This window comes from Ochotona princeps, chromosome 14, assembly GCF_030435755.1.
Source record: "Ochotona princeps isolate mOchPri1 chromosome 14, mOchPri1.hap1, whole genome shotgun sequence".
In the NCBI taxonomy this organism is placed as follows: domain Eukaryota; kingdom Metazoa; phylum Chordata; class Mammalia; order Lagomorpha; family Ochotonidae; genus Ochotona; species Ochotona princeps.
In genome coordinates, this window is record NC_080845.1 from 63,469,194 (window position 1) to 63,757,551 (window position 288,358).

At 44.3% G+C, this 288,358-nt stretch overlaps 1 protein-coding gene across 2 annotated transcripts; it reads right to left on the reverse strand.

Moving 5' to 3' along the window:
- Positions 1-41,750: 41,750 nt before the first annotated feature.
- On the reverse strand, positions 41,751-173,911 carry KCNU1 (potassium calcium-activated channel subfamily U member 1). Of its 2 annotated transcripts, XM_058672625.1 has the most exons (27): positions 173,680-173,911; positions 168,248-168,367; positions 158,455-158,516; positions 157,036-157,126; positions 155,173-155,284; positions 154,211-154,286; positions 151,669-151,744; positions 148,129-148,299; positions 146,638-146,729; positions 143,845-143,955; positions 130,614-130,719; positions 129,116-129,198; positions 127,907-127,976; positions 127,375-127,527; positions 127,021-127,133; positions 126,633-126,704; positions 123,141-123,230; positions 122,906-123,003; positions 104,853-104,967; positions 68,936-69,029; positions 65,531-65,755; positions 64,896-65,076; positions 57,865-57,939; positions 54,702-54,841; positions 46,705-46,899; positions 44,791-44,904; positions 41,751-42,327 (listed from the first exon to the last, which is right to left on the reverse strand). In XM_058672625.1, exons 1-27 carry the CDS (start codon positions 173,872-173,874, stop codon positions 41,908-41,910), a joined length of 3,450 nt encoding a protein of 1,149 aa, XP_058528608.1. In that variant the 5' UTR covers positions 173,875-173,911; the 3' UTR covers positions 41,751-41,907. The 2 variants fall into 2 exon arrangements, with proteins under 2 accessions (XP_058528608.1, XP_058528609.1); XM_058672626.1 differs by lacking the exon at positions 44,791-44,904 and having other exon boundaries at positions 42,157-42,328.
- Between the last annotated feature and the right edge of the window lie 114,447 nt (positions 173,912-288,358).

Here is a 288,358-nt window from a genome sequence, read left to right on the forward strand (position 1 = left end):
GAGGAGACATTCTGAGCTGGAAACACTCTCCTTAATGCCTGGCTGCAGGCTTCAATCTCCACGCACTCACATGGTTCAGGAACATCTTCTTGAAACAGCTGGAATACTGACAAGGAAATTACAAGAAAACAGATGGTGTCATGGCTTGATCTGTGTCCATCTAAAAAGGAGCATACTGAGTGTCTATTGTGTCTCTGGCATTGTTGTGATTTTTCCTCTCATCTGGAGTGACGATAATAAGAGTGAACTGGATACGGTTGAAAGGGCATAGAGTCTTTCTTCCAGGGTCTGTTTCCTTTTCTTTCTGTCTTTAGAGCATAGCAGAATCATCTGCCATGGTTCCATGGTCTGTGGGTCACTAGATCATGTGTTTGTGCAATCAAAAGTGGGTTCTCCCGCTGGTTGCAGTGCGTACAGCTGTGTCTGCACAGTGAGGCTGCTGCCTGCCCTCTTCTCAGGGCCTGAAATCACTTTGCTTATTTGCTTGATGTTTTCCTCATGTGAAAATGTTTCTCCTGACTGTATATAGAAGTATTCTACAACATTTTCTTCTTCCTCCTTTTCTTTGCCTTCTTTTTTAAGATTCTTTTGACTTCATCCGGGCAAATGCAGGTTGAAAATGTGGCAACTGAAGCCTTCCTGAACTCCATTCTTCACGTGTTTCTCAAGGATGTCGAGGCTGGGAAACACTCAGCAACAGGCCATGCATTTAAAACCACTCTCTGGCCTCACAGGCCATTCAGGTGTCTTCATTCTGGGTCTCTCCTCCAGGGATAGAGTCTCTGCTGGGCTATCAGCCTCCAAATCTGTTGTGGGCTAAGGATATGATTTACATTCCTTAAGCTGAGCACTCAAGTATTGTGGCTGTTGCTGTAGCACTTGGCCTTTTCAGACACATTGGCGTCCTATTGTCCTGTTCATGGGCTGGTGAGAAACAGCATATATTAGGCTAATAACAAGGCCTGAGAGAGACTTCTCCCACCATCACTGGTCTCTGTGTGTCAGTGATTGACTCCCGGAGATTCGCCATGCCTGCTATACCAGTTCAGCAGGCCGTGACACAAATCCTCTTCTTCATCTTCTGTTTCAAAGCTAGCCTCACTGGCTATGATCATATCCTGGCTAAGCACAGAAGAACAGCTGGCTTCCAAATGGACTCTCCCAATGTAGGTCCATTCTAACAATCTTGCCCTCTTCCTGGGAGGCAGCAAGCCTGCCTGTGTGTGTCATACACAGCATTGTCCTCTCTCTTCCTTTGAATGTGCATAGGATATATTTTCATGACCCGCTCCTTTCTCTTATGTGCTGCAAGTGAGCCGAGCTCATTGGCTAAGTGGACATGCAAGCAGTTATCATGACAGGTGGTAGAAGTCGTGTGTTCCATGTCCTGGGGTAAATGCCTATCAAAGGATTGAACACAGAGCTCTTCTTGCCGGTTTCATGAATTTCGAGGAGAGATAATCTCAAGCAACAGAAAATATGACTAAGTTTGCATCAAGACTTGAACATTTATGGTAGCACTCAGCATCCTTGCCCATGAGGCATGTGTGAGAGAAGTGCATGCAAACACACAATTTCAAGCAAGGAGAAAGAGAGCCCACTTTGGTGTGAGGAGATGGGGCCTGTAGAGATCTATGAACATGAGTCTGCCAGTGTGCCTGGGGACATTCCAAACAGGTTTCCACACACCTGTCAGCCGTGTCAACCACTGTAGTCATCTCTCTCAGGACTCACATGTGACAACGCTGTGCTGAAGGACTGTGCCCCTTCTTCAAATGCATTGTCAGTTTGTCCCATCCCAAGGCTTCAGTCTTACTCTTGCCTGAAGTATTTGTTCGAAGCTGAAGGTAGCATGAGGGAGTAAAACAGACTGTGAAAAATGTAGCTTAATCTGCTGCATGCATTCAGACACTCTATCGGTATCTGCCTTAGCTTCTTCATCAGCAGGGCTATGCATGCTTAGAAAGGGAGATTCTGAGCTGGAATACATTCTGACTTGGGAACACTGTCCCCTAATGCCTGGCTGCAGGCTTCAATCTCCATGCACTAACATGGTTCAGGAACATCTTCTTGAAACAGCTGGAATACTGACAAGGAAATCACAAGAAAACACAGGGTGTCATGGCTTGATCTGTGTCCATCTAAAAAGGAGCATACTGAGTGTCTATTGTGTCTCTGGCATTGTTGTGATTTTTCCTCTCATCTGGAGTGATGATTATATGAGTGAACTAGATATGGTTGAGAGGTCATAGAGTCTTTCTTCCAGGGTCTGTTTCCTTTTCTTTCTGTCTTTAGAGCATAGCAGAATCATCTGCCATGGTTCCATGGTCTTGTGGGTCACTAGATCACGTTTTTGTGCAATCAAAAGTGGGTCCTCCCACTGCTTGCAGTGGGTACAGCTGTGTCTGCACAGTGAGGCTGCTGCCTGCCCTCTTCTCAGGGGCTGAAATCACTTTGCTTATTTGCTTGATGCTTTCCTCATGTGAAAATGTTTCTGTCGACTGTATATAGATGTTATCTGCTGCAATTTCATCTTTCTCCTTTTCTTTGCCTTCTTTTTAAGATTCTTTTGACTTCATCCAGGCAAATGCAGGTTGAAAATGTGGCAGCTGAAGCCTTCCTTGACTCCATTCTTCACGTGTTTCTCAAGGATGTCCAGGCTGGGAAACACTCAGAAACTGTGTTAATGCAGCCTGTAGGAAACCATGGACACCTGCGGCCTGTGGGACTCTGTTGAGAAGAGGCTCCAGGAAAGAGAACGGGAAGGCTTTGCTTGTGCCCCAATCAGTAGTCCTTGGATGTGTTTTTGTGCTCTCCCTGAAGATAGGCAGACATCTGTGCTCTTTCTAGTCAATGAAAGAGGGACAGTATTATCTATTCCCCATTACAGCAACGCTAAGTCACCTTGTTAGCTTTTTTGTTCTCTCTCTGTTCTTAGACATGATCAAATTCTGAGTTATGTCAGAATCATTGTTTCATGAAATGCATAAAACCTGACGCCGATGAAATAAACAGTCGTATATGCTCCCAAGGAACCCGCAAGGTAAACTTGCAAGCAGGCCATGCATTTAAAACCACTCTCTGGCCACACAGGCCACTCAGGTGTCTTCATTCTGGGCCCCTCTTCCAAGGATAGAGTCTCTGCTGGGCTATCAGCCTCTAAATCTGTTGTGGGCTAAGGATTTGATTTACATTCCTTAAGCTGAGCACTCAAGTATTGGGCCTGTGGCTGTAGCACCTGGCCTTTTCAGACACATTGGCGTCCTATTGTCCTGTTCATGGGCTTGTGAGATGCAGCATATATTAGGCTAATAACAAGGCCTGAGAGAGACTTCTCCCACCATCACTGGTCTCTGTGTGTCAGTGTTGACCCCCGGACATTCGCCATGCGAGCTATACCACCAGCTCAGCAGGCCGTGACACAAATCCTCTTCTTCATCTTCTGTGTCAAAGCTAGACTCATTGGCTATGATCATATCCTGGCTAAGCACAGAAGAACAGCTGGCTTCCAAATGGACTCTCCCAATGTAGGTCCATTCTAACAATCTTGCCCTCTTCCTGGGAGGCAGCAAGCCTGCCTGTGTGTGTCATACACAGCATTGTCCTCTCTCTTCCTTCGAATGTGCATAGGATATATTTTCATGACCCGCTCCCTTCTGGTATGTGCTGCAAGTGATCCGAGCTCATTGGCTAAGTGGACACGCAAGGAGACATCATGACAGGTGGTAGAAGTCGTGTGTTCCATGTCCTGTAGTAAAGGCCTGTCAAAGGATTGAACACAGAGCTCTTCTTGCTACTTTTCATGAATTTCAAGGAAAGAAAATCTCAAGCAACAGAAAATATGACTTAAGTTTGCATCAAGACTTTCACATTTATGGTAGCACTCAGCATCCTTGCCCATGAGGCATGTGTGAGAGAAGTGCATGCAAACACACAATTTCAAGCAAGGAGAAAGAGAGCCCACTTTGGTGTGAGGAGATGGGGCCTGTAGAGATCTATGAACATGAGTCTGCCAGTGTGCCTGGGGACATTCCAAACAGGTTTCCACACACCTGTCAGCCGTGTCAACCACTGTAGTCATCTCTCTCAGGACTCACATGTGACAACGCTGTGCTGAAGGACTGTGCCCCTTCTTCAAATACATTGTCAGTTTGTCCCATCCCAAGGCTTCAGTCTTACTCTTGCCTGAAGTACTTCTGTATAGCTGAAGGCAGTGTGAAATAAGTAGAGCAGACCATGGGAAGCTCTAATGAATCTCCTGGGTGGATTCAGACACTGCATTTGCATCTGCCTTAGCTTCTTCATCAGCAGTACTGCCTGCTTGAGAGGAGACATTCTGAGCTGGAAACACTGTCCTCTAATGCCTGGCTGCAGGCTTCAATCTCCACGCACTCACATGGTTCAGGAACATCCTCTGGAAATAGCTGGAATACTGACAAGGAAATTACAAGAAAACACATGGTGTCATGGCTTGATCTGTGTCCATCTAACAAGGAGCATACTGAGTGTCTATTGTGTCTCTGGCATTGTGATTTTTGCTCTCATCTGGAGTGACGATATTATGATTGAACTAGATACGGTTGAAAGGGCATAGAGTCTTTCTTCCAGGGTCTGTTTCCTTTTCTGTCTGTTTTTAAAGCATAGCAGAATCATCTGCCATGGTTCCATGGTCCTGTTGGTCACTAGATCACGTGCTTGTGCAATCAAAAGTGGGTCCTCCCACTGCTTGCAGTGCGTACAGCTGTGTCTGCACAGTGAGGCTGCTGCCTGCCCTCTTCTCAGGGGCTGAAATCACTTTGCTTATTTGCTTGATGCTTTCCTCATGTGAAAATGTTTCTGCTGACTGTATATAGAAGTATTCTACCTCAGTTTCTTCTTCCTCCTTTTCTTTGCCTTCTTTTTATGATTCTTTTGACTTCATCCAGGCAAATGCAGGTTGAAAATGTGGCAACTGAAGCCTTCCTGAACTACATTCTTCACATGTTTCTCAAGGATGTCCAGGCTGGGCAACACTCAGCAACAGGCCATGCATTTAAAACCACTCTCGGGCCACTCAGGCCACTCAGGTGTCTTCTTTTGGGGCCCCTCCTCCAGGGATAGAGTCTCTGCTGGGCTATCAGCCTCCAAAGCCTCTTCTTCATCTTCTGTGTCAAAGCTAGCCTCATTGGCTATGATCATATCCTGGCTAAGCACAGAAGAACAGCTGGCTTCCAAATGGACTCTCCCAATGTAGGTCCATTCTTACAATCTTGCCCTCTTCCTGGGAGGCAGCAAGCCTGCCTGTGTGTGTCATACACAGCATTGTCCTCTCTCTTCCTTTGAATGTGCATAGGATATATTTTCATGACCCGCTCCTTTCTGGTATGTGCTGCAAGTGATCCGAGCTCATTGGCTAAGTGGACATGCAAGGAGACATCATGACAGGTGGTAGAAGTCGTGTGTTCCATGTCCTGGGGTAAAGGCCTGTCAAAGGATTGAACACAGAGTTCTTCTTGCTACTTTTCATGAATTTCAAGGAAAGAAAATCTCAAGCAACAGAAAATATGACTTAAGTTTGCATCAAGACTTTCACATTTATGGTAGCACTCAGCATCCTTGCCCATGAGGCATGTGTGAGAGAAGTGCATGCAAACACACAATTTCAAGCAAGGAGAAAGAGAGCCCACTTTGGTGTGAGGAGATGGGGCCTGTAGAGATCTATGAACATGAGTCTGCCAGTGTGCCTGGGGACATTCCAAACAGGTTTCCACACACCTGTCAGCCGTGTCAACCACTGTAGTCATCTCTCTCAGGACTCACATGTGACAACGCTGTGCTGAAGGACTGTGCCCTTTCTTCAAATACATTGTCAGTTTGTCCCATCCCAAGGCTTCAGTCTTACTCTTGCCTGAAGTACTTCTGTATAGCTGAAGGCAGCGTGAAATAAGTAGAGCAGACCATGGGAAGCTCTAATGAATCTCCTGGGTGGATTCAGACACTGCATTTGCATCTGCCTTAGCTTCTTCATCAGCAGTACTGCCTGCTTGAGAGGAGACATTCTGAGCTGGAAACACTGTCCTGCAATTCCTGGCTGCAGACTTCAATCTCCATGCACTCACATGGTTCAGGACCATCTTCTTTTTTTTTTTTTTTTAAAGATTTATTCATTTTATTACACCCAGATATACACAGAGGAGGAGAGACAGAGAGGAAGATCTTCCATCCGATGTTTCACTCCCCAAGTGAGCCGCAACGGGCCGATGCGCGCCGATCCGATGCTGGGAGCCTGGAACCTCTTCCGGGTCTCCCACGCTGGTGCAGGGTCCCAATGCATTGGGCCGTCCTCAACTGCTTTCCCAGGCCACAAGCAGGGAGCTGGATGGGAAGTGGAGCTGCCGGGATTAGAACCGGCGCCCATATGGGATCCCGGGGCTTTCAAGGCAAGGACTTTAGCCGCTAGGCCACGCCGCTGGGCCCCAGGACCATCTTCTTGAAACAGCTGGAATACTGACAAGAAAATCACAAGAAAACACAGGGTGTCATGGCTTGATCTGTGTCCATCTAAAAAGGAGCATACTGAGTGTCTATTGTGTCTCTGGCGTTGTTGTGATTTTTCTATCTTGGGCCTTGTTTCACAGCTACCAGACTCATTCAGAATCCTGCAGATAAAAGCAGTTGGTAATAATGTGCATGTGGTAGATGTGAGTGGTATTCGAGATTCTGAATGTGACATTGTTGAATATGTTCACAGTTTATTGATTAGTGGGATCTGTGACCAATAGTAGATGCATTCAGTGAGTAAATTCTCATATCATTATTACCTTCCTTTTCCTTAGGAGAAATTGTGAATGGGAAAGCCAGTTAGCACAAGTTTTCTAATAATCACTCCCTTTTAATTTGAGAAATTGATCTAACTGGTGGAGAAATGGTGTTACTGCTGAGAAGCAGTAGAACATGTAGTTACGTGTTCACTTTGCCTGGGCTGTTATGTTCACAAATTGTACACACCTGCCGGGCTTATAGCCTCACCCACAGATGTCAAATATGGTGACTGTGCTGCGACGCTGGTCTTATCTTGGAAGAATATTCCCTAGTTGTCATTCCCTCAAGGCCTCAGTCTTGGTTCCTCTTTGGAAGTGGTTTCTCATTTCTGAAGGAAAGTGGAAAGAATCAGGCTGTGGCCGCAGAACTCAGCTGAACCTGTCCAATCTCACACATTCCCTTTGCCTGTGACTTACTCTCTTCTTCTGTAACAGCGTGCTTATTTGCACAGCATTTTAGTATTCAATCATATATCAACCCCTTAGTACACAGTTTGTTCCTGAGCTTCATTTCTCTGAATTTACTTTTGTTGTACATATTCTATTCATGGTTCCACATTTTTCCTGTCACCTTAATCTTAAGACATGTATTCAACCCTTACATATGACAGTACCAGCCTTTTTCTTGAAAACATCACTTCATACTTATATTGCTCTCATTGGGTTTCTATGAGAGCTATTGATCAACTCAGGGCCTACAGGTCAGCTCCCCACTCCCACTGCTCTGACTTATCTGACCTTGAACCTCCTGTCTCCATGCGCACATTGGAGCCATGGCTGTAGCATTGCGGTTTGTGAAATGGCCCTTTCTTCTCTTGTCATCAAAAGTGCGCCCAGGCTGTGGCGCCCCTAATGGTAGTCTGTGGTTGATAGAGAATGGACCCACAGTCAGTTGATGAACAGTTGGTTTTTCATTCATTTCTTTAACTCACAGATATTGTGAATGTCATGTGCTAAACATTGAGAACAGACATGCGTATTGTTCATGAAATAAAGTTTATATAGTGTTGAAACCCTTAGCACTCATATTACATAGCCTTAGGTGTTTATATGACTGAATTCTGATGGCTCACAAAGTATCTTGTGGAGAAAATGTGGCCAATTGACCTGCACATATAGCCTGAAATCTCATATAGGCAAGGAATTGTAGATCATGTATTAAGTACCATTGCCTATTATCTAATAGCTTTTTGAAAGTCAAATAATTGCAGCAGGTAAACAGTATTTAGACAGATAGTAAATGTTACCTGCCTGCACCTCTTATTGATGTATGTGTGCATAGCTGTGTGTACAACATAACACGTATGACCATGTGCTCTGCGTTGTTTACACTCTTCGACATATTTGAATATGCTCCTATCATATTGAAGTTGAAATAAAGACATTTTTTGTCCTTCATGCCTTATCTAATTGACCATCAGAATATGGAAAACACCAAATATTGTGGAAAATATCAACTACTCTAATGTTATATGGGTAACAGTTTGGGATGTTGAAGTTGGCTTCAATCTGCCCCTCCCCCCACTGAACCATTGATTGTTTACAGCTCCGCTCCATGGTAACCATAACTGACAAATTCCCTACATTTCCAGAAGTAATCAAATCCCATTTCCCACGATACCACATGACTCAATAGGGCTATGTACGTTTGTGTGCTATTTTAAGATTTATTCACTTTTATTGGAAAAACAGATCCACAGGGAGGAGAGGCAGAAACATCCTGCATCTGCTGGCCTACTCCCCAAGTAGAAACAATTTCATTGATTCTTATCCCTTAGTAAACAATAATTTGTTTAGAAACTTATATTCATCCCCTGACATCTTCTTTATCCCGTAGTAAGGAGTAATTTTTCATAAGTTGGTACTCATCCATAATCATCTTAAAATATTTATTTATTTTGAATTCAGAGTCACAAAGAGAGAAATCTTCAATCGACCTGTTCACTCCCCACATCTCTGCCAATGGCCAAGCAGAGGGCAGGCTGGAGCCAGGAGGCAACAGCTTCTTTCAGTTTTCCCACTGAATGTATGTGTGTATATTCCTCAAACTTCTTTCTCTCATGTATCCCTGATACCCAGAGGCCACATTTTCTTTTTTAGAAGGAAAAATCTCTAGTAAAAATATTTTTTTAAGAAACATACAGTATCACCTGTCTCTGATGTTTTCAGAAAAAAATGTATATATGAAATGTTTAAAAGAAATTGAATGAATAACTTTGTAACCATGTGACCCAGAATGACTTTGTGGAAACAACATAGCCCTTATACTTGGGTCACCTGAAAGTTTTCTACTCTCATTGGCCTGGGTTTTCAGATAAAGCCATGTAGAGACAGCTCTCCCTAACCCCTCTTACCTTCCTTTACCAACCCATCACCTGCCTTGACTATTTTCTTTATTATACCCAGGGACCTACTCTTCCTCCCTGTGGAGGTAATTCTTGCTCACCACATTCCCAGGGAATCTTCTCCAACATACCTCTTGATTTCTTTGCAGCTTGGGGATTGTAATCACACTCAGGATATTTCCTTTTCTCTTTCTGCTTCATGGTTCAAATCTTGAAGAGTTACTCAAATAAGCTAAACTTTCTCCCTGTTGTTTTACTGTCAAGTAGGTGATGGTATCAAGAAAATACTAAGTAGGAAAATTCAAGAACAACCAATCACAGGAGACACTCTTGGCTCCTAAGCTCTGTCCTGCCTGATACTCAGTTCAGTGTCAGGACTGTTATGTTTGAAATCACAATGAAGAGCTTGGAATTCTAAAATGTAGTGATGACATCACTCCTCTCCAGGGCCTCAGCCAGTATTTAAAGGTATAGAGGACTCCCACAGGCTATATGGATTTAATTTGAAAAATTAAAGAAAACTATATTATGCATATAATATTGTATTTGTAAATCTCCCAAGAACAAGGAAATGTCACACTGCAAATGAGGCTTAGCTTACAATCATGTTTCAATCCTAAAAATACACATTAAGGTATATCTTGAAGCCAAATAAAAATTGTCTGTAAATTATATTATTATTAATTGTTAATGATGTTATATGGAATAATATATATTACATAACAGTTATAATCATTGCATACATGTATAATTATCCATAATATATATAAAATTATATATATGATAAAATTTATATATGGTATATTTATGTAATACTATTCAGCCATTAAAAATGAATTCTTATCATTTGCAAGACAACAGGTTCATCTAGATGTCACTATGCTGCATGCAATAAGATAAACAGAGAAAAAATATCAAAATGCTCATAAAATGTTAAGTGTGAAAATAAAAGTCCATCCCATAGAAAACAGAAATATAATTACTGTAGTCAGAGTGTTGGAAAGGAAGTGAGAAGGGAAGAAATGATAAAGTTGATTCATAAGTTATTGGTTACCAATACATAGGAGTAAAAAAATTCTGAATTTCTAGCATATAGTTTGACCAAAATGGATAATGCTGATTTACCATATGCATTTTCTCTAGAGATATAAAAAGGCATCTAAAAGGTTTGAGTTTATTTTATTTACTTTTTTGAGCGATGTTACTTGCTTCAAAGGGCAAATATCCTAATTGGACATTACACAAACCATACATGGAAATAAGCATAATAAAAAATTACTAATTTTCTAATTAAACAAGATAAACAATTATGAATAACATGACAGAATTAAATTAGTATACACTGATAGAGAAGCAAATGAATGAATGAAACACAGCATACAGCCCAGAAATGACCGTATGTATTTACAGCCAACTTATTTATTTATTTATTTATTTATTTATTTATTTATTTATTTTGATGCAAAAACAAGAGGCTTCATTTGATCATCAGCGTGCTGGGGCTGGGTCCAGTTCCTTACACAGGAGGGTAGGCACTGACCCTGAATCATTGTACAGCATTTCTTTTAAAGGCTAAACCAAGGCTAAAACCATAACCATAAACAGGGAGGGCAAAACCATAAACAAGGAGGGGGCCACACAATTCGGGGCGGAGGCTAGTTGCAGGTGCCCCTTATCTTTCACAGCCAACTTATTTTTAAGAAAAATTCCATGAACATGCATCAGAGAAGGAATATTGTTTTGATGAAAAGGTGCTTGCATCACTGGATATACATACATATAAGAATGAAGTTATATCTCTATGTCTCAGCATAGCTGATGGAGGCACTTTGAGAGTGAGTCAGTGGGTAGAAAGTGTGTGTGTGTGTCTGTCTGTCTCTCTGTAACTCTCTGTGTTTCACCTTCTTTCTACTTCTCTCCATTGTAAATCTGACATTCAAATGAAAATAAACAAATCAATCTTTTAAAAGGGATAAGTGGAACTATTTGTTAACAAAAAAGAAACCTCATTGAAAACATTATCTAGATGTAGGGTCAAAAATGGTGACCACGATTAGATGAATAGGTAGAGAAATCATGGTATAAAGATTAAATTGAATATTGGTAAACTGGAAAATATGCAAAGTGATTAAACCATATAGAGAAAGCAAGCTACTTCATATTTTTTTATTAATTATTTTGCATTATGTGACAGTTTCATAGGCTCTGGGAATCCCCCCACCCCACTACTTCATATTTTTGATTGTGTGTAGAGGCTAAACCAAAAAACCTCCCTCTGTACACACAGTGGTGATTACTGGAGGCTAGGAGACATCCAAGGGGCTTAAGATATTTTCTTAAAAAACAAATAGGCACGGAACCATGATTTGAACATTGAAATTAGTATGCATTGTTAAACAACATAGTTGATATGGATAGTTAATGGTAGCCTCAGACATGTGTCAAGATTCTTAAGCATGCAAAATAGGAGTGGAGCAGCCAGGACATGAATTTGTACCCATACAGAATGTGTTCTCTTTCTGCTGCTCAAATCCATCTTTGGTGTCCTCTAATGAATTTCTCACTTCAGCCACTGTGTTTCCAAATCTAGGGTTGCTTTTTTAAAAAAAAAATTTCCTTTAGTTTCTATGTGTTTTAGTAAGACAGAACAAGTTCGAGAGAGAAAGAGAGAGAGAGAAAGAGAGAGAGAGAGAGAGATCCTCTCCCCCAAGGAAGTTGGAGCCAGGATCCAGAGCTGGAAGTAGAACCAAGAAATTAAGATGAACACTACAGATGGAGACCACTAGTCAATGCTTGCTTTCTGCGTAGGTTTTGTGTCTCTTAGCTGCATTGCCATCTTCTTGTATTTCATCCATCACAAGCCTCTCCCCAAGAAGTGCAGGCAAGACAACTCTGCTAAGCAGAAAAGTTTATTGAGGAGTCAGGTAAACATAACAGTATTTACTTTTAGACATGTATTTGTGTATTTGAAAGAGTACAGGGGTGGGGGTCCTGTATCTGTTGATTCACTCCCCAAATGTCCAAAATGGCCTGACTGGTCCAAGCTGTAGGCCAGGAGCAAGGCGTTTCATTCAGGTCTCACATGGGGCTAGCAGGAGCCAAAATACCTGGACCCTCTCTGCCACTCTGCATTAGCAGGGAGCTGGATCAAAGGAGCAGCAAGTGAGACTCAAGCTGTTGCCCAAATTGGATGCATGTGTCACAGGAAAAGTTTTACCTGCTGTATCATAGTGCCAGTCCTTGTTTGTGTCAACTTAAAAAAAGGACCGAAGAAAAAAAAGGATAAGAGAATGGGATGTGGGACAGACTGGACTAGTCTGCTACACATCCTGGCAAACCTGGGTAGGGGGCGGCCCTGGTGGGGATTATTGTGGGTCGCTCTGACTAGGCTGCAGCTCCCACTGGTTTATGTGAGGGCCGAGTATGTGCTGGGCAGAACCAGGCTGGACTGCAACACCCATTGGTTCCAGTGGAAGTCGGGGCTGAAACTAGAACCGACCCAGCAATTGCAACTACCAGCTGATTGGGGCGATGGACTGTGCCGGACCCTATGCTTGCTAAAACACACAAGAATCTGGTCTGAGAATACCTTAAAGTTTCTTTGGGGATTTCCCCAGTTGAAATGCCGGACTCAGAACCCTAACCAAGAAAAGACAGAAGACAGAACAAGTCAATCAACCACCTCAGCTATATGTTGGCAGCGAATTACTGGGCAAATGGAGACTCTATGATGGACTATATCAATCAGTGGATTCTTCAACAACCTCATCATGTTTGGAGTGGCGAGATTGACAGGGATTCATAACTGGTGAATTATCAAAACCACTTGAGCAAGTATCTCAGAGCATGCCCCCGGGACTTGGGGTGGGTGGGAAACTGGGTGAGGCTTCTCCCTCAGTATCCCCCTTTTACCTCAGATATATGAAGGAAACAATATGGACATAATAGTCTTACCCCTTCCCTATAGCCCTTAAACCTTTCCCCCCTAATTAACTATGTAAAGATTGTCAAAATATAATAAAAAATCAAATTAGGAAAACAAAGAAACAAACAAAAGAATAAGGGAGTACTGGCTCTTCAAGAGCCCTGAAGGTCATCTTGGCTAGAAAGGGAGGGTCTTAGTACTCTGTCCCCACCACACTGGATGGCAAAGTCTCCAGCTGGGGCCCAGAGCATTTCACCCAAGAGAAGCCCATAGGTTCTGGGGTGGAGGATGGGTGAGTGAACTATGTGCTCAGGGCTCAATTATGTCAGCCACAGATTCACACATTGGAGTGCTTTCTCCTCACACCCTGGTGCAATAGTATCTGGAGATAAACAAGAAAGCAGTGGTCAGGTCAGAAAGAGGGATTGATGGAGCCAGCACTGTGGTTCATTGAGCTAAGCTGCCACCCGCAGCACCAGCATCCCATATCAGAGCAGGTGTTTTAATCCTAGATGTTCCACTTCTGATCCAGCTTGTGTGCCTGTGAAGGCACTGGAGGGTGGCTGCAAGGGCTGGGGAACCTGCTACTCGTGCTGGAGACCTGGATGAAGTTCCAGGCCCCTGGACCTGATTGGGCCCGATGTTGCTGTCCCAGCCATTTGAGGAGTGATTCAGAGGATGGAAGATCTCTTCCTCTACCTGTCACTTTGGATTTCAAACAGATTTCCTTAAAGAAGAGAAATTAGACTCAAATGCTCATGGTAGACACCAAAGGAGGCCACTGGCTGTGTTCCAGGCCAAGAACAAGGCCTGGTGTGAGCCACCCTGAGGATGCCCTGATCTCCAATTTCCAGCCTTCAGAACTGTGAGCAGGTGGATTTTGTCACTCTAGCTGCTGCTCCCCTCTCCCTGGGTGATCTGTTACTACCATGGTATCATGTGTTAAGGCCACCCTAGAAAGTTAGGGTGAGGAGATTTCTCTTCCTGGATGACCAGACCTGGGTTAAGTCACAGCTGGACCGGGATGGACACAGCTAGAGTGAGAGACTGACTGTGGCAGCTTTGAGCTGTGACAGCTTTTGGTTTCACCTGGCTTGCAGTCACTTGAATCTTGCCAGCAGTTCACAGCAGGGAAAGATTCAAATAAGTCACAAGGGAAAAAAAATATGGCTAGTGTTTTGACTGCATGGATTCTTTTGTAATTTGGGGCGGTAGTGTTTCACCTGGAAAATATTGAAAGTTTACCGAAAAGTGAAGAGATGATCTATACTACCTGCGTGCCAAACTGTTAACATTGCCAGGTGAGGCAAAGACAGAAACTGCAAAAATGGAATGTCATAACAACTTCATTTTGATGTAAAAAGAATTTCTTTAGGATGCATATTTGAAACACAGAATGACAGGCAGGGAGAGAGAGAGACGGGCAGCCTTTGGTTCACTTCGTAAACAGGCCACAACATCCAGGGCTGGTTCAGGTCAGAACCAAGAAACAGAAATGCCATGTGGGTCTCCCACAAGGTTGGCCTGAGTCCCATACTTAGACCAACCTCTGCCTCTTTCCTGAGTGCATGATCTGGGAGCTGGATGGGAAGTGGAGCATCTGGGACTTGAACCAGAGACCAAATATAAGAAAGCAGCATCACAGGTGGCAGCTTAAGTCATCACAGCATGCTGAACCCATGTGAAAAATTGCTGAAATCTATGCAGATAAGGGACCTACAATAAGTTCATGAAAATGAATATTAGGGGGTGAGATAGCACCATGACATTACGGTTAAGCCTCTGCCTTCAGTGCTGGCATCCCAGGTAGGCACCATTTCTAGTCCCAGCTGTTCCACATCAATTCCAGCTCCATGCTTATGGCCTGTGAAAACAGCAGAGGCTAACCCAAAGCCTTGGGACCCTGGAGCCATATGGGAGACCCTGAAGGATCTCCTGGCTCCTAGCTTTGGATCAGCTCAGCTCTGGCTGTCCATCCATTTTGTGGAGTGAACCTAGGGAGGAAAGATCCTCTGTGTCTTTCCTGTTTCTGTAACCCTGACTTCCCAATCAAAGTATATCAGTCTTTTTTTAAGGGTTATTAAAGCTATACGAAGTTTCAAAACTTTTTTATTTTTTTGCACGAAAGACAAACTTAACTTCAATTCCATCTCCTGTGGTCTTTGTGAAGTGTGTAATCTCTTTTTAAAAATGTTTATTCATTTTTGATTGGAAAGGCAGATTTACAGAGAGAAGGAGCGACAGAGATAGAGCTTTTGCATTCCCTGCTTCACTCCCCAATTATTAACAATGGTGGAAACAGGTGATCTGAAGCCAGGAGCTTCTTCCAGTCCCCACATGGATGCAAGGTATCAAGGCTTTGGCCCATCCTCCTCTGCCTTCCCGGGCCATAAGCAGGGAATTGGACGGGAAGTAAAGCATCCAGGATACAAACTGGCGCCTCTATGGGATCCCAATGCTCACAAGGGGAGGAGCAATTGTGCTGTGCCCATTATTTTTCCTTAGGAAAAGTTAACATTTTAGGGGATGGGATTAAATATTCATTGTAATAGCTATAAGCTTCATGAGTCTTAGCAGCTTTTCAGGATACAATGCTGAACTGACAACCAAAGAAAATACTCTGTGAGGCAGTTGAAGTCACCATTGGGAACACCTGAATCTCTGGCATGCCACATCAGTGGCTGCACATCTCACCCAGCTCCCTGTTAACGAACCTGGGAAAGCAGTGGAGGACAGACAGCCCAAGTGCCTTTGTCCTCGTACCTGCGTGGAAGACCAAGAAAGTGCTCAGGGCTCCTGGATTGAGCATGGCCCAATTTCTGGTTATTGAGGCCATTTGATGGGATGTCTCTTTCTCTGTCTGTCTCTCTCTCATATTTCCATTCAGCTTCTTTTTTTTTTTTTTGAAGGAATAAGTGCTTCCTGAAGGAAATAAGTTTTGAAGAACTGTCTGCCTAGAAACCAGGTGTTCCACTTTAGTGATGGGTCAGTAAAACCTTTAGGCCTTAGCAGGCCACTCTTACACAAACTTGTGTTACCCACTTTTGCAAGGGGACCTCAAGACCCTACAGCAGCCCTTCCCTCTGCCTGGCCCTTCACTCAAGGGTCCAGCCATCGTCGCGGTGCCCTTAGTTCAGTCCTGCTCCTCCTGCTGGTACCTCAGCAGCACCTGTCACACTCTCTGGCTTTGCTGCTTCATGTGTCACAGTCTGTGTGTCTGAAGCAGAAAAACTCCCACAAGGCCAGGAGTATCCTGGTATCCAAGGAGACCCATCTATGCAGCATGCTGAAATTCAGCTGTTGAACTGAGTTCCGAAGACTCCACTCCAATCTTGTTTTGCTTGAGGATGTAAAGTGGCATCACAAGATAAAAGTCAAATCCAAGAACAGTCCTCAGATGCTCCACTCCTCTCTGCAGGGGTGACTCATGCTTCCTGGGCCCCAAAGCCCGTTCCCGTGTTCCATGCTTACTTCTGCTCTCTAGCACTGTGGCCAGCTTAAATGGAAAGCAGGCATGACTGGAGACACCCGATGCACACTTGGCTGTCTGCTCCAGGTATCTGGGATGGGACCCAGGGCATCCATGGATGTGGGTCTGGTTCCTGGGAATCACTGCTCCTGTTTCCTGCAGTGAAGTAGCAGGTGGATGGTGGGCAGGAAAGCGGCGGAGAAACTCTGGCCAGGTCTAAGCTGTCCAGGACAGGTGTAGGCTGGGGTGGCTCAGCATCTTGGTTCTACTATGCTCATGTGTGCTAAGGCCTATATCACACCGACAGTTTAAGAGAATGCCTGTGGGACTGCATCTCATATTGAAGCTGTGGAGCAAGGTGGCGCTGCAGACTCCCCTGGTGTACAGTTCTCTGGGCATTACCTCCCTGAACAGCTAAAACACACCCACACTGTCACCCAGCAAAAGCACAAGAACGAGCGGCAAGAGAGTGCCAGGTCCTGGGAAGTGGCTGGGACAAGAAGGATCCCAGGTCTGCCTTGGTCTCACTTCCTTCTTGCAGCCCTCAAGACCAGCCTGAGAGTTGCTGGGTTTTATTTCTGGGACTTTCACTGTTCTGTATGAAAACCCAGCTCCTCTCTCTGCTCCTGTCCTGAGAGAAGAAAGATCAGTATGAAGTGGGAACGACCAGGTAATGTCGGCCTTGGCTTTAGGGTTGGGGTACAGGGAGAAGTGGGGCCTGGGGCAGCCCAGGGATTTCCTAAAGGGCATATGTTTTGGGGGGCTCATGACATAGTGAACCATGCCATGGCCACAGTCACACATAGCTGAATGCCATCTCTCTGGAGTAGCCCCAGCCCTGGGACGCTCCCTGCTGCCTTGCCTCATCTCCTCCTTCTCTGCTAGTAGCTCTTTCTGCTGCACAGGAATCTCCACAGCTGACTATGGCCCAGGTGAGAGCCAAGCACATTATTGGGAGGGGTGACTGGGCCATAGTGTGTGGTGACTCTGAGGAAGGTGGGGGCTAAAAGAGACTTCTGGGATTGGAAAATATGGAGAGCAAGTGATTATGTTCCTCAGGGTCATTCTGAAGGTCACCCCCATGGCATTTGACTTTGAGCTGGAGGAGCTGTGGGGGGGACTAGAGGGCTCAGACCCCATGTGCTCTGTAGAGGGCCAGGTTGAGCTGGTTGCAGCTGGGCAGGGCTGGCTACGACCTGTGTGTCTGTGCCCTGGCTGAGCACAGCATTGTCAGTCCTCACCACGGACAGACGATAGCAACCCCAGGGCCTCACTGTGTGGTGTCTGCTGGCCATTTGGGGAAGTGTGGGCAGGCTATTGTCCTCTTCCATGTCACCTGCTGCTCTGTGAGGTGTGCAAATCCCAAGAAAGATATGACCTAAAATCCTGGCCTCCACCAGTCCTAGGACGGTCCCTGTTCCCAGAGGCCTATTGCCTGAAACATGACTGTGACATTTGTCTGTGTGACAGGTATGGTGTGAGAGGTGTGGATGTGAGAGTGTGGATGTAGCATGTATACAAGTGACTTGTGTGATATGTGTGGGTGTAACAGGTATTCATGTGACAGGTGTGGGTGTGAAAGGTTTGATGTGATAGAATTGGGGGTGACAGGGGTGACTATGAGAAGCGTGATGCGACAGATATGACTGTGAGAGGTGTGGTGTGACAGATGTGAGTGGCTGTGAGAGATGTGAGCGTGACAGGTTTGTTGTGAGAGGTGTGGGCGTGACAGGTGTGGTATGACAAGTGAGGTATAACAGATACAGGTGTGAGAGATATGGGTGTGACAGGCTTGGTATGACAAGTGTGGTGTGACAGCTATGACTGTGAGAGGTGTGACAGGTGTGGTGTGACAGGCGTGAGCAGTGCTCCTGTGCAGCAGCACCAGTGAGTGGGGATGTCCTGCAGAGGACACCACCCGTCCTCACAGGTGACAGGTAGGTCCAGCCCTTGTCCCTGACAGGGAGCCACAGCTGGAACCAGCACCACGCAGGGTCCCTACCATACCTTAACTGGGCAGAAGCCCCTTACTGAGCCAGTTCTGCCATGTTCCAGGTGCCCCAGCCAGAGCAGCACGCCCTTCATTGGCTGTTGCCTCTTCCTGCCTCACCGTCTGTCCCCTCAGCCTGTGATTTGCGAAGAAGCTTCTGAGATCTGGTCTCTGCCCCACACATGTTTGATGGGGGAGCTCAGAACAAAGAGGCTAGGCCCCCTTCAGATCCCTTCTAGGGAGCCACAGTCTGACAGACAGCCCTGTGTAAGTATTTGCTGGTGTCCTTTCTTAGAGAGGAACACACACACACACACACACACACACACACAGAGTGAGAACTTGGATCTTGGTTCACTTCCCAGATGCCCACAAGTGTTGTGCCTGGGACAAGTCTGAGTTGGGAGCCAAGGACTCAACCCAGGCCTGGGTCAGGTGTGAGCTGGAGGACAGGGACTCAGCCCAGGCAGGGACCCAGCACCTGAGCCATCCCTGCTGTCTCTGAGGATGAACATGAGCTCGGAGCTGGGGTCAGAAGCAGAGCCCAGAGCAGAATGCAGGTGTGATGCACGATGCAGCATCCTAACCTGGTCTTACCCACCAGGCAGAGTTCCCATTCCCCATGGCGTGGCATCTCATTGCCATTTTGATGGCACAGTATGATGGGGGTGGTGATTCCATTAGGAGGGCTCCACTCTCTTGAATGAGGGAGGGGGTTTCTGGTAGGAATGTGTTGGGTGCCAGTGGAACCGTGGCATAGTAGCTTAAGCCACGGCCTGCCATGACAGAATCCCATATGGGAGCCGGTCATTTGGGGAGTGAACCAACATATGGAAGAAATTTCTATTTCTCGGGCCCCGGCGGCATGGCCTAGCGGGCAAAGACCTCGCCTTAAACGTGCCGGGATCCCATATGGGTGCCGGTTCTAATCCCGGCAGCTCCACTTCCCATTCAGCTCCCTGCTTGTGGCCTGGGAAAGTGGTTGAGGACGGCCCAAAGCTTTGGGACCCTGCACCTGCGTGGGAGACCTGGAAGAGGTTCCAGGTTCCTGGCATCAGATCGGAGCACACACTGTCCCCTTGTGGCTCACTTGGGGAGTGAATCATCGGATGGAAGATCTTTCTCTCTGTCTCTCCTCCTCTCTTTATATCCGGCTTTCCAATAATAATAAATTTAAAAAAAAAAAAGAAAGTTCTATTTCTCTTACTCTCTCTGTAACTCTACCTTTCAAATGTGTAAATTTTGTTTTTTTAGAAAACAGTATGCCAGGTAGGTTACACATTTGTTCTCTCTCCCCTGAGACAAACCCTACTTCGCTAGGCTGCATTTGCCTTCTCTCCTGTTCCCCACATTCTACTACAGTCAGATGACCCTCACCAGCCATGGGCAGCACCGCCCCTCAGATGTCTCTCTCCCAGATCGATGCAGGAATTTCCTCTTGTGCTGGTTGAGTTTTCATCATCAAAAGGAAATATCTAACAACATTTGGCATGATAGAGAGGGACATTTTCTTAGCTGGAAGTTTGGGGTTCCAGCCCCAGATCAGGCAGCCTCACAGGCTCATGTGACTGGACAACAGTGACAGAGCCATGCAGAGGGACAAAGCAGGCAGACAGGGATCCCCTTTGTTTTGTTCAGTTGTGTCTCAGAGTCACCTCCTGAGGGCACCTCCCCACACAGCTGCTCGGGTAGAACTTGGGTCTTCTTGTTTCACCCTGAAGATCAATGTATTTGAAAGGCAATCAGAGATGGGGCAGGAAAGACAATCTTCCTTCTGCTTCTTCAATCCTTTGTGCCCTGGAGTCCTGTGCTATTAGCTGCTTTCTCTGCTCCAGCATGTGCTGTGACAACTTTGCTGATCTATCTCATCTATTTTTTAATATTTATTTTATTTTTACTTTAAAGGCAGATTTATAGAGAGAAGGAGAGAGGATCTTCCATCCACTGGTTCATTCCCAAATGGTTGCAACAGCTGGACCTGTGATGATCCAAAGCCAGAAACTTCATTCCGATCTCCCACATGGGTGCATGGACCCAAGAACTTGGGTCATCCTCCACTGCTATCCCAGGTACAATTGCAGGGAGTTGGATGGGAAATGGAGCAGCCCTGACTCAAACCGGTACCCAATTGGGATGCTGGCCTTGCAGGCAGCTGCTTAATCCCCTAAGCCATAGTGCTAGCCCTATGCAGTGTTGGTCCTTCTGTGTCTGATGTGTAATGTCCCTGGTGACATCATAAGTCACACTGTTGGCCATCAAGGCAGTTCCCCACAGTGTGTGCCGACAACCCTCTGCATTCCCTCATCAGGATATCCCAGCTGATTTTCCCTGACAGCAGCCCTCATAGGAGTTGCAGGAATTGACATAAGGCTCTTGGCCCTGGCCAGAGGAGCATCCCTGGAGTTGGGGGCCATTGCATCATAGAGTGGCCTCTGTCATAGAAGGAAAACCAAGGCTTGCTCTAAGTTCGCTGTGCTAACTCACCAACCTAGTACAGATACCAAATCAGTTCCAAGGCTTCTGGCTGGTCTGTGCTAGAATCAGAATTCCAGTGAGACTACCTGGGTCTGCTTGCTCAGTTGTGATGGATGTGAAAATCCGGGGCTGAAGGAGTAGGAACCTATAATAGCATGGAATGGGTGAGTAAGGGATGGCTTTCTGGAGGAGGTGACACCTCCCCAGAGCAGAAGGCTGTACAGACCTGACTGATGTGGCAGGAAAGGTTGTGCAGAATGACTAAGGGCCCAAGATGGTACTGTGGTAGGATGGGACAGTGAGAGCTGGTTCAGCTGGGGTGTACGTAGGTGGAACAGGAAACCAGGTCCTAATGCAGCTTGGGGTGGGGGGCAGGTCTGGAGTGTTACAGAATACATGTCTGGATCCGGAGCCAGGGAAGGCTGGCACTGAGTCCCTAGTGGTCACCCCCAGAGCCAGGGTCACTGACAACAGCCACTGCGCAGGCGCTCAGAATGGGAATGGCACAGTGTGTGTGAAGGTTAGAACAGAGAGGTCGTTGCTGATTTACAACCTTAGGTCAAAGAGAAAACCCAGGCAGTGCAGCTCCAGCTAATAACCAACAGCCTGAATCCTGAGTGGCCTGGGCTGTAGCAAAGGAGACCACAGAAGTCTAGCAGGTGTGGAGAGTGGAGTGAATGGCCTGAGCAAGCAGCGAGACTGCCCCATGTCAGGTGCACACAGAAGGCCGGGTGTGTGTGGATTCCCATGCCTGGCCAAGATTAGGACTGCCGCCAGATTCTGCACATGGCACTCAGTCAGACTGGAGCACTGTGTGTGTTTGTGGGGGTGAGTTGCGGGGCCCTGCCACACTTCCTACCCACACTGGACACTGAAAATAAGATTTACTAATTTGTTTTGAAAGAGCAACAGAGAAACAGCAAGATCTTTTATCCCTCCACTATGCCCCCCTTCCCCGGCCTTATACACACACGGCTATGATAGCCAGCAAGGGCTGGTCCAGGCTGACATGGGGAGTCAGGGGCAGCAGCCAGGTCTCCCAAGTATGTGGCAGGAGCCTAAGTACTTGTGCCAGCATCATAGCCTTTCCAGGCATGTTAGCAGGGAGCCAAGACCTTCTGTGAGCTCTAAGGGATGTGGGTGTTGCAGGTGGTTGTTTAAACCACTGTGTCACAGCACTGGCCACATACTGGATCCTTCTAAGGCTAGTTTCAAACAGCACATTATGGGATTCATCGACACTTCATGGTTCATCTGTTAAAATCATGAACCTTTCTCCTCCTCAGCAACCACCCCACCATCACACCATTATAATTTTTGAAAAGCTGGACTATCTGTGTGTGTGTTTGGTTAATCATCCCAGTTGGAGTCTCAGCACAGTCACTCTGGATCTCATCGGTGTAGGTTTTAATCTGTGTCAGCTCTCTTGCTATTGCTGTTGGTTTTGCCTGAATGTTTATTTGTGGAAGACCAAGGCATCCCCACATTGCATAGTTTTTTTGTTTGTTTTGTTTTGGTTTGGTTTTTGGCTTGTTTGTAGATTTTTTTTTTTATTGAAAGGCAGCCATACCTAGAGGAGGGGAGTCAGAAAGAAATATCTTCTGTCCATTGACTCATATCTCAAGTGGACATAATAGCTGGAGCTGCATCAACCCGTAGCCAGGATCCAGGAGCCTCTCCCGGGTCTCCCACTAGGGTGCAAGGTCCCATGGCTTTGGGTCATCCTTGATTGCTTTTCTCAGGTCACAAGCAGGGAGCAAGATGGAAAGTAGGGTCACTGAGACACGAACTGGTGCCCTTATGGGATCTGGGCGTATGCAAGGCAAAGACTTTAGACATTAGGTTACTGCTAATGCCCACCTCATAGTGTTTTGAACAGGATGGTTTTGAAGGTTTGTTTCAATATGGCTTCATATTGTGGCTGTTTAGAGTGGGTGAGTGGCCCTCCATTCCCACCCTCTGTCCTCACTTGCAGGTAAAATCCAAGACCTCATGGGAAATGGAATAGCATGATCTGCCCACTACATCCAGTGTGAGGAGCCTCTAGGTCTGTTCAGAGATTTCTTTTTGTGTCCCCAGGCAAGTATGGAGCCACATCTATGACCAAGCATGGAAGGGAGCATCAAGGATGGGAGTTGTTGCAAGAATCATTCCTTCAGGCTGTGTTCTGATCTAGAGGTCAGGGAAGAATCCCCCAGGGACTAAGCAGAGGGTTCCCCCCGCCCCCCATTCCAAAGTACCAACCCATCCTCTCTTCTCCAACTCCTGTATCCAAGTCTCACTGGGTCTCTCTGCAACCCACGTGGGGGAGCTGGATGGAGCTCCTAGCTCCTGGCATCAGTCCTGCCTCTCACTGATTACTGTGGGTATTTTGTGGGTGGAGCAATTTGGGAGGGTAGTGCTTGGCCTGTCTCTCTCTATCTCTCTCTCTGTCTCTTCTCTCAAATGCAAAAAATAAATCAAATAAAAGTCTGAGTGAAAGTCTGATGTATAGTAAATAGATAAGCCAAAATTAATCATTTATAATCAAATATTCAGAGTGCTTCAAGGGGCTAATGTGGTGATGTAGTGGTATAATCCTCTGCTTATAGCACTAGCATACTATATGGGTACACATTTGAGTCTTGGCTGCACTACTTCCAATCCAGATCTGTGCTTGTAGCCTGGGAAAGCAGTGGCGGATAACCCTAAGTTTTGAGACCATGTGTGCATGTCATGGAAACCAAGAGAAAATCCAGGCTCCTGGCTTCAGATTGACTCACATTCTGCTGCTTGGGAAGGCAGCCCTCAGAATATCCTTCTCCATCAGCTACTGTTTCACTAGACCACCACCAGAGATGGTGTGGGATGGTAACCAGGATCCTCACAGGCCACTGCCGATGCTCTGACTAGCCAGGAGGTTCAGAAGGCCAACTGTGATGACAACTTTCAACTTTCCTGGAGCTGCTCGATGAGCCCTCATTGTGTTGTTCCTGGAGATGTCTAGAAGCTCCATCCTGGCCCTTCCTAGCCATCTTCCCTTTGGACACTGTGTCCCTGCAGTCTTGGCAAGGAAATGTGTCTCTGAAACACAGAGAGAGGATGCTGCACCTGCCATGGGCATATTGCCTGTGTACACAGAGCCCAGGCTGGCCCATTGAGGAGTGATGGCCGAACAGGCTGGGAGGCCACACTGTCTTCTCAGACAGGCCAGGGAAAAACCTTAAAAGGAGAAGGGAAGGGGAGATTGCTTGTTCATGTAGAAGATGGAAGCCCCCACCTTGGGTGCTGGACAGAGAGGATGAGGACGACAGTCTGAGGGAGGAAGCCTCCCAACAGAAGGCCTGGGCACTGGGAAGTGATGAGGAGCCTCCCGCCTCACCCAGACAGGCTCTCCGACCACTGCACAGGAGATCTAGTCCTGACCAGGCATCAACTCCACACATTTGAACCCCTTGTGAGCAATGAAGGCACCAAACAGCATTCAGAGCCAGAACTCCAGGACTTCTCTCCCAAAGAAAGTAGGGAGCAAACAGCCCTGCAGTTGCTTATGCAATCTCTATGCCAGGATCTTGCCCCTCACTCTGACCAACTACTACCTGGCATCTCTGGCTGAGATTCCAAACCTTGCAGGTCACAGAAAATGTCATGATGTCAATGTCAGCAGGCTCAGAGCTCTGAGTGTCTCCCTGTGTGGGACAGCAATCTCAAAGCAGCCCACAGCAATGTACCCACTTCTGTCCCCCTGAGTCTGTGGCTGCCAGCCTACTGGTGGGAAAAGCGGCCCGTCCTCTCATGGCAGGTACACAGGTGGCTGTACCCTCCACTCCACACACTCTGCCGAAAGCACTTCCTCTCACCTTGAGGCCCCCAGGAATGAACCCAATGCCAGGGCCTTATGACACAGTTCCATAGGCCTGGGATTTCACCTACTCCCTCCCTAATCCCCTCCCCTCTAACTGGATTATCCTATATTATTACTATAGTATAGAGGTTCATTAACAGTAGTAGGACCATCATTGCAGGCATGGACAGTGACAAAGGGTCCAAAATCCAATTGGCATGATATAATAAAGTGTTTCATTAGGAGTCCATCTTTGCTCTGGATGTAGAGATGCCTACATCCTGTATCTTCACATCTGGATATGATAGTCTCCATTACATAGTTACTGTACATTCCCTTAAATGAAAAGCCGCAATACAAAATCAACAACAAGAAGAAAAAGAAATTAAGAACAAGATGAGGTTAAATAACATACTACTGAATGATCAATGTGCTGCTGAAGAAATGAAAAAGAAAATCAAGAACCTTCTTGAAGAAAAGGATGCTACTGTATGGTCTATGGGTCCTTGAAAAATGAGAAAGAAAGTGTTTAGAAGATATGAAAATTTAAAAAAAATCAAAATCCATGAGATATTGTTTCTACCAATCTTTGTTAGTGAGATATGTCCTCTATAGGCAAAAAAACAGATGGGTTTTGCTTTTTAAATCCATTCTACTAATCTGTGTTTGATTGATGAGTTTAAGCCATTTACTCTTAGGGTTAATATGAATGGGTGGTAATTTGGTCCTGTCATTTTAGCAAAGGGTTGATCATTGATTTTGTCTTCTGTTCTTATTTTAGTGGGATGTTCTTCACATTTGCCTTTGGTTTTGGTGTGTGCTAGTCCTTTCCTCTGTCAAGAGAACATCTTTAAGTATCATTTGTAGGGCAGTTTTGGAAGAGGCATATTCTTTTAACTTTTCTTTATTGTGGAAGAAATTGATTTCAATTTTAAAGGCAAAGGAAATTTTTGCTGGGTACATTATCCTGGCATGACAATTATTTGCTTTTATAATCTGGAATATGCTGCTCCATTCATTTTGGTTTGTAAAACCAAAGAAAATAAATATTTAAAATAAGAAAATGCATTTTGGTAGTGGTAGACTTGCTTGATTTTCCGTATGTATACAGCTGCCTGAGTCTGCTGTGTATTAAACAACAAGAAATATAGTAACAAAATCAGCAGGGAAATAATATGAGGTGAATTGGTGAATGTGTGTCAGTTTGCCCAAACAAATCTCACAAAAACTATGGTCATTATTTGAAATATAACTTGTGTTTCCAATAGTTAGCTTATTTTGATCTAGGTTATATGACAGACAATTGTAAGTATTGACTCCAGTTGTGGAACCCAGGACAAAATTCAAAGACTGGAGAGTCTATTCACAAGGTAATTACAATCTAGAGAAATATTGGAAAGATAAAATGATGAAAGTCTTTTTATAGTATGTATGAAACTCAGTGTTGCGATTACACTTTTTTTTGCTTTTAACATGCTTTGGTAAAGTTCCAGCTACTTGTTTTTCAGATAAGCACATGAGTTTTTTTTAGTTCTTCTAATTTAGAAAACTAATTGTATTCATTGAAGCAAAAGTTTAAATTTCATATAAAGTAAAAGCTTCATTACAATGAAGCTGTCAGAACAGACTCGAATTAGCATTAGACAATAGCAAAACTACAAAGGCATATGGGGGGATCAGGAGTAATCCTAACAACCTCTTAACAGGAGGTCATACGCATAGAGCAGGGGGGGACCCCAGAGTGGAGCAGGCGGACAGGAGGAGGCTTTTATCCCAACCCTGAAGACTCCCAGATCCTCACCAAGGACTATCAGTACGAGCACCACCGAGGACTATATCTCAACTGCCAAGGAGACCACAGGGAAATGGAGTGCCTTCGGAGACCAAGAACTCTGAGGTCACCCACCCCCATTTGGATCTACCACATGGGATGGAAGAAGCCCAAATCCTGCCTTGCAGGATCCAAGTTGATCGGAACAACAACCAGAATCCCTGAGTGGTCCGCAGAAACAGAAGAACAGTAAACTTCCTTTGGGACTAGGGAGAGGAGCTTTCTCTGGTCCTTGCCTGCTTCCAACTTTGGGTCCCCACCCCCTCTCGTAATAACCATCAGGAGCGCTCCAGAAACCCCTCAAAACAAACAAACAAACAAACAAAACTAGAATAGATAGACAGAGAACAACAAGGAAATCTTAGAACCAGACAGGAATCGGTCAGCGGGGATGCACTTATACCTCACTGGGTGGGACACAAAGATTAGTTACTCCTCACTGGGGTATGGAAGATTTCTCTGCACACCCCTCCTAAACATGCTCACCTAAACTGTTGACATATATCCTGTTAGAATTATAGAGTTAGACCACCTGAAAAACAGCCATTTTAAGGTGTATAGAACACGGCTGAATGTAAACCAAAATGGAAATGTCTATGAAGAAGTCACAGGTTGTGGTTGAGAACCTGCATTTTCCTATTAACATATTGGTTAATCAATACCATGTCAATTAATGCCATAATGTTGTAAATGGTTGGAAATATTATGTTGGGGCTTTTAATTGATTGGGATGATACTCTGCCGGCTCTACCTTCAGACCAGAGATAGTCTCACCAAGAAACCATTGAACTTACCAGGACAATAAGATGCTGGACTTTATGCTTGGCAAATACCTCCAATGAAAGAATGTCAACTGAATTTGAACTATGGAAATGCAACAAGGTGGAGCAATCCACCATGGGGGGAGGGTTTGGGGAGGGGCGGGGGGAATCCCAGTGCATAATAAAATAATAAAATAATAAATTAAAAAAAAGTAAAAGCTTCATTACAATGAAGCTGTCAGGAAAAAAGTTGTCATCTGGAAATGGATGGTTTTGTAGGGAATAACAGATTATTGCTAGAGATATGAAAAAGAAAAATACAACACAGTTCATTTTGTCATTGTATAAAGAAATGCAGTGCCAAGAGAAAGCTCATAATAGGTCTGGAAGCAATTTTAACGATTCCCTTTAGGGCATTGATATTCTTGCATTGTGTAAAGAAAGCTCTAATAAAATTTTTGTTAAATATACTTCCTATGCAGAAGACTCAATTAACACTTTTCAAAACTCAACAAATGGAAAAATGGAAAAAAGAACTGCTCAGCAAACTGACAGCTATCACTATTCACAATGTGGATGGTGGGAAATCTTTGCACAGCACCTGCCTCTACACTTGAACTTCTCCCTTGAAAATCCAATGCCCACCTGACCCCTGGCTACTAGCACAGGCATTTTAAGACATGAAAACAATTGATTGGGCCCGGCGGCGTGGCCTAGTGGCTAAAGTCCTCGCCTTGAACGCCCCGGGATCCCATATGGGCGCCGGTTCTAATCCAGGCAGCTCCACTTCCATCCAGCTCCCTGCTTGTGGCCTGGGAAAGCAGTCGAGGACGGCCCAATGCTTTGGGACCCTGCACCTGCGTGGGAGACCTGGAAGAGGTTCCAGGTTCCTGGCATCGGATTGGCGTGCACCAGCCGTTGCGGCTCACTTGGGGAGTGAATCATCGGACGGAAGATCTTCCTCTCTGTCTCTCCTCCTCTCTGTATATCTGGCTGTAATAAAATAAATAAATCTTATAAAAAAAGAAAACAATTGATTATTCAGTTGTTAAGTCACTCTTCTTAAATTATCGATTGCTTTAGGAAATTTGTGTGCAAGACCTCTAGTAGTCTGTATGAAACCCTCAGCACTGACACTCAATACCAAACATTTATTTATGTAGCAGTGAAAAGTTGTCAACTCACTATCAACTTCCATCTTCAAACTGAAGGAATAACAATACTGGAGTTTGACATGAAGAAGAGATATTTGTATCTGAAATTCTAGGTCAAGGAATAATAAGTATTAGGAAATGCTACATACAGTAGATAGCATTTAAAGGCTGGGCTTGATTAGTGGGTAGATTTTGAAGATGTGCTTGAGGACAAAGATATTAGAAATATCCTGTGGACATAGTATAACAAATAAGTACAAATAAAGAAACATATATCCTATGTTTTTTTAAAATATATAAAATGGTGTATCACAAAAAAGGGTGAATAGTCAACAGTTCCACTTCTACTCCAACATGTGTATGAAAGAAAACACTGACTTGGAAGTCCTATTTCTCTTTCTCATTTCCTAATATATAGGAATCATAATAGATTTGTATGATCCTAATGAAGGCCAACAATAGATTAATACTACTTTAGAAAGAGCAATTAATGCTATATGTGCAAAAATGTATAATTGTCACATAAAAATTGTATACATATTTGTGCAGATTGTGAGAATTTGATATATGGCCACAACACAAGATGATCAAATCAGAGTAAGTAGTATTTTTCGCATCTTTAAATTTTGAATATTTATTTGTATTGGGGATCACTTAACTCTTAGCCCTTCATAAAATGTGTGATAAGTGGTTTTTAAGCTACAATAAACTTACAGTTCTAGTAATTTGAAATGCAAACTATGTATTTTCAAGAAAGCTGATACACCTCTTGACTGCAAAAAGAAGTGACCATAACTCTAATTTCTCCTTTAAAAAATCTCAGATGCCCCACTTCCCAGGCTAACCTTTCCTAGCAATTCTGGATCAACTCAACTCCCTTTCCTTCAGTTCCTATCTTAAATCTCCAGTGGTTGTATGAAGAACTTCAGTGTTTTCATTATTTTTCTAACCACCTTCACCAATCCAGAAAAAAATAATTATTACTCTCTAATAATTATCATTCCCTGATTATTAAGAATGACCAGTATGTCCACTTATTTGAAGCCAAACATTCACTTAAATTTCTCTTTGTCATCTCTATTCTGGACTCTGACTTCATGCCTTTAAATATTTCTACTCGTCTGGCTTTCAAAGTAGTCACATATTTGAATTCTCCTTTCTGTAAACAGCAATGAAAATAAGAAGAACTATGTTTCAGTTTATAGGTTGTGTATCGTCTGTCTGGCTTGCATATTCCTGTGATTTCCTGTAGTATTCACAGTTTTCAACTCCAAAATGCCAATGTATGTGTTCTCTACTCTGGTAATCCTTGGCAGCCTGGGTGGTGACAAGAGTTTCTGAATTACTGTTGAATTGCCAGTACTTTACCAAGTTCAGTGAAGTCAATATTTGCAAAATTAATTAGTGAATAAGGAATTGTGAGGTTCATGTCCCTTGGCATTTCTTAGCATTTTCTGAGCTTTCAAATGTGGACATGTTTATTTTGAGTTCAAGGAATAATGGAATAAAAATATTAGAAAGAACCAAGTAAAACTTCTTTGCTATTTAAGTTGATAAACTGTATGAATCTGCAACCAAGGATTCTAGGAATTACTACCGTGGTAAAAGCACAATTTTCTACAAGGTATATAAAACTGATGTTTCTGCGATTAAAGAAAAAATGTAAGTGGAAATCTTTAACAAGATTTCACAGAATGTGTCACATATTTATTTGAGGAAAAATCGGATTTATGTGAAGCCAACAATTTTTTAAAAATATTTTGAAACAGATTTGGGTAGAATAACATAGCAGTGACTCCTGCATTTACCAAAGATACTGGAAATGCTTTCTCAAAAAGGAGTAACAAGGTTCAGACCTGTAGCCAAGTGGCTAAAGTCCTCAACTTGCATGCGCCAAGATCCAATATAGGCACCAGTTCTAATCCCAGGGGCTCCACTTCCCATCCAACTCCATGCTTGTGACTTGGGAAAGCAGTCAAGGAATGTCCAGTGTCTTGGGACCATGCACCTGCATGGGACTTCTGGAACAGGCTCCTGGCTCCTGGCTTCGGATCAGCTCCTGTCTGCCATTGTGGCAACTTGGGGAGTGAACCAACAGATTGGAGATCTTCCTCTTGGTCTTTCCTTCTCTCGGCATATCTGACTTTTCAATAAAAATAAATAAACATTTAAAAAGTAGTAACAATGTTACATCTGTAGGTCAGACGAAAGAAAGAAGAATAAATAATAGGAGATAAGATGCTTCAGGGCCAGTTTAAATCAAACATTAAAACAAAGCTCAACTGCTGTCCCAATCATAAACATTACTTCAGAGTTATTCTTACAATCTTCTTAAGTTGGAAACAAATACAGAATGATTTATGTTTTTTGTAATAGCTAGATTTAAATGTCAGGACAAGTTACAGAGCAGACATTACCTGCATAAAACCCTAATGTTCATTACAAGTTGTGAGCATTTTTCACATTAGTATAATTCCAGGACATTTTAAGGGGCTCCAGGAAACAGTTTGAGAACTTCTGTAAAGACTGTAGTGAAATCAGAGATTAATTTTTCAACCTCTATTCAGTATTGATTTAGTATCACTTGTATCTTCAATGATTGCGATTACCTAACAAAGTTTAGTACCAATTATATATCAAATAGCAGAAAACAACGTTGTGCAACTGAAACATTTCAAGCACCTGCAATCCTGTTCCTTCTCTTGCTGCTTTGTTTCACTAGATTTCTCAAGATCCAGATGCTCTAGGAAAAGTTACCTGCCAGTGCACCTTATCATCTTCTGAAAAAGCAGCCAAGATCAAATCTTCATGTAATTACCTGGTTAAGAGGAACATTTATACTTTGTTTGCAGGCAGAGGAGTTTGGGTGATTCTATTTAACATGCAAAGCAACTGCTTTTTGTTTCTTCCCTACAGCTCTGGTACAAATCCCGGTGTAACTTGCACATTTTCTATGACATAAAATACATACATAAATAAATAAATAAATAAATAAATAAATAAATAAATAAAACTTTACTACTCTGTTCAAGGTACTACAATGTCATTCATTAGTGAGAAGATAAAGTTATTTTATTACTATAAAATTCTCTAAAAGATTTGGCTCCTCAGAAAAAGATGAAAAATTAAAAATTTTAACCAAGTTACAATGGAACAGTAGTTTTGGGTGTATCACTATTGGGTATATAAAAAACATAGCAATATAATGTGGGGTTTTTTTTCAAAGGTAGACACACAGAGGACATGTAGAATAAGAAAAGATTTCAGAAGTCAGGAGGAGTCTGTGTTGCCCATTTCCTATTCTTTTTTATCCTTTCTTTTTTTTTATTCCATCAGCTGGTTTATTCTCAAAGCAGCTACAATAGCTGTGATTGGGTGAGACTGAAGCCCAGAGAACTTGTTTTATTTCAGCATTGATTTATTTTTATTGAAAGTTAGGTTCACAGAGAACAGGACAAACAGAGAAAGATCTACCCACTGGGTCAGTCCCCAAGTGTCCATAATGGCCAGAGCTGAGCTGAAGCAAAGCCAGGAGCCAGCAGCTTCTTCTGGGTCTCCCACGTGAGTGCAAGGTCCCAAGGTTTTAGGCCATACTTGACTGATTTCCCAGGCCACAAGCAGGAGGCTAGAAGGGAAGTGGAGCATCCAGGACATGAACCAGCGCCCATATGAGATCCTGACGCAATTCAAGGTGAGAACCCTAGCCACTAGGCTATTGATCCAAGCCTAGTGGGGGACTTATTTTATATTTCTCACAGAGCAGAATGGGCCCAAGATTTTGGGCTGTCCTCCATTGCTTTCCCAAGGACATGAGCAGGTACCAGGATTGAAAGTGGAGAAGCTGGGACTGGAACCTTTTCCCCTTTGGCCTGCTGGCCCTGGAGACAACAGTTCAACTCACTAAGCTATACTGCTGGCTATTAGGTGTCTACTTTTGCATATATGACATTATATTTTTTTGTTGTAGGTTTTGATCCCCATTAGTTATATATTCACAAATTTGGTCCTTCCATGTTCACTTGGCTAATTACTCTTGACTTGCTTATTTATATTTGATAAGTGTGTTGAATTAGACACACACACACAAGCACATACCTACATTGCTATGCTTTCAACCAAAAATTAACAGGATAAAGGACATTGCTATGCCCTTAGGGGTTTCATCCCTGTTTTACAATTTTAAGGAAGTTTCTGCTTTCTGTCAGCTAACACCACTGTTATCAGAAATTAATGCTCAGTATTAGCAAATACCTTCACCATCTATGAGTGGTGAATCATGTTTATCTCTCTCTGATTATATACTGATAGGGTTTAGCTCTACTGATTCCTCCCAATCTCACTATAATTGATTCCATTTTTATGTTTTATTTGATTAACAGCATTCCAGATTTGTGTTTGTTATTAAATTATTCTTACATGAAACTGCTATTTTCTGTCAGATTTTGCTGACCAGTTTCGCTGTTTCTGTAAAATCCAGGACCGTTTTGTTACCTTTGATATTTGTGCCTTACAAATTTTGTAGAAATAATAATGCCAAATGCACCTGAATTTATTTTGTGCAAAACCAGGAAAATAGGTTATTAAATGTCATTTAAGTTTACCTTTCTGTTAAATCATTGAATTTTGAGAGAAACAGTTTTGTTTTGTTTTCCCACCATACAGTAACTTTCCCACCATCAGTAAGTTTCCACATGTAATCCCAAAGAAATCCATTTCTTGCTTTTCTATATGTACACTCAATTACCTTTGCACAAATATTGTTTATAGATTTTACTTAAAATGAATTTTGAAAAAGCAAAGATTATGTGCTTTCATATAGTCTGTTTATAATGCTGCTTAAGACTTCATAACTATTGGGCCCAGCGGCGTGGCCTAGCGGCTAAAGTCCTCACCTTGAAAGCTCCACGATCCCATATGGGCGCCGGTTCTAATCCCGGCAGCTCCACTTCCCATCCAGCTCCCTGCTTGTGGCCTGGGAAAGCAGTCGAGGACAACCCAAAGCTTTGGGACCCTGCACCCCCGTGGGAGACCCGGAAGAGGTTCCTGGTCCCGGCATCGGATTGGCGCGTACCGGCCCGTTGCGGCTCACTTGGGGAGTGAAACATCGGATGGAAGATCTTCCTCTCTGTCTCTCCTCCTCTCTGTATATCCGGCTTTCCAATAATAATAAAATCTTTAAAAAAAAAAGACTTCATAACTATGACGTCTTTTTCTGTGTTCATGCACAGTTCCTTTTAGATGATTTACTTGCTTTTTCTGTCAGTTCCTGCTGTGACCCTCGCCTCTTTTCCCTCTGTAATCTGATATTGGCGATACTAAAAATTTAACCTAATTACAATCAGTTTACTGTTGCTAAATAATGCAGATGATATTCAGAAGCTCAACAGTTCACCCTCAACAGCATTTAGTTTGCTTGTATAGAATGTCCTGTTTTGGTTGCTATCAAAGCAGTTTTCAAATTAGCTACTCCACCTTTCATTTTTCCCTTATCTCATTCAGCTCCTTTTGCCTTTCCTGCTGGACTCAGTCATGCAGGAGGATCAGACACCAGCATATCCTAAAGAAAATGTGGACTCAGGCGAGTGTTTCCCAAGAAGCACATGTTGCCAGGCAGATAGCCCTGGAGGATTCCTGCAGTGTGCTCCTTGCCTCCTGAGGAGCCCTCCATGTTTTTGCTTTTGGCAGATTTAATACAAGGACACGGGCAGCAAGGACTAGGTAATCCAAGAATTATTCCCTCCAAAACAGGCAATCACAGCATTTATAATTATATGAGTATTCAGATTCCCTAGAAAGAGGAAAAGTGTAATTGTATCATAGAAAGTTATGCCAAACATGCCCTAGGTATGCTGGGGACTACACTTCTATCATGCCAACAATACATGACTGCATTCTTACTGAGCACCTACTGAATACTTGACAACGTACTAAATATTACCACGTGAAGAACAAAGTAAAAAAACTCAATAGGATTAGATCTTTTCTTAATATTTCTAGCATGAGATTGATGTTTGAGTTAAAAAGATGAAATGTTACTACTGATTTGAATAATTTATGAAGTCAGTATTGTACATGTTATATAAACATTATAATATATAATTCCAGCATATGGCTTATACATTTACAAATGTTATTAGTACATAACATATGTACTGCTTATTTCACATATAATTAGCCTATTTTTTAAAAAAATATTTTTATTGGAAAGCCAGATTTACAGAGAGAAGGAGAGACATAGAAATATCTTCCAGCTGCTGGTTCACTCCCCAAAGTGGCGGCAATGGCTGGAGCTGAGCTTATCCAAAGCTAGAAGCATTTTCCCAGGTCTCCAATGTAGGTTTAGGATCCCAAGCCTTTGGCCCATCCTCAGCTACTCTCCGAGGCCACATGCAAGAAGCTGGATGTGAAGTGGATCATCCATAATACATACCAGCGCCCATGTGGGCTCCTGGAAAATGTAAGGTGAGGATTTAGCCATGAGGTTCTCACATCAGACCCTGTCTGATTATTTAATAACCTCATCTATTTGATAAAAAGCCCTGAAAGAACTAAAGCTTGCCAAGTTGATTGTTCTGCCCTTGGTCCTGTTTCCTAGAAGTTGAGTTTTATCAGGTTTTTCTACTCATGCCGTCACAAATGTTTCCCGTTTGTTGTGTTCTGATTTTACACACTGGGAGGGGTAGCCATTGATCCCTTCCCTAGAGATAAAAGGAAGCTTGAATCACAGCATCATCTTTCTCCACATCTTCATTTATGATGCATGATTAGTTTCGTTGTTACAACTGAACTTTGCAATCTTTTCTTTAAAGTTGTTCTTTTCCCCAGTGGCTTTCACAGATCTCTTGCTCTCTCTATTTTAGAACATTTCTATTTTCGCCTCCTTTCCTGCCCTCTGCCAGACTGCGTCCTTGGTGAGTTCCTTTTTTATACATACGATGTGAATCCATTATTTTTTTTTCCCCTAATTCCACTGAATCCCATGCAATCTGTCCTTGTTCAATTTGGAAGTAAATTGGCAGAAATTTTTGTCTGCAGAGACTGGTCAGTGCTGGTCAGAATAATATCAAAGCGTTCTGTTTCTCTGGTCTAATATCAGAAGCCCTACACTGTGCAAGGGAAATGTTGTTGGCATGGCTAAGACCATTGTACAACTGTATAAAATCATGCCATGTTTTACTCTGCTTCATCACTGGAGTGTAATTTAATTCTAAAATTTGAGTTTTTCCCCAGATGTTTTCATTTCTCTTATTATTTTCTTTTCCATTTATAATATCAAATTCAGCATTCTCAAATTGTGGTCTTCAAAAAGTCTGCAGTTCTCCAAAACACCTCAGAAGTCTGACAGGTCAGTACTATTTTCATAGTGGTGCTAAGACAGTATTTGCTTTTTGCACTGTCAACCAGAGGAGGTGAGGGGCTGTTTCTTACTTCTGGGAGGGAATATACAAATGTTTCAAGAACATTTGTTGAAGAGACCCACGGTCTTTGCTGGGACATGTTCAGTTCTCTTGTCCAATGTTAGGTAGGTGTCCATGTGTGGGCTCCCTTCTATTCTGTTCCCTTGACCATTTCTGTTTCTGTACCAGTAGCAGCGTGTTTGGATGACCAAAGCGCTGTAGTATGTCTTGAAATCTGGTATTGTGATTCTTCCACCTTCATTTTTTGTTCATCAAGATAGCTTTTGGCTAATCATGGTTGTTTGTATTTCCAGATAAATTTTTATATGATCTTTCCTAGCTCTGAGAAGAATGTTAGGTTTTCATTGGTATCTCCTTGATTCTGTATATTACTCTTGGTTGATTTGGTATATCCTGTATATTTACTTGTGTACATTAAGCCATCCCTGCATGCCAGGGATAAATCCCACCAGATCCAGGTTGGTCATCTGTCTGGTGTATTTTTGGATTCTACTGGATAATACTTTGTTAATAATTTTTTTTGCATCCGTGGTCATCAGGGATATCAGTCTGTAGTTCTCTGTTGTGTCTCAGTCTGTTTGGTAGTAAAGTGATGCTGGCTTCATAGAAAGAGTATGGAAGCATTGCTTGTGGAGGATGGGGGTAAGTTCTTGAAATGTCTGGTACAATTCAGCAGTGAAGTCATCTGGTCCAGGGTTTTTCTTTGTTATAAGAGATTTATTTCCTAACTCAATTTATGTCCTGGTTATAGGTCTGTTTCAGTTTTGAATTAATTCATGATTCAGGTTTGGTAATTCTTTGTCCAGCAGTCTGTCCGTTTCTTCTAGGTCTATTGATTTGTTGGCCTATAACTGGCTTTTAATAGTTGCAGATTTTCCTTTATTATTATGTTTATTATTGTTTGTCTGAAGTGTTTGATGTTTTTATCCTTTTTGGTCTCTGACTGAATTGATTTGTATCTTTTCCCTCTTTTTCTGATTATTTGTGTTAGTGTAGTGCTGTTTCTATATGGTGATTTTTTTTTTTCAAAGAAACAGTTCCTTGATTCACTGATTTTATGTATTGTTCTTTTGGTTTCTATATATTTCGTACCTGATTTTGATTATTTTCTTCTGTTAATCTTGGGAGTATTTTGCTGTTGTTTTTTAGATTCTTTAGATGTATAGTTAGCTCATTTACCGGTGCCTTTCTAGCTTCTTGGTGAAAGAATTGATAGCAATGAGCTTTCCTTTTACAACTGCCTTGACTGTGTCCCACAGGTTTGGATGTGTTGTTTTGGTGCCTTCAATGATCAAGGAATTTTTTATTGCTTCTTTGATATCTTCTATAACCCACTATCGGACCCAGCGGCGTGGCCTAGTGGCTAAAGTCCTCACCTTGAAAGCCCCACGATCCCATATGGGTGCCGGTTCTAATCCCGGCAGCTCCACTTCCCATCCAGCTCCCTGCTTGTGGCCTGGGAAAGCAGTCAAGGACGACCCAAAGCTTTGGGACCCTGCACCCCCGTGGGAGACCCGGAAGAGGTTCCTGGTTCCTGGCATCGGATTGGCGCATACCGGCCCGTTGTGGCGCACTTGGGGAGTGAAACATCAGACGGAAGATCTTCCTCTCTGTCTCTCCTCCTCTCTGTATATCTGGCTTCCCAATAATAAAAACATAAAAAATAAAATAATAAAAAAAAAGAACTCTAGTAGTGGCACTTCAGGTGCCATTTTGTACACTGTGGCAAACGCTTTAGGACTGCAAGGGACAACAGTGAGCTGTGTATGTGCTGAGCTTGCGAGAAATCACTGAGTTCTATAGATTGCACTGGTCCCGCAGGAAAATAATACCGACTGTGGCATCGTACAAGTCAAAATAGGTCCGTGTGGCACCCAGATCTAACAGCCCACAGGTTCTGGCAAGATCAGCGCCACCAACAACCTAACTATATAGGACATCTGGTGTCTCTCTAATCCTGGGACCTGCTCCAACCAAAAGTGGGAGAAAGGTTGCAGAGACAATGGTGCAACCTCAGCATGGTATCACAGGAGGTGGAAAGTGGTGAGCCAGGAGTTGGGGCTATGGAGTTCTTGGTGGAAATCTGACATAAGAACCCAGACCTGGAACTTGCTGGAGAGAGTGGCACAAGTGGCTGCAAGCAAAGATCTGTGTACCAACTGCAATAACTAAAATCGAACTGTAGACCTGTGGGTGACACAGCTTAGAAACCTGCCCCAAGGAGAAGAATCTGATAACTAGAAGTACAATGATCAAGAGCAAAAGAAGAGATAAAAGCACAATGAATATTACTGAAAACTCCCCTGCAAAGGAGCAAAACCCTTTGCCAACCTCAGAGTTAGATGAGGAAGACACCGAGAAGATGGGGGACACAGAATTCATAACACTCATTTTAAAGCTTCTGATCAACAATGAGAAGCACATACAAGAACTCAAAGAATTTAAGGAAGCAACAAATCAAGGCTGATATATCAGAAATTAAGAACACAGTACAGCAAATTGAAAGTACAGTAAATTAAAAGTACAGTGGAGAGTCTCCAAAATAGAAAGAAGCAAGCAGAAGAAAGAATCTCAGAGTTGGACGATATTTTCTGTCATCAGGGAGAAGCAAACAAAAAGCTGGAAGCAGAGCCGGATCAGGCCAAAAAAAGCACTCCAGAATTGAAAGACACTATGAAAAGGCCAAATCTAAGAGTTATGGGAGTCCCAGAAGGTGCAGCAAGAGAAACTGGTTTTACAAATATATTTAATGAAATAACAAAGGAAAATTTCCCTAATCTAGAGAAAGAATTGGGAAACAAGTTCCAGGAGGGGCACAGAACTCCCAACAGGCTTGATCAAAAGTGATCTTTATCTAAAGACACATGATCATCAAGTTCTCTTCAATTGAACATAAGGAAAAGATCCTTAAGCGTGCACGTGAAAAATATCAACTGACACATAAAGGATTGCCAATTAAGCTCACAGGAAATCTCTCACAGGAAACTCTACAGGCAAGAAGAGAATGGAGTGACATATTCTAGATTCTAAAAGAAAAAAATTGTCGGCCTAGGATGACATATCCAGCAAAGCTTTCTTTTGTCTTTGAAAATGAAATAAAATTCTTCCACAGTCAAGAAAAGCTAAAAGAATTTGCCTCTTCTAAACCTGCCCTACAAAGGATAAGAGGAGGAATAGCACTAAACAAAACCAAAGACAAATGGGAAGAACATCCCAGTAAAATGACAACAGAAGACTAAACCAATGAACAACCCATTCCTAAAATGACAGGACCAAAGTACCACCCATACATATTAACCCTGAATGTAAATGGCTTAAGCTCAATCAAACATCATAGATTAGTAGACTGGATTAAAAAACAAAATTCATCTATTTGCTGTCTAGAAGAGACACATTTCACCAACAAAAATCAGCAGAAACTATATCGCATGGGATTTGATGTTTTCTGTTAGTTTCATCACTTCAAAACACTTTCTTTTGATTAAATCATTCAATGACTCATAGATCATACAGTAGCATCATTTTCTGCAAGAAGTTTGATTTTCGTTTCTTCAGCTACACGTTAGTCATTTAGTAGCATGTTATTTAACTTCATGTTGTTGTTAATTTCTTTTTTCTCCCTGATGTTGGTTTTGTTTTGTGGTTTTTCATTTAAGGGGATATATAGTAGCTGTGTAAAGGAGACTGTCATATCTAGTAACATGTCATTTAACTTCATGGCATTGTAAATTTCCATTTTCTTTCTATTGTTGATTTTGTATTATGACTTTTCATTTGAGGGGATGTACAGTAGCTGTCAAATGGAGACTACCATCCGGATGTGAGGATACAGTGCAGTATGCATTTCTACTTCCAGACAAAGATGGACTTGCAATGAAACTGTTCACTATATCTTGACAATAGGATGCCCATGTCCATGCCCGCAATGATGGACATATGACTCTGTATGAAGAACTATACTTTAGTAATGATATAGAGGCACTATTCGGGGGGGGGGGGAGTGTGAATTGGGGCTGGGATAAGGGAAATACCAGGAGCCAAGGAACTATATCATAAAATGATAATAATAATAAAATGTAAAAAATAAATAAAACTATAATGTTTTCTGCAGTGGTTGATTTATTCATAATTAAAATCTAGCTGTTATTTCATATGGGGGGCTTTTTTCTTTATCTTATTTGTATGTTTGGACATAAAATGTATAAAATGGCTATAGTGAAACAAAGCAGTTCAGATCGGAGCACTTAGTAACTAGTTTGGTGCAATGATTTGTACATTTTTTAAGATTTATTTATTTTTATTACAAACTCAGATATACAGAGAGGAGGAGAGACAGAGAGGAAGATCTTCCATCCGATGTTTCACTCCCCAAGTGACCGCAACAGCCGGTGCTGCACCAATCCGAAGCCGGGAACCAGGAACCTCTTCCGGGTCTCCCACGCGGGTGCATGGTCCCAAGGCTTTGGTCCGTCCTCGACTGCTTTCCCAGGCCACAAGCAGGGAGCTGGATGGGAAGTGGAGCTGCCGGGATTAGAACCGGCACCCATATGGGATCCCGGTGCGTTCAAGGTGAGGACCTTAGCCGCTAGACCGTGCCGCCAGGTCCAATTTGTACATTTTTAAACTAGAAATGCATGCCTTGTCTGAAAATGAATTTAACTGAGGGTGCTTTACTTTATGTGGCAACACTCTTGGTGACACAGTTTCTTCCTTTGTAAAACAGACATAATAATATCAAGTCAGCGAAGATGTTGTTAAAATGTAGAAGCTATCAAGATGTTAAATAAAATTATTTATGAAAAATAGTTTATTATTTTCTTTCATCCCCCTTTTCACCTAGCATGCATTTCATGGAGCTTCGAAACAAAACAAGATAAAACAAACAAAAGAAACCTCACTGGAAACAAAATTGAAAGATATGTTTATTTGTCTGCAAAAACTTTTGGAATGCACGCAAGTCTTATCACAATGTCCACCAAACTTTTGAAGTGGTGTCCTCTAATGGAATATGGCTTCACCTATGACAGGCTCATCATTACCAAAATAAATAAATAAATAAATAAATAAATAAATAAATAAATAGCTTGGAGTAGGAACTTCCTTAATGCATTGAACTTTTAGTGTGTTAATCCAGTAATGCCAAGGTTAAGTGGCTGACTTGAAGATAGGGTGTACAGAGCGATGGAGCGGTTTATTTTGGAATGTGGAGATGGGGACATGTTTCCCACTTTTTTCCCACTGACATCTCAACTCCTGAAGCAGACAAGTTGGAAGGTAGCCTCTTGTGCTTGACTTGATTTCACTTTGGCAACCTTATCCTACGAGACTCAGCTATTCCTTGTTAAACACCTATTGGATGCTGGGCCTAAAGGTGGTTCATGTTGATAGCTACATTAGGTGCCAGTTCCCACCAACATTTCCCCATATAGCTTTTCTTGCATGCTACAAAAAGAGGTAGATTAAGAAAAAACATGGCATGGGAGTTGGAGGTTGGGTAGGAGTTGTTGCTGGTGATGAATATGTACTTGTTTATTATTTGCCTGTTCTGGGATAGGTAGTGTAAGATTCTCAAGTGTTTTTTGGACAGAGTTTGACCCTGTGTGCAAGGCCTTCTCATGTTTAACCTGATAACTTACCTTCCTTGGATCTGAGGAGCTGAGCTGGATGCTACCATGCTTTTACATGCTACCATAAAAGCAGCTCCAGGTACCACACTTTCTGTTCAAGGGGGCACTGAGTGAAGCACTTTCCTTTGGGGTCATTTTATCATAAATTTCTTTATTTATCACATCAGACCCAATTGTGGAAGATCAGAACCACTAACTGAAAGGCATGAGCTCGGCAGCATTCTTATTGTCCCCTTTCAAAGGCACCAGCGGTGGTGATGCCTCGGATCCACACAGCAGGTTAGGAGCGCTAGGAGAACATCAGTGGATCTAGTTGTACTTCGTAAACATTGTCTTCCAGGGTTTCCTGTCTCTGTACCTTGTCAGCAGCTTGTGTGAGGCCTCCTAATTTTGACTCTGTTGGTGATAGCCTACTAGTTTGAGTAGGGCTTGCTTGTTGAAAGGTTGAATAGAAGCAAGTTTTGGGATCCAAACTGTTCCCTGGTGGGTAGGATGGTGGTGCTGCGCTCCTCTTGTCCGAGCTGATTGTGGGGGCAAAACTCGACTCTGTGTTCAACTCTGGTAGCACTGGCATTGTATCTATAATTTCATATTGACAGGACAAAGACACATCCTCCCTTTCGTAAAAGGCCATGCCAAAAGGGATAGCACAAAATACAAGATCCGAGGGGAGTAGATTAAATTCGTTGGCTGGCCGGGTAATCACAAACCTGTAAGAAAAGCCAGAGAAATGTGAGCTTCTGAAGTTGCAGGGTTGGGTGGCTCCTGGTTCTGTGGCCAACTCAAGAGACCATTTTGCTGGGCTGAAAGATGTGTGTGTGTGTATGTGTGTGTGTGTGTGTGTGTGTGTGTTGCCTTGCTTCATTGGTTCTTGATAAATAGTAAATCTCTAGGGCACTCTGGGATAGAAGAGTCCCTGGAATGGGAATTAGGAGGCTGGCTTTCAACTCTGTCTCTGAATCCAGACACTTTTGACCTTAGTCATGACTTTCCCCATAATTGGTGGGAGAAGTAAGTCTGTGGTACTTGCTTTTAAAACACACTCATGAATTTAACTGGCACACTGCTGGGCACTTAGTGATACTTTGTCAAACTGGAAGATCACATGTATCCTCTATGTTCTATTCTTGGTTTAAGCGTATAATAACATAATGCATAAGCTGCCAGATTTCACACAGAATAACAGCCTGACTAATCAGAGTTGTGAAAACTGAATGTCAAGAACACTCAGAGACTAGACCTACACTGGAAGACTGTAGGGAAGCAAGTTGCCTTAACTACTTACCAGGTATAAATCACATTCTTCATACATGTGAGATACATTAATTAAAAGCTCAATATTCGTGTCAGAACAGTCTTTCAGGCTCATCTTGCATGACCTGCAGCCTGCGTTTCTCCCCTCCTATCTACAAGATCACATTAGGGATCCTTTCTTCATGGAATAATCCAGCCACTAGGTCTCTTCCACTCCATCCTCTAGAACCCTATGCTGTCCTAAGCAAAATTCACAGAAAGCATATACTCCCTAAAACATGGAAATGGCACTTGGGTTCCTGAAGTCTTCTCAGGTGTTAGGGATCTTCTTAAACTCATGGGAGATGGGTTTTCAGAGAAAAAGCTGACTATGGATTTCTAAATTTTTGAACACAAAAGGATCTATTTGTTTAAATCACATTATTCATGAATGTGTTGAAGTACCCTTGTTTAAGCTGCATATTTTCCTAGGATTGTGTTCTATAGACCTCCCAGAGCTGTTGCGGATGGAGGAGGAACTTTAGAGAGGGAGGGAAGGTGGCAGGGAGAAAGAGAATGAAAGAATGAGTGATGGATATTGGTGTCATTCCTGCTTCCCAGTGCTGCTTTCAGAACATCACTTCTCTTCCAGCCTCCCACCCACTCTCATCATGAGTTCTGTAGAGCCTCAACACTCTCTCCTAATTTATTTGTGTCATCCATACTCACCCAGGTTTATTGAGGTCTTTGAACTCAGAATAAACATTCTTTCAAACTCCAATGCCACTGTCATTTTATATACCTGCAATGTCTCTGTGGTTTATGAGCCCACCATCCACACCCAACTCTGTATCATCTAGTATGCAATGATCTTTTTCTCTAAACCAGTTTCCTGCCCACATTCTAGATGTCACAATTTACTGGCACTGTATCATCTCAACAATCTTAAGCTTCAATCAATCACTCTGACCACAGTTTTCATCATCCTTCCTGAGTTATTGCCACACTCAGAGTTCAACTACCCTTTAATTTCATCAGGATTTCCAATCCTCACCCTTCACTTTATGGTCTAATGTTACTTCTCAAATCCCCAATAAGCCTCCTCTTCTGCCCCTCTCAGCACTCAGTCTAAGCCTCCATTTTTTCTCAGTTCTCTGTAATATTTCTTCCATCTTCTCTCTGAGTATTGGCTGAGAAATCCTGCTGCTAAATAAAAACTTTCACTAGCATGTTCCTTTCACAGAGCCATAGCTGCTTTAACATCTTTGCTTTGCTTCCTTTTCTCTCTTATGAACAGAAACATGTTTTTCTTTCCTATTCAAGACCATTTCATTGAGTAATTTGGCTTCCCTCTCCTTTCTCTGGCAACAGGTTCCATTGCTCCATTTCTATTCTATTAACTTTAATTTACTCTTCTTAGCCTACTAGATGCTGTCTATCTCCACCAGGAGAATCTTAATGAGAACCTGCATGATAACGCTTGTTTGAAATGCTTCTTTCCTTCTCCTCCTACCCCCTTCACCATTTACTCTTCATTCCTCATTGTTATCACATTGATCTTAAAGAAAAAAATGAACATACCCCTACTATGAATCATATGTGCCAGTGCAGTTGCTAGATAAAAAGCATCCCATGATCCATCCAAATCCAACAAGGGAGTCTTTACAATGCTGACAATGGCTTTTCAGGTCTAGAAACTTGCATGGACACTGATTAAAGCAACTGCAAAAGACTTCTGATTTAAGGTTTTCTTCTCTTTTTCTGTTTTCACTGGGAACAGAGACTACTGTGTTTTGCATTGCAGTTCTTGATGTTTGTAGCCTGTACCATTATTACTAAATTTGCCTTTCTTGCAACTGTGGACCCAGGCGTTGAAGGAAATTAACTCTGGCTGCTACACTTGGCAACGTGACACACATTTTCCAAACTAGCATACTTCCCTTTTGTTCTCCGGGTTACGCTCCTCATCTTCTATCATGCGGTATAAACCAACACACAGGATTCCAAGATTATCCAATGTGCCACAGAACAGTTGTCCAAAGGTTTCTCTTGGCTGCAGAAATAAGATAAAAACAAATATCTGCTGGATACTTAAGGCTCTGTAATAATAAGCATCTACTAGCATGTCATTGGCCTTTGCGAGAAGTTTGGGAGACATCAAAACCATTTCTTATAAAACTTTATGGTGATCATATTAATTGGGAATGTAGTTAAGTTTATTATTAGCTTCGAAACTTTAACTTCAGTGGTTAGGCTCATTATTCTGGTTCTTGTAAGAATTCCAAGCACATGTGTTGTGACATGTGGTTGTTTTGGTAACTACTAAAATTAACACATAAAAAAGGCTGGACAACTAATTTTTGGGGTACATGATAACTTGAGTTGGTAAGCATCCTCAAAGAGTCATGTTATTCCTCTCTCACATGCTCTTGACCTTGCTCTCAGGTTTTGGCCAGCCAAACCACTGAGAACAGATAATAGTTTCAAAAGCAGAAGTTAATGAGTCCAGTCAAATGAAAGGACAGTATTTGCTCAGTTCTGGTCTTCCTGAGATAAACAGAAAAGTGAGGATGGGAAACATGTGGGTAGAAAGAGGAGGAGTCTGGTCTAATCTCCTATAACCTCTAATACAATAGGAAGTTGTCAGTAGTAGTTTCCAGGGCACAGGGTCACTCACAAGTCAGCTGTCACTAAGGAACACAGGACCAGAAATAGAAAAAGACTGGATGATTCCAAGGGACTTGTTGGAGACTGCTTGTCCATATGCATATGTATATAACAAAGGACTTTCCATTTGTATTGGTAGCATATGTTGAGATGTAGACTGGGAACAGAGGCTTGCAAGAGTGGGCTCCTTGTTAAGCTGTCCAGGTGATATACTACAGAGTAATAGAGCTTATTTCCTTGTAAAGACTTGTTCCCAATAAGGAACGGCTTGGATCAGACCTTGGGTCAAATATCAGCAAATGGACCCCTGCTCAGGCACTGGTTGACAATTTAGCTTTGAGTGAGTCCCTGCTTCTCTGGGTTTCAGATTCTTACTTTGTTAAAGCAATCAGTAATAGCGCCTGCCCTTTAAGTCCTCAGATGATGTGAGAAAAACTAGATTGGTACAAGGAAAAGATTTAGTAAATATTAGCATTAAAATTGTCATAAATGTCCTGGTCAGGGCACAAAGTCATTGGGTGTCTTGGTGCTATGCGGTTGAATATATGAGATTCAGCCCTATATACATAACAAAGATTTATGTCTCAGAGTTCTGAATGATGTCCTCCAGGTTCAGGAATCATGTATCATCCTATAATGGATGGCAGAAGGGCAAGAAAGCATGGCAGGGTGTATGGTAGGGGTAGAGGAATAGACATAAAGAATAGTGGAGAGAAAGAAGAGAAGGGGACCAAATTCATTCATTAATTTTGGAATTCACTCCAGTGATAACTAATCCACTTTGAAGATAACAGCGTTGATCAGGTCCACAGAACAGAGTCCTCCATGATCCCTTGAAGATCCTACCTTTCAATATTATGAGTTTGGGAATTAAGTTTCCCAAAATGAATTTCAGAGACCTCATTCAAGCCATGTCATGGAGAATTTCTGAGGCTTCCTGCAGACTTACTTAGCTAGAAGGTGGGGAGAATAGTGGCTGCTTTATTTGCCCCTTAGGATTGTTACAAATGTGTAGGATGTTGATTGCAGGACTCTATGAAATACAGTGAATTGTAAAACAGCCTATGTATTATTGATGACTTTCTGTGTTAGAAGCTATCTAACACTTCAGAGAGGTTGGATCACTTTCAGAAACTCAAGAGAGGTGAGGAGATGGGAAACTTCATTATGATAAGAGTATACTCACTTTAACAGATGATAAAATGTTTTGATCTAAGGATAGAAGCCCCAGCCTACACCGCAATCTTCCAGAGGAGAAAGTACTGCAGCTGTCAGTCACGTCACAGAATTTCTCCTTATCCAAATGTTGTTCTAGCTGGGAGCTTATCCCTCCTGTCACCAGCATCTGGAGTAATTCCAAGACGTGATAGTTGTAGAAGGCCTAGAAAGTGAGGAGAAGCTGTGGTCACATCCCAAAGAGCTGATGTGTGAATGGTGGCGGAGGATACGCTCGGAGAATGAGTGGACATCACTGCTTGCAATGAGTCTGATGGTGCAGAACAGTGTTTATCATTCCCATCATCAAAGTCTAATCAAATATGGCAGTTCGGGTAGTATTCTGGGTTAGGCAAAGTGAGGAAAACACTGGCCTCGTTCTTGGTCTCCTCAAATCCACACTGTGCAAGAGGGGTGTGGGTCATGAGCCTGCCGCCAAAGATTCTTCCTTTCAAAACATGACCAGAGAAGAATTTTGGGCCCAGATACCCCAATAATCATACATGTATGCATATATATATATACATATACATGACATATTTATGCATCTCTATATACGTACACATATTTAATGAGATTGCCTTTAGTACTATTTTCATTCATATTTGAGTGTTCTTGGTGTGAGTCTACATATATATGCAACATGGGTATGGTCCATTTGGGTTCAGGTACTGGCTCAGATATTATTAATAACTGGATTTAGCCTAATTCTTTTTGTGTCTTTCAGAAGCTGCTAGGGTAGAAAAAGTACGTGAATGGATTTTTAGAATCAAATAATTTGCATCATAATGAAACCAGAAGGGGGCATGTAGGTCAATTTCTTATTGTGAAACACGTTTCACATTAAATAATCCTCCCCATTTCACAAATTCCCTTTTCCCAGAATTCGCACCATAATGAGTAGACAAGGCATTCATACACATTGCAAATGTCATGGTAGTATACCTACTTCTTCTTCTTAGACTAGTAAATATGATGTGGTGTTTTAAAAATTTTCACCTTCTGCCATATCTGAATTGGATGTTTAGTCCAGTCAAAGTGAGAATTTCTCTATTGTTACTGGTACAGTGTGGCTCATCTTCCCCAAACTCATGTAACTGTCTGAACAAATCCTCAAAAAAACAAGTAAACAAACAAACAAACAAAGTCATGCCTCCTCAGAGGATGGACTTTGTCTCTTTAACATTCAAAGCCTCACTGATGCATTGGATGCACAAATGTTTGTGTGATGTGAAAGTACTGATTGCAATAGTCATTGCTGTGTATGGTGAGCTAAACTTCAAGTTGTGACACCAGCATCCCATGTGAGTGCAGGTTGGTGGCCTGGCTGCTCCACTTCTATCCATCTCTCTGCTTACAGCCTGAGAGAGAAGCAAATCATGGCCCAGATTCTTGGACCCCTGCACCCACGTAGGGCATCCAGAAAACTCCCCTGGTCCCTGGCTTCAGATTTGTTTAATTCCATCCATTGCAGCCATTTGGGGAGTGAACTATTGGATGAAAGATCTCCGCCTCTTCTTCTTTCTACATAATTCTGCCTTGCAAAGGAAAACAGAATAAATCTTTAAAACAAACAAACAAACAAACAAAAAGAATACTGGTTACAACAGGCAGGTGATTTCCATCAAATGTGCAAATCCTGCTTACAGAGGCAATGGGTACAAGTTCACCTAAGAAATAATTTGAGAATATTTTCAACAGTTGAAAAAACATGGAGATAAAGATAAGTTGATTTTGGTGGATTTTTTTTAATCCCTGAGTGTTTATCATTAACTCTTTCATGAAAAACAAAAATAAAAACAAAAAGGCTGGGATTTTAAAACTTGGCTGCCAAAATCAACTCATGATTCACTCTCAGCATCCACCAACTCTTAAAAATGTTCTTACACAATTTATGTGAATTTAGACACAATGAAAAGAACTTCTACACTAGTTTTCAGATGAAGATGCCCGATCCAATGATTAGTCCCCCACCTCTGTCCCATCCTGCTATGCTGTTGCTTTGTTCTGGTTCAGAACCACACTGAAAAACACCTGCCAAGTCAACCATGACATCCAGGAGAGCCCTGAAGTTGCAAATCCAGGGTTGGACGACAATCCGTTTAAGAAGCATGTGGCCATCACATAAAGTGATCAAGCCTAACACTGTTAGGGTAATTCTCCAATGATTAAAGAAAACCCGTAAATTCCAGGGCTATCCTGATGTCAGTGCCTCTGACCCAACATGTGCTTTACATATTTAACTCAGTGGCTTAGCTCTGAAACATGTCATATCTTCAGCTTTGACATCAAAAGCATTGAGAGAATATATTAAGGAGAATAATGGGTTTTGTGAGTCACCTTCGTTCTGGGAGCTCATCTCCTATTCTGATTCTCCTAGCTTCCCTGGCACTGACCTGTATGAGCCTCTCTTTTTTTCTCGTCTTTTCCCTCCCCTCTCTCTCTCTCTTTTTTCTTTCTCAAGGATACCTGTAAGTGGAAATGCTCTTGCAATATGTCCAGATTCCTAAACTTGGACAGTGATTCTATAATGTAATCATGCTTGCTAGAGTTTGAACTTCCAGTATTAAAAAATGCTGCAACCTTAAGATCAAAAATTTTGGGGGATGGCACTACCCACTCATAGTGAACTGTTCAGCTCAGTGACCTGAGAAACAGCTGTGATGTGGGAGCCCTCGTCTCCTCATCAGTAAAGGAAAAATACTCCACATGCTCATGATTGTTTTTGAAACTCTTGGTGTACAGCCATCCAGGAGTCCTGTAAGCAGATCTGCCTGATTCATATTTTAATCTTTACAGAATTGAAATACCAGAGGATTAAAAGTGGGTCTGAATAATATCATATATGTACATATTTGCTTTGCACTGGAGTGTATGATAGACCATCAGGGCGGTGTTTGTTGTCAGCCACATGCTCTTTGTATCAGGACATTCAGAGAGAAAGCACATCCGCTTACATTCAACCAAACATCATGGATCTATTGTGCTGATAAAGTTTTAAAAATTGTGTAAAAATGTGGGCCCGGGGCGATAGCGTAGTGGTTAAAGTCCTCACCTTGCAAACGCTGGGATCCCATATGGGTGCCGGTTCTAATTCCAGCAGCTCTGCTTCCCAACCAGCTCCCTGCTTGTGGCCTGAGACAGCAGTCAAGGATGGCCCAAATCCGTGGGACCCTGCACCTGCGTAGGAGACCCAGAAGAGCTCCTGGTTCCTGTCTCCTGGCTCCTGGCTTCAGATTGGCTCAGCTCCAGCCACTGTGCTCACTTGGGGAGTGAACCATCGGATGGAAGATCTTCCTCTCTGTCTCTCCCCCTTTCTGTATATTTGCCTTTCCGATAAAAATAAATAAATCTTTAAAAAATGTGTAAAAATGTAATGTAAAAACTCAGCATTTCCAAGCAGAACCAAGTTTAAACACAACCTAGCTATGCTGTGCTACCTCTGGGAGGCACACATTTGTTCTCCCATGAAAGGGAGGCAAAGCTGAACAAACACTGTTTTCTGAGTTCACTGGGGAAGAAAGAGAAACCGGAAATACCATGTCACGTATAGAGTTCACCATGGAAATCAAGGTGGTGCTCATACCTTGATAGGATTGGTCCCTTTCCAGAGGGAGCCTGCTCTGAGCACTGCTGATGCCAGCTTTGCTCCTCTGTGAATGGAGAGCATAAAGGGAACGGGCCTGTTGAGACTGATATGGTCTCTGCCTCTTCAGCAACCAGCTACATGGCTCCTGTGGTGTCACACTGGGCAGCAGTCACAAGAATGAACCCTAGAGGGTGCTTCTTGGGTGTGGGATCTTGTAGGGTGAAAGAGACAGGCAAAACGAACTGGAATGACCAGCTCCTGCTTCAACCTACTTTCACAGGACTTCTGCCTGGAGACGGGATCCCTGTCTTAGAACAGAGATCCAGGATGTTGTCTAGGTTACATCTCTCTCTTGGTGATATATTTCAACTTAGAGAGAAACTATCTGGAAAATATTTGCAACAGAAAATTTTCTTCCAGTACAACTTTATCCTGGCATATCAGAGAAAAGCAGAGTTGCTCTAACTGCAATGAATGTTATGAGAGCCACATATTTGTGTCTCTTCATCAGCCCTGAGCACTCTTGGTCATGGATTCCTTTAAGCAAGACTTGGAAAGCCCAGCATTGGAAGAAAGTTGGTGACTGAAGATAAATGTCCCCACAAGAGACAGGTGGGTGACAGTCATGAAGTTTGATTCAAGAATTCCTCACAGGTGAGTCTGAAAACCAACTATTGACTTACAAGCAATGTATGACTAATGGCATATTATTTATTCCCTCTGAGGCCTGTCAACATCGATAAAAGAGGCTGATGATGAGTGTTCTCCTAGCTGAATGGATAGGAGAATTCAGTGAGGCCATGTGTGTTGTGACCTTGGCACAAGGTCAGTGCTTGAGCAATGTAATTACTCCTTCTATGGTGGATAGTACTGCTACTGTTGCTGATATAAGCTCAACTTATTATCTAAACTTTTTTGGAGAAAGTTTCATGAAGGTCTGTATTTGGAAAAGAATCAAGTATAAACTAGTGCTGGAGAGGAGGACCACTGTGTTCCCCAGTGATGAGTGGCCTGTACCAGCAATGGGACAAAATTTCTTGGGGAGATGGAGGTCTTTGCCTACCTCCCAGCTTCCAGCAAGGTTGAGCATGCATGGAGAAGCAACCTGAGCATTTATAAACATATCGCAGAGCCACTCAGCCACTCCAGTTGTTTTATTAGAAAACAATCAGTATTCTCTTCTTGCTTGGGGTTGTTTCCAAATGATAAGACTGAGTGGGTGGAGGGGGAAACTAGTCAAGAACAAATGATAGTCAGAAGAGTAATAATTGGAGACTTGGGCCTGCTCTTGTGTTCTTTCTTTTCATGTGGATGATATGGTAGGAAGGTCCATTCTTAAAATGGTCAAATAGAGGTGCTAGCACCATGTATAGCAGGCTAAGTTCCTGCAAATGGAAGCCAGTTAATGCCCTGGGTTGCTTCGCTTCCAATCCAGCTCCCTGATTTTGGGCTAGGAAATCAGTGCAGGATGACTCAAGTCCTCAGTCCTCTGCACCCACATGGGGAACCTGAAGGATTATCCTGGCTTCCAATTAGCTCAGCTCCAACCATTGTGGCCATCTGGGGAGTGAACCAGCAGATGGAAGATCTCTGTCTTTCCCTCTCTCTTTCTCTATAAAAAGTTAAATAAATCTTCCTAAAAACAATAGAAAGAACAAATAAAGCCAGTAGGATATGCCTAGAGCAAAAAAGAACAGAAACAGGCGGAGCATTTACAGACTGCCAACAATGGTTGCTTCCATTCCTTGTTGCAGCAGCATTAATGTGAATTCATTTTGCAGCATGACCCTTCACTTATGCTTGAGTAGCTAGAACAGAAGTCCAGTGGGCTAGTGAGAGATTTAAAGGTCCTGTTAGTGTCCTTAACAGGGATGCTGCCTTGTCCCATCCCCAAACTCTGCTTCAGTTGACCAAGTGCCAGTGCTAACTCAGGCCCCTTACCGGGGTTTACTCAGGGCAAGCTGTTGATTCAATGTGGGGCATACCCACATACAACAACCTCTATGTCAGTCCACACTATGTGGTTGCTTTTCTGTCTTGCACATGTCGCCACAAGGCCTCAAATTGCAAAGACTTTATGTGATTCATTTTGTTTTCCAGCTTAAACAAAACAAAACCTTTCACTGGGCAGACTGGGAAGGATGCAGCCCTGCTCGAACTGCCCCAGCCAGCAGAACCCTGAGTTGATGGGCAGGCTGTGGACAACACAGCCCTTCTCAGACCTCCCCAACCAGTACAGGGATGGGGAGCCTGGGGCCCAGTGCTGTAACCTCCTGCCATAAGAGCAATGCTCTTTAGTTTAGCTGTTGTTTTAGCGGCTGTTGTGCGGAGTGTGCTCATTTGTTTTCATTTCCATTCTTTCAAATGGTATCTGTCCTGCCTGCCTGCTGATTTGCTTCAATATGTTCCCCTTTTAAGTTGGTGTCAAAAACCTTTCCCCAATACCACGGAGTTGGGAGATGGGAAGCAGAGCCTTCTTCAGTAGATGAATGTCCTTATGCTGGGAGAGTACAAGTTTTCTTGGAGTGGGTGTCTGAGTAAAAGGTTGAGTTTGATATCGAGGCCCTCCCCTCTCTGTCTCTCTTAAGTTTTTTTTCCCTCACCTTTTTGCCTTCTTCCATGGCATGACGCAACACCAGACCCTTAAATCATGCCAAGTAGACATGGTGCCATACCTTTGGACATCCCAGCCTCCAGGATGAGAAGGAAGGGATACACACAATCTCCCATTGTTTATCAATTTCCCAGTCTCAGCTACAGCAACACTGCACAGACTGAAATGCTGCCCTTCTGCCCAACTCCAGATGAAATCTGTGGCTTTGCTCCTGCCAGTGTGGGCAGGTGTGGTTTAATTAAGTCTTCAGCTTAATTTAAGGCATGAAGCTGTCTGCCACTGAACAATGTCTGAAGAGAGCTGGGACCTTAAAACCATCTCAAACGGATCATGCCAACAAGTTAAGATCACCACAAGTCACCTTCTGCCTGACATGGCAGTTGTTAATTCCAGGCAAGCTAACTGACATATCAGGAACAGACAATACAATGGTGCAACAGGCTCTCTGTTGGAGCCACCTCTCCACCAAAGTCACCAAACTCTGAAGTAACTGGTAACCGGCTTGGTTAGTGCTAACTATAGCCGAAGTATAGGATTCTGCATCTGAGAGCTCAGTGAGGTCCATGATGCCTCCAGCACAGCTGGGATGCATAGCCCTCCCAATGAGTACCAGATGGCATGGATGTCCAAGGGATATTTGTGTGCACCAGCTGTGTTCCTCTCACTTGTGTATGCTGTGCTCAAGGCATGCCTTCAGCTTAAGAACAATGTTGTTTCTATATGGGGTTTCCAAACAACAGTGAGCTCATCATCTTCTGCTCGGACCTTCGCAAACCTGAACACCTGTATATTGATGCTCAGCCATTTTGCAACCCTTTCCACAAATCTGAGTAGGAGGAGAAAAGAGGATGTTGGTTTATAGGAGTTAAATGCAGTCATTCACAAATGGCTATATGTGTGTTATCTTGGAGTAGTCAAATCTAAATTCTTTGAATACCCTGGGCTTGCTGCCACCACACTGCTTCTGCCTGGGGTATATCTTGTGTGAGAGGTCTGCATGACCTGTCTCACCTTCTGATTTAGAGCTTCACTCACAGGTAGCCTCTCCTGGCCATGTATTATAACCTACACCCTTTTGCCCCATCCCTACGACTCCCAAATAATATTTCCTTAGACCTGTGGCTGCTTGTTACTTAGCATGTTCTTGACAAACTCCTCCACTTGGTGCAAACTCTACATGGTGGAGATGTCTTCTTGTTCTATCACTACTCTAGACATCACACGTTGTGCAGTGTAAAATTTCACTAGACATTTGTAGGATTATGAGTTATGTCTGCTTATGGAAATGTTATCATGAATGAAGGTGTCTGTTTATTGCCTGAAGAAATGCTGAGAACAACTACGATGTAAAAAAAAAACACATATGCCATTATATACTTGAATTAGCTCTGAACCCCAGGATTTCATGATGCCAGTTTTAGTAGGTGCTGCCAGGGTGACTCTAGGCAGAGCAGAGAGAATATCATCCAGGCTGCAATACCAAAGGCCTGGTTGTTGATGCACAGTTGAAGTGGAAGGATCAGAACTCCTTCCTCCTGGTTTTGGCTACTCTGGCTTCATGGGCATCAAGTTTTGAGTGTCAAAAATGTGAATTTTTTTTATCTTTCCTTGCAGTGATGCACGGAGATGAGATGATGTACATGAATAAGATTTAGCTTTGAAGATCAGGGAGGACTTGGAATGGTGAAGTATTGTCGTCTGCCCAGCTCTAACTTACCCAGTCACTTCTCTGCTTGGGGCCCCTTTTGAACCTGACTACACTTACCGTGGCCAGGAGGGAGTCCAGGAAGTTGCCAGAAAAGACGGTTCCTGCGGAAAAGGAAGTGCTAAGGAGCAGGTTGTTTTCCTTCAGGTTCCCCTCCAGCCCACCAAGTTGTTCGATAAAGTGGATGTTGGAAGGATTTTCTGCAAGGCAGAGAGCAAAGAGGACACACAAATTGAGAGGTTTAAAAATACAAGGATCTCCACAAAATACAGGTTGGTGTGGTCCCCTGGTCAAGGGATAGAGCCTCTTTGGGGTCTCTGTGGGATTGGCTCCCGCTTGATCTCTCTGTGTGATTGTCCCCTCCCACTGGAAGGCATTTTTTTCTTATTCAGGCATCTTCCTCCCTTGAAGTCATTCCCACTCCACCCCTCGGGCATCCTTCTGTCCTCTTCGGGACAGTTTTCCACAGCAGGTCCCAGTTGCTGCAGATCAATATTCTGGGCGCCCCATTGCTGTGAGGACGCTTTCAACATTTTGTGTGAAAACTGAATAAAATGGTAGTGATTTTGGTGCAGAATATTTGAAAATCAGGCACATTGCTTTTTTCAGAGTATACATTTTCCTAGACCATTTGATAGCTCCCTTGTGTTGCTTGTCTTTCCAAACAAAGCATTTTGGGAACCAAAGGGAACACTCTGAGTAACTGTACTGGGGCAAAAGGCACATAGAGGAACCTATGGTCATCCCAGCTGTAATCTTCTCACAATACAATGTCACAGATTTCCATGTGTCTGCTGGGATTCCTAGAATTACTTGAGTCCAGATTGAACTGGAGCAGTACTTTGAACCACCTGGTGATCTTGTGACAATGCAAACTCTTAACTCATTCCATTTAGGGTGGGGTCTGGAAGTCCACATATCTAGCCAGCCCCTAGAAGCTATTGATGCTGCTGATTCATGCTCTATATAGAGTGGTGAGGGCTTATAGAATCATTCTAATTGAGGCTAGTGCAATGACAGCTAAACTGTTCATTTCTTTTTTCTATCTGTCTCCAGGCTGCAACTATCACTCCATACGTGGTCTCTGCCATGAATAATATTGATCATTGTTAGAAGTGAGATTGGATGCATTGGCTGCTGCCTTCCTGAACTATTGCTTCAAAAATATTTGTCCAGGGAGAGAACAGCATCAGGTGGCAGACATTTGGTCTGCCACCTGGAGCTAATGGAAAAGCATGCTTACTCTCCATCATATGAGATTGTGATTCCCTAAACTCAGGTTCTTTTTCTACAGACTCTTGGCATAGTTGTGTCTTTGCTCTCCTTCATGTTTCTCTTTGGGAAGTAAGGCTTGAGTAATAAGCACCAAAATGATGATCCTCTGGCTACTCTTATTTCTGTAAAGAATATAAGATGCAAGTTTTGCTTTGTTTTGCATTCTGGCTAGCATCCATGAGACCTGTGGTTAACTTCTTGGTTTGTAAGGAGAATGAAGATGTCAGCAGTTCACAGATCTTGCCATTAAAGTTCTTGTTAATACAGATCAAAACAAACCCACTGGACATAAAGGTCAGAATACATTCTTTAATTAGAGTTGTTTATTCCTTAATCCCTTAAATTGTTCCTTAATAAATTTGGGGGAAGTGACACAATCTTTTTTTCCCCAGTACAATAGTATTTTTGACCAACAATGAACAAGAGGGGACTAATCCCAACCCACCTCTCCTGTATACTCACAGTTTCTTATCCATGTATCACCGATCTTCAACATGCATGGAACTTTGTCCGAATATTGCTGTGTCATCCTACACCCATGGCCTCAGCTTTTATAGCCATATTCCTGTAGGCCTTGGTATGTTCTCTACCAAAATGCTGGCAGTCAGGCCTACAGTTGTCAAGTCTGTATGGCCCTTTCCAGCCATCCAAAGAACAAGAACTTGAGCTAAGTGGCAGGCGAATTGTTAGTACATCTATTCTTTGATTGAACTGAGATTAGAAGTCCCAAGAGAGTGATTGGGTGTTCCTCAGGGCCAGCAAGGCAGTTAACTGATTTTCTTACAACCACTCTAATGGACAATCTGTTTTTACTTAACGTACTTAGTATGTATATATACCTCAGAAGATAGAGATGGCCCAAAATGGAAGAAAAAATAGAAGCAATTACCAATAGGCTGACACGTTCGGGTCATAATCCAGGAGTTTCAGATGCTCGAAGATGAATCTTAAGAATGTCTGCTCCAGAATGAGAGCAATGAGGCTAGGGTCCCACCTACTACAATGTCACCTGAAGCTCATGTGGCACTGGGACCTTCTGATTCCTCTCCAATTGACCCCTGATTTGTTTCTAAGACCAAGGGATCTGTTCGTCTATTGTTACATACCTCCAACTCAGCTTACTCTGTGTCAAGCATTTCACTATATTACAAGTCCCTGGACCAGCTTTAGAGATTGACTTTGGGTTGGCTTAATCTGTGTGGGTTGTGGGGTGGGGCAAGGTAATGTTCTGTAATTCTACAGTATCTTTCCCCTTCTCTTCAATGACTTACTGTGAGTAGTGAATTCCAATGGGTCCCCTAAAGACCCCTCAATGCATACTGGGTAACTTTCCTTGTATTCCCCTGCATAGCTTACTGGCCCTAGAATTGCTGCCATCCAAGGAAGCCGAATGTTAGTAAGGGGTTGGCATAAGAGAACAGCGTATTCTATCATTGCTCACAAGAGTGTTTCCATTTTAGAGAAGCACCACTCAAAGCTGGGATTGAGATGATGCAATGAGATACCCGGGACACAAAATTTAAAGGTTTCCCAGGTGAGTGCCTCCTCAAAGTCAGCATTGCAGGCTTCACATTCTTCCAGTAGCTCTTCCTAGACTTGACTGAAAGTCCCAGGATGGGTAGATAAGTCAGTCCAAGGAAATTCTGTCAGTCTTCAGATTCATATTCCCTCCTGTTGCCTAGGACTGAGCCAGTTGTTGGTCTTCCTTCCACTCCTGGTAACTGGAAAGTAGCGAATGAAAATCTCATTTCTAACCCCAGACCTCAGAGGTGGCAGGCTTGGCCCACCTGCAGGAACGGGCGTAGTGTAACATCCAGCAGACACTTCCAGCTCTCTAGCTCCATTCTTGTTCCTCTGTCCTTTGACTACATGCTAGAAAGAACCTTGGGACATCAGTATGCTTCAAAAAGATTTCTCCCTACAATTTTGCTTTTGAAACATCACTTACTCAGTTCAGTGATAATGGGGATTCTTCGGTATTTTGGTCTCGTCAAATCTTCAGTATAGATAGTTGATCTTCTATCTGTAGGCAATACAGAAAAGTCAAGGAAAAAAACAAGATGATAGATGCCAGCAAATTAGCTTGCAGAACCTGACAAGGACATTAAAAACATGTTAACTTATTGCTTTATTTTAGCACAGTCCTCTCATTTCCAAATCAAAATATATACATTATGATCACTCCTCAGTCCTTTCTGAAGAATGTTGACAAGATGTTCAAGCTCCCAAAATTCAATGATGTACAAGTCCCTAATATATATTCTTCTATATGGCTTAAATCTCTAGATTTCTTGTAAAACCGAATACAATGGAAATAGTGTATTGTTAAGGAAATAATGACAAGAAAAAACATTCTGTGCATGTTCAGTGCAGCACACCTGAATATTTCTTCAAGTATTGTTGGTGTAGTTGGTTGTGTGATTGTAGAATCTGTCGACACGGAAGGCTGGCAGTTATTTGAATTTCCTTAGCATCTCCTTTAGAGAAGTGGTGAGAGAAGGATCAGAGTGGGGGTGTGTGCAAACACATGTTGGCCAAACTGCCCTTTCCATGAATGACAGCAGTGGCTGAGCCCTCTCTCAAGGGCTGCTTGTTGACGTCTTACCTAAGATGTGATTCTTCCCTTAGCACTGAGTGACCACTCAGTCCAGCAGGAGCCCCTACCTTGTCAGTCTGTTTCCAGAATGCTTAGGAAGTGGATTTAATCAGCAGCAGCGTTCTGGGAAGTACTCTTGAGCCACTGCTTCCACTTCCTGGTATCACCTGTCTGAGTCTTGTGGCTCCTCTCCGGCCTGCAGTGTTACTTATGGCTGTGTTTACCTCTGGAGACTTCCTGCTCTCATAAAATGGCATCTACCTGTGAGGACTTGAGGAGGCTGGTGTGACGCAGTTATACCTGCCTTTTCCCCCTGCTTCAGATGTGATATAGTTACCCATGCAAGGGCTGCAGCATCACCCTGGCCTCACACATGGTTTTGTCATGCAGCAACCTGCTTGAAGAATAAGTCTGATACCAGGAGTTTGCTCTCTGTGTTACACTAAAACCGTACAGAGCAGAGAGATATTGCAAGCTAGGCTGCACTTAAGCACAAGTTCTCTCGGTGGGAATTATGCTTTCAACTATTAAGTACTGTTCTGGAACTTCTGTGAGAGTGCTGTGTAACAGGCTGAAAACACCAGGAAAGTTCAAAATGTGTTACCAATTAAGGTTGCTTTGGAAGAAAAGGAAATACTTGGAGAGCCCTTTGCTAATTTAGGTAATTGGTAGGGGAAGGCAGAATAGGAGGGGAAGTACATGGAGGGGAGTGACATAGGAAAGCCATACGGGTACAGACAAAAGTGAAGATGATGAGGCATTCAGGCAAGAAAGTAGAGATGGGGCCAGAGGAAATCCAAAGCGAGCTGTAATTTTTTACAGAAGGAGTGCTGTGCGTTGCAATATTTAACACCTCTTCATCTCTCCAAGAAATGCAAAAGTACTTCAAAAAGTTCATGGACAGTGTGTATTTTGAAAAAAAGAAAACATTGTATGGATTTTCAAGCTGTTTTTGCACCACAACAAATTTATCTCAATTCCACTTTCACATGAGATTTTTAAAGTACTCTGTGTTAATCAAAAGAAGCACATGTTAGTGCAGAACAGAGCTGAATATATTTCTAATGTCCACGAAAAATTTTGAGTCATTAAACTATGTTAAGCCCCGAAGCTCCATGTGAAGAGTCCAGGGCATTTGGTTCATGATAGAGCCAGCAGTTGCCCCTTACGTTTGATTAAAAACCTTCAAGATTGAGTAAGCTAACACAGCTATTTAATAAGGAGTGATACCTTGGTGCCAAGATAAGCAGTTCATCAGGAAATCTTACTCTTGAAGGGACATGGATAACATGGGCTATTTTCCTTTGAAAATGTGAATTTTGGGAGAAATTGATACCTAGAACTATGCCAGATGCTCTCTCTGCTTACGTCCTCAAACTTCACCTTCCCTGTCTCCCACTCTCCCTCTTTCCCTACTTTCCTACCTCTTCCCCTTCCTTTGTCCTGTCCACAAACATTTAAAAGGCACCTGTTCCACACTAGGGTTGTGCACAGTTCCTGCTGAATCTATATGTCGTATGTTGCTATAAGTATCCAAGTCTGAATTTTAAGGCAGGAATAAGGAATATTTGATACATGCTGAATATATGTTGACAGATAGGTAAATATTTTTGAAAGCTCCCTCTGATATTATCAGTAGTAGACACTGCAGGAAATAAGATTTGTGTATCTGTGACATAACCTCTGTGAATGCAGTGTAGCTACACCATCTTTGAAGGTGGGAAGCCACAGCTCCAATTCAAGTTTGGCATACCTTTCCCAGAATCATGTGGCTTGTCACAGATTAATGGGGTTTCATATCCTGACTAGTGCCAAACTCAAAGTGCATGCCTTTTCCATGGTATCTCTTTCATAGTCCCTTTAAAATATAAGGAGATATTTCAACAGGTTTATGGATATTGGAATTAATGGTATATTTATATTAGTGTAAAATTAAACATATACATACATCTGAGGGTCTTCAAAATGTTCATGAAGATGAGTATATTGAAAAAAAAACTGCACACATTTAAAAGTCTTTTTGTGGGAAAAAGAATTTTTTTAAAAATCAATTTTATTTGAAAAATAGTTCACTCTCCAAAAGTCCAGCCCAGCCCAGATTGGGCTGATGAAGCAGGGCAGTGAGAGCTCAGTCTAGGTTTCTTATGCAGAAGATGGTGATCCGGCTACATGAGGCATTTCCTGCTTCCTCTCAAACAGGCACTGGTAGGAGGCCACAACTGGCAGGAGTGCAGCTGGAACTCAGGCTTTGGCACCGAATCATGGGCTGTGGACATCTCAAGCAGCAGCTTGACACCCTTCTACAAGGTTTGAATGGCATTTTCAGAAAAGCCTGAGATCATCTTTCCTCAGGGAGGAAACCCCTGTCTGGAGAAACTCTCCTTTGAACCTCACTTTCCGGTTTCAGTCCCCTGCCAGTGAACAGCTTTGAAAATCCAGCTTTCAAGGCCCGGCACAATATAATAGCGGTTAAAGTCCTTGCCTTGACCAAGTTGGGATCCCATATGGATGCTGGTTCTAATCCGGCAGCTCTGCTTCCCATCCAGCTCCCTGCTTGTGGCCTGGGAAAACAGTCAAGGACGGCCCAAAGCCTTGGGACCCTGCACCTGTGTGGGAGATCCTGAGGAAGCTCCTGTCTCCGGTCTTCGGATTGGCTTGGCTCCAGCTGTTGCAGCCGCTTGGGGAGTGAATTACCGGAATGAAGATTTTCCTCTCTGTCTCTCCTCTCTGTATATCTGCCTTTCCAAAATAAATAAATAAATAAACCTTAAAAAAAGAAGAAGAAAATCCAGGTTTCAGAATCCAGTGTTTTAATTGAGTACAGATACACCCACCTTCGTTGACGGGGCTGCACAAATATTTATTTGGGTTGTTCCATTGAAGGATGATAACTGGATTTCTGCCTGTTGCTCTATTCTCTTGTAGAGCAATGGTTAATTTAAGCATGTGTCCAATCATAGCCTCAGTACATTTTACTAATGTCAATATTTTTGCTACCTAATAGCACATGATATACCTGGAATCTTCCAGCCTGGCAGGGTGCTATTACAAAAGATTGCTTAATTACAGATTCCTACTATACCTTTCAATTTCAGTAACACATTAAGTTGTCAGACTTAATTACCGTTTTATGTACAGATTATGCCATGGCTTATTTAGTTTTGTATTGAGGTTTGCCAACCTGTTCTCTGGGTGACATGTCAGGGCAGTAATGAGAGCACTAGTGAAAAACATGATGTTTTCCAGGAAGATAGCCAGGAGGCCTGATGTTCTTACTGATCCTCTGGATTCTGCTATCCCTCAATCCTTAAGCTCCCCTGGCGAATCTGTGTGGAAGTCCTGGCAGCTCGGGCTTGACTTTTAATGGTTGTGAAGCTGTGGCAAAGCCCACTGATCTTAGAGTTGTCACCAGATATCCGATGGCAAAGTCTCTGACCCAGCTGACATGCCTTTCCTGTTTGAGAGAAAGGGTTTGCTGCTCTTATCCATGGATTCACTTCTTAGATACCTACAATAGCCAGGGTTGGCATGGGAATTCAATTCATTTCTCCCATGTAGGTAACAGGGATCCAACTATACTTGAGTAATGCAGTTTGCATTGGTGTGAAGCTAGAAATGGCAGCAGGAGCCAAGGATGAAGCCTGGAGAGTGCAATGTGGAGTACCGGATTCTTATTCACTAAACTGAACACCACATCCCACTTTTGTACCATGAAGAGTTGTCTTTGGCATTGTAAGACATTTATCAGCGTCTCAGACCTCTCCCTGCTAGATAAGCTATCAATTCTTCAAGTGTGATAGCCAAAAGAATGATCAAAAGACATTAGGTGACAAAATCGCACCTGGATGAGAAACACAGAGCTACAGAAAGGGAATAAAAACTGCCCGTTGGCCAGCCATCTTCTGATTCACACCATCAAAGATGTTTTCTACCTCCTGGTAGAATTCCACCATCATTACACTTCAAATTCTTGAAAGTATTCAGATTTCTATCTGAAGCTGGGATAGAAGAGGAATATTGACATGAAACAGGAAGAAGGGCAAGGAGGCCAGACACCTTTCTCTAGAGAATGAGATTGTCTGCTAACAAACTCTAGCTAGACTCCTTCATCAGCAACTGTAACTGGAAAAAATGCATGTGGTTCTCATGTCTCCCTGAAATAGGCTCACAGTCTGGCCGTGGCTTTATATTAGGTAAACAGACTTTATGATTTTTGCTAGATGGGTCATTGAAGCCTCCAGAGACCTGTATGATTTCCACACAGAAAGGAAAATCCCCACCTCAAAGAAGTGTCACAAAGCTTGCCTATGCTGTACAATGCTCCTTTGTCCGTCCTTTTCATCTTTGGGAAAAGCACCTCTTTAGACTGCACGACCACTCAAATACATTCCTTTCTGTTCCTCTTTCCCAATCCTCTCCCCGTGCCACCGCCCCCCCCACCGCCCCCCCCCACCGCCCCCCCCACCGCCCCCCACCACCGCCCCCCCCACCGCCCCCCCACCACCGCCCCCCCCCACCACATCTCTTTCTTCCCTCACCCAAGCCCACCAGCTGTTCTTGCATCATCCTGGCCTGTGCCAGAGTACCTGGTACCGATTACAAAAGCAGTCTGTTTCTGTTATAGAAAGGCATGTTAAAAATTGTTAGGTATAAAGGAAACCAGAGTTAGAATCATAGATTTATGTCTTTCTAGCCGATATAGGAGGTGAGGTTTCAAAACGAATCATAGTGGGAAGCCCTACTCACACTCATCATTAACTAAATGGCTTATAAGGTTGTCAGTTCATTCCAGGACTTTTGTGTGCAAATTTTCATTTGTACATGGATAATTTTTTCCCCTTACAGTGGATACTTCTTCTTTGTCCAATTATGGAGTGGCATAAACATACACATAAACACTCATAAATCCTACAAATATGAACAGTGACCCTAGTAGCTGAACTAAGGCTTCATGTGGCAGAATGCAACAACATGTTTTGGGAGCCTCTGATTTTTTTTTTTTGAGTCAAGGCTGTCTGGTTTTGTGTAGCACTTTGTCAGCCATGAAGAGCTGCTTTGCAAAAGCCATGACATTGTGATACCCTGGATGCTGAGTCAGGTTTGATTGCCTAGTGAGGGTGTGCCTAATCTTGTAGCTGTTTTTGTTCAACTACTAGAGATGAGATTGCTCCTTTATTCTTTTGTCCCAATAATTTGTTTTTCCTGCCTGCCACAGCATCTGGGAGTCACAGAGAGTTCATTCAGTTTTCTAATTTGACTCATGAACATTTCCATCCACAACCCTAACCCTAAACCATAAGCCGTAATCATAACCCTAAACGCTAACCCTAACCCTAACCCTAACCCTGTCATTCTGAACCCTCCACATGCATGCACAATGGAATCGCTGTGGTCAGCAGCAGTGTGGCCTTAGAACCTTGTCCAGCTCACCTTGACGTGGAGGGTCCATCATCCTCCAGGGTGCTAGGGGGATTGCAGGGATCCAAAGGACTCCAGTCTTGCTTCTCTTGGATTTTCTTTTTTTTTTTTTTTTTTGGAATTGACAATCAGTTTTAGATGCAAAAAAAGTCTCCACTCATAGTACTTTCAGATTAGATTAGCTCATTGATAATCAATCTTTAGAAATAGTATAAAATATAAGCCTCTTCCCATATGGAGGATGAAGGAAAAACACAATTTAGTAATAGGAATAAGTCTCAGATGTATCTGGGGACCAGTGTTCCCCATAGGTGTCCTGTTCAGTGGTTCATTTACTTCAAGTCAAGTAGCTATTGTTTCAGCATCTACTAAGTGACTGCAATTGTACTGATAGGGGTCCAAAGGAGAGAGAGGCAGGGCGGATCCCATTGTGAAGAGATCACTTCTTCATTCTGAACTAGGGACATTTTTGGTTTTTAGAAGGGAGCAACCCTAAGGATAGTCTTCTAAAATGCATATATTGAAAGCATCTTGAGAAGTAAAAGACAACTGTAGTCCCATTATTTCATGGAATCAAAATTTATAACTTATATATTTGTAAGATCCAATGAGAACTGATTTATAATGAACACACCGATTGCTCTGCTCACCGATATTCAATCAAATAACAACAGAAATAATAGTTGTTACAACTCTGAGTTTTCTTACTAAAGTAGGAAAACAATAATGCATATGACTCTGTATGGTTTTGCCTCTTAGTACTAAATTATAGGGAAATGTAGTATTAAAATCCTGCTACAGAATTGCCAGAGCTGGGCAGGGTCTTCAAGGAAATCTTTTTTAGGGAAAAGATTTTGATTGTTCAGTCTCTTTCTCCCCTGTGTTTCAAGTTCATTAGAGACAAGTTTTTCTCTTTGCCTAGTCTATGTTTTCTAGCATCTTCCTGCCACAAGTGCTGCTCTGACCTGTCGTGGTGTGGGCACTGGTGCTGACGCGCAGTGATCCGATGTTCAGGGTAGCCATGATCGTCTCTGTGTCTACCTGAATCTTGCTGCTGGATGGCCTGGAGGGGGGTGATAAGATGGCACACATGGAGCAGTACTCTATGTTGGCCACACGCAGGTCTGCAGGGTAGAGTGCTGATCCCTAAGGAGAGAGAGATGGTTGTAGGGAGAAGTTTGTCAGGTGGTGGACTTTGCTTCCCGGCTCAGGGGACTGATGGGTGGGTTGATGCAAAGCCCTTCAGCTTTCACTGGTCTGATTTTTGTAACTTATTTATCTGCTATCTGACACAGTTTTCCCTATCATTTGTTAGCAGCTGTGTGTGAGTAAGTTTCTCAGAGTCGATGTATATCTATCCACTTGTCCATCTAGATAGATTGCTAAAAGTTTCAGAACAGTTTCTGGTACTAAGGGTGGGGAGAATCCAAGTACCTATGAAACTGTGTCACATAATACAATGTAATTAATGAATTAGAAATAATAAAAAAAAGTATGACAGAAAGGCAAGTTATTATTACTATTATCATATCAATGCTAGTACTATTGTATTATGTATTGTATTGTTATGAACATTCACAATTATGTGTGGTACACTTACAGGCATAACATAAATCTGTGGGAAATTCCGAAGAAACCGCCATTCTTTCTGCATATAATCCAGAGACCCAATGAACACAATGTCCTTCAGCTCCCGCCGAGTGTAGTTGCTTGCTCTCAAGGGCATTACAAAGTTCCGAAGACCCATCAGTGTGGAGTGATTGTCTCCAAAGACACATGCGACGATGTGGTTCCGAAACTTGAGTTTTGATTTACCTGAGCGTTTCTAAGCAGAAGCATGTAAGAATGTGGTCACTTACAATATTTACTCTTGAAATCCTTTCCACCACAATCATATTCTCTGTTTCCACCCCTGCCTCCTTTTCTTCCTCACTTCTTTCTTTTTCTTTCTCTCTTCCTTCCTTTTTCTTTCTTTCTCTTTCTTTCTTTCCTTTCTTCCTTCCTTCTTTTTTATCTTTCTTTGCCTGCCTGCCTTCCTTCCTTCCTTCCTTCCTTCCTTCCTTCCTTCCTTCCTTCCTTCTCTTTCTTATTTCTTTAAAAGCAATAGAATACTGGCAGCTTCACATGATTCAAACTAATACATTGAACTGATTAAACAGACCCAATTGAGGAAATTCATTTTGCAAAGTTCACAAAAGAAATGTCATGGCTATGAGAATTCCATCTGATCCTAACCATTTGAATATGCCTCACATTAAACATTGCAGACTAATATATGTCCCCTGTACTTTTAAGCTGAAAACAATCCATTTAAATTAGGTGTCTCCCAAATACTTGTGTAGGGGACTTATGGCAAACCTATGTCTGGTTTCCTTCAGTGATTCGACCACTCACCTCAGGATGCAATTAAAGAGAGCACCCAACTTGGAGGGGGGAAAATTTCATTTTGTATTCTTAAACTAGCCTTCCCTTATGAATGAACAAAATACCTAACCTTTCACCAAGCAGTTATGTTTAAATGGTAAAACACCCCTCCCATCAGTGAAAATGAATTCATAAGCTGAAAACCTTGCATATGCCACCCTTCACATTTGGGTGACGTACATTCATAGATTGATTAAACACAAGATTATAAACTGAAGAAAACTAAAATGGGTCTGTTCTCAACACATTCCGACTTTTTTTCCTTGTCATTATTCCCTAATACAGTTAATATCTATTTCTATGGAGCTTACATTGTAGTACTTGTAAGTAATTTATAAGTAATAGGTATTTATAAGTAATCTAGAAATGATACCAAGTATCCAAGCTTATGTGGGTTAGTTACTACTGTGTCATTTTGTTTAGGGGACTTGTGCTGCTGTGGTTTCTAGCATCCCCTAGAAATTTTGAGACACGCCACCACAGAAATCAAAGGAATACCATGCTCAACTCATTAACACACACTAATTAACTTAATTCCGTGTAAATCTTACTGAATTTCCAGTTCTTCAAAGGACCTGGAAGCTTACACAGGAGAAATGAAATGGATTTAAGTTTCATGTAATGGCACCTTATGCCTTTCCAGGTACATAAAATTTTAGAATATTTCCCATGGATCTATGATGCTTCCCTTGCCAGTCCCCAGCTAGGTTTTCCTGATTGGTGTTGGCAACACCTTTCAGGATAAGTAAGTAACGTGTGACATTTCAAACATTAAAGTGGATCAAATTAGTGTTTACAGGGAACTCTTGCTTAGCAAGCCATTGAATCTCCCTGTGAAGGGAAATAAAGATACTTGTCTCAAGAGCCTTCCTATATAGTGGTAGGAATCTTAACCAAATCTATTAAATAATTCTTTCTAGCTATTCTGATTAGTTTTAACTTGAATAATGAAGTCTCTAATGGTATTTCATGTAGTGTCTGAAATCCAACAACTGTTCTTCTGAGTGGAGATAAACAATTAAAAACAAGATCTATAGTGGAGTGTGCTGATGGGCACAGCTTGGGAGGCAATTTCGCACAAAACTATCTCACAATTTTAACAGATGGTGCCTTTTATAAGAGAAGGAAGTGCTATGTGTGAAAAAGTACCTGATATCAACCATTTCCAGTTGACCTTCCTGCAGAGAAAAAATCAAGCTCAAAGACTCCCTGCACTTTGAAATATAGACATTCCTCCCACAAGAATAAAAGTTTCAAAGTCTTAGTTCTTCTAAAGTAAGAAGCCATTGCTTAACTTTGCCAGTCAGCTGCCATCCTGAACTATTTCACATCAAATTTAGCAAGGGGAATAGCTGTCATAGAGATCTGTGTGCCTAGTCAATATGCGCTAATACAAGGTCTGCTCTTTCCATGTGTTAACCTCTTGGGCGCCTCAATCTGCAACCAACCTCCCAAACTTTGTGAAGCTTTGCCTTCCACTGAAATTGTGTTTGGCCTTCTTAATGGATATTAATTCTGTGTACTTTACCATAGAATATTGCTGTTAAAATGCAGAGGAAAATGATGAGTTTCTATAGCCCTAGAAGTTTTTCTGTTGATACTACAGTTCTGTTGATATTATTTGCTTCTGATCAAATGAGTGATTGTCATGTCAAAAAAAAAAAAAAAACTGGATCACATTCTGTTAGGACACAAGGACACAGACCATGATTCACAAGGAGTGTGTGTGTGTGTGTGTGTGTGTGTGTAACAGGAAAAATAGACTAAACTGATTTTGGAAAGAGAAATGATGAAGATGATTTATTGCTAATTATTGCCATTATCTGAAATTAGCCAAAGATGAAAAAATGATGTGTCATTCACACAACATGGAATCGATATTTGCTATTAGTTGGATTTACTAGCTACTTCTTGCAAAGTAAACATCCAAGATTATACGTGCGTTTTTAAATCTGGGAAAGAGCAAATATGGGGTTTCAGAAAATTGGTGTCAGAGCCTAGATTAGGTGAGCAGGCTTTGGAAATTCCAGCTGTTGCTATCCCTGCAGGCTGAGGGAGTTCATCTCTTTGAAGCAGAGACTGGCCGTATCAAGATTGTATGGGCCTGAAAAGCGAAGCAATTAAGAAACACTTTCTTGGTTAATGTATTAATTATAAATACAGCATTAAGGAAAAGCCAAGTTTAACTATGAAAAGAAGTCCAAAAATTAAAACCAATAAATTAGAGAGACATGCATTTACTTTAAAATAGAGCAAAGACTATTCAGTCCTTGAAAGCTGTGCATTTCTTGTGTGCTTTCAAGTTTGTCAGATTCACTAGCAAATTTCAGGATAGCATGGCTCTGCAAACTGAGTCAGCTGACATGTAAAAAGCAGAAATAAACAGATGAGGATAACTAGTTGTATTAAACCCAGAGTCTGTTGAATGCCACACATGTTGCATATCATTCATATACGTAGGGAGGTATGACTTTGTCCTATCAAATTCACAGGTGACAAAGAGAAATGACAGATGGCCATAAGGGAGCATTTAACCAGAGATGCTAGGTGTTATCCTGAGCGTTGATGAGAGATTACCTACCAAGATCACCTTTTCCAGAGCGACTGCTTTGCACCAGTGGAACATGCCGCTGCTGTCCAGCTGCTCATTTTCTCTCTCATCATTGAGATAAGTCCTAGGCAGAGAGAAGGCCAGAATTCATCTGAGAACATTTGGGACTCCACGTAACAATGCCAGGATGTCAACCTCATCATCAGAGCCTTGGGCCCAAGGTAGAAAAAAAACAAAAGAAACAAACAAATAAACAAAACATAAGGAGTATGATGTCTGGGTTGGACTCCAAAATAAGTTTTCATGAAGAGCAACAGAAGCTGAATGACCAGACCCAGTCATGGTTAAAGAACATCTTAGTACTTTGAGCTAAACCCTCGGTGGCCTCCTCTTTTTAACTTACACAATGTGTACTTTGACAACCATTATGTCTGCTCTTAACATTGCTGCCATAATTCTATGGTGGGAATCATGACTAGTTTGTGGCACTTCCATGTAGAACTGAACAGGCAGTGACAGAATCACCACAGGAGACCTCTCTATCCTTAACCAATTGTCTATTCCCAAGTCCCTTCCAGAACTTTGGCCTTAAGTCCCTATTGAAACCTCCTTACATACCAAATGCATTTTGCCCTCCTCACAGTTTCTGTCACTGACCTCCTCACTGGAGCCTGGACTTGGCTCCATCCTGACCTAGGTCCTGACAAAAATTGTCCACATGACCATCACACACTGCTGTTAGGCATAATGCTATTTTGCAATAGTTTTAATCAATCAAATCATTAGATGATATCTCAAAAAGTGATGCAAATGCTAGGGAATACATATTTGATTTGGGAGGAAACTGAAATATCCCTCTGGAGTCACACAAAGTTCAGGGTTAGAGCTGTCAGAGGTACATCCAGGGAATTCTAGACTGAGGTGGGAAAACAGCCTCAGAATCCCAGGGTATCTAACATAGCATCATGTGCTCCCGACCCACACTGTATTCAACAACCTTCAAAGAATCCATGCATCTCATGAAAACATCTGTGCATAGATTTCCACATTTTCTTGCTTCAAAATAAGTTATCCTTCCCATCAATTTTTAAATTTTCCTTTTATGTTACTCAGATAAACAGGCATCAACTGCACACAGCTGTGCAGATCCTTGCTACATCTATCACCTGCGCCAGAGGAAAGGAAATTACCTTCTCTCCATCACCAACCAGGGGATTAGAGAGCCACTGGAGAATCAAGCTCATGCTTCTAATCACTACTGGCACAAAGTGGTAGCATTGCAGCGCACATCTCACTGGGCAGAACTAGTCACATGGCTTCTGCTAACTTTACGAGGACTGGGGAACATGAGAAGTAATAGACAAATCTGGTGAGCATTTATTTCTGCCAGACACTTTCAGTGCTACAAATCAAAGCACTAACAAATTATCAAGTTGGCAGCTTAATACGATGCGGAGGTTGAAGATTAGCCATTTTCACAACAGCCCGTTCAGTTTGTCTCTGGTATATGGACAGTTTGATGGATCCATTGGACCGATTTGGTTGCATGAAATTACAATGCTGGCAGAGGTGAGGAAGGGCCCCTGCATGATACTTCAGCCTCTCTCACAGCTCGGGTCATTGTGTGTGTGGGTGACTACTTGACCTGCACTGCACAGGTAGCAGAAACAAGAAACAAACCTGCATGATGTTGAGCTGCCAAGATCTCAGAGATTTCCACAGCACAAATCTACTATAAAACCCTTCCCCCGAAATACTTTCCAAGGCATATTAGTAACAGAAAAAGTCCTTAGGAAATGTTTCTGTTGTCAAATAAAATTAAGGGGATAGGGTCCCACTTGGAAATTCACACTGTGCTTTAGCAAAGGAAAGATTCTAAAAATCTCGCAATAGACACAATAAATCGCATAATCCAGCATACCAGGAGCTCCTCTGGCCACAAGAGCTTTTACTTATCTGCCTCTGTGCTTCTTTCTTTCTTTACTTTATTCACATATTTAAAAATATCTGTCATTGTTTCCAAAACACCTTTTGGGGGCATCCTGTGCTGTGTCACCAGGTTCAGCCCTGGCAGTGTGCAGCTTGTGAGAGCTCTCTCCTGTGACTCTGGACTTCACATCCTGGGAGAAGCACAACCTTTTTTTTTTTTTAAACACATTTTTATTGCATTTCATTTTTTCAAAAATTAATTACATTGCATTATGTGATACATTTTTTTTATGCACTGGGATTCCCCCTGTCCCTCCCCAAGCCCTCCCCCCACGGCAGATTGCTCCACCTTGTTGCATTTCCATAGTTCAAATTCAGTTGAGATTCTTTCACTGGATGTATTTACCACACATACAGTCCAGCATCTTATTGTCCTGGTAAGTTCAATGGTTTCTTGGTGAGACCATCTCTAGTTTGAAGGTAGAGCCGGCAGAGTATCATCCCAATCAATTAAAAGCCCCAACATAATATTTACAACCATTTACAACATTGTGGCATTAATTGACATGGTATTGATTAACCAATATGTTAATAGGAAAATGCAGGTTCTCAACCATAACCTGTGACTTCTTCCTAGACATTTCCATTTTGGTTTATATTCAACCATGTTCTATACACCTTAAAATGGCTTAGATTGTTATTCAGCTGTCTCATGCCTATTTTAATTTTAGTATTTAGCAGTTTATAGCATTAAAGCATGTTTTCGCTGAACCTGGCTGTTTTTCGGGTGGTCTAACTCTATAATTCTAACAGGATATATGTCAGTAGTTTAGGTGAGCATGTTTAGGAGGGGTGTGCAGAGAAATCTTCAATACCCCAGTGAGGAGTAACTAATCTTTGTGTCCCACCCAGTGAGGTATAAGTGCATCTCCGCTGGCCATTTCCTGTTTCTAAGATTTCCTTGTTGTTCTCTGTCTATATATTCTAGTTTTGTTTGTTTGTTTGTTTGTTTGTTTTGAGGGGTTTCTGGAGCGCTCCTGATGGTCATTACGAGAGGGGGTGGGGACCCAAAGTTGGAAGCAGGCAAGGACCAGAGAAAGCTCCTCTCCCTAGTCCCGAAGGAAGTTTATTGTTCTTCTGTTTCTGCGGACTGCTCAGGGATCCTGGCTGTCGCTCCAATGACCTTGGATCCTGCAAGGCAGGATTTGGGCTTCTTCCATCCCATGTGGTAGATCCAAATGGGGGTGGGTGACCTCAGAGTTCTTGGTCTCCGAAGGCACTCCCCGTGGTCTCCTTGGCAGTAGGGATGTAGTCCTCGGAAAGCACAACCTTTTGCTATCCAAGTTGAAGGATTAGGGGTTAGCCCCTTGGAGCGAAAACACGTTGTTACTTAGTCTGAAGACACATGCTTAGAAAGTAGTGAGCAAATTTGTTTTCCCCAGTCACCTTCATTTCCAATTTGCTATCATAAAGTCATGTTTTTCAGGCAAAATAAAGTTACTGAAAGTTAGACACAAGTATAAGACATAAACTGTGGGGCAGGAAGAGGAACAAGGCAGGGAAAGGTCTTGGAAACACAGAGAAGGTAATTTTCTCCTCAGATCAGCCAAGGTCATGACGCAATCCTTTATCTTCTTCTGCACTTAAGGCCTGCCTATAAATTTAGTGGATTTAGTGGGCTCTTATCCTTTAACCAGCTGCAAGATATTATAACATCTGCCTTGATGTCAGCTTGGCTGAAATGCCTTATTCTTCCTGATTATTGTGCCACTCATTGGGTGTTTTAAACAGCCGTAAGTCATGAGCCTATAACATTTGATGGTGCTGGCAATTTTCTATCTTGCAGGCAACAACTACCTTCTGTCCGGCGACTTTGTTCATAGCAAAAACGTGAGGCAATACATGTCTGTCTTGAAAAACCTGATTTATTGTTGACTTTGACCATTGCTTTTAGTGATAAGGAAAAAAATGGAGAAGTCACCAAACTTGTGACTCTAAGGAAGTCACTTTTTCCCACTGTATCCTGCTTCATGTCCTCCCTTCAGCCTCTCTCTCTCTCTTTCACACACACATACACACACACACACACCTGTAAAACCTGCACATACACACCACAGTCAAATAGAAGAATCTGAGTCTAATCTAATGTCACTTCTCTGGGTTTTTTGGCTTGCCATCATTTTTTTAACCTGTTAGAGAAAAAGTTTCAAAAAGCAGATGCTGTTAAATGTTTTTTTTTTTTTTTTTCCCCTAATGAGGCAGCATCTGACAAGCCAAAGAGGATCTTGTGAACTCCAAGAAATAGTCAGAAACAATCATGGAAGGATCTCCAGAGGAAGAGGGTGTAGTCCCTTTTCTGGGTTGGGGAGATCTTTGTGGTCATTCCCTGTGTCGTGTGCTGCCATCTGAGCTGCCACTCAACAGCGTCACCAGCCATCCCTGCTGAGTTCGCTCCTATTGGGTAAAATGGGAGCACATCTGCCATGATATCTCATGGGACATGATGCATGAAGATATTTCAAAAAGTTTGGAGTTGAGGATAGTTGCAGCATCATACTGTAGCCAGAACTGCCACCTGCGACACTAGTACCCCAATTTTTGTCCTTGCTGCTCCATTTCTGATCCTGCGCCCATGCAAACGAACATGAGAAAGCAGCAGAGAATGGGCCAAGTTCTTGGGCCCCTGCCAGCCATGCTTCAGCCTGGACCAGCACTGGCCTACTACACTCCCCTGGAGAGCTTTCTCTCTCTGGTTGTAGTTGCGCCCTTCAAATAAATAATAAACCTTAAAAAAAAAACTTTGTGAAAAAGGAAAACGAAAACATAAATCTATTTCGATGACAAACTTTTAGAAATCCACATGTAATTTTTTTTATATATATAACACACATTTCCTGTGAACTTCTGAAGGGTCATTCATATGACCAGGTTTTATATTTTTTTATTTTTAAAAGTTTTTATTCATTTTGAAGGGTATCTCTCTCTACACACACACACACAAGCGAGCTCAGGCGAATGAGCGAATGAGTCCTTGTGAGCTCAGCATCCTGGCCCTCTTCCCGTGGACTTCTGGCCAGCCCTTCATCCGGAAAGGCGGAGCAGACAGAAAGGGCAAGTACTTTAGCAAGGAGGCTGCTGCAACACGGCGCACCCGGGGGTCCTCGTCGCCAAGTAGGTAGACGACAACCTTTAAAGGGTCTCTCTCTCTCTCTCTCTCTCTCTCTATATATATATATATATATATATATATACATATATATATAGAGAGAGAGCGTCATTCCCTAAATGGCCAAATCACTACAACATCCAGGGCTGGGCCAGTTGGGAGCCAAGAAACAACAGGCTATTCAGTGTCTCCCACATGGGTGTGTGACTTAGGCCATCATCTACTGCTTTCCCAAGCACTTTAGCAGGGAGCTGTGTCAGAAGTGGTGCAATCAGGACATGAACTGCCACCACATGGGATGCTGGCATTGCAGGGGTGGCTTAATTGGCCAGATCACAACACTGGCTCCTGAATCTCTAAATTTATTCTGCATGAAAGCAAACATATTTTAATTCCTTACTGTATGATTTGAAGCTAAGTCAGATGTAGCCAACAGGCAGATTGTCATCTGGAAAAACCTGTAGAATATATTTGGAAAGACAAAAAAAAAAAAGGTGCTTTCGGCCAATGAAATGTGATCCACTGCTCCACTTCGCTTGGGACTGGGGTTTCCTGGGATATAAGACTTGCAGGGCTTAAATTGGTCACTTCAATGCTACAAGAGAAATGCTTCTGCCCATTTGAAAAGCTGGCAAGGCAGGAGGAAGAAAGTGTGTGTGAGAGAGAACACTTGAAACCCTCTGCCCAGATAGCCTTCTGTACCTCCCGTGTTTATGAATGATCTTTGGCCATTTTCAGTGGTAGGAGGGCAATTATATGGCCCCAAAGCATTGAATGCATGAGGGTAATTGGACTTCTGGTGAATTTTATTTTCTACCCTCCCTGGTGGATCCTGGCATGTTCTGATTTTCTGCATATACAAAGTCTTCAATAGACCATGAACCACTGTAAACTATGGGCAGCAGAGATCACATTGAATAGCAAAGGATGGTATAAAAATTCCATTTGCAAATACTGTCTTAAATTAAAGGTGGATCTAAATTCAGGTTATCATTTGAGTCAATGTAATCTTATCTGAGTTCATGTAGGAGAGTGTAAACTATGTTCTAAGGCAAACCTCATCTGCTATGAATAGCACTTTGCCTTTAAAGCAGCATTACAGAGGAATCCTATCAAGTCCATGCTCGCATTTTCTGTGTTTATAAAGTCTCCACCAAGACCTACCACTCCTCCGCCCTCTTTGTTGCTGAAAAGTATGAGCCAAGATCAGAGTGGTCCCAGTACAGGTGAAAGCAACAACTGGATGGTGTTTCCATTATATAAACCCACGTCTGAGCTCACAGAGGAACATGTCTCTGTAAAGCTTTGCTCTGTTTCTGATAAGTACAAACTGACAACTTTTGTGCAGAAGAGTTTCTGGGAAAACATGCGTGTGGGTTTCTCAGAGCTGAAATTGTTAGAAGATGGAAGATCAAGGAGAAAGATCAAAAGATAATTTCCCTCTTTCTCACTCATTCCCCAGAAGGACCATAATTTAAAACCCTTCATATTTTATGAATCTTGTATTTGGGATTTTCTGCAATGTGAGGACAAATGAGACATAACCCAGAACAGTTAGCACCATTAATAAAGGCCAGCATCTGTGTCCTGGGCAGGAAAGTTTGGGGCTCAGGGAAAGTTGCATATCAGTTGAGAGCAATTTCCTCTGTCGATGTGTTCGGCCTGAGGATGTATTTTGAAGTGCTCTTTCCCACATCTCCCAACACTCTACAAAAACCAAATGGCAGGGTAAGCACACAGGTTGGTGTGAGGCAAAAATATTTCTTGCCATAGACACTTTCTTCTTTGCCCAAATAAACTTGAAATGGATAATTAAGACAGGTTCTCTGATGTTTTCAACACTGAACCACATTTCTGAAATGAAAGCACATCTCAGGCCAAGTCTCCCCCCACCCTCCTTTATCTTCGTAGATGGGAGTAAGGCCATGAAATAGCAGATACAGACCTCACTTTTCATTTTATTGACATACTGCCTGAGGTTTTATGGGATTGATCCAGGTCAGAGGTTAACAAGCCAGAAATTCTTTCCTTAGTCAATGGTGTAAGAGGTCTGCCTAGAAAATTACTAACAATAATATCTACCCCCTAACAGCCAAAAAATTGAATCATGACCAGTAATAGCAGCACCCAGGAAAATCCTACTGATAACATAGTGTGTGTGTGTGTGTGTGTGTGTGTGCGTGTGTGTGTGCTTTGTACAGGAGAAAGTGGCAGTGGGGAGTTAGGTATAAGTAAATTCAAAGATCTAAATTCTGTAGAAGAAATGAAGCTTATTCCAAGGCACATGGATGATATGGGTATTTTTTCCCTAGAACTAGGAAATTATTTGTGAAGTCTTATATGTAACCACACTGTTTTAAGATTATTCTATTCTATTCTATTCTATTCTATTCTATTCTATTCTATTCTATTCATTTTTGAGATCCCCAAGGTTGCATGTTGAAGTGGAGACAGCACAGTGGGCTAGTAAATCAGGGTTTTGTTTTTTTTTTTTTTTTAAACCTTGGAAGGATCTAATGATATGTTGAGGACCACAGCCTTTTAGTATTTCCCCCATCTGGAAGTCATCACTGGAGGAAAGCATGTGAAATAAAGGCATCTTGGGCCCAGCGGCATGGCCTAGCGGCTCAAGTCCTCGCCTTGAAAGCCCCGGGATCCCATATGGGTGCCGGTTCTAATCCCGGCAGCTCCACTTCCCATCCAGCTCCCTGCTTGTGGCCTGGGAAAGCAGTTGAGGACGGCCCAATGCATTGGGACACTGCACCCGCGTGGGAGACCCGGAAGAGGTTCCAGGTTCCCGGCTTTGGATCAACGCAGCACTGGCTGTTCTGCTCACTTGGGGAGTGAAACATCGGACGGAAGATCTTCCTCTCTGTCTCTCCTCCTCTCTGTACATCTGGCTGTAATAAAATGAATAAATCTTTAAAAAAAAAAAGAGAGAGAGAAATAAAGGCATCTTGAGTGTCATAACAGTTTGCTTAGCACCAGTGACCTGTCAAGAAGCAATGGAGATAATGAAGAAACAGGTCATTTGGGATCATTCATGGCATGGAGCCTTCCTTCTTCTCTTTGTGCTATATGGCAGTGAGTTTTTAAAAAAGTGGTGTGTCTTGATTAAAGAAGAAAAGTTAGAGCTAGGGGTCCCATGGTGGGACCATGAGATGATGTGGTTATAGATGGGCTGTTGATAGGGATGGAAGGGAGAGCCAGGGCTCTGTGGTGCCAGGGAGAAGAATATGAGAACAGCTTCAGGATGCAGGGGCATTCCTATGTCTCAGCATTCCAAATTCAATGTGACTGAGACCAAAATAGGGTAAAGGAGAAGAACTAGCCCTCCTGTACTGTACACCTGTCATTTGACATCAGGCTTCTGGAACTTGCTGTGTCTTTGGTGTTCCACATGATTTGTTAAACTCAGAGCATTTTCTGAATTTGCAGCTTGGAAACATCCAAATGACCTGTATCTTATCCCAAACCAGTTGGTGGAAATAGTCCTGCAAATTACAAGGCCCCCAAGAAGCAAACACACACTGGTCATAAATTTCTTGTTTATCTGACCTGACTATGCTGCTAAGTGAATTTTGACTCAACTTCTTCTTGCTGTGTCTCATAGAAGTGACAAGGGCATGCCTAGGTCCAGCAGAAGTGTACTTAACTCCCTCTTTATTGATCTTGTGACTCAAGGCAGAGGTTTAATCTTGCCCATTGTCAGGGTTTTCTGCTAAGTCAATCTGGTATGTATAGTCCAGGCTAATTTGACATTGGCATAGAACTATCTGAAAACAAATATTTGTCTTTCTGGTGATTGAGTTTTTTTTTTAATATTTCACAAGGAAATTGATTTCTTCTCTGTTTCCTGTATGAAAACCTCCACAGAACAAGATTCCAACTAGGTCTGAACCCCTGCCACTCTGTGAAATGAGAAATCACTGGGCATGTTCCTTGACAACTTTTCCCAGCCTTTTCTATCCAAAGCTCTCAGGGTATTCCAGGACAAAGACTAACAGTAACCGCACCACACCAAATTTCAGGGGCTTAGTTAACATCTCATTTGACTCTTTGATTTCTTTTATCACCTATATAATTTTTTGGTCTCAATGAGAATTGAGATTACATACTTGAGAGTCTATGACTCGTCCTAATGCAACCCCACCCTTGCCAGTGCTCCAAACACCTTGTAATCCAAATCTAACCATTCAGTAATAGCTTGAAATGAGATTTATTGCCTGCTTATATCTATCATTTGTAGATGATATAATACTTAGCCCTGTTTTGGGGAAGGGGCAAATGAATATTTTAAACAGACCAAGAAGCTAAATTGATATTTTTAAGTACCTATATAGCAATTGACATTTTTAAATTTTATTAATGATAATTATAGTACAGTAATAAAGTTTAATATTTGTCTCCGCTTTTAAAACATCTCTATTCAGTATATATCATTACTTGACCTTCTGGCAGCTCTGTGGATACACCTACTCACAGGGATTGTATCATTTAACCAGACTCAGAGCTCTCTCAGTTGAAATAGTCATTTCTCCTAAGGGCAATATACTAAAAAGTCAGCAACAGAAAACAAAAGACTGACCAAAATCCTTGGAGAAAAAATTTGAAAGATATAAAATCTATAGGAGTCTACGAAGGGTTGATATACTCTTTCTGAAATCTAAAATGAACGATTGAATAAATCTATATGTCTGTAATGAGCTGTGCACCTGCCCAGAGAAGACCTGATAGTTTTGATTCCTTCCCCTGTCTTAGCTTGTGACTATACAAACAGGAAACAGAAGCTCAGATACAGATAGAAATTGCTGGAGTGTTGAAGGAAATTCCTGAAGCTGATACAGAGCCCTTTTTCAGAGACAAAGAGACTCACTGATTCAAAGTATTTAGGACAATCTCATTAGCTGCCAATATACCTGAAAGAAGAAGAATTTAGATGTGAACAGAGAACAAGGAAGAGGGAATTTAGAAAATCTATTAAAAAAGTGACTAGACAACTAACAGCAATGGCAACACACAAGCAGCTAAACCTGGGATGAAAGAGGGAAGTGATTTGCAGCCTTGCCACATAATATTATTTAAAATATCTACCTTTCCATAACAAATGAGGAGACCTAAGGACAAAGGAGGTTATGCCCTACACACAAGATAAACAGGCAGACCCTGAGAACCCCCGAGTATTGGGCGTGCTGTGCAGAGATTTTGAAACAACTATCGTACATATGCTTAAATGACTTTTGAGGAGTGGCTGCAATGGCCGGAGCTGAACCCATCTGATGCCAGGAGCCAGGAACTTCTTTTCAGTTCTCCTGCACAGGTGCACGATCCCAAGGCTTTGGGCCATCCTTGACTACTTTCCCAGGTCACAAGCAGGGAGTTGGATGGGAAGTGGGCTGCCGGGATTAGACCCGGTGCCCATATAGGATCCTGGCACATGCAAGGTGAGAACTTTAGCCTCTAAGGCCACTGCGTCAAGCCCCAAATCAGTCTTCAAACGACAACAATTTGGTTTTTAAACAAAGAGTTTAGAGAAATCATTTTTAATGATCTGAAGAAAAGTGAGAACATCATTCAAGAAAAACAGAATATCAACAAAGAAAATGTCTGAAAACATTGAAATTCTGAAATTGAAAAGACTGAGACACAGAAATAAAATGACCACCTATGAGCAAAGCTCTCTGAAGGACTGTGACATCATACTGAGAATTCCAGAGGGAGAAAGGTAAGACTTTATACACTGCATAGCCAAAAACTTCACACATTTGATGAAAATTTTAATCCACATGTCCAAGCAGATCAACAGCCATCAAGTAGGATAGTCTCTAAGGACTTAATACTAATCCATGTCATGATCAAACTGTGCAGTGCCAAAGACAGAGGTAATCTTGAAAGCTGTAAGACACAACTTACATATATAAATGAGGAATCCATATAAATCTATGCAAACAGTAAATCAGAAGAAAAACATTTGTCAAAAGTGTGTTTCACAATTGAAAGTGAAAATGCAGCATATTAAAGTGTAAGGCAAAGAGCAAAGGAGCTTCTCAGAGAAAAACGCACGCCCGTAACAACTTACATTGCAAATGAAGCAATATCTCAAGTTATTAGTCTTCCTTCCACATGTTAAAACTGGGATAAGAAGAGTAAAATAAACTCAGAGCAAAGGATGGAAGAAAAAATAGGAAACACAATAAAATACAAATATCAACAAAATATATAAACCTTTACAAATTAAGAAAACAGATTACTCAAAGTACTAAGATATGAAATGAAAGAGAGTCATAAAATGCTCAATAAAAAACACACTACTGAAGCTGACTGAAGAAGAAAGGCAAGAATCTGAGTAGACTATGGGTCTATGAATGATTTAACTAATACTCAACAAGTTGTTCTGTTGAAAGCCCAAGCTATGATGGCTTCACTGGTGAATTCTAACAAATGTAAAAACAATGAAAGCAAACACTTCCCAATTAACTTTATTGTAAGGTCACTCTTTCCAGATGCCTAAAGCAAATCAAACCATCACAAGCCAACTGAAAGCAAATGTGCCTTCAGAGTATCAGTACACAAACCCTCCAAAGTACACAGAGAAACTGAATGAAAGCACGCACAAAAAAATATTTATCCTGACCATGGGATACGTATCCCAGGAAATCATGGCTGATTCACTCTGCAAAAGCCAACTCCATCATACAGATTATAACTATATAATGAAGAAAACTCTGGTCTTATACTTTGGTGCAGCAGGTTAAGTTCCCACCTACAATGCTGGCATCTCATACAGGTACTGATTCCAGACCCATGCCTGTGATAATCTGCCAGGAAAGCCGCAGAAGATGGCCCAAGTAGTTGGGCCCCGTCACCCATTTTGGAGACCCAGATGGAGCCAGTGGCTTCAGCCTGGCCCAAACCTGAGTCACTTGAGAAGTGAACCACTGCATGGAAGATTTGTCCCTCTCCTTCTCTCTCTCTCTCTCTCTCTCTCTCTCTCTCTCTCTCTCTCTCTCTTTTTTCTTTACAACTCTGTCAAATAAAATAACTAAGTCTTGTGTATAGAAACCCCCAGGGCTGTTGTGATGATTCAACTAGCTAAACTTCTGCCTACAAACACCAGCATCCTATATGAGCACCAATTCAGGTTCTGGCTTCTCCACTTCCAGTCCAGCTCCCTGCTTATGGTCTGGAAAGGCAGTGGAGCATGACTCAAGTCCTTGGACTGCCGCACCCATTTCAGAAACCCAGCTGAAACTCCAGACTCCAGATCAGTCCGGCTTTAGCCGTTGTGGCTATTTGAACCAAAGCAGCAAATGAACGTTTTTTTCTTTCTGTATCCCCTTCTTTCTATAAAATCAATATATCTTTAACTTTTTTATTTAAAAAATACAAGAAAACCCCAAAGATTTACACACTTAATGTTAATAAAAAAAAGTTCAGCATTGCTATAAGACCAAGACAGAAAAAATGAATTGTATTTTATAAACCAGCAATGAACAGCTTCAATCTATGTGAAAACTCTATTGTGCTTTTTTGTTTGTTAAAACTTGACAACCCAACTCTAAAATTCATGTGGACTTCAGAGTCATTGCTGGGGTCACACTGTGGTATAATAGGTTAGGCTACCTCCTATGACAGCTGCAATTGGCAGGGATGCTGGCCTGAGTCCCAGCCGCTCCATTTCAAATCCAGGTCTGTAAATGTGCCTGGGAAAGCAGCAGAGACTGGCTCAAGTGCCTGGGGACCTGTACGCACATGGGAGTCCAAGATGGAACTTCTGACTCCTAGAAACAGCCTGATTGAGACCCAGCTCTTGTGGCATTATGGGGACTCAGTCAGCAGACAGAAGATTGCGTGTCTCCCTTTGTAACTCTGCCTTTGAGTTAGGAGGCCAGCGCCATAGCCTAGGGGCTAAAGTCCTCACATTACATGGGCTAGGATCCCATATGGATACCAGTTCGTGTCCTGGCTGCCCCACTTCCGATCCAGCTTCCTGCTTGTGGCCTAGGAAAACAGCAGAGGATGGCCCAAAGCCTTGGGACTCTGCATCCACATGGAAGACCCAGAATAGGCTCCTGGATTTTGGCTTTGCTTGAGGTTGTTGAGGCCGCTCAGCTCCAGTTGTTGAGGCCGCGTGGGGATCAACTCAGCTCCGGCTGTTGAGGCTGCTTGGGTAGTGAATCAGCGGACAGAGGATTTTCCTGTCTGTCCTCTTCTCTGTATATCTGACTTTTCATTAAAAATAAATAAATCTTCTAAAACATTTAATTAAAAAAAAAAAAGAAAATGAGTAGCCATTGCACTTCCTTTCTTTATGTAGATCTGAGTTTCTTACCTATGCTATTTTCTGTCTAAAGACCATTCAACATGTTGTTTTTATTTTCCCTGAGAAAACCTGTGTTCCTCCTCTACTTGTTTTCTGCACCTGTGGTTTGGCATTAATTTGTGTCTCCTGCACTATTTTTTCTCTTCCTCATATTGCACTTTATGTATATATTTACTTCTTTGGTATTGGTCTGAATCTTCTGTTTTGTATTGTTTCCCTCTCTTTTCCATTAGTTTAGAAATTTTCTAATTTTCCAATTAGTCCACTGGAGAACTTACCAAGGTTTTGAAAAAAGTTTACATTACAGTGTCTGATTTCCAGCAATTTTCTGATTCCTTCCTAGAGTACCTGCCTCACTGCTTACATTACACACTTATTTTTCCACGTTGTCTACCTCTTCTCTCAGAGCCCATAATATATCAGTCTTACTTATTTCACATTCCTGGCTGATTAGAACTCCACATTGGCATTATTTCTGATTCTGTTTCTAATACTTGTTATCTCTCAAGACAGTGTTTCGTTCATTTTTAAGAGTGATTTGTTTTTATTTGAAAGGCAGATTTACAGAGAGAGAGGGAGAGAAAGATCTTCCACCTGCTTGTTCACTCCACAAATGGCTGCAATGGCCAGAGCTGAGCCGATCTGAAGCCAGGAACCAAGAGCTTCTTTTGGGTCTCCCAAGTGGGTGCTGGGGCCAAAGGGCCTTTTACCACTTTCCCAGTCCATTAGCTGGAAGCCGGAATGGAAGTAGAATAGTCAGGACACGAACTGGTACCCATATGGGACACCAGTGCTACAAGTTAGAGGATTATCGTGCTGAACCACCTCAGTGGTTCCTGCTCCTTTTCCTGCTTTACAATCTCATCTCACAGCGGGATCTATTGAATAATGGGAATGGAAGCAAACAGGTGCAAAAATGGCTAAAATGTACTGTATTTGCTTCTTTGAGGCTGTCATTTCTAGTGACCCCAAATTCCTCCTATGCCATTATTGTTATCTCCTCTGCTGTCCTGGGGGTTCCCCCAAGCAATCTTTTTTTTTTTTTATGTTTACATCATTTATTTTATTACCTGCTATATAGAGGATACCAGTTGGCTGATAATCACAAACAACAAAAAAATTGATTAATTTGCACTTTTTTGTTGTAAAGATTAGTATAAAATATGCTTTTTAGTGGTTAGATTTCATCCAAAATACTTGCTCTGCATTTAGATTTCATAAAATTTACTGTTGAAGTTATTTCAAGCATACTTAAAGGTTTTCTAATTGTGAGATATTTAAATGCATTAAAAATTCTTGAAACGTAAAATCATTTTTCAGTTGCAGTGGCCACATTCACTTCTGTTACACTGGAACCTTTTGGACATAATAGTAACATGCAAGAGGCTATATATTACACAATTTTATGATTTAACTTTCAGCTTTTGCATAAACCTGCGTCTTCACTGTGACCTTAAAAGTTTCCATTAAGTTCATCCATTCCTTCTCTCCAGCTCTGGAAACAAGGGATGGGCAAGTGCTTTCCCCATGTTAGAAGCCTTTGTATTGCTGTGTTTTACAAGGAGTGTCCTCCATCTGTGAGCTCCCTGGAGGTCACACACACACACACACACACACACACACACACCTGCAGCCTCCCCTGCTTCCCCACTCCTCGAGCTCTAGCTTCCACTCAGCCTCTGGTAACTCATCACCATTGCCACGATAGTGCTGCCTTCCTTTCACAGCCCAAGTGCTCTCCCTGGGAAGCAGGCTTCAGCTGCCATGGTTTGTCCCAACACTTCATCCTCTGATGAGCTGAGGGAAATCTTTCTTTTCTAGTTTGTTCACTTTTTCCCTTCCTTGTTGTGATATAAATAGTGATGATTTTCAAGCTCATGGCTTGATAGAACTAACCTGGTAGTGGCTTATCTTTAGCACCTGTAACACAAGTGTCAGACATAGATCTTTCTATGCCTAGGACCATAAGCTTGGTTCTCAAATGTGATTCCCATCTTGACATAGTCTGTCCACCTGCTTAACCAGAGAACTCCCCTCTCAGTAATTAAATACACTTGCTTCATGGGCCATTATGATGTGATTTATTACATGTGTGTAATTGTCAGAATTACCATGCATAATTAAAATATGAAGTCAAGGCTGCCAGAAGCTCCAGACACTCTTGGTATCCTCATTAAAACTCAGGAGCTGACAAAATTATAAATAGATTGGTTTTCACAAGTTCCCGGCAAATCCTGATTATGAAATTTATCCTTAGTCCATCAGAACTCACTCTATTAGTCATGCAAACTCTGAAAATGATTAAGTTTTTTAATGTACTGAAGTTGTGGGATTAATTATAAAGAAATCAGTAGCCGTAATTAGGCATCACCTTGATGGAAGGCATCACCATCCCAGTATGGAAGTGTCTCAGCAGGAGGCACTCCAAGAAAATACAGTGGAAGCCTATAATTGTTGGTTCACTAGAATCAAATGCAGCCAACCTTTTCTTGCTCAAAACCCAAACAGGATTGAGTTCCAGTCAGGGATTCCAACCAGCTGGTGGAGCTGGCCTACACCATCTGACCAAAGGGACCCCTTCTCTCAACAGCTGTGTCCCCACCTCTTTCTCTCTTCTTTTTAGCTTGAGAACAGTTTTTGCACTTGTCCTTCATACCAATAACTGGAGGGCAGGAATTATTCAGAGAGCTCGTGTTCGACACCGCATCTGTTCATTTCTGACAGCAATATATAATGTAAGTCTATAAAAGCTTGAAAAATAATGTAACATAAGAAGGGATTGACTCAGCTCCAAGAGGCCATAACTGGTAATAAATACTATTGGATGATTTATTCCGGCTGCAATCTTTACAGTAAGTCATCTTTTAGACATTTCCTTGTGTCAGGTTATAATAATATTAATGCCCAGAGCAATCCAAATCAACACCAATAGATGTATTTATCAAGTTGCAATATGGGTAAATAAAATTGTATAAGCAATAATTTAATAGGTTTAAAGGAAGCTAATAAAGCAAGTCAGTAGAGAAATACTACTTCAAAGTGTTCTCTCCCTCTAATCCAGCCCTGTGTGTTACAGAGCCAAAATGCACATCTTTCTGTCCTTGATTTATTGCTCCAAAAATGCCAGTGACCTTTTCCTGATCTTCTGTGTATTCACTCTCACACATTCATGAAGGCTACAGTGCGTCCTGGCAGTCTCTGAACACTGGAGTGCTTAGCATTTATAGTTTTGTTTGCCTTGTTTTTACATGGGGATTTGATTGGCGGCTGCAGTAATGTCTAAGTTCCAAACTTATCAAAATGTAAGAAATCACCAACCTATAAACCATTTCTTATGGGCCCATCCCAGGTCCTTCTAGAAGACCCAGCAGAAGGATTTGAGGGAAGTCCTAATGATTTGCCAGGTGTCAGTTACATTTCCTCTGAGGCAAGGCCGAGTTGCATTTTCTTTAGATCAGGACTACTGTCCTTTGTATTAATTGTGTTTTATATGTATTGTAATACTCTTTGTATTGATTTTTTGTTACTACCACACATCACAGTATGCTGGCTGATGAAGCACTGGGCATGGAAAGTACAGCTCAAAATTGGCCTCCTAAATGAAATAGACACGAGACAGCTGAATGGTACCTTATAGCCATTTTAAGGTGCATAGCAACCGGTCCTGTATATAAACTAAAATTGAAATGTCAATGAGCTAATCATAGGTTGTGGTTAAGAACTTGCTTTTTTTTTTTTTTAACATACTGGTTACTCAAAACCATGTCAATTCCATAATGTTGCAAATTGCTGTTGATGTTACATTGGGACTCTTAATTGACTGGGATGATATTCTACCAACTCTAACTTCGGACCAGAAATGGTCTCCCCAAGAAACTGTTCAACCCATCTGGGCAATAAGTAACTGGACTCTATGCTTGGTATATGTTTGCAAGGAAAGAATCTTGATTGAATTTGAACTGTAATACTACATCAAGGTGGAGGAATCCACTAGGGGGGAGGGGCGTGGGGAGGGGTGGGGGGATTCCCAGAGCCTATGAAACTGTCACATAATGCAAAATAATTAATAAAAAAATTGGCCTCCTGCAGGAAGCCTTCCTAATTATTATCACTGGTTTTCTGATGCCTAGAACACTATGCAACCTATTCCTTAGCACAGCTTTCTAATTAACCAACCTGTGAAAACACACTGCACATCCAAGACACTGATTAAATATTAGGTGACAATGGGCACTGCGTTAATTTATTTGATCCATTGTACAATTAATTGGTGGGTCATTTTTCTTTGTGTAAGACACATAATCCTTGAGATTGGGTTTACTGTTGAATAGGCATCACCACTGTCCCTGTAGCACTGTATACTAGGTAAGGGGTGCCAACATGTATATTCATCAAGTCTTTATTATTGTTACTGTTACTTGAAATGCATCATTTGCGGGTGTGTACAAAGCCCCTATATGCATGTCATTACTTTTCTTAGAACTGCTTCATCTGAGAGTCGTTTGTTTCCGATGAACACAGTTCCTAAATATGATTAATTTTATTTTAGCTGAACCAATCAGACATTCTTTATGAGTCAAGAACTAAGATACCTAAACTTGTGAACTGCGATGTGCCTTTGGAGTGAGGCAGGCGCTTTTTGTGCACAGGAGTAAAGGCAATTCTACACTCAGAAAATGAAGCCATTCAGAGGCTCACAGCACCCTAAGGCAGGGTGTGGCTGAGGATTCAAAATAGCGGGTTCCACTCTCAGCCGAAAACCAGCATCAGTTTCCCCCCTACTGTTTCTTGGATCAGTAATTCCTTATAAGAAACTGTCTTGTCTTTATTGAAACATTCATATTTTCTTGTATTTGGTTTGGGCCTTCAATAAAATACTAGAATTTTATTACTAGATCAATTTCAGGACTCCATACGAGTATATTTTTATTTGAAAATAATTCATTCCTTATAATGAGAAGTTGGGTTTTTGTTCTGGGGACAGAGAGGGGGAAATGTTACTAAACTAAGCCATTTGTGTCTTGGTAATCCAGAGTATTTGGAACTCAGTTTCTGAGTGTCTTTTGAATGTAGTAAGAGATTACTAGACAAAGATGGGAAGATGGAGGCATGGCCTATGGATGTGCCTAGGCCTGAAGCAGGTAAAAAAGTATAGTGTATGTTGGGAGAAGTGAGAGAATATAGCATAGGTGTTGTTATGAGACTTTTGTAAGAGGTAGAGGACATAAGAAGGGCATTGTTATAGACTTTGATTGGCACCCTAAAGGCAGATGAGCTATAATTAAACCTGTGTGCATAAATGAGGAAGCCGGTAAGCAGAAAGATTAGACTAGGGTGTGACAAGTCTGAGTTAAGTCTGTCATTGAGATTAGAACTAGAAAAAAAGAGAGAGAGAGAGAGAGAGAGAGAGAAAGAGAGAGAGAGAGAGAGAGACCAACCACACCCTACACACAGACCATGGCCTGGAAGTCCAGCTCTAAGATGTCCTGGTTAAGGGGCTGGTAGTAGCACCCGTGCCCTACTACCCCAAAAATGTTCTCGTGGTCCCTGTGTGAGACTGGCACAGTGTCCCAGCTGACTTTGATCCTGAGAACTGAAGATATCCAAGGTTTCCAGTGAAAGTGAGGGTTTATGTTTGATCTTTACATGAGAACCATCTTCCATATAATCCCCCTGTAATAACTGACTTGCTTAGATTTCAAAACATAATGACGTCTAGGAAAAACAAACACACAAATTGACTTGTGCAGGTTCTAAAGGTTATGACTGTGGCTGAAGGGAAGCTTGGGTCTGTACAATCTTCCCACATGTGTACCCAGCAACACCAATATTTACATCTGACCCAGTTGGTTGAGGGGTGGAAGCAAGAGACAATATTTTATTGTCCCAAGAACTGCATATGTGCAGCAGGGAGCTGCTCCATTGTATGGCTGCCCAGCAACCATTAAGTTTGCCTGCCTGGTGTTTGCAACCATGAGCCAGTCAGGGAACAGGCTAAGGGCAGGAGGGAAGGAGAGGTGGGGGTGGCAAGAAATGGGGGGACCAGGTGTTTGTTCAAGATGCCTTTTCTAAACTCCTTGGCAAGAAAGAAAGTTTTCCATATGACTGGGGCCTGTTGCATGCAAAACTGGTAAGTTATCTCACAAATTGAATAAGGATTATATAACCACCTTTATATTTGATGCCAAGTTGAGGAGGGCAATTAGGTCCTGTTCTTGACTTTCGCTATCAAAGCCAGCACAGCCTACAGGGGACAAACCTGAGTCCAAAACAGAAAGGGTCGGGGCCCGGCGGCGTGGCCTAGTGGCTAAAGTCCTCACCTTGAAAGCCCTGGGATCCCATATGGGCGCCGGTTCTAATCCCGGCAGCTCCACTTCCCATCCAGCTCCCTGCTTGTGGCCTGGGAAAGCAGTCGAGGACAGCCCAATGCTTTGGGACCCTGCACCCGCGTGGGAGACCCGGAAGAGGTTCCAGGTTCCCGGCTTCGGATCGGCGCAGCACCGGCCCGTTGCGGCTCACTTGGGGAGTGAATCATCGGATGGAAGATCTTCCTCTCTGTCTCTCCTCCTCTGTGCATATCTGGCTGTAATAAAAGGAATAAATCTTTAAAAAAAAAACAGAAAGGGTCTTCTTATGTTGAAAAAGCAACCAGTCCTGGAAGGCAAAGGCCAAATTGCTTCTTGGAGAGATTGGGAACTGGGCCTAACTATCTCATTCATGTGAGTTTTGCAGCCACGCTTTGTTCCCTCTTCCCTCTCCTGCCCCCTCCATCTGCTGTCAGATGAAAAAAGCAGTGACATTTCTTTCTAAATCCTCCGTCTTTCTTACTCCTACTGGGGGTGTTAGTGCAAAAGCAGTATGTTAACAGCACAATTTCAATGCAACCTGCTTTGCAGTAAGTCTCCAGAGCTTGGTTTGAGTTGTGATGTGGAACAGCCCTTTCTTCCAGGTAGTCTTGATTAACAACGATGTGTATCGAGTGTTCTCTCTGTGCTAGGACCTTACAGAGAGGTCTTACACTTAATCTTCTCATCTGCCCTGTCTGGATTGGTCCTATTTGTTTTGCAGATGAGTCCTCCCAGGCACAGGACAGGAAGTGACTTTCCACCCTGACCCTTCACAGCAAGGAAAACACAGAGTTGAAGTCTGACCAGGGAAGTTCCATTTCCTGATCTCCCACCATAGTCATAGGGCTGGCTGTGTGTCCTCCACTTTGGTTATTATTTTTGCCACCCCAAACCAACACCATTCCAGCTTGCTTGAGGCATTGAAGGTGTGTGATTTTAGGTGCACACAGGATGTCCCCTAAAAGTCACATCCCCACTCTGGCTCCTGACTGGAATTCCTCAGGCAGGGTTTCCTTCATCTTTAGCTAAAATCTGTGATCCATGATGAGAAAAGCTATCCCTCAAACAGCTAGTATGTTTTAATTCTGATTTTTTCAATGAAATTTCAATCAAAAGAGGGGAGAGAAGTAAGGAGCTGGGGGGGGGGTGTCTGTGTAACTCTGAGAAAGCTATTGAGGACATGGAGTAGCTTGGGACTTCCACGTGCCTCTTATGATGATGATGAGGGACAAGGACTAGCAGGTGCTTGTGAACCCTTGAGAACAATGGTGGTTAGGTGTTACCCCAGAGCAAATAACACAGACTGGAAAGCAAATGGCATTTGTCTACCTCAACTTCTTTTTCCTTAGAAACTGCACAAGTCACATTCCTAGACCTTGAATAGGGTGGCACCAACAAACAGTGACAAAGCTTCCCTTACTCCTTACCTCTTCTTACAAAGTTGGCCTTTAATATGTGACCCTAAATAGGCAAGATCTCATCCTGGAGTTGTAGGAGCTGATCAATGAGATGATAGACAAAAAGATGTTACTACTAATTACTCAATGCAAATAAATGTAACCACTCAGGAACTGGTCAGCCCTCCCAGTCTAATTTAGCTCTTTAGGCTGCCTCCACATCTTACCAGCCTGACAAATCAATGGAAGTTTCCATACCCACAATTCCCCAGGAGAATGGAATATCATTTTTCTTAAGACCTGCTCATGGAATCATCAAGAGGTTCAAAAATTGCCTTTTGTTCTTCCTTTAGGAGAGCCTGAAAGCTAGGTGGGCAGGGCTGGGAGAGAAGAGCATGAAAAGAGATATTGAATTGTCTCATGGTACTAGTTGCTTTTATGAGGCCTGGAGCTATTTAATCTACTTTAACCAATAACAATGAGCTATTGCTTTTAATCTAGAGAGCTGAATTAGTACCGGGAGTATGGCACTTTGCTAGGATACTTTCATTCTCAGAGATCTGATATTTGCTCACAGATAGAAAACAAGAATTAAAGAAGGGGAAGGGACTAAAAGACAACATCTGCTCATTCTCTTAAGATTCTCATGCTTAATATAATGACACTGTGATCCTAGGCTCACAGAGATGAGAATACTGCTTGTCCACTCATCTGAACGGAGCTACCTCTACCCCTGCCCTTACCTTGTACTAGACAGTATATGGACACGTTTTTGTCTTATTGTTTTCTCAGACCTTGGTTTTGAAACGTGATAAGCATATTTGCTATTCATCAAAGTAGGCACACAACTCTACTAGAGGTTGGGTGGACCCAAGAAACACCACCAATTCATATAAATAAAGCATCGTTACAGGTTTGGGGACTATAGGATTGAAAACATGGTGCTATTCCAATTGGAGAAAGAAGGTAGCTCTGGAAATGAAATGCTGCCAGTGCAGCATCAATACGCTGAATGTGGGTTCACGTAATGAACATGTTTCAAATGCTACATAAGGGTACACACAATTAGCATATATGAATCCAAAAAAATCAGAGTGCTTTTTTATTTACTACCCATAGCTTACATTATACTCAAATAGAAAATTCTGTGCTCAGTCATCTGACAAAGAATATCCAGAATATATGAAACACAAAACAGTGACAATAAAAATAATTTGATTAAAAATGCATAAGTGGGCCCGGCAGCGTGGCCTAGCGGCTAAAGTCCTCGCCTTGAACACCCCAGGATCCCATATGGGCGCCGGTTCTAATCCCAGCAGCTCCACTTCCCATCCAGCTCCCTACTGGTGGCCTGGGAAAGCAGTTGAGGATGGCCCAAGGCTTTGGGACCCTGCACCCATGTGGGAGACCTGGAAGAGGTTCCTGGTTCCCGGCTTCAGATCGGCGCAGCACCGGCCGTTGCGCTCACTTGGAGAGTGAACCATCGGACAGAAGATCTTCCTCTCTGTCTCTCTTCCTCTCTCTGTATATCTTACTTTGTAATAAAAATAAATAAAATTTTAAAAAGTGCATAAGTGAGGCTGGCATTGTGGCATTATGGCATAGTGGGTAAAGTCACTGCCTGTGACACTGGCATCCCATATGGGTACCAGTTAATGTCCCTGCTGCTCCATTTGCAGTCCAGCTCCTTGCTAATGTTCCTGAGAAAGCAGCAGAAAATGCCCAGTGTGTGGTCCCCTGATACCCGCATGGACAACTGGGAGCAATTCTTGACTCCTAGCTTTGATCCAGCCCTATCCTGGCAACTGCAGACCTTCAGAATGAATGAACAGATGGAAGATACCTTTCTTTTCCTCTATCTCTGTCACACCAAACTTCAAAACAAAACACAATGCATATTTAAAAAAGTGATCTAAGGAGACTTTTTTTTAAAAGGAAGAAATATCAATATCCAATAATAATATAAAAATATAATTGTACATTCAGGAAAATGCAAACTAAAATAATAAGATAGAATGGCTATCATCAAAATCATTTTTAAACGATAGAAAACGCTGGTGAGGATATGAAGAAAACAAAATCCTTTATACACCATTAGTGGGAGGCTAAATTATGAAGAATGGTATACAGACTTGTTAAAAAACCTAAAAATAGACATACCATATGACCCTCCATCCTACTTTTGGATATACACTCCAAGAAAATAATGTTACCTATGAAAGAAATACCAGCAATCCCAAGTTTATTGATGCATGATTTCCTAACTAAGATGGACTAAAAGTAGGTGCCTGTCAGGGAATGAGTGGAAACAGAAAAACATGCTAAATACACCTGACAGACTATTACTCAAGGGCTGGTTTTGTGGTATGGCATGTTAACTGCCTCTCACAATGCCAGTGTCCCACATCAGCTCCACTTTGGGTTCAAGCTATCTACTTTTGATTCAGTTCACTCCTAATGAGCACAGGAGAGTATCAGGAAATGGCTCAAACCCTTACCAATCCATGTAGGAGACCAATCCATCATGGAGATGCAGACTCCTGACATGGTTTGGCTCAACTCCAGCAATCATGGCCATCTGGCCGCAAACAAACAGACAGAAAAATCTTTCATCTCTCTCTCTTTATCTCTATCACACACACACACACACACACACACACACACACACGGTCTCTCCATTTCAAATAATAGAAAAAAGTAGAACAATTAGGGCATTTTTTTCTGCTAAAAATTGTTTCAGAGGTGCTATTTTAGTCTAGTGGTTAGAATGCCAGCTAGGGTAGTTTTCTCTTGTATTAGAGTGTCAGGGATAGATTTCTAACTCTACCTTCCGACTTAAATTTGCCACCAATGCAGACCCTGGGAGGCACTGATGATAGCTCAAATAATTGGTTAATGCCACATACACAAGAGATCTGGATGTGTTTAAAATCCCGGTTTCAGCATGCTGCAGTTCAGGCTGTTGCGGGCATTTTGGAAATAAACCAGTATATAGGAACTCTCTTTTTCCTTACATTTTCCCATCTATCAAACCAAATTAAATTTTTAAAATATTTATTTAGTTTTATTGAAAAGTTAGGTATACAGAGAGAAAGAGAGACAGACAGAATCTTCCGTCCAATGATTCACTCCCCAAGTAACTGCAGTGGCCAGAGCTGAGCCGATCTGAAGCCAGGAGCCAGGAGTTTCTTCTAGGTCTCCCATGTTGGTGCAGGATTCCAAGGCTTTGCACCATCCTCAACTGCTTTCCCAGGCCACGTGCAGGGAGCTGGGTGGAAAGCAGGGCTGCTGGAATTAGAACTGGCACCCAAGTGGGATCCCAGCTAATGGTCTTTAGCCATTAGGCCTCCATGCTGGGCCCTAAAAGTTTTTTTCTTTTTAAATGGCTTCCTTACCTGGCCCAGGTGTTCTTCTCTTTGTATCACTCACTATGCATCTTTCAGGATAAACTTGCATTTATAAGGACCCAGTTTGGGGCCCAAGGACTTGAACTTCCGGCAGGCAGCTACCTTGCTGCCTGCCGGGGGGCCTTGGGATGGCCTCGCCTCAAGCCTGGGAACACACAGTAGCTACCACGTACACGTGGGGAGCTGCTCCCAGATTTGCTGGAACCTCGATGGCTACCCCTTTTCTGGGTGAGTCCCGGGGGTCTGTGTAGCGGGTCTGGGCCTCCCCTACTGCTCGCCATGTGGCTTGAGCTGGGGGGAGGAGCCAGGAAGGGTGGGACTGGGGCCCAAGGACTTGAACTTCCGGCAGGCAGCTACCTTGCTGCCTGCCGGGGGGCCTTGGGATGGCCTCGCCTCAAGCCTGGGAACACACAGTAGCTACCACGTACACGTGGGGAGCTGCTCCAGGGCAGCCAGCACGCCATTTGGCGCCAGGCTTCGCCTGCTGGCCGCCCGGCCAGAGAGTTTTTGACTTTTGGTTCATTGACCTGCTGCCTGGGAGGCTCCCTCCTGAACCCACAGTGCTGCGGGCGTGAAGCACTGTGCTTGCTAGTAACCTGATCTCTGAACACCTCAAAGTCTCTTTGGGGATCCCTTCAATCAAAATGGAGGAAACAGAATGCTGGCAATGAGGGAATCCCAAATGAACTTGAGGCTTGCAGCTAATGCTCCTCAGAACAACCACGGGCAGGTGTGTGATTTACGGCTAGGAACAGGCCCAATCTGGGAGGTAAGGGGACACCACAACTGGGATGAGGCTCCCACCAAGGAGTGTATGTGCTGGAATGGGGGCTGTGTTCTATCTAGGAAACAGTTGTAGTCACCCTAGGCACTAGTGTGGGCTGGGATTGGATGCACCAGGCCGGTTCAGATCCCAACACCATCTGGTGTTATGGAGAACCAGAGGGTAGATGTGGGACTGACTAGGCTGGGTCTCACTCTTCTTCTGAGCCATGTGTGAGCTGTATGTGGGTATGGACGAGCCATGGCTGGGCTGAAACATCCAACATCAAGAACCAGAATGGGGTGAAAGCCAGCCAGGAAAAACCACTGTTCCTGCTAGGACAGGAGGTGAACTGAGTAGGGTTGGCTCAAGAACCCCCTGGCAAGCGCAAAATCTGGCATTGGGAGGGGTTCTGATGGAGGAGCCTGGGCAACTCCTCTGGCAGGACACAGTCCCTGCAGGTAAGCGCAAGAAGCATGATAGGAAACAGCCCAGAATAGGCCATGGAAAGTTTCCCACTGGCATACATTCGGCATGGGTCAGGAGCAGACCAGGCTGAATCAGTTCATGTCAACCACTGGCAAATCTGATCGCCAGATCAGAGTGTGGGATGGGCCGGGTTTGGTTGCGACACAACCAGTACACATTATGGAATGCCAGGGCGTGGCTGCCTGTACTGGATGTGAATGCAGCACCCATCCAGCACACGTGAGATCCAGGAAGGAAGGGGCAGAGCTGGCAAGGGGATTAAGGGGCTGGTCCCCTCACCAGTCAGCTACTCCCACTGGAGAGTTTTGGCTGGGATAGAGACAGACCCGACCAAGCAAGGCTATAACACCTGTGCGCTGCATGTGGACTAGATCAGGGCCGCAGCATCAGCTGGCAGAAGCTGGCACTGGGGACTAATTCTGTCGAGTCAAATCTCAGGACCACCTAAAGAGTGCATAAACCGGGACAGAGAGACCTGGGAGGGAAAAGTGGGTTCCCCCTTCTTGGGTCACTATTCCCATGGGAGGGCATGAAAACTAGGACGGGGGCTGGGATGGCTAGATAGAGAGGCACTCAACAACATCTGGGAGGGCTGGATGGTTGAGTTGGTTAGATAGAACTAAGCTTTAATACCCATTGACAAGTACCAGAGCCAAATGGGATGGGGGACAGACTGGTCTTCTGCTACACATACTGGCAAACCAGGGTAGGGGGCGGGCCTGGTGGGGTTATTGTGGGTCGCCCCGACGAGGCTGCAGCTCCCACTGGTTGATGTAAGGGCCGAGTATGTGCTGGGCCGAACCAGGCTGGACTGCAACACCCATTGGTTCCAGTGGAAGTAGGGACTGAAAACAGAACCAACCCAGCAATTGAAACCACCAGCTGATCAGGGTGATGGACTGTGCCAGGCCCTGTGCTTGCTAGAACATACAAGAATCTGGTCTGGGAATACCTCAAAGTTTCTTTGGAGATCTCCCCAATCGAACTGCTGGACTCAGAACTCTAACCAAGAAAAGACGGAAGACGGAACAGATCAATCATTCATCTCAGCTATATGTCAGCAGCGAAATATGGGGCAAACGGAGACTTTATGATGGACCATATCAATCAGTGGACGACCTCATCGAGCGAAACTGGCAGCGATTCATAACTGCAGAACTATTAACACCACTCGAGCACATATCAGAGCATGCCCCACATCCGGGACTTGGGGTGGGCGGGAAACCAGGTGGGGCTTCTCCCTCAATATCCCCCTTTACCTCAGATACGTGATGGAAACAATATTGACATAATAGTATTACCCACTTTCCTATCCCCCTAAACCTTTTTTTTTTCCTTCTTTTTCCTTTAACTGTAATTGACTATGTAAAGATTGTCAACAACAATACAATAAAAAGAAAAATAATAATAATAATAAAAAAAAGGACCCAGTTTTTTAAAGATTGTGTGATTTAGTGTGCACTGGTTAGTCACAACATAATCTGAGTGAGTCATTCCTGTATATTTTCTTTTTACTCTCTAATGACAATGAATTATTATCAAAGCAGTGAGTTTTGGTAGAACAGAGATGGAGAGCAGCTGATCACAGAAAAGTTAAAATGAACAGAATTCATCCCACAGCTTATTCAAGGTAGCAGGACCCTGAATGGAAATTAGCAGCTGGGCCAAGGGTCTTCCAGGAATGGATGAGATGCATTTTTATTCATCATAACATCTTCCATAGAACTAACTTTGTCTCCCTGACAAGAAAAATACTCGCCATCTGTCCATTATATTGCTACATTCTCTGATTTAAGAAAACAGAACTCAAGTGAATACAGCTAGTATTTTTTTTATTGATTCATTCATCAACAAATATATATTTAATGATGATCTATTACATAGTCTTCTATTTGCTAGTCTGAGGACTGAACTTCTATTTACAGCATTGCTTCTTCTATGGGGGAGAAAAAGGCACCAGGGATGCAACGAAATATTGGGCCCCAGCTTTTGTATAACTTAAGGCTCTCTGTAGTGTTTAGTGCTAAGAATAGGAAATGGTAGTTTCTGTACTTACTGGAAAATCCACTGGTGGCATCTTTGATGGAGTGGTACCCACTCTTGGCAAAAATGCTACTTTTGGTATACAAAAGTAATACTATGGAAACACCAAAAACGAATTACAAGTAGCTATAGGTGTTCTCTTTCCCCAATAATTCCTGTTTGTCTCTACTAAGCTGTTCATTTTTCTTTACATTGCTGTGATCAAGACGATGTGCTTGTCAGTTCAACAGCTGGAGTTATCCTTGTCCCGCCAAACAAGTAAACAAGACCAAGCAAACACCAGAATTCCTCTGTACTATGGTACTAAATGGAGACAGGGTCTGTCACTGATCCATTAGCACTGCGTTTAAATCAGCAGTTAGCTAACTGCATCGAAGAACTATCACAAAAATTCACTTATAGATGGCACTTTATCAAAGTGTACAGAGAACAGCCATGGAAAATATGTTCAAGATCACCAGTCTCAAGCCCAGCACATGGCTCAAAGGCTGAATTCTAACTGAATTCTCACTTTGCAAGCCCCTGGGTCCCATATGGGGGCTGATTCATGTCCCAGCTGCTCTGCTTCTGAAGCCAGCACCCTGCTTGTGGCCTGGGTAAGCAGTCGAGGATGGCTCAAAGTCTTGGAACCATGAACCTGTGTGGGAGACTTGGAAGAAGTTCCTTGCCCCTGGCTTTGGATCAGCTCAGCTCTGGCTGTTGTGACCACTGGGGACTGAACGAGCTGACGGAAGATCTTTCTCTCTGTCTCTCCTTCTCTCTGTTAATATGTTCTGCTTTTCCAATAAAAATAAATAAATCTTCAAAAGGAAGGAAGGAAGGAAGACAGAAAGAAAGAAGGAAAGAAAGAAAAAAGGACCACCACTCTGAAACCATGTGCCCTCAATCCTACTGTCGTATAGTTCTCTAGAGATACAGAATCATGGGAATGTTTATATGATTAGGAAAGAGGATTAACTAGGACATTTAGTTCATGTGATTATGGCATCTGGGAGGGCTCACCATAGGCCGTCTGCAGGCTGGTGACTCCAGGATCACAATTGTGTGGCCTGGTCCAAGCCCACAGGACCAAGAACCCAAGAAGCCAAGGGTTTGAACCTCAGTACAAGATCAAAGGCCTGAGTACAAGCAAGGGGTCTGTGGTTGTAGACCTGGAGTTCAAAGGTCAGCAACTGACCTCTGAGGTGGGCGTCAAGCATATTCCAGCTCTTAAAGGGAAAAATCAATTTTTCATTTGTATTTTCTCTCCAGATGCCTTAGCAATTTATGGCACCTGCCAATTTATGGCACCAGGTCTTCTCACCTGATTCACCCAAATGCATATGCTAATCTCTCTAGAAGTCTCCTTCATGGATAAACACAAAGTAATGATTTGCTATTCATGTACTAGGTATTCATTAATCCATTCAAGTGGATACAAAAATCAGCCATCATGTCTTTCCATAACTGTTAGTTGGTTTGCTGTATGTAAATATCCATGATAAAGTCCAACTTAAAACTCATACTACCTTAGAGGTTAACAATAATAACAACAAAATAGAACTACTGCAATAATATATTAAGATGGCTTTTCAAAATCATATGAATTTTTTTTTCTGGAGTTTTCCATTGAATATTTTTGAACCCTGGTTGACTGCAGCTAAAGTGGTAGAAGGCAAAATCGCCAAAACACGGTAGCTGCATGTGAGAGGATCAGCAGTGTGGCTTTTAGTAGTCCTTCGGAGTTGTGTGGGTCGATTCAAGAACAGCACATCTTGCTACTGAATTAAGAAGTGAAATTGAATTGATCCTCAGTTGCAGAAATGATCTGGTCGGGTTCCTATACTGTGTTTGACCCTTTCTAGGGCTTTTAAAGCAATTTGGGGGATTCTTTAACTAAATGCACGACTGATGGAGGAGGTGTGTACAGGTGGACCAGACTGCCTGCACCAATCCTGCTTGAAGCCCACTTCCTCCTGTATATCATGAACAATGAGACAAATAAACACATTCGGGAAAAAAAAAATCACAGTAATATTTTGTGTTTGCAGCTGGGCTAAAGTAAAAAGCCAGTAAAGCAATGAAGAGAATTTCATTTCACAATTTCCTGGGAATTTTGGTGATCTACGGCTTGCTAAGCTTTTGCTACCAGAGAGGGGACAATGTGGACAAGTACATATGAAAGCACAAATATGATTGGAGCATTTTAAAGGCTATTGCATGCTATTAAACGAACAATGGATCAGAGAAGAAATTAAAGATGAGATCAAAAAATTTATGGAAACCAATGAAAATTCTGACACAACATTCCAAAATTTGTGGGACACTGCCAAAGCAGTGCTACGGGGTAAACTCATCGCAATTGGAGCTCATGTCAAGGCCCAAGAGAGGCGCCAAATACAGGAACTAAACACACACCTCCAGGAATTGGAAAAACAACAGCAGAAGAGCCCCACACACAATAGGAAACAAGAAATCATCAAAACAAGGGAGGAAATGAAGCAGATAGAAATAAAAAAAAAACATACACAAAATCAATGAATCAAAAAGCTGGTTTTTTGAGAAGATAAACAAGATAGACACCCCACTGGCCCGACTGACAAAGGAAAAACAAGAGAAGGCAAGAATTAACAGCATCAAAGATGAAAAAGGCAACATAAAAACAGACACCGCATCCATTAAGGCCTTAATTAGAAATTACTACAAAGATCTGTACTCCAACAAATCAGAAGATCACCAAGAAATGGAAAAGTTCTTAGACTTCTACCACCTGCCAAAACTTAGCCCAGAGGCAACAAACGACCTGAACAAACCCATAACTGAAGTAGAGATTGAATCAGTGATTAAAGACCTCCCAACAAAGAAAAGCCCAGGCCCAGACGGCTTCACTACAGAATTCTACAAAACATCCCGAACAGAACTGACCCCAATCCTCTACAAACTCTTCAAAACAATAGAAAAAGAGGCAACCCTTCCAAACTCATTCTATGAAGCCAACATTACCTTAATCCCAAAACCAGACAGAGAACTAACAGAGAAGGAAAACTGCAGACCTATCTCTTTGATGAACATTGATGCTAAGATTCTCAACAAAATCCTAGCCAACAGAATTCAAAAACACATCAGACAGATCGTTCATCCAGATCAAGTAGGATTCATCCCTGGAATGCAGGGATGGTTCAACATTCGCAAATCCATAAATGTGATACACCACATCCAAAAACTGAAAAACAAGAATCACATGATAGTATCAATAGATGCAGAAAAAGCTTTCGACAAAATCCAACACCACTTCCTACTAAAAACCCTAACCAAGGTAGGCATAGATGGAAAAATCCACAACATAATTAAAGCCATATATGAAAAACCCAACGCCAGCATCATACTGAATGGAGAAAAGCTGGAACCCTTCCCACTGAGATCTGGAACAAGACAGGGATGTCCACTCTCTCCACTACTATTCAACATAGTCCTAGAGGTACTCACTGAGGCCATAAGACAAGAAAAAGAAATCAGAGGAATCCAAATGGGAAACGAAGAAGTCAAACTCTCACTATATGCAGATGATATGATTCTTTATGTAGAAGAGCCAAGAGACTCAATACAGAGACTGCTAGAACTTGTACGAGAGTTTGGTAGAGTGGCAGGGTACAAAATTAATGAACAAAAATCAACAGCCATAGTGTATGCGAACAGCCCCAAGATGGAAAAAGACTTAACCAGCAAGATACCATTCAAAATAACAGAGAAAAGTATGAAATATCTGGGAAAAAATCTAACCAAAAATGTAGGAGACTTATTTGAAGAAAACTACAAACTACTTAAAAAAGAAATTGAACAAGACCTCAAAAGATGGAGTAACATCCCATGCTCCTGGATAGGTAAAATCAATATCATTAAAATGTCTATACTGCCAAAAGCAATATATACATTCAACGCAATCCCAATCAAATTGTCCAAAACATTCTTCATGGAACTGGAAACAATGATCCAAAGGTTCATCTGGAAGTACAAAAAACCACGGATAGCTAGAACCATCCTGAAGAACAGGAAGTTAGCAGGGGGAATCACAGTTCCGGACCTCTGGACATACTATAGGGCAGTGGTTATCAAAACAGCGTGGTACTGGCACAAAGATAGAGAGGAAGATCAATGGAGCAGAATAGAAACACCAGAAGGAAACCCACACAGATACAGCCAAATAATCTTTGACAAAAAGACAAACGACAATCCAGGCAAATGGGAAGGTCTGTTCAATAAATGCTGTTGGGACAACTGGTTAATAGCCTGCAGAAACAAAAAAATAGATCCACATCTCTCACCATACACTAAGATCAGATCTAAATGGATAACAGATCTAAACCTACATCCAGAAACCTTCAAACTTTTGGAAGAAAATGTTGGAAACACACTGGAACACTTAGGGGTAGGCCCTCACTTCCTAAAAAAGACTCCAAATGCAGTGGAAATCAAGACCAAAATAAACAATTGGGACCTCATCAAACTAAGAAGCTTCTGTACAGCAAGAGAAACAATCAACAAAGTAAAAAGGCAACCCACAGAATGGGAGAAGATCTTCGCACACGACATAGGTGATAGAGGGCTGATCTCCAGAATATACAAAGAGCTACAAAACAACCAAAATGTCAAAACAAACAAGCCACTCAAGAAATGGGCACGGGAAATGGGCAAACACTTCACAAAGGAACAAACCCAAATGGCAAATAAACATATGAAAAAATGCTCAAGTTCCCTGGCAATAAAGGAAATCCAAATTAAAACATCAATGAGGTACCACCTAACGCCAGTAAGACTGGCCCACATGAATAAAAGCACCAACAACACTTGCTGGCGAGGTTGCGGGGAAAAGGGATCCCTACTCCACTGCTGGTGGGGCTGCAGGCTGGTACAGCCTCTATGGAAATCAGTATGGAGAATATTCAAACAACTCAAAATCAACATACCGTATGATCCAGCAATAGCACTCCTAGGAATATATCCAGAACAATTGTTTTATGAGAAACCAACATGCACTCCTATGCTCATAGCAGCACAATCAGTAATTGTAAAAATATGGAAGCAACCAAAATGCCCATCAACAGAGGATTGGATAAGAAAGCTATGGTTCATCTACTCCATGGAATACTATTCAGCTATTAAAAAAAACAAAATGCAGTTCTTTGTGGCCAAATGGGCCAAACTGGAAACCATAATGCTAAGGGAAATGAGCCAATCCCAAAAGGTTAAATACCACATGTTTGCCTTAATTTAAGATGATATGATCTTATGTATAACATGTTATGTTTTGAATGTTATATGTTGTGTATAAACTAAAATTGAAATGTCAATGAGGTGGTCACAGAAGGTGGCTGGGAACTTGCACTTACTTTTAACGTATTGGTTACTCATTACTATGTCAATTAATTCCATAATGATGTAAATTTTTGCTGATGGTATGTTGGAGCTTTCAATTGACTGGGATGATATTCTGCTGGCTCTGTCTTCAGGCCAGAGAGGGTATACCTAAGAAGCTGTTGAACTTGACTGGACAATAAGATGCTGGACTCTATGTTTGGTGTACGCTTGCAATGGGGGAATCTCAACTGAACTTGAGCTGTGGTTATGCAACAAGGTGGAGGAATCCACCATGGTGGGAGGGTATGGGGGGGGGGAGAACCCAAGTATCTATGTAACTGTGTCACATAATACAATGTAATTAATTAAGTTAAATAATAAATAATTTAAAAAATAAAATAAAGGCTATTGCATATACTGGGTTCATAGCCTCAGGACCATTTCTGAATCTGAATGATGTTCTTGTAACAACTTTGCATGAACATAAGCATAACATACAGAGACATACACATGCCTAATGCTAACAGAAATATGTTTTCCTGAGAAACTTGAAATAGTGTTTTTCATGACATTGCCCCTCAGGCTGGCCAGAGAAGGTGCCATGTTGTCCGTGTCACAGTCTACCTAGTTCTTGCTGACCTATTCCTTCTCCTACTTTCTTTCAGAACTATCTCTGTACCTGTTGAAAGAATGCTGTTTCAACTGGTCTCTGTATTTTCTGCTTTTCTGGATTTACCTTGTTTACCGAACTATTGTGTGAGGGTTGGCAACACAATTTCTAATGTTCCACAAAAGTACCATACACAATGCCTAATTAGTACACAAAGATCACCCCATGAAAACCTATTTTCCAATTATTTTCAAAGGCAAACCAAAATAAAAATAATATGTGCTCCTGATTCTAGTGTATAGTTTTTGGTCATTAGAAATAGTGAAGAAAAATTAGAGTTCCAGAAATTGGTTAGTGCCTTTTTCCTCATACAGTTCTTAGCCCTCTCCCATAAACAATCACAACTATCTCACCATGTTTCATAAAACCCTGGAAAGGCAAAGAAGGGCACAAACTAAGTACCTCCATCTTAGAAAGTTTGTGCACCAAGTGGTGGCTCAGACACTTGCCAATCTGCCATGCTTTGTGGGGAAGATATGGGAGAACCTCCATGAACCAGACATGTAAACCCAGAATCTTCAGCGAATTGGAAGCATGATTCTTCATATTTGAAGGGGGTTAAGCTATATAAAAAGTAAGATCAAGTACCTTGGACTGATGTGTATTTACTCAGCCCAGTTTCATATACTTTCCTGGACGTGAGGCTTGATAATTACAATAATAAGAAACATTTAGCCAGTGTTTACTGACAGCAGGATTTTACACAATATATTTTTTGTACCCTTTTGATAACATCACCCTATTTCTTCCACCACACAACCTCAGTCAGCCACCATTCTACTCTCCGATCCTGTGAGTGCTCTCAGAATTTTCACACATGAGTGAGATCATGCAATTTGTTTTTCTGTATCTGGATTACCTCAGTACAGTGTCCTCCAGGTCCATCTGTGTTGGTGCAACGGCAGGATTTCCTTCTTTTAAAAGAATGAATAGTAGTCCAATGGGGGAATCTCAACTGAACTTGAACTGTGGTTATGCAACAAGGTGGAGGAATCCACCATGGTGGGAGGGTTTGGGGAGGGGTGGGGAGAATCCCAGTACCTATGAAACTGTGTCACATAATACAATGTAATTAATGAATTTAAAATAAAATTAAAAAAAAAAAAGAATGAATAGTAGTCCAGTGTGTGCATGTGAGTGTATATGTCTCTCTGTGTGCGTGTGAGACATTTTCTTAACCACTCATCTTTATCTGAAACTGAGGTTGATTACGGAACATAGGAGCACAGAAAAATTTGAGATTCTGATTTCACTACCTTTGGATAAATACCCAAAAATGAGATTGCTACATCATGTGTGTGTTATTTTCAATGTTCTAGGAAGCTTCATATTGTCTTCTATAATGGCTGCACAGCAAAGTGCCTTAAATACTTAATCTCATTCTGGCATTACAAAAAAGCATCTACAAAGTATGCAATACATTATATAATGTTACAGCATAATGGTTATGCTCTACTGGTAATATAATGTTTACCTAAACACAATCACTATTCTCAATCACTGCAGATCTTCCTAGTTTATTGTATCTGCCAAACTGGAATGTTTTCAATACATACACAGTTTTTTCCATTAAAGTTCAAAATGACAGAACTTCTGGATTGATTATTTAAAATCAAGTAAACCAATTATCCTTCATCTAAAGACTTGATAGGGGTTTAAATGTATTAAGGAGCTGGAGGGAGAAAAAAAAAGAGGGGAATAATGCATTGATAGTGTTCTGCAGATGCAAACACTAAGACCACTTCTTCACCAATTCATTTGTAAAGGGGAATGGAAAAGACACATTTAGGAGAAGCTAAAATTAGTCCCAGCCATATTTCTGTGGTACCTAAAAGGTTATATAAGAGAATGGGTGTATAGCATTTGATTGTTATGAGTATAGATGATGTGATCAATGATGAAAGAAGCTATATTTGCTTAGCTTAACAATATGGGGGAAAGTAGATATGAACTCATTGTGCTGAGGAGCAGTTCCATTGGTTAGTATAGGGGCTGATAAAAAGAAGTGTTCTGGTGTGAGTTTTATTTGCAAGAGAGTCTAAGGATACCATAGGGATCAAAGTTCTCTGAGGTTCTTACCTGCTGGCCAGGCTGCTCCAGCTCTCCATGCTTAATGGCTTCACTATTATATGATTCTGTGCTGCTGAAGCTGAGGGATTTTCTTTTATGTTGCTTTTAATTGCTTTTATTGCACCTGCAATATCATTACAAACTCAGTTAGTTGACCTGATGACCCTTCACAAAGGGTGTCAGCCAATAATTTTGTATTCTGCAGTTATTAAAAAAAATAAGGATAAGTTACCAAGAAGAAAAAATGGAGTAGAAATATTTTGCATACAAAAGAGCAAGTTGGGGGCCATATTAGGCTAATCTTTTGCCTGTGCACCAGTATCCCATATAGATCCTGGTTCATGGCCCAGCTGCTACACTTCCAATCCAGCTCACTGTTCATGGCCTGGGACAGCTGCAGCGGATGGCTCAGCTTCTTGGGTCCCTGCACCCATGTGGGAGACCCAGGGGAGGTTCCTGGCTCCTAGATGCAGATAGGCATAGCTATGGCTATTGTAGCTATTTGGGGAGTGAACCAACAGATGAAAGATCTCTCTCTCTCTCTCTCATTTTTTCTCTCTCATTTTCTCTGTAAAGTTACCTTTCAAATAAATAAATATTTTTACAAATAAAAGTAAATTGGCAAAATCTCAGAGAATTTTTGTGGGGGCTCTCCAAACTAACCAGCAGTAACCCAAGAAGTATTTAATAAAGAAAAGCAACCAATTTCAGTAATAACAGTATAATAATAATTAAAACAGAAAATATGAATGATGGATTAATTTGTACTAGTACCATATCTGGCTCATCAACAAATCAGTAGTGTGAGAAACACTGTATGTTCCCAGGACTAGAGGGAACATGTTCATTTGTGTGTAGTGCATGCACTTTAGAGCAGAATGAAATTCTCTGCAGGACTCATTTGAAAAGTCATTACTTGTCTTGTGTCTCACTGAAAGGCACTATTCATTCTTTTCAATCTCACATTGAATGTACTCGATATGAAAATTTCTCTCCAAGATATCAGCAAACATTTTCATGTCACAGCTGCCTCAGTGCAAATGACACACTTGATGTTTGAAGGCAAAACTTAAGAATGAAATGTCACCAGGAACTTCTAAAAACTGTGGAATATTCCTGAGATCTACATGCCAATGCACGTGTCAGAGGCCACTTATGAATAAGTAAAAACTTGGGAAGTCCTGAGAAGGCCATATACTCTCTCATTTCATTCATCACAAGATTTTTTCTAAAAAAATAAATAAATAAAAATAAGGAAGTGAAAGCTAAAACAGAGTTGTCAACTGCTTAGCTGAATGTTGAGAAAACACCATAACACAAACACAAAAACCCTTGACAGAATCTTGAAAACATACGGACTCTAGCTGTTTAACAAAATCACCATCTAATTATAAAATGACCATAAAACTAATATAACATGAAAATAATAGAGCACTCAGTGTCCACAGTAGGTAAGAGATAGAGGAATATGATTTCTATAAATGCCATATTACAGTCACAAAGTCTGTTTTTCAGCAAATTGGGAATGAAGGGGCAAGTAAGTATGACTCTTTTAATTGGAATAATATGTTAATACAGACCTTTTTATGATGAAGCTCAAACATACATCCTTATTGGTGACAGATTCTTTTTTTTTCATGGTTTGTATAACTTTATTGATAAGCAAAGAAATTAATCATAGTTTTTACAATGACTTTCATTTTATATATATATATATATATATATATATATATATATATATATATATATTACATTGCATTATGTGACAGTTTCATAGGCTCTGGGATTCCCCCAATCCCTCCCCAAACCCTCCCCGCATGGTGGATTCCTCCACCTTGTTGCTGAATTAAACTTCAAATTCAGTCAAGATTCTTTCATTGCAAGCGTATACCAAGCATAGAGTCCAGCATCTTTTTGTCCAGATAAATTCAACGGTTTCTTGGGGAGACTATCTCTGGTCTGAAGGCAGAGCTGGCAGAATATCATCCCGATCAATTTAAAGTCACAATATAACATCAACAACAATTTACAACATTATGGCATTAATTGACATGGTATTGAGCAACTAATATGTTAAAAAAAAATGCAAGTTCTTAACCACACCCTGTGACTACTTCATTGACATTTCAATTTTAGTTTATAAACTACCGGCTTCTATACACCTTAAAATGGCTATAGGGTACTATTCAGCTGTCTCGTGTCTATTTTCATTTTAATATTAAGCAGTTTATAGTGCTGAAGCATAATTTTGCTGAACGTGGCAGAATTTAGGATAGTCTAAACTGGCTTATAACTCTAACAAGGCATATGTCAACAGTTTAGGTGAGCATGTTTAAGAGGGGTGTGCAGAGAAATCTTCAATACCTTAGTGAGGAGTAACTAATCTTTGTGTCCTACCTAGTAAGGTATGTGTGAGTCCATGCTGACCATTTCCTGTCTGGTTCTAAGCTTTCCTTGTTGTTCTCTGTCTGTTTATTCTAATTTGTGTGTGTGTGTGTGTGTGTGTGTGTGTGTGTGTGTGTTTGGGAAGGGGGGATCCGGAGCGACCCTGATGGTCATTGCAATATAGGGTGGGGATCCAAAGTTGGAAGCCGGCAAGGACCAGAGAAAGCTCCTCTTCCTAGTCCTGTAGGAAGTTTACTGTTCTGTTTCTGTGGACCACTCAGGATTCCTGGCTGTTGTTCCTGGCTGTTGTTCCTTGGATCCTGCGAGGAAGGATTTGGGCTTCTTCCATCCCATGTGGTAGATCCAAATGGGAGTGGATGACCTCAGAGTTCTCAGCCTCCGAAGGCCCTCCAATTCCCTGTGGTCTCTTTGGCAGTTGGGATATAGTCCTTGGTGCTCCTGCTGATCGTCCTTGGTGAGGATCCAGGAGTCTCCAGGGTTGGGATACAAACCTCCTCCTGTTCCCCTGCTCCACTATGGGGTCCCCCCGCTGCTCTGTGCATATGATCTCCTGTTAAGAGGTTGTCAGGATCGCTCTTGATTCCCCCTGTATGCCTTTGTGGTTTTACTGTTGTGTAATGCTGATTTGAATCTGTTGTCTATAAGTTACCTGTTATGTTCCTAATAGGTTATACTTCACATCTTCCTCACACCTTCTAAGGAGATGAAAGATTTCTCTGCTCTCCCGTCCCATTTCTGAGTAGCATGGGTTTTTTTTTTTTTTTAGTATATTTTTGGCAATCTTTACATTGTTAATTAGGGTAAAAAAGGTACAAGGGCTATAGGAAAATGGGTAAGACCACTATTTCTCTATTGTTTCCTTCATACATCTGAGGTAATGGGAATATTGAGGGAGAAGCCCTACCCAGGCTCCCACCCTCCCCAGGTCCCGGATGTGGGGCATGCTCTGAGATCCTTGCTCAAGGCGTTTTGATAGTTCACCAGTTATGAATCGATGCCGATCTCGCCACTCCAGGCACAATGGGGCTGTTGAAGAATCCACTGATTGACATAGTCCATCATAGAGTCTCCATTTGTCCAGTATTCCGCTGTCAACATACAGCTGAGGTGGTTGACCTGTTCTATCTTCCGTCTTTTCTTGGTTTGAGTTCTAAGTCCACCATTCTGATTAGGGGTATCCCCAAAGAAACTTTGAGGTGTTCCCAGACCAGATTCCTTTATGTACTAGCAAGTACAGGGCCTGCCACAGCTCATCATGCCGATCAGCTGATGATTGCAACTAGCATAGGGTTTTAAAAGTATATTAGGTTTTGCAATTTTTTGATGTAGATCATAAGCAGTCTGACTCACATTGATTGTTGGTTCGTTGGTTACATCACAATATCTTATTGCATGAGATACAGGCTGTTTGGGGTTGAAATAATATTGCAGTTTACAGGTACTGTTTTTTCAGATTGACATCATTTCATGTTAAATTTAGGCAAACATGTGTTATCTAATCTTTTGTGACTGGCTCATTTCCCTTAGCATAATGGTTTCCAGTTGAACCCATTTGGCTACAAAGAGCTGCACTTCGTTTTGTTTGTTTGTTTGTTTGCTTGCTTGCTTGCTTGTTTTTTTGTTTGTTTAATAGCTGAATAGTAGTCCATGGAGTAAATGAACCATAGCTTTCTTATCCAGTCTTCTGTTAATGGGCATGTCGATTGCTTCCAAGTTTTTGCAATTATTGATTCTACACATGTTCAACAGTTTCCTTGGGAACCCATCTTTCGTCTGGATGCAGGGATGCATGGTCTATTGTACCCCCACCACTGTATATGATAAACCCTAGTACTCAGTCACTCTACATTGCCGTAAGTGAGAGGCCATGAAATGAGGTCAACAACCAATATGAGTTAGGACAGCCACATCAACAACAACAACATCTAAAACGAATTGTAGCACCTTAAAAAATAACGTGCCACTGCGTAACCAACACATGAGTGAAAAAAGGAAGCACAGAAGTCTCTTGGGAAAAATGATGCCATCGCATAATTCATGAGCACATGATGAATTCGACTGGAGAAAAGAGATTATTTGGAAGGAACCAAACTGAAATAAAAACATCAAAACACATGAGATACAGCCAAAAAAAAAAAAAAAAGCAAATAACCAATCAAATTAAGAAAAAACACAGTACAGGTTGGACTATTGGAGTTACACTTTCCATGTTGGCTTCCTTATATGAGAGAGAATATATGGTATTTGTTCTTTTGTGATTGACTCATTTCACTGAGCATAATGGTCTCTAGGTGGGGCTACCTGGTTGTAAATGGAATAATTTTATTCTTCTTAATAGCAGAATAATATTCCATGCAGTAGATGAACCACAGTTTCTTTAACCACTCTTCCTTGGATGCACATCTGGATTGTTTCCATGTCTTTGCTATTGTAGATTGTGCCGCTGTAAATATAGGGTTACCCCTCCTAGGATTATACCGAAAAGAAGTGAAATATGCATGTGACAAGGGGGATCTGGTGACAGATTCTAAGTCAGTTATTTGAAATATGCTCACAGATCTAAAGGAAATCATGTCAAGAAAATAAAAGGGAAAACTAAAGGGACTATAAGAGTGTTATCTACTAAAATGGAAACTATATTATGCAGTGTCTGTTATATATTAGGGAGAGCCTGTTATACATTATGGAGTGTCTGTGAACAGTATGATAATTAAAATAGGAAACTTAGTGCAGCAACTCAAGACAAGATTAATACATGTAAAAGAAAGTGTCAAGGAGACCACGGGGAAATGGAGTGCCTTCAGAGGCCAAGAACTCTGAGGCCACCCACTTCCATTTGGATCTACCACATGGGATGGAAGAAGCCCAAGTCCTGCCTTGCAGGATCCAAGGTCCTTGGAACGACAACCAGGATCCCTGAGTGGTCCGCAGAAACAGAAGAATAGTAAATTTCCTTTGGGACTAGGGAGAGGAGCTTTCTCTGGTCCTTGCTGGTTTCCAACTTTGGGTCCCCACCCCCTCTCGTAATGACCATCAGAGGATCGCTCCAGAAACCCCTCAAAACAAACAAACTAGAATAGATACAGAACAACAAGGAAAGCTTAGAAACAGACAGAAAATGGTCAGCGGGGATGCACTTATAACTCACTTGGTGGTACACAAAGGTTAGTTACTCCTCACTAGGGTATTGAAGATTTCTCTGCACACCCCTCCTAAAACTGTTCACCTAAACTGTTGACATATGTCTTGTTATAGAGTTAGACTACCCAAAAAACAACCAGGTTCAGCGAAAACATGCTTCAATGCTATAAACTGCTAAATACTAAAACTAAAATAGACATGAGACAGCTGAATGGCAATCTACAGCCATTTTAAGGTGTATAGAACACGGTTGAATATAAACCAAAATGGAAATGTCTAGGAAAAAGTCACAGGTTGTGGTTGAGAACCTGCATTTTACTATTAACATATTGGTTAATCAATACCATGTCAATTAATGCCATAATGTTGTAATTGGTTGTAAATATTATGTTGGGGCTTTTAATTGATTGGGATGATACTCTGCTGGCTCTGCCTTCAGACCAGAGATGATCTCACCAAGAAACTATTGAACTTACCAGGACAATAAGATGCTGGACTGTATGTGTGGTAAATACCTCCAATGAAAGAATCTCAACTGAATTTGAACTATGGAAATGCAACAAGGTGGAGCAATCCACCATGGGTAGAGGGTTTGGGGGGGGGGATAACAGTGCATATAAAAATGTACCACATAATGCAATGTTCTTAATTAAAAAAAGAAAGATTAAAAAAAAAGAAAAGAAAGTGTCAACAAACTGAAAGGTAAGTGAATGAAAAGTATCCAATCTGAGAGACAAAAGAAAGATTAAACAAGCACAGAATCTAACAGATCTCTGGGATAACTGGAATACTGTCAAGTGTACCAACACATATCTAACGAAAGCCCTCAAAAAAGGACAAAGAAAAATGAGTAGAAACAATATTGTAGAAAATAATTATCTGAAGTTTCCTTAAATTAGATGAAGACACACGAACCTTACACAGCCAGAAATTGCACTGATCACAAGTGAAATATCAATATCCACCTTCCTCGACACTTTGTAATGAAGTTGGTATAATCCAAAGATACAGAGTCTTGAAAGCAACAAGTGAAGTGACTCACCATGTACACAAGGTTCTCAATATGACGTAGAGCTGACCTATTATCAGACACAATGGAAGTGGGAAAGCGGGAGGTTGGTGTATGGGGCAGGTGGGTTTGAGCTGATGAAGAATCATTGGCCAGGGTGAAGCACAGAGAGCAGATTCCAGGAAAGGTTGGAGGAAGGGGTGATGGTGGAGGGGTGCCTAGAGACCTTTAGGCACAGTGGAGTGGTGGAGACAGCGGAGCAGTGTTGCAGTGACCAGATGACCCAGTAGCAGCAGCTGGCAAGTGACAATCCAAGCTCCACTGGCAGCTGGAGCTCTGGAGACAACTAATTGTGTGTGTGTGGTGGGAGGGACTTCACCAGGGCCTCAGGAGGTGAAAACAGTTAGGGAAATGCTCATTCTACTAATTTGTTTGACCCAACCACAAGCAGAGATGGAGCAGTGGACTCCAATAGGCTATGCAGGCACAGGGTAAATATTACTATCCAGACCCACAACACCAGTGCTGTATCTGGCACTGTTTTGTGTAGTGGGGCAAAACTTGTGGGACTGGAGAGACAGCCAAGAATAGGCTTATTTCTAGCTCAGGGGATTGCACTGATCACACAGGAACACAGTGCCAACTTTGCATGCTGCAGGTTCAACACAAAGTGGATCCACGTGGCCCCCAGATCTAATAACCAGCAGATCTAGAACTCCACCAGTGCTACACTGGGTGTCATTTTGTGTAGTGGGGCAAAGGCTATGGGACTGGAGGAAGAACAGTGAGCTTTGCATGCACTGAACCAGAAGTGATCAGGCACTATTTTGTGCATTTTGTGCACAGGACCAAAGGCTGTGGGACTGGAGAAACCACGGTGAGCTACACATACAACAGAGTAGGAGTAAGTTCACTTCCAGCTCAGTGTTTTGTACTGCTTCTCCAGAGAAAACAGTTCCAATGTGGCATTCCACAAGTTCTACCCAAAATAGGTCTGGGTGGCCCCCAGAAATCCACCGGTGCCATGTCAGGAATCATTTTGTGCAGTGACAAAGGCTGTGGGACTAGTGGGACAGCAGTTAACTGCAAAAAATCATTTCAGACTCAGCGCATTACACTGATTTTCCAGAGAAGATCATACTGACATAATACCTTGCAGATTCCACCCAAGATAGATACAGATGGCCCTCAGATAACCCTCAGATAAAATAGCCAGCAGGTTTGGGCAAGATCAGCACTACAGAAAACCCAGTTATTTACAACAGCAGATGTCTCTCTGATCCTGGGCACTGCTTGAGCTAGAAGTGGGGGAAAGGCTGTATAGACAATAATGTAGCCACAGCACAGGATTATACCAAGTGCATAGTGGTGAGCCAGAAGCTGGGGCTATGGAGGGAGTCTATGGTGGAAGCATAGCACAAAAGCCCAGCCCTGAACCTCACTAGAGGGAGTGGCACAAATGACTACAAACAAAGAGCCAGGTACCTAACACAATCAATAACATTAACCTGTAGACCAGTGGGTAAGAGAGTGCAGAAATCAGCCCTAAGGAGAAGAATATTTCAACAAGAAGTACAATGACCTAGGAACATATAGAAGGGAAATGAAATCTACATATGAGAAAGGGATCGGTAAGCTTACATTTACAGCAGCACAATCTACAACAGCAAAGATATGCAAATAACCCTGATGTCCGTCCAAAGAGGAGTGGATAAAGAAACTTTGGTATACCTACTCCAAGGCATACTACCCAGCCATTAAAAATAATGAAAAAGGAGAGGACAGAATGGCAGCAGAGGGTCATCTGGAAACTTGACAGACACTGAAAAGCAGCAGACACAACAGTGTGGTGTTGAAATGATTGATGACTCAGTGGCATTCAGTGAGCAGTGATCTGAACTGCACTGGCAGACCGAACTCCACCAGCAAAGAGGTGGAAATGGGCACACACTGGAAGCTCAGGAGGTGGACTCAAAGCAGTGCCCGCCCTGCTGGTCTGTTTATTTTACGAGGATCCGAGACAGAGTGCCAGGTCCCAGTTGGGGAGTGCGGGAATAGAGTGGATTTCATAGCCCAATCTGCACACTACAGCCCAGTCAAGTGCCATTTTGTATAGGGAGACAAAGGTTATGGGCCAGGACTGCACATGCACTGAGCTGGGAGTGAACTCATTTTTGGCTCAGTGAACTGAAACATCGTGGCATCCTACAGTTTCCACACAAGATATGTCTGAACAGCCCTCAGAACTGACAGCCGGCAGATCAAGAACACTAGTAGTGGCACATCAGGCACCATTTTGTACATATGGAAAAACATTAAGACTGCAGGGACAATAGTGAGCTGTGCATGCACTGAGCCGGGAGTGAACTCACTGAGTTTAGTGCATTGTGCTGCCCCCACAGGGAAAATAATAGCAACTTTGGCATTATACAGGTCAAAATAGATTTGTGTGGACCTCAGACTGAACAGCAAACAGTTTCTGGCAAGATCAGCACCACCAACAATCTAGTTACATAGGATACCTTGTGTCTCCCTAATCCTGGGAACTGCTCTAACAAGAAGTGGGAGAAAGGTTGTACAGAAAATGCTACAGCCTCAGCATGGTGTCACAGCAGGTAGAGAATGGTGGGCCAGGAGTTGGGGCTATGGAGTTCTTGGTGGAAATTTAACATAAGAACCCAGACCTGGAACTCGCTGGAGGGAGTGGCACAAGTGGCTGCAAGCAAAGAGTTGTGTACCAACTGCAATAAGTACAATTGAACTGTAGACCTGTTGGTGACACAGCTTAGAAATCTTCCCCAAGGAGAAGAATCTGATAACTAGAAGTACAATGACCAAGAGCAAAAGAAGAAGAAAAGCAGAAGAAGCAAAACCCTTTGCCAATCTCAGAGTTAACTGAAGAATACCTCAAGATAACGGGAAACACAGAATTCAAAACACTTGTTATCAAGCTTATTATCAACAATGAGAAGCATGTGAAGCAGGCATTCAAGAGATTTAAGGAACATGTCACACAGGAAATGAATCAAATAAAAGTTAATATATCACAAATAAGAACACAATGTGGTAAATTAAAAGTACAGTGGAGAGTCTTCAAAATAAAATGAATGAAGCTGAAGAGAGAATTTTAGAATTGGAAGATATTTTGTGTCAAAATGAAGCAACAAACAAAAGCTGGAGTCAGAACTGGCAAAAAAAAAAAAAAATTCCAAAATTAAAAGATATGATTAAAAGGCCCAACATAAGAGTTATGGAAGTTCCAAAAGGTGCAGAATTAGAAGCTGCGTTCAATGAAATAGTGAATGAATAGTGAAGCTGTGTTCAATGAAATAGTAAATGAAAACTTCCCTAACATGGAGAAAGAATTGGAAAATTAATATCCAGAAGAGGCACAGAATTCCCAACACAGTTTATCAAAAGCAAACTTCACTATGACACATGATAATCCAGCTCTATTCAGTTGAACAAAACAAAACAATCCTGAAAATAATGAAAAAAGTAGAGTGAAACATACAGGAAGCAAAATCAAACTCATAGCTAATCTCTCAGAGGAAACACTACAGGCCAGAAGAGAATGGAGTGAAGTATTCCAGATTCTAAAAGAGAAAAATTTTCATCCCAGAATAACATATGCTACAAAGCTCTATAATGTTTTTGAAAATGAAAATTATTCTATCCTAAAGGAAAACAATAAGAATTTGTCTCTTCTAAATCTGCCTTACAAATGATGCTCAAAGATGTTCTCATGAAAAAAAAAAAAAAATAGCAGCTCCCAAAACCAAAGACAAATGTGGAGAACAACCCACTAAAAGGCTAGCAGAAAACTTGATCAAAGAAAAACCCATTGATAAAATGACAGGACCAAATTGCCACCTATCCTTAATAACTCTGCATGTAATTCCCTTAAACTTACCACTCAAACGCTATAGATTAGATGACTGGATCACAAATAAATCCCATCTGTCTGCTTCTTAACAGTAACACCAACAAAGATCAGAACAAAGTGAAAGTGAAGGGACTGAAAAAGAAATTCCAAGCAAATGGTGAGGAAAAATATGCAGGGGTAGCCATTCTCATAGCACATGATATAGACTTTGATGTGAAAATATCAAAAAAGATGAAGAAGTAAACCGCATAATGATCCAAGGACTCGTTCAGCAAGAAGAGATCACCATAATAAATGTATATGTGCCAAATGTCAAGGCATCTAGCTACATGAAACAAATATTAATGGATTTAAAGTGAGAAATAGATTCCCTAAATAGTGCAGACGTTAATACCCAATTAACATCAATGGATAGATCAAAGTGACAGAAAGTCAGCAAAGAAACAAGAAAACTCACCCAAACTCTAGAGCAAATGGACTTAGTTGACATCTATTGAACCTTTCATCCTACAAATGAAACATAAAATTCACCAACATTGAATCAAGACCAATTTACAATCAAAATAGACCTATAACACTGACTGAGATTGAATCAGTAATTAAAGCCCTCCCAACCAAGAAAGGTCCTGGACCAGATGGGTTCACTCTTGCAACCTACAAATGGAGAACATGCTTTTTTGTCAGTACATGGAATCTTCTCCAGAATTAACCATGTTAAAGGTGACAAAACAAGCCCCAGCCAATTAAAAATATCAAATTATACCATGCATCTTCTCACTCCATCATGGAGTGAAGCTAGAAAGCAAGAAGTCAAAACACCTGGGAAGACTTGCAAACACATGCAGACTGAATAATATGTCACTAAATGAGCAATAGGTTAGAGAATAAATTAAAGGGGAAAGTAAAAAACATATATTTGGAACAAATCAAGGTGTCAATACAACATATCAAAACTTATAGGACACAATCAAAATGGTTAGGAGGAAAGTTCTTCTTCATCGGTGCTTATGTTAAGGAACTAGAAAAGCATATAGCAAATCATCTAACCTTATATTTGAAGGAACTAGAAAAACAACAGCAAAGCAATCCCAAAAGTTAGTAGGAAAAATATTCAAAATAAGGGAGCAAATAAACCAAATAAGAGACCAAAAGAACTGTACATAGGATCAACAAATCACAGAGCTGTTTCTTTGAGAAAATGAACGAAATAGACCCCCCCCACTAGCCCGATTAATTAAAAAAAACGAGACAGAGAAAATACGTATCAATAGCATCAGAGACAAGAAAGGAAATGTAACAGCAGATACCTCAGACATACAGAGAATTATTAGGAATTATTGCAAGCAACTATATACAAACAAATCAGAAGACCTAGGAGAGATGGATAGATTTTTTTGAAACATAAAATTCACCAACATTGAATCAAGAACAATTTACAATCAAAATAGAACTATAACATTGACTGAGATTTAATCAGTAATTAAAGCCCTCCCAACCAAGAAAGGTCCTGGACCAGATGGGTTCACTCTTGCATTCTACCTAATGGTTCAAGAGGAATTTACCCCAACTCTTCACATGCTTTTCTCAACAACAAAATGGAGAGAATCCTTCCAAAACTCTTCCTATGAGGCCAATATCACCTTAATACTAAAGCCAGATAGAGAAACAACAGAAAAACAGAACTATAGACCAATATCCTTGATGAACATAGATGCAAAGATCCTCAACAAAATACTAGCCAGCAGGATCCAACAATATATCAGGGAGATTATTCACCCAGACCAAGTAGGATTCATTTCAGGCATGCAGAGATGGTTCAACATTTGCAAATCAATAAATGTGATACATCACATTAACAAATTGAAAAATAAAAATATATGATCATCTCAATAGGTGCAGAGAAGGCATCTGATAAAATACAACACCATGTCATGCTGAAAATCCTAAGCAAGATAAGCGTAGAAGGAACATCCTACAACCCAATCAAAGCAATTTACAAAAAACCCAATGCCATCATACTAATGGGAAAATATTGGAATCCTTCCCATTAAAATCTGTAACTAAATAGGGGCATCCACTGTAACCACTACTCTATAATATAGTATTAGAAGTCATTGCCAGAGCCATTAAGCAAGAAAAAGAAATTAAAGGAATTTAAATTGGAAATGAAGAACTGAAGTTATCTCTACTTGCAGATGGTATGATTATCTACAGAAGAGAGCCAAAAGAGTCAGTCAAGAGATTACTGGATCTCATAAGAGGTTTTGGCAGAGTAGCAGGATACAAAAATAAGAAACACAAATCAATGGCACTAGTGTACACTAGTAATTCCATGGCTGAGAAAGAAATTGTAAGTGTAGTCACTTTTGAAATAGCATAGAGGAATTTAAATACCTGGGAATTAAGCTAAGTAGGTGCAAGACCTCTATGATGAAAACTATAAAACATTAAAAAGGAAATAAAAGAAGACATTGAAAGAAGGAGAAACTTACCATGTTTCTGGAGTGGCAGGATCAATATCATCAAAATGACCATATTACCAAAAGTAATATACAGATTCAATGTGATCCCAATCAAAATCCCAACAACATCCTTCTCAGAAATAGAAAAGATGATACAAAAGTTCATCTGGAATCACAAAAGAACACGAATAGCTAAAGCGATCCTGAAAAATAGAAATCAAGCTAGAGGAATCACAATTCCAGACCTCAAGACATACTACAGAGAAGTGGTTCTCAAAACAGTCTGGTACTGGTACAGAAACAGAGATCATCAATGGAACAGAATAGAAACACTAGAAGGGAGCCCACACATGTGTAGTCAACTAATCTTTGACAAGAAAACTGAAAACAACCCAGGCAAAAAACCTGGTCTGTTCCACAAATGCTGTTGGGACAACTGGATAGCAGCTTGCAGAATTAAGAAGCAAGACCCACATCAGTCACATTATACGAAAATCAGCTCTAAATGGATCAAGGACCTAAATCTACACCCAGAAACCATCAAACTATTAAAGGAAAACATAGTAGGCACACTCCAAGATATAGGAACAGTGCAAGACTTCTTAGAAAAGACTCCACAAGCACAGGCAAACAAAGCCAAAATGAACAAATGGGACTCCATCAAATAAGAAGCTTCTGTACAGCAAAGGAAATGATCAATAAAGTGAAGAAAATCCAACAGAATGGGAGAAAATTTTTTGCACAATACACAAATGATAGGGGACTAACATCCATGATTTACAAAGAGTGTCAGAAACCCAGGGACAGTTAAAAAAAAAAAGTTAAAACTGAACTAAGGAAATGAACAGAACTTTTTTATTTCTTTTAATGAAAGGATTCAAATGGCTAACAGATATATGAAAAGATGCTCAGGCACCCTAACCATCAGGGAGCTACAAATGAAAACCACATTGAGGTACTACCTAACTTCACTGAGACTGACCTACGTTCAAAATTTTACTAACACCTGCTGGCATGAATGTGTGGAGAAAGGTGTCCTCCTTCTCTGCTGGTTGGTGTGTAGGATAGTACAACCACTGTGAAAATCGATAGTGCTTGGAGAATTGCAAATAAGACTGTCATATGACCCAACTACCCACTCCTAGGAATATACCCAACAGAAATGAAACCTGTATATGAGAAAGGTATCTGTAATCTTATATTTATCACAGCAGAATCTACAATAGCAAAGAGATCAAACAATCTAGATGCCCTTCCAAAGAGGAGTGGTTAAAAAAAAACTGTGCTATATCTACTTCATGGAATGTTATTCAGCTATTAAGAAGAATGAAATCATACAATTCACAACTAGGTGGTCCCAACTAGAGACCTTTAAGCTCAGTGAAATGAGTCAATCACAAAAGAACAAATACCATATGTTCTCTCTATGATAAGGAAACCAGCACGGAAAGTGTAACTTCAATAATCTGATCCATATTGTTTTTTTTTTCTGCATCGCATGTGTTTTAATGTTTTTTATTTCAGTTTTACTTATCCAAATACTTTCTCTTTTCTTGTCAAATTCATTGCTGGCTCATGGATTACACAGTGGCATCATTATCATTTTTCCCAAGAGACTTTTGTATTTCCTTTTTGTCACCCACGAGTTGGTTAATTAGTGGTGCATTTTTTTTCAACTCCATGGTGCTATAATTTTGTTTTTGTTGTTATTGTTTTTATTGTTCTAATTCATACCAATTGTTGACCTTATTTTGAGGCTTCTCATTTATGGGAATGTATAGTGATGGAATAATAGAGACTACCATATCCAGATGGTAGGATTACAATGCAATATGTATTCCTGATTCCAAATCAGAGATGGACTCCCAATGAAACTGTTGGACATGAGTATACAATATGATACTGACTGCCTGACATTGTCTGTACCAGCAATGTTGGGGCACAGTTAAAATAACAGAGTAATGGAATCATGACTCCTATGAAGGACTATACTATTGTAGCAATGTGCGAAAAATCTGTCGGGGTATGGTATTTTTCTTGGAGGGGGGATCCCAGTCTGTATGAATTTGTACTATAAAACTCAAAAATTCAAAATAAAACTTTAGCAAAAAAAGAAAGCAAGAAAGAAAGCATGAAAGAGAGAAAGAAAGAAAGAAAGAAAGAAAGAAAGAAAGAAAGAAAGAAAGAAAGAAAGAGAGAATTTAGGACTAGAAGGAAACTTCTCCCACTCCAAATTTCCAGGAAAAAAGACTCTCAAAACAAAACTCACAGCTAACATCATCCCTAAAGGCTGAAGGATTTTCCCTTGTGGTCAGGAAGAAAACAATAGTAAAAGCTATCTTATTTCTAGTCTGTAATGTTCTAAAAGTTTTCCATGGCAATCAGATACAAAGGGAAATGGAAAGCAAGCAAGAAATCTAACAGAACTAATCAACAGATGTAACAAGGTTGCATAATACAAGATCAATATACAAAAACCAATTTAATTTGACTTGTGCTTCATACTGTCAAAAAACATGGCAAACTGTAGCAATCAAGAGAGAATGCTTCTGGTATAGGGCTAGAAAGATGAATTAATAAAACAGAATTAAGAATCCAGAATCCCATAGATTTATTATAAACTACATTAAAATATTGTATTATTTATTTGATAGCAGAGAGAGGAAAAAAAAGAATTTCCCATCTGGTGGATCACTCCCCGGATGTCTACAACAACTAGGATAAGGTTATATAATAGACAGAAACAAGGAACTTTATCTGGGTCTCCCACAGAGTGGCACTCAGTCAGGTGATTGAGTCATACCCATTAACTGCTTCCATGGTGTGATGTGCGTGAGCAAAAAGCTGGAATTGGGAACCAAATAGGTACTCAAACTCAGAGACTCCAATGCACAATGTAGGTGTTCCATGGGGCAGCTTGTTAAACCAAATGCTAACACCCTAGATATTCACACTTTCAAAAATGCCATTAAATCTCTTTGATACCAAATATATCAACTCAAATTGAATTACAGATCTACATGAAAAGGCCAAAATATGATATTCTGAGAATAAAATACTGAAGTAAATCGTCATGACTTAATGTTGCTCAAGCTGTTATTAGACATTCCATAAAAGCACAAATGACAAAATGAAAAAAATGTCATTAGCTTTTATCAGAATTAAAATTTTGTGTTTTAAAGTATAAGAAAGAAATGAAGATAAATCACAGAATAGAAGAAATGTTTGCCAATCACATGATTTTAAAGACATTTGTATTTAGAAATCATGAAGGTCTTACATATTTCAATAATATAAAGAATACAATTAAATTAAAAGAGAGGGACTAAGTGGGCATTATTTTTCAAGATAATATGTAAATGGTACGTAGGATCCTCAGGAAGAAATTTAAATAACTGAATATTAAGAAAATTCACATCAAATTATAAACCACTTAATATCCATTAAAATATCTGTTAATTTAAAAAATGGAAAATTATGGGACTCTAGAGAAACCAACACGCAGAGGGAATTTTTTTTGGACAAAGTAACTCAAGTGCTTTGATTTTTGGAATGTGAAACAGCTTAGCAATCGTGCAAGCAGCCCACTGGTTTCTTATCAAATAGAAAAATATAATTAATGTTAGTTACATTTCTGGTTATATACACATAAAACAAGTTGAAAGCAGAAATTTAAAGAAAGCATCTAAGCACCAGTCTTTATAACAACATTCTGTGTAATATTCACAACTTGGAAGCAATCTAACTAGTTATCATTGATAAATGGGCAACCAAAATGACATGGATTGCACAGAAATGCACATGTATAAATAATAGAATATTTTTGAGCCTTGAAAAATAGGGTATTGACATATGCATAAAAGGAGGCATGGAATTAAGGTCATATACTATATGCCTCTTCTTGAAAAAACAACCAAAAAAGGCACATTTAGATGAACTGTTTCCAAATTTGTAAATAGTGTAGAAAATGGTATTGCCTACTATTGAGTATGGGCTTTTATCAGAATTAAGTTCGAGAATTCCTTGTATTGATCACTGCAAGATTCCATCCATACACTAAAACTCACTGAATTATAGATATTCAGTGGATATAGCATTTAATTTCATGGTATTTTAACTATATCTCAACCAGGCTGTTATTAATAACCATAGTGAACCTAGACCCTAAATACAAGTAGAACATCATCATCATCATCAACAACAACAACAACAAAAACTGCTGGTACAAAACAGGGAGTTTCAGGATACCTCAAGATTGAAGGCTGTGACAGTGGGGATGGATTCCATGAACACATGACACAAGGTGACTTAAGCTAAGAACAGTTTCATTAATTGTTAATGGAGAGGTCCCAGAAGGAAACAGACTACAGGGGTGAGGAACGCCTGCTGTAAGAGGGATCAGTGAAGACTTGCTGCCCATTGCACAAATGACCAGAATGCCAAGTAAATTCGTTGCTCTGTGTAAGTAGCATGCTGGGGAGCAGAGGAGGGTAAGAGGTCTCATCGTAACAACAGATCTGGCAAGAAATTCAAATGCTTAAGTTATTTAGTTTAAATTCTGAAACATTGAGGTTTTTCTCAAAGAAACATGAATGCACCTGGAAGAGATTAAGTTATAAGACAGAAGGGACTAAATCATCATAAATGCTTGAGATTAATTTTCCTTTTTCTGCACTGTTACAGAAATGGTTATTCTAAGCCATTGAGTTCAAGTAGAGAAAAATGAAGAAAATTGCATTCCCTCATCACGGTGTCAGAATGAGCAAACCTTTAACTTCTGATTCATGAAGGAAACAGGGTGCTCAAGGAATGATCGTGCAGTGCCTCTCTTGTGGATAAGTCAGCAGTCAAATACAGTATGTGGGATAACAAAAAGCAAAAGGCAGAAAAGCATGCTTGGGATTGAATTGGCACTAATACGGTGCCTCTACCTTTCAATTATAATTCTGAATCTCTTTGGGGGAATTAATTTGCATGGCTTTTTAGGAAATTTAATTAAATAACTAGTAGTTTCTGCTAGCTCTAAATCACTGTTAACTCTTGAAATGTCTGCCACATCTTAGCTCTGTTCATTTGGGCTTTGTCTTTGAAGAGATGATGTTCTCTCTCCTTGATTAGGAAGCTAGACTAAGAACAGCCAGACATAAAGTACAATTACCTGTGAGGTGAATCCAACTCTTAGTTCTGCATGCACATGGTACAATAAGTTCAGGATTAGTCAAATCACTGTGACAGCTCACGCAGTAATAGAAGGCTCTGGACAAGGAAAGCAAATCAAGAATGACTTACGTGAGACTTAACGGTGCAGACACGCAGTGCTGATTCAGTCTGCCTCCCATTAAGTTCTATTTGCTTCAGTGCTCCCTGCTCCCCACAAAGTAATCAAAAATTACCTTTTGACTTCTTTCGGAGATTCAGCAATAAAGAAGCCTAGTGTATTCTTACGCAGCCTAACTTGTGCAGGCGGATTTAGCATCAAGCCACTGGAAATGTAAAGTAAAAAAACGCAGTAATTTCCTCTTTGAAGTTCTGTGACAATAGTAGATATTTCATTCTATCATCACCTGTGGATTCTCTAGGTTGCTGAGTTAATAGAATTCAATCTCATTTTACTATCAGACATGGTGGAAAAATGTTAATCTACTTGTGTTTGATTCTTTGTTTGATTACTGCTAAATGTGTTAGACAGTCAGGTAACAACCTGGCTGCTCAGCTGCCTACACAGCTAAGAGGAGTGGTTGGTGCTTCCTGCCTGGATTGTGTCATGAGGTGGTCCAATCAATCCAGGTGAATCCTGCCTTGCTAATTTAGGCTATCAAATGCCAAGTAATCCAAGACCATACTGTTCTCATTCTTATGGTCACACACCTACTGCTTAGTAATAAGTTTTATCTAATTAGCCAGATGAATTCCAAGTGTGTTTTGTTTACTATGTAAGGTTTGGAAATGCACACTTCTCTTGACATTGATATTGATTTTTAAGCCTATCATTTTTTATTTCTGCATTAAGCATTTTTTTTGTGGATTCTGTGCTGGAAAAGGCAGTCCAATAAATTTCTATTCTTGTTTTTCTTTGATGTAGGTCTCTGCCATAACTATGACTTTTTGCGTGACCTATATTTCTCCTTGTTTATCAAAGTCTCCCCTTATTTCCTTCTGTTCACATTTCCATTGGGATAAGGCCTCACTACCTTTTTCTTTTTTCTTTTTGCTTGTTTGTTTTTGTGCCTGATGACAGTACCTTTTAAGAGTCACGCTTTTTTATATTCACATTGGTGAGGTTTAGTCTTAATTTGGCAATTTTCCATTTGCTCTGATGTTAGGATAGCCCAAAGTCATCTTCGAACGTTAATAAACCCTTACAGAAATAAAAGAGTTGGCACAATAAAAACCCTTCAGTCCTGGGCCAAAGAGCTGGAGGGGAATGAATGGCAGGGTTCAGGGACCTGGTCCCCTACGGCAATGGATGGCATTTCTTGAGTGTTCACTGACTGGTGTGAATGAGTGCAATGTTTGGATTTGTCTTTGAAACGAAAAGGAGGTGGAGTTTTGACCCTTTAATTGTCTTCGGTTGGTGTTCACTACCAGCAAGCATAGACTTTGTTGTGTTCTACTTTGTCTTTTAGAAGGGTGTGTGAGAGGTGTGGATTGTTCTCAGAACTTATGTTACAAATGTAGCTATGAGGATATTTGAGAGAAGATGCATATTTCCTTTGAGGATTATCTCAGATTGGTATTATTCTTCAGCAGTCTCCTTCTTAAATCACAGCCAGCCTCTTTGAGAACTGGTTTGCCAAAGAACAAACTCAGAATGTTCTCCAACTGAGGTCAGATTCAGCTGCTCCCCTTAGCGGGTGATGCATAATTGCCCAAGGTAATTCTTCAGGATCCTTCAGGACTTCTGTAAATCTTAGCCTGTTGAAGTGGCTCTGAAAAAGGGAGATTATCAGATTTCTATCCATAAATAGGAATTGTGGTTATTTTAGAAGCAAGGTGCTCCGAAGCATGGCCCACAGAGATAGACTGAGTGTACAATGTATTGCTGCCCCTTGGGGATCTTGGGAACTCAAGAAACTATCTGATGCTTCTGGGTCTCCGTTTCCTTCTCTACACAATGGGACTGGTGATTGTTACCATCTCGTAGTGCTGCTATAGGTTTCAAGAGTGTGTGTATGTAAGTGCCTGAAACAGTCTTGTCCATGAAACAACAGTCTTTTGAGAAACTGTTGCCAGTGTCTTTGAAAAATCAGTCTCTTGGAAAGATGTGAGTCTTCAAAGAGAAACCAAAGCTAAAGCTATGTTCCAACTGGCTCCCTTTGATTGGTGATAGACAAGTGCCATGTGTGAACAGCACCAAGACCACGTGAATCAACGCAAAATTCAGGGGCTTAATAAATGTTCATTTTCTGGTCTATCATGTCTTAATAGTCACCTTAATACAATTTATAGAAATCTAGTGTGTTAACCCTGGGAATATAGAAACAAACATGTGGCCCAGTAGTTTTACATGCCAGTGAAAACCTGAATACATATCATAAAGACTTAAGAAGAAATTTCTGGGCCCCATTTTAGGAAATTTAGATTTTGTCAAGTTTGAAACGAATTTTTAGAAATTATGCGTCTTTGAAAGTTTAGAAATAAGTTTATTTCGAACCCCAGGATGATGATGGCAAAAGATGCTACTGAAATTTGATCAAGATCTAATTCAATCTGAGACCCAACCTGGCTAGCTTACAGCTGTAAGCCTACACTTTGCACATGACATGTTTATAGAACAAAGTCCATTTGTGCAGATAACGATATGCATAGGTTTAGGTTGTGAGATGTTCTCAAACATGGCAGAATTTGTTAAACAGAATTTTAACGAATAATACCACTTGCTAGTGTCTTCTTAATGACTTTCAACAGTAATCTATTGACTTTGTTTGCTATTCAGCTTTTTTCTAGATCTTCTGTATCCAAACAGGACTTTAATTCTTTCAATTTTTTCACATAAAATTATTCCTTCATGCTCTATCTAATATCTTTTAATATTGCAGATATTATGGTTCTCTACAATTCTAGCATTCCCAGGGATTCCAGTTTTACAGCTTGAAGGGATTTTAGAGATTAATTTAATTAACTTCACTTAAGCCAAAAGGCTGGCAAATCAGAATCAAAATCTGCATCAAATCTGTTGATTCCAGTTTATAACGTGAGTTAGTTTTCTACTAAGGAACACAAATGAGCCAGTGTAATAATAGTCTTTCTTGCTCCCCATCACATTTGGGTCTCTACTTTTTCTTTTTTTTTTTTTCCACACCTTTTGTCTCTATAGAAGATCACTGTAGCTCATTCATGTTCTTTTGTTATGTTTCCCACCTGTCTATGTAGATTCCCTTTGCCCTGGATTTGTTTTGGTATGACACAAGTAACCATACTATGACTTATGGATTCTCTGGAAAGACTAATGTCCTATTAAGATTGCCTCTTTCTCTTATCCACTCTATCAATGGCCGACTTGATCCAGTGGGCCAATAAAACCTCCAATCTGAACAATGATGCAGCTTATCTGAGGCTATTCTATTTCCTAGCTTTTTTTCAAGGCCGAGATTTACAAGATCTAAATATATTGCTAAGAAGAACAGATCTGAGAAGATCATGAGAGAGAACCAGGCTGGAACCACCTGAGCAAGGGCAAAAGCATAGTGTTTGCCCATTGGAGTTACTGTTCCAACCCCAGTCTTAGAGACAGCTCTCAGGGCACGACAGTGGTGGGAGCCTAGCAACCAGGAGGCTGACTCTCAGCACATGGTAATGAGCCGGGCTCTAACTGTATCTTTTGAAAAGTCTTAATCATGTTCTCCTTAGAAAGTAACTGTAGACATGAGAAGCCTTATTGGTACCAGTAAACACCGTGAAGGGCAGATCTGTTTTCAATGGCTATCAGCATGAGGTTCAACTTCACGAAGCAGAGCCTAGGGAGTGAGACAAGAAAGTGTGAGAAAGAGGAAGGAGTAGGGAGCTTGGTTTATCAGAATTTGAGCATGACAGAGAGGAAGCATGAGTGTGAGCAGAAGAGCAAGGGTCTCCCACAGCAGGAATTGGCACTGGGACCGGAAACCACCTGAGGCAACTGACAGAAGTAAGGGTGCCACAAACCCTCAAAGCTGTTCATGATTTTATCTTCAGTGTTGATAACAGAGGCTGGCCTAGGGAGAGGCCTTGATGACCAGTGTGGGATGAAAACAGTTGTGTGAAAGAATAAGGAGAGGATATTTGACTTTAACCTACCGGGAAACATCAGGAAAACTCATTCCAGCAAAATCATCAGATAGACGTTGAGTTATAATTTTGTTCTTCAGTCCATCCAAGAATTGTTTTTCCCATGTCTGTTTAGGAATAACCTGAAACATATAATCCAGCCATACATAGCATGTTCACATAGATCTGGGATTCTGTCATTCAAGAGGAAATTTATGTGAAATGGTAAGCCAGTTTCCTGACACCTTCAGTAGAAGTCAAATCTCATTTATTGGGGGAAGCCTGCTTTCGTTCAGGCTTTTGGTTAGCTTGTTTTTGTAAAGCTTGTCCTAGGATTGGGACCTGGGGTTAGAGACAAGGTTTGATATCAATGTACAAGGTTACCTTTTTGTTTTGCTCAACAAATAGAGATGTTAGAAAGGTGCACAAGCCAGGCACCAAACAGCCTTGGGCAAGGAATCCAAGCTTTAATTCAGCAAAGCAGATTATATTATCTCCCATGTTCCAGTCCCAACTGGGAATTTTTGGCAGATAGACCTGTTTTGTAGGAGAAAGTAGTTTAATCATTCGGAGTACAGATATCTCTAGGAAGCTTATTTGCATGGATGTTGTTTTCTTTCATTTAATTACTTGATACCACTTATCCCTTACCATGGTTGGGATAATGTTTTGCCCAGGACAATGGAGGTGATAAGAACAAATGCAATGCTAGAATTACAACATTAGGTCAAATGGCTTAGATTTTTAATTTTGCTCCCAATGTATCCACCAAGTGATTAACATTCTTAGTGAGGCTCCAAATTTCATGTTCGGTTGGCAGAAACTTTATTTGTAGATTCTTTACCTAGTAATCAGGTTCATGGCAATTTAAAGACTCAATGAGAAATGAACTGAAAATTCTGATGTATTCTAATACCTTGTTATGAGATTGAAGAATCTGTATGATGATTCTGGTCTTAGGGTAGTAGTTCTTGACAGAGAGAACCCTGCACAAATAAAAAATGTGCTCATCAGCAATGCACATGAAGCCAAGTGTCTGTATTATTCAATTTAGAGTTCAACTGGAGTGTGGGTAAATCTAGGAAAATTCATCATATTATAAAGTTCATTGCTATGCTGGTTTCTAAAAATACTCTGTTAAACAACATACTCAGTAGGGTGCTAGTGGTTTAGTGACTTCTAAACCAAATCTACTGAAAAGTCAGCTATTGATATTCAAAAAGTTAGGGCCAGCTCTTGAAGAAGAGATAAACAGTTTCACATTTTTTAGATTTGTCCTGAAATGGAAATACAAGAATTACAGAAAACAATGAAGATTTAACTGTTTTATCTAACATCAACTAGGTCACAGACTATGTAATTGAATTTTCTCATTTTAGAAATCAAGAAATAAGATCTACGCCAAGTTTACTGTTTAGGCATGATATAATTTTTTTAACTGTCTCTTGCTGCTTGCTGGATAATCTTCAGCTATATGAACTTGTGTTTTTCTGGGAGCCAGAAGTTCATCTGGATTGGATGTAGTACTACTATCATCAAAACCATCATTAACTATCACTTTAAATCAAATTACTGCTCATAGATAGTTCACAACTGAGGCCATTGATACTAACTGGAATTCATTGTGTCATACTGAACTTAACATGATATTTCATTGTACTAGTGAAAAATAATCTCAATAAATTTGTGCTAGTAAGAGTTCTCAATTGACACTTTTTTTGAGGAGGAGAGTACCTTAACTGTATTAATTATCCTACCCAAACAGTAATCAGTTGTTGGTGTGATTGATTGTTTAGAATTCAGATAGTTTTGAGGCACCTCATGGAAAAAAATGGACTTTAAAAAGTAATGCAAATTTTTCATGAATTTTTGAAGACACCTTGTACTAACCTCATGAAACTTCTGAGTCATTCACAAAGGATCATGTAAACACTCACCGCACTCTGTTTCTCACCTCTTTGGAGCTGTTGGCATAGTTTGTAGGGGATTAAGGCCAAAAAAAAGATGCGAAGTTGTGGAAAATGATGAAACCCATGCTGCAGTAGCTTACATGCGCTGCACTTGACTCTATTTCAGAGGAAGTAGAGTAAGCGATAACCCAGCAAACACAATGCCGGGTCCTTACCTCATGATGTTGGAAGTATCTTCAGCATGCGAATCGCTGCACAGAGGGTTGGCTAGAATCAGGCATGCCTCTGCAGATTCCACCTGTTTTTCAAGATGAAACAGAAGCCATCTTGTTAATCACACAAGAAATGCACTAACATTGCTTTTTAGTCCAGTGAGGATTACAGCTGATGGACCAGGGCACAGGTCCCTAAGGTAAGACGCAAGATTATTTTTCAGTGGGTAAAGTACCAAGTCACACTTTTCTTATTACCTATCACCATATTTAAATGTCAAATGATGAGCAATAAGAGTTTTGGAATGAAACTGCCTGTGTTTTTGCCTTTGGTAGGACATGGGAGCTGGTGTAGCCCCAAGGAAGTGGTCCTTCACATTTCTGGATTTTGAATCTGATAGTGCTAGGAGGCTGTGGGTGGGTATTCCAGCACACAGTAGTGAGAAAGAGAAAACCTGCTGGGTCTGTCATCTTCTGCTTCAGTTCTTCTGACTGGATCTCTAGGTCTCGACTTTCAACTAACATCTCAGGGCTTATTGATTCCTTAAAATTTAGTACATGACAGGAAGCTGGCTTAAATCTTAAACAAAAACTATCTAGAGAGCATTGGCTTATCATTATTTTTATCTCCAACCTTACTAGGATTTCTGCTATTTTCCTTCTGGTTTCTCCTAGTAGAAGTCACTTCAGCATATTTTAGGAAGAGACACTGAGCAAAGCTGATGAGATTTCCTGCTAAAAACTATTTGGGAGCAAGTTCAAATACTCTTTTGTTTTCCAAAACGTTTTCTGTTTCTTACAGTGAGGAAACTGTCCTATATAAATAGAAAACTTGATACAAGGAACAATGTATATATGTGTCAGAAGTATTGTGGTGTGCTTGATAGTTATCATGGGAAGTTGGGAGTTTAATCCATAACTTTCTGAGAACTTACTGGAGTGAAAGGGGTCAATACTCCCACCCTGCACACTCCCTCCCCCAATCAAAGAATCTAGAACAAGATCAGCAGGTGGAAAATATTCCTTTCTAATTCTCCAGCTCTCTGTATCTCTTGCCTTTCAAATAAAAGCAAAATAATACATTTGTTAAAAAAATCTCTCAATAGAATCATGCATTTATCATCTTAAGTCTGTTTTAGAAAAGATTTATTTTTATTTTAAAGATGAATTTGCACAGAGAGAGACAGAGAAAAGGTCTTCTATCCACTCGTTCACTTCCCAAAATGCCTATAGAGGCCAGAGCTTAGCTGATACGAAGCTGGAGATCATAAGCTTCTTCCAAGACTCCCACATGGTAGAGGGATCCAAGGCCTTTTGAGCCACCCTCTACTATTTTCCCATGCCATAAGCAAAGACCTGCAGTGGGAGTAGAACATCTGGGACACAAACCAGTGCTTACACAGAATGCCAGAGCCATAGGGCATCACCACCATCATATATGCCCCAATCTTAAGTCTTGTGGTCCAGAGAGACTGCATGGAGAAAGACAACTAGGCCTTACCGCAACACGCTTCAAGTCCTTCCACTTCATGGCAGATCCACAGATAAAAGTTGTGTAGGCCAAATTACACTTAAATATGGTTTCCAGTTCCAAGGAAGGAGGGGTCCTGGCAAAGGAGTGCAGTGGTAAACATGTAAAAGAGAATGCTGTCTCTTATTCAGAGGTTCTATACTTCATTGGTGCAATCAGTAAGATGCTCTAATGATGGAGCAAGGAATGAAGCCTCAGCCAGGTAGCTCACAGACAGTAAACACAGCCAGTTTCTTTAGGCACTTGCTCTTGGGTTTCAGCACATCAGCCCAACCTGTGCCAGGTATTGTACAACACCTTACCTTCTGCATTTCTCTCCGCCCACCTAGCTCCCAGGGGAAAATGTCCACTGAGATTTGAAATGCCCCTGAAAAGCTGCCTCAGCTCTGCCTACTCCCTCACCCCTCCAAATACCTGGAGACCTTTATACTATAAACAGCCCAGTCTGTGGAAGGACTGGGTACTGCCAAGTGTCTGCTCCAACTTGCATACTTGCAGTTGGCTATTGCTGCTGAATTTATTAATCTTTAATAAATTTGATTTGTCTGAGAGTTCCTAATCCACCTCTTTCTCTGTTTTGCATCTAATTTCAAACACGAAACAGTCCCTAATGACTACCATGCTTTAGGGAAATATCTGTCCTTTCATAGCAATCTAAAGAATTAGGCAATATTGATAACAATGACCCAATTCCATCCATAGACATGTAGTTGATGCACTATCAGTCAATTTTACACATACTAATCAAATGGATGCTAATTTAAAATCAGAAATGAATTACTGTGAATGAAGAAGTTCACTAAATAATAAAAATATTTGAATTAATTAAAAATGCATCACATTTTAAAACAACAATGAATGGAATAAAAGAGCTTGCAACAATATGAAACAAAAATGGGCACAACTAGGAGGAGAAATTCATGAATTGCCCACTGTGAAGAGGAGCTTCAACACATGTCTCAATTTTTAATACACTAAACAGAAAAAAATCAGGAATTTGAACATATATTCATCGTTTCATATGCAGAAATTCTTCAGCCAACATTAAAAATTCAGGTCTTCTCAACAGCACAGAGATGTTTACCAAAGTGATAATGAAGTTAACCAAGAAGGAAAGCCTCAACATACTACAAAAGATATTGTCTACATCATCAGCTTTGAATACAACATAATAAAGTTAGAAGTTAATAACCAAGAGGTGACTAAAAATATTTCTCACATTTAGGAATGATAAAAGCTACATACTTAAAAATGTTGTGGACAAAGAAGAAATCTAAAATAATTCTTACACTTATACTTGGAAAGGAATTACAAAAAAATACTAAATATATCTTTGGATATAATAACAGCAATGTTTGAGTGAAATTTACAGTTTTAGACACTAATATTTGAATAAAACCAAAGAAATAAGTTGAGTTCTGAATGTAGGGCAGTCTCACTGAAGTTAGGTGGTACCTCAATGTGGTTTTCATTTGTTACTCTCTCATGGTGAGGGAGCCTGAACATCTTTTCATATGTTTGTTAGCCATTTGAATCTGTTCTTTTGGAAAATGTCTGTTTATTTCCTTTGCCCGTATTTTAACAGTTTTTTTTTTTTTTTTTTTTTTTTTTTTTTTTTTTTTTTGCTGCCCCTGGGTTTCTGACACTCTTTGTAAATCCTGGATGTTAGTCCCCTATCATTTGTGTATTGTGCAAAAAATTTTCTCCCATTCTGTTGGGTTTTCTTCACTTTATTGATCATTTCCTTTGCTGTACAGAAGCTTCTTATTTGATGGAGTCCCATTTGTTCATTTTGGCTTTGTTTGCCTGTGCTTTTGGAGTCTTTTCTAAGAAGTCTTGCACTGTTCCTATATCTTGGAGTGTGCCTACTATGTTTTCCTTTAATAGTTTGATGGTTTCTGGGTGTAGATTTAGGTCCTTGATCCATTTAGAGCTGATTTTCGTATAATGTGACTGATGTGGGTCTTGCTTCTTAATTCTGCAGGCTGCTATCCAATTGTCCCAACAGCATTTGTGGAACAGACCAGGCTTTTTGCCTGGGTTGTTTTCAGTTTTCTTGTCAAAGATTAGTTGGCTACACATGTGTGGGCTCCCTTCTAGTGTTTCTATTCTGTTCCATTGATCTTCTCTGTTTCTGTACCAGTACCAGACTGTTTTGAGAACCACTTCTCTGTAGTATGTCTTGAGGTCTGGAATTGTGATTCCTCCAGCTTGATTTCTATTTTTCTGGATAGCTTTAGCTATTCGTGTTCTTTTGTGATTCCAGATGAACTTTTGTATCATCTTTACTATTTCTGAGAAGGATGTTGTTGGGATTTTGATTGAGATTGCATTGAATCTGTATATTACTTTTGGTAATATGTTTGCAACATCTGCTGGCATGGTTGTGGGAAGAAAGACACCCTCCTTCTCTGCTGGTTGGAGCGTAGGCTAATACAACCACTGTGGGAATCAGTATGGAGAGTGCTTGGAGAATTGCAAATAAATCTGCCTTATGACCTAGCTATCCCGCTCCTAGGAATATACCCAAAAGAAATGAAATCTGTATATAAGAAGGGGATATGTAATCCTATATTTGCAGTAGCACAATCCACAATAGCAAAGACATGGAAACAATCTAGATGCCCATCCAAAGAGGAGTGGTTAAAAAACTGTGGTACATCTACTCCATGGAATGTTATTCAGCTATTAAGAAGAATGAAATCATACTATTTACAAGTAGGTGGTCCCATAAAAAGAGTGAGAAAAAAGTACAATATAGCCTATCAAGATCAAATCTGGTAATTCATAGATAACAGACTCAAAGCGGCACTAAACAACAATAAAACTACTATACCAATGCAATGAGGGGGGAATCGGGTGCGATCCTGACAACCTCTTAACAGGAGGTCATGTGCGTGGAGCAGGGGGGCACTCCAGAGTGGAGCAGGTGGTAAGGAGGAAGCTTGGATCCCAACCATGAAGACTCCCAGACCTTCACCACAAACTATTAATACGAGCAACAAGGACTATATCTCAACTGCCAAGGAGGCCACAGGGAATTGGATGCCCTCGGAGGCCGAGTACTCTGAGGTCACCCACCCCCAAGCGGAGCTTCCACAGGGGATGGAAGAAGTCCAAACACTACCGTGCAGAAACCAACGTCATCGGAAAGACAACCAGAAGCCCTGAGTGGTCCGCAGAAACAGAAGAACAATAAACGTCCTTCGGGACCAGGGAGGAGAGCTTTCTCTGGTCCGAGCCTGGCTCCACCTCTGGACCCCCCCTCCCTCACAATGACCATCGGGATCGCTTCGAAAACCCCTCACAGCAAACAAACAATCATACAAACTAAAACAAACAAACAAACAAACAAACAAAAAAACAAACCTAAAATAAATAAACATAAGAAAGTAGAACTTGAAATCTGACAGGAAAGAGCTGGCATGGATTGGCTCATGCCTCGCTGGGTGGGTCACAAAGATTAGTTACTCCTCACCATGGTGTTGAGGATTTTCCTGCACACCCCCCCCCCAAAAAAAAAAATGTTCTGCACCTAAAATGTTGACATATATCTTGTTAGAGTTACAAGCCAGTCTGGATTATCCTAAAATCTGCCAAGATCAGCAAAATTTTACTTCAACACAACAACTGGCTAAATACTAAGATGAAATGGACACGAAACAGCTGAATGGTGCCTTATGGCCATTTTAAGGTATAGAGCAGCCGGTCCTGTATATGAACTAAAATTGAAATGTCAATGAGCTAATCATAGGTGGTGGCTAGGACTTGTTTTCCTTTTTTTTTTTTTTTTTTTCTTTTTAATACACTGGCTACTCAAAACCATGTCAATTCCATAACATTGCAAATTGCTGTTGATGTTATATTGGGACTCTTAATTGACTGTGATGATATTCTGCCAGCTCAAACTTCGGACCAGAAAGGGTCTCCCCAAGAAACTGTTCAACCCATCTGGACAATAAGTAGCTGGACTCTATGCTTGGTATATGTTTGCAATGAAAGAATCTTGATTGAATTTGAACTGTAATGCTGCATCAAGGTGGAGGAATCCACTGGGGGGAGGGGAGGGGGAGGGAGGGGGGGATTCCCAGAGCCTATGAAACTGTCACATGATGCAAAATAATTAACAATAAAAAAAAAAAAACAAGTAGGTGGTCCCAACTAGAGACCTTTAAGCTCAGTGAAATGAATCAATCACAAAAAAAGCAAATACCTTATGTTCTCTCTTAGATAAGGAAATCAGCATGGAAAGTGTAACTTCAATAATCTGATCCATACTGCTTTTTTTTTCTGCATCGCATGTGTTTTAATGTTTTTTTTATTTCAGCTTTATTTATTCCAAATACTTCTTCTTCTCTTATCAAATTCATTGCTGGCTCATGGATTACACAGTGGCATCATTATCATTTTTCCCAAGAGACTTTTGTATTTCCTTTTTGTCATCCATGAGTTGGTTTGTCAGTGGCATGTTGTTTCATGGTGCTGTAATTTTGATGTTGTTGTTATCACTGTTGTTGTTGAGGCTGTTGTTCTAACTCATACCAGTTGTTGACCTTGCTTCATGGCTTCTCAATTATGAAAATGTGTAATGATGGAGTACTGGGGTCTAGCGTATCCAGATGTGAGGGTATAATGCAATAAGCATTCCTGCTGCCAGTCCAAAAACAAAATGGATTCCCAATGAAACTGTTGGACATGTGTAAACAATGGGATGCTGGACTGTCTGACATTGTCTGTACCATCAATGTTGGGGTACACTTAAATAAGAGACTGATGGAATTATGATTTCTTACGAAGGACTACACTACTATAGTAAAATGGAGAAAAGTTGTTGAGGTGTGGGAGTTTGGGAGGAAATCCCAGTCTGTACAAAATTGTACCACATAATTCAAAAATTCAAAATGAAAAATAATATTAAAAAAGCAAAGAAATAAGCAGATGATAATAAAAAACAGGGGTATGAGAAAATGAAAAAGAGAAACAAAAGAACAGAAGTGATATGAGGGCAAAACCTGCGTCCTTGAAAAATAACCTAATATAATAGGTAAAGCTGTGCTAAAACTGAATGAGGAAAAAATAAAGATAAAAATGTTGTAGACTGAATGAGGAGAATTTAATACCACTAGGCAAAATAAACACACACAAAAGTAAGCACTAAATAGTGAACTGCCAGTATATTTGAAGACTTTGACAAAATAGGCAAATTACTAAAGATATTTTACCAGAACTAATTCTAAAATTATGAAACAGACACTGAAGCATAGTTAAAAAGCAGAACAAAATAGCAGGAAACACATGAACACAGACACACACACACACACACTAAGAAACTATTTTTAATATAACAGATAATAATATGCACTTTTGTATCATGTAGAACACTATGGTTATATATGGTTAAATCTAATAAGCACCCTACTTCCTATCATTACCATTTTTTTTAGCAAGAGTGTAACATCCACTTAAACATTTTTTTAAAAGATTTATTTATTTTATTACAGCCAGATATACAGAGAGGAGGAGAGACAGAGAGGAAGATCTTCCGTCCGATGTTTCACTCCCCAAGTGAGCAACAATGGGCCGGTACGCGCCGATCTGATGCCAGGTACCAGGAACCTCTTCCGGGTCTCCCATGCGGGTGCAGGGTCCCAAAGCTCCGGGCCGTCCTCAACTGCTTTCCCAGGCCATAAGCAGGGAGCTGGATGGGAAGTGGAGCTGCCGGGATTAGAACCGGCGCCCATATGGGATCCCGGGGCTTTCAAGGCGAGGACTTTAGCCGCTAGGCCACGCTGCTGGGCCCCACTTAAACATTTTTGAGGCATACAATACATCATCCAATTATGCCACCTTACTGGAATCTCTTGAGATCTATTCCTTCTATCCAACTGAGGGAAAGCGCCATATAATAAACACCTCCCCAAAAGCCCCCTCCTTCCACTCTGCATCCCAGCCTCTGGTTGCCACTGATATACTCTAAATCTCTATGAGAATTTTTTGAGTGTTTACATACCAGAACAATGATGTCTGATATTTGTATTTCTTTAAAAAATTAAAGATTGATTTATTTTTGTTTGAAAGTGAGATCTTCAGAGAGAAGCAGAGATAAAGATTTTTCCATCTGCTGGTTCACTCTACAAGTGGCAGCAATGGCTGGAGCTGAGCTGGTCTGAAGCCAGGAGCCAGGAGACTCTTCTTGGCCTTCCATGCAGGTGCAGGATCCCAGGGCCCTGGGCCACTCCTCTACTGTCTTTCAAAACCATAGGCAGGGAGCTGGATGGGAAGTGGAGCATCCAGGACACGAACCAGTGCCCATATGGGATCCTGGCAGATGCAAGATCACTAGGCTATTGTGCCAGACCCTATACTTGTAGTTCTAAATCTAGCTTATTTCATTTAATATCATGGCCTCCTATTTCATTCATATTATCACAAATGACAGGATTTCAAAGCAAAATAGGATTTCATTGTGTATATGTGTGTCTTGCCTCTTTATTCAGGCATTTTAAAATTATTTGTACTATTTTCCATGATCCAGTTTTGTAGGTATAGGGATTCCCCTCTTACCTCCCTTTTCTTTCTCCCTCTAGTCCCCTCCCACCATTTCTTCTCATATTAACATATGATAATGTTTATATATAATACTATTATTGCATAATAATAATATATACCTATATATGTATTATATATAATATGTACTATATTAATTTAGTAAGTTATAAATTTTAAAATTTTGCTATATAAGTGCATCATAACATTGTAGGCTTGGGCAATGGCAGAAAAATCTAGTATCTTATTGTCAAGGTATATTTAACAGTTTAGTTACAGGGCGCAAATGTGTGTACTACAATATATTTTCACTTCCTTGTATGCTAGTCTCTATCATATAGTTCCTCTATGAGAATATATTTCTATACTTGTTCACCTATATATCTATCTGTTTTGAATTTTGTATGAATGCCGCTTTATATTTGTCCTTTGGGGACTGCCTTATTTAAGCATTAGTCTCTGGTTGGGACCATTTTGTTGCAAATAGAATTTTACTCTTTTTAATGGCTGACTGGTAGTTCATGGAGCAGATGTATGACAATTTCTTTATCCAATCCTCTTTTGATGGGCATTTGATTCTGTGCCTTGGTATTGTCAACAGCACTGTACAGAATATGTGGGAATGCAAGTATCTCTTCACCATACAAATTTCACTCATTTTGGACCACAGTGGTGAAATAGCTGGGTTATATGACTCTGTTTTAATTTTTAGGAATTGCCATGCTAGATGAAATTATCGTACGAGATGCAATGATTTACATTCTGGCCCGCAGTACCAGTAGTTCGCATTTTCTGCATATCATCACTGAATTTTGTTATGCTTTGTCTTCTTGCTAGCTAGCTGCCATTCTAACTGGGATGAATAATTGCTTTTTTGTGATTTTTATTTACATTTGTGGTTCCAGTTTTGTGATTCCTTTTGTTAACCATTTATTCATTTATCTGTAGAAATAAGAGACCAAACAAAATTTAGGGAACCACTAGCCCTGAAGTGTTTAACAAGGTGGTGACAACCAAGGCAGTAAATGGTTTAATTTCCTCTTAGATTTATCATTTATTTTACATGAAAATCAGAGTTTCAGGGAGGACTAGGCAGAGACACAAAGAGAGATCTTCCATCTGCTTAATGACTCCTTAAATGGTCGCAACCTGCAGTGATGAGCCAGGAGTGAGGAGCCAAGCACTTCCTCCAGGTCTCCCACATGGGTATAAGGACTCAAGGCCATCCTTTACTATTTTCCCAGGCAATGTGCAGGGTGTTGGATTAGAAGCAGTGCAGTGAGGATCTGAACCAATGTCCATTTAAGATGCCAGCACCATAGCGGAAGATTACCTTGCTACACCACCATGCCAGCCCAAGTGGTTGATTTGCCTATGTGGTAGTTCACTACTTGCAGAAACTGAACATGGGAGCTTTCATACCTATAAGGGCTGATCAAACTGATACACTGCGACTAGTGCATATTTCACTGGTTAAAATGAGTCAAGAGTCAACAGAAGTGGAGAAGAGTCATCATGTTGCTAATATCTGTCTGTTAAACACATCCATCCCAGTCTTGTTCAAGGTACTTTCTCCCCATGGAGTCTCACCTTTTCAGCATCAGCTGAAAATCCTGGATCTTGTCGGTGAAAATCCTGGATGGGGCTGATAAGGCAACTGCTCTCCCCATCTGAATCCCTTGGTTTGGGATAGGCTACATTCTCCTCCTCGGCATCCAGCAAACCCTGAAAGGCTGAAGGACAGGACAGCCAACACTGGAAGCAATTTGCACTCCAAATTGACAGGAATAACAGCACTGAAGGCTTGTTGAAGGCATTAAGATTATCTGTGAAGTTTATTTAGGTTCCTTTCATGACACAGAACTCAATATCCCTGAACAGAACACCTTATTTTGAGAATATCAGGCTTCTGGAAAGGTCTTTACACATACTTGAAACCCTTTCACCGGACTGTGAGCATTCTAAGTCGGCATCCTAAATCATACTCACGTTTGACACTTTTTCTTTCAGCTGTGTCCTCGATTGGGTCTTGACCTTGAAGATCCTATCTTATGCATATTATAGGTTAGATTTGATTTTCCTCTGATTTCATGCTTTTTGTTTGAGTGGAGCTACATTCTAGGTTTTCTACATTTCAAGTTCTGCTTGAAAACCAAAGAATTTCTCCTTTTGCTCAATTTTCTTATAGTATCTTGTCATCAATGACGACATTCTTTTGGAAAATTTTATTATCCACCTTCATAATTTCATTGGTTATATTTTCTATGTCTCAGGTTGTTGGTGCTGACAGTGCTACCAATATTCTGCTATGGTAACGTGAATAGCTTTCCTTCCAATTAACGATTTCTTCACTGCATTTCTAGCCTTTGTCAACAGTCTCCTTTCAAATCCCCAAGCTTGTATCTATTGTCAGGCCATAGGAAAAGGTTACATGTTGAAATTTATGTTGGCATAACCACTTTTTGTATCAGGTGTCCATTTTAGTAAAGCAAACCATTCTACTGTTTATTGGCTTAAGCAACACAATCTTCCTACTTTCGTGGCTTGAATGGTGTCAGACATTTAATTTCTTCTGCTCAGTATAACATTGGCAAGGAGGGCTATACATCTGAAGGCTTGAGTGAGACCTAGAATATCCAAAATGACTGCACACGTGACTGTTGTTACAGGTGGGTGAGTTGGTCAGTGGTTGGCCATTCTCTCCATGATGGCTCAGGACCCTCTGTGAAAGTTGAAAATACCACTCCTCTGAAGGGCTAGTCTGGATGTGGCAAACTGAGCCTCTACATCCTCTTTGTCAACACAAGTCATTGCAAGTCAAGACTCAAGGAGAGTGGTAGCATGATTAAATGCAAAAAAAAGGAAATGCTAGCAGTTGTATTTATTAAAGGAAAATCAGCTGTAGTGGCAAAGGGTAATGACTATATGAAAGGAAATAGCAGAGTAATGAGCTAGAAGAAAGTCAAGGATACCTATTTAGACAAGATGGATGGGAAAGATCTCTGAGGGTATTAGAGGATGGGAATAGATCTAAGAACCAAAAGCACAAATCAATGAGGTTTTTTTCTTTTTTTTTTTTTCAGTAATCCACAGGAGATATGGTTTAACTAAATGGGATCATCATAGTGGGAAAATGCAGCAAAAGCAGAATTCAGGTTTTGTTATGAAACAAAGTGGATGAGACTGATACAAGTCTACAGGGGAATGAAGGCTGTAGGCAGGGATTGCCACGAAAATGCCTGTCTCACTGCTTCCAGATGCTGCAGTAGTCATATCCCAGTTCCCAGATGGAAGATGCTGTTCACATTCCTTATTTCTTTTAATGATAATTTATTATTCATTTTCTCCACTTCAAAAGCAGAGTGTGAGAAAGAGACAGAAAGAGAGCAACACACACACAGAGGAAGAACTTCTATCTACCGACAAACTCCCCAGATGCCTGCACTAGCCAAGGCTGGGCCAGACAAAAGCCAGAAACCATCCAGGAATTCCTTGCAGATCTCCCAAAGTGGTGGCAGGTACACAAGTACTTCATCCATCATCCTTTACCTTGACTATGTGGTAACTGGGGGCTGGATTGCAGGTGGAGCAATTGCACGTGGAGTCACGTGCTTTAAACAGTAGCTTAACTTAAGAGCTACACTGGCCACCTTGCTTTCCTCATTTAAGCTTTGCCTGTTTTTTCTCATGAGGTGGAAAATGGAGGAAAACGTGAGCTTGCTTCTGAAGGTCTTTTTTTGAAAAAAAATTATTTTATTTTTTTTATAAAAATTGTTTTTGAACTTTTTTTTATAATTTTTTATTGGAAAGACAGATGTACAGAGAGGGGGAGAGGCAGAGAAGATCTGTCCGACAATTCACTCCCCAAGTGGCTGCAAGGGCTGGAGCTGAGCCAATCCGAAGCCTGGAGCCAGGAGCTTTTTCCAGGTCTCCCACACAGGTGCAGGGTCCCAAAGCTTTGGGCCATCCTAGACTGCTTTTCCAGGCCACAGGCAGGGAGCTGGATGGGAAGCAGGGTCTCCAGGATTAGAACCGACGCCCATATGGTATCCAGGAGCATTCAAGGCGAGGACTTTAACCTTTCACTATCATGCCGGGCCCTGCTTCACTTCTTTAATCCAGCTTTCTGCTTATTTTCTGGAAAGAAGTGGGGGATGATGCAGGTCTTTGGGTCCCCACACCCACATGAGAGACCTAAAAGAAGTCCCAGGCTTCTGGATTTAGATCAGCTCAGCTCAAGCCATTACAGCCGTTTGGGGAGTGAACCAGTAAGTAAAAGATCTATTTCTCTGTCTCTCCCTTTTTCTGTAACTCTGCACTTAAAATAAAAATAAGTACCTATCAGAAAGTCAGATTTACAGAAAGAACAAAAGACAGAGATAGAAATCTTCCAGCTGCTGGTTTACTCTCCAGGTGGCCACAATGGCCAGAGTTGAGCCAACCCGAAGCCAGGAGCCAGGAGCCCCTTCCATTTTCTCATAGGTGCAGGGTCCCAAGGCTTTGAGCCATCCTTGACTGCTTTCCCAGGCAACAAGTAGGGAGTTGGAAGGGAAATGGAGCAGCTGGGACATGATCCAGTGCCTATATGGGATCCAGGCAGATGCAAGGCAAGGGTTTAAACACTGGGCTACTGTGCTGGTCCCAAAACTTTTTTTGAAAAATTTTGTTTATGGGCCTAGCGGCTAAAGTCCTCACCTTGGACGCCCCAGGATCCCATATGGGCGCCGGTTCTAATCCTGGCTGCTCCATTTCCCATCCAGCTCCCTGCTTGTGGCCTGGGAAAGCAGTCGAGGACGGCCCAATGCTTTGGGACCCTGCACCCGCGTGGGAGACCCGGAAGAGGTTCCAGGTTCCCGGCTTTGGATCGGCGCAGCACCGGCCGTTGCGGTCACTTGGGGAGTGAATCATCGGCCGGAAGATCTTCCTCTCTATCTCTCTCCTCCTCTCTGTACATCTGACTTTGTAATAAAAAAAATAAATAAATCTAAAAAAAAAATTTTGTTTAAAAGATGAAATCCTGTTTAAAAATAAAATGGTGAAGAGGGTACCTTAAATATGATTATGGAAAATTTCAGTAAGCAATTAGATGCATGAATTCATAATCTACAAAAATATTTGGTGAAGAATGCAAATTATAGTCCTTAGAGTATAAATGTAACTAACAAAATTCTGAAAGACGCCTCTAAAATTTGCATCATTTATAAAATTTTGTTTATTACCTTGAGAAGTATGAACAATAATCCACAGTAGCCCATAGAAACGTAGTATTCAATAAAATCTTTCATGTTTCAAATTCTTAATAATTCAATTTTTTCAGCACCTGGATTATAATTATGAGTTTGTAACTAGTTTTAGTAGTTTCAATTTTTATTTTGTCCTGTTTGTTAATGATGAAAAGAATGCACAAATTGCTCAAAAGACAGTGACATGCTAAAGAAACAAAAATATTGGCTATTCACTTGCAGCATTACAAAGTAGTTGAAAATGCTGTTGGATCTCACATTTATAGGAATTCAACTTTATGGTGTATCAGACACCTCATGTGTGAAAGTACTGACTGGTCAACTAAAAAAACTGTGAAGGTTGAGGTGACCCCCACACGCCATCCTATATAAGATCAAAAGATCATGTCAAATCTGGTTCACTGATAAGTGTCCATCAAAAAGTCTATGGAATTAAAAGTTAAGCTTATTTTTTATGTGAAAAGTATTGAAATTCATGTCCACATTTTTTGTAACATACATTTTCCATGAAGAGTTGAAGAGTCCTACGTTTAGTGAATGATGTTTGGGTGACTGACTAATCAACTTGAGAAAAAGAAAGCACTTAATTCTAGACACAGTGAACAAAATAAACTACCATGAGCCTAAATACTAAAATGACAATAAAAATTCAGACACGCTAGAAAAACATTCACTTAAATGTAGAACAGAGACCTAAGGATGACAGAAAAGCAAGAAAGAAAAGTGATGGATTGGAGCATATGAAAATTACCTGCTTCTGCATTCAAGCAAACGTGTAAATAAATTAGAAGGTAAAAGAAGCAGCAAAATAGACACAATCTATGAAAAAAAATTAACATGAAAACATATTGATCTTAGATTAAGGTGTAAAATCACTCCATCTCACTAGAAACCAAAATTGAAAACCGTAAATTAAAAGAAACAACTTTGCATATATAAATAGTAGTTAAAATTCTTTTTGCACTAAACATGTGTTCCCTAATATTTGACAAACAATATGACTTGAAACGCTAATAGAAAGGTAAAGTGCATGAATTGAATACATTAAGATTAATCCTCCATTTGGAGAACTGAATTTCACATTCTGAGAACCAACCAATGAAAATGAGCAACTGCTCCAGGCTTGTGCCTACAACTGTCATTGTGTCTGATAACAGTAGGAGGTTTAATTTAAAGGCTAAAGAGCGGTCACTTCATATTAGCATGCACACAGAAAAACGGCCGGAAGGACAGAGTCCCAAGTATTTGCAGACATTAACGTAAGTCATGAGACTATCGCCTCTCTTCCTTGTTCAGTTGTTGCTTGTCATCACTCTGTGAGTTTTCTATAAATGTGACATACGTCGCCATATTCCACATGCATGGCCAGTACCCACTGCAGCACTCACACATCACAACCTAGACACACTTACTCTCCCAGGAAAACAATTTCTGTGTTGATCTCCCCTGAGTTGTGGCGAAGAAAATTCCTCAGGAAAGCCGTCACACTGTCTACGGTGATGTTTCCACAGACCACAATGTACCTAGGCAGCAAGAACAGGGGAGGAGGACCCTGTGAGGAGAAGCAGCTTGCTGTCAATGTTGAGACAGTGAACGAAGGTAAACTGTGTTTTCAATACAGCTGACACACGATTCACTCCACATCTTAAAAAGAGAAACAGGAAGGACTGTATTGCCAATGTACTAAAGGAATATCAGACTTCTGGAGTCTTCTAGTCCATCTTGAGTTATGACCCCAAACATCTGAGTTGCAGATAGCTATTCAGACATAAGGAAGGTAACTATTGCTTTCACTAAATTCTTCTTAGTAGATGAAGGTGGCTCAAAAAGTCCATGGAAAATAGAATGAAAAAGTCAAGTTTACATTGGTGCCAAAAGCATTGAAACTCCATGCATTATTTTTCCAGGATTCAGATTTACCATGAACTTTTTGAAGATGATGGTTCATTTGATGAACTAAGTGATAACTTGATCTGTAAGTAGGTAAAGTTTGTTTGCTCGTTTGTTTCCCTAAGGGGGAATGGAAATTTCCTCCACAGTCAGACCCTATAACTGAGGCAGCACCACCACATTCTAGGTTATTCCTGTTTGTGAATTTTTTTATGCCTGAAATGATCTGGTAGTAGCAGAAAATTGAGTACATTGGAAAAACATGTATAGCAGGTGCAGACATCTGTGCACACGGTCTGGTTAAGGAAAAGAGCTGTTGATTTTCTGAGGACTTTGACATGTCTTTGTTTCACTGTTATTCATGGTTTGATTCATTTCACTGTATTTTCTTTTCCTTTCTTCTTCATACTCCTCAGCCAATCGTGGCTTGAACTCTTATAGAGAGACCACTGCAAGGGAGTGTTTTTGTTTGTTTTTTGGGCTTTTTTTTTTTTTTTTTTTTTTTTTTTGCTAACAAGCAAATAGCAACTGAATACGCAGAAAAACACATTGAATTTAATTGCTCCAACTCCTTCTTTCTCTTACATGGGAAGAAGAGCCACTGAAGCTGAGGTTACCTGTAGCCACATAAGCACTGGGCCTCCTGGAAACCAACACCTGCATGGTCAAAGGTGATGCCCCAGGAAATGCTGCAGAACGGAAGGAGGAAACTGCTCCTCCCTCAAAAATGTATCTACCCACAGTGAGCTCCACAAATCTGGGATGCTAAGATAACAGAACTGAATTATTTAAAATGGGAAACTTGGGAGTCAGTGCTGTGGCATAGCACATAAAGCTGCCACCCGCGATGTCAGCATGGTAAAACTCCCTGCTAATATGCCTTAGAAAGCACAGAAAGATGTTCCAAGTGTTCAGGGACTTGTACCCATGAAGGAAACCTGTAAGACGTTCCTGATGCCTAACTTTGGCCTGGACTGTCTCTGACCATTTTGGTCATTTGGGGAGTGAACCAGTAGATGAAAGACTTTTCTCTCTGCATATATCCTTATCTCTCTGTGTAACTCAGCTTTTCAAGCAGATACATAAATATATATAAATAAGTAAAATGTGAAACTTGGTTTTAACTTGATCCACTGTATAAAGTCAAGTGTTAATGAAAATGAGTAAAAAAAAATAAGTAATGGATATGAGAATATAGTAGTGCGGAATGTAGAAATATTACCCCAAGTAATATTTTAGTGCCTGTAAATTATGTCATATGCCACATTGGCTCATTTACTGCTCTTCTGAATAGCTGCGCAGTAGTCTGCGTATAGTATCAAGTATCTCCACATATAATTTATTCCCACAGTGTTCTCTTTAGCAGAAAAGGACCCTGGAGAAATGGCTAAATTTTAGCTTTGGAATATGGAATGAAAGCAGAAGTTTACTTTCATGCAAAAAGTTTAAAAGCCAAACACAGTTTCCTCAAAACATGTGTTTTCCAAGGACTTTTCTGAAAATCTGTTTTTATTGGAAAGGCAGATTTACATAGTTAGGAAGGCACTGAGAGAAAGAGCTTCTATCCACTGCTTTACTCCCCAAGCAGTTGCAATGGCTGGAGCTGAACCCATCTAAATCCAGGGCCAGGATTATCTTCTGGTCTCCCACACAGGTGCAGGGTCTCAAGACTTTGGATCAACCTTGACTGCTTTCTCAGGCCAAAGCAAGGAGCTGGATGGGAAGCAGAGCAGCTGGGACATGAAATGGTGTCCATATGGGATTCCAGCAGATGCAAGGTGAGGATTTAGCCGCTACGCTACCATGTCGGCCTCCCAAGAATGTTTTGAAGCTCCTTCATATGAATGAAGTTCAAAGCATGTATGTTTTTTTCCACCAAATAAACCTCTCTTTTCAATTCATTTTCCACAGCTTCTAATTGATCGAGGTGACGCTCTGCTGGCTCTGCCTTCAAACCTGAGAGGGCCTCCCTAAGAGGCCGTTGAACTTGAACTGGACAAGTGGAATGCTGGACTCTGTATGGTGTGAGCTTTTAATTAGGGAATCTCAACGGAACTTGAGCTGTGGTTATGCATCAAGGTGAAGGAATTCACCATGGGGGAAGGGTTTGGGGTGAAGGGGGGAGGAATCCCAGTACCTATGAAATTGTGTCATGTAATACAATGTGATTAATGAATAAATGAATATTAAAAAAAAGATCAATTCATTTTCCACATTTGGTTTTGTAACCAGACCAAGCACAAGGTGTCTAGAATAGGATGTATGATTAACAGAATATCTCAAAAGGTGGAAATTACAACAGAAAGATTACTTACTTTTTCCCTTTTACCACTTCATAGGAGCCGGTGTAGTTTCTTGTTTTAGCCAAAAGTTCCAGCATTTCAGGGATGTAGTTTGCAACTAATACCTAAAATGGGCAGCCAAAAACCTTTGGTTTCATTATTTGGACAGATTCCCCAGAAGTCCATGACTATCAGGGAGATAGAAGGTATACAAAATGTTCTCCCGTAGAGAAGGGACATGATGTTGAATTGCATGCTGAGGAAAAAAGCCATTTTTTTGTGATTTTACCTTTTGGATTTGGTTAAAATTTAATATCCAACAACTACAACAAAGGGAGACAGCAAGGCAACTTCCCTGCTGGTTCTGCTCATCAGCCCAATTTCTTTCCTTGCTTCATACTCTTTTGAGGTTTGGGAACAGTTCAGCACACGGGTGTGCGGCTTAGTGGTTTAAGCCGACACTTAAAATAACCACATCTTATATTGGAGCATGGGTTAGAGTCCAGGCTAATGGGTTTCATGCTAAAGATGCAAATGATGACTCAGATGCTGAGACCCATGTAACCCACATAGGGAATTTCTGTCAGCTTGAGTCTGGCCCAGCCATGGCAATTCTGGGCATTTAGGGAGTGAACCGGTAGAACAAAAATCTCTCTCTCTTTCTGTCCTTCTCTACACTACAAATAGACGATAAACAAACAAATATTAAAAATTAGGTAATGAATGACATGAATAGAAAATATTATAGAGGTGGAGTGGCGAGAGTTTTAAGAAACTGAATTGGAAGTCTTAAAAAAAAGACATTTGGGCCCGGCGGCGTGGCCTAGCGGCTAAAGTCCTCGCCTTGAATGCCCCGGGATCCCATATGGGCGCCGGTTCTAATCCCGGCAGCTCCACTTCCCATCCAGCTCCCTGCTTGTGGCCTGGGAAAGCAGTTGAGGACGGCCCAATGCATTGGGACCCTGCACCCGCGTGGGAGACCCGGATGGGGTTCCAGGTTCCCGGCTTCGGATCGGCGCAGCACCGGCCGTTGCGGCTCACTTGGGGAGTGAATCATCGGACGGAAGATCTTCCTCTCTGTTTCTCCTCCTCTCTGTATATCTGACTTTGTAATAAACTGAATAAATCTTTAAAAAAAAAAAAGACATTTGTTTTGGCTTTGCTATGATGCTAAAAGTCGGCAGTCACTCATAATTAAATTCTGGCATGTATACTGAGAGCTTATTTGTCTGGCCTGGGAGGAACAGAACTTTCCTAAGATAAAATTTTCAAGAGATAACTACTGTAATCTGCTTAGCTAAAGAGGGAAGACAGGGTTGTGTGACCATGCAAGAGCCAGTAACGGAAATCATTTCTCATTATCCATCATTATTCATCTCTTGCAACCAGGCAGTTACACCATGCACCACTGACCTAGATGGCTTTATTTCTCACTAGATGGCTTTGTTTCTCACCATTAACCAGGAGATTTTTGTTTGTTTGTTTAGGTAGCTACATTCAAAACTAATTAAAAATATCCCTCACCAAGCTCCCTAGAGTGAAGAATATGATGAAGGTCCGTCCCAGGGAAGTCTTGGCCACCACATCACCAAAGCCAACAGTTGAGGTTGTCGCCATAACCAGGTAAACTGAGTCAAAGTAGGATATATTCTGTGAATTTCGAATTTTGAGCCAGGGATCACCAGAATTTTCCACCTGTCCAAAGAAAGAAGACTCAGGAAAAACAGCTAGATGAGATACAAGGGAAAGTTTTCAAAAAAAAAAAAAAAAAAAAGGAGCAACGTTGGGTTCATTTCATTTTAATTCCATCAGAGGAAATAACAAATGATTCCCAAGCTGCAAAGGGTTTTCAGATTGTGGGCAATGACTGTGAAGTTGTGGGTTCCTAAGTTGTGATTATGGATGAGACCTGAGGGGCATGTGACTAGAGTACTAGATCTGGAATACTATGCTGTCCATGTGCTTTGTGGCACGTCTTCACACCCTGAAGCCACTCAGACTGAGCAATTGCTGCTCAGTCACATATTCACACTTGATCAGCAGTGACAGTAAAACAGGAAATGGCTAAAGAAGCACTTCACTTCATGGAGCTTATGCCAGCGTGTGAAGAAAGCCAATCAAGTTACCTTGCGATTTCTTCCTCCATGCCCAACTTCACTCAATGATTAAAATAAAAACTCTCTGGAGGATGACACTATGGCCCAGCAAGTTGGAATGCTGCGTGCTACAACAGTATTTCATGTGAATGGCCTGGCTTGGTTGTTCTGATTCTCATTCGGCTCCCTGGTAGTGCATTGGGGTGAAAAATGGCCCAAGGACTCGGGCTCCTGACACCCAGGTGGAGTTCTGGGCTCCGGACCTTGGCCTGACCCAGCCCCAGACAAATGACAGTCATGTGGGGGTTAAGCTGGTGGATGGGCTATTCTTTCCCTGTCTGCTCCCCTCTCTGCTGCTCTGCCTTTCAAATAAATAGAAATAACTTTTTAAAAAAGCACCCAACAGTATTTTCTTCTGATTTCCTCCTTCTATACATTTTAAGGCAAACTAAATTCATCAAACTATCCCTTTTACATTACACAAAGATTAGCAGGCATTTTTATTTGCAATAGATAAACATATAGATACATTTGCTACAAATTATAACATTATAATTCATATGTATGGTGTTATCATGCTTATATACCTTGCTTTTATTGTGTTAAATCAAAATTCTCCAAAAGGGTCTGGGAACATGAAAATAAAGATGATTTTTCTGCAAAGGGTTTTTAAAATTTATTAACCTGTTTTTCATAAAAGCTTTCCATCAGCTTTCTGAAGATCCTTTAATATGCATAGGTTTCAAAAATTTTGTACCAAAGTAAACCTATATTTTAATTCCATTATCTGTGAACTTCTGGAAGTTTCCTTTTATATGCATGCTTTATACATAACACATATGTACACTTATTTACAATTAACTTATTTATTCCATTTTATGAATTTTCTTCCTCATAGCTTGCCTATTTTCTACTTGTTTTCTGGTTCTCTTTAGCACACAATAGGATCAAGTGATGAAGATATCTACAGAAAACAGGTTTTTTGTTGTTTGGTTAATGGCAGGAATTAAAAATAGTAATCATGTAGTTTGCTTAGCTATTTCGTCACTTCTTTAAAGCAAAGCACCACTTGAAGAAGCCTGTACTTTTTAAGACTGAGGTTAAGAATATGGACACTGATAATACTGCATTAACTTCGAGGACAGCGATTGTATGTCTTTGCTTACTTCCCTTGGCTTACAGGGAGAAGCCAAGAGTAAACCGCCAGGGGACTGAATGACTGTACCCAATCCAAGAGCACTCGCTGCTTCCAGCTGGGACAGGTGAAGGTGTTTGGGAAGCGAGGGTCCCAGAACCTTCTGCTTTCCCAAAGAATCCAGAAGCTCAAACTTCCATGTCAACATTTCATAAAAATTAACAACTAATAACAAAAGAGGAAAGTAGAAAATAAAAATATGAAATGCCTATGGGCCACACTAAACATGTAGGCCTCAGGTTGGGATTACTATGAAAAGCCACAGGAGCTCCCCCATGCTCACACTTTAGCATTCTATGATCGGTATGGGTCTCACAAGGAGCGCTGAGGGTCACTGGCTTGCTCACGGCTCCAGGGACTTGATGGGATTACTGTATCACTACTTTTGAAACAATCTCTCTCCTGTTTGAGTGCTGAGGAGGGATGGGTCTATTTTCATATTTTTAGAATGTTCGTAAAGCAGTTTGCTTTGATATCTGTTCCTTTTTTTTTTCAAGTTTCAAACATTTACTGTTTGTGTTTATTGGAAAAGCAGGGAGGCAGAGACAAAAGAGTTTTTGACCATTGACTTACTCTTCAAATGTCAACAATAGATGAGACCGAGCTGGACCAAAGCCAGCGTCTAAAACTCAATCTGGGTCTCCCATGAAAGAGTCTGCAACTGCTTGAAGCCTCACCAGCTGCCAACCAGGGAGTGCATTAGCAGGAAGCCTTGGAAGCAGGATGAGCGTGTCCCAAATGCTGACTTAGCAGCTGTGCCAATTGCCCTCACCCCCATAATATTTTTCCTGATTAATCAATAAGATGGTATTTTTAAACAATTTTTTCCTGTTTTATTGCTATTGTCTTCATCAAGTTTGAAAGATTCAAATTGGGACAGGTGTTGGCTTAATGATGAAAGTGCTGCATTGGGAGTGATGCCTTTTTCTCTCCATTCCACTTCCTGTTTCTGCACACTCTGGAGGCAGCAGATGACAGCCCATAGAACTGGGTCTCTGCCTCTCACATGGAAGATTCAATTGGATTCCAACTTCCAAGCTCTCAATCCCTAGTTTCAACCCATTCCAGGCTTGGGTTATTCTGGTTATTTGGAGAATAGAACAGCTGGCAAGAATCCCCTATTTCTCTTAGTCTCTTAAAGACTTCTGCGCTATTCTCCACTTTATTTCTCTCAAATCCTCTGCAGGCTGTTACTATCCCTCTTCGGTTTTTGTGTTTTTGGATGACAGCCACTGTCCTCAGTTCAGCCCCAGGGGTTTCTGACCTGCTGCCAACCGTCATTTACCATGCTCTGCCCATGGTGCCCTCATCCTAAGTGACAGCTTTTCCTATAAGCCAAGGAGGTACCTCAGTGTGCGGATTCGTGTCCTGAGCAGCTAGTGTCAACAGAGCCCCTTTTGCAGTGGCAGCTTCCCCTAAAACTGTCCATTTTGTGTGAGTTTGAAATACTCAGACTGATTTCATTCTTTTTTACCTTGTTAGAAAAAGAAGGCAAGTAACCCAGGACCTATTGCTGTTCACCATGAAGACAGAGTGATGTGTTTTACCTCTTGCATCTACCACTGGAATCTATGAGGCCTTTCCCCAAGAGCAGGCTTTGGACATGGAAAGAGGGAGGAAACAGAGACATGTTGCCTGTGTGAGCCACATGCTTGGGAGAAATGTGGGCATGGAGAGCAACTTCATACCAGGTTGCAGGGGTGGAAAGAAGAACTCCGCAAGAACTCTGCAAGGACTCTGCAAGGATGACAGGGACTGTGGCCAGATGCTTACCAGGTGAATAAATCCTGCAGCTGTGAACCAGGTGCTTAGAACTATTGACAGCAGTTTGGCAAACTTCACTGAATGACTAGAAAAAAAAAAAAGAAAAAGACAAGGAGCTCCCGGGTTTCCTCTGGTAGGACAGGCTCTAGGGCAGCACAAACATCTCATCCTCTATGACCTTGTTACTTCAAGTGGGCATCATGGACAAGAATCAATGGCCTTACCTGGGACCAAATGACAAATACAGAAGTCCAGGACCTGCCCTATAATGGGGCGCCACCTTTGACGGCTTACTCCTGCTTGACAACGGACAGTGTGCAGAACCGCACCCCACCCTTCCTACGTCCCCTCCTGACATTCAAGTTAACTGCAGGTGCAAAAAGTGTACCCTGCTCCTGCCTTTTGCACAACTCACACCTGACCATGTGGAAATTTCTTCATAGGCTCTGTGTACCTGGCCTCTCCTACCCCCTATTGTGCTACCTTACCTTAGTTAAGTGTAACTTTGGTCCCTGGTAACTCCCCTCCTGCCTGAAACTTTGTATTGCATGACTCTCAATCTGATTGGAGGATGAGAGCTTAAAAACCCCTGACTTTGGCAGCTGGATGCAGTAGCTCCTGGAGTGTATGTAGTGGGAGCTGCTGCCAGCAAGCTTGGGAAATAAAGACTCCTCCTAACATCCTACACTTGGGTTCAGTGTGATCTCTCTCACACCTGGCAACAGCCCAGTCTAGGCATCTTGCACTACACAAATGTTTCTACTTCATTCATGCTCATATTACAGAGTTTGAGAAACACAGACTGAAACCCCCTGGCCACAAACACTCCTTCTAAAGTTTGGATTTTGTGGTGGCATTTGTTAGCCTGATATTGAAGCTTTTAGTGAGGTACTGCCAGGTGGACCCATGTAAGATGGATTTAATAGGTCGGTATGTTATCTAAACTATTGGTGCAAAACACATTATGTAAGGGGTTCTGAGTGTAGACTGGCAAAATGAAGTTTAAGGTAAGTCACAGGGATGTGAGTTTGTTCCCATTTCTGGAAATCACTGAAAGGTCGTTGAAAAAGGAGCAATAAGCAGAGGCTCTCCTATTTCCCAACAAACCTTGGAGCTCAGCTGGAAACCTTGTGGTTTTCAGCCAGGGCCACCTGTCACGCAAGTGCAGCCTTTCCCCTCCCAGGATTCCCCATAACCTTCTGGCACTTGGCAGTGAAATCCACCTGGCCAATATTATGTGCCATTTCTATTGAGAAAGTATAGGCTTTGGAGATTTTTAAGTGTTGCATGATCTGGCTTAAAACTTTAAAATATTATGTTTCAATATTATAAAATTGTTATATATTTTATATATAATATATCGTATAATAAAGTATATATAATAAATCATAATTTTAAAAATACTTTGAATTTTTGTTGTTTAGGGGAGATGTATGGTTAACCCCATGTGTAGAGAATAGTTCAGTGATAATAATGGACAGCACAATGCTTACACCCAGAGCCATGGCCCTATACTCCTAAGATGATAAAAGGTTTATTTTACTTAGCCAGGATGGGCATGATTTATGAAAAACAATATGCAGAAAATATATAGAACCAAAACCTTTGAAATGATTTCATTTGTATGTAATTGTGTATGTGTATGCATGAATGTCTGGTGCAGGGACACAGAACAAAGACTTAAATGGGCTTATATATTGTACTCTTTTTCTTACAGGTTAATTTTTTTTATTGAAAAGGCAGATCTATAGAGAGAGGTACAGAGAGAAAGTTTTTCCATCTGCTGCTTCACTCCCCAAATTGGCTGCAATGGCCAGAGCTGAGCTGATCTGAAGCCAGGAGCCAGAGCCTACGAGGTCTCTCATGCTTGTCCAGGGTTCCAAATTTGGGGTATCTTTTGCTGCTTTTCCAGGCAATAAGCAAGGAGCTGGATTAGAAGTGGAGTAGCTGAGACATGAAGCAATACGGGATGTTGATGCTTGTAAGCAGAGAGTTAGCCAGTTGAGCAGGTAGCACTGGCCTCCACACTCTCATTTTAAAAATCAATTGGAGGGGGCATTGTGATGCACTGGATTACACTGCTATTTGAAGTGCATAAACACCTATTAGAGTGCTAGCTCAAATCTTAGGTACTTTGCTTATATAAATCCAGCTCTTCAGCTTGGGAGGCAATAAATGATTGCACCAGTGTGTCAGTTCCAATCACCCATATGAGGAACTCAGATGGAGTTCCTGGCTCCTGCAAACATAGTGAACTAATGAGTGGAAGGTCTCTCTCTATGCCTCTCCCTCTTTCTGTCATTGTACCTTTGAAACTAAAAATAAATAGGTGTGTTTTTTAAAGGCAAAGAACAAAGAGAATTTCAAAGTTTCCATCCAATGTGTGTGTGATGAAACATAATTAGAGAAAGTAAATGAGAAGTAGTTTGAGAACAGAGAGAATTCATAACTTTTGCACTGAAATTCTGATGCAAAATGTGTTGATCTGAAGATTGAGTCCTCACATTTGCAAATTCTTAGCAACTAGCAGTGAAGCAGGTTTAGCATTTACCTGGTCCTGATGGCTTGTAGAATTTGCAGGATTTGAGGCAGTTCTAGCAGTCGCAGTGCTCGTAGGAATCTTAGACCTACAAGGCAATGAAAATGAGGAAGTTGCCAAAAGGGTCACTCCAGGACGTGGCTGAATTACATCACAACTGGGATGGCTCATAGTACTTTGAGCCCTGACATGTTCAAACACAGTATTATAGATTTAAGAGTTTAAGCCACACAGTTCAAATCCTGGTCAGAATCCTTACAATTTTAGGCAATCTCCTTAATATCAAATTTGCTCATCTGTAAAAGGAGAATTACAATAGTGCTTATGCTCATGGAGGGGTGAAGTTAGCCCAGAGCACAGAGCACAAAAGCAGCACTGTTCATCTTGCTCTATTCAACTTAACACATAAATCACTGCAACTCCTGATTTTGCAATCTCTAAGGCATGTTTCTTCATGTTTGTGTTGCATTTAGCTCTAGGTAGTTTGGTCACAAATTATGGAAAGGCCTTTTTCAAGTAATAAATAATAACATAAAGTTACATGTAAACTGATCAAGGCTGCATAGGACCCAAGTACTGGCAACACATCAGTCCTGAAGACAGAACAACCAACTGCCTAATTCTCAAACATGTCACACTGGTCTGGACATGGCAATGAGCTTTGAAAGGCCAAGAGTGCCTTCTCACGTCTTCCAGCATTTTTGGGATTCCAGCATGAAGATGCCTTGTAAAGGCAGCTTTTGGGGGTCTTTCCTCACAGGTTGGGTGTACATTCACCCCAACAACTACTGTTGGTCACCTAGAGTCTACCAGGAACAGGGCTTGGTCTTGAGAGTCGTTTCTGCAAATATATGACGAAACTACCCAAGCAAGGTTGAGGAGTTTTTGCATGGCACTTAAGTATTGAAAAAAAAAATCAAAGATTGTTGAAATATTTTACAGATGTTATCACTTAGTAGCCACAAAACACTCACCTAGCCAATTGCTCTTCAAATAATAAGAAATAAATGTTGGTGGGATGGTAAAAATGTCTACAATGGAATTCATCTCCAGCCAGAACTTGATCTTGTCATCAGCTGCTAAAAACTATGAAAGGGAAACAGAATATTCAAACTCCCTTCTCTTCAAGAATTTTAAAGTGAGCATAAGTGATGGCATCATTCAGTCACCTTTCATTCATGCATTGAGGTTTTGATCTCTTTCTGTTTCACAGAAATACAATGCTACATGCATTACACAGATCTGTCAATGCCTATGTAGTTATAAAGGCTGCACTTTGAAGGGAACTCACCAAAGGAACACAGTCTTTTTTTACTGACTAGTTCTTGACACTAGCACTTCACTCTGGACCTTCCTGGAAGTGAACTATGTACAAAATTAGATACATCAGTACCCCCTCTTGGTGAGCACCATGGTTTAGATGTAAGTTAGGATAAACCCCAGTGCCAAAGTACAATTCCTGAGCAGCTTGGGTGGAAGGACCTAAATTTATGAACTTTCCTAATTAGGTTAAGCAAGCATTTCCAGAAAATGACAGGCTGCTATCAAAATGAGATTCTGATGAAAAGTATGTTCTGAACAGGTGTTAAAGGAAAGTTGTGGACATGTACATGATAGTATTTTAAAGAGAATTGTGAAAAAATTGAATTAAATGATGAGTCTATTGATACAGCAAAAGTTGAAATCCATGCTTAGTTTTTTCATAAGAAGACATTTTATTGACTGGACCGGTGCAGTGGCATGTTAGGCTAGTCCTCTCCCTGTAAGAGTTGACATTGCGTATGGGCACTGGTTTAAATCCTGGCTGATCCAATGTCTGATCCTGCTCCCTTCTTACGACATGAGAAAGCAATGGAGAATAATCAAAGTCGTGGGCCCATGTGGGAGAGATGCTCCTGGATCCTGCTTTGGATCAGCTCAGCTTTTGCTGTTGCTGGCATCTGGGGAGTGAACAAGCAAGTGGAAGCGCTTTTCTGTCTCTTCCTCTCTCTGTCTTTGTAACTGACTTTCAAGTCAAATCTTTTTCTAAAACAAGAAATTTTATTGACTTGTAAAGATACATATATGCATGGATTTCAAGATGTTGAACACTAAAACATTTAAACTTGTGCTATAATTCTGTTTCACATGAATTTATTGAAATATCTTTGTGTCATACATTTATACATATTAATAATACATGGATATACATGAAGCACATTTTATACACATTCATATGCAGAGAGGTACTCCAAAATGCTTATGGAAGCTATAGTTTGAAAATTCTGGATGAACTGCAAAATGTTTGTTGTAATTCAATTTCCTTTTTGCACAGTTTTTGTACTGTTGTGTGTATGTGGGTGTGTGTGTACACTGTGTAAGTACAGTCTTCTAGAAACTTGGAATGGGTAAATGTAGGTCTAGAATCGGGATTTAATAAACAGCTGTGGGATAATAGAACTATTTAGTAAGTGTGGGTTGCAAAATTAAACAAGGGTACAAAAACACTTTATATGGTTACACAGTGCAACATACCACTAATGGAGCAAACGAAATCTCTACTTTTGATATTTGTTAATTCTGTCAGCTGCTAATTATTGTTAAAGCTTTCTTAGTGATAGATGTCAATGCATACGGTAGATATTATGATAGGCTGATGATATTTAACAATGAAATCATTCTCAATTGCATTGGATTATTTGGTTCAGCTTGTAGTTCCAACTGTAGGATAGATTTTTTTCCTTTTTGTCCATTTCACAGTTCAGAGCATAGACTCCCCATCTGTATAGCCTGAAAATGTAACAGATATCTGTTGCACTGCGGTTTGGGGTTCATTCCCACTTCTGAAAGGTACTTACTCTCAACCCAAAATAGAAACTGAAGAAGGCATTGATAATCAAATCAAAAGGGATGGTTTTGTCTTGGTATGAAGAACAGCTTCTTACAGGGCTGCCAAAGAAACAAGGACAGATTTATGAAGATAAATATTATAAAACTATGGCTCTATAACACCAAATAAAAAGGATAGAACAGATGATTTTCTATTTATCTTTCATGAATGGTCACTCCACACACTAATGTTCAGATCCCAAGGAAATTGCTTTTCTCTTGGGAGTAGAATTCTAGATAAGTGTAAATGATTAGACATTCCAGAGGACTAAAAAATAATGGGAGAATCATCTGCCATCTCTTTCTTAGTGTTCATGGTTCTATTTAAATTGTATCAAAGATATTTGGACCCTGAGAAACTATGTGGCTCTTCTTGCTTTAGGATATTTTAACTGTTGTATCCCTTCCGTTTGGCTGGAAGTCCAGTATAATTACCAGAGAGGAGACATGCAGTGCAATTAGACTGGGGTTTGTCAAAAAGAATAATCTAACCATTGAAAAGGAGAGTGACTTCAACAGGAGCAGACAACAATCTATGGGTTTATCCCAAGAGCGTGACTTAGCATTATCCTTTCCAAAATCTTTCAAGGTTTTGGAAACCTCTAAGAAATCCTCGAAGCTACTACAGAACTTCTGCTTTGACACCCAAGGTATCTGAAGATGTTAATGGGCCCAGGTGCAGATATGAGAGTGGGGGGCTCAGAGTGGTGAAAGCCCTAGAGCAAAGCTGAGGTCGTTAGGTTGTGCAGAGCAGAAGTGACTCCATCATCCTGCAGAGGTAACAATGGACACGCTCATCCTAAAATGTTTGGAGTGCAGAGTCACCCTAAGTTCATTTCTGTGTGGAAGAACACCCTAACTTTGTTTCTGCACAGAAGAAACAGCCATGATGAGCGCCCTGCTACATGTCACAAACACGCACAAACAGAGGAGCTGCCACCTTCCCCCATCCCTTGAGCCTAAGACTTAAAAAGGCCCAGTGCTGTATATGTTGGACTGCCATTTCCCCCAGGTGGTCACTCCAACAAGTGAAAATGGTTCCCAGGCCATCTCTTACCAGGGAGCAGTCCGACAGACTCTCTCCTCTGATTGATAAAACCCTTTACCCTATCCTAAAAGCTGCTCTCTACTTCTTTCAATCTCCTCTTAACCTAAGAGTGGTCACCACTTCCACCCTCCTGTGAGGAAGATGGCAGCATGCAGGAGAAACACACACCTCTCTGGCAAAATGAAGCTGAGTGCTTACTGGGGAAGCTGAGCACCTAGCATTCTTTAAGAGCTTGTGTGTGTGTGTGTGTGTGTGTGTGTGTGTGTGTCTTTGCCAGAGTAAAAGCCTTGAAGTTAGCTGAGCAAGTGACTGAGAGGGTGAGGAAAGAGATTGTACTCACTCGGTGGAATTGATGAAATAGATGATAAGAGACCCAATGCTTAGCACAAAGACAAGGATCATCTGGAAGCACAAAAAAGGGGCAAGTGTACTTCATTTTGCCGACACGAACAAATAAAACAACAGTACTTTTTTTTTTAATTGTAGTGTGCACATTGTTGCTGCAGTGGTGGAGGAAGAGGACTTGCATTTTCTCTTTTTACCTGGCCTGTGTATTTGTAACGGTTTATTTACCTATGAGGATTTATTCAGTCATTACTTGGGGAAAATATACTGGACTTCTACCAATCACTGAATAAATGAAACATGGGCCTAGTTTATTTGTGCAATTATAACTCCCATACATTTTAGAACTTTTCCTTTGTTCTCCTGGAGCTTACCAAACATTTATTCAGTGCTTATCCATGCATTATGTCCTTTATCACTTGCTAAACAATGGAGAACACTGGATAAAGATCCTAGGTTTGACTTGCCCAAGATACTATGGAAGAAATATCCCTAACAGATCCACCCTAAAGGAGAGAATTTTGACAGGAGAGGAAGTGCTACATATGAGAAGAAGAAACTCAGTCCTTGCAAAATGTCAACTTATCTGGTCTGGAACATAGACAGGGCTAGCAGGCTGTCATCTAAAAAATGCCGCTTACAGCCTTCTTGCTTGGCAGGAAAATCATTGGCAGGTTCCATGACTGCTGAGGTTAGCTTCAGGTAATTACACATCTGCCACTTACTCCTGCTTATCTTATTCTTATACACTGATATCTAATGCATTGATTTCCTTATATTTAATACATTGATCATTATTAATTGCTTTTCATTAAATCTTTTGAATTTCTACTTATGAAATTTATTTTCCCTTTTCTTCCTAAATCCAGAAAGAGATGCACATATATATAACACTTCAACAGATTCTGCCAAGGGTTAGCATATCAGGTGTTTATTCTATAAACCAAGAAAATGAATGACCAACAACCATAAGCTAAAGAAGAAAAGTTTAGTTTTACTGAAACTCAGGAGTCCTTATGTCATGCTGTAGAAAATCATGAAGGAACAAGAATTAACAGAAAAAGTATTTCATAAGTCAACAGAGGACAATCAGAGCTTGTTGCTTGTGAGCCCTGTGTAAGGAATTAGGCAGAAATGGAAGCCCATTGTGTGAGGACCTGCAGATGTTCCTGGGGTTGGAGATGCCCTCTGAGCTGCAGAGCCTGTGGATGGCAGAACGGAGTCCTTCAGCAAGCAGCAGCCTGCAGGAGCCACCCCGAAGCCAACAAATTCCTGGAAAGGGTCCTCTGGTTAGCAACAGCAGCAGCTTCTGTTTCTCAGAGGCACCTTGGAATGTCAGTGGAGAAAATCAGCTGTGAGATCCCACCAAGAGAAAGCCTGGCATGTGGGGTTGCTGGCCCCAGCAACACCCGTCATGTTTATTTTTGAGCAGAGAAACTTCACTGCGTCTTTGATCTCCACAGGAAAAGTTGCAAAGCATTCCCATTAAGTTAGTGGATAATCAGTCAGGGGTATCCTTGGAGGAGAAACAACTCATAAGTGACATTGTGGGGAATGAAGGTGGGAAGGGGAATATTTTCTTTCTGCTAAGGTTCATTACATAAGGATCAACTTAGAAATTACCCTGCTGGGCCCGGCGGTGTGGCCTAGCGGCTAAAGTCCTCGCTTTGAAAGCCCCGGGATCCCACGTGGGCGCCGGTTCTAATCCCGGCAGCTCCACTTCCCATCCAGCTCCCTGCTTGTGGCCTGGGAAAGCAGTCGAGGACGGCCCAAAGCTTTGGGACTCTGCACCCGCATGGGAGACCCGGAAGAGGTTCCTGGTTCCTGGCTTTGGATCGGCGCAGCACCGGCCTGTTGCGGCTCACTTGGGGAGTGAAACATCGGATGGAAGATCTTCCTCTCTGTCTCTCCTCCTCTCTGTATATCCGGCTTTCCAATAATAATAAAAAATCTTTAAAAAAAAAAAAAGAAGAAATTACCCTGCTATAATAAATGCATTGGAGTTTGAGTCCCTTCTGCGATTGCCTTGGCAGGTCTGGACCAAATGGCTTTACTGCTGTTACACAGCCTGGAGGCCAGATGTTTTACACCACTGCAAATCTAAACCTCAATTTGTAGGTGTCAATAGATGTTAAGAAACTGCCAGTCAATTGAAAAGTGCAAGAAATTATGAGCATTAGGCAGTGGAAATACATGAAAGGGCCTCCCAAGAACGAGGTAAACAGACCAGATTAAATGTTTCCCTGGGTCTCCTAGTGTTTCTGGTGACATCTGAGGGAGGGGGTCACGCCAAACAAGCCATGCAGAGAGGGGCAACAGAAACATATGGGACCAAGTGTGGAAGGAATGTGACAGGGAAATTAACATTCCAGTAAAGGTTATTAATGAAATCCAGGAGCTTTCCTGAAGTAGAAGTGGAGGGAGGACTCATTGTTTGAACTCGTATCTCTCAAGATTTTGTGTGTTCTCTGTAATGCTGCTTCTTCAGTACAATAAGAGACCATACAGAGGTCTCAGTAGTGGAGCCGATACCCATTGAGTTTCCTTGTCCTCTGACTGCCCATCTACAATTTTGTCTAAGCCATTGAGATTCAGATCTCCCATTATGCAGGAAATTGAATTTTAAGTATTATAAATAGCAATACAATGGATCATCATCAAGAAGGATGATTAAAGTTCCTTGGTAAATAAAAAGTGAATGTATTCTTAAATCAATGCAAGAACAAAATCCATCTTCATGACATTTATAATAGACACACATGAAAGAATACAATATGGAAAAAACTTGGCCAACAGCATACTAGTCAAGTACTAATAAAATGGAAGCAGGGGAGTCCATGCTGTAAAGCAGTGGAAATGATAATTTGCTTTGGCAGAAGGAACAACACAGACGACTCAAAGGTAACTATATGCAGTGATTGCTGCTACATAGGAACACAGCATTCCGTGGGAAATGAAAGATACCAAAAAAGATAAATCATAAGCAAAGGTGTTTGGCATGACCCTTTCAGTCATTCATCAAATAGTGGAGGACACAGAAAATAAACAAAGCAGTCAGTGCTGCCTGCATATCAACAGTGAATACATATCCACTAAATTGTGGAAAAAATTGATCACATAAGAGAACAAACACTTCCTCAATTCAATAAAGTAAAAATCGTAAAAGCAGTTATTTGCAAACCACACATTCCTAATGAAGTAGAAAGAATAGTCCTCCTCCAAAGAGAAGGGGGGAAATCATAAAAAATACGCAACAATCCTCTACGACATAGATTATTACTCTCCAAGAAGAAATCAAAGTTAAAATGCAAAACAATTTAGAAGATGAATTAGGCATGACTGAAAACAAGAATGTTACTTGTAAAATTCTATGAGACTTTGAGAAACGGTTGGTAAAAGGCTCTGAAGAAAAATTTGATCCGTTTTGATTCACAAAGCAGGAAACATGACTCCAACCAAGACAACTATTCTGAGGATGAAGGCTGCGGGAAGGTGGCCGATGAGGCATGCAGCAGGTGCTTTGCAACAACTGCTTCCTTGCTGCTCAATGGTAGTGAAACCTTGATCATCCCGAATCCAGGGGAGTGACAAGGAATACCACCACCAGCAACTGGGCAGAGCTGCCCCCAGGGGAAGCTCAACCAGAGTCAAGGAAGGCAGCTAGATGAAGCTGAACATGCAGTAATCAGTAGGTTCACCAACATGGTGATGGAAAGAGACATCCCTCATGTCACAGATACAGGGAAGTCATGGAAAGGTGGCCAATTAATAAATATTAAGCAGTCATTGGGTACAACTCAGTGCTGCACTGAAAAGTCACACCTGGCGATCAGCCTGGGTGGCTTGTCTGGCATTCTCAAGGATGGCCATTTCCCTTGTTCCTGTGGCCCTTGATGATCAGCTGCTTTCGCCTTGAAGATTTTGTTTACTGATGCCTGGGGAAGGAGTTCATGTAGATTGGCAGTGGGGTGTTGAACTGCTGGGTGCTTGCAACACTAGGACCCTTGACTAGCAGAAAGTGCAGAACTTGAGATGGCTCAGGCCTAGGGCACCAGTGCTGGTGGGATGCAGAGGAGGCAACAGGAGCTGCTGCTATGCCGATTACACCTGTGCCTTTAGGAGGTTTCTTTTCAAGAACAGGCTTTTATAAGAAGGATTGAGTTAATTGCTTATCTACCTCTTCTTCCTTGGTCCAGAACTTTGCCCTGACTGCTTGTAAAGAAGAAATATGTCTTTTGGGAATCACTTACCAAAACATCTCTGAAGACCCATTCAACCGTTGTCCCTGAGCTTGGGGTGGCATGCCAGATAAAATGAAAGGAAGTGATTTTAACACTAGTGAAAATTTATTAGGAAAATCTCAAGCTGAACTGGTGGTGGTGTATCATGGGGCACAGTAGCATCACTCGTTAAAACTGGAGAATGGGAATAAGAGAAATGAAGGGTCCAGTGCAGTAGTTCAATTGACTTGTAAGTGCTGCAATTCCGTATAGGCTCTAATTCATGTTCTGGCTGCTGTACTTCTATTCTAGTTCCCTGCTTGTGGCCTGGGAAAACAGTAGGGGATGACCCAAATCTTTTGGGATCCTGCACTCATGTGGGAGATCCAGAAGAAGGTCCTGGATCCTGGCTTGGGACTGGCTCAGCTCCAGCTGTTGTGGCCATTTGGGGAGCCAGCAGATGAAAGATCTTGCTCTCTGTAAATCTGCCTTTTTAAAAAAGAAATCTTACCCCAAAAAAAAGAAACAAAGCGTGTTAAGTAGAAAAAACATGGATACTGTTTAAAAGGAAAAATGATAATAATTACACACATATATAGGTATATTTGAGTATGTGAGTAGATGAAGTCTGCAATACACATTCAAGCATATCTATATCTAGGTAAATTATAATTATACTATATTATAATATAGATATAATATAGAGTATCATTATATAATTATGTAATTATATATAAGTATATAAATATACAATTATAGAATTGATTTTTCTCAAATGTTTTGAAGTCCCTTTGTGTTACTTATTGTACAGATATATACACCTCAAAAATGCAAGAGAATTTGTTCACAATAAAACTAGAACAGTCCAAAAAGGCTTGGCTGTGTGATCATCCTGGTTATAATGTAAAGCATCACATTGAAGTAGCAATTACTGCTTAACACACTTGCAACAAATGGTAGCCAAATGAAGAAGTGGGGAATAGGCTTGAAATCTCAGTAGAGGGGCAAGAAACTAAAAGGGGATCTAAAGTTCCTGGTAGCTGTCTGTAAGTATTATTTTATAAATTTTCCCTGGGTTGGATAGTAATTGTAATTGTTAGTAAGACAAAATTGATTAAAGCAACATAGTATTTTAAAAGCTGATGATTTTCCATGATTAGTAAAAATATACACAATCCGTCAAATGAAAGGAAGGCTTTCAACAAATACATCTTTTTATTTATTTATTTATTTTTATTTTATTTTATTACAAAGTCAGAAATACAGAGAGGAAGAGAGACAAAGAGAAAGATCTTCCATCCGACAATTCACTCCCCAAGTGAGCCGCAACGGCCGGTGCTGCGCCAATCCGATGCCGGGAACCTGGAACCTCCTCTGGGTCTCCCACACGGGTGCAGGTCCCAATGCACTGGGCCATCCTCGACTGCTTTCCCAGGCCACAAGCAGGGAGCTGGATGGGAAGTGGAGCTGCCGGGATTAGAACTGGTGCCCATATGGGATCCCGGGGCATTCAGGGCGAGGACTTTAGCCGCTAGGCCACGGTGCCGGGCCCATCAAATACATCTTTTTTATGAATATTTCTTATTGCCAGAATGATAGACTGTTAGCTATCAATACTAGTCTTCTAATGTTTATGGATATAATCACTGAGTTATCCTATTTATGAAATGTTGATAAATATCAATATATTTATGTTAATATTTTAAAATAAAAGCAAATGTGCTAGGCACAGATATACTGTACACTTGAGTCATATAATGATATATTATGTTAATACTTTCACATATTATTTATTGATTCCCCCTGAAATTAATACAGGATAGTTTCATTTCTAGTTTACATTTTCTATGTTACTCCTTGTCTATATCGTAGTTGCTTCATTGGCCAAAAGGATGTGATGACAGTAACTTTCTTAGATAAAACATGTGGTGATAAATCAGAGGGGATGGAAAACTGGCAGAGGCGTCCCCAGCAGGAGTTGTCTTAGGTTACAATTCCTGGGAAAGTTGGAGAACTTCTCACAGTTACAGACCCTGGAGAAGCATTAGGACTTCCGGCTCCCTCCTCTTCCTCTAGGCTGTGTCCCTGTTTGCAGACAGATCAATGGGCTGACTGAATTCAGATCTAATTTTACCCCACTGCTTCCATCAACCAGTCACTCTATTACTCACTACCAAGAATGGTCACCGGGGGTAATGAATTGCTTTATTTCCAATTTTATGTTTTGTAGATCAAAAACATTTCCTTTGTCTTTGAAAATGAAATAAAATTCTTCCACAGTCAAGAAAAGTTAAAAGACAATGTCTCTTCCAAACCTGCCCTACAAATGATACTTAAAGACGTACTTGACAGAGAAGAATAGCCAAAAACCCACCAAGTCCAAAAGGAAATGTGAAGAACATCCCAGTAAAATAATAACAGAAGATTAAACCAATTAACAATCTATCGCTAAATTACCACCCATTCATATTAACCTTGAATCTAAATGGCTTAAACTCATCATTCAAACCTCATAGATAAGTAGACTGGATTAGAAAAGAAAACCCATCTATTTGTTGCCTACAGAAGACATAGATCACCAGCAAAGATCAGTGGAAACTATAAATCATGGATTTTTTTTCTTTAGTTTCGTTTCTTCAAAACACTTTCTCATTCAATTCATCATGCTCATAGATCATATAGTACCATCATTTTTTTCAAGAAGGTTCTTGATTTTCTTTTATTTCTTCAGCGACACATCAGTCATTTAGTAGCATGTTGTTTAACCTCATATTGTAAATTTCTATTTTTCTTTCTGTTGTTGATTTTGTATTGTGACTTTTATTTAAGGGGATGTATGGTAACGGTGTAATGGAGACTCTCACATGCAGATACGAAGATACAATCTAGTATGCATCTCTACTTCCAGATCAAACATAGAGTTCCAATGAAACTGTTAACCATATTTTGACAATAGGATGCTAGACTCCTTACAATTGTCCATGCCCGCAATGATGGACATAGGACTGTTTATGAAGAACTATACTATAGTAATAATATAGGGGAACTCCATGGGCAGAAGAGGGAATTGGGAGAGTGGTTAAAGGAAATCCCAGGGGCTGTGGAACTGTATCATAAAATGTTAACAATAAAAAAGTAAAATATAAACACATGAAATTGCTTTATTGCAATTAACTCCCTGTTATTAAATATGTTACGTGGGCCTTTGTCATGCTTACAATAGTCATTAATATTCTACTTAGCATATCCTATTACCAGGCAAGTAAACTAAATCTGCTACTATCAGTGGTTTTTTTTTTCTTTTAATTTTATTTTCCTTTAGCATCTATTAATTCCTTAAAGCTGGATTTTTGGAGTAATGATTTTCATTTATGTCTTTGCTGTAGTTTTTAATTTTTTGATTGTTTGTAATAAAACAGGCAGAATTGCACCCTCTTCCAGCCCCAAGACATTGTGGTGTCCTGGCCTGCCGAGCCTCAGTGTATAACTCAGGAAACAGGGTCGCTCAAGAGGCATCTGTGCTAAGATGCTACCGTCAGTGCAGACACGCATGTCGTATACGCACATACAGCGCAGGATATGCACCCGGGAAAGGCCCTCACACAGAGTTCACCATGGGAGCACAAAGTCCACATCACCCAGATTTCCTTCCCAGCCTTGCTCCCTACCTGAATTTATTTTCTTTATATATGCATGTGTGTATCAACTCTAGACCCACTAGGAATTAAGATCCTTGGAGGCCAAGACCCCCCAATATATTTTGCTGTGCTTACTTCCCTGCCAGCTTGAGGCTGATGGGTTGAGAGAGAGAAGTCTCAAAGGAAGGAGGGAGGATTACTGGAAAAGACAAAATCGTTAAGCCCTTTGTAGTCTTTTCCGGTTCTTTCACTTGACTGAACGCTCTAATGGTCTAAGTTATGTCTTTCAATGCTGGAGTATTTATTCTATTATTTAAATTTTTTTAATTTATTTATTTTTAATTGGAAAGTCAGATATACAGAGAGGAGATACATAGAGGAAGATCTTCATTCCACTGATTCATTCCCCAGGTGGCCACAACGGCTGGAGCTGAGCCGTTCTAAAGCCAGGAGCCAGGAGCTTCTTCTGGGTCTCCCATGTGGGTTTAGGGTCTATAGGATTTGAGCAATCCTCAAATGTTTCCCAGGCCACAAACATGGAGCTGGATGGGAGCTAGGGTCGCCGGGCCATGAACTGGCACCTATATGGGATCCCGCTGCATGCAAGGCAAGGACTTTTACCCACTAGGTTACTGTGCCGAGCCCTGGGGTATTTATTCTAATCTAACATAAACTCTAGCCTCCTGGTAGTTCATACAGATAATCATAAGCTTTTCCAGGTTGAAGGGACATATTTGTCTTCAATAAGGAAGTGATTTGTCTTGATATAAAACCTGTAATCAGTCCTTCCACACACACACTATCCAGGTGCAATGCCACAAGGGGGATGTCACAAACTTCTTTCTGCCTCACTTTAGCGACACTGAACACACTATGCCTACCTGAATTCTCACATTGTCAAACATCAATCTTAATCATCAGAGAATGATGAAACCCTCTGTCACAGTTCATAAAAAGAGGACTCTCAAGCACAGAGACAAAAACTTTGTAGACAAAAAGGAGAGCTTTCTTGGATGATTCCAACATTCTGTACCACGTGGTTGAAAGCAGTTTTACTTTTGGACATTCAAGCAAACTTTACATCAGAATTAAACAGTAACTAGGTAAGAGCCTTGATTTTGTTTCTTGTCAAAAGCAGTTTGTGCTCCAGCTTGCACGATCCTATACTCACCACTAGATGGCACCATGCACCCGTCAGTTACAGATCCCATTGCTTTAGATCAAGGCCTCCAGCTGTGATGATTGCTGCAATACTCATTTGTAAGGCATCTGCCATTTTCAGACAATGGATACAGAACACATTTTATGAAACAGTCTGCTCTTCCAAGTAGCTCTCAGCACATGGTGTTCAGCAGATCTCTTAGAAACCACAGGAGGGATGTCAGCCGAAATGAAGGGAAGCTAAGATTCCCAGAGGAAACGACACCTGAGCTGAGTTTTAAACGTGTCTAAGTCACTAGGATTAAACTAGGAAGTCCTTGGTAAAATCAGCAATACCATGGAGGTAACTCAAAGGAAGCAGCAAGTTTGTCAAGTGAAGGGACACATGCTACTGGAATCACCAGAAGAGAAACCATTGGCACATTTCAGGCCAAATTAGTTTACTCATCAATAACACGTATCACCAGCTTTTAATTTTTCTGTGTCATCTATTTTAGTGCATAATATATTTCTAGCCTTGATGTGCCACTCATTTACAAAAGGTGTGTAACTTCTACCCCACTCTAGGCTCTTTCCATCAGTGTAGCATATAAATGTATGGAATACTAAGTCAATTTGCTGGCTCCAGGGAAACCATGGAGAACAGAGGTATAAACGCGGCAATGTCCAGGGGAGGCCCTTTGTAAGGTGGTGGTGGCCCAGAGAAGGCTGAAGAAGTTATAACCCATGGCTCGTGATAATGCTCTGAAATGAAGTTGGTTAGACTTACCAGCACTTGGCCCACAACGGTCTGTGCAGAAAGTAGCATTTCTATACGATCACGGAATAGGTCGCTAAAATAAAGTCTTCTTAATGGGTTGCTGTCAATGGTACCCGATGTGAAGAGTTCCTACAAGCAAGAAGGATTGGCAGAGTGAGTGGGGTTACCGCATGGAGGGTGATCTCTCATATGTCCGTTGATGGAGCCTCCTGCATAAGCTAGAATCAATGGTGTCTTCTTCCGCCCCGGGAAGCCTGCGGGGCTACTTCAGGATCCCACAGGATGAGTTGCAGTGGGAGTGCATTTCCTTGCTTTCTGCACAGTTTCTGCATGCTCATTTCTGCAGTTTTCACTTGTGTGCCTTTTTTTCCTAGCCTCAGTCCCTGGCCTTTCCAACAGACCTCACGGTGAAGACAGGGTCGGGAGGAATTATTTCTTCTCTGGGAGTGTCCTCACACTTTCCATCAATACACCAGCAAAGAACACAGACTGCACAGCAACATCAGGTGATGGTTTAAGAGAGAAGAAAGTCTGACGGAGAGGATGGTGAACTGCAGAAGGTTGGTGTAGCTGAGTGTGAAGAGAGGGAAAGAATTAAGCAGAGGAGACAGCAGGAAGTGCAGAATTGTAGCTAAAGGTGTCCAAAGCTCCCCAGAGTAAGCAGAAACAAAACAACTGACACAGGCAAGAAAGTAATGAGGAGAAAAAAACTCTCACAACGGCAACCTGCAGCCTGAACTGGCAGAGATGGATACAACCTGGACCAAACAGGGACTCAGCCAAACCCTGGTGAGTCAAACTGCCAAGAACATTCTTCACAGAGCTGGCAAAAAGGATCCAAAGATTCATCTGGAAATACAAAAACCACGAATAGCCTGAACTGTCCTGAAGAATAAGAACCTAGTGGGAAGAACCACAATCCCAGATCTTTACATATACTACAAAGCAGCAGTTATCAAAACAGCCTGGTACTAGAACAGAAACAGAGAGGTACATCAATGGAGTTGAATAGAAAATCCAGAAGAGAACCCACAAGTACACAACTATCTAATTTTCTACAATAAAAAAGAAAACAATCTGGGGAAAAAAGGAAGGGTTTTTCAGTAGATGCTGTTTGGACAATCGGCCAAAAGCCTGCAGAAATAAAAAGCAAGACCCACACCGTTCACCATACACAAAGATCAAACCTAAATGGATAAAAGATCTAAGCCAACACTCAGAAACCATCAAACGTTTGGAAGAAAAAGTTGAAAATACTCTGCAAGATAGAGATGTAGGCATAGAATTCCTAGAAAAATCATCAGAAGCAAAGGAAGTCAAGACCAAAATAAACAAATGAAACTACAGTAAGATAAGAAGTTTCTGTAGAGCAAAGGAAACAATCAACAAAGCAAAAACAGCAACCAACAAAATGGGAGATCTTTCTATCTTACACAAGAGACAAAGGGCTAATTTAAAAAATATACAAAGAATTGCAGAACAATAACATCAAAACATACAAGCCAGTCAAGTAATGGGCACAGGAAATGGGCAGACGCTTTACAAAGGAACAAATTCAAATGGCTAACAGACACATGAAAAGAACTGCTCAAGCTCTCTGGCAATAAGGGGAATTCAAGTAAAAACAACACTGAGGTTCCACTTAATGCCAGAAAGAATTGCCCACAAACAGCAAAATACCAGCAACACCTGCTGGTGAGGCTACAGGGAAAAAGGAACCCCATTGCACTGCTGGTGGGAGTGCAGGCTCGTGTAACCACGATGGATGTCAGTATGGAGAACACTTGGGCAATTAAAAACCCACTACCATATGACCCAGCAATACCACTAATAGGAATATATCCAAAAGACTTGTTACATGAGAAACTAAAATGCACCCCAATGTTCACTGCAACATAATCAACAATTATAAGAACATGAAAGCAACCTAAATACCCATTAACAGAGGACTGGATAAAGAAACTCTGGTTTATCTAAACTATGGAATACTATGCAGCTATGAAAAAAATACTTACCTGTGTCTTCTGTAATAAGATCTTGAGATATAATTAATTAATCAACTATCCATAAGAGGCTAATTGTTCATAACCACCTGATATGGTCAATGACCCTTTTATCACTGTTATTTGTACTGCCCATGAAAAGGAAGATCTAATCCTCATTGTACCTACATTAGGGCTATGGGATACATGACTGAACCCTGAACAAAACGAGTGACAGTTTCCTACATGGTTGGCAGACACTCCAGCAACAGCATGATGAACTTTGGAAAATTCACGTAAGACACAAATTGTGAAACTGGAAGGCAGAACAGAAAGCAGGGGAAGGAGCTTAGGGGAAGGGGAAGGAAGAGTCCAGTGCCAGCTAACCTGCATTAAAAAAAATACAAAAATAGGGAAGGAAGAGGGAAAAGTTGTAATTATTGTATGTGGCTTTCAATTCCTTTTCTGGTATCAGATCTTGCTGAATTTATAACCCTTCATAGCATTTATACAGTACCTTTACTGACTGTATTTGAAATGTGTAGTCATCTATGAGGTAGATGAAATAATAATGATTGGCTCAATGTTAGATTATTAAGGAAGTTTAGGGGAAGGGTCATCCCATGGTCTCCCTAGGCTCCAGCAGTGAGAAAATTCTAGGAGTTGAATATCCTTCTTGGGAACTAAGCTGTGGGACCTCAAACTGATACCAAAGAAGTTGCCAACAGGAAATGGCCACCCTAAGACCAATGGATTTCTCTCCCCGATCTACAGGAAAGGTGACCTTACATGGAATCAAGGTTACTAAGTCATTTAATTATTTTTCTCATTAAAATACTCTTGGGAACATGCATCCCTGCATCCAGACGAAAGATGGATACCCAATGAAACTGTTGGACATGTGTAGGCAATGGGATGCTGGACTGTCTGACATTGTCTGTACCAGCAATGTAGGGGTACACTTAAATAAGAGACTGATAGAATTATGACTCCTTATGAAGGACTACACTATTGTAACAAAATGGGAGAAATCTGACGGGGGGTGGGAGTTTGGGGGGTAATCCCAGCCTATACAAAATTGTATCACATAATTCAAAATTCAAAATAAAAATATATTTAAAAAAAAGACTGTTGGCAGAATTCACATCTTGCCCTTTGATCTGCCCCCAGTACAAGTGGTGTCTCAATTGCATTCCTGAGATAAAGTCTGGAAATACCCAGGGGCCTGGCACGGTAGCCCAGCAGCTAAAGTACTTGCCATGAATGTGTCAGGATCCCATATGGCCATTGGTTCTAATCCCGGTGGCCCTGTTTCCCATTCAGCTTCTTGCTTGTGGCCTGGGAAAGTAGTTGAGGATGACCCAAAGCCTTGGGACCCTGAACTTGCTTGGGAAGCCTGGAAGAGGCCCCTGGCTCCTGGCTTCATTTTGGCTCAGCTCCAGCCATTGCAGGCACGTTGGGTGTGAATCATTGGATGGAAGATATTTCTCTCTGTTCCCCTTCCTCTCTGTATATCTGACTTCATATATATATATACATATATATATTCAATTCTCATGTCATATGTTGCGGTGCCATGGGTTAGGCACCACTTGTGACATGGGCATTCTGTAGCCCATGCTGCTTCAAGTGTTAGCTGTTGCACTTCCAATCCAAATCCCTACCGATATGTTTTGGAAGGCATCAGAGAATGAGCAAGCACTCGGGCTTCTGCAACCCGCACGGGAGACTTGATGGGATTCCAGATAACTGGCTGTTGCAGACATCTGGGGAGTGAACCAGTGGATGGAAGATCATTATCTCTCTCTATTTCTCGCTCTCTCCTCTGTCACTGTGAATTTTAAATACAAAAAATAAACAAATATTCTGAAACTGAAATGTTAGTGTGACATGAAGCACACATTGAAACACACATTTAAAATTTCATTAAATTTTCATCCACAGAAAAACAAATTGACCCTAAGATATAATCAAATTATCTCATGATGAGGCAAACCATTAAGATGCATACTGCAGGAGAAACCATAACTCTCAAAATAATTTTTAACAGAACTTTTCACAGTTACCCACATTAGTGATATTGTTCCAGTGGACCAATATTTCCACAGACTTGGAGCAAAACAGACCACTATGAATTTAATTAAATGTAATGCATTATTGAAAAGTCACTCAGTTTTTCTCAAATTCTCCCAAGATTCAAAGGCAGAGCAGTGTAGTTGCAGGTACTCAGGTGCCACTTAAAATTTTGTGCCATTTGTTTGATATTTGAAATTGAAAGTGTGTCTTGACTTAAAAGAAATGCAGTGTTAACATGCATTGACAAACGTGCCCCTACATTTCTCCAATCACTTCGGGATGAACATAAGTGGAGAAGAAGGAGCATGTCCCGGAGCAGAGGAATAGAGATACAAACATCTAGGCACCGCTTATTCACTACAACAAAATTTTTAAAAAGATAGAAACCAGAGAGCCAGATCTGCCAGACTACCTCACTCATTATCAGCATCCCAGATTTGGTCCCCTAATTTGGAGACAAGTCTTTCATGCAGACATAGCCACTGACAGAATGAACCCATTTTGCCACCAGATCTGTGAGTTTCAACCTTGGTTCCTTTTTCCAAATAGAAACCTCAAGTCCCTATTGTCATTAGCCTTAAATTTTTGCCAAGACATACTAAATCCTGTCATTTTGCATCAATATTTATTGTGAAAAGGGATGATCAAAACAGATTTCAAGAGGTACAACCATGTGTGGATAAACTGACAGACACAGAAACAATACTTGCAGAATAGAAACATAAGCTGATCCCATAGGGTATAACAAATCAATCTTGTCTTTGATCTCTGGAAAAAACAATACAACAATCCCTGGGTAGCATCTGAAAGCTTGATCTTGGATGCCTGGGAGGTAAGCACAGGTGTGTGTGGGATGTGTGCAGGTTTCTGGATATAGCTATGTATGACTGTGTTGGATGTGTTTGCACATCACTGGGAAGTTGGCAAACATTGACAGCACAAATCCATTGTGCATGAATGATTCATGCAAGTGTGTTTGGCATCAATGTCTTGTTGCCTTTTGCCTGCCCTGTAGTACCCAGTGACCATCTTGTTAACATTCAAAGCAGAGGCATAAACATCATGAACTCTCTTGGAAGAGTGAGCAGTTTCCAGTTTGAATACATCATCACTGTCAATCAGAAAAGGCTTTCATAGTAGAGGGCTTTGTGGAGGGGTGGGAGACCTAGCCTGGCACTTGAGAACTTTGGCACGGTGACCCGTGGCTCTATGGCCCATCCTTTACAGGCACCAGGCCATAGGTGGCTCTATCAGTCTGAAAACAAACAGACAAACAGACAAACAAACAAACAAACAAATAACCCAGTGCTGCCTAAATCATTAGCCAAACACAAATGTGTGTCAAACCTGGTATCACACAGAGGGGTCTGGAATGAGACTGACCAAGATAATTCCTGTTCCCTTGATAGTTCTCCATTTCATGAAGACTCTCCAGAACAGCCTGAAAATGAACAAGATCATGAGTCCTATGATGAAGATCACGAAGGAAGAGAGAATGAAGGCTGCCCGGATCTCCGCCGTGCAGGATATTTTCCCCAAAGGTTCCTCATTTTCATCTTGCTCTTTAGCTCGCAACATGGTGAGACAGAATTGTCAGACTATTCTATGATGTCATGATTGCACAGCAACTGTCCCAGGAGTTTGGGTTCTTTGGAATGTAGTGAATGATGACCAATCACTGTCTCCTGACCATACGGCCGCCAATGAATGAGTGGCCAAACAGAGAAGGCCCAAAACATGAGCAGTCAGAAGACAAGAGCTCCACCCTTCGGGGTTCCTGACTTTCAGAAAGTCACATCCTCTTGGCTAGGACTAGCTGGCTATGTAATCTGCTTATTCAATTTCAAGGCAGTGGCCTTTGCAAAAAACCAAGCTCATCAATCGTCACATGACTAACTGGTTCTTAGAGAATCCAAGTCTGTCAAAGTACAAAAATACAGAGAGAAAGCAGGATTCTTGTTTGTCTTGTAAACACAGGTGCAAGTAGGTAGGAAGAAACAAGTCTAGAGACTGAGGTGTATAACTGGAGATGAAAGTGAATAATATTGCATCATGTTCTGTTGTTTTGTGAATGAAGAAGATCCTAGGTGCTCTTGTCACACACGTACACCAAGTGGGTTGATGGAATAAGTCACTTTGCTTGACTAGATTAATCATTTCCCCATGTCTGTTGAGGAATTCAAAATACTCATGAAACACAGCCTTAAAAGAGAAGCCTATTTTGCTGCAAAAATGCACACTTACACAAGCATTTCAAGTCTCCTTGTATATCAAAACATTATGCCACACTGCTTAAATATATAATAAGGATAACCTTAAAAACAGTAAATCACGGGCCTGGCAGCGTGGCCTAGCGGCAAAAGTCCTTGCCTTGAACGCGCCAGAATCCCATATGGACACCGGTTCTAATCACAGCAGCTCCACTTCCCATCCAGCTCCCTGCTTGTGGCCTGGGAAAGAAGTCGAGGACGGCCCAATGTGTTGGGACCCTACACCCACGTGGGAGACCTGGAAGAGGTTCCTGGTTCCCGGCTTCAGATTGGCACAGCACCGGCCGTTGCAGCTCACTTGGGGAGTGAATCATCGGATGGAAGATCTTCCTCTCTGTCTCTCCTCCTCTCTGTATATCTGACTTTGTAATAAAATAAATAAATCTTTAAAAAAAACAATAAATTACTACAACGAAATGTTATACAATACGTCTTTGACTTAGTGGCAAAGTTGCTGGGTAGGACACTCCTGTCCGATATCACTGTGCCTGGTTTTGATCCTGCCCGCCTGTGGCTCTTGCCTGTCATTTCCTGCTACTGCAAACCTATGGAGACATCAGTGATGACTCAGGAAGGTGGGTTCCTGCCAGCCAGCTGGAAGACCTGGGCTGAATTCCAGCTTCCTTACTTTGGTCTCCAGACTATTCAGGGTGTTTGAGGAGTGAACCAGCAGGTTGGAGTTGTTCTCTTTTTCTTTTTCTTTCTTTCTTTCCCTCTCTCTCCTCTCATATACACATGCATCTCCTAGATAAATAATTTAAAAAGAAAGAATGGCATTGATCACAGATACTACAGTAGGCAGTGCTGCTTTGTGATCATTGGTTGATTCACACCATCCACTTCTGTCTTCCTCATGGGACACATCCCTTTCTTTCATCCCTGCCCTGTGAGCCACCCCTTTGGTCCACGAGTGGTAAGCCTGAGCATGACAGAGGCTTTGACTTTCCTTTACCCCTTTCAATGGTGAAAGAAATGTGATGCCTTTATGTGTGCCCAAGTAGCAGGTGAAATGTCAAAGTCTGGCTCACCCCTGTTAATAGGAAGGTGACCTGATGCAAGGTGAGGAGACCCTGGAGGAAAGGTATTACCCCGCGAACCCAAACCTCTGAGTCGCGGACCATATCTACATGAAAACAGAGCATTTACAGGAATGAGATATCAGCCGTCTCATTGCATTTGTGCAGCTTCCTTCCAGCTGACTGATAAAGTAAGGCAGGCTTAGGAAGAACTCCCATCTCCAAGTTGGCAGCCAGTTAGGGGTGGGCTGGGGGCTTCTGTTAAGTTGTTATGTAATGTCTAACATGTGGTCTTATTTTTCACAATCCTGCTTTCTGTTGGAGATAATACCTGTTTGACAAGAATTCTTGTGGTGACTGAACAAGGTGGTATGAGCATATTTTCAGAAACATGCAACTGTATACCAGAAAAGATGCCAGCAGCCATTTCCATGCCTTCCATGGATGTCATTGATTATGGAAAATAAAAGACAGAGAGGGAAATAGGAAGAAACCGTGGAAGGAGGAGAAAGGAGCAAAGTGATCAGGTTTATAGGTACTTGGAATATAAGATCAACATTTCCAAGTCAAAACTCACGCACTTTCTTTTCTTTATTTTTTTTAAGTGTATGATTGGTTATTTAAAATATTATGACTTTATGTAAATACATATGGGCTTATGTAATTTGGAGTAATTCATATGAAGTCTTCACTAACAAGTTTGTTTGTTCATCTATAATGCGTCATCCGCATCATTCAATAAGCATCATCTCCAATTTGACTTTGCCATTTTTTTATATCTATCTATGCAATGATTTCAACGTGTTTGATTCTGGGCAGAGTGTCACCTGGCCTCCTCCAGTATTTCCCAGGATTTGGTCTTTGAACAAAGATGATGCTTGTTCAGGGAAGATAGCAAGGTAATCTGTCCCTCCAGCATTCAGGGTAATAACAATCTAGGCTGGGTGGTCTCATAGTCTGAACCTCCAAACTTTTCTTGAAACCAGGCTGTCGCACAGACCCTGGGTATCGGGAGCTTCATGAAAAACACCACAGTTCTGGTCACCCTGCACCCCTCAGCTCTGTGTGGTCTGCGTTCCAACATCTCTAGCTGCTGTATTGGGTCATTGTTCAGGTTGCCTTGGTTCCCACTGACCATTCTTGCCCCTGTGGGTGGGAAGCATTGAGGGTTGAAAAGTGGAGAAAAGCAAGACTGGCTGCATTGGTTTGCAATTCCTCAACAAACCAGAATTTATTATTGTATTTCAACAGTTAGAATATATGAACATATGAACATATGAACTTTGAATAGTTTTGAATAACTCCAATATTCTACAAGTGCACTGAACTTAAATACAAACACCATTCTAATGTTTAAACAATAGGATTTGTTTCAACTTTCAAATAAAAGTAAATAAATCTATTTTTAAGATTTACTTCTTTTTATTGGAAAGTATAATATACAGAGAGGAAGATCTTCTGTCCAATGATTCACTACCCAAGTGGCTGCAATGGCCAGAGATGAACCAATCCAAAGCCAGGAGCCAGGAGCTTCTTCTTGATCTCCCATGTGATACAGAGTCCCAAGGCTTTGGGGCATCTTCAACTGCTTTCCCTGGCTATAGTCTGGGAGCTGGATGGGAAGACAGACTGCCAGGACATGAACTGGTGCCTATATGGAATTCTGGCATGTGTAAGGCTAGGACTCTAGCTGCTAGGCAATGATGCCTGGCCCAAAATAAATCTTAAAAAACAAAACAATAGAGTATAGACTTTGAATCAAATAAGCTAACTTTCTCACTCTATGTTAACTATGTAACGTTAGGACATATTGATAAAACTGAGCTTTATTTAAATAGCATGAAATAACAAAAGTTGAACAATTTTAATTTAAGTTGGACTAGTTAAATGGCACGTAATAATAATAACGCACACACACACATACATATGTATATTGCTTGGACTTTTGAATTTCGAAAAAATTTATGAAGAGCTTCACACACACAAGCTGTCCCGCTAAGAAATACAAATGATCATCCTCTCACCTCCCTATGAGCACAGGTGAGGTGACAAACTTCAGGCTCTTGTTTTAGAAGACAATTTAAGAAATTTTGTCTAGGGTGTAAGAATCTGCTTTTAGGGCCCGGAGGCGTGGCCTAGCGGCTAAAGTCCTCGCCTCGAAAGCCCCGGGATCCCATATGGACGCCGGTTCTAATCCCAGCAGCTCCACTTCCCATCCAGCTCCCTGCCTGTGACCTGGGAAAGAAGTCGAGGACGGCCCAATGCATTGGGACCCTGCACCCGTGTGGGAGATCCAGAAGAGGTTCCTGGTTCCCGGCACTGGATCGGCACACCACCGGCCCGTTGCAGCTCACTTGGGGAGTGAATCATCGGATGGAAGATCTTCCTCTCTGTCTCTCCTCCTCTCTGTATGTTCGGCTTTCTAATAACAATAAAATCTTTAAAAAAAATGCACACTAAAAAATCACGGAGTAGCCTGATTTGAAAAGAATAAAAGAAAAGGCTCTTTGGGGACTGGTGTTGCACTAGTCAGGTGAGTATTGCATATCTCTGTCCTCTCACACTGCATTTCTTTTTTTCTTTTTTCCTTTTTTTTAAAGATTTATTCATTTTTATTGGAAAGCCGGATATACAGAGAGGAGGAGAGACAGAGAGGAAGATCTTCCATCCGATGATTCACTCCCCAAGTGAGCCGCAACGGCCGGTACCGTGCCGATCTGAAGCCGGGAACCAGGAACCTCTTCCAGGTCTCCCACGTGGGTGCAGTGTCCCAATGCATTGGGCCGTCCTTGACTGCCTTCCCAGGCCACAGGCAGGGAGCTGGATGGGAAGTGGAGCTGCCGGGATTAGAACCGGTGCCCATATGGGATCCCGGGGCGTTCAAGGAGAGGACTTTTGCCGCTAGGCCATGCCGCCGGGCCCCCACACTGCATTTCTTACACTTGAGTCTGGAGTTACAGCTGCTCCACCTCCAGGCCAGTTTCCTGCTCACTGCTCCTGGGAGAGCAGTAGGAGGGATCTCAGGTGCTGAGGTCACTGTCACTTGCATGGAATCTGTTGCAGGCATTTTATGAATGAACCAAACAAGATCCATTTTTTTCCCTTCTATCTCTACATTTATCTCTTTCAAGTAAATAAATCTAAGATTTTTTTTCCATTTTACTTGCAAGGCAGAGAGGTGGAGAGAGAGAGAGACAGACAGAAAGAATTTTCTGTTCACTGAGTCACTTCCTGAGTGCCTGCAAAAGCCAGGTCTGGGACAGAGTGAAGCCAGAAATCCAAAACACACTCTGGATTGGCCATGTGGGTGGCAGAAACCCATCTATGTGAGCGATCACCTGCTATTTCACAGCAGGAAATTACAATTAGGAGTTGAACTTGGATTCAAACCCAGGACACTGCATGACATGGGATGTAGGGGTCCTGAAGTATGTCTTAACCTGTTCACCAAGTATCTTCCTCATTATGTACACCCTGTAATGCATGCATAATGTTGAATATGGGTAAACATCTCCACGTCCTCAAACATTTATTGTTCCTTAAGGACATTGTATTTTGATAAAAGGTTCAATTTAATATGAAGAAACAACATAAATATTATGCACCCAATACAAGGTCAGAAAATACAGAAAATACTATCAGGACTAAAGGGAGAGATAGACTCTAATACAGTAATAGTGGGTAGGTTTGACACTGCAGTTTCATCAATGGGCATATGATCCCGACAAAAAAAATTTAAAAAGACACAGTGGAATTAAGACATTCTATCAAGTACATAGATCTAACAGACATTTATAGAATATTTCTACTAAAAGCTAGAGAATACCCATTCTTTTCATGCACATTTGAAATGATTTTCTAGCCGCAAAAATAAAAACACATAGCCAAATTTAAAAAGATTGAAATTATACCATGTATCTTTCTAGAGTATAAAAGAAGAAAAGTACGAACCAACAATTGAAGGACAACAGAATGCTTATAAACACTTAGAAAGTAAACAAAACGCTACTAAATGATGAAAAGGTTATTGAAAAAGCTAAAAGTAAAAACTTTCCTGCCATAAATGAAAATGAAAACACAAAACATCAAAATCTGTGTGATACAGCAAAAACAGTATTATGATAGAGGAACAAGGCATTCGAAACTCACACTTAAGAAAAAAGAAAAAGATAAATTAAAGATCTAACAATGCATTTTGAAGGCACAGAAAAACAAGAAGAAATCAGATTCCAAAGCAACATCATGATAAACAGTGAGAAATGAGTGAAGTTGAAATGCATTATGTAATAGTGCCAGTTTTAGTCCTAGCAATTCCACCTCTAATTTATCGCCCTGTTAATATGCATGGGGAAGGAGTACAACATGACGCACCTATTTGGGACCCTTCCTTCAGACTGGCCCACCTCCAGCTGTTTCAGCCATTTGGAGAGTAAATCAACAGATGAAAAATCTTCCTCTCTGTAACTGTCATTTAAAGAAATAAAACTTTTTAAAAAATCAAAGAAATTAAAAGGAAAGGATTAAAAGAAAATACTAAGAGTTATATGGGAATAACCTGGAAAAACCTGAAGTAAGGCACAAATTTCTGGATGCATGTAACCTATTTAGAGTATACAGAAGATATAGAGAGTTCTGTTACAAGGAAACCTAAAGAAACATGTTACAAGCAATGAGATAGCAGTAGTAATCAGAAGTCTTCCATTAAGTAAAATTCTGAGAGAAAACAGGAAGTGCAGAATTGGGGGAAATGATCTGAAACTCCCTGGAATTGACAGGACCAAGGCAACTCCCACGCAGGCAAGAGGGGGACCACGAAAAACACTCAAGATGGCAACCTGCAGCCTGGGCTGTTGGAGGCAGACGCCATTTGGGGCAAACAGGGACTTGGACAAAATCTGGTAAGTTGTGAATCGACACTAGGAAGAAGCCTGTGGGAGTCTTAGCCTACCCGTCAGACACAGAGGGAAGCAGAAGGGCTCTTAGATCAGGACACTAGTGGGAGATAAAAACAGTTCAAGGAGTAGACTACAGGCATGGACTCTTTCAGAGGAGGAAACGACATTGGGGAAAGGGCAATTGGGGAGTGAAGTGTGAGGGTCAGAGATACACAAAGTGAGATCTTAGCCCACCCCCACTTGAGGGACATCAGAAAACCCAAAACAGAGACACTGGGTCAAAGATTTCTCTAAGCAACCCAGCAATGTAAGGGCAAACTGCGAGAGTGCATGAGAGAAGGACTTGTCATACGAATGCCAGACTGCAGGGAGCCTAGTGGTGGTATAAATTCTGGGACAGACCAAAGACACACAACCCATCTCCCCTGCCTGTCCTTGCCTGTTGGAAGCAAGTGAAGGCACAATGCCCCTGGAGCACAGAGTGTCTAGCTGCTGATTATCTACACTGTTCAACAATGGCTGGACCACTCCTTGTCTAGGCAACTGCCCAGGGAGCGGAGGTCATGAACGTGTCAGGTGGCAGGGGGCTTGCACATAGAACTGGAAATCTGCAGGCCTTGGGTGACAAAGTTGCATATCCACTTGAGACTAAAAAATGCAACTGCTGAGGAGAGTGCAAGCACTGATCGCCCTCAAGGTAGAAACAGCTGACAAACATCCTGGTTGCCTGGATATCAAACAGGCTTCACAACCCCTATGTCAGTGGACAGAGTTTTCCCAGAAACCACCAAAAGCACATCAAAGCCTAAAATCTCAAAATGATAAGAAAGCAGATAGAAATGGGAAGAAGCACCAGAAAAAGAAATTATTCAGATGAAGGAGCCAAAATTCCACCCCAAAATGACCAAAATAAAACCTCAGGATCAAAGTTGCAAGACGAAAATATTGAAGAGCTATCAGTTAGGAATACAAGAAAACTCATCATGAAACTCTTCAGAGAAAATCAGCAGCATTGGGAAGAGCTCAAAGGATTCAAAATTAATATTATCACAGAAATCAAGCAGGTCCAAAATGAAATTTCAGCACTGAAAAACATGGTAGAGAGATTGACCAATAGAATGAATGCTACAGAAGAAAGAATTTCAGATGTAGAAGATAACCAATATGAGAACACACAATTAGTAAAATATCTGGAAAAAAAATCTGAACAAAATCAAGAAATGAATAATACCATCAAAAAATCAAATATCAGAATTATCAGAATTCCGGAAGGTGTAGAAAGAGAATCATGATTGCAGGAGGTGTTCAATGAAATTTTACAGGAGAATCTCCCATAAGTGCAAGCCAAATTCAGGAAGGACAGAGAACCCCAAAGAGATCTGACCCAAAAAGACTCACCAAGTCACATCGTAATCAGCATCCCTTTAATGGAATATAACAAAGGAATATTGAAACAAGTTCAAAGAAAACACAAAGTAACATTTAGAAGAAAACCAATCAGAATCACTGCTGACTTCTCAGGAAAGACCCTTCAAGTGAGAAGAGAATAAAGTAACATTTTTCAGACCCTAAACCAGAATAATTGTCAACCAAGAAAATTATGACTTCCACAGTAAAGGGAAACTAGAAGAATATGTCCGCACTAAGCCAGCCCTAGAAATGTTCCTCATAAATGTGCTGAAATCAGAACGGAAAGAAATAATGCATAATCAAAGACAGCAAAGGGGAAGATTGTCACATTTAAAACACATAAAAGGAAACGACACTAAACAGAGACACCCCCCCCACACACACACACACACACGACAGGACTAAATCACAACCTCTCAGTACTAACTCTGAACACAAATGGCCTAAATTCTTCAATCCAAAGACATAGATTAACAGAACGGATCAATAAAGAGGACTCAACTATCTGCTGCCTACAAGAGACACACCTAATCAACAAAGATGCAAAGAAGCTAAAAGTAGAGGATGAAAAAAGATATTTCAAGCCAATGGAAAGCAAAAAAAAGAGCAGGTATGGCTGTTCTAATTTCAGATGATATAGACTTCACAGTAAGAGATACTAAAAGAGATAAAATGGACATTACATAATAATAAAGGAGTCATCTACAAGAGGAAATAATGATAATAAACAAACAATTATTGACTGACATAAAAGGAGACATTGATGGAGTGAAACTGTGTCCCACCCAGCAGGACAGTCAACAGGGTTCGTAGCCAACCCAGGAGAGAATGGGGGACAAGAGACACAAAGAACAGACAGAAAGACAGTATGTCTGATCAAGCTGACCAAAGTTTTATTTTTCACACACGAGTTTTATACTCTGCGAAACAGGATCTATGGGTGAGGGGAAAGAGGAAGCAAGATCCAGGGTATGGTTTCACAGCTCTTTTCTGGATAGCTATCTCTAAAGCTCCTTATGCTTGTCAGAGGTGGGCATGGTTTCACAACTCTTTCTGGGTAGCTATTTCCCAAATGCCCTTATGCTCACAAGAGGGTGCTGGCAGGAAGGGCATAAGCTAACATCCTGTCATGAGTACCAAGGGTGGTCAGAACAGGGTAGGTTGCTAGATGACTTGTAAACCACAGGGTGTCTTAAGACCTGGTTTCTCTTGCACTTTGCTAGCTGGTACTTTCCACTGACCTAGATCTATATTCAAAATGGCTTCAGTATGGCTATAGAATATGGCTCCCATGGCTATAGTATATGGCTCCCAACAAAACTGGAAATCAATAAATCAAAATACCCCAGGAAATTTGTAAGCTCTTGGAGGATGAACAACATGCTTCCAAATGAACAATCAGAGAAGAAATTAAAGAAGAAACTTTAAAAAAATTGAAGAATGAAGATTGTGCAGACAAGTTCAGGTGGACAGAGTATCATTAGACAGGGTAAAGCAAAGGGAGCATACTGCAGAAAAGGATAGGTGCCAGGCAGTCAATAGGGTGGTAACCGAAGAACCCTGGACACAGGGAAGATCTGGTGATTGTGGAATGGTTTTATAGAGAACATAATGCCCACCAGCTGCCAGTAATCAGTGATCCAGACTCCAGCGACAACCTGGGATCCAGTAGCAGCCAAAGATCAGCTCTTGCAGCACCCAGGTAGGAGCTCAGGAGGAGAAGGTAGATTAGCCACCTCTAAACCTTACCTGCAAATAATACTCAAAAACATTCTCATGAAAGAGAAAAGAAATAACAATTACCAAAACCAAAGGCAAATGTGGGGAACATCCCACTAAAAGGCTAACAGAGGACTCAATCAAAGAACAACCCATTGCTAAAAAGACAGGACCAAACTGCCACCATCCATATTTACATTGAATGTAAATGGCTTAAACTCATCAATCAAGTGACATAGATCAGAGGACTGGATCCAAAACCAAAAGTCATCTAACTGTTGCTTACAGAAGACAAATCTGACTAAAAAAATTAAAATTGCAGAAATGGTTTAATGTACACAAATAAACAAGATATACAAAATCAACATAAAAACATATAATCACCTCACTAGATGCAAAGAATGCATCTGATAAAATCCAACACCATTTCATGCTAAAAATCCTAAGCAAGATAGATATATAAGAAATATTTTATAGGGCCTGGCGGCGTGGCCTAGCGGCTAAAGTCCTCGCCTCGAAAGCCCCGGGATCCCATATGGGCGCCGGTTCTAATCCCGGCAGCTCCACTTCCCATCCACCTCCCTGCTTGTGGCCTGGGAAAGCAGTCGAGGACGGCCCAATGCATTGGGACCCTGCACCCGCGTGGGAGACCCAGAAGATGTTCCAGGTTCCCGGCTTCGGATCAGCGCGCACCGGCCCGTTGCGACTTACTTGGGGAGTGAATCATCGGACGGAAGATCTTCCTCTCTGTCTCTCCTCCTCTCTGTATATCTGGCTGTAATAAAATGAATAAAAATCTTTAAAAAAAAAAAAGAAATATTTTATAACACAATCATTGCAATCAATGAGAACCCAAATTCCATCATCATACTGAATGGGAAAAATCTGGAAGCTTTCCTCTTAAGATGTCCACTTTCACCACTGGTAGTCAACATAGCATTGGAAGTCCTCCCAGAGCTATTATGCAAGAAGAAGAAATTAAAGGAGTTCAAACTGGAAACAAAGAAGCAAAATTATCCCTGTTTGCTGATGACATGATTCTATATATCGGAGAACTAGAAGACTCAATCAAAACACTATCAGAACTAATAAATGAGTTTGGAAAAGCAGCTGGGTACAAAATTAATGAACATAAATTGATGGCATTAATATACACAAATAACTCTATGGCAAAAAAGAACTTGTAAAGACAGTTCCTTTAAAAATAGCAAAGCAGATCCTAAAATACCCTGAAATAAACTTAATCAGAGATGTGCAAGACCTCTATGATAACACTGTAAAACATTTTAAAAAGATATAGAAGAAGACATTGAAAGATGGAGAAATTTATCATGTTCTTTGATCAGCAGAATCAATATCATCAAAATGTTCATATTACCAAAAGCAATACACAGATTCAAGGAGATACCAATGAAAACCCCAACATTCTTCTCAGAGCTAGGTCAGATCATATAAAAATTCACCTAGAGGGCCCGGCGGCTTGGCCTAGCGGCTAAAGTCCTCGCCTTGAACACACCGGGATCCCATATGGGCGCCGGTTCTAATCCCGGCAGCTCCACTTCCCATCCAGCTCCCTGCCTGTGGCCTGGGAAGACAGTCGAGGACGGCCCAATGCATTGGGACCCTGCACCTGCGTGGGAGACCCGGAAGAGGTTCCTGGTTCCCGGCTTCGGATCGGCGCGCACCGGCCCATTGCGGCTCACTTGGGGAGTGAATCATCGGACGGAAGATCTTCCTCTCTGTCTCTCCTCCTCTCTGTATATCTGACTTTGTAATAAAAAAAAATAGAATCTTTAAAAAAAAATTCACCTAGAAATAAAAATGACCATCATTAGCCAAAGCTATCTTAAAGAACAAAAATATGGCTGGGGAAATCACAATTTCAGTGTTTAAGACATACTACAAGGCTTTAGTAATCAAAACAGTCTGGTACCGGAACAGAGATGGTCAACAGGAACAGAACAGAAACTGTAACTGAGCCCATGCATGCACAGCCAACTAATCGTTGAGAAGACAACTGAACATACACAAGGGAAAAAGGAATATTTGGACATTCACTTTCAGAAGTAAGAAACAAGCCCCTCACATTTGATTGACAGTGCAAGACAAATAATGTCTTAGTGCCATTATGAAAATAGTACTGACCTGTCAGACTTCTGAGGTGTTTTGGAGAACTGCAAGGTTTTTGAAGACCATACTGTGAGAATTCTGCATGGGATAACACAACTGGAAAAGAAAAAAAAATGAGACTGTTGAAATAGTATAGGAGAGAAATTTAAAACACCTGGGGAAAAAAACCAAATATACAAATAAATTATACAACATAGTAAAATATTAATCACAGTCAAATATGACATGACTTTATACATTTGAGCAATGGTATTAACCATGCCCACATTTTCCTGTATACTGCAGGGCTTTTGATGCTAGAACAGAGAAAGAAAAATAATTGTTTGATATAAATTTTTTCTGACCAGCACTGACCAGTCTTGCTGTAGTCAGGTAATTCTTATTTGCTTCCAACCTGAACATGAACAAATTGTATAAGATTTGGTTGGAATTAGGAAAAAAAAAACATGTAATTCACATTGCCTGAAAAAAAAAAGACCTCACCAAGGAGGCATTTTGGCAGAGGGTAGGAAATTAGGGGAAAATAGAAGTGATCTAAAATAGGGACTCTTAATTGACGGGGATGATATTCTGCCAGCTCAAACTTCAGACCAGAAAAGGTCTCCCCAAGAAACTGTTCAACCCATCTGGACAATAAGTAGCTGGACTCTATGCTTGGTATATGTTTGCAATGAAAGAATCTTGATTGAATTTGAACTGTAATACTGCATCAAGGTGGAGGAATCCACCGGGGGGAGGGGAGGGGGAGGGAGGAGGGGATTCCTAGAGCCTATGAAACTGTCACATAATGCAAAATAATTAACAATAAAAAAAAAAAGAGACCAGGAGGGATCTCTGAAAACCACTGGAACATGAAAGAAGAGTTAAGAAATGATTGCAAATTCCAGTTGTAACAATAAAAAAAGTCACATAGCATAAATGAAGACATGAAGAATGATGATGCTGTGATTCAAATCTCTCTTCAGTCTCTAGGGAAAAGAATCAGTGGCGACCCCTCCAAGTGTATAAAATGATAACACAACAAAAGAGAAACATCTGTTGATGACATGAATAGAAAAACTTGATAGAACTCAGCTTCTAGGAAATAGGACCAAGGGCAAAACAATCAGCTTGGCAAGCTAGGTCTTTCTTTAATACATTTTCTCAAATGGATGCAGTATTAAATAATTAGATAGGGCCCAGCACAATAGCCTGGTGTATAAATCCTCACCTTGCATCTGCTGGGATTCCATACAGGTGCCAGTTCAGATACCAGCTGCTCCACTTTCCATTAAGCTCCTTTCTTGTGACCTGAGAAAGTAGTCGAGGATGGCCCAAAGCCTTGGGACCCTAAATCCACATGGGAAACCCAAATGAGGCTACTGGCTTTGAATTGGCTCAGTTCTGGCTGTTGTGGTCACGAAGGGAGTGAACCAGTGGACAGAAGATCTTTGCTTCTGTATGTCCTTCTGTTTGTAAATCTGCCTTTCCAATAAAAAATAAATCTTCAAAATAGTAATTGGATAATTACAAATGAAACAACAAATAAGCAGTACACATATTATATGCTAACAATACAACACCTGTAAATGTATAGATCATACACTATAAATATATACTATAATGTCTATAAAATATGTACCATATTGATTTCATAAATTATGTAAATCAGTAACATTTTATCTTAACCCATATGCAGAAACCTCATACTAGTTCTAGCTCAATCTTTTCAAGATCTAATCCTCTTGAGGTTTTTGACTTTGTTCTTCAAGTACTAATGTTTAGTACAATATCAAGTATTCAGTAGATGCTCAATAACAAAGCAGTGGATGTAAAGCTGCCATGATAGAAGTGTAGCCCCCAGAAATCCTAGGGCATGGTTGGTATAACTTCCTATGATACAACTGCACTATTCCCCCCCCCCAAGAGTTATTTATCTTTATTGGAAAGTCAGATATAGAGACAGAAAGAGAAACAAACAAGGAAGATCTTCCATCAGCAGCTTCATTCCCCGGTCATTCTCCCGCAATGACCGGAGCTCAGCCAATCCAAAGCCAGGAGCCAGGAGCTTCCTCTAGGTGTCCCATGCAGTTGCAGGGTCCTGAGGCTTTGGCCATCATTGACTGCTCTCCCAGGCCACAGGAAGGAAGTTGGATGAGAAGCAGGGCATACATTTTTTAAGGCACCCATTTCTTTCCTTCTTGCAATTCACTGAAAGCAAGGTCAGAGCTGCTCTGGCTGCATTCCTGACCCAGGGCTGCCCTGAGGTTCTCCACCAGCAGCTGAGGCCTTCTTGCCTCCAGGACTTGCAGTGCAAGCTCCAGGGCTCCAGTCCAGGTCCACAACAAGATCAGCAAAGGGGCAGCACAGCCACAACCCGCAGAACCTGCTAGTGGTGTCTCTACTTTGCCTGAGGTCCAAATACCCAGGTGGCCCCAGCTTTAGGTCTGGCACCCAGGGTAGCCTGCCTCATAGCTTCGCAGCCTCCTCCATCACCAGCGACCACAGATGTGGTGCACCGTTTCTTTGTTCCAGGTTTCCCTGGCCACTGTCTGGACAGGGTCTTAGTGGCAACTTGATGGTAATGACAGCATCCTCTGGCTCCTGGTCCCACTGTCTCCACCATCCCCTGTGCTCCTGGGTCTCACCACGTGACCTCACAACCTCCTGCCCTGCCAGCCCCGTGTACTCCTCCTGTCCAGCGTGGACACTCACTGGGCGCAATGTCTCCCATGCACTGCAGGCAGTGCTCCACAGCTGCGGCCTGGGCCAAGATTGCCTTCAGAACCACCTGGCATTCACGGGCCAGGGTCTCTGGTCTGCCTCACCTCTACCCAGCTGGGGACACCTACGAGGTTGACGGTGCCCAGGACACAGAGGAAGGGAGAAGTCTTAAAGATGGCCTCACCGGGAGTTCTCCAAACCAGCTCAGTGCAGGGAGTGCTACAAGCACCATCGTTGTTGTTGCCCACTCAGGGAACAGCGGCCGTCCTTGTGCTCACCGGCTTTGGGGAACTATGGCCATCCTGGTCCTCGCACACTCGGGGGACAGTGGCCGTCCTACTGGGGGGAATACTGAAAGACATCGTGCTCAATGGCCTCCGGGGACAGGGACCATTCTCAACGCTCACCCTCTTCAGAACACAACCGCCATCTTCACGCTAGTCAACTGGGGCACACTGGCTGCCATCACGCTTGCCTGCCTCGGCCCAGCGAGCTGAGCATGCGCACTTTGGGCACGCAGGCTGCCTGGGGCGCTTGTGGGCCGGGATTCAGCCGCCGAGAACAGGAAGAGACCAGCTGAGGGCAGCGCATGAATGACTGAGCCCAGCGAACATGGTAGGAGATTAAGAAGTTTAACATATAGCAGCTAAATCTAAGACTGCCACCACTTTTCAGCCAATGCCCGGATACACTTGGTTCAAATTGGTCCCAATAGAACTTTTAGCTTCATCACTTCCCATGGTGGACATTCTCAGTCCCGTCATACAGGGTAAGCAGACAGGGGAAATCCACGGAGGAAATAGGGGGTTGCATGCTTCCAAGGAAAGCAAAGCAGAGTTCAGGGCCTATCACGATCCCTAAGGACCTGTCCCTACATCCTGGTGCTCTGGAGGCCTGGGTCGTGCTCAGGGCATAGAGGGTTACGGAGGAAAGTCATTCCCATTGACGGGGCTCCTGCAGAGGCAGGAATAGGCCCACACCCTGAATGTGCCTTCCCCAAATGCTGCCAGGATCGCTGGGAACCAGCCCCTGCTACCACAGCACTGTCACACTGCAGGCTCAGAGTCACCCCACTGCCAACAGCCCAGCATATATACCTGTATCTCAGACCCAGTAGTGTGCATGGAAACAGGGGACTTGACTCTAGTTACCAGAAATGCGCGGTGGGTTCTTAATCAAATAGAAAATAAAAAGCCGGGAATCTGTTGCAGACAGAAAGGTTTATTTACAAAAGGACCAGGTGAACAGGAAAGGGAGAGAGAAGGGGAAAGCACATCTGGAGAGAAAGCCGTAGGTGGGGTGCCTCTCAAAAGGGGAAGGAGAGACACCAAAGGTTTGAGGAAGGGTCTTGGGATTTTAAGCAAGCACTGACCCCTCCTTGTAGGGCGGGGAACCTACAGGTAAGATGGTCCCCATTGGTGGTCTCTTAATCAGGTAGGAAATGGGTGGGCAATGCTGAGCTGCCCACCTGAAGGTGTGGCCAAGACCTCAGCAGGCCTGGACGGTCTCAATTCTCTTCCAGCTTCACATTTTCCCTACAGTGAGTACCCTCCACCCCACATGCTCAGATCTCTGCTCCCTCCATCCTTGGCTCTCGGGTCCCTCCCGTTTCCATCCAGTGGCCTCAGGGACACACCATGCCTTTGCCATGCTGGGAGAGTCCAGCTTGTGCTGACTCCATGTTCCCAGCCTGATTCCAGCTTGGCCTCCATTTCCTCATCTGTAACAACAGGCAGTTGAGCAGTGTCCCTGCGGCAACCATCCATGATCCCTTCCTGAAGCCTGTGGGCCTGAGCAGTCTGGAGGACACACCCAGGCAAGATGGAATCCATGCCCTGAGCCCCAGCTCCTGCAGACCACCTCAGGGACTGTGCACAGGGTGCCCCCACCAGGCATGAAACACTATTGGCTGTTCCAGAGCCCCAGCACTTGATCAGGGAGGCAAGGCCTGGGTCTGGGGCCCCATAGAGCAACTCTGCTTCCTCCTGCACATGCAGTTCTACCCAAATGTGGGAGCACTCTCGAGCCCATGCTGCAGTCCAAGGCTCCATCCCTGAGCCCCACTGAATACTGAGTACCAGGCTCTCATCTCTTCCCTGCCCCAATCTCCTGCCCCAGAGCTTCCTCGGGACACTCCTCTGAGCATGAAACTTTGTCCCAGCTGAAATCCCTGCTTCAACAAATGACACAAGGTTGGTCCTCCTCGATGTCCCAAGATGCCCAGCTGCTGGGCTATCAAAGACAGCACAGATCTGCAAGAGCCCAGAAGGCACAAGAGAGGCAGAGAAGAGTGGCCAGGAGCTCTGGCAGGCCAGATCACCTGTGTCAGAGCAAAGCATATCCAGAAAACCCTCTACTGGACTGCATACCTCGTTATCCAGGCCCAGCTCCACCATTAGCCTAAGAGACTGGCAAGAATCCACTCTCTCTAAGCCTTGTACTTGCAACTGTAGGCTGGACTCAGTGTGTTCCCCCTCTGAACACAAGACCCAATTTAGAGGTAGGGCTTCAGGAGGTAAGAGCCACTAGCTGTACTCAGCAGGACCTCTGTGTGCACAGGGAACAGCTGGGCCCTGCTGTCTAGGTTTCTGCCAGCTGCCCGTTATGCCTTGCAGCTGCCCCCTCACTGCCCACCACCAGCATGAACGCAGTGCCTACTGACGGCAGCTGCAGGAAACACAGTCCTACATAGAGCCCATGGACCTTGGGCTCTGATCACCATGGCTGGCCCTGCTGACAGTGTGCAACTCTACAGGAGTCTCTGTGGATGGAGGGATGCATGGGCATGACCTGGGGATGCCACCATCCTATTGCACATGTGTTCTGGTCTCCCTAGCTCACCTAGGAACTGAGCTCTTAACTTTGGCTTACCTTGGGCAGGGAATACCATGCAATATGGAACCCAGCTCAAGTCCTTGTCCATCCCTCAGACCACTCAGCCAGCCACTTCCCTGTGTACAAGAGACAATACTTGTTCAACAGTAACCCTCCCTGGGACTTCAGAGCCTTCAGTAGATCAGGACACCTGGTGTGGGAGACTCACCTCAACTTCCCCAGGTATCTGCAGGGGAAGGGCTGAGGCCATGCCATGCAGCTCACAGACATTTGGTGGACAAGCAGGAGAACCACTCAGGAGGTGAGGTCAGACGGGCCCTGCTGAGCATGGTGTAAAGGGTAGCTTTGCATAGCCGCCTCACATTGTTCTCTTGTGAGGAGGAGGCCCCTCCATGGCCCAGGACACTGGACCTCATCTGAGGTGAGCAACCCTGCCAGACTGACTCCCAGCATTCTGTCTTCAAAACCTGCCCCACTCCACCTGCAGGTTTGCCCATCAGTTCATGGATCCAGGCACATACATGTTTCAAGACAGTGGCTGCCTTGAAAGCATTCTCATGGTGCTGGTGAAGGAGGAGGGGGTGACCTGTGGCCCTGCCCTGTGTCTCATACCCTCCCTCCCCATATCAGCTGGGCAGGTGCGGCGTGATGAGGCATGACCTGCCAAACCTGAGCCCAGACAGGTCAGTGATCACAGGTGTCAGCCAACAGAACAGCCAACCTAAGTGTGAGATTAGTGCATGTTTCCCATCTGTGGGTAAAACTGCCAGTGGGCATGAGGACATGGGCCTGGAGCAGCCTGTCATAAACATTCTTAGTCATACACACTGTTCACACACATACATGCTCTCACACATTCATAGACAGTCATACATGTACTCACCCTCAAACACGTTCGCACAAACACTCTTACATTCAAAGCAAGTACACTCAGATGTACACACATTCTCAGATTAACAAACTCGTACACGATCTTAGTATCACACAGGATTAAACTCACTCATATCCATGTTCATACACACACTCAAACTTCTGCACACACGCAGCATCTCTGACATAAACACACAGCCAGAGTACACTCCATGGACAGTCTCACAGCTGCAACACTGGTGTACTCCCTAGAGCCTGGAGAGTCTTACAGCTGGAGCAACAGTATACTCCCTAAAGCATGAAGGCATCCAAGGTCATCAAAGTAGGTGCCAGGTCACGTAGGCCAGACCCCAAGGCCACCACGTAGCCTGCCCCTCTCCTGTCTGTTTTCCAGGGATGTTGTTGGCCACTGGCTTGGCAATCATGTTGCTGATGATTCTGGGTCTCCTGCTGAGTCCTCCTGTGCCTCAATCCTGCCATCTGAGGACCTGGAAACCCCAACAGAGAAGCCTGGGGCGGTTGTCTATGCCTGTCGAATATTTGCTCCTCAGGGACAGGTGAGTCCCTTGAGCCTCCTTCCCATACACACCCAGGGTCTGCTGCAGCAGCCATAGTTTCTCCCCAGGTACTGGTCTAGCTTTGCCCTGGACCTGTGGACCAGAGCATGTTGTTTGTAAAGCCAAGGTGGAAGTGGGTCCCATCCAGGAGTGTCTGGGTGCTGAAGCCAGCTCTCTTTCCAGCCTCTTGTTCTATGAAGACCTTGGTCCTTGGTAATCATGGGAAGGAGCTGATTTCAAGGAAAAGGCTGTGACCCTGGGTGCAAGTACCAGGCTCTGGTTCAGTGAGGCCTTTCCTCTCTACACATCCCACATGCATGCACGCACCAAACTTACATTCTGGAATCCAATCTGGGCACTGTATGCGATGGCACTATTGGTTCATGAGGTACACAGTGCCATTCATCTGGTGCTCACAAAAGCATCTGCAATAGATGATTTCTGCTGTCCCATTTTATAGACAGAGAGGCTGAGAGACAGGAGAATGAGTGCCCAACTAAAGTTTCCATTACCATGGCCTTAGCCTTATGCTGGTTACCTCCCCATGAATGTCTTATCCTTGTCCATGACCTTAGCCTTCCTGTGCTAGTTAGCTCTCCAGGACCCCAGGGCACCTCCCCATGGCTACCCTACCTTTGCCCATGGAAGCTTTACTATGCTGATTAGCTCTCCAGGATCCAAGGGAACCTCCCTGTGGCCACCTCACCCTTGGCCATAGCAGTGAAAGTTAAGTTACTTTCTTGGAGGATCTTTTGTTGTCTGGTCACTTCCTTCCTAGAACGCAAGAGGAATTGAGGACTCCTGACTCACAGACCTTGGCCCCAACCATCAGCAGGAACTCTGAGCAGGGGTACATAGAATGGTCACCACTAGGAGGGGGATCCTTCACCTGCCTATGGTTCTGCTTCTCCACATCCTCTCCAACACCTGTTACTTTCTGCTTATTTGTATGTATTCTGTTTGTTTGTGAGCAGTCACCTGAATGAGTGTGAGCTGCATGGCACTGTACTTCTGGTTCACATTTCCCTAAAGCTTCCTGGTGCTAAGCATCGTTTCATGTACTTGCCTGCTCTGTGTGTATCTGTGATACAGAGACATATCTATTAAAATCCTTTGCTTGCTTTTTACTCACATTGTTGGAGATTTTGCTGTTGTTGAGTTTCAGGAGTTATGTTTTTATTCTGAATATTAATCCCTACTTGTAAATGTTTTCTCTCATTTGTACCTTTGGATGCATAAAACCTTCTAAGTTTCATGAAATTTATTTTAACTTTTATGAATCCTAGAGATCAATTCCAAATTCAGTGCAATGAATTTTCAGTTGCAGGCCCCACATTAGGACCTTTGATCCACTTTTTGTTAATTTTTATATTTGATATTAGGTAGGTTTCCAAATTCATTGTTTTGCATGTGGTTGTCCAATTTTCCCAGCATCTTTAGTTAAAAAGAGTATATTTCTCTTCTTGATAGTGGCCTCTCTGTTGAAAATGACTCGACCAGAAAGGCAAGTGTTAATATCTGAATTCCCACATGCAGATTTTCTGTTTCTCCATGATTTGGTTTTGATTTTGTGATAGCTACAGTTTGCTGATTTTACTTTGACCATGTCATTTCCTGACAGGAAGCTGTTCATAATATTCTTATATCTTTTTGTTTGTTTCTGTGTAACTGATTTATTCCTCAGGTTTTCATTGTTTTTTTAGATCTTGAAGGCAGAGAGAAATTGACAAAGAGATATCGCCTGTTTGATGCTTTGTTCTGCAAATGCCTACAGTGGCCAGACACGGGACAGACTAAAGCCAGGATATAGCATTACAATCCAGGTTGCCCGTGTAAGTGCCAGACACGGGACAGACTAAAGCCAGGATATAGCATTACAATCCAGGTTGCCCGTGTAAGTGCCAGACACGGGACAGACTAAAGCCAGGATATAGCATTACAATCCAGGTTGCCCGTATAAGTGCCAGACACGGGACAGACTAAAGCCAGGATATAGCATTACAATCCAGGTTGCCCGTATAAGTGCCAGACACGGGACAGACTAAAGCCAGGATATAGCATTACAATCCAGGTTGCCCGTATAAGTGCCAGACACGGGACAGACTAAAGCCAGGATATAGCATTACAATCCAGGTTGCCCGTATAAGTGCCAGACACGGGACAGACTAAAGCCAGGATATAGCATTACAATCCAGGTTGCCCGTATAAGTGCCAGACACGGGACAGACTAAAGCCAGGATATAGCATTACAATCCAGGTTGCCCGTATAAGTGCCAGACACGGGACAGACTAAAGCCAGGATATAGCATTACAATCCAGGTTGCCCGTGTAAGTGCCAGGGGGACTCAGTCACATGAGTCATTACCTGCTGCCTGCCAACATGCACATTAACAACTCAGAAGTGGAGCCCAGAGTAGACCCGGGCACTCTGATGCAGGAGGAATGAATCCCAGGTATCCTGACAGATGGACCAGATACCTGTGTTCTTTCGTTTTTCCTTAACCCATGCACTAAAAATTTGTCAGTTGCAATGATATTTCGAAGAATCCGTTTTTATCCTCGTCGATGCTCTTGGTGTTGTTGCTGTTTTGTTCCTTACTTTGTTAGCCCTCTCAGATTTCTTGTTAAATTATTATTGGCCACTTTGGGTGAGGTTGGGTCTTTTTTATCTAACTCCTTAAGTTGCTAAATTATATTGTTCACCTAGATTATTTCTTATTTCTCAATGCAAACATTCCTAGGTATAAAACTCTCATAGTCTGCTTTCACTGAATCACACAAATTTTGGTAGATGGTGGATTTTTATTTATCTCTAAATATTTTGTAATTTCTCTTATGCTTTCTTCTTTGATCCATTGTTGTTTAGGAGTATACTGCTTAAAGTCACAAAATTTGTTTTACACATGGGGCCCGGCGGTGTGGTCTAGCGGCTAAAGTCCTCGCCTTGAACACGCCCCGGGATCCCATATGGGCACCGGTTCTAATCCCAGCAGCTCCACTTCCCATCCAGCTCCCTGCTTGTGGCCTGGGAAAGCAGTCGAGGACGGCCCAATGCATTGGGACCCTGCACTCGCGTGGGAGACCCGGGAGAGGTTCTTGGTTCCTGGCTTTGGATCGGTGCGCACCGGTCGTTGGGGTCACTTGGGGAGTAAAACATCGGATGGAAGATCTTCCTCTCTGTCTCTCCTCCTCTGCGTATATCTGACTTTGTAATAAAAAATAAATAAATCTTGAAAAAAATTTGGATTCTCTAGTTTTTCTTCTGATAACGATTTTTAATTTTATTCCACCATGATAGAATGGTATCTGTCTTTTTTTTTATTCAATTAAGACAATTAAGACTTAATTTGTGGCCTAATGTGCGCTCTCTCCTAGGAAAAGTTCCATGGGTACTTTGGGAAAATGCATGCGTGTTGTTGTTGTGTAAGGTGTCCTATGTATCTGCTAAAGGTTTTGTGTCAACTCTGCTGTTTCCTCACCTGGTTATTTTGTCAATTCGGAGGCTGAATTCTTGCAATGTTTTAGAACTGTCAGTTTTTTCCTTCGCACATTTTGATGGCTCATCATTTAGCTCACCAATGCTCTAATTCTCCGGTTTGTTTTTCCTATTTGGAATATGTATTAATGTACAGTATGCAAGCTGTGATTATTTTAAGTCTGTGCACGCCAGTGCAGCGTTCATTCCTGCCCTCATTGCAGGTAAACTGGCATGGGATGTCTTTTCTCATCTTTTTGATCTGTCTTTTGTCTTGGGATCTAAGATAAGCTTTACAGACTTGGGGCATGGGTTTTTACCCATTCTTGGAATCTTTTTTGGTTTTTTTTGTTTGTTTGTTTGTTTTTTAATTGGAACATTTCAATTCAGTTAGACTTTAAGTAATTACTTATAAGCAGGAACTCACTTTTGTCATTTTGTTACTCATTTTCTATGTGCTATACAGTCCTTTTGTTTTTGCCTCACCACCTTCATCATGTTTGGTCAGTTTTTATTTTTGTAGTGAGTGTTTTCATTTGTCTTATTGCCTGTTGTATATATGCTGTGGCTCTTTTCGTTTCTGCTTGTATGGGATTACCTTCAGCATATGGAAGTTGAAACTCCCTGATCTGTGTTAACATCTCAGTGTGAATAACATCCAAGCCCTGTTCCCTTACATCTGTGTCCACACCCTCGTCAATGTCAGTATCACAGATGTGAGAATGTTAGAATCACATATTTGCACATTCCATGTACGCTGAAACAAGGGGTAATATTATTTTAAATAGAAACTAAATTGAGGAATTAACATACCAGACCTATAACTAGTAGGTTTTTTATGATTTTCAAATATATTTTTGTCTAAATCATTTAGAAGAGAAAACATGGAGTTACAAACCTCTGATGCAGTAGCATTAGCCTTTTTTTTTTTTTTAATTGGAAAGGCAGATATACAGAGAGGAGAGACAGAGAAGAAGATCTTCCATCCGATGATTCACTCCCCAAGCGGCTGCAACGGCCGGAGCTGAGCCAATCCGAAGCCAGGAACCAGGAACCTCTTCCGCGTCTCCCACGCGGGTGCAGGGTCCCAAAGCTTCGGGCTGTCCTCCACTGCTTTCCCAGGCCACAAGCAGGGAGCTGTATGGGAAGTGGAGCTGTGGGGATTAGAACTGCCGCCCATGTGGGATCCCGGGGCGTGCAAGGTGAGGACCTTAACCACTATGCCATCACGCCGGGCCCAAGTAGCATTAGCTTTTACAACTACTCACATTTTCACCTTCATTAACATTTTTATTCTTCCTGACATTTCAGTTTCTGACTAGAGTCCTTTTATTTCAGGGCTCCCATGAGCATTTGCTGCAGGAAGCTAGTAACAGATACCTCAGCTTTTGCTTATCTGGAAGTTTCCCAATGTTTCTCTCACGATTAAAAGATGCTTTTGCTGGATATGGAACTGAGAAGACAACTTTACCTTTAGCATTTTGAACAGAGCAATGGGAAACCTTCAGGAGGGAAGAAGTTAAGTGCCACAAGGAGGTTTGCAGGACACAAGAGCCACTTGGACAGGGGCTGCTTGGAAGGAGACCCTGGGTCCCTAAACCACTGAAGTCAGAAGCCCACAGCCAAGCAATTACCAGTAAAACACAGCCCTTGGCACCATGGACACATGGACTTGGGGATGCTGGAAGTGAGTCCACCACACAGTGATAACAGACAGGGCAAGGGCAGGGAAATGCAGAGCAGTTATGGGAACCAGAGACTGCCAGATAGAGCAGGCAGGATAGTAGTAAAGTCTCAAGGAAGGAGATTTTCTAGGGGAGCCCTCCTCCGCATATCCTTAATTTTCCTGCAAGCAGGCCTCCCTCTATATCCTTTTCTGAAAATCTCTGGTTGCTGGGAAGGGATGAAGAGGCCAAGCCAAGCCACTCACATAAGATCTTAAAGCTGCAGCACACACTAAGGCCTCTTCCTTCAGAGGCCCCAGCCCTGGTCCAGACCCTGGAGGACTTCAGCATCCACACACTAAATGAAACCTCAAGAACTAGTGCCTGCGTGTGGTGACCCAGCTGAACAGGCACAGGAGTGACACATTGGCCTTCTATAGGACTGCAAGCCAGTGGCTCCAGGGGCTCCAGATCAGCCCCAGCCCAGAAATTGCCAGAGCCAGAGCTGCCATGTGCAAGTACTGATGCCTTCCTGGTTGTCTCAGGACATCCTGCAGGGTCTCCACATGACAGGGTTGCAAGCTCTGGGCAGGAGCCAAGACTCTGAGTCTAGAGCCAAAGTCACTGCCCAGCAAGAGGAGTCAAGATGTGGCTACTCTTCAGATTGCACCTGGGAATGCCAGCAGCCACCAGCAGGTGAGAGGCAAGGACAGGGCAGCAGGAAGGAAGTCACGCATCCACTCAGGTCTGTAATCTTGGTTGTGCTCAGTGCAGCGACAGTCATTAGACAGTACAATGCCAGTTACTAAAGCGTAACAGCAGGCCCAGAGCCTCAGTGGTGACTGGTTGGTCAGGTGAGCTCAAATATAGGAGTACTGCCAGGCACTCCAGGAGATAAAACACACTTTGTCACACCATCTGCTAGAGGAAGGAGCCAGCTCCTACGTGAGGAGCAAAACACTGGGATCCTAGTGTCTTCAATGCTTGGTCCTCCACAGTCCTCGGGATGCAGCTGTAGGCACATAATAGTTGTCACCTCACTGTGCCACTAATCTGTGTTTGATGGGATCATCACCTGCGTCTTGAAAGGCTATTAGTCCTGCCAGAAGTCAGACCAGAAAACCACCTTAGCTCCACACCAGCATATCTCTCCTGCTCCCATGGAAATGGACACGAAGCTATTTAGCTACCAAGACCCTTTGCCTCTGGCTCAGCCCAGGCTCCTATTCCCATTGCCTAACCTCAGACCCATGGGAGATCCCAGTCCTCACAGGGAGGAGGTCTAGCCTGACCAGCTAAGGTCTTATTCCCTAATTCTGCAGTGCAAGTCCTGCTCAAGATAGGGATGGAGACTTGGGCATGTGTTCGAGCCTCAGGTCCTTTACTGTGGACACATGTGGGATGCTGACATACAGGGGCTCCAGATGCAGTCCCCAGAGAGAGAAGCTGGGCAACAAGCAGATGCTTGAATACTGTGTGTCTTGTGCACACCTTCAGCCTGAAGCCAAAGTCTGTGTGTGCCACATGCACCACCAGGCTCAGGCAAAACCTTCCATGGCATTCTGTCCAGACCAGTTTCTTCTGAAATGTCTTGTTGGGATGTACTTGGCTGGGATATATGACTACATGACTGTGAAAAGGACCAAGACAGCCACATGCCTCTGGGACCTGCCAAGGACTATGCAAGTCTGCTTAAAATATCCCAAGAACCTTTTCTGAGCTCACAGCTAGGAGCTGGGCCTCAGTTATCTTTTCTTGCCACTTTAAAAGATGGATATGATGACAACTCATCAAAATTAGCAAGAAAGTATTTCAATGAAATTACCCATCATCTGGAAGCACTGTGGTGGGTCCACCAAGTACCCCACTGCTGACCTCAGGAGACCCCACTGGCATAAGTGCCATTGGCAGCTGCAGGCATGGGGTGTTCACATATCACAGTGTACAGCATTGGTGGGGAGTCACACAGTTAGAAGCAATGCAGAGGAGATAAATGAAAGATTGGGGGATCTTTAACCATTTCTGGGCTTAGAGAACAAGTAAAGCACAGGATGAGAACCACAGGTCAACAGGAGTCCGTGCATAAAAATTAAACCACCGCCGGGTCGGACCCAATGCTGGGGACTCACGCCAAAGACACTGCCAGAAGGCAGTGAACGAGTCCGTGGCTACCCCCAGGGTGGCCAGTGCTTCTCTGGCAGGACACAATCCCTGCAGGTAAGCGCAAGAAACACAATAGGAAACAGCCCAGAACAGGCAATGCAAATTATCCCATTGGCATACACATGGCATGGGTTGGGGGTAGACCAGGCTGAACCTGTTCACATCACCTGCTGCCGAATCCAAGCACCAGAACAGAGTGTGGGTCGAGTCAGGTTTGGTTGTGACACATACCAGTACACATTAAGGAATGCCAAGATGAGATGAACCATACCAGATGTGGTTGCAGCACCCAAAAAGCACATGTGAAAACTAGGGGAAGGAGGCCAAGCCAACAGGGGAATGTGGGCTCCCCTGCTGGACAACTACTTCCATTGGAAAGCATGAGTCGGGTGGGGGCAGATCAGACCAGGCAGGGCTATAACACCAGTGGGCCTCATGTAAGCTAGATAAGGGAAGGGCCACGGTGGACTGACTGTTCCGACTTGTGCAAGCTAAAATTAGAGTGGGTGAGGGTTGGTTGGGCTTAGCTGCAGCATTAGCTGGCAGAGGCTGGCACTGGGAGCTAGTCAGATGCCAGAACCAACTGGAGAGTGCATAATCTGGGAGTGGGTGTGGCCTAGAAGGGAAATAGTGGGCACCTTCCTCGGGGTTACCACTCTCATTGGACAGCACAAAAACCAGGGCAGGGGCAGGAGTGGCTAGACAGAAAGGCACCTGCCAATAGGTGTATGGGCTGGATAGTAGGTTGGTTGGGTTGAACTAGGCTTCAATGCCCATTGACATGTGTGAGAGCTAAATGGGATGTGAGACAGACTGGACAAGCCTGTGGTACATACTGGCAAGCATGGGAACCAGGGTAGGGGGCAGAACTGGTGGGGGTTATGGGGAGTCGCCCCAACTAGGCTGAAGCTCCAACCGGTTTGCGTGAGGACCGAGTATGAAGTGGGTAGGATCGAGCTGGACTGCAACACCAGTTCACGAGGAAGACAGGGCTGGAAACAGAACGGACCTAGCAATCACAACGACCAGCATGTGCATAAGCTGATTGGTGTATCGGACAGTGTCAGACTCTGTACTAGCAAACTCATGCAAGAATCAGGTCTGGGATCATCCCAGAATAAGTTTCTTTGGAGATCCCACCAACTGAACTGCTGACCTTAGAATCCCAACAATGAAGAGACTGTCAGCCAGTGGACTCTGAATAGATTTCATTGTGATTGGAACTGAGAGATTGGCAGCAATCCAGAACTGATGAACTGTCAAAACTGTATGAGCAGGAGCCTCAAAGCGCGCCTCCCGTTGGGGATCTAGGGTAGGTGGGAGGCTGGGTGGGCTCTTCCCTTTGTTTCTCCCCTGACCCCAGATACAGGGAAAACTGATAGTATTAGTGTGGAAACAATGGTATTACCCACTTGCACCCTGTAGCCCTTGACCCTTTGTACCCTAATCAACTAAGTAAGATTATTAAAAAAGAATTAAAAATACATAATAAATTTGTCCAAAAACATTTGAAAAAAGAAAATAAATTGCCAATGTACAAGCACTGCCCCGTGTTGCCCTAGTTTCTCTGCGGTACACCATGATTGCACAGCCATCTCAGGACAAGGTAGTGGACATGATCCTATATGAAAGGTAAACACATATCTAAAAGGCAACACACCCAGGATGCCTATGTGGATGGGGTGTCTGGGGAATGAGAACCCATGGCCAGGTCATTCTGTCCTGGTCTTGCATTGACAGGCAACACCCCAGCACCTTTCCCCCAGGCTTCCAGCTGGAGCTCAACAGAGTCATCAATGCCCTGACTTCTGCCCTCTCTCCTGCATATTGGACAGCAGTGGGAGCCGGCAGGAGGGTAAGGGCTGCAGAGGAGACTGTACACACCAACGTAGGCTGAGCAGCCTCTGGCTTAATATGACACATTGATGTCTGCATGCATACATTCAGCACATACACTCACAAAAAAATACAGCCACATGTAAACACACACATATCCAACACACACACACAACACATACAGCTACATGTGCACATGCCCACACACATCCAACACATACACTCACAAAGAATATAGCCACATGTGCACACACACAAGCTCACACCTAACACATACACTCACAAAGCATACAATCACATGTGTGTGGACACACAAGCCCAACACATACACTCCCAAACCATTTAACCACATGGGAACACACACACAACAGATATACTCACAAAGCACACAACCACATGCAGACACACACACACACTCACACACACTTACAGGGATCCTACTCCTGGCACCAAGGTCAGATCCCCAGGGTGCTGTCTCTGTGCTTGTAGCTTAAGCCTGGGTTGCAGCCCTTTCTCGCCTCCAAGATGTACGACCACATCACTTCCCTGATCCGTTTGTTGGCCTTCCGGCCCACGTACAGAGCTCAAGCAGCCACAAGGTTTCTGGATCCTGGCTCAGAGCATTCTGTGAAAGATCAAGAGTACACTTGGTGGGCCCAGTGCGATAGTGTAGTGGTTAAAGTCCTCGCCTTGCACAAGCCAGGATCCCACATGGTTGCCAGTTCTAATCCCAGCGGCCCTGCTTCCCATTCAGCTCCCTGCTTGTGGCCTGGGAAAGTAGTCGAGGACGGCCTAAAGCCTTGGGACCCTGCACCCGCGTGGGAGACCCAAAAGAGCTCCTGGCTCCTGGCTTCAGATTGGCTCAGCTCCAGTCGTTGTGGTCTCTTGGGGAGTGAACCATCGAACGGAAGATCTTCCTCTCTGTCTCTCCTCCTCTCTGTAAATCCGTCTTTCCAATAAACATAAACAAATCTTTAAAGAAAAAAAGAGTGCACTTGGCTTTCAGACAGCAGCTGCTGCCTGAGATCAGCAAGGCATGCCTTACCACACACTAGATAGCAACATCCCCAACAGCTGGTGCAGAGAGGGAGGCCACAGTCCACATCCAAACAGGTGCTGGGTGTCAGGAGTACCTGAGGGTCAGTGGCCACACAGCCCAGGGAACCTGCCCCCACAGGTCCAGCAACATGGCTGTCATCTGTCCACAGCTTTCTGTACTTTTCTGGATCCAAAACCCTGGGGACTCAGGGATCCTGTATGTCCCAGGGCAATCATCCGTGCAGCTCACATGGAATGGCTCTGGGTGCTGGTGGCCCCGTCACATCCGTGTGCTCATAGGGTACGTTTCCCCTTGGCTGTTGGTGAGCATGGGTGCCCTGTCTGAAAAGTCAGTCGCCCCAAGAACAGATGGCCCAGACCTCCTGATATCAATATCAATTTAGGCTTAGGAAATTCATCAAGGTCTCTGACATGGATAATAGAAACCCAAACATGTGAGGCAGCATCTGATGTCTCCCAGGTGCATTGGCAGTAATCTAGGTTGAAAGTGGAGGTGGAACGCATTATAGGAATTCTGGTATGAGATGCAGACATCCAAAGCAACATCTTAGTTGTTGCACCACAGCCTTGCCCTGTAAGTTTGTGTTTATACTTGTTAAATTAAGCAGGTTTTACAAGATCCCATGTGCTAATGTATTGCATGATTGCAAGGTGCCCTCAGTTCAGAGCACAGGAAATCTGCCTCTTGTTCCAAACATAGGTAGAAGGACTGGTATTGCAATGACACAGTAGGTCAAGCTGCTAATTGTGAACCCAGCACTCTATATCAAAGTGCCATCGAGTCCAAAATGTTGTCTTCCAATCCAGTTTCCAGGTAATGTGTCTGGAATAGTGGTGAATGATGGCCAAGTATTTGGATTCTTACCACCACAAAGGACACCCACCGGAGTTCCTGGCTCCTCATTTTAGCTTGGTCCAGCCTGGCTGTTGGTGTCATTCGGGGGCTGAGTCAGTGGGTGGAACATCTCTCAGTACATTCTGAGGATGGCCGTACAATAAAAGTGTTCAAACAGAGAGAAGGCTAAGAGGAAGGGTTGGATTTGTAAAGCAAGAATGAGGGCCATGGTGCAAAAGAAATTCTTAGAGATGAGCAAATGTCCCTAAAGCCACAGTGTGATTCCCAGCTTATAAACAGCTTGGCTGTGGGGGCTGTGGGACCCTGGAGGCAGCTTGTCACCTGGAGGCAGCATGTAGAGGAACAAGGACAGGAAAAGAGCAGTGAGAGCAGAGATCCTGGTTGTAGTCTGGCAGCGTCTGCTAGTGACGGAACACTCTCTGCTCACATTTCACACACATCTGTGCTGGGTGTGTTTTGTCATCTCTAAAAGCATTATTTCAAAGACAGAGAGCTTGGCAGAGATAGATAGATAGATAGATAGATAGATAGATAGATAGATAGATAGATAGATTGATTCTTGTTTCACTCTTCACCTGGCTGTTCAGACTGGGCCAGGTAGAAACCATACCAGGAGCTGGGAACTCTACCCAGGCCTTCCTTATGGGTGGCAGAAACTCAAGTTCTTGAGTTATCACTGCCATCTTCCAGGTTGCACATTAGCAGGACACTCTGGCATGGGCCCTGGGCTGCTTGCCCTTTTTTTTTTTTTAAGATTTATTTTTATTAGAAAGTCAGATATATAGAGAGAAGACAGAAAGATCTGTCTGATGATTCACCCCGCCCCCAAGTGGCTGCAATGACTAGAGCTGCACCAAACCAAAGCCAGTATTCCAGAACTTCCTTCACGTCTTCCATGTGGGTGCAGGGTCCCAAGGCTTTGGGCCATTCTCAACTGCTTTCTCAGGCCACAAGCAGGGAGCTGGATGGGAAGCGGGGCCGTTAGGATTAGAACCAGTGCCCTTATGGGATCCTGGTTTGTGCAAGGTGAGGACATTAGCCATCAGGCTATCGTGCCTGGCCCTTAACCTTCTTAACGAAGACGGCAATAATTACCTCCTTCCCTGTCCCACCCAATTCTGTCATATCTTGGATACTCAGTTTCCTGCAATAGGATGAGGTTTGTAGCAACTGCTCTGTGATACTGAGCAGCTTGGGCAGAATTTTCTTCTACCTTACTTTTAATGAAAAAATAATACTGCATTTAGCTTCAAACTAATAGTGGTTTTAACTAAACATGCCAATTAACAAAAAAACTTGCACATTTTTATGGGTACTGTGCAACACATGAGTGTATTGTATACTGATCCAGTCAGGCAATTGGTGGTTCCAGCTCCTTATCTTTTCTCTGTGTTGGGAGCTTACCTCTTAGTTCAAATGGAAGGATCCGGAGGCTGCCATGTTAGGTGACATAAGCTGTACACGGAATAACAAGCACCACATGTTCTCTCTCAGATGCAGATATAAGATAACTCCGATCCCGAGTTACCATGGCAATTACCAGAGACTGGACAGGATGAGGTAGTGGATACCAGGGTACCAGGCGTTAGTACACAGTGAGGCAGGGAGGAGGAAGCACCAGGTCTCTCGACTGCTTCTTAATGAAGCCAAGCCCATGACCCAGAAGAAAAGCACATGCTGGGATTTGGTACTCTCCTGGAAGAGTTCCTTGTTCCTTCCCATTTCTGAACTAACGCACGTCTTAGGATGAACAGAGACGGGAAGGTGGATCCAGGGCTGCTTTGGCATCTCAGGCTGCCTGGCTTCTGGGAAATGTGCAGTGACCACTATTGTCCATTCTGACTTACCTGGGTTTTCACGCTGATCCGGTTCCTGTATATTCAGTGTGAATTCATGGAAAGGACAGAAAAGCTCATTGTGGACACCAGCAATTTCTTAGGACATGTAGACAGTGCTGGATAAACCTTGCGCCTGGTACTCTATCTACCCCCATGAAGAGGGAAAGGGAAAACAAATTCTCTGTGCGGCGTCTCCCAGTCTGTCCTCAGCTCAGGACTTAGCAGGAGCAGAGTCCTGGAACTTGGGGCGTCTCTGGCATTTCCAGGAGCCAGGGCAGGGAGCGCTGAGGCTGCCCCAGTGGTGAAAAACAGGTTTCACAGTTCTCCTCTACTGTGTGTTCCATTCCACATTAGAGTCACTGTCCCGCCTTCTGATTCGAAAGAGAATTACTGTCGGCCAGAGCCACCATCTTCCAGTAATTCACCAGGATGACAAAAAAAAAAGGGGGGGGGGAGAGGAGAGGCAGCCACGACATGTTTTCTAGGCCTTTTTAGGAAGCATGGAACTGTTATTTTGGCCACATACATGCACATTTACAAGAAAGGTGATATTGAAGACATCAAGGGAATGGGTGGTATTCACAAAGGAATGCCCCGTAAACATTACCATGGCAAAACTAGAACAGTCTACAATGTTACCCAGCACACTGTTGGCATAGTTGTGAACAAGCGAGAACAGTCTGCAATGTTACCCAGCACACTGTTGGCATAGTTGTGAACAAGCAAGTCAAGGACAAGAATCTTGCCAGAATAAATGTAAATGTGTGTGTTGAGCCTATTCAGTACTCTAAGAGCTGAGACAGCTTCTGAAACAGGGAAGGAAAACGATCAGAAAAGAAGCCAGAGGGAAAGGTACCAGGGTTCAACTAAAGCCCAGCCTGCTCCACCCAGAGAAGCCCACTTTGTCAGAACCAGCTCAAAAGGAACCTGAGCTGTTGAAACCTGCTCCCTATGAAGTCATGCCATAATATGTGTAAAAGAAAAATAAAAGACCTCTGACTCTGGACTCAAAACAAAACAAACAAACAAACAAAGAAAATGAATGAAACGGGCTGGTACTGTGGATACAGTAGGTTGAGGTGGCACCTGTGATGCTGGCATCCCATTTCAGAGCCAGTTGACATCCAGGGCCTCTGTGAAATGTGTCTGGAAAAGCAGGCAACGACGGACCAAATACCTGACCCCTGTCATCCTTGTGGAAGACTAGGAGGAAGGCCGTGGTTTCCGACTTTAGCCTGGCCCACCCTGGAAACCGTGGATATTTGGGGGACTAAATATGTGGCTGGCGGATATATTTATGTCTTTGTTCCTCTTTCTCTGTCACTCAAAACAAAAACTTCAATCCTCTCAACATTTGTTATCCCAGCTTTAGAAGATAACCCATAGCTCATGGTAGCCTGTTAATGAATGCAGTACTTAAAAGTTTAAACCAATGTATTCATGTCATCCAAAACCCACAGAAGCAGAGGACATTGCCAGCTGTCTGTGCCAGTGCCCTCCCACTGTGGGTGAAGCCTCTTGCTTGCCCCTTGACCTTGGATTCATTCACCATTTAGCTAGCTTTGGCTAGCAGGTTGAGGTGGACAGCGTTGCTGTGCCAGCTCCTTGTCTGGGCCTCTAGGGGAATGGCAAGGACATGGCCTGGCTGGCCTGCTGATTCTTGGTGCCCAGTGGATGTGTACCCCCAGGGCAATGGCAAGGACATGGCCTGGCTGGCCTGCTGATTCTTGGTGCCCAGTGGATGTGTACCCCCAGGGCAATGGCAAGGACATGGCCTGGCCGGCCTGCTGGATCTCAGTGCCCAGTGGATGTGTACCCCCAGGGCAATGGCAAGGACATGGCCTGGCCGGCCTGCTGGATCTCAGTGCCCAGTGGATGTGTACCCCCAGGGCAATGGCAAGGACATGGCCTGGCCGGCCTGCTGGATCTCAGTGCCCAGTGGATGTGTACCCCCAGGGCAATGGCAAGGACATGGCCTGGCCGGCCTGCTGGATCTCAGTGCCCAGTGGATGTGTACCCCCAGGGCAATGGCAAGGACATGGCCTGGCTGGCCTGCTGATTCTTGGTGCCCAGTGGATGTGTACCCCCAGGGCAATGGCAAGGACATGGCCTGGCTGGCCTGCTGGATCTCAGTGCCCAGTGGACATGTACCCTTTGTCCTCCACATTCAGTTTCTTCTCATTCTACCATGCCACCTTTCTCCTACCTCTGTGGCCCTGTATGTCTTTGCAGCCTCTTCTCTCTTTTACTGACTTATACACAGTCTCGTTTTCTCATATTTAGAAACATACCATATGAGAGTACTTGAGAAAATTTGTGGAAAATAGGGTTAATAGATAAGTTTACTTTGGTGCAAATTTTTTTGATCTTCATATACTTCTTCTCATCACACACAGTTTCAATGAATTTTTTTTTTTAGATATATTAATTTGTACTGGAAAGGCAGATATACAGAGAGAGGAGGAGAGACAGAGAGGAAGATCTTCCATCCGATGTTTCACTCCCCAAGTGAGCCGCAACGGCTGGTGCTGCACCAATCCAAAGCCGGGAACCCGGGAACCTGGAACCTCTTCCGGGTCTCCCACGCGGGTGCAGGGTCCCAAAGCTTTGGGCCATCCTCGACTGCTTTCCCAGGCCACAAGCAGGGAGCTGGATGGGAAGTGGAGCTGCCGGGATTAGAACCAGTGCCCATATGGGATCCCGGGGCGTTCAAGGCAAGGACTTCAGCCGCTAGGCCACGCCGCTGGGCCCTCAATGAATTTTTTAAAAATATTTTATATATGTGTTTCAAACATGTTTTTAAAAAGCTTATATTTTAATTCCTTTCTCCGTAAATTTTTTTGCGGTACCCTGGCTATGGGAGCATGTGTTTCAGTTTTATACTTCAGGTTCTTGTCCCACAGGTATTAGTGTTCAAAGCAGAGGTGTAATTAAGGTGCATAAGTGAGAGCAGGATGTGTTTGAAGAGTTGGTGCACATTCAGGCCTGAGTATGGGCCACACCGCAGGAATAGGTGCCTGCTGAGAGGGCCAGAGACCTGCTTGGGAGAGGGCATGTGAAAAGATGCCCTAGAAAGACCACCAGCAGAGATAAGCCAAGCAGCCAAGAGGACACTCCTATGTATGGTCCTTTGATGAGATATAAGATGATCTTCTAAGTGGTGGGGTGTGGTTAGGAACTGGTCGGCCTGAGGTTTTTGTGACATTCGTGGTAACTTCATGTAGATTTTAACTTCCGCATGGCCAAAATGACATCCGCTTCCTGGTCCTGGATGAGGTATAGGTGCATCATGGGAAAGAGTGCCAACCAGATTGACAGGCAAGAGGTGGAATTACTGGGGGCTGGCTGTAAGGAGTTATTCAAATATCCCACCCTGGACCCAGTGCCATTTCCTCTTCCTCACAGCTCATGAAATTTGCGCCAGTCTAGCCATCCATCAATCAGGCATTTCACTTGAGAATCCCACCCACAATCTCCCAGCTCCTTTCCCAGCTTAATTATCTTTAGGCAATCATGTGACAGTCTCAGGTACTAATCCTCTGGGGCCTGCCCTCAATCCCTCCCAATCCCAGCCCCCAACACCTTGAGGATCTACTGAATGGCATAAAGGCCCCCAGGTACTGCTTTGCCTCTCTCTTTTCCACTCACCCCTCCCCCTCTCCCTTTTCCTTGCTGCTCTACCACCACCCCGTCCTGGTCCTGTTCCTTTCCCGCTGGAATAAACCTCCTAAGATACCTCATTGTGTCTGGTATTTTTGGCTCATGGTAAAGATAAAGGCTGCGGGAATTAGGTGTAATAACTAAGAACTAGAACTTTAACTGTTTTTAAATAACTAACATTGGTTTTGTGGCATAATGGGTAAAGTAGTCACGTACATTGCTGGCCTCCCATATGGGCATTGGTTTGAGTCCTGGGTACTTTACATTTGATCTAGGTCTCTGATGATGTGCCTGGGAAAGCAGATTAGGATGCTCTAAGTGCTTGGGCTCCAGCACCTTGGTGGGAGATCAGGAAGAAGCTCCCGGCGTTGGCTTTGGACTTGCCTGGCTCTGGCTATTGTGGCAATTCGAAGTAGTGTCCCCAATGGAAGGAAGATTTTTATACTCTGTTTCTTAGTTTCTCTCTTCGTCTGTCACCCTGCCTTTCAAATCAATTAATAAATTCTTAAAAAAAAAAAAAAGGTGGAGTTACCATGCATGGCTTACCTAATTTCTTGTAAATTTCCCCAATATTATCTTACCTACCTTCTTTCTGTCACCTGCTTAGCTTTCTTAGTTCTCATGTGTTTTTTTTAAATTATGTTAAAACTCTACGACATACTCTTTAATCAGGACAATATTATTTTATAATAGAACTCTACCGTAATTGGTGTGTTGTTGGAATTTTCTATTTGTATGTATTTCTGGAAATTTAGCTAATCAGCATTTTTTTAAGATGACAGTGAGTTATTATCTTCATGCTTGCCTGTTTGATAAACTTATTTTATCAGGCGGGAAAGTCTTGGAATCAGAATTCGTGAATCAAAGGGACTGGATGTTTTAGAGGCTTTGGATACAAATTGCCAGCTGTTAGTCACAGAGTTCTTGATGTTTCTTCTTCAAACAGCCAAAGATTGAAGTGTTGCCCTCTTCAATGTTCAGAATCACTTAGTACTGCTGTTAAATGCTTCAGGTAGATGAAGAGGGACACTTGGCTTAATTAGCATGTTTATGAGTCTTTGAATATGTAAATATAATTTGGTTTTTTTTCCTTATTTCTATGATCACTTACATTTTCCCAATAGAGTAAAAGTAATAGTAATGTGTCATTTTGACTTAGAAAATTTTGCTTATTATTGTTATGTGACACTATCCATTGTTGCTTATTTTCATGATTTCTTCCTTTTCTTTTTCGAGGATTTGTTTAAACTGTCCTGGGTTTCTATCTCTTGCTTTGACAGTAAGTGGATATGATTGACTGAATGAATAATTCTCCTACCTTGTATTCTCTAACTGTAATGCCTTTCCCCACCAGGTGGGCTTTCCCAAAATGTTTCCTCTGATTTCTTGTCTGATTTTTGTCTCCCAGAGTTTCATCAGGCATCGGGGCAACAAGCATGACTGACAGACGTGCCTGCTGGGCCTATGGAACCTTCAGAAAGAATCATGGGGCAGGCTGTCAATGCCAGCACTCACTGGTAGATCGTTAGAGGAAAGAATACTCTTCAGCTCCTGGTGTCCCAGAGTACAGCCAGAATTCAAGGGTGAATTTTGCCACAAAGATGATTAGGCTTCCTGGAGCTAGAAGATGTTCACAGGCTGCCCACTGCTGCAGCAGAGCAGCCTTCTCAAGGAAGGGGTGTGGAATAGCCCATCCCATCCCCAGCGGCCATTGTGGCACATGGGCTATTTTGAGCTGAGGAGGAACTGATGCAAGAACGTTGTCGGTCTTATTCCTTGTCTAAAACCAGGACACCCATTTGTGAAGCTGCTCCTTCCTCTGCACTGGGGCTTGGTGATAGGAAGTCGTCTCTGGGAACTGAGACACGCTGAGGCAGACAGAACACGCACTACCACTACTGACCTCTGGAGGCCTGTAGATTATTCTGCAACCTGCCTTCCTGTGATGCGCAGTCTTGGCATTTCAAGTCCTTTCCTTTGTCTTGTCACTTTACTGAAATGTGCTGTTTTCTCTTGGTGAGGATCTAAGTTCGTATCACTCTTTGATCACTCCTTTCTGGGTGTTCCCACTGGCAAGCAATGCACATGTTAAGGAAGGGAGCATATTAGTTTTCTCCTGATGATCTGTGTTTGGGGTAGTATTTCCTAGAGAAATCTTTCAACCTTTAGAACCCTGTCATTCATATAAGCAATTTCTTACTTTTTAAAAAAATCATCAAAGACACCCTCTGTTGTGGGCTAAGGAGTTGATTAGCACTCGTTAGCCTTAGCAGGAACAGGAACTGGGGTTGTGGCTAAAAACACCTAGACTAATTGGACTCATCTGTATCCAATATCCTGATAAATGAGGATGTGGATGGGAGCAGAGTAAATAAGGAGAGGTCAAGGAGCAGTGAAGGGAGACTTCACAGAGATGTCTACCATCACTGGTCTCCTGTAGGTGCTTCATCCCCAGACCCTCTTTGTGTCCATGTTACTGGCTCTACCAGCTGGAGCAACCCTCAGGCTTGTTCTTCCTGTCCCATTTAGCTTCAAAATCGCGGCTTGGTACCTACTTCAAATGGAACTTGCTGGAGAAAAAAATTAACTCTACATCCATGACATTTGCACCAGTGAATTTTTAAAAATTATTTATTTATAGGAAAGGAAGATTTTTTATAGAGAAAAGGAGAGACAGAAAGAAAGATCTTCCATCAGCTGGTTCAGTCACCATTGGCTATAATGGCAGGAGCTGAGCCAATGCAAAGCCAGAATCCAGGAGGTTCTGCCAGGTCTCACAATGGGATGCAGGGTCCCAAGGCTTTGGGCTACCTGTTATTGCTTTGTCAGGCCACAAGCAGGGAGCTGGATGGGAACTGGAGCAGCCAAAATATGAACTGGCATCTATATGGAATCTCAGCACTTGAAAGGGGAGGATTTTATGAATTAAGTCACTGGCCCTGCCCTGATTTGTGAATTCTTTTTTTGTAATTTCTCATGATACAGTTTCATAGCTTCCCCCGTTTGCCCCTAATCATGTAGTCCTTCAATAACAGTAACAAGTCCATCATTCTGATGTTTAAGTGAATCATGACATTTTAGGTATACACAATATTAAAGTCTAGCATCCTATTGTCAAGATATGTTTAACAGTAGGAGTCCATCTTTTAGTGAGGAGTAGAGACACATATTGCACTGTATCTTCATTTCTTAGTATAACAATTTCCATTTTACAGTTCCTCTAAGTGAATATATGTGTATACATGCTGACCTATATAGCTATTGATCTTATATTTTATATGAATGTTGTCTTTCATCAGAGAGAACGTATGATATCTGTCAGTTTCGGATGGGCTTGTTTGAGCATAAAATGACCTCTACTTTGGATCATTCCATTGCAAATGGCAAAATTTTGTTCTTTTTAAAGGGCTGAGTAGTATTCCATAGAGTAGATGTACTACTGCTTACCAATTTCTCTTTTGATGGGCAGCTGGGTTGTTTCCATGTCTCTGCTATTGTAGATTGTGCTGCTGTTGATATAGGATTACTGATCCCTTTCTCATATACAGATTTAATTTTCTTTGGACATATTACCAAAAGTGGGATAGTTGGGTCATATGGCAGGTGTACTTTTGGTTGTCCTATCACTTGCTATTCTGATTTACATAGTGCTTGTACTAGCCTACACTTCCACCAACAGTGAAGGAGGGTAACCTCCTCCACACATCCATGTCAGCAGGTGTTTTAGTAGAGTTTTGAGTGTAGGCCAATCTCACTGGAGTTAGGCGGAATTTGTATGTAATTTTTATTTTATTTCCCTGAGCATTTTTTCTCATGCCTGTTAGCCACTTGAACTTGTTGTTTTGAAAAAAAAATGCCTGTTTCTTCCCTTTACCAATTTCTTCACAGGATTGTCTGTTTTTGTTTTTGTGTTCCTGAAGCTCCTTCTGAATCTTGGATATTAGTCCCCTATCTGTTGTGTAGTGTGCAAAGATTTTCTCCCATTCTGTTTTTTGCTTCTTTACTTTGTTGGTCATTTCTTTTGCTGTCCAGAAGCTTCTTAGTTTGACACAGTACTATTTTTTAATTTTGTCTTTGACTGCCTGTGCTTTTGATATGTTTGTAAGAAGTTTTTCCCATAGAAACAGTTTGGAATAAATGTGTCCCTTTCTATTGTTTGGGATATCTTGTGGAGGATTGGAGAAATTTCTTCTTGAAGTGTTTGGTGGATTTCAATAGTGAAGCCATCTGTTCCAGTGCTTTTCCTGGTTGGGAGGGATATAATTAATGATTCAATGTATGTTGTGATTATAGGGCTATTTCGATTATTAATCGCCTCATGATTCAGTTTTGGGAGATTGTACATATCCAAAAATCTGCCCTTTTCTTCTAGGTCTTCTGATTTGTTGGCATATAGTTGCTTGTAATGGTCATAATAATTCCATTTATGTCCAAAGAATCTCTGGTTGTATTGCCTTTTTCATCTCTGATCCTATTAATTTGTATCTTATTCCTCCTTTTTTTTATTTGTTGGGTGAAGTAGGAAATTTATTTTGTTGATTTTCTAGAAGAATCAGCTCTTTGATTCATTGATGTTACATATTACTCTTTTGGTCTGTATTTGTCTTATTTTCTTCCTTATTTTGGTTTTTTCTTTTTTTTCCTGCTAATCTTGGGATTGTTTTTCTGTTTTTTATTTGTTTATTTGTTTAGCTCCTTCAGACATGTGATTAGGTCATTTACTTGGTGCTTTTCAAACTTATTGACATAAACACTGATTGAGATGAACTTTCCTCTTAACACTAAGTTGACCATAACCCATCTGTTTGATATGTTGTGTTGATGTCTTTATTCGTTTGAAACTTTTTTTTTATTTTCTCTTTGATTACTTCCATAACCCACTGCTTATTTAGCAGCATGTTATTTAGTCTCCAAGTATTTGCATATCTTCTGGTGTACTTGACTTGTTGGTCTCTAGGTTCATTCCATGATGGTCTGAGAAGATTCGTGGTATGATTTTGATGTTTTTATATTTGTGGAAGATTGCTTTGTGACCTTCAGCATGATCAATTCAAGAATGTACATGCACTGGGCCCGGCAGCGTGGCCTAGCGGCTAAAGTCCTCGCCTTGAAAGCCCCGGGATCCCATATGGGCACCGGTTCTAATCCCGGCAGCTCCACTTCCCATCCAGCTCCCTGCTTGTGGCCTGGGAAAGCAGTTGAGGACGGCCCAGTGCCTTGGGACACTGCACCCACGTGGGAGACCTGGAAGAGGTTCCTGGTTCCCGGCTTTGGATTGGCGCGCACCGGCCCGTTGTGGCTCACTTGGGGAGTGAAACATCGGATGGAAGATCTTCCTCTCTGTCTCTCCTCCTCTCTGTATATCCGGTTTTCCAATAATAATAAAATCTTAAAAAAAAAAAAAGAATGTACATGCACTTATGAAAAAAGTATATTCTACATTATAGAATGAAAGGTCCTGTATATATCTTAAGCCCATTTGTTCTATCGTCTGGGTGAGTTCTGCTCGTTTGCTGAGTTTTTGTCTCCTTTATCTATCCATGTTAATGTGGTGTTAAATCTCCTCACTGTTATTTTCTTCATTTGTACCCCAGAGACCTTGATTATGATGTGCTTTGTTGAATATTGCTTTTTGTTAACTCTATTGGGAGTTCTGCGTCCTTCCTGTATTTTACTTCTCAACTCTTTCTTCATGTTAAGGAATACATCCTTGAATTCAGCTTCTCTTTCTGTGGCTTCCTGAACTCCCATTATTCTATATTTAGTTTTTTGCTGGTGATGCTTAATTCCTGAAAGCTTTTCTCAAATTGGCTCAGTTCCTCTTCCAGCATTTCAATTGTTTCATCATTATTGCAAGAGGTATTTTACAATTCTGAGATTCTTTCTTCTGCTTCACTCATGCTATTATTGAGGCTTTCCAATGAATTCTTAAATTGCTGCACTGTGCTCTTCATTTCTAACAATTCAGCTTGGATTTTGTTTCAATGTTGCTATTTCCTGTGTTATATTTCTCAAATTCCTTGAATTCCTGAATGTTCTTCTTCTGGTTTTTAATGAACTTCACAACCGTTTTTAAAAAATTTTTTATCCCCTACTTCTTCGGTGTGTTCCTCAGTTAACTCAGAGGTTGACACAGACTTTTGATTCTTTGTAGGGAATGTGTCAGTAAGCTTATTCATTGTGTCTATCTCTTCGTTTGCTCTTCACCATTGCAACTGATTAGTGGATTCTCCTCCTTGGGGATCATTTTAAGTGTGTTGTCCTCAGACCTACAAGTCAACTTTACTGATCCCAATCAGTACCCAGTTCTTCATTTGCCATCACTCATGCTGCTCCCTTTGATGAGTTTCCGTCCTGTGCTCACATGTTAGACTTCTGCCATTGTCTTCACAACTCTAGCTCCTGGCTTACCACTCTCCACTCCATGTGATACCATGCTGTAACTGCATTGTTTCCTGTTCAGCCTTTTTCCTACTCAAAGTAGCAATTGTACCTGTGATACTGGGAGTCACCAGCTGTGACTTTAACTTAGATCCCAGGGTTGTCCGTGGTGACTGTTGTACATTTTTTCTTTTCTTTTCTCTTCTTGCTGACACCTGCTGGCATTTAGGTCTGGGGGAAACCTGTACTTATTCTGGTTGGAACATGTAGAACCCAAGTTGGTATTGTTTCCTGGTGGGACCAGCGCAATGTATTCTTCTGGAAGTGAGTTTTCTCCCGGTCTTTGTGCACACAGTTCATTGTTATTCTTTCCCCAGAACTTTTGCTTCAGTACCCTAAATGGTGCCTGATGTGGCACTGGCTGGGGTCTGGGCTGTGAAATCCAACTGTCCCTACACCTGACTGCCTGGGCTCTGCCACTTTGCTTCTTCTCATGATCAGATTAAAAAAAAAATTAGCAGGACCTGCATTTGTATAGTTGAGTTCACCAACTGAGTTCCCAGTTAACTCCCCTTTCCACCTGGCCACTGGTAGAGCTCTGACCGCTTCTGGGAATGCTCCTGGTGGAACACCACTCTGCTGTCTCTGCTGCTTGCCCATACCCTCTGTCTCTAGGTGTCCTTCTGGCATTGGCCTATCCTTTCCTATTTCCTGGGATTGTATCCTCTCTGCCTCACCTAGCTTACCTTTCTGCATCCGTTTAAACCTGTTCTCACCCCATTCTGCCATCTTGAAACTCCCTAATCTGTAAATTCTTAGCTCTGCTGTCCTTTGTGGGTTGCTCTCATAGACCCACGTTGCTCAACAGGAAAGCTACAATAAAACGTCCAAAGACCTGAATAGCTATTAACAGAAGTGCTCACCCTAGATCACCCTAGTCTGAAAAAAAATCCGCTTATTTAGCAGAAAACCAGGGGAATGCTATGGGAATATTGACTCAGACATTAGTTCCTTTATATAGCTAGTGGCCTATTTTTTAAAAAGTGATACAATGGCTGCAGGATGGGCTGTAAGCTAAGGACAATTGTTGCAATAGCACTTTTGGTGGCTATACAAAACCAACTGTAGGTCATCTATTTGAGGCCTAAACTCTACATCAGGTACAGTTTTAGAAATTAAAACATATAAGTGTTTAATAGGAGGACATCTTACAAAACATCAGGCCTTCTTGTTGGACTCATCTGAAACAACTCTTAAGGTATGACAAGTGCTTAACCCAGCAACTCTGTTGCCACCTAAGATATTGAAGAGTTAATTCACTGTGTAGAAACTGTAGAACAAGTATATTTTAGTAGACCTGACCTACAAGAGGAGCCTTTAGAGAGTTCAGATGTTTAGTGGCTTACTAATGGCAGTAGTTACATGAAAGAGTCGGCAAGCTCACTGAGATGTACTTGGCTGGGATATGTGACTACATGACTGTGGGAAGGACCTAGGCAGCCACATGCCTCTGGGACCTGCCAAGGACTATGCAAGTCTGTTTTCTGAGCTCACAGCTGGGAGCTGGACCTCAGTTATCTTTTCTTGCCTCTTTAAAAAATGGATATGATGACAACTCATCAAGATTAACAAGAAAGTATTTCAATGAAATTACCCCATCATCTGAAAGCCACTGTGGTGGGTCTACCAAGCACCCCACTGCTGATCCCAGGAAACCCCACTGGCATGGGTGCCATTGGCAGCTGCAGGCATGGGGTGTTCACATATCACAGTGTACAGCATTGGTGGGGAGTCACACAGTTAGAAGCAATGCAGAAGAGATAAATGAAATATTGGGGGATTTTTTAACTATTTCTGGGCTTAAAGAACAAGTAAAGCGCAGGATGTGAACTACAGGTAGACAGGATTCTGTGCTGGTCAGGCTAGACCTCCTCCCTGTGAGGCCTGGGATCTCCCAGGGGTCTGAGGTTAGGCTCTGGGAACAAGATCCAGGGCTGAGCCAGAAGCCTCATTAGCTAAACAGCTTTGTGTCCTTTTCATGGGAGTAGGAGAGGTATACTCGTGTAGAGCTGGGGTAGGTTTATTGATTGAGTTATTGCAGTTCTGACAGCAATCCAAAACGGAAGTGATGATTCTATTACACACAAATTTCCCAGGACAGTGAGGTGTCACCTATTCTGTGCCTACATCTGCACCCAAAGGGTCATGGAGGACACAGCCCTGGAGAAACATGTTCTTCATGCAGGGGTTGGCTCCTTCCTCTAGCAAATGGTGTGTGTTGTTTTCTCCACTGGAGCACCTGGTGAGCTGTCAGATTCTCCATGCTCTAGGAAGTACACCATTGTTTAGGCTGTGAGACTGTCCATGCTTTAGGGAGTACACCATTGCTGTGGCTGTAAGACTCTCCCTGGCCTATACCCTTTCTGTGTGTTTATGTCAGAGTACATGGATATATGCAGGAGTTTGAATCTGTGTTTGACCATGGACATGAGTGAATTTAATATGCTGTGAGAGTAGCAGTGTGTGTAAGTTTGTGAATGTGAGAATGTGTGTACACATGAGTGTGTCTGCTTTGAATGGAGGTACGTGTAAGAGTGTTTTAGTGTGAACATGTTTGAGGATGAGTACTTGTATGAGTGTGTCTATGAGTGTGTGAGAGCAGATGTGTGTAAAGAGAACGTGTATGACTAAGTGCTGGAGTCCAGCCCCAGCCGAGTTCAGAACTCAGGAAGGGTGCGTGGAGTCGGCGATAAAGAAAGACATGGACAATGTCACTTGGCACCCTCTTGACACATCTCAAGAAGCTGTCCTTTTTTATACTCAAATACCTCACACACTTCTACTCAAACAACTAATTGTTCTATTTTTACTTCAAGACTAAGGGAGCATGTACAGATGTTCGGTCATTCTGTCTGCACTTCAGGGCTAAGCAGGTGTCCCTAAAGATAATTCTGTAAAATATTGTATTCATATTCTTCAAAGCAAGCCATTATTCATTCTTCAACAGTAGCCATGGAGCGACAGCCAGGACTCCAAGACCAAGGCACATGCGATTACCTGCTAATAAGTAATACATTCCTACCACATTTCTGTTTCTACAATTTACCCATTATTTAATGGGAAAAATAGGTTACAAGGGAAAAAACATAAAAATCCAAGACAAAAGTTTCAAATGTTAAACCCCCCTACAACTATAGACTCTACAACCCCATAAACAATAAAACAATAACTAAGAGCATATTTTTTAATAAAAGCACCCTTAATTCCTTTAACTAAAATTTATAAAAGCGGCTAAAGCAGTTACATTTTCTATGCTCTAAAGAAATTGCAAAGACAGGCTAGCCTTTGAGATAACTTTAACTATATTTATTGCCAGAGAAGCTTCAGCTGTCTTACTCCCATCACTTGCCTTAATATTTAGAATATTTATCAAGCTCTTTCCCAGAAGGCGTGCTAACATGTCTGGTCCAAATTCTGAGGCAATGGTTAAGTACCCAGTAAGGTGTCCAAAAATGGCATGGGCTTAATTGTGCTCCTGTGTGTAAATTGTCAAAGGCCCACTCACCAAGACATTATCAGCAACATTAACTCTCAAGCTCACATTGGTTTCAAAAGCCATCTCTCAGGGGCAAGCAACAATGCCTCAATAGATTACAGAATTCTTAGTGGGGTGCTTGAGTGTCCGTGCAAACAGGGGGTGACAGTGCACCAATGTGGTCAGAGAGAAATCTGCCGGGCCCTGCCAAACAGCTGGAAGCTACCATGGGCCCTGCCAAACAGGGGAGCTGTTCTCTTCACACCTTCCTGTCATCCACACCTATTGCACCACCCCAGCAACTAAGAGTGTGTACGAGTGATAGAGAGAGACTGGGAGAGAGAGAGAGAGAGAGAGAGAGAGAGAGAGAAAGAGAGAGAGAAAGAGAGAGAGAGTAGGGCTGCATGCTCTTTGCCTGGGAAAACACTTTCTGTCTCTGCACCCATCATCGAGGATGCTGTGTGGCTTGCTGACTAACAGCATAAAAGAAGGGAAATAACTAGAACTATACTGGGGTGTGCCTGCTGCCCTGTTTCCGCTAAGGAATGCAGTTCCAAGGCAGCTCCCTGGATTGCAAGGGTAAGGCATGTAGGGAAATGTGTACGAGAAGGACAATTCCAAATGGAAAACGTGCATTTTCTCTCTCTGCATGTGGCACTTGAGCTCAATGACAGGCTGCTCCAGGCCCATGTCCTCATGCCCACTGGCAGTTTTGGAGGGTGATGCCACAGATGGGAAACATGCATTTCTGTCACACTTAGGCTGGCTCTTCTGTTGGCTCACACCTGTGATCACTGACCTGTCTGGGCTCAGGTTTGGCAGGTCATTCCTCATCACGCAGCACCTGCCCAGCTGATATGGGGAGGGAGGGTATGAGACACAGGGCAGGGCCACAGGTCACCCCCTCCTCCTTCACCAGCACCATGAGAATGCTTTCAAGGCAGCCACTGTCTTGAAACATGTATGTGCCTGGATCCATGAACTGATGGGCAAACCTGCAGGTGGAGTGGGGCAGGTTTTGAAGGCAGAATGCTGGGAGTCAGTTTGGCAGGGTTGCTCACCTCAGACGAGGCCCAGTGTCCTGGGCCATGGAGGAGCCTCCTCCTCACAAGAGAACAATGTGAGGCGGCTATGCAAAGCTACCCTTTACACCATGCTCAGCAGGGCCCGTCTGACCTCACCTCCTGAGTGGTTCTCCTGCTTGTCCACCAAATGTCTGTGAGCTGCATGGCATGGCCTCAGCCCTTCCCCTGCAGGTACCAGGGGAAGTTGAGGTGAGTCTCCCACACCAGGTGGCCCGATCTACTGAAGGCTCTGAAGTCCCAGGGAGGGTTACTGTTGAACAAGTATTGTCTCTTGTACACAAGGAAGTGGCTGGCTGAGTGGTCTGAGGGATGGACAAGGACTTGAGCTGGGTTCCATATTGCATGGTATTCCCTGCCCAGGGCAAGCCAAAGTTAAGAGCTCAGTTCCTAGGTGAGCTAGGGAGACCAGAACACATGTGCAATGGGATGGTGGCATCCCCAGGTCTTGCCCATGCATCCCTCCATCCACAGAGACTCCTGTAGAGTTGTACACTCTCAGCATGGCCAGCCATGGTGATCAGAGCCCAAGGCCCATGGGCTCTATGTAGGACTGTGTTTCCTTGCAGCTGCTGTCAATAGGCACTGCGTGCACGCTGGTGGTGGGCAGTGAGGGGGCAGCTGCAAGGAACACAACAGAGTAAAGGCAGACCAAAGGCAGAACCATAATCAACCAGGCTGGGGAAGGGATTCTGCAGGAGCACAAAGCACCAACCTAGGCTGGGGCAGTCTCTGGACAGTGTGGTCAACAGGGAGGGTGCTAGGACGAGGTTGCACTAGAGGAGACACACTGCTTCTAAAGAACCTGATCATCAGGCTGTGGCAACCAGACTTTCAATCATGTTTCCTCATGGGTAAAAACTTATGACAAGGGCCCGGTGCCGTGGCCTAGCGGCAAAAGTCCTCACCTTGAACGCATCGGCATCCCATATGGGCACCGGTTCTATTCCTGGCAGCTCCACTTCCCATCCAGCTCCCTGCTTGTGGCCTGGGAAGGCAACAGAGGATGGCCCAAAGCTTTAGGACCCTGCACCTGTGTAGGAGATCTGGAAGAGGTTCTTGGTTCCCGGCTTCGGATCGGCGCGCACCAGCCGTTGTACTCACTTGGGGAGTGAATCATTGGACGGAAGATCTTCCTCTCTGTCTCTCCTCCTCTCTGTATGTTTGGCTTTGTAATAAAAATAAAATGAAATCTTAAAAAAAAAAAAACTATGACAAATGTCATTAGACCTGAATCATAGGCCATGGGAAAGGGCTAGCGCCAAGAGTGAGAATCATAGGTGGCTTGCATACTGACTCCTGCTCTAGGGATGGTCTTGAGCTCATACATGCTAGGAAGGAGCAGGAAGGCTCTGACGTTGTCCATCCTCTGCCCAGGGTGCAGTGGGCATGATGGAGTTGCCTCAGCCTGCTGGGTAGAACGGAGGAGACTGGGGATTTCCTGGCGTAGACCACACTTCAGCTTAGAGGCATCAGCAGGGAGAAGCCTTGGCTGGAAGGGGGCAGGACACATCATGGTTTGTGTGTTTGAGAGGTGATTGGAGGAACTGTGAGAAGGTGAGGCCCTGGGAGTCATTCCTAGGGGGGTGTCCTCCGCTTGCCAAGGCTGGGCAGTCCAGTTGCAATGGAGGGTGGCATCTATCTTCTTCTGCCTCTAGGTGGCAGCACCACCCATCCTGACACTTCCTCCAAGCAGCATGGCCTTCGGAGGCAGAGCCTGTGTGTGGGATAGAGAGCAGAAGGGGTCAGGGAGCACCACGATGCCTCCAAGACTTAGGGCTGGAGCTCCTGCCCATTCTAGAGAGGCCGTGGGGCCCTGGCTCACGAACATTATTCTCTGTGTCTCAAATGTGGGGCTGGTAACTGAAGTGTGACTTCAGAAAGGAAATACTGCACATGCGGGCCTGTCTGAAGAGGAGTCAGCTGTGGGTGTGTGGAGGGTGTATCCCATTTAAGGCTGCAGCTTTCAGAGCACTTCTACTGGGGTCTCTCCAGGATACTCCCCAGGTTCCAATCCGGGTTGCCCATAGCCCGCAGTGCGGAGGGAGTGGGAGATCCTTTGTGCTGCTAAGGTTGCAGGTCTGTTAAGAAGGTTTTTGGTGGGCCTGGCATGTTAACCTGGTGGCTGAAGTCCTTGCCTTGCACACGCCAGGATCCCATAGGGTGCCAGTTCTAGTCCTGCTGGCCCCGCTTCCTATCCAGCTCCCTGCTTGCGGCCTGGAAGAGCAGCTGAGGATGGCCCAAAACCTTGGGACGCTGTACCCATGTGGGAGACCTGGAAGAGGCTCCTGGCTCTTGGCTTTGGATCAGCTCAGCTCTGGCCATTGTGGCCACTTGGGGAGTGAGTCAACAGATGGAAGCTCTTCCTCTCTGTCTCTGCTCCTTTCTGTATATGACTTTCCAATAAAAACAAATAAATCTTTAAACCCCACCTTGACTGTTGTATACTGGTACACCGTGTCCCCAGCCTGGGAGCCAGGAACTGAGATTGCTGAGAGCGTCTTGGGGCAGTGTGTGCTTTTTGGAGGCATGAAGGAGGCAGTGGGAGGCTGAGTTGTACAGTGGGGTGTCCTGGGCCTCTGTGCCTAACACCCCTCCTGCAGCCCCTGTGTCTCCCCTCCCTACTCAGCTTACACTGCCATTTCCCTCTCTGTTGGCAAGAGTGGTACAGTTGGCACCTGGGCCTCTAGTTCCCCCACAGTCATGTGCCCGGGGATTTGCAGCTCATGCTGCATGGGTTTGTCAACACAACAGAGACATGTCACACCAGGAAGTTCCTTATTCCCCTTCGCCCCGGGCATACCAGCCCAGAAGCTTTAACGCTCTTCCCACTCTAACCCAGGGCCTGGGGGCTATCCTCCCCTCACCCTCTCACTCCCACCAGGCTTCCTGGAACTCACCTTGTGGGCAGCTGAACCCTGGGGTCAGGGCTGGCAGGGCAGGATGTCCAGTGCCTGGCTCGGGTAGGTACCTGCTTCACGTAGGTGAGAGCCAATTGCCTCAGAAACCATGAGTCTACTCACATTTAGGACCTCAGAAACTCTGGGACAGGCCCGAGGCAGGGCACTGCCAGCTGGAAAGGAGTAGAGAAACACACAGCTGGGAATAGAGAGGTTGTGATTGCAGGTCACTCTTGCAAGCCTGTGTCCTCTGCCTCCCAAGTCCCAGCAGATCTGGCACCGCCAGCTCAAAGTGGGGGAAAAGCTGATGTCCTTCACTCCAGGCAAGGCCCTGAGGTGGCCTTGTATCTGTGGGGGCCTCTGTGGGACAGGGTTCCCTCCTGGACAGGGCTGAGCTGGGAGCAGGTGGATGGGCCTGGGTTCCTGGGCGGAGGGGTGACAAGTGAGGGAGTCAGTGCTGGGTGCAGGTTTGGGCTACCAGACACCACACTCCGTGCACAGCTATTTGGGCACTTTGGATACTCTGAGGGCACTGTCTTGGGATGAGTGTGTCCCAGATATGGCCTGTGTCATTTTCTGGACATTCAAATGTCACCAGGTGTCCTGTGTTTTCATGACTCAATCTAGTTGCCTCGCACAGCCCACTGCAGGGGTGTCTGACTGAGGCAAGCTCGTTGTGCGGGTCTGGCATGCAGTACAATGGTGCTCTCAAGGCTGAGGGACACAGATGCTAACTGACTGGGCACTAACTTACCAATATCCCTGGCCAGTGTATGTAGAGGAGCCTGTGGGGCAGGCATAACCCCCAGGGCACAGTGGAGGGACCACTGTCTAAGACCCACAGTAGGAGCCAGCCCTACATGGGACTTCAACCACAGCCCCTGAGAGAGATAGGGCTGGGATGTCATTGGACTCGTTGATTGGCTGGATTAAGAGAGACTCCCACTGCAGGCAGTGGGGTGGAGGCATCATCCTGGAGCTGGGTGGGGGTTAGATTCCAGAGGTGAAAGGTCATCATATGGTCAGAGAGGTGGACATCCTTGAGGAGTGCAGGTCAAGCACAGAGACTCTCAAACAGGTGCCTGCACAGAGCCATTGGGGATGGGGCTTTGGCTAGGTAGGTGGGTGCATTGGGGGTATGGGTAAAGCTAGTAGCAATGAGGCAGGGTCTGGTAGGCGGTCCCACCAGGTGCCTTTAGGTCACTGGCAGAGCTCTGATTTCTCTTCCTGGCACTTCTTAAGGGCAGGGACTGGAGTGACTAGTGGGCCTGCTGCTGCACCAGAGCCCAAGGCCACACTGGCACCTGCACCTGGTGTCCCTGCCCAACATTCATTCCAGCCTGCTCCTATCTCAGTGGCATCTTTCTTATTGAGCTTTGAGATGTGGGAACCCAGAGCAGTTTGTCAAGGCTCCTTCTACCTCATGTGAGGAAGGTGGGGGGTCCCAAAAGCACCTTTTGTTCTGGTGGTATAGACACCAACTGAAGCAGGTGGGACCCCAGAGCCCTCCGGGGGCTTCCCAGGCAGGAAAGGCAGAACAAGGCTGAGGGCCTTTCAGTCTTACCTTCAGGGCACTCAAAGCCTGCTCTGCAGGGCATGGCAAACACATTTGTGTGGCCCTGCAGCTCTGCGTCTAGGCAGTGGAAGCTGGGGAGACAGTCTTCTGGTGCCGCTGCTCCTGGTTATGTCCAAAAGGTATCAGGCTAGCAGAGAAGGGGTGACTGAACACCTAGGCACCAGTGACCCAGCGGACATGGGTGGTCTTTGAAGGAAGAGAGACCTAGGGGCAAAGTAGCAGGCAGAGACAGACTCTCCTGGGATCACACTTACTGCCTCTTGTGCTCCCCCTACCCCAAGGTGCAATCTGCAAAGGGCTCTCACCTGACCATGGGCAGTGGTACTTGGCAGGATAGGACATGCAGGCAGTCAGGCTCTGGCCTCCTTCCTCTGCCAGGTATGTGTGTTCAGGGTGTGAGAGGAGTTAGACTGGGTGGTAGGCAGTTAGGGTATTCTGGGTCCCCAAGTCATTTTTCTTCCCAAATATAAAGGGAACTTCCCCACCATATTTTAGATTCACCAGAGCAGTCTCTCCCAAGGGACAAGGGTGCTATTAGCATACCAATTCCCCACCTGAAGCACCAGCCATTACCTCCGGCCAAGGTGTAGAAAGGTCTCAGGCCTATCTCTTTAGGGCAGGAAGTAATATGCAGATGCCTAAGGCCTGGAATGTCCTGTCTAGCACCTCTCTGGTCTCTTTTGTCCCAAAGGCAGATACCTGGAGACCAGGAAATTCCTTTGCCCTTGGAAAAACCCCCTCTTTGAACTAAAGCCTTAAAAGGTCCCAACACCCCCCATGCACGGGTCTCTTTCTATCTCAGAACCCCCTCTCGTCACTAGGACGGGAGTCTCCTTTCTCAGCTTTTCTAATAAATCTTACTTTAAAACTAAATTGTGTCCGCATGAAAATTCTTCTTTCCTGCGAGACAAGAATTTGAGGTTGCTGCAGTATTCGGGGTTCAAAACCCTACAACAGTTTTGGCGCCTTGTGACTCGGATCCTACCAGCGAAATTTCTCCAGCCAGCCTGCAAACATCCATCTCGTCGGACGGTGAGCAAAGCGGACTTTCTATCCTGTGTTTCGGAGACACTAGTTCTCCACAATTAGTAACTCTTGGAAAAAGAAACACCGGGTCCCTGTCGGCCAGTTAAATGCGTCTAGCGCGGCCGCCGGTCTTAAGACTCAGGGGCGAGGCTTGCTGAGTTTGGCTAAATTGATCCCCTGGAGCTGGGACACTTTTCTGATCTTTTCTCGCTGCCCGCTTCCCGTGGATCTGCGCCACAGGAAGGACAGGGAAAGCCTGGACAAGTAGGGGTCCTTGCCAGGGCACTCCCTGGTGTTCCCCGAAAGCTCATCGGCTGACCCTGGTCCACACAAATGCCCGGTGGGCTAGGCGCTGGGAAACGGCTCCTCTCGCTTCCGTGGATCGGCGCCGCAGGGAGGGTAGGCCCGGACGACTAGGGGGTCTGGCCAGGGCACTCCCTGGCGTCCCCTGAAAGCCCGTCGACTGACCTCAGTCCCCAAGAAGCCCAGTGGGCACGGCACTGTGAAACACCACCCTGGCGGATTGGCCCTTGGTGATGTGGGAGAAGGCTTGGACGAATAGGAGATCTGGCCAGGGCACTCCCTGGTGTTCCCCTAAAGTCCGTCTGCCTGACCCTAGACCTCTAGCGAGCAGAGGACCGTGAAGCGCTCCCTGATGGGAAAGGTACCTGGGCGCTCAGTCTAAGGAAGCTGGGATTCTACCTTTCTCTTCTCTCTCCTCAGCTCCAGGAATGTCGGTTTTGTTCAAACTCAGTTTCCTTTTCGCGGACTAAGCCCGTCACGCGAGACTGTGGAGAAGTCTAAGGGTGCCTCAGAAATTCTGGTCAGGGCCACTCCCTGATGTTTTTCGAAAGGCCTCTGGACTGTACCCCGGACTCCGACAGCCCGTCAGGGTGTCGGCTGAAATCTGCACTCTTTCCTTTCTTCCGCGGGGACTCTGTTGTCAGTAAGAATGGGCACAACCCACGGCGAGGCCACGAGCCCTGCGCTGCGTGCCTCAATCCCCAAACCGCCCCAGGCACTGACAAGTCCTCCGCTAACTTTTCTGTTAAGATCTTCTTAAAAACTTTTCCTCACTAAGTCTCCTCATTTCTTATGTATTCAGGCTTTGGGTTTGCTTTACTGGTCAGTATGTGCTAATGGCCAATTGGGCTGTGATAGGGAAAAGGGAAAAGCCATACAGGGCTTCTTTCTAGGCCCCTCTATCAGTAAGATGAACAATGGAGATAGACTTGAGGGAGGAATGCGTCACACCTTTAATCCCTTCGCGAGGCAGGCAGCAGGACAGTTCCTCCAGGATCGTTCTTAACAAGTGTAGTCGCTAATGTGAGCAGAAAGCTAGAGTCAACACATTCTTCTTTAGCCTTAGTTAAGGACACAGGCTTATAGAATCAGGCCAAAGTTTGAGGTCAGGCTTGTCAACTTGAGGTTAGAACAAATTTCAAAAGGCAGAGCATTTATCCGGCAGAAGTCCCAGCTGCAGCGTGGCGCAGGGGTTGGCACATGCTGTTTCTGACTTGTATGTTCTCCAGGACATCAGAATGCACCAGGCAGAGGCCTAGGTCTAGCATGGCGCAGGAAACAGGAGCGGATTGTTCACTCCTGGCACATGCTGTTCTAACTGAGACACATCCCATAAGGCGTGGGAGGCCAAGCAACGTGGGTCAAGTGTACTGACCTCACTCCCCCCTCCCTCCCTACTTCTGTGGTCTCCAGAGTACACCTGGACGCCATGGGCTAGCAATAGGAGTCTTAAGAGACGTCTTAAACTCAGGAGAGATAGAAACTGAGGGACGCTTCTGTTTTCTTATCCTCTCTTTTCAGATGGGAAACAAGCCATCCACCACAAAAACCCCCTTGGGGTTTATCCTCAAACATTGGGATTCCTTTGATCCCCAGAATTTAAAGAAAAAGCACCTGATCTTTTTCTGCACCACGGCCTGGCCAGGCTACAAGCTGGAGGATGGAGAGGGCTGGCCTCAGGAGGGAAGTATAAACCTCAATACCATCTTACAGCTAGATAACTTCTGTCGGAAAGCAGGGAAATGGGTAGAGATGCCCTATATTCAGACTTTTTATGCATTGAGGGAAAGAAAAGAGTTTCAGGAGGTTTGTAAGGTTGAGCCTGCTACAGCGGCACCCGCGCTAGGACCACAGCAGTCCTTCCGGGATCTGCCTGCTCTTCCAACCTGTCCTCCCTACTCTCAGAATATGCCTCCCACAGGGCCCCCTGCTAAGATGCTACCCCTCCAGCAGATGCCAGGAGTAGAAGGGCCAGTTCAGGTCCAAGTGCCTTTTCCCTTGCAAGATCTTAGACAAATTAAAGCAGAGCTAGGGAGCTTTACAGATGACCCAGACAACTATGTAGATGTTTTTCGGAGTTTAGTGCAGGTGTATGAACTAACCTGGAAGGATGTGATGATGCTCTTTGACCAGACTTTGACGAGACAACAAAGGGTTATAGCTATTCAAGCGGCTGAGGAATATGGAAATGATATATTTATCGCCCAGGGAAAGGATGCTAGAGTTATTGTCCATGATCGTTCCACACATTACCCGTCAGGCAAACAGGCAGTTCCCCAAGATGAGCCTAATTGGGATCCTAATGATCCCTTGGACGAATGGCGAAGGAAACACTTTGTCACCTGTGCTATTGAGGGCTTGAAAAAGACAGGTTCCAAACCCCTTAATTACTTTAAGTTATCTCTAATTGATCAAGAACCACAGGAGAACCCCTCAGCTTTTCTAGAGCGTTTAAGAGAGACCTTAAAGAAGTACACTCCCCTTGATCCTGACTCTGTAGAAGGGCAGACCATCTTGAGGGACAGATTTCTAATCCAGTCTGCTCCAGATATTAGGAAGAAACTTCAGAAGGCTGTAGTTGGGCCTGACAACTCCCTAGATGACCTCTTGAAAGTAGCCACTGCGGTCTTTTATAACAGAGAGCAAGAGGAGACCCAAGGGCTAGAGAAAAGAAGTAGGAAAAAAGGCACGCTCCTGGTAATGTCTGAATCCCAGCCAGACCCCCGGAGAGCTCCTTTGTGCTTTCGCTGTAAAACCCGAGGCCATCTGGCCAGGGATTGCCGGAGGAAGCATCCAAGTCCATGTCCTATTTGCAAAGGAGACCACTGGAAGTTTGACTGCCCTCAGAGGTCTAAGACTCCGGGGCCAGTCAACTCTAGAGAGTCTCCCATACAGGACTGAAGGGGCCCGGGGCTTTCCTTACAGGCTCCGGTGATGCATTCCATCAGCAACCAGGAGCCCCGGGTAGTTCTCACGGTGGAGGGAAATCTTGTAGATTTCCTCTTGGATACCGGAGCGACGTTCTCCGTCCTTCGATCTGGCCTGGGGGGCTCCCTCTCCTCTCAAACTGTGACCGTAAGGGGTGTGTCAGGAATTCCCCAAGTCAGACGCTTTACTAAGCCTTTGAGCTGTGTCTGGAATGACCTAATGTTCACTCATTCCTTCCTGATTATACCAGAGAGTCCTGCACCCTTACTAGGCAGGGATCTCCTGGCCCAAATGAAGACTACAGTACTTATAGGACCAGGAGAGACGCTATGCCTTCCTCTAATGGAGACAGAAATTAACCCAGAAGTTTGGAGTGTACAAGGGAGAATTGGTCGAGCTTTAACAGCACAGCCAGTTCAGATTCACCTTAAAGATCCATCTTCCTTCCCAAATCAGCGACAGTATCCCTTAAAACCTGAGACACGGAAAGGATTAATAGCCATAGTGAACAATCTCCGGGAACAGGGACTTCTGAAACCCTGCAATAGTCCCTGCAACACTCCTATCTTAGGGGTTCAGAAGGCAAGTGGGGAATGGAGACTAGTACAGGATCTCCGTCTCATTAATGAAGCTGTAGTGCCCTTACATCCAGTGGTTCCTAATCCTTATACTTTACTCTCACAGATCCCGGAGAGGGCAGCTTGGTTCACAGTGCTAGACCTAAAGGATGCTTTCTTTTGTATTCCTCTTCACCCTGAGTCTCAATTTCTGTTTGCCTTCGAGGACCCTCACACCCAGTCCTCACAATTAACATGGAATGTGCTCCCACAAGGTTTCCGGGACAGCCCTTATCTTTTTGGACAAGCACTGTCCAGAGACCTACTAGAATTTTCTTACCCCCAGGTAGTTGTCCTACAATATGTGGATGACCTCCTCCTTTGCACTCAGACAGAGGAAGCCTCCCAGAATGGGACTGTAGCTCTCCTTAATTTCTTAGCTGAGCGAGGCTACAAAGTCTCAAAGTCTAAGGCCCAGCTGTGCCAACCTTCTGTGAAGTATTTGGGTCTGACTATATCTGAGGGAAAGCGAGAGCTAGGAGAGGACAGAATCAAACCTATAGTAAACTTTCCTCTCCCCACGACTCTCAGGCAACTGAGGGGCTTTTTAGGAGTGACTGGATTTTGCCGGCTTTGGATACCTGGGTATGGAGAACTAGCTCGTCCTTTATATCAATTAATAAAGGACACACAGGCAACTGGAACTCATATTCTAATATGGACTCCAGAGTCTCAGAGGGCATTTACACAGTTAAAAGAGTCCCTTCTTAAGGCCCCTGCTCTGAGTCTCCCCACGGGCAGAACTTTTAACTTATATGTAACTGAAAGAAAAGGAATGGCATTAGGTGTTTTAACCCAGCTAAAAGGACCTGCTCAACAGCCTATAGGATATCTCAGTAAGGAATTGGACTTAGTGGCAAAAGGGTGGCCAGCCTGTCTCCGGACTGTTGCTGCAATTGCCCTCTTGATACCTGAAGCTACTAAACTTACCATGGGACAGGATCTGGTAGTATATTCACCCCATAATGTGACAGGATTACTGGCTTCAAAAGGGAGTCTATGGCTAACAGATAATCGTCTTTTAAAATATCAGACTTTACTCTTAGAGGGCCCAGCAGTTCAGATTAAAACCTGCTCGTCCCTCAACCCTGCCACCTTCCTCCCAGAAGAGACAGGAACTCCTGAGCATGACTGTGAACAAATAGTCCTACAGACATATGCAGCCAGAGAAGACCTTAAGGAAACACCCCTGGAGAATCCAGACTGGATTCTCTTCACAGACGGCAGTTCCTATGTGGAACATGGAGTTCGCAGGGCTGGGTATGCAGTTGTTACCTTAGCAGAAACTATTGAGCAGCCCTCTGCCCCCAGGTACTAGTGCACAACTAGCTGAGTTAATAGCCTTGACTCGGGCTTTGGAACTTAGTAAAAACAAGAGAGTCAATATATTTACTGATTCTAAATATGGGTATTTAGTCTTACATGCGCACGCAGCTATTTGGAAGGAGAGGCATTTTCTCACAGCCAATGGGACTCAAATCAAGTACCATAAGGAAATAGATCGTTTATTGACCTCAGTGTTCCTTCCCTGTGAGGTAGCAGTTGTACATTGCAAAGGACACCAGAAAGGAACAGATGATATAGCAGAGGGAAACAGACTAGCAGATCTGGCTGCTCGGGAAGCAGCGAAAGGAACCCCTTCTCTTGAAGCCACAGAGGCTCCGTTAATCTGGGAAGGGATGCCACCTAAAATCCAGCCTCAGTATACACCTGAAGAAACTCAGTGGGCACTTGATCGAGGATATACCCTTCAGCCTAACGGATGGCTCCAGTCAGAGGAGGGAAAAATTCATCTCCCTGCCTCAAGCCAGTGGAAGGTTCTTAAAACCCTTCATCAGGTCTTTCATTTAGGGCGAGATAAGACTTTACAGATGGCCCAACAGCTTTTTACTGGAAAGAACTTCCGTCAGACAGTCAAACAGGTTTTAGGAGCCTGTGAATTATGCCTCAGGAATAATCCTAAAAACCTTAGGCTCCCACTCCCTGGAATACAGAGAAAGGGAAGCTATCCAGGGGAAGACTGGCAATTAGACTTTACTCATATGCCCAAGGCCAGGAATGTACAATATCTACTAGTCTGCGTAGACACCTTTACTGACTGGGTAGAAGCATTTCCCTGCAGGACTGAGAGAGCCACTGAAGTGGTCAGAATTCTTCTCTCAGAGATTATTCCAAGATTTGGACTCCCAAAGAGTATACAGAGTGATAATGGACCTTCATTTAAGGCAGCCATTACGCAGGGAGTGTCCAAGGCTCTGGGCATACAATACAATCTCCATTGTGCCTGGCGTCCTCAATCTTCAGGCAAAGTAGAAAAGACTAATGATATCCTTAAGCGCCACTTGAAGAAGTTATCTCAGGAGACTCATCTCCCGTGGGTAAATCTATTACCTGTGGCTTTAATACGCATCAGAAACACACCCACGAAGCTAGGCCTAAGCCCCTTTGAGAAGCTATATGGGAGACCTTTCCTCACTAATGATCTAGTAGCAGACCAGGAGACAATGGATCTTACTAAATCAGTAGTTCAATTAGCTAAATTTCAACAAACTCTTCAGCAATTGCCTGAGAAATTACCTAGAACCATAGGAATTCCTAAATTTCACCCGGGTGACCTAGTATTAATAAAGACCTTCCCTACTAACTCTCCTCTCTCTGAGTCATGGGAAGGCCCCTTCACTGTAATTTTGTCCACCCCTTCCGCTGTAAAGGTCTCAGGCCACGAGGCCTGGATTCATCATACCAGAGTCAAGGCCTGGAACTCTGAACCTCCAGCAGACCCGCCAGCGGAGGAAGCTCCTGAATTTGCCACCGATAAGAGCTACACCTGTGAACCTACCCAGGGACTCAGGCTGCTGTTTAAAAGGACTCCACCTACAGATAAGTAATCTATAATGATTCAGCTCTCATCAATGCAGGGCAGCCCAGTGATGCTACTTTTAAAGGTTTTATTACTATTGCCTTTTGTCCCAAGTGACACTAAAGTGGTCCCCGAGGTCACAGTTACAAGTCCACGCCTAGGTCTAACTGCTAGGAGTGCAGACAGGGAGAATACCCAAAGCCATGCAGCAGTTAATTCGCTCACAGCCACTGAAAATCTATGGACTCACCTAGCATTTAATGTGCTTAATCGGACTTCCTTTTGTGTACGTGAAGGGACATCTCCGTCAAATATCTTACAACAGAATTTAGTAGGCCTTGGTACTTCTTTTAAGAGCTTTACAGAAGTAACTAACCAGAACATATCCTCTTTACCCATAGCTAAGAGGCCTTTACCTCGTCCTATGCCATTACTGTTTACTATATATGGTGACTGTATATGCATCTCCTGTAATGGAACAGAAAAACATAATTGTTCCTCCATAACTTCTGTGGATTATGCAACTGATGTGAGCATGCCACAGGGCTGGAGTCTCCTCTGTGGCAACATGTCTTTCTCCATGATCCCTAAGTCATATACAGGCCTTTGCTCTGTAGGTCGGGTAGTGTCACTCCTAATCTCCCCAGTGACCGCATCTACACATTCCATACGCTCCAGACGGTCATTATCCCCAGACTGTGACGATTCCTTAACTTTGTACACCATAACTAGTACAGTATTTAAGGCCTTGTTTTTGCCAAACGCTGTGGTATCCGCTCAGGAACAGAGAGAAATAAGTGAATTGGCTTGTATATTAGAAAAAACTGCCAATGCCACTGCTAAGGCCTTGTCCTATCTTAATGACGAGATAAATGAGGTTCGTACTGGAGTCCTACAAAACCGGGCTGCCATTGATTACTTATTACTAAAGAACCAAATAGGATGTGAGAAACTGCCGGGTATGTGTTGCTTCAATCTAACCGACAATTCTAACCTAGTTGAAAAGGAGATTGACAAGTTACATGAGGAAATAAGCAAAGTACACCTGTCATCAGACATCTTCCTTGGAAACTGGGAAAAATTCTCTACACATTGGGGGTGGTATTCTTGGGTATCGCCTTTCTTAAGCATAATAGGAATAATTATTCTTTTACTCCTATTTGGACCATGTATACTAAAATGTTTTGCTCGTTTTGTGTTATCTAGAATCCAACGAGGGGCAGAAGCATTCCAGGCGCCACTGGTGACATCTACGACTTATTACCGGGGACCCTTAGACCGGCCCCCAGAGGAGTACCTAACTGCTGCCCTTGAACTACGTCCTCTGTCAGCAGGAAGCAGTTAAGAACGAACGACGTCCCTGTTCCCCCTTAACAGCAGTTAAGGTCACTTCTTCTGGGGGGCGGAATGTGAGAGGAGTTAGACTGGGTGGTAGGCAGTTAGGGTATTCTGGGTCCCCAAGTCATTTTTCTTCCCAAATATAAAGGGAACTTCCCCACCATATTTTAGATTCACCAGAGCAGTCTCTCCCAAGGGACAAGGGTGCTATTAGCATACCAATTCCCCACCTGAAGCACCAGCCATTACCTCCGGCCAAGGTGTAGAAAGGTCTCAGGCCTATCTCTTTAGGGCAGGAAGTAATATGCAGATGCCTAAGGCCTGGAATGTCCTGTCTAGCACCTCTCTGGTCTCTTTTGTCCCAAAGGCAGATACCTGGAGACCAGGAAATTCCTTTGCCCTTGGAAAAACCCCCTCTTTGAACTAAAGCCTTAAAAGGTCCCAACACCCCCCATGCACGGGTCTCTTTCTATCTCAGAACCCCCTCTCGTCACTAGGACGGGAGTCTCCTTTCTCAGCTTTTCTAATAAATCTTACTTTAAAACTAAATTGTGTCCGCATGAAAATTCTTCTTTCCTGCGAGACAAGAATTTGAGGTTGCTGCAGTATTCGGGGTTCAAAAACCCTACAACAAGGGCAGGCCTGGGGGTCTCCTGGGCTGATTGCACTCCCTCCAGAGCAGCAGTGACCAGTGGGGCAGGGCCCGACAGCCAGAGCTTCTGCAGAGATGGAGCTCTGCTCACATTCCTCTCCAATGCAGCCTCCCGGGCTTTTCCAGCGACCAGTGCCTTCTGAGCTATAAGATGGGCCCCTTGGTGCCAGCATGTCACCTGCGCCACACCAGCATCCAGAAGGACAGAGTCCAAAGTCTTCCCTCTGCGTGGCCCCTGGGACAGTCACTGGGGTGTGGGACAGATAGAGGGTGGGCTTCCCACTGGCTTCTGGGCAGTAAGATCCTGCAGGAAATGGGCTTGCTGGGTACCACAGAGGAGGTGCTGACAGCACCAGGACCTGGGGTCTGGCCAGAGCTGAAAGGGAACCTTGATTCTGCCTTTCCTTGTAAGGGTCAAGTGAGGAAAGATCTGAAGCACATGCATGACACCCTTCCATGTTACACACACACACACACACACACACACACACACACACAGGCACAGTACATGCACAGGTAAAGCCCATCCCTGCCCTCTGCAATATTTGCTTGTGGCAATAGAAGAGAATCGTTGCGTGACCGTGTCCTGGGTCTCTCACCACCACAGGCAGAAAGCACAGCTGTTACCTGGTGGGCGAGGCACTACTCACTGCTGTTGCTGGGGACATGGGGCTTGTGGTTGCTAAGGATCCAATGGCATCAATTTCGAGGTCCCAGGTGGGCAGAAGTAACCAGCAGGACACTTTCCCCACACTTGTCCTCCCTACCAGGGGAGGAGAGAGGAGAAAGGACAGGGGCCTGAGATGGAGCCCTTGGAGGAGCCTGCAGCTGTCGGCAACGCCCGCGTCGCCGTGTACCCCGAGCCGAGCGGAGGGGCTAGGGTTACAAACAGACAACACATAAGACAACACAAGACAAGACACAGTGGGTCACTCACACAGAATGCCAACTTTATTTGGGGTCCCCCTGCATCTTTATAGTCTGCTTAGTCCCTCCCAGTATTATCCCAATGTTCAAGCAACACCTTAGCTCCCCTGGGGCATCTTAACAAAAGGGAAGTAAGGAAGAGGGAACTTGCAGTCAAGCCAGGGGCTAAAAGCATTAGGCCAAGATTTCCCACTGTGTTACCTCTTAGAAACAGGCTAAGCTGTGGAGTTAACCCTTGGGAGACCGGGGCCTGCATGCAGCTTGTACCTGGTACAGGCAGAACCCATTCCTGGTTCATTTCCATGGTGGAGAGCACAGGGATGTGCCATGCACCACAGACATGTGTGGGACTCGGCAGAGGAGGCTGAGACCCAGCCTGGGCCCAGTGTGGCTGGAAGCATCCTCTGCGAGTCTCCTCTGAACCTAGCTCCTGATTCTCTTAGCCTCGGGCTCAGGGGCTCAGAAGCAGGGGCTGGGGTTGCTTCTGGGAGGGGAGTCCCCTGGGGGTGCTCAGGACTCTGCTGCCTTTGCTGTGTGTTGGGGAGTGCAAGGGACAGGCAGGTATTCCATCAGCTTCTGGTCACCCGGATGCCCAGAGCCTGCCAGGTCCACCAAGGCAGGGCCTGGGCTTGGAGGCAGTGCTGTCTTACTCTGTGGCTGGCAGGCTAGGCCTGTGGAGTGACTTAACAGGGGGATCCTGAGGAACCTGCAGTGATCACCTGTTTAGTGAAAAAGATCCTGCTTTGGCAAAGAATATGCACGGGTCACTGTGCATGCGGCATGGGCACCTCTTCCCTTGAGGATCCCTGTGCTATACCCAGGAGAGCAGCAGGGTGGGTTTGCAGAAGACCCCACACTTCCCTGCTTGTGCCCTGGAGACCACATGTCTTCAGGGGCAGAGTTCCTGCAAGGGCTTCTCCAGCAAACACCCTGTGCCCTGCAAATGTGTGGGTTGCTGCACAGGTGTGCCCCTACACCACCGCAGGAGAGGACATCAGGCTCGCTGAGCCTCCTCTTGAAAAGGCAAGGTTATTTATGGGCCACCTGATAGCATGTTCTCACCTTAAAGAACACATGGAACTGGAGAATCAGCCACCCTTCCTGTAGGGTGCAAGAACTCTGGTGCCCTCTGGCGGCCCAAAAGGCTACAGGGGAGCTTACCTGGGTGCACTGGGGCAACAGGAGCCAAGCTGTGCTTAGCTCACACTGATACTCACTCTTTTTCTAGCCCAGCTGGCCCTGTTGCAGTGGGTCTCCCTGTTCTATGCCCTGTCTTCTCAGGGCTGATGGTGCCATGAGTTGGTGGTATCTTTAACCCCTCCCCCTCCTGGATGATTTTTCTTTACATGGGGAACAAGGCCAGGGACTGCCACACGGGGAGTCATCACAGTGGAGGGGCCATACCTCCAGCCAAGAGACCTAGTGAGGTGCTCACCGCACACTAAGCAGCCCTGGCCTCCTGGGACAGAGCGGGCCTTGTGCGTCCATGCCTGGGAACTGTCACTTGGGAGCCATCTGTGTCTTTCTTCCTCCTAGGGATGCAGGGCCCCGCCATAACCCACACCAGGACTGTTGGGCCTCCAAGTGTTCTTGGGGTACGTGGGCTGTGCCGGGTACACAGCAAAAACTTGCCTTTGGTTACAACGAGAAAGAATCTGTTGATGGTAAAAGCTTTCAGGAAATAGCCCCTGCAAGAGCCAGGGTATGAATGGGGAGAGGCTATTGGTGAACAGATAATTGGGGGACTGAGGTGAGGGGCAGGTGGGAAGATCCCTGCATCCCCCCATAGGGACTTGTTTCTTCCCTGACCCCTCTGGATGCAGTTAGAGACAAAGGGCCTTGCAGGGACAATTGGCCGTCTTCCTTAACATCCCAGGTAAAGGGCCCTCCGTACCAGAGAGTCAGGGGAGGACCAAGCCTGGGCATTGCCTGTGCCCCACACACCAGGTACATGCATGGCCCCTAAGAGTGACAGATCCCCCCCAAAGGTTTACTAAGACATAACGAATGTCAGGAACCTTTGGAGAGACCACTGCCTACCGGCTGCCTGGAATAGTTGTGTGTGTGTGTGTGAGTGTACCTACACTTGGTGTGTGCCATTGCATAGACATATGTGTCCATGCGGGTATGTGTGCATGCATGTGTTTAGGTGCAAATCTGTGTGGGAGAACATTTGTCTGTGTGCACACTGTGCATGTGTGTATTTGTGTGTCAGGTAAGGGGATGGATTCATGCATTGCATACTCAGGGTAATGAATCTCAAATCCAGGACAGCAAAGGCACAGCTATAATGGCTTCTGAGTTCCTCCTCTATGTATCTGGACCCTACCTCAGAGCACTTTCCCAGCTGTGCTCAGGGAGAACTCCCTCTTGTTCCAAACTGGCATGAAGTCCAGGTGACAGCTAGGGCCCTCATGGAGGAGGCAGCTGGAGGGAAGCAGGCAGGGTGGGCAGCAGTGAGGTGCGCATGCATTAGGAGGGGGCTGAGCCCAGCAGTGCATCCATGCTGGGAGGCACTCTGCGGAGTTTGAATGAATGAGTGAGCGAATGAATGAACAGCAGTCAGTGGTGCGAGAAGAAGGCAATAGTCCTGGGAGGCACGGAGAGTTCCTGGACATACCATCATGGCAGTAGGCGTGTGCTGGGCAGATGCTGGGTGCTGTGGTGCCAGGACACAGACAGAAAGAGCTGGGTGGACATGGGAATCAGGTATGTGAGCCCAAGGAGAGCTGAAAGAGCCCAGGGTAGCATAGAGCAGGCCAAGAAAGCCCTGTCTGGCAGAAGTGACCCTGGGTGGAGATTGGGTGACATCTCAGCAGCTCTGGGTCAGGCTGGGGTGCCTGGAGTCCTGGAGGTCCAGAGATTGGGATGGGGGAAGTTCGAAAAAGGGGCTGGGCCTAGGGGACATGGGCCTGGGATTCTCTCTTCCAGTGACCTAGAGTTAGGCTAATGCCCCTATGGGGGTGGGGAGACTGTGTTCTGGCCTGAAGCCTTCTGGGTCCCTGTGGCCTAGGCTTCATCTGCTGAGGGCTCCCAGAAAGTACTTATCAGGGGAAGGTTGTGGGGCTGGAAGAGCAGTTGGAGTCTGCAGAGCAGGTCCAGTGAGGGGAACCAAGACTCAGACTTGGGCAGAAGGAGTTAGCTGGGCAGGGCCTGCAACTCTCTCCTGAGGTGCCCCCTGCATGGGAAGTTGCAGTGTGCCGGAGAAGTGTCCTGCCCTGACCTGGGAATGCCAACCTCAGAGGATGGGATTTTCTGGGACTCCTTGCCCTGCCCCAGAGCTGGAACACAGCATGACATGGTCTGGGGAAGGAAGTGGGTACCTGGCATTTCTGGCACCACTGAGTGGTGCTCACAGCACACCGAGCTCTGGTGTGGGAGATTCTCATTTGCTGTGGTGTCTGCAAAGCCGATGTGCGGCACAACTCTGGACAGCACGTGGAGGAAGCCACTCGGGGCTGCAGTCAGGGAGAGGAGGGCCCAGGACAGATACTTATCTAGATTGCTCCATGTTGTTCCCACAGGGCAGGGCTGGGGACAGAGTTCCTTCGGGGGCAGTAGTGGCCTCAGGGACAGGGACCATTGAAGGGGAAGACCAAGCTTCCCTGAGGAGTGGGGCTGGTAGCCCCTCCCTCACAGTCGCAGCCAGCTGTGCAGTGTCCTTGGATAGAGAAAGACATGGCATGTGAGGGCAGCAGTGGAATTGGAGCTCCTGTCCACACTGGGAGAGTTCCTGGTCTTGACCCCAGTCCAAGAGAGCTTCCTGGAACTCAAAGGGAGAACAAGTTGGGCCCACAAGGACTCATTGAGCCACTGTGGAGTCCTTGGCCATGGACTGGCAAGCTTCCACATGGTCTAGCCTCCGTTTGGGGAAGGATTACAGAGATGTGGGTTAGGGGAGGAGGATGGTGAAGAATAACAACGGGCTGTGGCCATTGTGACAGCTTCCATCTGTAGATTGTGGGAGGCAGATCCTGTTGTCTCCCATTTCATAAGAAGGGATTTTATAAGCCTGAGGATTTGAGTGACTTCTCCAGCATTCTTAGTGCAGTCCAGGGCAAGAATGCAGTGGTCTGAGACTGAGACCTTTGCAGGGATGGAGTGCTGTACTGATGTCAGTGGCAGACGGAGTTCAGGACCTACTCTCTGGTTATCTGTTGCCCTCCCCAGGGTAGTACCTTCCTGCTGGGCAGGGCTGGTAGACCACAGGGGAGGTGTCGCCTTCCTTTGGATTCAAAGTTCCCTCCAGGTAGGGGCATGCAGAGGCTATGCCTACTGGGCAGTAGAGGCCTGTGGGCAAGCCTGCTGTGAGCTGGGCCATCTGACTCTGTGCCCCTGAGTGCCTCACTCTCTGTCACACGTGGCTGAAGAGTTGCAAGCAAGAGACTGCAGAGGCCCCAACTATGGACCCATTGGGTTATGGTTGGGCTGTGTATTAGCCTGACTTTGGCTGTGAGACCACGTGCAGTTGGCCACCATGAGCTCCAAGTTGTTCTATAGCAACAGGTAGGCTGGTGGCAGTGGGACTCTGGCTCTGCAAGCACGAAGGGAGCATTTATGTCCTGAAGACAGAGGGACATTTTCCGGGGTGCTCATGGGCACCCCAACAAGCAGCCTAGCCTTGGGGTTGGAGAGGGTACCCTTAAGCCAGACCTACAGAAGTCCACTTTGTGGGGAGAGGGTAATGCTTCTGAAGGCACCAGGGTGAAGGATCTTCAGGTGCCCTGGTCAGGCTAAGAAAGCTGACCCATGTTACTCCCAGCAGAGTTTCAGCACATTCATCCTCTAGGATCCCACCAGAGGCTCAGATGACTGGAAATGGGCACAGTGTTATGAGCCATTTCTTGAGGATCTGATTTTTTTCCTGCATGGAGTTGCAAGATGGAACTGAGCTCAGAGTCAGGGCTCCCAGAGGTGCTCTTGGAACAAGAGAGAGACTGGCTTACCTGCGGGGCAGGAGGTGGGCTTCATAGTGGCAGCCTGGTGACAGGAGGTGCCCTCCAGGTAGGGCCAGCAGGACTCAGCCCCAAACAGTGGATTGAAGGTGCTGGACTCACAGGGTAGTTCATGGTGGACCCCTGGGGGGGCAGCGGACAGGAGGACATCTGTATCTGTGAGTTCCATCAGAGGAGACAGGGACGGTGCTGCCTCCCACACAGATGTACCTGAGGTTACGCAAGACTGTGGCTGGGTCTCCACTGCTCTGCTGGGGTTGGCCAGAGAGGTCCAGGGCATCAGGCACATGTTGAGGGCTGGGCCAGCGTGGCCATGGCAAGGGCCATTCCTGGGCCCAAAGGAGATCCCAAATGTAGCAGACATCACTCTGGCTCTTCAACTTAATGCAGTGGGAAGCTAAGTTGTGGGCCTCAGGGAGAAGTCCTGGGATGAGCACAGATCAAGGTTGACTGACATTCTGCCCCTGGGAGTTCTGAGGCAGAGATGTCTGTGAGAGTGCAGGAGCTGCCCTGGTCTGTGGGGGATGTCAGGGACAGAGGCTGGTGGGATTCCAGGCGCACATGCTGGGGGAGTGATGAGCCGGCTCCTTTCCCAGGTCTGTATAGGGGTAATGGGGCACCCTGCAGACTTGAACCAAAGTTTATGATCCTCTCTCTTCATCTTACTGTTCTCACCCTGCATCACAGAGCTCTGCTTCCAGGACAAGGGATAGCTCTAGGACTGCGGCAGTGCCCTGCGGGGAACATGGCTGGCACTGGCTCTCACTGTGCAGACCAGAGACAGGAGAGTAGAACACAGCAGGGCATGGCACTGAGGAGCCTGTTCCCCTGTGGCAGAAGAAGCCTGGGGGACAGAGGTCACTCCCGGAAAGTCCTGGGGCTTCCACCTGCGACAGGGAGAAGAAAGAGCATCGCACACCGTGCACATGCCATGGCTGGGGCCAGGGATTGGTACCTAGGCTGTATCCATGCACAGGAAGATGTGCTGGGACAAGGTCACGTGTAGGCACCATCACTGATGCCTGCTTTTGCTGCACCCAGGGAGGAGCCAGGAAGCCCTGTGTAGAAGGTTTTTGACTTCTTAATAGTCTGCCTTCACACACTTCCTCCCAGCCTCTGCTTATGCTCTCCCATGTGGCACTGCTACAGAATCCCAGAAGGAAGAGCAGTCTGTTTCACTCCCTTCACTTAAAATAAATGTTTATTTTATTTGCTTGAACAACAAGGAGGAAGGACTGGATAGGAAGAGAGGAAGAGGGAGAAAGAGAGGAGGAGTGAGGGAAGAAGAGAGAGAGAGAGAGGTGGAGAGAGACGCACACACAGAGGAACAGAGAGAGAGACACACACACGGAGGAACAGAGAGAGAGACGCACACACAGAGGAACAGAGAGAGAGACGCACACACGGAGGAACAGATAGAGGAGGATCTCTCAACCATTGGCTGAATCCCCAGATGCTTCTACTTCTGCCAAGTAAAAGCCAGGAACTTGGAAGTCCACCCCCACCTGTGGCTGGCAGAAACCTAAGCTCTGATCCGTCACTGCTACCTCCCAGACAGCTGTAATGAGGAGAGGGCTGGGGTTCAAGCCCTCCGTCATGGCGTGTGCACCAATGGCCACCTACGAAGATTTCTTTGTTTTAAACAAGGGCTGAGCCCAGAGAGGACAAGGACTGTGCATGTCAATGACCAATCAACACTGCTGTCCACACCTCTGCCCCTGCTTCCTCGCTCTTGCACCTGAGTCCTTCCTTTCAGCTGACCCTCTGTCATGCCACAAAGCTGTGACTAAACAGAGACACAGGAGTTCGCATGCATGTCCTAGACTTGACTGGGGGTCCTGTGAGCTCCTAAGATGAGGTCAACCTGGGACCTTGTCCCAGTGTTACATGAGGACATGCTTTGCAAAGCTACCCCCTTGAGTCAGGGTGTGCCTGCTATTCTGATCAAGGCCAAGAGGTCACCTGTTGAAAGGCAAGCTATTATTTTACATGCCATGTAATAAGAAACATCCCTGCCAGCTCCAATGGTCAGAGGCCGGAGTTCATGATGCTGATTTTAGGGATGTTAGTCATGAAGATCACAATTTGGGATCAATGGAGTGTACTATCCCTGGACCCTGAGGGACCTGGAGGTGGTGAGAGTCCTCCCTTTAGGGAGCTTCAACCCTAGGGGTGTAGGATCCTCTGGGCAGATTTTAGATCCTGCTGGGCGTTCATGGTGAACCTGGAATGCCTGGTGCCTATTCTGCTTTGTGTTTGATGGGGGTGGGAGACATGGCCCCTCCTGTGAGGTAGTGGACTGCACAGCAGAGAGCTAATGGCTGAGTTAGCTCTTCTGATGAGCAGAACATCCCTGGGAAGAAGAGAACAAAACAGGCAGGTGAGAAAGGGACTCCTCCCCATCGCCTGTCATTCCAGCAGTGTACCTGCCTTCTTGGACTGTGGCCTACCTGAGTCTCACCTCACCTGAACCTCCTGCTACCTGCACCTTCCTCACCTGCACCTCCACGCATGCATTTCTCCCCACCTGATCCCTCCCCATTTGCATCTACCATCACCTGTACCCTTCTTGCCTGACCTCCTCACACTTGCACCTCCTGTCTCCTGTCCATCTCCGCCCCCATTCTGAGGCACAAGGTCCAGAAAATCACGGCACCGAACAGAGTGAGGGCATGAGGGGCAGAAGGAGACAGATGCCTCCTGTAGGGCATTCTACTCTCTCCAGCAGCACCTGGGCCCTCAGAGACGCGGTGCTGGGGATTAGAGGGGTCCATGCCAAGGGCAGTGGGACTGAGGGCCTGTGGAGGTGCTTGTCAGGTTGGACAGGTTCAGGGGTCTGATGTGTGTTTGAGCAGCCTTGGGTCACGTGGGTGCCGTTTTCAGGAAACTTTCTCCTCTGCATTTTCCCTCATCCCTCCCTGTGTCATCCCAGGACCCCTGGGGTCACGGTCACTCTAGAAACCACCAAATTGCCAGGCATAGCGCGCAGTCCAGCTCTGCAGCTCAAATGGGAAAGATGTAAAAACTGCCCAGGCTAATCTGAAGTGGGAAGAAATGAACACTGGATGGACAGTGGGCTGTTTTCCCTGAACGCTGGCAGGAAACTGCTGCTGGAGGATTCTGCAGGCTGGAAGGTCAGGGGGTCACTGACCCTGAGCTCCCTGTGATGTGTCTAAGCTCCTCTGTGTCGCTGTCCTGCAGCGATGGACTTGGTGCATGGTGCCAATAATAACACGAGTGGACTACTGACTGATGGTCAGTAGCCTAAGTTCATTAACAGCAACAGCCTTTCAAAGGAAGATTGTCTGGCACTCATCCAGGGAGGAGGGGCTTGAGCCATTTACATCTCAACAGCAAGGTAAAGTTTCCCAAAACACAGTTAGTTCCTCTGGCACATTCTTTATCTACACCTTATCAATTGCTCCTGGTGGCTTCAGGGGGGATTCAGCTGGCTATTGTCTCTCACAATAGCAAAGATTCTGAATGTCCTTCTACGCCTCTGGCCTCAGAAAGGAGGGGTATGTCACAAGTCCTAGGGCAGAGAGGCAGGGCCCCAGCCCAGAAGGGCACATCCTGCAGATGCTCTGTCCAGGTTCCTCCTGATACTATCTTGCAAGGCAGGGCTGGGGCTCCACGCTGCCTGGGGGACATAAATGTTTTGTGGTGGGGGAGGCAGAGGGCGTCTAGAAAGGCAAACAGAGGAGCTGTTTCCTTCCGGGGCTCTCTTTCCAGCCAGAGTCTAGGACCACTCCTTCTAGTTCTTTCCACCTGGGTGTAGCTGAGCAGACAGGGCAGCTGTGATCTCCACTGTGACCAGGGAGAAGGCAATTCCAGCCCCAGACCAGCCCTGGAGGGGCAGAAGCCAACCCCGTAACATTATAGACAGGGCAGTGGGAGAGCAACACAGGGCACCCCAAGGCAGTGTCAGTCTTTGAGGACAGATTGTGTGTCACCAAAATAGGTTCTCGGGGGTCTTAGTCCCATGAAATGCCGCTCTGAAAGTGGGTTCTTCCACATTGCCTTCCATGACCCCCATATCCCTGTGGGAAGAAGTGTGTGGAGCTCACTGTGCGGAATGCTTGCTAACACACAGAACCCTTCCCAGGGCTACAGGAGCCTGGTAGGTAGTGTACATATGTCGGAGCATATGGCCCACATCTTTCTCCAGGCTGGTTACCTAGAGGGCCCCAATGCCCTTGCCTAGCCCCTTGGAATGGCAAACAGGGTCAATGCCCAGAGTCAGAGGCCCTGGGGCAATTCCATCCTCTGTCACACGGGGCCTCCAGGGAGCTTAAGCCAGCCCAGGAGCAGTACCAGCTGGCCTGGCATGGATGTGGCACCTCGGGTGGGCAGGAAAGAGCCTGCAGGTGCACAGTTGTGACTGCTCTAGGCCTCCTGGATGGAGGCCCACAGTGCCCTCCCCTGACCTGCCAATCTCCCTCCTGCCCCACAATGCCCCTTTTGTCCCCACTGCAGAGTCTAGGCCTCTCTAGCACCTCCCACGACAGACATTACGTGTATGTGAGAGGGATACTACACTGTAAGTAAGAATCAGGGATTTATTCTGTATCCTTCCCCAGGAAACCTCCAAAGTCAGGCCCATAGCTCTTAGCTCTCCTGCTAAGAGCCTGGAGAAGCCCTCACCAATTGATCACTGTTCGTTATTTAAAACAGTTTAGAGTTCTAGTTCATATGATTCTTTACCATGAGCTGAAAACACCAGATGCAACAAGGTATCTTAGGAGGTTTATTCCAGTGGGGCAGGAATGGGGTGGAAGTAGTGGAGATCAGAAAAGGGCAGAAGAAAATACCTGGGGCCTTTTCATCATGGGGGGTGGGGATTGGGAGGGTTTGAGGGCAGGCCCCAGGGGATTGGTGCCTGCAGGTGAATGCCTAGGGATGATTGGTGGGCGGGCAGGGTTGGGGAAAGGGCTGGAAGATTGGGGTGGGAGTCTCAGGTGGAATGCCAGGTTATATCTGATTGGTGGGATGCCTGGACTGGCACGAATTTCGTAAGCTGTGAGGAAAAAGAAATGGCATCGGGTCCAGGGTGGGATATTTGAACTCCTTACACACTCACCTGGGGACATGGAGTGGGCTGGGAGCTGCCCTGAGGACAGAAGAGGCCGGGAGGGCAGAGACCTGCTGTGGCTGCATTGATGGGATTCAGGATGCATGCTCCACAAAAACAGTAGAATCCAGCCCTGCTTGGCCCTGATGGGACAGCCAAGCTAGGCAAGGCACAATAGAAGCCTGGAAGAAGCAAGCAGCTGGAGGACCTGGGCACTGTATGGACAGGCTGATCTCTTGAGGTTGCCACAGGCTGGAGACCCTAGTCCTACACCCCAGCCAGGCCTAAGTCCTATATTGACTGGCCAGATGGCCAGAGGGCCCGAATGTGGGGAGGTGGGGGAGGCAGAGTTTGCATCTGTTCACTCACCTGGCTCACAGTGCATGCATTCTGATCTTTGGAAGTCCCTTTTCTGTAGCTTGTATGAGCCCTGGGGACAAGGGAGCTCTGTGACAAAGGCAGTTATAGCAGGGCAGTAATCGCCGGCAGGACACTCATTCCCCAGCATAGAGGAGGACTTGTTGGACAGAAGAAGCTGAAGATAGGAGAGAGTACAGGAATTCTGAGGCTCGGGTGGGCTCTGCAGGCTGGAGTGCTCTGGAGCTGGCCAGCAGGGTCACTTGCTATGCTAGCTTCTAAGAGTCATTGCCATCTGGGGACAGTTTTGCAGGATGCAATGCAGCAATGGATTTGTGGGCTCAGGGGTGGTGAAGTGGCCTGAATGCAGCAAGAGACCTGGGCTTGAAGTTGGGCAGGATTTGGTCATGCCCATTGAAGAGACTTGCCCAGGGAAGTCTGTGGCTTCCCACAGCTCCTGAAAGCTCAGGCTGTAAGACCTCACTGTACTCACCCCTGGGGGCACAGTTTGCAGCAGCCTTGAGCAGCTAGCACATTGTGGGAGCCTGGTGGGCAGGATTGTGGGGTAATGGTGCCTGGGGAGTACAAGTGCCTTAAAAGAGAAATAAACATTGTAGGCATAGAGGCGAGCCGAGGGCTGCGGGAGAGGACGTCTAGCTCGGATCCCGAACCCAGTCCGCCATGTGCCCATGGCTCATGGCGGGCTGGGCCCGGACATGCCTGGGTGCGGGGCCTGCTTCCTTCTGGGGTGAGTACGCCGAGGGGGGAGGCCTCCGTGACTGGGCATGTCCGGGACCCACCCACCACCCTCATTGGGTGGTGAACGGGATTGGGGAGGGGCGCAACCTTGGGCCTGCAGGATTACACCTCCGGCTGCCAGAGGCGAGCCGAGGGCTGCGGGAGAGGACGTCTAGCTCGGATCCCGAACCCAGTCCGCCATGTGCCCATGGCTCATGGCGGGCTGGGCCCGGACATGCCTGGGTGCGGCCTGCTTCCTTCTGGGGTGAGTACGCCGAGGGGGGAGGCCTCCATGACTGGGCATGTCCGGGACCCACCCAACACCCTCATTGGGTGGTGGGTGAACGGGATTGGGGAGGGGCGCAACCTCGGGCCTGCAGGATTTAACCTCCGGCTGCCAGAGGCGAGCCGAGGGCTGCGGGAGAGGACGTCTAGCTTGGATCCCGAACCCAGTCCGCCATGTGCCCATGGCTCATGGCGGGCTGGGCCCGGACATGCCTGGGTGCGGCCTGCTTCCTTCTGGGGTGAGTACGCCGAGGGGGGAGGCCTCCGTGACTGGGCATGTCCGGGACCCACCCACCACCCTCATTGGGTGGTGGGTGAACGGGATTGGGGAGGGGCGCAACCTCGGGCCTGCAGGATTTAACCTCCGGCTGCCAGAGGCGAGCCGAGGGCTGCGGGAGAGGACGTCTAGCTTGGATCCCGAACCCAGTCCGCCATGTGCCCATGGCTCATGGCGGGCTGGGCCCGGGCGGCCAGTGCGCCATTTGGCGCCAGGCTGAGCCTGCTGGCCGCCCGGCCGAGGAGCTCTGGGGTATTGGACGTCTGAATCGCTGCTGAGATAGCTCTAGAGTGACCCCACTGTTTCTGGGATCTGAGTCAATCCTAAAGATTCCCAATGCCAGTAACTCTTCCTTTGAAGAACTTCCAATCCCTTAATAATGCTGAGCTTTGAACACCTATCAAGTAAAAGATAAGCTCCGGCTTGTGTAGCAGGCTGGCACCTAATGGTCCTCGGAGCAACCACGTGCAGGTGCGTGATGTACGGCTAGGAACAGTCCCAATCTGGGATGCCACAGCTGGGATGAGGTTCCCACCAAGGGGTGTATGTGCTGGAATGGGGGCTGCGTTCTATCTAGGAAACAGTTGCAGTCACCCGAGGCACTAGTGTGGGCTGGGATTGGATGCACCAGGCCGGTTCAGATCCCAGCACCATCTGGTGTTATGGAGAAACAGGGTAGATGTGGGACTGACTAGGCTGGGTCTCAATCCCCTTCTGAGCCATGTGTGAGCTGTATGTGGGTATGGACGAGCCATGGCTGGGCTGAAACATCCAACAACAAGAGTCAGAATGGGGTGAAAGCCAGCCAGGAAAAGCCACTGTTCCTGCTAGGACAGGAGGTGAACTGAGTAGGGTTGGCTCAAGAACCCCCTGGCAAGCGCAAAATCTGGCATTGGGAGGGGTTCTGATGGAGGAGCCTGGGCAACTCCTCTGGCAGGACACAGTCCCTGCAGGTAAGCGCGAGAAGCATGATAGGAAACAGCCCAGAATAGGCCATGGAAAGTTTCCCACTGGCATGCATTCGGCATGGGTCAGGAGCAGACCAGGCTGAATCAGTTCATGTCATCCTCTGGCAAATCCGATCACCAGAACAGAGTGTGGAATGGGCCGGGTTTGGTTGCGACAAAACCAGTACACATTATGGAACGCCAGGGCGTGGTTGCCTGTACTGGATATGAATGCAGCACTCATCCAGCACACGCGAGATCCAGGAAGGGAGGGGCAGAGCTGGCGGGGGGGTTAAGGGGCTGGTCCCCTCGCTGGACAGCCACTCCCACTGGAGAGCGTGGGCTGGGATAGAGACAGACACGACTAAGCAAGGCTACAACACCTGTGCGCTGCATGTGGACTAGATCAGGGCCACAGCATCAGCTGGCAGAAGCTGGCACTGGGGACTAATTCTGTCGAGTCAAATCTCAGGACCACCTAAAGAGTGCATAAACCGGGACAGAGAGACCTGGGAGGGAAAAAGTGGGTTCCCCCTTCTTGGGTCACTATTCCCATGGGAGGGCATGAAAACTAGGACGGGGGCTGGGATGGCTAGATAGAGAGGTACTCAACAATATCTGTGAGGGCTGGATGGTTGAGTTGGTTAGATAAAACTAAGCTTTAATACCCATTGACAAGTACCAGAGCCAAATGGGATGGGGGACAGATTGGTCTTCTGCTACACATACTGGCAAACCAGGGTAGGGGGCGGCCTGGTGGGGGTTATTGTGGGTCGCCCCAACTAGGCTGCAGCTCCCACTGGTTGATGTAAGGGCCGAACCAGACTGGACTGCAACACCCATTGGTTCCAGTGCAACTCGGGACTGAAAACAGAACCAACACAGCAATTGCAACCACCAGCTGATCAGGGTGATGGACTGTGCCGGGCCCTGTGCTTGCTAGAACATATAAAAAACTAATCTGGGAATACCTCAAAGTATCTTTGGAGATCTCCCCACTTGAACTGCTGGACTCAGAATTCTAACCAAGAAAAGACAGAAGACAGAATAGGACAATCATTCATCTCAGCTACATGTTGGCAGCGAAATATGGGACAAATGGAGACTTCATGATGGACCATATCAATCAGTGGACCACCTCATCGAGCAAAACTGGCAGTGACTCATAACTGGAGAACTATTAACTCCACTTGAGCACATATCTCAGAGCATGCCCCACATCCGGGACTTGGGGTGGGCGGGAAACCAGGTGGGGCTTCTCCCTCAATATCCCCCTTTACCTCAGATACATGATGGAAACAATATGGACATAATAGCATTACCCACCTCCCTATCCCCCTGAACCTTTTTTTTTTCTTTTTCTTTTTCTTGTTTTTCCTTCAACTATAGTTAACTATGTAAAGATTGTCAACAACAATACAATAAAATGGATTAAAAAAAAAAAAAACATTGTAGGCATGGCTGCAGGAAGCTCAGCAGAGTCCCACTCCTGGCTTCAGGTCCTGCAGGGCCCAGGGCACCAGAGGCAGAAGCCTGTGAGTCTCCCTGGGCCACAGAGCTTGCTGATTCTCCCCCTCCCTTAGTTTCTCTCATCACATGTATGCTTGGGGTACCTTCAGGGCAGGGGCCACAGATCCCATCTCCCAGAGAGTAGTTGGGGACAACTGCTCCCTGAAGGTAGACGAAGCCTTGACTGCAGGGTCCAGAAGGCTGGGCAAACCCAAGAGAGCTGCAGCAGTGGCCAGGCAGGCATGGGGAAAAGGCAGCCTGCAGATGTTCCCATTAAAGATGGGAAGGCCCACCTGCTTGTCCTGGTGCAGCCCTGCCCATCTCTGCTGCCGCTCTGAGTGTTCCTTCTTCAGATGCACTGCCTGAACAGAGTGACTCTAGGGCAATTGCAGCCGCCTGCAGCAGAATCCCTTGTGTTCAGCAAAGAACACAGACTAACCCTCTGTCTTTCCTCCTATCTCTGCTCTTCTTTCTGCTTGCTTCTATATTTCTGTGTTTCTGCAGTTGGATCAATAAAGACATGGAGGTCGCTGGCTGCCCTCTACTTGTGGGGGTTCTTTGCACCCTCCTGGCCATTCCCTCACTTCCTGCCAAGCCAGCTTCTGTTACTTGGCAGTGCCCAAGAAACCTGTGAAAAATATGTGTTGGATATAATCTATGTGACTGCAGAGCAGCGACCAAAATGCAACAAGCCTCCCTGGAGCGAGGCACTGATTTCAGTGAGGAAAACAGAACAGCAGCAGGGTCAGTCAGGAAGGCAGGTGAACCACCCGGTCTCCCAAGGGTTAACTCCACAGTTTAGCTTGTTTCTCTAGGGGTAACAGGATGGGCAATCTTGGCCTGATACATTTAGCCCCTGGCTTGACCGAAAGTTCCCTCTTGCCTGCTTCCCCTTTTTAAGATGCCCCCAGGGGAGCTTAGGAGTTGCTTGAGCATTGGGATAATACTGGGAGGGACTAGGCAGACTATAAAAGAGGCAGGCTAACCTCAAACAAACGGCATTCTGTTTACAAGAATGACCCACTGCGTGTTGTCTTTTTTGTAACCCTAGTCCCTCCACTTGGCTTGGGTACACGGCGACGCGGGCGTTGCTGACAGGCAGGAAGTTAAATTGTGCCATGGGTGTTTAGGGGTCAGGCCAGGCCTGCTTAGAGAAAAAGCCTGGGATGGAAATATGACATTCTCTGCTGAGCCCCATGGTGTCCTCAGACACTGGGACTGTGGTCTGGCCACATACAAGCAGGGCCTATCAGGCTAGATCTCCTGGGCTGGGGTGTCTGCACATCTGATCCATTCTTGATCTGGGGCCCGAAGATGCCTGGTGGGCAGGGCTGAGGAGTGGCAAAACCCGTGGGGCAGTAGTGGCCACAAGGACTTGGGCTGGTGCTCTCTGTAACCAAAACCCCTGGGTCAGGCTGGCCACTGGGAGGGGTGGAGATGGCAGACCATTCCAGCAGGTTCCCTTGTGCTCCTGGTGCAGGCTCTGGGTCCAGGAGATCACGGAACTATTGGCACTGGGGACCTGTGATGGACCCTCAGCTCTCTCCTACCTACTTGACCTCAGGTTGCTGGCACCAGGCTTGGAGGTCAGGGGTAGGTGGAGAGCAGGGCCTGTGGGGTCTCCTTCCAGAAGGCTCAGCCCTGGAGTCTGAGGTGCTAAAACATCTGAGGGTAAGGCTTGATTCTGGGGAGCTGTCTGTTCTGGTCCCTGCTGTGAGGCCTGAGCTGGGCTGACAGTCAACAGCAGGATGACCTCTGGCCTACACCTGGTGGTACTCCTAGAGTTCACTTGATGTGTGAGGATAGAAACAGTCTGCTTCCTCACTCTCGCTGCCTGCAGGCCAGGAGCTGAGGCTAAACTCCTGGCAGCATCCATCCACCTGAGGCTGCGGGGACTCTTGGTGGGATCAGGACTGTGCTTTGCCACCTGTTGACTTCCATCAGGAGGACTTTGGCAGGAGCACAGACTTTCATCTCCAGCTTCAGGGTTCCAGGGGCTTCAGGAAAGTTTTGTGTGCCCAGATAGGTTTATCCAGAAGTATGTAGTGCATTTCAAAGGGGCCTTGAGCCCCAAAATGTTGGTAGCTCTGGGATGACATCTTGGAGGTACTGGGAAACCTCATGTGTGACCCTCTCCGGCCAGCGCCAGCTTAGGTATTGTTTTAATGTTCCTGCCCACCTTGTCCACACCTGTGCCCCACCCTCAACTTGGTACAAGTGAGGGAAAACATGACCTCAGGGAGAAGGGCACACCATTCCTGAGGCCAGCCTTTTGCTTCCAGCACCAGCTCCTGCCCAGCATGGGGTCCCTGGAGGTCCTGCGAGGATTGGCAAGTAGGAGGAGGGAGCACAGGTGGGGCTCTGTTCACTGCCAAACAAGAGCAATAGAAACAGTGAGCCTGGAAACAAGCACTGCCAACCAGGACAAACAGACCCTGGGCATTCCAGAGACACACTGGCCTGTGTGCAAGCTGACTGGGTCCCCCTCCTTAGCCAAGAAACAGCAAGGGCGGGGTACCTTCCATGCCTGCCTCTGGGTTGGGCCGGGTTGATCCCCTGGATCGAAGAAGCCCTCCCTCCCAGCACTTTCCACTGGCCACTGTTGTGTTGGCCTGTGAGCAGAATCTGCCCCCATCACAGGCTCGGCAGCCCAGTAGGCTGCTCAGGCCAGGGAGAGAATGTAAGTGCAAGGGGGGCAGGGCTGCCAATCTAGGCCTGTGCCTTCAGGACAGTATAAACCTGGAAAAGAGTAGGACCTAGAATAGGGTATGCGGGCTTGTAGAAGAGGAAGAAGTAGCAGGGTCTGGTGGGGGCTAGGGAGCTTGGCTACATGGAGCCCTGGTCTCTTCTTTGGAGGCTAAAAGGGCACCAACCAGACCCTTTCAAGTGTAGGGTGACACAGCACATGACCCAGGCCTTTGGGTGCCTGGAGTCTCACAGATAAGTTAACTATCTGCAAGAGACCTCCACCTCACCTACGTAAGACCCCCAGAGCAGTCAACATGCTGCCAGCAGCTCACTGACCTCTGGGACACAGCTGTGGCTGCAGGCCTGGGACAAAATAGTGGCCATGAGGACAGACGTGACATTCCATTGCAAGGCAGCTAGGACGGTAGGAGCCAGGAGGGCATGACATGGGCTCCACCATTGCCTAAGGACAGAGATGACCAGGGAGGCAGGGTCTTCCAGAGAGCTCCTCCATGGCTGTGGCAGGGGCAGGTCTGCTAGAGTAGGAAATACTGGGAAAACGGGGGCCAAGCAGAAGGCCTTAGTGGAGAACAGTTTCCAGGGGGATCTGCAGCTCATGGTGACACATGAGCTTCCTAAGGGCCCAGGGACCTCACATCATACCCTTGCCTGAGTCCTCCTTTCCTAGTCCCCTGTGTCCTCCTTCCTGGACCTATCATGATGGGGTGGCAGAGTGCTGGCAGGAGCTGGGACAAGATCCTCGCACAGCAGTAGGGACCCCATGTGGCCTGGGTTCTGCACCTCTATAGGGGCTGCGGCTCCTCTCTGATGGGCAACAGATGTCCCTCTGGAGCCTCTGGTTGGGCTGTTTCTGAAATGCAGCCAGCTCTGAAGTCTGTGGGTTCTGCCGCCTGTTCCAACAGGGGAGTGCTCGGGGGACACACTATTTACCTACCCTGGGTGGCAAAGCATTGGTCAGATATGTGGGTGGCTACCAGGACAAGGCTGTCCAGGATAGCACTTCTGACATTCCTCTGGGTCACAGGTACCTTAATCAGACCAGGTGCCAGGTGGGCATCGGGCTGGCATGCGAGCTCCTGAAAGATTTTGGAAGGAGGGCATGGAAGAGGCCAGCTGGTTCCCCTGCTCCCATGCCTGCCCTCGTCTCCCCAGGGGACCAGGGGAAGTCCTCTTGTGGTGTCCTGAGGAGTGGCTAATGGGGCTCTGGAATCCCCAGTCACCTCCACCTATCGAAAATGTGACAAAGTGGGCACAAAGTAGTGTAGAAGTGTGTGCTGAAGGCATCACAGACTGCATGTCACTTGTTGTCCAGCAAACCAGGAGTCAGCAAAGGAGGAAGAGCCAGGTCTGATGTGGTCCCATCAGTGGCAGGCAGCGGCTGAGTGCCAAGGTGCAAGGAAGAATGGGGAGCTCAGGCTCTACACTCCTGCTCCAGACTGGTGGTGGGAAGGAGTTGGGGATCCAGTTGGACTGGTTAGCCTAATGAGTAGGAGGACACGGGGGACCAGTCAGGGACCCCTGCCTGTCTTTAAGGCAGGGCCAAGGGTTCATGTAGGGAAAGGGCTCCAAGCATGGAGCACAGAAGGCTGTCAAGAGACTGTCCATCCGGCAGAGGCTTAGCAGCTCACAGGTGGCAGAGGTATCCTCAAGGCAATAGTACCCAGGCAAGCAGAGCAAGCCCCGTGCCCTGTCAGTGGGTCCTTGCTGGTGGCTCCTCTCTTGCACCAGTGCCCTGAGGTGCAGCTTCCTGCAGGAGGGGATGTGGTCAGCATGGTCCCCACACTCCTCCCTGGAACCTGCCACAAGGGGCTCAGGTGACACAACTTTCCCCACTGGCTGGGAGTGGACAGCAATCTCTCAGGCCAGTCCAGCAATGTGACCCTGGCTGCAGCTCCTCTCTCCTGTCAGCATGCAGCCCCTGGTGGACAAGTCCTGCTGGATCTTAGCTGTGCCCTCCGTAGAGACCCACAACTGTGAGCACTTGAACCACTCCTCTTCAGAGCTCAGAAACCACTGGGGACAGACCATGAAACTCCAGAGGAAAGCCTGGACCTGCAACCATTCACTTTCCTTTTATGAAAGTGGGACAGGTGCAGACGTGATGACAGGGCTCCCGGTGCTGAGTGACACTGGAAGCACCTACAGAGCTTTCTGGAATCAAGCTCCAAGGCCCAGGGCTGTGCTGGGAGTTGGGTGCTACCGGGCACTACTGGTGTGAGTGACAGGAGGGGCTTTGGGGTCAAGCAGAAAGCATAGGTGGCAAGTCGGCTCTACCCTAATCATGTGGGTCATCTATCAGGCTGGGTGCCGCTTCCTGCAGCAGGTCCTCATCCTAGGGCCTACCCTCTGAACCTACCCCTGCCCCCAGGACACTCTGGTGCATCTACCTGTTGCTGCTGTCAGTCTGGCCAGTGCACAGAATTTCCCTGCAGGGCACAACCGGCCCTCTGTGACACTCATCAGCCCCTTCCTAGGTCCATAAGTGCCCACTGGGCAGCTGTAGCTGTAGCTGTGGCTTTGGCTGTGCCCAGGGGGGCAGTAGTAGCTGTGAGGACATGGGTACAGGTTGAAGTCATGTACCGGTCCTATGCTATCGTCACAGTAATAGCCTGGCAGGAACAAAAGATGAAGGGGAGGAAGAACCAGCTCCACCCCAGACTTTGATCCTGGCAGTGTCTTGTGCCAGGAAGGGGCTCTGTGGTTGTGTCCTGGAGCCTAGTCTTACAGTACTGCCTTGGTCTCTCACTGGCCTGTCCCCTTTGCAGTCCCATCTTGCCTCATCTCACCTGCTGGGCACTGCCCACTCGGGGCCTGGAGCCCTGCTCCCTTGCAGTAGAAGCCTGGTGGGCAGTCCTGGCACGTGGAGGGCTCCGTCTGCTTGGGTAGCCTGGAGAAGCTGCCCACATGGCAGGGCATGGGCCTGTGGGACCCTGAAGCTGAGGGTATGGGGGGCAAGGGTCAAGGAGCAGACCTTCCTCGTGGACAGTGGGTGTGAATGCAGGTGATCCTGGAGCTAACACATTTATGGGACTACCAGTCCTCTGGCCGCTTGCTCCTTGATGTCTATGCAGCACCAGAGATGCAAGCCCTACATCTGCAGCTGCAGAAGACTTACCAGGGCCAGGCCATCTAGAGCTGCTGCTCCTGGTGAGAGTAGGCCAAGGTCATTGGCTTCTGAAAACCATTGAAATCACAGACAAGTCCCAGTGTGTGTGATAGGACTCTTCACTGTGGCCAACCCCCACTGTGTATTTGGTTCTGGCTTCCTCCCCAATGTCCCATGTTCAAAGTAAGCAGGTGACTGAAGGAACCACTCACAGCAGAAGGATCCTGGGGAACAGGGTCCCCCTGTCACCCCACCTTCTGGAGCAGAGGGCACTGCTTCTTCAGCCTGGCAGGGGCCACTGGGCGTGGACAGACCTGGGATTGAGAGGGCTAGGCTGGCTGCTCAATGCTCATTGAAAGAGGCATTAAGGCAGACTGGGGCCCCTAGGAAGGACTCAGGGTATGGCTGACCTGTGCTGAGCCTGCCCTGGACCTGAGCTGAGTTCTTCCTGTCACCCTCTCCTGTCCTACCAACCCTGTGCCATGGGCATTGCCCTCATTCACAGAGAGCTTATGTTCATTAACACAGTCGCAGAGTTGAACCTGGAACATGGGCTCAGCTCCTTGGGTTTGGACAGAGCTCCCTAGGCGCTGTGAATGAGTAGGTGCCTCTTGGAGCAGAAAGGGTTGAGTGCATGCCTGGGTCCAGGATCAGTGCTGTCCGCCCACAGGGAGGCTAGACAGGGGTGTGTGCTGGGGAATGAGCAAGGTGTCACCCTGACCTGCCCATACACAGATATTTATTTACCATGCCTCTCCCCATGCCAATCTGTGGGGGAACAGCCCATGCCCAGCCAACGGTAAGGGTACCCATGTCCCTCGTGTGGCACAGAGATTCTCATTTTAAAGAAAAAAAAAAAACTGTCCTTCTCTCACTGGGAGTTGCAGGGGCCCTGGCCCAGTGGCTTCTTACCAGAGGTGGCACAGAAGGAAACTTACAGGCAGTGTATGGGCTCTGGGCTGCTCTCAGGGCAGTAAGAACCAGTGGGGGCACATCCTCCCTGTGTCCGAGGCTGGGCACAGTCAGTTGGTACTGATGTAACAGTCCAGATCAAAGGGGCGAGAGGTCCATGCTGCAGTCATGCAGAAACAACCTGAGGAGAAGAATGGTCTGAGGGGCCCAACTCAGTGGAACAACAGTCCACCCATCTTCCCAGAGCAGCTCCAGGAAGTCTTCTGGGTGACTCAGGCCCTGGGCTAGCAAGGCAAATTGCAGAGATGGGGAAGGAGCTGCTTAGGAGGCAAGGCTCACCTGCGTCACAGGGCCCAGAGTCGGGTTAGATACTCTTGCCCTCAGTAGTGGCCCGGGGGCAGGGCAGGCAGCTGTCCAGGCTCTGGGTCAGTGAGTCTGGATTGTAGTAGCCCCCGGGACAGGGAAATTGGGTGGCGTACTTGGTGCCTGAGAAGCAAGGTTTAGAGGAGGAAGACCCCGCCTACTGCTTCCTCAGGGTCCCCACCCCCAGAAAATGCATAGAAGTCTAGTGTCCCTCCTGCAGGTCTGGTCCTTGGTCAACTTCTTTGAAACAACCACTTCTGGATCTGTTCCTGTGTTGTGTGGCCTTGTGGAGGACAAAGACACAGAATGTACACCTGTCCTTGCTGGTGGTCAGCTTCCCTGGAAGGCTTTGTTATCATTGCATTGGAGTCCTTTACAAGGTATTTTCCAACCAACATGGATAATTGTGGAATACAGCATATAAATTGCATGCAAATTAAAGATCCAGCAGTTTGGTGCCCATGATTTGCTGTTTTGGCCACAGACCCTGAAGGAGCAACTGTCCACCCTGCTGCCCAGGCTGGGCATGTGACTCCATCACCTACCTTGGGGGCAGTAGAAGCTAGTGGGACAGGGGAGCCCACTGTAGTGGCTGGTGTTCTCAGGGCAATAGTAGCCAGCAGGGCAGGAGTAGCAGGAGGCTTGGCCAGGCAGGGAGCTGTAAAGCCAGCAGGGCAGGACTGCGGGAAGCTGGTACCTGGGGGACAGAAGTGACCTCTGGGACAGAGCCCACCTTGTTCTGAATGGCCTGAGGGAGGACGGACACCAAGTGAGGATGTAGATCACAGCGAAAATAATCTGGGGATTGGGCTAAACATGCCAGGATCTCAGGAGTGATGCTGTAACCAGCACTTGCACAGCATGTCAGTAGGACTCTGCTTGGCGACCCCTGTTGCCCAGAGAGGGCTGTGCAAGGGGCCATCGCCAGAAGACACCTGTGGCCCCTAGAGGGAGCCAGGTACTTTGGACTTGGCCTCCAGGAGAGACACCCACACTCCCTGTACTCAGGAAGTCCTGACCTGGGGTTTTGGCCATGGACCCCACCCTCTCACAAAGGGCAGACTGGCTCCATTGAATGAGGCCCGTGTTCACCTAAGCATCTTGGTGGCTCTGGGGCCCTACTGTAGGCCCCACTGAGGCTCACCCACTGGCAGAGCTATGGATTGGTGAGAGGCCCTGGGAACTGCAGAAGCGACACGGGTGTGGTGAGGCAGCAAGCCTCACTGCTGCTGGTAGCCCAGGAATGGTACTCAAACTTGTGGGCCTGCTGGTCAAGATCATCCCCCACCTGTGCTTACCCAACTCCCTCTGTTCTCATACCACCCAACATTCCAGTCTTCAAACCACCTCCGCTGGGGTCCCCCCAACTGCAAGCATCTTCTGGCCAGCACAGGGGATCGCTGCGCTGAGAGCCCCCTCCCTATCTGTTGGGGTTGGCGAGGAGACCCCTGTCGGACAGAAGTAGCCTGGCAAACAGGGTCCTAAGGGGGTAATGAGGCCAGAGGCAGTGCAGAAATGGCCAGGGGGACAGGGCAGGCACCCAGAGGCTATGGACAGGAACATCCTAGAGGACATGAAGAGGATCTGGCACTGTGGCATAGCAAGTTAACTCACTGTGTGTGAAGCTGAGTTAGCATATGTGAGTGCTAGATTGAGTCTGGGCTGCTCTGCATATGATCCAGCTCCCTGCAAATGCACCGGGAAAGCAGTGGATGATGGCTCAAGTTCTTCGGCCCGTGAATCCGTGTGGGAGACCCAGATGGAGTTCCCGGCTCCTAGGCTTGCTGGTTGTGGTAGCCATTCGGGGAGTGAGCCAGCTGGTGAACACAGGGCTTCTCATGACTTTGGTTTCCCAGGCAAATGTGTGCCCAGCCCCTATGGACCACATGTATGGCCCTCACTCTGACTCACTCATCTAAGCTATACCCTGTGCTGAAGATTTCTGCCTCTGCAGGGCAAGTGAGTGTCCTGCTGTCTGAGGCCCCATTTGCCTACCCCTTGTCCAGAGGATATGGTTGGTTGCTGAGAGGAGAGTCAGGAGGGAACTAGAGCTACATTCGGGTAGTAACACTCACCGATCTGAGAAGGTGCCCACAGGGCAGGGGAGGGCTGCCTCGGTGCCCACTGGATTGAAGTGACCTAGAGGGCAGAGTTCCCCTCCCAGTCTTGGGGATGCCTCCATCAAGGTAGGTGACTTTAGTTCCTGCCGGAAAGGAGGGGATATATCACAGGATGGCTCTTCTCCATGCCAGCCCCTCCCCCCTCACCTTGTGTGCTCTAAGACAGTCCCAGAATGGGACAGAGTTGAAAGGTTCCAAGACAGCAGCTCCCACAGCCAATGTCCACCTCTGCCCCAACTTCTACCCCTAGCTCACTCTCCTCTTCCCTATCCAAGAAGGAAAGCACTTATTTATTTGTTGCCTGCTTGTGTTTCCTCTTACCTGTCACCATGTTGGCTGTAGGAAGACGGACCCCCTAGGATGGCTGAGTGAGTGATCTCCCATGGCTATGCAGCTTATTCTTCTCCCTGTCACCCAAAAGCCCACCCAAGCTCTCCAGGGCTGGGAGCAGGAGGTTTCCAAGGAGCCCTTTTCCTCATGCTCTTTTCACTTGGAGACCTCCATCATCACCCCTGCAGGACATGCAGGACATAGTGGGCAGCTCTGGCCTTGGCCTTGGGTCTCAAGGGGACTGGACATGCCCTAGGGAGAGTAATGACCAGTGGGGTAAGTCTTATCCTGGTGGATCTCTTGACCTGAAGAAAAGAGGCATTGACCATCCCAAGGCCCCACCCAACCAGAGCACACCATGTTTCAATGTCAAGTTTGTAGGATCCTGGGCTAGCCTGTACCTGTGTCCTTGCTGTGCTCCATGTCTGTCAGAACTGTGGCTTGCAAGGAGACTTCCAGGTTTTCCCATGGTCCTCTCGATGGTCGTGGGTTGCACATCTCTCATGGACAGTGGAATTCTGGGAAGAGGACTCACCTAGGCTAGCTATTCCTCAGGCTGGAGGTTGGGTTCAGCCTTACAGCACCCAGTACCTGTGGCATCTCTGTGCCAGGATGTGAATAGGCTCTGGGGTTGCCAATGCACTCATCATTAAGAGCTCCTGTGTGCTAGGGAGGGTGAGCAGATCCAGGAGGGCAGAGGGCATGGTCCTGCTCTCATCTCCGGGCCCAGGAGGTCTCAGGAGATCCTCAGCTCTTTCTTTCAGAGTCCAGGCCAACTGCAGTGCCTGCATGTGGTGGGCTTCCTTGGGAAGAGCAGGACAGCATCTCTTCCTTAGTCCCCAGGGCACCAGGGTGACTGCAACAGGGGGCTGCTGTGTCAGACTCTTCCCCACCCTGCTTGGTCTCTCATCTGCCATCCACCACATTCACTCATGTCTGGTCACAGTAACCAGGCACATGGGCCCTGGGCCTTTTCTACATGTCTTCCCCCCACACTGGGGATTCTGGGGATGCTGAAGACTTTCCCAAGGCAGCCTCACCTGATGCATAGGGCCCTGCAGGGACAGCCTGGCCCTCCAAAGCACAGAACAGCCCAGATGGGCAAGGAAGGCACCAGCTCACATCTGAAGCTCCTCTCCTTGCATTTCATGTGCCAGCTGGGCAGTGCCACTGCCTGAGATATGTGTCAGCAGGACAGAAATGGCAAGGGGGACACAGCTCACCAAAGGAAAGTCCCTCCTGGAGGAAGAGAGATCAGTCTAGGCTTAACATATAGGGGTCGGATATTTGCTTCACAAACTTCCACTCATGGCCTCTCTAAGGAGACTGATTGGACTCAGGCTGAGCTCAGGCAGTGTCCCTTTGAGGGCTGTTCTAGAAACTTAACTTTTCAGAAAAAAAATGTAAAAAAAGAATGTTAAACAACCTAATCAATCCAATATCTCTGACTACTTGCTACTTGTCCTGATACACAGCTTTAATAGATAATCTATCTACCTATCATCTATTTATCTATCATATTATCATTCATCCATAGTTATCAATTAATAAATTTATCTATCATCATCTGTCATCAATCATCTATTAAGTAATCAATTTTCCTTTTTTTAAATTTTCTACCAATCATCTATGTAGCACTTAGCATATGCACCTGCTATGATAATAACTGAGCATACTCTGGGTTGCCGTTCCACATCTCTGGCAGAATATTTCCCTATTACTAGGCTTCTGTGGCTTTATTTTGCTTTCTTTATGAAAATATGTAATATGTGTAATATCTCCCTATTCAGGTCTTCCCATAGTGGAAATATTATGTCAATGCGTACAAACTGCCTGAGACTTATGCAAGGAAATTTAGGCCCTGGGCTGCTATAGGGGTGAGTGCTGTGGTAGGTATCAGCATTTGCCTAAACAGTTGGTGGTTAGTGAGTGCACGTGGTACCAATGCAGCATTTTTCTAGCAAGATGGCATAAGTGTTTGTATTTAGCCCCTTTCTGGGGAAGCCTGAACTCCTCCCAGCTCCCACTGACCGTATTGCCAGGCTGTTTTTTCACATGATCAGTTTTGACAATATTTCCTTTCATTTGGCCAGGGTGCTATGTCTCCACCAGGCAGAGCTTGTACTCACTGAGAACATAGTTCAGGAGCCATGCCCACAGTGTTAACCATGGTGGCATAGCTCCCGAGGCTTGATCAGGCCAGCTAAATGATTGCAGAAGGCCCCAGAGAGGCATGGTTGGTAGTCCTGCATGTGGGCATCTCTGGAAGCCTGCTGGAAAGTGACCTGAACAGAAAGAAGGTACCACCAAGATCAGGATCCTGAGGCCAGAGTGGAACTGCTAGTCCTGCCCAAAGACTGAGCCCACAACACACAAACTAGGGGAAGACCGATTTTCCCATAGTTCCTGAGTGCTTGAGTGAAAAATATTCATTCCCTGAGGAATGCAGGGCCTGACTGCAGGGGCCAGGTTGCAGGGAACGGAGTCGAGTCATGGCTGGAGAGGCTGCTTCCTGCTGGAGGCTTCACCTGATCTCTCAGCCCCTGATGCCCTCAGTCATCCTTTTCCCCTGTTTCCACAGGCATGAGTTACACTACTTTCAGGATCTACAGGTCCAGCTATCTCTCAAAAACCAGTGAGTAGGGTGCAGGTGGAGTTGGGTGTGGCCATGGCGCACCAGAGGGAAACATAGCTGATGGCCATACAGCATTCCCTGGGTACAAGCCCAGATCCAGGTGCAGGGCCTAGGAGAGGCTCTCACCTTGGAGCAAGGCACAAATGGCGGGGCCTGGGCTTGGCGGTAGTGCCCAGGAGGACACACCTTGAGGCATGTCAGCCTTGTTAGGCTGCAGAGGTTTCTTTCTGAACACTCCTGATACTGGAGGCCTCTTGGACCCTGCAAAGGGGTTAGCTTTCAAAGTCAGATTCTTTTTCATTTTTGACTCCCACGGAGGATCTGGGAGGCAACAGGACCTCAGGAATGCAGGGGTCTGAGCTGAGCCCTGATGATCAGTCCTGGCTTCTGTGAATGTTCCTCCCTCTTGCTGAGGGCAGAGGCCGGAGAAACCAGGTGCTGTCTGAGCATCCAGCCAGGCCAAGGGTTGCTGTTGCTGCCTGGAGGAGGGGGACTTGGGTTTGTGACAGAACTAGCTTCCATTTAGCTTCCATGAACTCAGATCATTGAATATCAGGCACCTCCACGGAGAGAAGCTGGGCAGGAGGCACTAGCAGAGCATTGAGGGTTAATGCAATGCTGCTTCCCCTCCAAATGGAAATGCTGGAGTTCTCAGCCACGTGAGCAGGAGGCAGGTGCATATGGGGCCAGGAGGATGTGAGGAGGTGCTCCAGGTCTGTACGCAGTGGGTACCTGCTCCTGCTTACCTGGGGGCAAGGAATGAAGTTAAGGTTTTATGTCCCCTAACGCTTGCAGCTTCCTGCATACAGTCAATGGTGATGCCCGCCCCACTCCAGCCAGGATGAAAACTCTTCCTGGGAGGCAGGAGTCAGCCCAAGAAGCTGTGTGCAAGCCCTCAGGAGGGCTCTGATCCCCATCAGAACCCTCTTTCCTGTCTCTGTCTGCCAGTGGGTGGGGTGAGAGGTGGCGGGAAATGGAGTCTAATGGCAGCACCATTCTTGGGAAGACAGTGGCCATGCCTCCATACCAGAGCCACTGATCCTGGGTGAAGTGGAGGGATCCCACAACCTTCCAGTGCTTCTTCCCAGGAGGTATATTTTCTCCTACAAATCCACAGTGGAGCCCCAGGCTGACCCTGGGGAAGATTGCAAATTTGTCTTGCGTCCCTGCCTTCTGCACCCCTCTGCTGGAGGAAACAGCTGGGGATCCGCCCAGCCCCTGGGTCCTGTCTGCAGGCAGCAGTCCCCAGTTGTATGTCGTATATTGCTGTGGTCTCCCCAGTTTGGACTGCCCAGGGGTGATCCATGAGGCATGGGGGATAGGTGGCAGCAGTTCTTGCAACTGCACCTTGGAAGTAGGTTCCTCAGAGAAGGATAAGAGAGCCTCTTGTGCCACAGCATTAGTGGGGAGCCCTGACACTGCTATTATCTTCTCTGCAAGGTCAGAGGCCCTCCTGGCCCCCAGCCTTCCCCAGACACCAGCTGGCTTCTGGGCTGGCAGCTGCAAGATGGTGTCCATGTCAGACAGGCAGGTACTCAGTCCTAATTTGCTCATCTATGAAGAATCCTCTGACCCTAGTGGCTTCTCGGTTCCCCAGCCCAGAGCAAGTTTTAGTTCCTTCTATCCCTGGGTCATGAGTGAGTCCATCACCTGCAGGCCCTGGAGCCCTGCTCCACCACCTGCTGTGTCCTCCAGGGAGACTGCATGTATCTTTGCCATAGGTTTCAAGGAGAGCTGGGCTGTGACAGTGGTGTAAGAGATGGTCAGCATTGGGCTTCCAGGATAGCCACAGTGCCTGGCTCCCTTACCGTGGGCAGAGCACAGGCTCTGGGGTTCCGCTGGAGCAGAAGACCCCTGGGGTGCAGGGTGCACAGTCCTCTAGCTCGCTGTTGCTTGCCTGGGCGCTATAGGTACCCACTGGGCAGGGGAACTGGGTACCCCACTGTGTTCCTGTTTCAGTGAGAAGAAATGTCAGAGGAGGGTAGGGGTTTAGCCATGTGTTCCCCTGCTCCCTGGGAGTGGCAGGGAGATGGGCAAGGAGATGAGGGCTGCTGGCCTAGAACCATCCTTAGGACCCACCATTGATTGATATAAGGGGCCACATGGATTCCATTGGAATGCTCAGCCTTACAGAGAGAGAGAGAGAGAGAGAGAAAGAGAAAGAGAGAGAGAGATGAAAGCTCCCAGTATTCCCTGCATTGCTCTCTGGCTCCTGTGTTACTGTATGATCTCTATTGCCATCAAATAACTGGGGCTTCCAAATCTTGGAGTTTTCATTTCCAAAACGGTAAGCTAAACACACCCCTTTACTATATAGGTTTTCAAGCCTCGGGGATGTTGCTGCAGCAATGGGAAACTGACTAAAGATGTGGTCCCAGGTCCTTTCAGCCCACTCCATGGTCCAGAACTTCCAGATGTCATCTCGTCCCCTGCACAGTATCACCTGTGAGGCAGGACTAGCAGCCAGGGCCGCTGCCTGAGAAGTAGCCCAAAAGGCAGAAGACATAGCCAGTACAGTGAGGGTTGGACTGCTGTCCAGGAGGACGCTGCTGGGGATCACAAGGGAACCCAAGGTGAGAAGACAGCTGTGTTGTGACGGATGTCCACACCGACACTGTGGCATTGCAGGCTCTGCTCAGTTATTGGCCCCTCTGTGTTCTCAGGAAAGAACACGGTCTCCACATGTCATGGGGAAGAGGGGTACTTTTGTGATCCAGGAGCTTTGTAGGTAAGAGGAAGTCCATTCTTCTAGAGCATTTGATGGGTCTCCAATTCCACACTCCCAGGCATAGTTCAGACAGCTGAGCCCCTATGTGATCTTCCTCTCTGCCCAGAACCATGCATGATGTACAGTGTTTGGTACCTGAGGGACTGGCCAAGGCAGGAGGTGCTCACATCTGCACTTGCCCTATAGCTCCCGCCTTCTTTCACAATCATGTGCAATACAGCTCTGAGTTTCAAGCAGGTCCACAGACATCACTTCACCTATTCCCACAGTAGCCTTCTGTGTGTCTTGAACTTGGTTGCTGGTTTCCTTGCTGGAAACTACCCTGGGGTTTGTCGTCAAAACAGGATGAGGGTGGGGGTGCTCCCCAGGGACAGCATCATCCTCTTACACTTACCAATGTCAGAGAGTGTAGGCCTGATCTGATCCTGATCCCCACAGAATCAAACTGTTCTGAGCTTTTTCCAATAACCTCCCTGACCCCTACCTCCCCAGTAAGGAACAGTTGAGATGAGGCACTGCATCTATGCCCCTTGTCACTTGATAGTTTGCCCTGGCTGTGAGTCTCAGGTTGCCTCTGAGTGTTCCAGTGGGACATGGCTGTAGTTGTAGGCTGCTGCAAAGGCCAAAGAAGACAGGACTAGGACACATCATGCATGCTAGGGAGGCTATCCAGCCAGGGCAGAGCTGGGTCTGTGTGGCAGGAAGAATGGTACTGAAACCCTGCCCCTCAGCCTGGAGGCATGGTTGCCTGGCTCCCTGCCTGACCCACCTTCTGTTGTCTCCAATTGGAAGAGTGGAATGGAGAAGGCTACTGTGCCCAGTTGGACACCTCCGGCAGTGTGGATCTGTCAGGTAAGGACTTGCTTAGTTCACAAGGCAGGTATGAGGTGGAATCCCTTGGAGCTCCCTTCTCCTGTTTCCTCTCTGCTGTAGCCTCAGACACTCATGGCCTTCAGGTAAGGAATTTTTCTGTCTTGCCCCTGAAACAGGGCAACCCTAATTCCCCTTACCCAGCCTCCTTGTTCTCTGAACACAGAGGTTCTCCTTACTAGAAGGCTGAGGGCCACTGGAGGTGATGCCTAGTCATGGAGTGCAGGCCAGACAGGCAGGTGATGCTGAGGAACAGGGAGAGGCTGTCAGTCCTGCCTGTGGAGGAGAGAGCAGCTGTTCCTGTAGAGCGTGAAGGGGTGGCTGTGAGAATCCTGCTCCCTCTTGCTTCAGAGACCCCTGTGGCAGCATCTGCCATGGAGCTCCAGCCTTGGCAAAGCCATCCCTGGGCTGAGCAGATGGAAAGACCGGTGGCCTTCACTGTAATGCGCACGGCTGTTGTGGAGGCTGCCCTCCCTAGGGACAGTAGCTTGAGAGAAGGAAGAAAAAGGCTCAAAGATCCTATGACAAAGGCCACAGGATCCTGGGAGCTTGATGCTAAGCAAACGCCACAATGACCTTTTCTGCACCAGGCGCCTAGAATTTCCAGGAGCTGAGTGAGCCAGAATCAACACCACAGAGGAACAGAGCTGACATTTCATATGCGCATCAGTTCTTTTTTTACACAGGGAAAAGCTGAAACCCCGGAGACAGTGTGACTGTCAAAGCCATTTCAGGCACTGGTGAGGGGCTAGCCCAGTAGATTGGGAGTTGGGGCTTGCACAGGTCCCTTCCTACACTTCAGGAGGCCAGGGGTAGAGGAGTGCCCCAACTGCTCCAGCCCTTCCTTCCTAAAATAACCCTGTGATGTCACTAAGGCCTCCTTTTGGGGTGAAGAGCAAGTAAAGGCTGCTTGAACTTGACCTTAAACCACTTAGCACATACTTTTAGGGGTTCCTAGGTTATAGCTGAGAGGTTCTGAGTTGGGAGAACAAACAGTCATGGCTCAATTCCCACTCCCTCCCTCAGCTCACAATCCCAACTGCAGAGATTTGAGAATAATAAGGGCAAAAGAATTATGGATAATAAACAAAATATATGATGTATACAATAATGAGAGATCTTTTCAAAAGTATGCATGGATCTCTCCCTCTTTTTTTTTTTTTTTTGCATGAATGGAACCTTGTCTTAATTCTAGTTTCTAGGAGCTTTGTAACTTATTCCCATAGTTTGATGAAGCAAACTTGTTTCATGGGACTTAAGATGGTTCCCTGACACCATGGATACAGAATTCCCAGGGAGATGCTAAGACACAGTGACACACTCAAGGATGCCTGTGAATTAGGGTCCTGCGGAATAAAAGGAGGGGACCCTGACAACCCACCAGGTAAACAGCAGGAAGTGCCTCTCTTGGACCAGATGGATGGGAAGCTGCAGGTAAGGGAACAGAGACTCAGAATAGGAGGTCGGTGGTATCTGCTTTTCCTGCCCCTTCCTTGGAACACACATGGCAGTAATTAATACCATACCTGAACTCCTTACCTGGCCCTGGTACTTACCAGCAATCTTGGCTGGGTAACTTACCTCTCCAAACTGTCCTTGAGAGAGCTGTGTCCGGATAGAGCCAATGGGGGACTTATGGAATTCAGGTGCATCCCACACATAGCAGATACGGAGGATGACCTTGTCCTTACCTGTACTATTGCCGCCCAGCAGAGGAAAAATGGTCAGCCAGAGCCCAGGCTGCTGCATGTTGGAGCAGCGTCCAGGAAAAGCTGGTCAGAGAACCTGTTGGACCCTTGGCTTGTCTGGTCTGGAGCATGGGACTCAACATGCTGTAACCTGACCCAGGAGCAACCCCCACCCTTGAGGCCAGATTCCACTGGGAAATAGGGCTTCCCTGAGATCTATGGCATAGGGTGGTGCTACTCTGCATTCTGCCCTCTTGGCACGTGTCCCTCCAGAAGAGCATGCTGGGGCCAGAGTACCAGGCTCTGGTCCTACACAACAGCTGTGCATCCCTGGAACTAATGTGAACATTTTCTGTCTCAATTTCCTGCTCTGTTAGGAGGAGGTGAAGAGAGAGACTCTGCTAAGATGGTCCAGCAGAGTCAGCAAAGCATTACCCCAAATTCACGTTTCAGTGCATGGATTGTGTACCTACTGTTTATTCAGCAGGATGAAGAAGTGCTAAAGTGAAAATGCATGAACTATTACCTCTAAAGTGAAAGGATTTCATCAAGAGGTTACAGATGCCAGCCAAAATAAAGAACTAGAGTTAGAATTAGGAATGAAATAGGTAGACCTATTGCTTGTTGCGCCAGCATCCCATAGGTTCAAGTCCTACCTGCACCACTTCTAATCTAGCTGCCTGCTAATGTACCTGGGAAAGCAATGGAAGACTGCTCAAGTACTAGGGGTCCTGACTCCTACATGGAAGCTGCACTTGGAGTCCCAGGCTCCTGGCTTTGACTTACCACATCCCTATACATTTCAGCCATTTATGGAGTGGACTAATGAACAGTAGATCTTCCTTTCTCTCTCTCTCTCACACACACACTCATGGCAAATGATAGAATACTAGAACTTAATAACCTCCACTCACTACCATGTAGTTGACACTACACTAGACACCTCTTAGACTTTATTAACAACTCTCAACAATCTTGTAAGATATTTGTGTATATATATATACACAACTATATATATACACGCAAATATATATATGAATATATATATACACAAATATATATGAATATATATATATATTTTCATCAAACAGAAAACACGGATTCAGAAAGTTCCCAAAATTTGCCCAAGTTGTACAGCTAAGAGAAGGTGGACCTGGGATGTGAACCTCCCGCGGTTTAACTCTGAAGGTCTTTCAACCTTATCCTTTATCTTGGTCTTTGCTAAACATATAATGGCCTGAACTCTGCATGCAGCCATCTTTTCCTAACAATATCAACTACAGCCTCCAAAATGGTTTAATACATTAATTCCACGCTACAGAATAGCCATCGCCGTTTGGGAACTATAAACCATGATGCCCTTCAAGGTGCCAGTAATCCGGAGGGAGAAATTAACGCCATAGCTTCAGTAACAAGAGTTGGACGGTGGAGGTGGAGTGGGAGGAGGGATGGTGTTCAGACAGGGACCCAGAAAGCCTTGTGGACGGCATTTAGTCTCCAAGGCCCGTGGTCAATGGATTGTTGGGGGGCGGGGGCAAAGGACTCTGCCATGGGCTTTCGAATGAATCGGGTCATGGACTCCACCTGCCGCTACCGAGGCAGAAAGTGAGATTTGCAATGAGCTTCAATACGGTAGAACCTGGCCGGGCCGATCTACAGCAGTGTTATCCAAACGTCAGCGTGGGAGCGAATCACCCGCTAAAACACCGGTTTCCATTAAGCAGGTCTGGCCGGGGTGTGTGATTTTGCGTTTGCAATCGAGTCCAAGTGAAGCCTGAGGTGGCCGGTCTGCGGCCGCGTTTCCAGGGGCACCCGCTGCTAAGACAGGCAGCCGGCTCGGGCCTCCCTGCAGACCCTTGAAATCAGATCCACATTTTGAACCAGATCCCCGGCAGGTCCGTCCGCACGTGAAACGTTGGAAGCACTTTTCTAGCTGACTGTTGAGTGGAAGGGAGCCAAACCAGGTTCTTAACTTCCCTGGGCATCGTACACCAGTACTCTGGTTTCTTTCCAGAGCTCCATTTCCCAGGAGCAGGAGATTTGTGCCCCGTGAAGCTGCTTCTCAGGATCCTAAGCCAGTAACAGCTCCGGGAGCCGCTCGCCTCATAATCCTCCCTGTTGGGTTCCTTCCCATCCCAGCCCGTGCGCGCTTCCCCGGGGCGCTCCAGCTGTTTCCACCCCCGCGCCCAGGCAGATACTGTGCACAACTGGAGCCCGGCGCGCCCCGCGCACCAGAGCTGCGGAGGCCGCGGGAGCCAGGCGGGGCGCCGCAGACCAGGCTGTGCAGGAGGCGGGCTGGGGAGCGCCAGCTGGGCAGCTAGTGCCAACAGGCGCGGACCTGGCGCGACCCCACATTCCCACACGGCAGGAGCCGCGGCTCTCTACCTGGGCGGCGGCGCGCAACACTCCCACACCCCGACCTGTGGTCCATAAACCTGTAGAAAAAACAGTTCTCCAGTCCCGTGCGCCAGGATTCAGCACGACATGCGACGCAAGGAACTGCTGTTTAGAATTCCTGCGCTGGGCGGGGGTGCCCCGGTTCGATCTTCCAAGTATTTACCTCCGGGCACGTTACACCACAGGGATCGCCTTAACCTTCATGGAACCTTACGTGTTCTGTCTGGAGGCTGGTCGGGTTGGTGGAAACTTTTTTTTTTTTAAGATTTATTTATTTTATTACAAAGTCAGATATACAGAGAGGAGGAGAGACAGGGAGGAAGATCTTCCGTCCGATGATTCACTCCCCAAGTGAGCCGCAGTGGGCCGGTGCGCGCCGATCGGATGCTGGAAACCAGGAAAGTCTTCCAGGTCTCCCACGCGGGGTGCAGGGTCCCAAAGCTTTGGGCCGTCCTCGACTGCTTTCCCAGGCCACAAGCAGGGAAGTGGAGCTGCCGGGATTAGAACCGGCGTCCATATGGAATCCCGGGGCGTTCAAGGCGAGGACTTTAGCCACTAGGCCAAGCCGCCGGGCCCAGGAAACTTTTGTTGAGTGTGTGTACGTGAGAGTGGCCGCGTGTCCCCACCCTCCTCTTGCTCGCCCCCAACTCCCACCTCCACCCTACCCCCACCCAGCCCTGCAGGGCGAGGTAGTCCTATGTAGGGATGATAAATACCCTTGTTGATCACTTGATTGATTACCTCCCTGAAAGGTCACACGGCTTGCAGTAATTTCCTTTTGCCTAAGGCTCCCTTTTCACTTTTATTCCGGCACAACAGCTCCGAGTACACGGGAGTTTTTTTTTTTTAACCCCTAAATGCAACCCCTCCCGAAAACAATGCAGACAAGAAAAATCGAATAAAATCAACTGGAGACCTTTTCGCTCACGTGCAGCCTCCCTTCCCAATTTCGTGTCGCCACCGCCCCCTCCTGCCCGACCCCCTCTCCCCAACTCAGATGTATTCCTGACACTGTTTAATGGATGAGTGTCTTGCAAGTAAACTCGGGCAACCCTTGGATCTGCATTTCAAGTCTGTAACTCTCTCCCTTTCTCTCCCGTGGACTGAAAATTCGGATTTAAACCACTAGACAAGCTATTAATTTAGCTAGGCTACCCAGGGTCCTGAACTCAATTAATTTCTAATAATTATAGCCTAAGGGGGGGTAGATAGATCTTCCTGCCTCTTTCTTTTATTGCCTCTCCACGCCACCGGGGTCAGCATATAATAACAAAGTGTATATTTTGAAAGCCATCTCCAGAACAGTGAGTTATTGCGATGAATGAAAATTGTTTCCATTTTGGCTAATTGAGCCCATGACTGAAAGCTGGAGTACTGACACTAAATAAAGAGGACTGTTTCATTTCAACATGAAGAAACCCCTGCCTAGCTCTGCTCACCCACCAAGAGTTCAATTTCTTAAAAGCCAACCTGAAACCCAGCATTGGGTAAACAATATTAGTAATTACATTACAATGATTAAACTAATCTTGCTGGTAACTAGGACAGGTTGCGATTGAATAGCACGATGTAAAGTTCATGGCACAAAGACAATAGACCAAGAAATAACTCCATAAAGAATTCAAACTTTCTTCCAGATATACTGTAGGGCAGGCTCAGTTATAATGAGAAGGAAGGAATATTTCTTGTGGCATGTGGTGTATTAAAATCGGTTTCTTGCTGCGTTTTGGTGCTAATCAAAGAAACAGTTGGGAAAGGGGTATCCTATCCTCCTGGTCTTTTTTTCAGGGACTCGTCTTCCTTCCGACTCCCACCTCATCTACTTCTGTTTAGAAAAAAGAGAGAAAAAGAAAAAAAATCCTACACTACCCCCTCCCCCGCCGCCGTCAGGAAAACAATAAAAGAGGCAAACTCAAAACACCTCATAAGTTCACCGAGTTTCCCAATGAGGTGCTGCTTCCAGGATGCCTGCTTCCGAGAGAGGGAACGTAAAGAAAACTCGCTGGAGACCTATGCTACTGTCCCTCAAGGAAACAAATTTCAGAAGGGTGGGCGGGGGGAATGTGTGGTGGGCAGCGAGGGCGGCCCTAGCAACTTGTTGGAGGCCTCTTGGACCCTGCTCAAGGCCAGCTCCGGTGTCCCGTTAGAGGGTGTCGGGAAAGCCAGGGGCCGTCGCCCAGTCACCTGCTCTGGTCTCCAGGCTGGGACTAGGAGCAGGTGGAAGTGAGTGGGAAGGGAACTGGGATGCGGCAAGCGCGCGGCGGCGGGGGGAGGGGGCGCAGGGGGCGCAGGGGGCGCAGGGGGCGCAGGGGGCGCAGGGGGCGCAGGGGGCGCAGGGGGCGCAGAGCGCGGCTAGCGGCCGTTGGCCTTTTCCTCCAGCAGGTTAAACACACTTGAACAGGCAACTTGGAGCTTTTATAAACGCACCCTTGGGGCTGAAAGAAAATGACAAAGGCAGGGACGGGAACAGGGGAGGAAGGAGAAAGGGTAAAGAGGGGGAAAAAACACAACTTGAAAAATTAAAAAAAAAATTCTATTGTGCAAATAAGGGGAGGAGGAGAGAGAGGAAAACATTCTCCCCCCGCCCCCCTCCCCCACCACACACACAATGCTTTGGTCTGGGGCCCGGAAGACTTAGTGTGTATCTCACCTAGAAATTTTCCCCAAGTTCACCGAAGTCTTCCACCTCCATCCCATTCCCCTCACAGAACTCTTCCTACCCCCTAGCCTGCCACCTTCCCTTGTGGCTCCGGGACTTAATCTCAGGTTTGGTTCCAGCATCTCTGCAGTTTCTAGAAGATTCTCCTGCATTCCTCCTAACCTCCCCTCTTAAGTGGACCACAGATCTGGACAACCTTCCCTCCTCTCCTTGAGGGAAAATGAATTAATAAGAGGTGTGGCACTTCTCCCCACCCACCACATCTTTCCCAGGGCGAGACTGTGCAGCCAAATGCCCTAGACAGAGCCTCCTCCTTCCCACTGGGACCTGTCCCTGGGAGCGTGGTTCCTGTAGAATTAGGCTTCCTTCCTGGGGGTTGGGGGCAAGGTTCTGAAGGTTCTGACAGCAGGGGTCCTTCCCTCCTGTCCTGCTCTTTTGTCACAGTTCCCCAGGCAGTCCCCTTCAGAGGCAGCAGGATGAAGTTGCCAGGAGACATGTTTGTTTCCGTAGAGATTTAGTCACCTTCTCCAGGCCTCTCAAGTCCTGTTTCTCCATTTCTCCGAAAGGGACTCCTCTACCTAAACTTCAAGGTGTCCCGTTTTGAGGGAAGTTTTAGAGTGGAAGGCAGACGTCTGGGGCTCCACACTCAGTATGTTGGAGTGGTCTGTGCATTTACAGTACCCAGTGGGTAACCCCTCTCACCCCGGGGCACGGCAACAGGAGTTGCAGGTCTGGGAAGAACCCAGGTGCCCCTCTAATCCACAGTGGATGAGAGCTCTCTAGTGGCCCTGAGGAGTGGACACCAGAAACTCTCTTCAGGAGGTCGTTTCATCCTTGCTCCTTGTAATATCCTTTCTTACTCCCCCAGGTCTCTTTCTCGCATTTCAAGGTTATACATCTACCTGCCTTGGGATCTGTAGCTTGGTTCTCCAGGGACTTGTATCTTACGCTCCTAATGCACCCAGAATTACACAGATATAAATGCAGGAAAACGGTGGACATCCTATACCAGGGTGAATCCTTGAAACTTAGATTCTCTGGAATAAAGATGTTTGCAGGCCATCGACAAACCTGGCAGTTTGCTTTCACAGTCCTAGTTTCAGTGATCACCATAAATACCAACAGGTACATCCGGGCATTCTCAGTAGCCAAAGGTCACCTTCCCTGCCGTTTGCCACACTCATTCCCAGAACTTGCTTTTTTTCTCCCTTTCCTTTCACCCTGAACATCAAGGATGTATTATTGCAGCATGCAGATGGAAAACATTGTAATTTTCTTTTTATGGTGTAGGGCAGGATTTGCAACAGATATTAATGTGGACATAAATAGCATATGGTAGGTATTGAACAAAATTGTTTAATACGAGGAGGTTGTACCAAGAGAAAAAAATCTATACCTGTTGGGACTGATTCATATCCTGAACATTGCCAGACCCTTTAGGAGTGCCCCATTTCTGAGTACCCACCTCCTTCACAAGTCCTGTAATTCAAGCAAACTTAAATAATATACTTTTAAAGGGCATGGGGGTTGGTTTTCCTTCTTCACCTGCTTGTGACCCCCAAAGACTGTGAGTTTACGTACGCGAGTCAAGCTGAGTTAAGCAGGAGGCTGTCCACCCAGGTAGCGCCGCGGGGGAGGCAGGAAGGTGACAGGGAAGGCAGGAGGTCTTGGATGTCAACTGCTCCGGTGACCAGAACCTGGAACGCCAGGGCGATCGTTACCACTCAGCGGAGACAGGCTACCGAAAACCTCCACGGAGAGAAGTGCATGGGGTGACACTTAAAATCGAGAAAGAAAATTATTCTCCGGCTTCCACCTCTGAGAACGGAAGCCGCGCTAGCTTCAGCAGCAGGAGCGGCGGCAGCGGGCATGTCCAAGTTCAGGAGAATTCTCATTTTCCCCTGGGTCCTTGGCCGAGGCTCCAGCCCCTGGTCCCAGCTTTACAGTAGGAGGAGAGGCTTTTAAAAATTTCCCTCTACTTTTTTTGCTTTCCTCGTGGAGGATAAAGAAAAATGTCTACAATTTATGATAAGAAAAACAAAAATAATATTTGTAGCACAGGCTCAATAAGAGTCCAACACGGAATAAATCCTCTACACAAGTCTTCATCCTCCCCGCCCCCCGCCCCGCTTTTTTTTTTCTTTTTTTGGACCAGGTATCTGTTCCCCTCAGCCTTCCCGCTCCTTCCCCGCCCCCGCCCCCGCCCTCCCCGCAGCTCTTTCTCCTCCTCCTCGGTGATTGCCATCTGACAAGATCTCCAAATCAAAGTGATAAATCGCTCCAAACTTTTTTGGGCGGCGCTGAGATGTTGGAGGGGCGTCTAGCGCGCATGTGCGAAGGTGTCCAACCTGACAATGCTGAAGAGAAAGTAAGCGTGGATTGAGAGAAAGGGAGAGAGGGAGGGAGAGTGAGGGAAAGACAGAAAGAGTGTGTGGAAGAAAGTGTGTGTGGGGGGGGAGGAGAGGCGAAGAGGGAGGGAGAGAGAGAAGAGAGGCGAAGAGGGAGGGAGAGAGAGAGAGAGAAAAAGAAGGAAAAGATCCAAGAAAAAAAACCCAACCACACACCAGCACCTGCAGGACTGGGAACAGCATGACATCCAAAGGCAGGGCAAGGAAACAGGGCACAAGTAGGTGCAGTACCCCTTTTCTATTGGCTTTTCCCTTCCTCTGCCATCTTGCACATCCGTATCCAGCGCTCCAGGAGGGAGGCCACTGAACCACCTCGCTTCCTGTCCGATGATGCTTGTCCAGGGCCGCTGGGAGACTCCGGTGCTCGGCCATGGTCTCAGAGTGCATCCCAACTTTCACAGACTTTTCTTGCTGCGCTTCGGCTGTCCACTTGCTGGGCTCTGACCACTGCCGCTGTTCCCAGCCAGAAGCGCCTGTGATTTTTTGTACCCCTGACAAAATCTGGGTAATAAAGGAAATTGTGTGAAAACTACGGATTTTTCGTATTTTGAATCGCTATTCCCTCCCCCTCCCCCTTGGTAGCACGTGGCAGAGGTGGTTGGTGATCCCTGCGGTGCAGTCAGTAAACGAAAACTTTGTTGTGCTATGTGCCTGGCTTCCTAGCTCTTTCTGGGTTGAGAGGGGTCCATGGGACCATCGTTTAAAAACCAGAACTACCAGTTCCTTGGCAAAAGGAACACGACATGGAAATGAGTGTTTGTTATTCTTTTGGTGATTTGGGGGTGGTGGTGGTGTATTTCTTTCCTGGCAGTTAAGTTGGTCTTAGCCAAGATGCAGGCACTGGTGGATGGCTTCTCTAGCCCCACAGACTGAAAATGCCCACTTGGAGTGACGCCGAGAAGGAAGGCACCGGGAAGCCTCCAACTTGTTGGACTCCTTTTTGTACACAACCGATAAATTCATTGTAAACGATTTGGGAAGACAGAAAATTTGTGCTGAAACGATGGAGGAAGGGAAAACAACAATGTTTGCCTTTGCACTGCCTGAAGCCCCTAGGTTTTCTTCCCTCTTTTTAATAAAACTAAAAGCCCAGGCGACTCAGGCAGCCAAGGGAGACCTCGCAGCCACTTTCTTGGGCAGTACCTGGGCTGTGCCAGGAATGCCAGTTGCAGCTCTCCTGGTGGGTGAGAGAGAAGTGTATGTGTGTGTGTGAGGGGGGGAGGGTCTCCCCACTCTGTCCAGAGCGGGACTCATGGAGGCTCCCTCCACCTCTGTCCCCCTCAGAGCCAGAACCAGCAGAGCTTCAGGCAGTGAAGGGGACTCCCCTTAGCCAAGGCCTCCCCGCAAGTCTCATGCAGACGCAAAGGGCGTTGGGAGGAGTTGGGAGCCAGCACTTGCTACTTCTGCACTTGTCTGGTTGAAGTAGGAAAGGTAGGTCTCCTGCCTTGAAACTCCTCACCTTAGCTTTGCAGCTGTTAAGACGTTAAGGGTTTAAGGCGTCTGTATACCCGTCCCCGAGGGTTTTCCATCTCCCAAAACACGCAGATCTGAGCTCTGTGTTCAAATATATGGATATTTGTTTATTTCAGGCTGTTTTGGAGAAGGAAGGACGGAGGCCAGGCTGGGACCCCTTCTAGAAGGCACTTTATTTGCCATTACTTGCCCATTAACTCAGCTTAAGGCTTCTTTATTCATTTGGCACTTGGAGATCACTCTTCATGTAGTATTTTGATGTGTTTCGCAAAAAAAAAAAAAAAAAAAAAATCTGTTTAGGGGAAGGTAAATTACACTTTTCATTCCCTGCTCTTCCCCAGCCATGTGGCGGGGAGTCTGTAAAAAACTGAGCCCCACCCCCCTCCAGCCCCCCTGCAGGGCCTTGGGGGCTGCAGGAATGGGTGAGTAGTGTGTGTGTGTGTTTGTGTGTGTGTGTGAAGTTTGCTGCTGCTGCTGCCACCAGCCCCAGCTCTCAGGTGCTCTCCACGGAGGCCTCTCACTGGTGTGCCTGCAGACCCCACCTCCTCTGTGGACATGCAACTTGCAGGACGCTTCTAGAACAGCAGTTAGCATGTCGTTCCTTCCATGGGCATTTTGGGCTTCTTGCTGTTGATTTGATGTTCAATGTGGGACGAAAACGTCTGTAAGCAGTTTCTCTTCAAGTATCTTACCTTTGGGGTGCTTCTCTACTTTTTCAAATTTGGGGCCAGGTTATCTGAGGCCACAGTTGCATGACCCCGTGGGCAGAAAGGCCATAGCTGGGGACCCCCTGTCTCCCTTGTCTTCCTCCCAGAGCAGGGTGGACCGCCAAGGAGAGTGGCAGGGCAGGACCAGTTGCCCTGAAGGAGGCCTGGCTGAGCACCCTGGCTGCCTCCAGCTCCCTCACTTTGCTTGGAGGGGGGCCATGAGGGGTGCCAGGTGGGCTTGTCACCTTCTGGCCCCTAGTCTCAGTGTCCCCAGTCACTCATACAGTCCCATTCCCAGAAGCCCAGCAAACCTCCCATCCAGCTACTTAAAACTGCCTGGTGTGGAGAAAGTGGCCCTAGATGGCTGCAAGAATGGGCCTGGGGTTCCCATGCTGGGCGTCCCCCAGCCCAGGCTGCTCAGTCCTGGGCTGCTGTGTGTGTGTGTGTGTGTGTGTGTGTGTGTGTGTGTGTGGTGTGTGCATGCCCCCAGCTTCCCCCAGCTGGTATGCTCTGACTGTGCTCACACATGCTCACACATGCTCACACACTCACAGGTCCTGGGTTCAGGAACTCTCTCCTGCAAGGGCAGGCCTCTTCCTTCCTAGGCCAGTGTTGAAGGGTCAAGGGGGACTGGCCCAGGTAAGGGTGCTAGGGATGTGTTTCTGGAGAGGTGGGTAACCCTTCCTCAGCTGTAAGCTGCTGGCTAGGTGTTTTCCCAAGTTGTCTGTGGGGGGTCTGCTTTTCTTTCCTCCAAAGAAGGCACAGAATGAGTCATTAGGTCCCTCTCTTCCTTCCCACTCCATCTGCCATGATCCTCATTCTAAAATTAGATTTTCCCCTTCCCTCTCGCCTGGCCTTCCAATGTACCAGGGATTCTCAGGGAAATTGGCTGTGTGATGTGACCCAGTGTGAGGAAGAGGGGAAGAAGGGACAAGCAAGCAGGGAGAGCAGGCTGCTGTCCATTCCTGCTTTGCACAGATTGCTATTAGCATCCCTAATTCTTATTAACTACCTTTGCCTGCATGCCACATAAGAAACTTAAGAGATGTGTCTATACAGGGAAGAAACTGTTTACAAAACTCAAAAAGTGTGACATACTAGTTCAGCACTGAAAAGCTAAACACACTTACCCTCCTTTGGAGTTCCCTGGCTGGGGCAGCTTATTCGAGCGAGGTTCAGATATTGCTGTGGTTATAACTAATGGCTTCTACCTGGTTAACTCAAGTGGGAGGACAGAAAAGCCTGAATTCGTTATCCGACAGGTCCCTCTGGAGACCACGTTCTGGCTCCTGGCCAGTTCTGTACAATGTCAACATTCAACATTTGAATTCCCAGACCCTATTTAACAAGTTTCTAAATAAACAAACTCATGGTGTGTCTGTGTTTAAAATTGTTTCACCTCTCTTATAAAAGCTATAGCATCATCGTATTACATTGACCTTGCAAGCTGATTTTTTTTTAAATAAGCAAACAGAGCTGAAGGCATTTTTGTAGCCAGACTTCCACACATGTATACATATTGCAAAGTCATTCTCTCATGTGTGGCTGGGTGGGAGGACCCTGGGCTATTTGGTGTGGCCTTATAATGAATTGTATTAAAAAAAAAAACTAAGATCAGAAAGTCAGTGAAATATTAATTACATTGAAAGGAAGGCTTGATTCCAACTTAAGGGCCTTTGTATAATTGATAATTTTGTCTGCTAGATCTCTCAGGAGCCAGAGAGCTTCATGGCTATGTCCTAGAGGGACATTTGTGGACAGACAAGTGGGGCAGGTACAGAACTCTGCCAGACAGAATTTTGTTTCTGGGCATTTCCCATCCCCACCCCTTCTCCCCCTGCTGTATATGTGTCTGTGTCTACAATTTGGAAGGCGTAAATACAGGGATATTATCCTCATATTTCAGTTTGGTGAAAAAGTCTGTGTGTCCTATGGTGTTACCAATTTCTCAACATTTTAACTTTTGTGTTTTTATGCAGATATGAGCAGCTGTTCTAAGAAGTACATATTTAATTTAAAGGCAAGTTCTAGTTCTCTTAAAAGTATGAACCCCATCCGGAATTAGAAAAGAAAGTGGAATTTACTCTCATTTATGTGTAGAAAGTGTATTATCAATGAGCTAATCATAGGATGTGGTTAAGAACTTGCATTTTTTTTTTTAACATACTGGTTACTCAAAACCATGTCAATTCCATAATGTTGCAAATTGCTGTTGATGTTATATTGGGACTCTTAATTGACTGGGATGATATTCTACCAGCTTTAACTTCAGACCAGAAATGGTCTCCCCAAGAAACTGTTCAACCCATCTGGACAATAAGTAGCTGGACTCTATGCTTGGTATATGTTTGCAAAGAAAGAATCTTGATTGAATTCAAACTGTAATACTGCATCAAGGTGGAGGAATCCACCAGGGAGAAAGGGTGTGCAGAGGGGTGGGGGGATGCCCAGAGCCTATGAAACTGTCACATAATGCAAAATAATTAATTAAAAAAGTGTATTATTAAAAAAAATGGGATGTACTCAAGAACCTGCCTTGCTCAAATGACAAAGTCTTTGGAGGTAGCACTTGGCAGGCTTTGGGCATGGGCAGGCTTATAAACCAAGTGTCAAAGAAGTACTACTAGTCAGTGACAGAAGAATTCATTTGGCTCCTGTGGGTATGCAGAGAAGAGTTTGCTTCTGTCCCCCCCAGGAGGGGCCAGATGTCACCTCCTACACATCTGTCCACCTGATTTTTCAAACATGAATCTAAGGAATGGATACATTACCAAAAAGAGTGACTATCCTTATAAAGTTATATATATTAAGGAGTATTTGAAAACAAACATATCTTGCTTTGTTTATTATCACAAGTAATATTTCTAGTAGAGTTAATAGGTGAGTAACAGACAAAATCAAAAAAAGGGTAAGTTATGATGATGTGATATTGATACAACCAAACCTGCACTGAATTTATAGTATCTAAATCAGTAATATAGTCAAAGGGTTTATCAATGAATGTTTGCCACTCTCATCTAACATGCTTGAAAAGATCAGTGCAATATTTTTTAGTGGAAGATTTTAAATATGACTAATCGTGCTTCTAAGTGTATCAACAAGCTTTCAGATATTTTATCCCCAATTTATCACTTCAAGTTGATACCCGGATTCCTTGGTCTGGCTAATGGGGGCCTACCTCTCTTGAGCCTAGGTTTTGAGTTAGATAGGCTTGGGTTTGAATTTTGCTCCTACTACCTATTAGTAGCTGGGAATGAAGGCAAGTCACTTCATGTTTCTGTGCCTCAATTTCTGTTCTTATGGACTGGAGACACCTCCCCAATGTGAGGGTTTGATCAATAAATGCATTTAGAATGCCTTAAAATATGTACAAATTAAGACCACAACACAAGTTCACACTTCAGGCCTCCTTGTTTCCCTACTCAAAACCAACTTATTCAGCCTGACCTATTGGCTCTTTCTGCTCCTCTCATTCTTTTGCTAGCCTGCCTTTATGTATCCTCCTTGTGTCTTTGATCATGGTGCCATAGTCCATAAATCTCTCCATGCTGTGCTTTGTCAAAGTCTAATGATTTCTTTAGGATAAGTTGTTACTTCCTCATGAGCACTCCTTATTATGCCTAGAGACATGGTCTCTCAATGACATATCATCCCAATAGTAGGGAATTTTCGTGTCATCATTTGGACATTCTATGATACTTCCTTGTTTTTATGATCTGATTCTCATATTTTTTTGTCCACACTGTGACATATTTGTAGCGCCCTCTTCTGTTTTGCATAGTGTCCAGTCCACTATACTGTGTGCATGGCAGATACCAACACAGCTGGGTGTTGGTGGGTCAGATGTGGGAGGTACTTCAGTGGATTCTGTGAATCCCTTCAGTTTCTTTGCCTGTAAAACGTGTGCAGTTAGATAATGTCAGCACAGCACCCTGAGACATCTGACACTTTAATTGTATGCTAAATCCACAATTGGCCTGTTTTGACAGTGTGAAACCACCTGCAAAGCACATTTGGACGACAGAGTATCATTCCTAATTTTCACCAATGATGTTCCTAGTTTAGCTAGCGCAGGTGTAAACCATGGGTCCTCGCTTACATCACACATTGGTAGTGATCTATGCTTGGTTTTGAGCTCAGGACCAGATCTGCTTCTGGACAATGTCAATGAAGTCAAGGCAGAGATGGTGGAAGTTTGTGAGCTCAGGCTATTCCTTGGGGATTTGGGGATATTCAGCTTACAACAGTCATCAGCAGCCAAGTTTCTACATGATTCCTCAGCTCCATTTAGACAGTATTAATATAGAGCATAGCAACAGGATTTTGTCATATAATGTAATGTGAATTTATGGTCAAAAAGTCAAACTATTGGCAGGTGGTATTGTAATGTGCTTTACAGGTTAAGTTATCCCTCTCCCTTAGATTTATCCTTTAAATTCAGGTGGACACATGACGTGCCTCTCTCTCCCTCCCCCTTCCTACATCTCTTCCTTCATCCCCTTCTCATAAACCTTGTCATGCCTAAGGAGAAAATAGAATTGGGCTGCAGATAACCATCCTCCAGTTGTGAGTGATTATAAGGTTTCAGTGGCTGCTGGATGAGGATTCCCCTTCACCAACACCAGCCTGGCAGGGACTTCTTGTTTTGTTCTTAGAAATGCTCTTCAGGCAGAGGGAGCCCCTGGAAATGAGGGTAGGGGCTGACAAGCACAGCTATGCTACTCAGTGCCAACTGTAGACTTCACCTGTGGCAGGGACCATGAAATGAACTAGTAGTAAGACAGTTTATGAGATGACCAAAGGAATGGAATTTGGATTCAGTTAGTTCATGATTTGTGAATTTCTTTTGGATTTCAGACCCCTGGGAGACTCTGATGAAAGGTTTGGAATCTCTTTCCAGAAACTGCTTATATGCATAGGAATTTTCATTTAATTTTATTTAATTTCAGCTGTTAATAGACTTCTGAGTTCCAGAGATAGAGTTTCTTCACATGTTCAGACTTGACCTACCCTAAAGTATTTATTTTGTAAGATCTTAATGTTCTTATCAAATTTCTCATTATGTTAGAAGCATGTATTTTTCTGATCACAAAACTTCACAATAAAAAATGAAACCTCAGAATGTATCCTACAGAAAATGAAAGTTCTTTCATTTCTCTTGTTAAGCTCTATTTTCAGTTAAGCACAATCCATCCTTTACTTATAAATTCTTGCAGCTTTCCAGGGTACCTCAAAATGTTTGTAGAAAATGAAATTAAAAGATGTATTTATTTTGGTGCAAAAAGGGGGAATCCAAGATGTTCATGCAAATATGTGTACTAGGAAGAAGTTATGCATGGATTTAACATAATTTTGCATCAAAATCAACTTGTGTTTCAGTTCAGTTTCTCCACATTTTGAAATAATTAGCACATTCATGCTTATTGAGTTATAATGCTTTAGAGTAACTTTCTAATTTACTTGACATCTTCCTCTTGCCACTGCTTATAAATCTAACCTATTCTTTTTTTAAGGTAGCATATCTCCCATTGCTTGGATAGAGCATGTCTGTTTTTTAAAATTGAGCCCATCCTGTTTCCCCTATGGATCACATTTGAGCAGGACAGAAAAGCTCTCCAAAGCAGGACTCTAGGGGGAAATGAAGTGAAGTCTTCAATTAAAGGAAGCTCACAGTTCAGGGTGAAGTGTACAGGCCCCTGAGCTGTGGGGCAGCAGGGCTTTCAGGAGGTCCCAGTGGCCTGTCAGGATAGATCAGATTTCCAGGCATCTCTCCAGCTGGAGGGAAGGAGGCTCAGGCCCAGAACCAAGGTCTATCTGTGTAAGAGCCACTGAGATCTGTGCTAGTTCAAGCTTCCTGGGCTCTTCTGAACCTGAAAATGGCCCTTGTTGTGGGCTGAGGAGTTGATTTACATTCCTTAAGCTGAGCACTCAGCCTTTGCAGACTCATTGGCGTCCTTTTGTCCTGTTGATGGGCTTGGGAGAAGAGGATAGAATATGGTAATAAAGAGACGGCTCGAGAGAGACGGCTCCCAGCACTTCTAACACCATCATGGTCTCCGTGTGTCGGTGCTTTTTGCTCGGACATTCGCCATGCCTACTATGCCGGCTCAGCTAGCCGCGACAAATGGCACCATAACGTGGGGCATGGCACAGCGCAAAGGACGTCCGAGGGACCCCTGGAACTATGAAGGTAAGGAATTAAGGAATTAGGAATTAAGGAATTTTGAATTAAGGATTTGGAATTTGGGAATTTTGCAGGGGCATAACTGATTTAATCCCCAGACCCTCTCCCTGTGCTAGGGCACAAGGGATAATCTGAGGGACCCCTGGAACTCTGGAGGGGCAAATTAATCTCATCCCCAGACCTTCTCCCCGTTCAGGGGCACGAGGGACAATCTGAGGGACCCCGGAAATCCGGAGGCAGGTTTAGGATTTAACTCTAGAGGGGCATAATTAATTTCATCCCCAGACCTTCTCCCTGTCTTGGGGCACGAGGGACAATCTGAGGGACCCTGGAAATCTAGAGGTAGGTTTTAAAATTTTTGCAGGGGCATAAGTAAAATTTATCATGGGGCAAGAACTCTCTAAAATGCAGGTAATTAAGGGAATTCGAGATCTGCTCCAGTTACAAGGCATCGACACTACGCTTAAGGCCTCGCAGAGTTTTTTTGAAACTGTCTGCAATGTAGTCCCATGGTTTGCTTTCACTGTAGTCATCTTTTTTCTCTGGCGCTTGCTAAATATTGCTTGGTCATCCTGTCAAGGAGTGGTGGAAGCCTGCCGTAAGAAATTATCCATTAAAAGTAGGAGACAGCTACAAAACAGGGCAAATAAGAAGGAACCCCAGACAAGACAAAGTCTGGAGAAAGAGCGCGAAGGAGATTCGCAGTCCTCTTCTGAGGAGGCTGAGGAGGAAAAGGATGGAAGTGAGTTTGCCGAGGATCCTCCACCTGTAGAGCGTGTGCCAAACAAACGTCCCTCTTGGACAGGCACAGAGCTCTCTGCGCCGCCTGAGCCATTGGCGCCATCATGTCTGAGCACAGTTGTAAAAGGTTTACAGGAGCAGCTTCAGTGCCTCTCCCTTCAGTTGAGGCAGGAACAGAGTGGATGCACTGTTAGGGCTTGTGCTGGAACCCCGCTTTCAACTTCTCTTTCAGCTGTGGAACGTGCAGTACAGCAAGCACAGGAGCAGGGAGACCCTGAGGCAGCTACCCTTACTAGGCGCTTTACCTTCCCGGTAGTTGAGGTAGAGAATCAGCAGGGGCAGAGAATCAGACAGCACCTGGCACTGTCCTTTAAGGACATAAAGAGTCTGAGGGACGCTGTTGCCACGTATGGTCCATCGGCCCCCTTTACTGTTTCCATGATTGAAGCCTTAGCACCTAACAATTTGACTCCAGCCGATTGGAAACAGCTCTGTAAGGCTACTCTGGATGGGGGCGATTTTCTAATGTGGAAATCTGAGTTCTTTGAGCTTTGACTTGACACAGCATGGCAAAATACTCAGGCAGGACCATTATCAGTTTTGATAACTTTAGGCCAAATAGTAAGGCACAATTGTCTTAGCAGGAGAGACATGCAAATGTTCCCACAAAATAGGTTCCTGCTGATAAAATACCCCTGTAGGTGTATATGAGGATGCTATAACAATAAATAGAAGTGGGGTACTGTAATCAATCCTAGTCAAATGGGATTGTTCAATAGCTATCTCAACCTTGCGTAGGGCCTGACGTCCCTCCATAGTCAGCACCCTAGGGGATGTTGGAGAGGAGTCACCTTTTAAGATATCAAACAAAGGTTTCAAATCTGCATTAGTAAGTTTCAAACTGGGTCTCATCCAATTTATATCCCCTAACAATTTCTGAAAATCATTAAGAGTTTGCAACTTTTCTGTGGCTATGGAAATTTTTGGGGGTTTAACACAATTCTGACAAAGTTGAAATCCCAAATAATTAAATGGAGAAACAAGTTGTATTTTATCTGGGGCTATAGCTAATCCTGCTTTTTCTAACTCTTGCTGTAACTTACACAAACAGGATTGCAACACCTGAGTAGATAGAGCTGCCAGCAAAATATCATCCATATAATGAACAATCATAACAGAGGGAAAGCTGGCGTGCACTGGTTTTAAGGCAGCAGCCACATAAATCTGACACATAGTAGGACTATTAGCAATTCCTTGAGGTAAAAATTTCCATTGGTAACATTCAAATGGTTCCTGCAAATTAACAGAAGGCACACTGAAAGCAAAACGAGGCAAATCTTCTGGATGAAGGGGAATGGAAAAAAAACAATCCTATAAATCAATCACAACAATATTAAAATCTTTTGGAATGGCAGAAGGCGGCAGTAATCCTGGCTGCTGTGATCCCATTATCTCCATGGTAGCATTCACTGCTCTGAGATCCTGTAAAAGTCTCCACTTCCTTTTGGGATTGGCTCATTTCCCTTAGCATTATGGTTTCCAGTTTGGCCCACATGAATAAAAGCACCAACAACACTTGTTGGCGAGGTTGCGGGGAAAAGGGAACCCTACTCCACTGCTGGTGGGGCTGCAGGCTGGTACAGCCTCTATGGAAATCAGTATGGAGAACATTCAAACAACTCAAATACAACATACTGTATGACCCGGCAATAGCACTCCTAGGAATATATCCAGAACAATTGTTTTATGAGAAACCAACATGCACTCCTATGCTCATAGCAGCAAAATCAGTAATTGCAAAAACATGGAAGCAACCAAAATGCCCATCAGCAGAGGATTGGATAAGAAAGCTATGGTTCATCTACTCCATGGAATACTACTCAGCTATTAAAAAAAACAAAATGCAGTTCTTTGTGGCCAAATGGGCCAAACTGGAAACCATAATGTGCCGGAGTCCAGCTCCAGCCGAGAGTTCGGAGCTCGGGAAGGGTGCGTGGAGTCGGCGATAAAGAAAGACACAGACACTGACACTTGGTGCGTTCTCACAACAACCCAAGAAAAAGCTGTCCTTTTTATTTACTCAGACACCTCACAAGCTTCTGCACAAGCAACTAATTGTTCTATTTTTTTACTTCAAGACTAAGGGGGCATATACAGACATTCGGTCATTCCGTCTGCACTTCAGGGCTAAGCAGGTGTCCCCAGAGATAATTCTTTAAAACACTGTATTCATATTCTTCAAAGCAAGCCATTATTCATTCTTTAACAGTAGCCATGGAGCAGCAGCCAGGACTCCAAGGCCAAGGCACATGCGATTACCTGCTAATCAGTAGTACATTCCTACCACATTTCTATTTTTACAACTTGCCCATTATTCGATGGGAAAATAGTTTACAAGGGAAAAAATATAATTCTAAAAACAAAAATTACAAATATTAAATCCCTCTACAACTATAGACCCTATAACCCCATAAACAATAAAACAATAATCAAAAGCACTTTTCTTTAATAGAAGCATCCTTAATTCCTCTAGCTAAAAATTATAAAAGCGGCTAAAACAGCTACATTTTCTGTGCTCCAAAAAATTACAAAAACAGGCTAGCCTATAAAATAACAATAACTATACTTATTGCCATAGCAATTTCAGCTCTCACTCCCATCACTTGCATTCCCGTGGGTCCACTGGGTGCTACCTGACTGGCCAGGCCCTGGAAAGGAGGCAGATCCGCCTCACCTGTGACCTCCTGTCTTCCTGCTGCCTCCTGGCCTTGAACCAGTCATTATTTTAGGGCAGGGCACTCGTGCAGTGCTCCCAACAATAATGCTAAGGGAACTGAGCCAATCCCAAAAGGTTAAATACCACATGTTTGCCTTAATTTAAGATGATATGATGTTATATATAACAAGTTATGTTATGAATGTTATATGTTGTGTATAAACCAAAATTGAAATGTCAATGAGGTGGTCACAGAAGGTGGATAAGAAATCGCATTTACTTTTACCATATTGGTTACTCATTACTATGTCAATTAATTCCATAATGATGTAAATTTTTGCTGATGGTATGTTGGAGCTTTTAATTGATCGGGATGATACTCTGCTGGCTCTGTCTTCAGACCAGAGAGGGTATACCTAAGAAGCCGTTGAACTTGACTAGACAATAAGATGCTGGACTCTATGTTTGGTATATGCTTGCAATGGGGGAATCTCAACTGAACTTGAACTGTGGTTATGCAACAAGGTGGAGGAATCCACCATGGTGGGAGGGTTTGGGGAGGGGTGGGGAGAATCCCAGTACCTATGAAACTGTGTCACATAATACAATGTAATTAATGAATTTAAAATAAAATTAAAAAAAAAATAGGAGGGGAGAGAGAAACCAGTTATTATAGGCTAAATGACACATACACAATAAGCTAAAGGATATTAAAAATATGACACAGGAAAATCTAAGACTTAGTAAAATTCAAAATGAGCTGATGAAATTAATATCAGAAAATTTAAAGTGGCATTAGACAGGAGAAATACATGCCGAAATAAAAATTGCCTTATGAGAAACATAAATGTAAAGGAGAAAACATTTTAAAGTAAAAAAGAATGAAAGAAATTTAAAAAACAAGACCCAAGAAAACTGCAAACATATGATTAGCGCGAGTCCCTGAAGAGGCAGACCAAAATAAAGTCACAGAATAGTGAAAAAACTATCATAATTAGAGCTTTCTTCACAATTTTAAAAACCATTTATTTTCTGAGAACAGAGAGGAGAGAGAGGCAGACAAAGACAGCTCTCCCTGACTGGCTTACTCTCCCTCCGAGGCTGGTGGCATGGAAGGCGCTCTGGCACCCAGCTCTGCGCTGCCCAGGTCTGGCCACTGCAGCCACTTGGGGAGTGAACTAGCAGATGGAAGATCTCTCTGTCTCTCCCTCTCTCTTACTCTGACTTACCAAATAAAACAAACCTTTTCAAAAAAAGTTAAAAGTGAAACTACATGCACTTTTGAAGGCCAGCAGGTTAAGGCAACTGCTTTGATGCTGCCTCCTGTCTTGCAGGGCTGGCTTTATCGAGGGAAGCGTCAGTCTTTCAGGAATTCTGCTCCTACCTTTGATCCACTTCCCTGCTATGGTACCTGGAGAAGCACCTGGACCCCTGCCCCCATCACAGGGACAGGGACCGAGTTCTGAGAGTAGGTCTGGCCCACATCGGGCCCAGCCCTGGCTGTGGAGACATTCGGGAAATGACCCAGGAGACAGATTTTCTCTCTTTCTTTCTCTGCCACTGTTTCAGAGAAATAAGTCTCAAAAGAAAACCAAAAATACCAAAACACCATTCATTCACTAAGAGAATACTGAAGAGCCGGTGTGTTAGAGCGGAAGCGGCAGGACACAGGAGCAACCCTCGGGGTGCAGCTGCTGCCCTGTGCCCACACTGCCCTGATGGCAGCCATTAGACACGGGAGCTGGGGACTGACACATGCTGAGATGGTCAAATAAATACCAATTTCGTAGGATTCAGTAGGATAAACAGTAATCTCTAAAACTAATAAAATGAAAATGTTTCAGATATAAGTTAAAGAGCATCTACAGTAAAAATTAGTTCCACCACTTTTTTTTTCAAAGTCAGACATACAAAAGTGTTGCTGTAGACCCCGGGGGCTGTGCTGAACATAACCAAACAGCAAACACCCAGAGGATGTGAAGTTGACCACGCCCTCCTTTCTACTGCTGAGGAGTTACAGCCCACCTGCAGTGCACTGGTAAGCTCAGAATGCCTCAGAGGCAAGGGGGGTTGCATTGGTTTCTGTTAGAATGTCA

Bases quoted from the DNA above. Each gene is read 5' to 3' on its own strand.
- KCNU1 (XM_058672625.1), bottom strand. From the start codon at position 173,874: ATGTTGCGAGCTAAAGAGCAAGATGAAAATGAGGAACCTTTGGGGAAA. The intron at 123,004-123,140 runs GTAATTTTTGAT...TTCCTTGTCCAG, and splicing joins TCTCCGAAAGAAGTCAAAAG to AGCCTTCTATTACTGCGTGA. The intron at 42,328-44,790 runs GAAGTATGCTAG...TTTTCTTACAGG, and splicing joins GTAACCCGGAGAACAAAAGG to TTTGTGATTACCCGGCCAGC.